The sequence below is a fragment of the Oreochromis aureus genome, linkage group 8, assembly GCF_013358895.1.
Source record: "Oreochromis aureus strain Israel breed Guangdong linkage group 8, ZZ_aureus, whole genome shotgun sequence".
NCBI lineage: Eukaryota > Metazoa > Chordata > Actinopteri > Cichliformes > Cichlidae > Oreochromis > Oreochromis aureus.
Genome location: NC_052949.1, coordinates 10,124,248 through 10,349,851, shown reverse-complemented (window position 1 = coordinate 10,349,851; position 225,604 = coordinate 10,124,248). Strand labels below are relative to the sequence as shown.

At 40.5% G+C, this 225,604-nt stretch overlaps 9 protein-coding genes, 1 non-coding gene and 1 pseudogene across 18 annotated transcripts; 4 read left to right on the top strand and 7 right to left on the bottom strand.

Moving 5' to 3' along the window:
• Nucleotides 1-8,930: 8,930 nt before the first annotated feature.
• socs3b (suppressor of cytokine signaling 3b) lies at nt 8,931-17,656 on the bottom strand. 5 transcript variants are annotated; one of them, XM_031742873.2, is made up of 3 exons: nt 17,552-17,656; nt 11,573-11,924; nt 8,931-11,461 (listed from the first exon to the last, which is right to left on the bottom strand). In XM_031742873.2, the coding sequence occupies exons 2-3, from the start codon at nt 11,705-11,707 to the stop codon at nt 10,904-10,906; spliced, it is 693 nt and encodes a 230-aa protein (XP_031598733.1). In that variant the 5' UTR covers nt 11,708-11,924; nt 17,552-17,656; the 3' UTR covers nt 8,931-10,903. The 5 variants fall into 5 exon arrangements, with proteins under 5 accessions (XP_031598733.1, XP_039472127.1, XP_031598731.1 ...); XM_039616193.1 differs by lacking the exon at nt 17,552-17,656 and adding an exon at nt 15,233-15,304; XM_031742871.2 differs by lacking the exon at nt 17,552-17,656 and adding an exon at nt 12,719-13,362.
• On the top strand, nt 15,127-61,217 carry LOC116322717 (CDP-diacylglycerol--glycerol-3-phosphate 3-phosphatidyltransferase, mitochondrial). 2 transcript variants are annotated; one of them, XM_031742870.2, is made up of 11 exons: nt 15,127-15,299; nt 27,509-27,719; nt 34,374-34,451; nt 40,603-40,702; nt 40,789-40,978; nt 43,842-44,020; nt 49,814-50,013; nt 51,319-51,610; nt 52,830-52,978; nt 53,077-53,197; nt 60,678-61,217. In XM_031742870.2, the coding sequence occupies exons 1-10, from the start codon at nt 15,184-15,186 to the stop codon at nt 53,194-53,196; spliced, it is 1,635 nt and encodes a 544-aa protein (XP_031598730.1). In that variant the 5' UTR covers nt 15,127-15,183; the 3' UTR covers nt 53,197; nt 60,678-61,217. The 2 variants fall into 2 exon arrangements, with proteins under 2 accessions (XP_031598730.1, XP_039472126.1); XM_039616192.1 differs by lacking the exon at nt 60,678-61,217 and adding an exon at nt 57,753-59,051.
• Nucleotides 61,218-63,089: 1,872 nt separating this feature from the next.
• Nucleotides 63,090-85,323, bottom strand: LOC116322706 (cytohesin-1-like). 3 transcript variants are annotated; one of them, XM_031742852.2, is made up of 12 exons: nt 85,128-85,322; nt 78,938-79,020; nt 74,285-74,349; nt 70,839-70,905; nt 70,245-70,363; nt 69,384-69,577; nt 67,946-68,094; nt 66,869-66,980; nt 66,199-66,275; nt 66,033-66,104; nt 64,884-65,038; nt 63,090-64,792 (listed from the first exon to the last, which is right to left on the bottom strand). In XM_031742852.2, the coding sequence occupies exons 1-12, from the start codon at nt 85,153-85,155 to the stop codon at nt 64,714-64,716; spliced, it is 1,200 nt and encodes a 399-aa protein (XP_031598712.1). In that variant the 5' UTR covers nt 85,156-85,322; the 3' UTR covers nt 63,090-64,713. The 3 variants fall into 3 exon arrangements, with proteins under 3 accessions (XP_031598712.1, XP_039472483.1, XP_039472482.1); XM_039616549.1 differs by lacking the exon at nt 85,128-85,322 and adding an exon at nt 83,089-83,336 and having other exon boundaries at nt 66,199-66,277; nt 66,868-66,980; XM_039616548.1 differs by lacking the exons at nt 63,090-64,792; nt 64,884-65,038 and having other exon boundaries at nt 65,051-66,104; nt 66,199-66,277; nt 66,868-66,980; nt 85,128-85,323.
• A 10,221-nt stretch (nt 85,324-95,544) lies between these two features.
• Nucleotides 95,545-112,732, bottom strand: timp2a (TIMP metallopeptidase inhibitor 2a). Its single transcript, XM_031742851.2, has 5 exons — nt 112,302-112,732; nt 102,535-102,635; nt 102,342-102,450; nt 99,263-99,387; nt 95,545-97,583 (listed from the first exon to the last, which is right to left on the bottom strand). Exons 1-5 carry the CDS (start codon nt 112,429-112,431, stop codon nt 97,386-97,388), a joined length of 663 nt encoding a protein of 220 aa, XP_031598711.1. The 5' UTR covers nt 112,432-112,732; the 3' UTR covers nt 95,545-97,385.
• A 2,895-nt stretch (nt 112,733-115,627) lies between these two features.
• On the bottom strand, nt 115,628-129,830 carry sfxn2 (sideroflexin 2). Of its 2 annotated transcripts, none has more exons than XM_031742874.2 (13): nt 128,610-129,131; nt 128,389-128,448; nt 124,709-124,959; nt 123,278-123,448; nt 123,084-123,182; nt 122,374-122,449; nt 121,966-122,051; nt 119,804-119,864; nt 119,655-119,721; nt 119,506-119,555; nt 119,377-119,426; nt 119,242-119,289; nt 115,628-116,359 (listed from the first exon to the last, which is right to left on the bottom strand). In XM_031742874.2, the coding sequence occupies exons 3-13, from the start codon at nt 124,861-124,863 to the stop codon at nt 116,260-116,262; spliced, it is 963 nt and encodes a 320-aa protein (XP_031598734.1). In that variant the 5' UTR covers nt 124,864-124,959; nt 128,389-128,448; nt 128,610-129,131; the 3' UTR covers nt 115,628-116,259. The 2 variants fall into 2 exon arrangements, with proteins under 2 accessions (XP_031598734.1, XP_039472322.1); XM_039616388.1 differs by lacking the exon at nt 128,610-129,131 and adding an exon at nt 129,726-129,830 and having other exon boundaries at nt 116,260-116,359.
• Nucleotides 129,304-133,691, top strand: arl3b (ADP ribosylation factor like GTPase 3b). The gene is made up of 6 exons (XM_031742862.2): nt 129,304-129,408; nt 129,897-130,040; nt 130,132-130,248; nt 130,343-130,393; nt 132,339-132,524; nt 132,616-133,691. Exons 1-6 carry the CDS (start codon nt 129,406-129,408, stop codon nt 132,661-132,663), a joined length of 549 nt encoding a protein of 182 aa, XP_031598722.1. The 5' UTR covers nt 129,304-129,405; the 3' UTR covers nt 132,664-133,691.
• A 13,002-nt stretch (nt 133,692-146,693) lies between these two features.
• Nucleotides 146,694-161,119, bottom strand: trim8b (tripartite motif containing 8b). Its single transcript, XM_031742848.2, has 5 exons — nt 158,505-161,119; nt 149,676-149,771; nt 149,295-149,560; nt 149,073-149,188; nt 146,694-148,952 (listed from the first exon to the last, which is right to left on the bottom strand). Exons 1-5 carry the CDS (start codon nt 159,108-159,110, stop codon nt 148,252-148,254), a joined length of 1,785 nt encoding a protein of 594 aa, XP_031598708.1. The 5' UTR covers nt 159,111-161,119; the 3' UTR covers nt 146,694-148,251.
• A 4,219-nt stretch (nt 161,120-165,338) lies between these two features.
• Nucleotides 165,339-165,453, bottom strand: LOC116322720. The gene has a single exon (XR_004199655.1). It is a non-coding gene; the product is annotated as a U5 spliceosomal RNA (small nuclear RNA).
• A 2,771-nt stretch (nt 165,454-168,224) lies between these two features.
• LOC116322712 (alpha-N-acetylgalactosaminide alpha-2,6-sialyltransferase 1-like) lies at nt 168,225-176,200 on the bottom strand. The gene is made up of 8 exons (XM_031742860.2): nt 175,811-176,200; nt 175,178-175,340; nt 173,982-174,144; nt 173,403-173,541; nt 173,212-173,315; nt 172,455-172,538; nt 171,151-171,250; nt 168,225-169,588 (listed from the first exon to the last, which is right to left on the bottom strand). Exons 1-8 carry the CDS (start codon nt 175,955-175,957, stop codon nt 169,415-169,417), a joined length of 1,074 nt encoding a protein of 357 aa, XP_031598720.2. The 5' UTR covers nt 175,958-176,200; the 3' UTR covers nt 168,225-169,414.
• A 16,445-nt stretch (nt 176,201-192,645) lies between these two features.
• Nucleotides 192,646-201,985, top strand: LOC116310551 (alpha-N-acetylgalactosaminide alpha-2,6-sialyltransferase 1-like). The gene is made up of 9 exons (XM_031727391.2): nt 192,646-192,771; nt 192,920-193,190; nt 193,401-193,563; nt 194,241-194,403; nt 196,567-196,696; nt 196,786-196,889; nt 197,988-198,071; nt 199,654-199,753; nt 201,499-201,985. Exons 1-9 carry the CDS (start codon nt 192,674-192,676, stop codon nt 201,697-201,699), a joined length of 1,314 nt encoding a protein of 437 aa, XP_031583251.2. The 5' UTR covers nt 192,646-192,673; the 3' UTR covers nt 201,700-201,985.
• Nucleotides 201,986-220,173: 18,188 nt separating this feature from the next.
• LOC120441362 overlaps nt 220,174-225,604 on the top strand; it is a 9,203-nt pseudogene continuing 3,772 nt past the window's right edge.

Below are 225,604 nucleotides of genomic sequence, written 5' to 3'. Positions count from 1 at the left end.
TCCCGTTTCTGGTCGGTGACAGCTCGTACTTTTCTACTCTTTTTCTCCCTCCCTCGCGCTCACAGACACATAACGCAGCACGGACTACACTGCCCATGAGGCTACATTCTTTAGGGTGATGCCTGTAACACTCTATTGCCTTCATATTAAATATTTTTTGTGAATAATTTTTAAAAATATTTCTTCATGCCATTATGCGGGCCGCAAGTAGAGTTGACATGGGCCGCGAGACTGAGACACAGACATTAGAGCCTCTTAATGCGTGTTTGTTTGGGTTTCCACCGGCGTGGAAACTAAAAATAGAGAGGGCATAGCCTAAACAGGAAAATACCGCCGTGTAATCCATTCATTTCAACAAAGTAACTGTATTCTGAATACCACCTTTTTAAACGGTAACTGTAACGGAATACAGTTACCCATATTTTGTATTTTAAATACGTAACGGCGGTACATGTATTCCGTTACTCCCCAACACTGGTCACGAGCAGCTGTATTCAATGACTGAGCTGGACCTCACCGTGTTTGTGCTCCTGTTGCATTTTAATAATATTAGCTGATAAACAATATTGCTTGCAAAAACTTTGTGCTCCATTTTTGGCAAATTTGGATCTAGAAAGCATGCATAACTTCATGCCTTGTTTATATTGGTCATCTTCCATGTCTTAAAAAAAGCATTATTATATTATTATAGACTGCAGAGGCTGCAAAGCACCAGAATGGCTAGGGATGAAATTTTCAGGTATAGTAATGATTTGTTTGCTGTATATCATTCAAATATTCACATGCTAGCACACCACCTAGGTAAATAACCATTTGCACAACACCCATGGTTTTCCCGTACCAACTGCACTGATGCATGTCTGTGCAAACAGCAGTACCTACTGTAGTATCTATGTATATTTATCTGTGGTTCACAAAGTCATTGTGCATGTCAACGCAGGAATGAGGCTCAGTGGTTAACAGTGTTGCTCGACAGCAACAGCATCCTGAGTTTGGAGCGAGATGAGTGCAACGTCCTCTGTTCTGTTGCACAGTTTTTGCTCAGAGACTTTTGATACAGTTTTTGTCCCTTCTAAGGTTTTACATGTCAAGACATTAAAAAAATCATCTAGTCCTAACCAAGTCACAAGATGCATGGCACTACTACTCCATGTCATTATTTATTTAGCAGAAACAAAGGACAATGTAGAAGCAGTGTGTGGGAAAAAATTATTCACCCCATGATTCATTAGCTTGCAAAACTGTTTTTATGAACAATAACTTGAAAATTTATCAGCCTCTCACATCATTGTGGAGACATGTTGGCCCACTCTTTTTTACCGCGCTGCTTCAGTTAATTGAGGTTTGCAGGCATTTGTTTATCCACAGCTATCTTAACGTCCCACCAGGTCGTTGCAACACCTTTATTCTTTTCTTTTTTTCAGCCATTCTGTTGTATTATTTCTGGTGTTCTTGGTGTCATTCTCCTGTTGTATGACCCATTTTAGCTCAAGCATTAGCTGTTGGATAGATGGCCTCCCTTTGACTCTAGAATTCGTGTCAGTGATTGCAAGGTGCCCAAATCCTCCAGCTGCAAAATAAACCCAAATTATCCCCACCCCATTATTGTGCTTCACAGCTGGTTGAGCTGTTTGTGCTGATATGCTCTGCTTGGTTTTCACCAAATGTGACTATGTCTGTGTATGATGGCCAGACATGTATACTTTTGTGTCATCCATCTAAGAGACTTTGTTCTGGAAGTATACTGGTTTGTTCAGATGTGTTTTGCATATCTGGCAACCCTTCTAAGTAAGCCATACTTGTTCTGTCATTTTCTAATTGTATTTTCATGAACTTTAATATTTAACTGAGGCCTGTATAGTCTGAGATGCAGCTCTTGGGCTTTGTTTTGCAGTTCTTTGAGCACTGCAGTGATCTTAGGGTGAATTGCTAGGATGTCCGCTCCTAGGAAGACTGGCAGACTGGGTGTACTTAGTTTCTTCACACATTCCTTCATTTTGGGTTATTTTTGTTAAATAAACAATGGCAGTGTCAAACGTTGTTGTTCGTCTGAGGCGGATTTTACTTGTTTATAAAACCTTGTTTGTAAAAATTCCAGATTATAATTATTATGTCTTGATATGTAAAACCTTAAAATTTAAAAAGGGTGTACTTTCTTCTTCTTCTTCTTCTTCTTCTTCTTTTTTTTTTTTTACCATGACTGCAAGGCGTCGGTCCTTCTGCATTTCATGATGGATGTCTGCTGCTACTGCTTTACTTCAAATACCGCTGATAGTTTCTTTATCACATCTAAAGCCTAAGCCAGTCATGCATGCTGTTCACTGTTGGCATTTTGAATGTGTGTCAGTGCCTACTTAAACATTTCCTACAGTTGTCTTTATCACTCACTCCATTAATGGCTGGTAAAGCATTACTAGTAGTCACAAGTATTCTGGGAGGCAGAGGCCGCAGGTAACTACTCATGGATTCCTGTCAGCTTTTCCTACCTTTATATGTATCTTTTGGTGTGTGCTTCCTAAATTCCCTGTAGGCGTAAATTGGAGAGTAAATGGTGTTCTGTCTCTATGTAATAATCCTGCGACAGACTGGCGACCTGTCCAGGATGTACCCTGCCTCTCGCCCTATGACAACTGGGATAGGCTCCAGCCCCCTGGGGCCCCCCAAGTTAGATGAGCAGAAGAAAATGGATGGATGGATGTTTGCCAGAACTAACAACAAAAACTCTCTTCTTAGAGAGCATCTGGCAGTATAATAGATTGGTTTGTATGCCTTAGGTAAGACTGAAGTTTATAAAGAAGATGGACCAAACGCCCTAGACAAAGAACGACCTCTATACACTATACAAATACAAATATACAGTATTATAAATACTGTGCCACTGCGTGGGGAACGCCTCAACCTTTACAAACTAAACATTTTAACTAGACTAACTAGACATTTTAAGAGGCAGAATAGCATTGTCAACAGGAAGTTGAGATTGAAAGCAATGGTGCAAAGGTCTCAGGAGTTAGTGGACCCAAAGGGTGCATCCAATAAGCAAAACAGTCTTATTTAACTGACTCTTACTAGCAGACACACTGAGGTTAAATATTCAACTTGACATAAACATAAGAAAATATGAGTCATTTGTTTCCCCCCCAAAAAACCCTGAACTCAAGCCCAGCTAGCTTTTTTTTTACAGCCTTCAGCTGCATCTCTACTTTAGCACCATAAAAGCAACTATAATCAATATTTTACAGCAACAGTGAATTAAATGGGAATGTGAAAACAACTCATTGTTTAGCCGCCAAGTGTACTCTTTTAGTTCCCTCTTATATTGGTGTTGTTGGCCACAGCAGTGGGCTGTTTTCAGTGGGGAAAAAAATCCTGTTCCACACAAAAGAGAGTCAGTCGAAGGAAGTGAAGCATTTAGCTCCTCGAGAGCCACATCACATTTTGTCTGCAGCAGACACGTTTTATCAAAACACATCACCATAGACACTTTTTGAAATAACCAGGACAAAGGACATAACAAAGTTTGTAAAACCTGTTCAGTCCTGCTCGTTAAAAGGTTTTTGTGTCATAAGCTAAAAGCATAAGAAGAAGATCTGAAGATCTAACTCTAGGCAGACGATTGAGAATCAGTATGCGAACACGTGGCTCAGACTGACAGCTGGTGCAAACATATGAAACTTTAGCCACGTTAAAATCGATGTAATGAATGCATGAAATGTTTGGGAAGAGATAAGAATGACACTTGAGAAAATAGAACCAAAGACATTTATTTTTTGTTTGTGTCCAGAAGGAAACACTTAAAAAATGAAATTTTAATGAATGTCACTTATTTTTTGAGGGGAGGAATTTCACAACGTGACACAGAGAGGCAAAGTAAATCCAAATCTAATCGGAAAACAACACAAGGTCATTGACAGAGTGATCAGTCAGTGGAGCAAACAAATCCGGTAAGGGGCAGGCTTAAGGCAAAAATCTAAGTACAACTCAAAAAAGTCACACATACAAGGAGATCAATAATAACACCATGAGAAAACATGAGGAATCCAAGTAACTGTAATGCTCACCTTTAATGCTTGAAATGCAAGAAATACAAAACAAACTGGTAACTGAGGAGTGTATGGCAGGATGTATCTGTACAGGCGAAGGTTATTGGGTAATTGTAAACAGGTTTAAGGAACAACATGGGTGAGGGGGAGGTGTACAACCACAAAGAAAGGAAAACTAACCAAGACAGGAGAAAAAAATGTAGATGAAACTTTACCCCCTGTATGACTTGATTACTGATTCCATTCATTCCAGCCATACACACCTGTACTATAACACTGCCTCCACCATGTTTGACTGATGATGTGGTATGCTTCAGATCATAATCTATTTGTTTCCTCTTTCATAATTTTCTCTTCCCATCAATCTGTAACAAGTTCATCTTGCTTTCAGAAAATTGTTTTCAGAGCAGTGCGGGCTCTTTTAGATGTTTCCTGGAAAAGTCTAATCTGACCTTCTGGTTTTTAAATGTACCCAGTGGTTTGCACCTTGTTGTAAACTCTCTGGGTTTACATTCAGGAAAGCTTCTTCTGATTGTAGACTTCAACGCCTGCTTCCTCAAGAAGAACCAAGAACCTCCAGAGTGTTCTTGACTCGGTGTTGTGAAGGTATTTTTGTTAACCATGGAAATAATTCTGTGATCATCCACTGTAGTTTCTTTCGTCTATTCAGGCCTTTTGATGTCACTGAGCTGGTCAGTGCATTCACTCGTTTTAAGGATCTACCAAAGTAAATGGTTAAATTACTGATTTAACCACTCCTAAACTTTTTTAATACCTTTCTGATATGTTCATTTAGTTTTTTTTCAGCTTTTTTGACATCTATTTGGACGTCATATTGAGAGACGTTGTTCAACACTTATTTTATGGAAATAAAGCAAACAGGACTTACCTGACCATGAAACTGGTCGTCAGGCAGATATTCAGTTAATTTTGAGCCTCTAAAAACGGGAGGCTATCTATAAAAAGCTAAAATCTTCAATTACACCTTGACTATTTGATTTAAAATCCATTGTGACCATGTACAGAGGCTCTACTACACTAATAGGAAAACAAATGCATCATTGTCCTTAAACTTGGACTTTTTAATGAAAGTTTTTTAAAGTATTTCTTTAAATAAAAATGATTGTTAGGAGGAAAAAGAAAGAGCTGCATCACTTCTTTCTAAATTTTGTAAAGACCAAAAACACAAGCTAGAAGTGGCCTTAACTAAAACAAATTACTGATAATGTTGCTCGATAACCGATGTGTAAATAAGGAACTGCTGACTAACAAGGCTGTCACATGTTCCACTGCAGAAGAAGGCTTTGATAGATTATTTAGAAAAGCCTCATAGTTGGAGCTTTCTTTGTCAGAAATGTTTCCTTCTTCTTAATCATTTCTTAAAATCTTCCTTCCTTTTTGCATGCTTGCTTTTCTTTGTTTGTATTTCCTTTTGACGTTTGTGTCTTTGGCTTTCTTGTGTCGGCAGATCTTAATGAAAACACGAGGCTTTTATTTGACTCACACAAAAAAAGAATTCTGCTCTTCCCTTTAACATGTTACTTCCAGTTAAACTGCAAATGCTGGACTGTTATTTTATTGAGCACTGCAGCGAGTTTGTAGGTAGTTTACAGGCGTTGCCATTCATTCGTGGCCTAAAAAACCCCTTACTCACCACATATGTATGTGCATATGGTAATGTTTGAACTCATGTGCGTGTCTGCTACAGTCTGAAGTTCAAATACTGTGCAGTCCTGTTTGCTGGCTGAAGGGACACGGTGACACCTGAGAGTGTTAGAGGGTTTGGTCCAAGTCCACGCTGTTACAGTAAGCCATTTGGCATCTGAGCTTCTCTGCCGGTACGCTTGTGCAGCTGTGAATGAAGAGAGAGAGGGGGGGGGAAGCACAAGTTAAACAATGTGCCTGATACAACATGCCTTTTACAAACAGTTTAGTTACTTTGAGGTAATCTCAGTTGGCCTTATGAGTATTTCCAGTCAGTCAGAGGCACACCCAGGCTTTCCAGGGTGATAAGTGATGATTTATGCGAAAGTAAAGATCAGGAGTTTTGAGTGCTGCAGAGAGCGTAACTGTACAGCACGGATGATTGGTAGTAAGCTTAGAGGAATATTGTGTTTGTTTGGATGTGTTTGTGATGCGTCACTGTCAGTGAGTACACGTGAAGGCGCTTTGTGCACACACAAACAAAACACATACATGCACTCGTGCATTTAACTGCATGTAGGCGTCCCCATATGGTTTTTATTGATCCGCATCGCTGTTATACCCCTTCTGCTCCCTCTGCTTCTCTCCATCTCTGTCTGTGTGCACTGATGGTGAAGGAATGATGGAATGCTGGAGGGTAAATCTCTGGTTTCCTGGAAGCTGGTCTGGCTTTATCAGAAGCGGCTGTGACAATACTCGAACTGATGGGCCAACCCCAACGCCTTTCCTATAAGCACCGATCAGGCAAGAAAAAGCTTTACTGGAAGAAATAATCAGCAATCCAAGGGGCCTTTCCTGGAAGATGGTTGTGACTTGCTAGTTGTAGAGTACAGTCCTAACCTTTTAATATTCTTTCCTCCTTCTATGCGTGTTGTGGCTGACTTTGGCAAGAGTGCAAAAATGACATAAAACACAAAAGAAGCTGCAGATAGCACAATTCAATTTTGATCAGGCTCCAGGAGTGAAAACTGTCTTACATTTTGAAAAGCATTCCTCTTATTGCTCAACTTGCTTCTCACTTCCTTATGCTGCATTAAAACACAGCATTAAAGTTATGAGAGGCGGTGCCCGAAACGTTGGTATGAGTGGGGTCGGGGGGGTTCTCCAAATGGAGCTCAGTTGTTTGAGAGCCGGGTGTTGTGTTTGGCGGGGACACTGTTGACAACTGTTGAGCTGGACACAGCAAGTCATAACCCGAAAAAAATGAATCACGGTGGAAAGACTTTCTGTGAGTGTGTGAGATTCACGACGCACAGGCAAAATATTCCAGCGCCACTCACTAGGCAACTATGGGGAACATAAGATGAGTCACAGCGAGCTGAGCTGGCTTATTTAAACAATGTGTTGTGTGTAAAACTGGATTGTTCTGGTTGGATTTTGGGAAGAAGGCTCACTCATTTTCTGTTTGTCTCCTAACCTACGTCATCCTTCTCTCCAAGTGCCCACTCAGTTTTCCTCTCATAAACAAATAGTGTCATCCGCACTCGCGCACAGACGCACACCAGCGTCCAAACAGCAACCCTGGATGCGTTTTTTCCTGGAAGTGTCAAGGCAAAAAATGAGGAACCGAGTTTTTGAATCATTGTAATTACCTGTACTGTGGTGAGCTGTAAAAACAGTTATTAAACATTAGCCTGTGATTCCCACAGAGGTCTTAGGTTGGCTCGAGTCCAGAGAGATGTGTGTAGCACTGGCGGCTGGCCCAGTGAGGTAGACGAGGTTACTCTCTATTTTTTAAGGGATAGGAGGGAGATCAAAATATAACTGCTTAATCTCATCTTGAACATAGGAGAGAGGAGATAAGTAGGGAAAAATAATGTTGGTTTTATCCTTTTGGACTTGACCAGAGTCGCTTTGCATGACTCATAGTTCAAAATAATCCTCGTTAATCTTACACTGGGCTGTGTTGCAGTTCCTTTAAGCCACCTTTCAAACAAAAGGTTTGAACAGGAGAGCAGAAAAGAGCCTGAAGCCTTCGATTTTAGCTCACAAGGTTTAAATGTAGAAACTTTGGCCATATTAAAATGAGGATCCATCATTTTTACAGCATATGTATGACATAAAAAAATCAGGAAAATCTCCCAGGTCCTCCTTATCTGACTTTAATATTCTCTCTGCATCTTTTATTTCTTGTTTTAAGCAATTATTTCCTCTTCAGGACTCCCCTACCTCACACACTCCCTCCTTCTGAAACACACATTAACACCAGGCAAGAGCCGTAAAAACTCAACTCAATTAAAGTGCCTCTTTCCTGGAAGCCAGCCTCAGACAGAGCACAAGGTATGCAGGGAATGGGAACCATATCTGTGTGTGTGTGTGTTCGGGGAAATGGGGGGGGGGGTAGAAATGAAGAAACTCACCTCCTGCTTAATTTTACCAACAGGCGCAATCTAGCTTGACCAACCACTTACACACACACACACACACACACACACACACACACACACACACACACACACACACACACACACACACACACACACACACACACACACACACACACTCCGCTTTAGCTGTGCACTAAAAAAACAAAAACCACAGACCATCATAAATCTCCTCCACGTGGACCCTTTCACCTATTTGACCTCAAACACACATATCCATACACACTCCCTGGAAGACACCATCCTCTTTCAGCCCCTCAGGCAGGATGTATAAAACCCCACTACATTCCTTTCCAGTTAGGTCCAGCCCAAAGTGAGCTCTCCACACAGTGACTGCTGTGTCAAAGTGTGCATGCATGACGTTGACCTAAACCCTCTCCTTCTGGGAAACCCTTTGTTACTGTGCCATGTGCACATCAGCTGTGCCCTCCCTCCATCCTTTCCTTCCATCCTTCCCTATACGTTTTCCAATCCCTGTGGAATTTATCCACAATCTTCTGGCAAAGAAACGGAGAAGCGTGGATCAGAGCAATTTTAACCCCGTGATGAATGTGTATCCTCCTTGTGCTGCTGCTCACTCTTTTTTCAAAGTGTGCCGACTGAATAAACACCGCTTTGTTTAACTAGGAAATCCCAATTGTAAGTAAATAGTCTTGCTGCGAGGCCAGGAATTGCTGGAATACAAACCATTTTACAATTTATTAGAGTAAGTCAAAAGTGTGTGCAGTCAATATTGAATTAGTGGAAGTTCAAAAGAAGAAAAACAAAACAAAACAGTAAATTAAGACACAAGGCAAATGCATTGACTTTTGTAAAAATAGTGCTTTTTAATATAAATTATTGAAATATTTTAGAAATATAAATATGTGCAACGTTCCTTTTCATTTATTTCTGTAATGTTTTGTCATTTCAGGTATTACAGCTTGTATTGCCAGACTAGTGGCCAGCCTGTTGCGAGAGAGTCTTTATAAAAGACAATATGATTCACATACACGTGGTCCACCAGTGCAACACATGTAAAAAAAAAAAAAAAAAAGAGTTTGTGTTGATGTGACCCAGATTTGACCAAAAAAAGTGTGCCGCCCTCACCTCGAGTGGCCATGTGAGCTCAAACAGAAAAAAAACAAAAGGCTGCCACTCCAATATGGATCACAGGTACGGGTCAAACAGCAAAAGCACTTCCTTTTTTTTCTTTTTTTGATCAAATCTAAGTTTTGAATTCTGGTTTACAAAAGACTGTTTTCTTTTCTTTTTTAAGAATCACTTGAGGGAAAAGTGTAGTGTATCCTTAACATTCAGACAAGTCCAACTGTCCACTTCTCCTCCTCCAGAGGTTATGATGGAAAAGTAGACAAAAAAAGTAAAAAATACAAATCCTTTCTGAAGTTACAGGAGAAGGCAGACAGATATTCAAACACACTGGGGCATTTTAACAAATAGAAATGAGCCGGAGATGATAATCTAAGACAGAAATAAGACTCAGCTAAAATCTTTTTTTCCCTCACACGGGGCAGTTATATTTACAGGAGCGGCGTCCTGTTGTGCTCTATCATTTCCTCTTATCAGAGTTTTTGTTTAGCTGTATACCAGTATGTCTCCTCCCACCTTTCTCCCCCAAGTCTACCCCTCCTTTTCAGTTTCCTTCTCCCAATCCCACTCCTCCCTCTGCTTTAAAATCCTCACCCTCTCCGCATCTTTGGGATCATCACCATTATCATCATTCCCCCAAGGAGCTTTACAGTGTCGCTGACATTTTTCCAGCCAGTCGGGATAAAAATAAATTCTGCTGTTTTGTTTGGTCCCATGCCAGGGCTTTTGTCCCGGTAAAAAAGCTTTTGTCTCGGCAAGAGCGGCCTGTTTTCTGTCACTGTCAAAGCATACATGCATCTCTGAAACAAAAAGGCAGGGGGAGGGGGGGCTGGGCAGTCAAATGGTTATGGATCAGGAACAAGGAACACATAGGAGAAGAAAATGCTTAGTAATGATTTTTTTTTACCTCCCCCCATTCCCCCCAAAACTCCCATGCTAACAAAACCTTCATGTGGTCTATACCTGTGTTTGAGGGTGTGGGTGTGTGTTTGCATATGTGGAGCTAGAGTGCATGACCGTCCCACTCCCCATCTATGAGGCAACACTTGCGGGAAGCAGCAATGGAAATGTGTGCACCACCACAACACAAACACACTCACACACACTCACGCTCACACTCAGACAAACAAATCCTGTGCGTTCTCTGTACAGGGCCCCTCTCGTTTGGACTTTGCCTTTTCTCTGAAACCCCCACCCCCCGCTCCATCCACTCTCTCTACCCACTGCCGTTTGTCTGTCCAGTTGGAAATGTCACGCAGACAGCAGCAGCTTTCTTTTGAAGCACATTAAACCCACCAAGATATCACCGGTGGTGCATTGATCATGCCTTCGCTGTCATCGTTAATATCGACCAGTCAGGTTAATCTTCTACGAGGCACTGCTCTGCGTCTCAGTCAGTCATAGGAAACGTTGACCTTTGACCTCGGGCTTCATCTGCCACTCACTTGAGTGGTCAGTGTTTTTGTTTATTTTGTTTTTGTTTTTTTGCAAGGCAGGACGGACGAGGTAATCGTCGGTTACCCAAATCACACTCCTCATCATGGAAAACTGACCTCATGTTAGGACTTAAGGCTCAGTCTGGTCAGTTTATGTCCGCACAGACAATCTCGCATTCACCGAGAGCTGGTCCGTGCTGTAATCCTGGCACTTGGTCCATGCAGTGGAACCTTTCGCAGTTCCTGTCAGTCATATAGGAGCATCATACTCCTCCAGGTAGTCTCTAAGTGTGTCCGGGAGCTGCTCAGTCCGCTCAGACGCTCCCAGGCCCTGATTGTTCAGCGTCCTCCTGCACATGTGCTGCAGGCTGGAGAGACAAGTCGAGAGGGGTCGACGCAACTCCAGGGGGATTTTCTCCCCACCGGTGTGGATCAGATAAACATTGTGTGCCTTTGTTTTTGTCTCTCCTGGATTTTCCCCACTCGCCCCTTCCTTGGTCCCTTCAGTATCCTGCCCCTTCCTCATGTAGTGCGCTATGAGTTTCAGCACACAGTCAAATTGCGGGAGCTCCTGGGTATTTTGGGGGTCTGGCTGTAGGAAGAAGCCTCCTCCCTCACTGTGGATTCGCAGATTCTTGGTTCCCTTAGTTGTCTGGACAGAGAGTGTGAAGAAGTGGTGGTGGTCTGAGGAGTCACGGACCAGGAAAGTGCCAGGGGGTTGAGAGCGTAGCAGGGAGCTGGCTTCCCGGCCTCCGACAGCTCCCCAGTAAAAGCCACTCTGCTGAAGCTTATGCAGTGCACGCATCACCTGAAACAGGTAAAAAAAAAAAAAAAAAAAGCCATGGTGAATTTCCAAGCACGCCAAAGAAACCACACACAAAAACGTAATAGTTTAGCTAACTCCTCAGATGTGACTGACCTGCTGGTAGTGTTCATGCGAGCTGAAGGGCTTGAAATGATGCGGGGTAAAGTTCGACCCCTGAACCCTGCCCTCTGGAGGGGTGACGCTGCTCATGGCAACGGGGTTGTGTCCTGCAAAGGTTACCATGGCCATGCCATGGCCCCCTGCCTCTCCCTGCTGATCGAGAGGCAGGGGGCCCAGAAAAGGAGCGGCGGGTTGGACAGGTGGAAGAGAGTCGGCAGCAGAGCGAGAGGGGAGGCGAGGGGGGGAGCGGGGTGAGGATGGCGGGGTCACACACCGGGTCCAGGGCCCCGGGGAAGAGGAGTCTGATGCATCCAGAGAGGGGCTGGTAGAGAGCACCTATACACAGCTGGAGGGAGACAGTGAGCAAAGATTAAGCACTTCCATCTATATATAACCTCATCTTGGCATGCAAATATAGAGTCATAGAGCCTCATTTGAATTACACTCCTTCATAGGCAGTGAGAAATAAATGGCCACTGTGCCACACTGAAGCTCTCAGTTTACCCCCATAAAAATGCAGTTATGGCGACTGTAACAAATGCATAAGGCAGGAGCGGGCAGCGAGCAGGCAGGTTATATTTAGTTTAAATGAATGCACTGCTTACTCGTGCTGCTGCACCGTGCAGCCAGACAGCAACTGGATCCTGATTGCTTTCAATTGTCTTCGATCGGGCGCACCGCAACAAGGGATTTCTGAATCGGGGTCACTGTGAAAGAGTCCAGCCAGCACGATTTTTTCCCCCTTTTATTAATCCCCTCCCTTTCTCTTTACTAAATAGCTGTATTCCTGCTCGGAGGCCCCGTTCTCCGGTTTCACGATGACTGAAAAGGTGTCCCGTCTGGTTCTGGTTTCCCGAGATACCCTGCAGGCTCTACGGGAATTGGAAGTCGGCTTCACCGGACAGTGCAGGCGCCATAGCGACGCAGAACTGCTACGGAGCCACTGGCGTTAAACTCGGTCCACTACTGATGATACTGCGAACCCCCCCCCCCCCCGAGCATTAACACTTTTAGGACCATCTTCAAGGAGAGCCCGAACTGCTAAATAAAACCACAGCGCTTTAAAGTGCCCCGGACCCCAGTTTTCTGTCATTTTGCCTACTTTAAGACGATGAACCGCTTTTAAATGTTTTAACTTACCTTGTGGATACACTCAGCCCAGCGCCGCAGCCACTCGTCGCCAAAAGAAAAGATACGCAAACTACCCGAAAGTAGTGCTTGAAAAAATATTAACTCAGGCATTAAAATCCATAAAAAAGTATCCAAAAGAGCGTGTGGGTTTCCTTACCGAGCAGAGGAATGTGTCGGCAGCGGTATCTGCCGGAGAACTCCCCGTGTGTGTGTGTTGGGGGAGGAGGGGAGGGGAGGAGGTTTACTGGAGGTTGTTTCCAGTGAGTAAAGCCGATGTTCGTAAAGCTCCGCCCCCCTCCGTTCAGAGGTTCTTCCAGTAAACACACGAACGCACGCTCACGCACGCAAAAGAACACACGCGCGGGCTCGCGCCCGCTCTTGGCAGATCGCCAATAAATAATCAGCGTGACCTTTACCGGGCTGTTTCCTGGTACTGCTGCTGGATTCCCTTCTCGACAAGGTGAAAAAGTTAAAAGCTCCACATATGGCACAATATAAAACCGCAGCTATGGCTCATGTTTTAGAGACATACTCCACATATTCTCGCTATAATAACTAACCATAATATGCTTCTGCATGCACTGTAGGACTCCTCTTTTCTTCTGCATCCATCTAACACTCAGATCTGCCTTTAAAGCATTAAAAATACTCAGTTCCATGTAAAATAATGCATCCAAGTGTTGATGTCTATGTAGAAATCAGCATCCCCCCATAAATAGGTTATATAAACATATTCGCACCCGTAGAAGACATTTTGTTCTTTCTCCCTAAAGGAAAATCAGCAGGATTGTAATAAAAATCTTATTTACTTTTTTTTCTTTTTGGCAGGGTTAGTTTTACTGAAGCAGAAGATTGCCAGGATTACCAATAAAATGCACAGACTTGTGTTAAAGTCTCAAACAAAAAATATCTTAACATATGCAAATATTATTCTTAGTTTTAATACATATCAGGTCTCAGTAATCCCAGATTGGTAAATTAGTATCTCGGTGAAAAGTTGTCATAATGCTGTGAATTAAAGTACTGGTGAGTATCTATTCAATATTTAGTCTGCTGAGGTTTAATAAAGACTCAAGTATTTTAAAACTGTTGTTTTAAATGTTACTCTACTATTTATTAAATTTGCTGTAGTCTGTTTGGACAGACACAGAATACAAAAGCACACGTGCACAAATTAAGGAAAAAGCACTGGTAGAATTTTTTTTAGGTGTTTCACTGAAATAATCAAGTACTTTCAAGGTTTATATCTATTTCCTTGTGCTGTTACGACTCTCTCTGCTGAGTTTCCATAAACAAAGCCTTACCTTAAGGTCAGATATTTTCAAGCTATTCAGCATCAACATGGGCTGTCATTGCATTCTCCCTTCTCTTTCTTAACAGCATGACGGATAAATAGCGTCTGACCTACAACAAACTGGCTTATGTTTAAAGATAGGGGTCCCTCAGTCCGCTGTGTCGTGTCAGGAAACATCTGACTTACTGCAAATGCTCTTGATCAACAGCCTACAGTGTTGCTTGAGCCATGCAAATGCCCTATATGTAATGAAAGGTTGAAAGAGTGACTCGTTTTAAGTTAAGAGCCAAATCTGCAACTTTAGAGGAGTAAAAGGTTTAAATTTACTCTGAAAAAATAGAAATAGTGAGAATCAATTACAAATGCTATGATTACGGTTCTTTCTTGCTAATATTTTCATTAACAATCCAAGAACAAACACAGGCTGTAAGGCTATAAAAGATATCAACTCATATTTACAGTGTTTTGGAATCAATAAAGCACTAAAGTTAGATAGCAGTCCTCATTGTTCTCCATACCATTCTACTGAAACATACTGCTGCGAGTATTGTTGTTATAAGACAGCAGTAATTATGATTCTCACGTGCTATGAGCCTTCCAAATATAAACACATACACACACATTTATCAGTCGGCTGAAACAAACACTTGTATGCAATGCACGTTATGCAATGCACGTTATGCATTGCATGACTGAAAATCTTCAAGGCACACCTTTAACAGGTAACTAAACAGGAAGATGGGTTACCAGAAATATATTTTTAAGCTTTTCTGTGGTCACATACGTCTTTTTTAAAGAGTGCCTTGGTGGTTAATTTAACAATGGAGCATAAATAATTTGCAGGTCATTAAAAGACACTTAAAATCACCCCCAAAATCACAGAAAAACAGATCCCAAACCAGCGATATTTAATTTATTTAATTAAAAGAAAAGCACCTTACCTATTACAGTAGGGTCTTATTATTGTAAGGTCTTTACCTTACAGTTTAAAGCGCCTTCAGGCAAATGTTGTTGTGCTTTGAAGCAATACAAATAAAACTGAATTGAACTGAACTGAACTTCCTTGGCACAGTTCAAGCTGTCACTACAATCTTGTGTACTGCACAGTGTAGAAAGCGTCTGTGTCTGTGAATTGAGAGGCGTGTCTATAAAGTTTTTTCAAAATCGCAGTGCTGCAGCAATGGCGGCTCCCATGTCCTGGAGGAGGCTGGTGTACTCCGTGTACTCACCGGCCATAGCTGGGGTTTTTACCCGGATATCTGACCGGCTGTTCCGTGCACGGGACCGGCGAGGAGGGTAAGACAGACGAGGACAAAAGTGCGCTTTTTCTGCCCCTGTAGTGTCACTTCTCTTAGCGCCTTTTCTCACTTCTAGCATGCCTTGCTAGTGTTGCTCTTGCTAATGCACCCATCATCGGACACGAATGTTTTGACCCTCTCTTTTCACGAAGTCTTAAAATCCTGTATACGTGAACATGTCTGGCCACCAACCTCGACTTATTTCGAGTGAAAATAACGCGTGTACAGTAAAAGATAACCATAGTTAGAGTCACATTTAGAGCATTAATATCCAGTAATGAACTTCACGAGACTCAGCAAACAGCAGCTAACATTACGGGCAAGTTTTCATATCTGACGCGCAGTGCACCATGGGAATGAATAAGAAACCAGCTGTTTTATGTGTTTTTTTTTTTGTTTTGGAAATAGCAGTTGAACTTATGATGTAGTAATAATAATAGTCTTTCGGCCTTAGGGGTCGCCACAGCGGATCATTTCCCTTCATCTCACCCTATTTTTAGTATCGACCTCCATCCCAGCTTTGTCTCCCTGTCTTCACAATGCTCAATCCGAGCTGTCCGTCGGATATACTCATTTCTAACCTTGTCCGTCATGGTCAGTGCCAGCTCGGCCTCTTGTCTTCTTCTTCTTCTTCTTTTTGTTTGGGTCAGTGCCACCGTCTCCAAACCACACATCACAGCAGGTCTCACTACCACCTTGTAATCCTTCCCTTTCACTCTTGCTACTATCCTCCTCAAAAATCACCCCAGGCAATCGTCTCCACCTGCTGCACCTGTCTCATGCACTGACTTTTGCTTTGGATGGTTGACCAACTCATCCACCTTTACCACCTGTACTCCTTGCATCTTCACCTTTCCATCTGTCTCCAACTCTCGAGACACTCTGTCCTCCAGCTGTTCCCTGCTCTCCCTCCAGATCACAATAGTTTGTGTGAACATAATAATAATAACAATAATACACTGTTATTAATATCTAACGGGTGATTCTCTCTCAGACGGATATAGTATATTATAGAAGGTTTATAACACGTGTTATAAGATTTGCTTCTGACATGTGGCATGCCCATCATTTAGCAGCACACTTTAAAGGCTCTCAGCTTTGTGATGAAGTAGAACTAGCTAGTTAGATTTGGGAGTAACAAGACACCCCACGATAAGCTACTAACACGATAATTCACTAATGATACAATATTATTCTGATTTTAACTTTTTCTGATATGCTGAGTATATTGTAACTAACATATATTGTAATTTTCAACAGCAAATTATGTCCTCAAAATCCAGTAAGATAAAGTTATCTCGCTTCAGTTATTTTTGCTGTAAAATAAGATTGTAAAGCATACGAACACTAAAACCTGTCATAAATGTTGGCATGAGAGAGTCTGCTATCAGTGTGCAATTGAATGGGGTCTGCTTGGTAATTACATGCAATCTGTTTTTGATAATAGAAAAATAGATGGCAGTTGTTTATAAACCTTCAATAATCTCTCAGAAAAACTGCAGTTAGTCTAAGTCACACTGCAACTGTTTGCAGACATTTGCGTCCAATCGGGCGACCTGTGCAAGTGATCATGAGTGCACAACGTCCTCAAGCTCTGGGCAACCATTAGTCACCACAAGTTGCAATCAGTCGATTGCTGAATAGTTTTTCGGTTCAGTTCATTTAAGTTTCCTTGGCTAACGTTATTGCAGAATGGTGGTGGAAGACACGAGCCCTCTAATAAAATAAGTATATCTAGTGTGCCTGTACTGACACAATATTTCCACACGGAATATTGCAATACTATGTTGTCTTTTTCTTTTTTTTTGCCACCCACCACTGCTGCTCTTCTCCGTCTTGTTTAGAGCCTCTGTGTTGGGCTTCCAGTTCAGCTTGTTATTGATGTGGAAACCCGGGCGCACAGGTACTCCTCTACCACATCAACATCCTGTCTCAGGATAGACAGGAGTTGTATAGCTGTACTCATCCTTCAGTAGTCTGTGATTTTATTCACATTCAGAAGCAGATGAATCCTCCCAGAATACTCCACAAAATAATCTCCTAGTGTTCTGTGCTCCTCCTCTCTCCCATTATTAATAAAATAGTACATTGAGTTGTACTGAAAAGCCTGAGGTGTACAAGGCAATGTGAAACAGCACAATTCCCTGTGGAGCTCCAGTATGGCACCTCAACAAATCACAAAGTCTCAGATACTGCAGACTGTGTGTCAGGTAGTATGCAATCCATGAGATGGTGGACATGATTACTTACTTTTCCTGTAACTTCTCTCTCAGCCGCAGTGGATGAATCATGCTGAATGGACTTGAGAAATCCGTCTAGATAGTAACGGCTGCATGGTTACTATCTAGATCAGAGGTCGGCAACCCACGGCTCACACGCCCTTCTGCAGCATGTAGGTGCTTGCGTCACACGCTAGTACAGAGGGTGAAGCACTGTTTTCACCAGTGGTGTTAGGTCAACTAAGACAAGTCTTGGCTGTGCTGTGGTTGTTTTGTAACGTTGCATGTGACTAACACTAAGACTAAACTACTACACCTTTCTGACACCCACCTTCACTCCAGTCTTGTTGTGTGACAGCTAGCACACAGCTGCAACTAAACTCAAGCAGCTGTTGGAGTCTATTCAAATCAACACGTGGAGTGACACGCCTGAGTCGTCTTTAGACTTCAGAAAATAGACCTTTTCACTTCAGTCATTTTTCACTTGACAGAACAGGAAAAGCTGAGAAATTAAAAACAACTGTATTCCCTGTAGGGGAGGTAAACAGGTTTTAGGGTGTCCCAGCAGCCATTCATGTTGACTTAGTGGCTCTATTATAAATAATCTTTGAGGGATGGTTTCAAAAGAAGATAAAAAAGAAAATTGTACCATGTGAAGAATTCAGCCTGATTACTTGACTGTCATCTTCGTGACTTAAGACATTGACTGAAAAAGTTGGGGACATTCTTCTTTCCATCTCAAAGATGGCAGCATCCAAGATGAGCAGCTCGCCTGTGTACAGTTTTTAGAATAAATCTCTGGATCTGCAGGATCCTCATGGGGAAGACGATTGCGTGTCGTATTTGTCACTCTTGTGTACATTATACTGTTCGATTAAATGTGTAAGTGCATTTAAACACCAGATCTATAAGTACACTTATAGATGCTGCTTGCTTGGCAGGCTTAAACTCCACAGCTTACAGATACAGGTACCCAGCAAACAGCTAAGTGGTACAGGGCACCTGTCTATCAAAGCCATGCCTTTAACTTTAAGCCTTAAAATGATACAGCTGTACAGTGATATGAAGGAGTAACTACAAACCCCCAAATCATCTTTTGTGCCAGGCTTTAAACTTATTGTTGTGACTCAAGTTAGAAAATTAGAGGAACTTCTCTGCTGGTTTCATTTTTTTTACCCCTGAAGGTTTACAACTTGGTGTAGACACTCATTACTTTTTTGTGTGAACCGTAGTTCCTGGGTCGAGTGTCTGCTTCCCAGAAGGAAATAGTTTGTGGAATTTAAAAACGAACATACCGGTCCGGCATCATTGCCTCCAGCATATAACCCTTGTTTACACACGGGTTAAAAAAAAAAAGTCTTGGTCGCTGTGTATAGACGAAATTATTTGGACATTCCAGTCTATACACTTGAATGCATTTATTATGCTCTCCTATTGAAAAGAAATCCGCAGCATTTTTTTCCATAGTATATTACTTCCGAGCTTTCTTGGCAGCAGTTTGGGAATGGCTCTTTTATGAATGCTGGAACTTGGACTTTGTGCACACATGCTGTAACAAGTCCCTAGCATTATAACCAGGGGTGCACATAAGTGGTCCGCAGGTGCGCATTCGCTGTCAAAATAAAAGACTCGCAGCAGATAAGAAGTTGCAACATGCGTTTGCGTACATATAAAAGGCACTGTTTTTGTCCGCTAGAGTGGGATTTTCTCGGCATATTCTGCACCACATCTCTGTGTGTTCATCATTTGTTTGAAGCCAGCTCACCTCCTGCAACCACTTTTCCGAGAATACGCACTTCTTTTGCGGTTCAGACTCCTTCTGACATTTCTTTGGAGGTGGAGGAACACCAAAGTAATTGCTTAAAGGAGCTTGCTTCTTTGACATCTTTAAGAGTTCTAAACAAATGTCTGTCCTCCTCCAGAAAATCTTATGTGTGCATAGCGCGTTGCAACTTCTTATCTGGTGTGCGTCTTTTATTTTGACAGCGAATGCGCACCTGCGGACCACTTATGTGCACCCCTGATTATAACCAAAACATAGATGGGCTCATTTTTTATTCTTCTACTGGAGTGGCTTTACTTCATTCACAGTTACAAAAAAATAAAAAAAATAAAAAAATCTCTATTTATCCTCTCTGGGTCTAGGTGCTGAATCTCAGTTTATCCTCTGTTTAAAACGAGCCATTTCAGCACGTATGCTTTTAGGGTCACCTGAGAGATGTTTCTCGCTGTGGTGCAATACAGCGTTAAAAGTAGAAAATAACAAGTGCTTAGGGCATTCTGAAGCCTTCTTGAGACTTTGTTATTCACAGGGATACTTTAACTTCATTATTTGAAACTTTTGGCATGTTTAACCGGGGTAGCTGACATTTTAACACTGTTTTGTAGATACCGTTGTGCCCCTAAAACTACCCTGATCTGTCTGCAACATTTTTAGGGATTCTTGGGGACCTACAGGTTATGTGGGAGTCAAGTGGCAAAAACTGCAGTTCCACTAATAGCCGGGTGCTTACGAAAGTGAGTCATTCCCCAAATTAGGCATTTTCCCATGTTAACATGCCTAATTATACAACATGAAATAGCATTTTTATGACCTGATACTGTACTGTGAGTGATTTCATTTAAATTTGAATTAATTTTTTATATTTCAGGACTTATCGATTTTGATAATCGCAAGTGTTAAAGCTGATGATGTGACTGCCTTTGACAGGTGTGCCAACAGAGGCAACTGTCTGTTTGTCCTCGTCTTCAGTAAGAAGCTTCACCCATGCTGTCAACTGGACCTCCACCGAGTTTATGGTGTTGGTGTGTTTTGTAAATAAATTTGTGCTTCAGTTTCACTTGGATGTGACGAGCGAAGGGTGGATCTGGCTGTGAAACCGCGTGCTCATTGGCTAAGCATTTATCAAAGCACTTCAGTGCTGGCTTCATTGTTGTGATTTGGAATCTGTGTCTGTCTTCTATACTGTCAAAGTTGTTGAATTCAGCTTGCTGGTATCTTACAACCTCTTGACCAGTGGTGTCAAACATAAGACCTGGGGGCCGTATTTGGCCCGGTAAAGACTTCAATCTGCCCCACTGGACGGCTTTAGAAAATGTCAAGGAGAGCATAGATTTTGAAGTTTTTACTGCATTTTCATAAGTTTTGCAGCTTTTCTTACTGATAAACATGTCACCCACGGCCGTTAATTCTACAAGTAATGAAGTAATAGATAAACATTTAAATGACAGAAAAGTTCCTTTTTTGACTATTGACTATAGAAATGTCTGGGGGGTTTGTTTGTTTGTTTGTTTGTTTTTTAAAAGGGTCCACATAAAAATATATCTGTGAATAAATCAGTTTTGTAATTATAGGAGAATCTGGAAAATGATCTACCAGGACCTTTTCTGTAATTTTAAAAATCTTCATTAACCACAGCAGCATTTCTTTATCATGTAGAAAAAAAGAGCTGTGCTATTGACATCGCACTTCTTTTTCTTATATCTAATGTGTGTAGTTAAATAGTCTTTACGCTGACAGAAAGGGGATTTTCACTGGTTCAACCCACTTAAGAAGTGGGCTGTATGTGGCCCATGATGTGAAATGAGTTCGACACCCCTGCTCTAGACCAACATAGCAGTGGCTATGGCTTTAAAATATGGAGCCCAAAACCCATGAGTGACATCATAGTGGCTATGTCCATCTCTTATACGGTCTACTGTGGCTGGTCATTCCACCACGTCCCATTTACGCTAAGTTGGATTAGTATCTGTGGCATCAGTGCTCAGAGCTCTTAGTTTTAATTATTACTCACCTCTTCACCTTTCAGTACGTTTAGTGTTTCGGCTGATCCTTGTAGTATTTGAAGCCTAGGACTCTCTTAATGATTCTTCTGCAAGTTCTGCATTCACATCTTACGAGATCTAAAAGACAACAAGTAGCATTTCCTGTTTGCTGAATGAACAGGCTGTGGGTCAGTTGATAAGAATGAGGATGTAAATCCTTTAAAATTACAAGGACTTTTAAGTCACATGCTGTAAATCAAATCTGATGCAGTGCATACCCACGGCGAACTAAACAGCTCCTCTGTTCATTGAAGTCAACAGCTAAAGCCTTGCATTGCTAGCCTCTAATTCTGTTAAATCAAAGGGAGTTAACTCCATCGTTGCTATAGTCATCAGATGGCTTATGTAATTCTTTTATTTAGAAGACATCAGAGAATCTAACATGCAGTGCTTATATGCCCCTCCTACGCCTGCCCTTTAAAATAAATCGACTCTGACTTTGTTTTATTTAATTTTTGTAGACTTTTATGTCCCCCTAACATGAGTTAAAAGCTGATATTTTTATATTGCTCTGTTGGAACATTAATTGGAAAGTGTGCTTTTTATTTCCTCTGTCACACCATTCTTTTTACAACTTACAGAAAACTGTCAAGGCTTTCTGTCAGCTGAGTCACACAACAGAGCTGAATCACTGAGCTTGATGTGCTCTGTTTGATGGTGTTCGTAATTTGCACCGCTGTAAAAGGAGGGAGATAATCTGGAGTAAGATGAGTAGAAATGAGGAAGTTATCCTTCTTGATGTTTTTATCACTGTTGTGTGTTTATGATTAGACTCCAGTCACAAGTAATGAGGAAATCCCTCCTCTGTGTTTGCCCAAGAAGTTTAGCTGAGCAGAAGGAAGACCTGAGCTACTTTAACGTGACTCTGTAGCTTTAATTTATTACTTTTGTAGGTCAAATACCAAAAAACAAGACTATATATTTGTGTTCCGGTTAATTTAAGGTTGTAAACAATGTAAAGGAATGCCACTGAACGACTTCTGACAATTAACCGGTAAGAGTTGCAGGCATGCCTAAGGTTAACACTCCACCCTGCATTTATTTTAATGTGGTTGCATTGGCAGACTGCGTGATTGTGTGGGAAGCACAAAAGAGCTGCGGTGTTGGGATGAATGTAGGACGCAGACAAAAAAAAAAAGCACATGAAGGGTTACATCTTCCCACGGATCTGTGCTCCTGAATACAATTCTTATTTGAGCAGCCGTGAGTTATTTTCCGTCATACTCAGTATTTTCGTCAGATAAGCATCCGACATGTTGCACGTGTTTTACGTGTTTTCTCAGATTTTTGTCAACAGTCAGTGATTCATTAGGAAAATAATAATCTCGTTTTTCATTTAAAAAATCAGACTGCTAAGCGTTGTAAAGGGCTTTACAGTCAATCCTGAAATTTAGCTTTGGTTAGGAGTTTCATAATGTTTGACTGATTTGTTCTTAAATTGAGCTATTCTTAGACACAGGCTTTCACAGAGTGGCCTTTGAGTACCTCTCAAAGACTCTGCTTCCTTTTAAAAACATTTCTTATACACAGTCCGACAGTCCGGTTACTAATTTACCAGATTAGATGGTTGATATTGCATGTACTTTCAGTTATGCCAAACATCATAACAATAATTTTTTAACTTACTTTTATTCATCCATAAAATATAACACCAAATGTAAATAAAGTGCAAAGTGTACAGTCAGGAGAAAAAACTTATTTGAACCCCTGCCGATTTTGTAAGTTTGCCCACTAACAAAAAAAAGTTCAGTCTATAATTTCAATGGTAGGTTTATTGAACAGTGAGACACAAAACAATAACAAAAAAATCCATAAAAATGCTTTTCAAAAAAGTTCTAAATGAATTTGTATTTCCATGAAGGAAATAAGCATTTGCTCCCCTATCAATGAGGAAGATTTCTGGCTCCCAGGTGTATTTTATACAGGTAACCACCTTGTAACGCGCTGGGAGCCTTCTCAGCTTGTTACCTGAATAAAAGACAACGGTGCATAGAAGAAATAAATCTCTCCAGATTTAAAACTCTGCACCATGGCCAAGACCAAAGAGCTTTCCAAGGATGTCTGGGACAAGATTGTGCACAAGGCTGGAGTGGGCTAGAAGACCATCGCCAAGCAGCTGGGTGAGATGGTGACAACAGTTGGTGTGATTATTGGCAAATGGAAGAACCATAGAATAACTGCCAAGCTCACTAGGTCTCGAGCTCCACGCAAGATCTCACCTCGTGGAGTTTCGGTGATAATGAGAACGGTGTGGAACCAGAAAGAGAACTACTCGGGAGGAACTTGTGAATGATCTAAAGGCAGCTGGGACTATAGTCACCTAGAAAAGAGTTGGTAACGCAGTTGGTAACTGCAGTGCCCGTAAGGTCCCTCTGCTCAAGAAAGCATTTGTTTTATTGACACATCTTTGAAAACAATTAAAAAAAAAAAAAAAGCAGATCATGATAGCTGAGGGTTTGACTCATAACCAATGATAAATTATAAAATATTGCAGACACAGAAGATGCCACACATGAGTAGTCATTCCTGCTGCACTTATTTGAAGTCCACACAGTCAGATGATGAATTTTACAGCACTGAGACCCAAGTGGACCCAAATGAAAACTCTAGCACCCGTTTAAGACTTCAGAGGGTGAAGCAGATTTCCTTGAACTGGAATTTGCACTCAGCTGATTAAATTGAATAAACAAATGTGAAATGAACTCATCCTTCACCAGCCTGGCTGGAAGCAAATTTGGACTCTAATGAAGTAGCAAAAGTATAGAAAAGGGATTTTGCTGAGATGAAATGCAAACCAGTATGTATGGCACAGTCGTTGTTAAGTCCTGGATCCACCAGGTGTGTTTTGACATTACACAAATTTTCCTGTGTGTTGTTCCAACCTTCTTGAAACAAGCTGCTGGCTTCAACTTCAAAATGAGCTCTCATTTCCAAAAAACACCGACATTGATACGTTTCCTTTTGTGCTATTTTCAAATGATTCTGCAACTGAAATGATTTTGAGCCAAAAAGTGTTTTATTTTGGCAAGCTGCAAATTATACTTAAGTATTTACTCTGTTCATATATTCCACATTTTGATGCCATCACTACAAAAAAAAAAATTTTCTTGGCCCTGAGAATGTTTTAAAAACATTAAGTGGTTTAAAAAAATACATTTTGGCCTTGTTTAGAATTGTGGGAGTTCTCCACTGGAAAATAAAATGCTGATTGGTGACCCAGTTTAAAACAATGAAGTAGTAGTCCTTCTTACTGACAGGTGTTTCTATGATCTCCTCTCCCTATTTTATGGCAGTGAAAAGAGCTAACAGAAATAACTGTCTGTGTAACGTGACAGAACCCAAAGACCCAAAGTGATGAAATCAGTGAAAAGTGATTTTAACACTTCTCTGAAACGGATTAAAAATTTAACTTGTTGTGCTCTTTAATTAGACTTGACCTGGTGTACCTAATAAATGGGGACTTGGGCGTACTCGGATTACTTGTAGAAGTGAGTCTTACCACTCAGCAGCCACCTTCATAACAACTTTATGCACTTATTGAGCAATTATTTTGAAGCGTTATGTAAATTATCTTTATTTCAAAGGCCACTGGGACATAATAACTCCATGTATAATATCACGAGTTAAACCTGATTTGGAAAAAAAAAAGAAATTTGCTGACTTTGGCTTAGAATAAGATTTTTTGTTAAACTTTTGTTCCCCTGGATCTTATGCTTGTACCGCCATCCGTGCTGCTGCAGAATTCTCTGCTAGATTTCAATTAATGATTTATCGAGTGCCATGTCCTCTCTTGTCTCCGGTGTAACATCCTGGTTATTCCTAATTCATGGGAAGTTTTACTGTAGTCTGTTTGTGTGCTGGTAAAAAGCTCTGACGTCATTGACACTTGAGATGCTGCCGGTGGCTGAAAGACGGCACAAAAAGACAATACCACCAAAATGATTCTCTTCCTGTGATAGTCTCCACAAGTAATCTGGGGCACATCCACAATAAGTAGATTTCCTTGAAATCAAAATTTAAAGCTCGATTTTCATACACACTTTTAAAGGGAAGAATGCAAATTGATTGGCAAAACTTTTCTAGTGTTATTGACTAGTCACTTGCTTTAAACTACAAAACATTACACTGAGATTAGCAGTTTTAAAGCTTTTAATACAGATTGGGTTAAATAATCTTATAACCTCGATGTTGACACCATTCTGTAGCTTGATGGAAAATACATGCTGCGTAACCATCATGATGATTTCAAAGTTCACCGTCATTCCTGGAAGCAGCAGCTTACATAACAAAGTCACCATAAGGTCCAACTTCAGAGGAAGAGTTTAATAAATGATTGAACGTTTCAGAGAAGCTGCTGGATGAGATTGTTGCGTCAGCCACTTAACAGAAGAACAACTAATCTTTAATTCATTTTGAAATATAACTTCCTAATTTTGGCAAGCAGAATTTATATTCACAGTGGCGAAGGTGTTTCTAAAATTTTGTACAACCAAAGTGAATAGTATTCAATTAAGTACTTATTAAAACACAGATATATTAAGAGTAAATATTAATTTTGCTTTACTGGTTGATCCTTTCCTAACCTCAGTTAAGGTCACAAGCTCTGGGTAGTGAACTAAAGAGATCTCTCTAAGAGAAATGGTGAGTAGCTCACCTACCCCATCTCCAAGCATGAGAAGCTGATTGGCCTCAGCATCTGACTAGGATGCCTAGGTGTCTCTCACCCCAACTGATGGCCGCCCCGGAGGTTTCTTCCTGTTAAAAGGGAGTTTTTCCTTCCCACTGTTGCCAAAGTGCTTGCTCATAGGGGGCCATATGATTGTTGGGTTTTTCCTCTGTATGTATTATTGTAGGGTCTACCTTACAATATAAAGCCCCTTGAGGCAACTGTTGTTGTGATTTGGTGCCATATAAATAAAATTGAATTGAATTGAATTGAATTGAATTGAACTAGGTGGTGAGGTGAGGTGTTTCAGTTATGTCCTACCAGGAGGCGGCCTTGGAGCAGACATGCTGAGGGATTACATCTCTTGGCTGGGTTGGAAACTTTGGTGTCCTTGCAGAAGAGCTGGAGAGGAAAGACTTGGCGTCTCTTCTTGGATGGATTATATTAATTATAAATCTGTATGTTATGTAATAATCAAATAATCGCTGTCTATCTGTAAAATGGCTGTCAGGTCGTTAACATAATTCTTTGAAAGGGATGTGAAATTTTATCATAGATAAAATGTTATGTTTAATATACTTCTATGAAAAACAAAATGATCGTATGAGTCGTCAGCCAAATAATATTCAGTAGGTTTGTTACAGATTATCATCAAGAGGAAATGATAAATCCTTGGATGTGGAAAACTGTTCTTTTTAAAATTTCTTTAATAATAATAATGCATTGGATTTATATAGCGCTTTTCAAGGCACCCAAAGCGCTTTACAATGACATTATTCATTCACTCTCACATTCACACACTGGTGGAGGCAAGCTACAGTTGTAGCCACAGCTGCCCTGGGGCAGACTGACAGAAGCGAGGCTGCCATATCGCGCCATCGGCCCCTCTGGCCAACACCAGTAGGCGGTAGGGTAAAGTGTCTTGCCCAAGGACACAACGACCAGGACAGAGAGGCCGGGGATCGAACCGGCGACCTTCCGGTTATAGGTGCCCTTCCCAACCCCCTGAGCCACGGTCGCCCCAAACATTACAAACATTGTGTGTGATTTAGGTTCCCTACGTCACTACAGCACTCAGAACGTCATCTATTTAGTTGTGGTAAATAACATTACAGCAAATGCAGCCGCCTAATTACAAGTCTTTGCTCGAGGGATTCTGCTATTGATGATCACCTGTAATACATAAATGTAATGGAATATGGTGGAGTGTAAATGGGAGATTAGTTATTAATTATTGATAAGTTATTGTTCGAGTTATATGGATTGTTTTGAACTGCCAGCTGATCGAGGCACTAATTGAAATCATACAAGAGCTCCAAGCTGTTATGGAGTGTCTGTTCTTTGATAACTTGATTTTTATGCCTTTTTTAATTTTTCAGTTTTAACCCGCCCCTCTGGGGTTCAAAGAAAATTGATCCGACTATTTTCTAGTTGCTTTAATTAGATCATTATCAACATAAAATGAGTTTCCTGCTCGACTTTCCATGTTTCCTGCAGGTCCTCCGTGCTCCTTCTTGCCCCTCTTCTGGCTGAAACCGACCCAGCCCCTCATCGCGTCTCCAGGCCCACTGGCTCAGCCGGAGCCCAGCGAACAGAAGGTCTTTGCAGCCACTTCCGATGGATGGCAGAGCATGTACCAGCCTTCCAGGTGCCAGGCTCCCACGTCCACATTCTGACGTCACCTGACCAATTCTACCAGGCAATGAAGGTCTGTCTCAGAGCATGTTAGGTGGTTCGACTACAAATGATTTATTTTAAAAATGAGAACAAAGCTGTAGTCTGTTCAATATGAAACTGGATAGACAGACACGTGTGTTGACTTTTCATACATATATCACTATGAAATTCCACAAGGTAACTAAGGGAGCATTATTATCACAGCAGACTCTTCTCTGTGTACTCTGCTGCAGTGTCCACATTGCAGGTGACAATGATTAATTGTTCAAACATGTTTTAGTTGATGCTGACGATAACTTGAGGAGGAAACTGGCATTCAGACATAATTTTTCTGGTAAAAACAATCTGGAAAAACAAGGTACTTTTTAAACACTAAAATAAAAACATGTTAATTACAGTCTTAAGAAGTTTATCAGATTCACGTGTTCCCATAATGTGGTTTAAGTTTCAGTTCAAAACACCTCACATTGTTCATTTTTTATTCTGGTTTTAACCCTCTGCAAATGGGTTCTTTTAGTTTCTGTAGTTTTAAATGTAGATGTTGACATCTTTCCTTCTGCTGCCGTGTGTAACAGGTTACAGTTTTGTTTTTTTTTTTCTTATTTGGGTAAAAGAGGTCTGAATCCTGGACGAGCCCCCAAATATGTTACAGTTTCTAAAACTGTAAAACTGCTACATTTCAAGGAATTTTTAGTAATAAAAAAATAAGATGGGAGATGCACTTCAGATTTAGGTTTTGTATTACTCATGTAACCTGCAGAAAAGGCATCAAATATATTAACATCAGAAAGGTTGACGTACTAGATGAGGCCTTGCTGATGCTGATCAGCTACAGCTGCCCCTGTTTTCCCCTAACTCCAGATGGATGAGTTATAAAATGGAACTCACTCGCCTCAGGGTTCTTATTAAGGGCGAAACCATCCAAAAAGAAAAGCGAACAAGAAGAGATTTTTGTGTAATTTAAAATGTACAAAATTACATGGTTTTTTTTGTTTTAAAAAAAAATGAATTTATATATGTTTTTGTACGTATGCTGTCCTTGATCATACCAACAAAATAACCATTTTTGTTAAAAGACAAATGACCGTACACTCGGCCTGTTTGGAATTGATTTTTGAATTGATCTGAACTTTTTCCCCATTTTGTTATCCAGCCTCAGCCTTTAAAAAGCTTTGGTGTAATTAAATCTAAAGTTAACATTAACTATATTACCAACAAAGGGTGCTGACATTAAAAAATAATGTCAGCCCCAGATCCAAAAACAAGTAATCTGTTGAATCTGGAGTTTCATATATCCGTGTTGAAGACTGGTCTTTGCTCTTGCTAGACCAGAATCCATTTAGGTATGCAGCCAGGGATGACCACAATAATTAGGATACACAGTGGTCCCTCTCTATAACGCGGTTCACCTTTCGCGGCCTCGCTGCTTCGCCAAACGGGTGCGGGTGCCTCTGGTTTCATTCCATAATACTGGACTTACTTTTCTACGAAGGTTTAAACTTTGAGTGCGTCTAAACAAGAGAGAAAAGTGTGAAAATGTTCATGCCTGTCTGAGAAAAGTGTATAAAGTGTGTAGTGAGAGGTTTTACAGCCCTAAAACATCTATATTAATTGTAAAAAATAAAGTTGGCTACTTCGCGGATTTCACCTATTTATTTTTAGAATGTAACTCACGCGATAAACGAGGGACCACTGTATACTGAACCATATTGTTTTTTCAGTGTTAAACGAAGGATTACATGCTGGAGAAAATGGTGCCATACAGTTATAGTGTGAGAAAGACGAGATATGTGAGTTGAGTTTTTTATTTCCGGCTGTAAGCAGGCTCTGTGCCCAGACTTTGTTTCCTTCTGGGAAGTTGAGACTCGTCCAGGAAGTATATTTCACACAAAAAATCCACATTTGCAGGCTTTGGGGCTGAAAAATGAAGCTAACATAGAAGTGCCAAAAGGCAGTTTCTGGGATTGGTTTCCAAAAGCAAACCGATCCCCACCAATTCTCATCTTAGAATATCCCGACTACAGCTGTAACTAAAACAAACGGTTTACAACCTGGTATCTTTTATAACTAATTTACCCATCCATAAACACTTGATTACTTTATTTTAAATAACTTGTTGTCACTTTACATTTTGTTAAGATTAAAGATTGTATTGCGAGGGAATTGTCAGCTTAATTAGGAACTGTCCACTGCGTTTGTGGTGTTGGTGCCTTTTTGAAGCATTTTAACATAATCGAAGATAGTAATATAGATTACTGCGCAGAGAAGTTTACTAACAGCACTTTCAAAGTCTGTACTTCAGTTTTAGTGAGTCAGATTCTGTTTTTGTACTTGTTACTTAGCACTGATTATCAGCTTTATGTATTTGTTATGTGTAACTATTCAGTTTATGGATCCCGTTTGCTTAAGCAAACAGCATTGGTGGCGGTTCTTGCACGTTAACTGATAACTTGGTACTCGTGTTCCAGATGCTCAGTTCCATCTTGTAAAAACAAACTCGGTGACAACCATAATGGTGAAGTTGTAGTTTCAAAACAGGATTTTACAAATCGATGGGTGACATCACAGTGGCTACAGTCTGTACTATATAGTATTTGGTAACATCCCAGTAAGTATAGTTTACTTTGCTCTTATTTGAGACAGTTTAGCGGGGGAACTGCTTTGGAGAAAATGTGCAATGATTTTGATAATAGTTGCAGATTTTTAACTTTTACAGACTATTATTTATCCGATGGTGGATGAAGAATGATAAATTTAAATGCATCAGTCTCTTAAATAATGAAATAAAATAACTGAAACACCTTTTAAAATGCTGAAATTTCTGTATTTCTGATAAGATAATCCTGAAAGAAAGTCTGACTTTTACATGGTCAGTGTAGTAAATAGATAAACCAAAACCGAAACACTGTGTGCAGAGTCACAGTGAGCACAACAAAATAAAGCTCAACTACTAAAAAATATGTTTAAAAAAATAATAATAATGAAATAACTACGCCACCACATTGAAGTCCTTTCATATTTCTTAGAACAAGGGGGCATTTAAAGCTTCAAAGAACAAAGACACATGATTTTCTTCCAAGTTACACGCCACCCATGTGACTTTGAGGCAGGATCCTCCCTTATGCAAATCCACAGTTAAACTTGAACAATAAGAGATCTGTTATATGCAAGAAATTGGAAGAATTTCTGTTTCATTTTATTACCACTTGGAGCTCAGATGCAATCATAGTGCTTCTATAAATATAAATGTATAATAGAAGGTTTAAAAACGGTGTGTGAAAGATAAAGCCTTTTAATGGTCAAGCGTGTCATATTTGCATAAGAAAAAACTATTGATGTTAAAAGGATGTTACCGGAATGTGTTGAATGGGTGTGATTTACAGTTATGTTGACTTTTCCTCATTGCTGGGAAGGTTTCACCTGAAAGTATTTTTAGATCGCCTCTGGCACAAAATCTACTCTTTCCGGTTTCGTCACTTACGGTCAGGAGACTGTTTTCATCACTTGTAGTTGAATGATCAAGTCGCAACGTTTGTGGCATGAGAAGCCAAAAGAAAGAGGAACTTTTGTGGTTGTCTAACTGGTATTTAAACAAGCAAGAAGATCTTGCTGCATTAAGGTGCATAAATATCTAAGGATTTTTTTTTGTTATTCACTAAGATGTGCGTGCTTTAAAGGGACACTTCCCACAAATTGTAAAACATCATTGTATTTCTTCCCTGGGTGTTATTAATAATCTCCACAGACAGTAAAAGGAATTTTGTTTTTAATTACAGTTTAGTCTACCTTTAAAAAAAAATCATAACTGTTTTAAAATCTGACATTAAAAATTTTTTTTTAAGCAAAACCAAATAAATGAAAATTTTTTGTGTTTTACAAAAATTAAAATGATTCATTTGAATTTTAGGGTATCACTCTGGGTTTGAGAAAATCACACTAAGCATTTATCTCTGTTTTTAAAAAAATCTTCTCATAACCCTTTTATATGGGAATCTAACTAGATGATAACTTGGATGAGAATTTTTTTTTTTTTTAGTTCTTTGAATGCCCTAAAAAAGTTATTCCCACTCAGGGAAAGCATAAATGATTTGTGACTCCTTATCTTATGTGATATGATTTATTTACTTTAACCAGGAGTTATAGAGCAGCATAATTACTCATTTCAGTCAGCGTGGTGGTGCAGCCCAGTTAGCCCTGTCGCCTCACGGCAGGTAGGAGTCTGTGTGGAGTTTGTATGTTCTCCGAGTGCCTTCTTGGGTTCTCACAGGTTTTCTGGCTTTCTCCTTCAGTGCAGAGAGATGCATATTAGGTTATTTGGTGCTTGGAGCTAGAAAAATGGTGGTAAAGGATAAGGAGTATAGCATTGTGTGAATGCATGGTTAAGTTAAAGTGCTCTGAGTGGTCAGTAAGACTAGAAGACTGCTGTATAAATGCTACTCCATTTCCATTTTGGGTTGTTTTTTTGGACAGCTGATGTTTAGAATCCTGATATTCTCACTGGTTTTGGTCTCTAACGGCCTCTGAGGAGGGAAATGTTGATCCTGTAGCTGTCTAGTGGCTCACTGTGTTCAGCAGGTACTCACTAAGTGTGTGAGTCTGCCATTTAGTGATGAACAGGTAGTTTATACACAGATGGATCCTTTGGTTTTTGAACAATGATACAGTTTTTGTAGTTTTTACCTCCGTACACCACCACAGCTGATTTTAAAAGAGACAGTCAAGATGAGATTCAAGCGTAGGCTTTCCTTCAAGGGTTTTTTTTTATTGTTTAGAAATTAAAGTAATTTTTCCCTCACAACATCTTCTCAAGTCAGTCAAGTTGTGGAGGTGGCATTCCACCATCAAGGTCCACAATCAAGAGATGTTTTGTGATTGTAAATACAAAGGGTTTACAAAAAAGATGCGCACCACTGATTGCATTCAAGAACAGGAAGCCCAGATTAGGCTTTACCAGAAATCATCAGAAGGAGCCTGCCCTGTTCTGGGAAAGACATCCTTTGGACAGATGAGGCCCAGATAAACTTATAGTAGAAAGATGAGAAGAGAAAAGTACGAAAGAAAAAGGTATTCATACTTTGCCATAGTCATGTTTCCAGTGACTTCCAGTAGAACCAGGTCACTAATATTTATTGATGATGTGGCTGCTGATAGAGGTACCAGGATGAATGAGGTGTATTGGGCTAAATTCTGTGCTCAAAAAGCAAAGAAATGTATATATATATGTGTGTGTGTGTATATATATGTGTGTGTGTGTGTGTGTGTGTGTGTGTGTGTGTGTGTGTGTGTATGTATGTATCTCTCTCTCTCTCTCTCTCTCTCTCTCTCTCTCTCTCTCTCTCTCTCTCTATCTATCTATCTATCTATCTATCTATCTATATAGATAGAGATATAGATATATATAGATATAGATATATTTTTGTGCCACTATTCTGAGCGCACGTAAAAAAAAAGTTGAGCCCGTCCCATCTCGATCAAGTGACGAGGACAACGATGTGACCGTTTCAGGAGTTGATAAAATATTTCTTAACACCCCGATAGCTTGATGAAGAACTCGAGTTTCTTCTCCCCCCTCCATGCTGTCAGACACTTGAAAGTGACCCACGCGTGCTTCTCAGCCAATCACAGCGGTACAGACACCCAGCCTTCCGTTTCCATTAAACTCCTTCCGTTTCCACTATACTCTTTCATTCACATACATTATTCTCTTGCATACATATAGTTTCTTCTGACATGTATGCATTCTCTTCTTACATACATATATTATTTGTGAGATTGAATGCATGTAAATGAGAGCAAAATGTAGGAATGCATAAATGAAAATGCATGTATGTTAGAGTGAAAATTTGTAAATATGTACATTAAAATACATGTATAAGAGAGCACAATATTGCAATGTGTGTGTTAAATATGTGTAAACGTGAGAATAAAAATATCTAAATATAAAAATTAAAATAAAACTATAAGAGTGAAAGTATATGTATGTGAAAGAAAAATATATGTGTGTGAGAGTGAAAGAATGAATTTTGGCTTGTACGGCCCCTCATATATATATATACATATACGTGTGTGTGTATGTATGTATGTATGTTGCACGTGCACATATATACATATATACACAATTGTGTATGTGTGTATATATATATACATACATACAATTACTGACACGTGTGTATACACACATACATACATGTATGTATATAATGTATGTATGTATGTATGTATGTATGTATGTATATGTATACACAATATATATATTTTTTTTAAATACACACACTTTGAGTGCTCTCAGTTAGAGTAGAAAGGTGCTTTATAAGTACCAGTCCATCAGCACTATAAATGATTTCATAATGTCACTAAAATGTAAAGCATGAAATTCCTTATATTTTCTTTTTTTTTTTCTTTTTTCTTTTTTTTAAAATTACTGACAGTTGGGAGATTTTTTTTTTTTTTTTTTTATAAACATAAACACTGTTTCCTTTCCTTATTTGTCGGTCCCATGATTGCACTACAACTGCTTTCTTTCCTTGTGCCCCAGGCCAGGTGCCTGCATGTGGCTACGGGAAATGTAACTCCTGTGAATAGGTTATCATTTCCTAGTATCAGCTCCCGCCCACATAGACTTACACTCACATTCACTGTTGGGATTCCTTATTTGTAATGTTTTTTTTTTCTCCTTTTACCGTAGGCTCGCATCAAGACTGCACAGAGGCGGGTGGTGATGGCCTCCCTCTATCTGGGAACCGGTCAGCTGGAGCAGGAGCTGGTGAGAAAAGTGGCATTTACGCAAGCATGTGCGTGTGTGTCTCAATGTTTTCACAACACTAGAGAATTTAGTTCTGGGCAGGTGAGAACAATACCATTACTGGCCAGAGATGCCAGAAAGTATGAGTCAGACTTCTCTTCCAGGACGCCCACTGCGTGGTTTGTTCAGAATGAAAATGTACTCCAGACCAAATACAAGGAATGACCCCAAAATGCAAGGGTTTATGGGTATAAGGAGACCAGCATTGGCATGTGACAGCCTGCTGTGCTTCATGCTTGAGAAGCCTAGCATAACAACATTAACCCAAAGCAAACCACAGTCTGGAATGATGCTCATATTCAGCTGTTTTTTCATGTTTTTTCAAACTGGTATAAGCAGCAGTGGAGAGGGTGGAATACAGCAAAAAGGCACAGACAAGCCAGCATGCTTAATTACAGTTAAAAGCATTGGGATCAGCTGTGAGTGCTGCCAAACTCTGTAACCTCACAGGATGATGGATTACTAGAAATGTGAGTCAATACGTTTTTATTTTCAAGCCTGGGTTTGCTTGAAATTGGACTCGATGAACTGAAGTGCATGCAGTGCAAAAATGTGAGTCTGTTCTTTGGTTTAGACAAAGGAATGCAAATATCAGGTGCAGTTTCAACGTAAAGCCTGGATACACCAACGCAACTCTGATCCCAGGCTCAGCACAGACTAGATGGTGTTCGGTCACGCCTGGAGAGCATATTTACTTAGGTTGTGATGCAGCCAATGGGAACAATCTGATAATTGAGGGCAAGGCATGTTTATCTTGAACGTGCTATATGCAAAAGTTATGCAGCGTGCTTATAGTTGTAGATTTTAGGCTAGAGTATTTTGTTTCATGCATTTGCACTTGCAGATAAGCTTTCCCGTGATTCCTTTGGTTTATAGGAGGCATTAAAGGGTCAAGCATTGGACAAAAGGATAGCAAACTAGTAAACATGGATATAAATAATACAGGGTCCCAGTTCAAAAAATGAAAAATGAACGAAACCTTTTCCAGAAATAAAAAATAAACCCTGGAAACTAAAGGAGCTGAAAAGGAAAAACATTAAAAATGAAATAAAAACTATAATAAATGTGGTCATAATGTCACATATTTGATTAAGGGTAAAAAAAAAATTATAATGATATTATTTAGATATCTACAAGAGAGCTAAAGAACATTGCAACAATGCTACCGGGCAAATAATTCTATAATTTTGGCTTTTGTGTGAGTTTATTTTTTTTGGCAACATTTTTAAAATCAGTTGGATGGAATCAGAATCAGAATATCTTTATTGTCACTGGAACAAGTACAACTAAATTAACTGCAGTCCCTGCGGTGTCAAAAAGAAAGAATGATAATAATAATAATGAGGTAGAACACAGTCATTCAGGTGGAGGTGGAGAGGGAGAGAGAGAGAGAGAGAGAGAGAGAGAATCTGTACCTGTACAAGGTTACAATAAAAACTAATTAGATATGGTTTGTAGTTTTGAGTACATGGCTGTCAAGTGTTCATCTTCCTGACGGCTTATCTATCATTGCATGCTGGGCGCTGGAGCCGATCCCAGCTGTCATAGAAAAAACGGGGTACGTCTTAGGCAGACGACAACCACACACACACAAGAAAAGAACATAGTGCCACACAGGCAGGTTAGAATCCAGAACCCTCTTACAGTGAGCCGACAATGCTAACAGCCGCTGTGCCGGTCTTCAGTATGATTCCCGCGCCACCAAACGTTACATTGTGCACAAAGCAGTCAGACAAGTACCGTTGGCCAAGCTGCCGAAACTCCCACATGGAGAAACATGATTCATCACTACAGAGAACTTTTTCCCAGTGGTTTGGTTGTGCTCAAGTAGCTTTAACCTACTAGTAAAATTAGCCCAGTATCCCCCCAGATCACATAGAATATGAATTAGTACAGTTTTACTGCAGAAAATCACATCTAGTGGTGAAGTCTAGTCTGTGAAGTAGAGCAACAGAAGCAAGCTTTATTACCCTGAATGATTTATGTTTTCTGATATTTCACAAGAGAAAACTTCAAAAAGTGGATTTTGGGTCACTGTGTATCACTATGAGGGATAGCTGGTTGGTCAACTCAACTTTTAACATATAAAAACTCCTTTTTTATTTTATTTCCTGGGCATGATTTCCTCTGTGAAAGAAGTCGATGTTAAAAATGCACATTTTTTGCACAAAGCTTAAGGAACTTTGAGGGCCTTTAACTCTGAAAAGTTTTCAAATCATAAAGATAACATTTTTCCAGGTGTTATTAAATGCAGTAAAGCTTCCAGGTTTTTAATTTCCTCATAGGACCCCCCCCCCCCCCCCCCTCCAGACGTCTCCCCAGAAAACGTATCTTTCTGCTGCTCCTCCTTTATCTGTCAGGCCGTGTTGCAAAACATGCACAAAACTTAAGCTTAACTTGAAAAGCATAAAAGGAGCAACATCTCCTCCATGGTGTGTGTCTGCAGGCATGGGCTAAGTGTGTCTGCTTAAGATTTACCACAATAGACGACTCCGTTTTTAAAAAAATCTACATTTAATAGTATCAGGAGTTTGAGGCAGTCTTGCAGAGAATGATAACAAAATGCTGGTACTCAGCTTCACAGAAATAAACCGTTTTTTCCTCAGAGCTCCCACTCATTGTCAGATTTACGCCTCAAGGAACTTCCAGAGCTGGAAGTGTTGGTGGTCCCTAAAGAGCTCTCTACTGGAAAGGCGAAATGTTTTACTGGCATGTAAACAGACACTGCGGGGTGACGCATTGTGAATGTATTTGGGCACCAGATGCACAATTTAGCAGAAGTAAAACAGCGCTTGTTTCATATCAGTAGGGATCCAAATACCAAGCAGGCCACAAAAAAGACTTTGCTCGCCACCAGTGGCGTCCTCTGTCGAGCAGCCGTTTCCTCTTTGTGTGCAGGGGTGAGTCATTTTTTCCCACGCTCAGTAAACGAACAATAAAACGGAGCTGATGTTTGATAAATACGGAGAATTAATCAATTGTCATTAACCCGTTTCCTTATATTGTGTCTCCATCTTGGAACTTTCACTAGAATTGACATTAAAAAAAGCATGAGAACACGGGGAGGGGAAAAAATAAGAGTTTTGAATGCCCTTCAAGAAGACTAGAAAACTATTCCAGAAGAATACTTAAAGAAATTAAAGGAAAGCTTGACTAATAGAGTTCAGATTGTTTTGAAGAATAAAGGTGGTCATACCAAATATTGTACAAACCTTTATTTATTTATTTATTTATTTATTTATTCATTTATTTTTGGCTTATATGCTTCCATGTATGTTTGAATGTTTCATTTTCATTTTGCACATTTCCCGTTATCCTAGAAAAAATATAGAGAAATAAATTTTAATCATTATGAATGATTAAACTCTTTTCTGTGCAGTTTTCTTACACTCACTCTAACCTGTCATGCCAGATGTCCGCCCCTCTCTGAGCTTGGTTGTGCTGGAGGTAGGGCTGTGCGATATGACCAAAATCTCATATCCCGATATAAGAATTCTATCGTCCGATAACGATATAAATCACAAAAATGTAACATTTTCTGTAAAATCTGTGAATCTCGGGCAGCTGTCTTGCGGGAAGTGTTTCCAGCTGCGTGTCATGTAGCTGGAGTCGAGTGTTTTAACCGATGCATGAAATTATACATTTTTAGACATAAATTGTAACGGCCGCCGTTTTCTTTGTGAGTATTTATTACACGGTGTGCTGCGGGGAAAAGCCTGTTCTAACGTTTTAGTCTAAGGGTTATTTTTTTAACACCTGGCGGATCTTTTTTACTTCTCATCTGTAAATAATCTGCTCTTTGATGTGATTCAGTTTATTTTGAAAAAACTCAACAGGATCTTGAGCTTTATTGTGAAAGGTTTATGTGGAACATAAACAAGCGGACACGCGATGCTGTTACCGTCCTTGTTGCTAACCACAACGCATAAAAACAGGCGCTTGTTCGTCTGTAGTGTGGTTATATTAAATATAACAGAAAGAGAGAACTTTAAGAAATTGAGAACTTTAAGAAATTAATATAGACACTACAATGACCGTCAGAACGATGAAAAAATATTGCCGTAAACAGTTTATTTTGCGACACCACAAAACAAACGATAGCGTAAAATGAAACGATAGATGTTTTTAAATCGTCATCCAATATATATCGTTATATCGATATATCGAACAGCCCTAGCTGGAGGTTTCTTCCTGTTAACAGGGAGTTTTTCCTTCCCACTCTCGCTAAGTGCTTGCTCATAGTGTGGGTTTCTTTTTTCTTTTTTGCACAGCAAAAGTGATCAGATTCACCTTCCAGTGTCCTCACTCTGTAAATAATCTGTCGTTATTGTGGCTGTATTTCCCTTTCTTTGTGGTAGCTGGTTTTTCCCATATCAAATACTGCACAGCGTGAGAGAGATAATGAGAGGTTACGCTGTTTTGAGCCACATTAAAGCTTCCCTCATTTCTTAACGTTGTTTAGATAAAAGTCAAACTCTCGATTAGTGCATGTCCTGTAGTGAACCAGGGAAAAAATAATGATGTGAAATGGCACATAACGAATGCCATTTTTTTTTTTCTGTGACTTTACAGTAGGTTAAAATATTTTCTGATGTTTCGAGAACGGCATAAAATGGCTGTTTTATATATTTAACTGGAAAATTTCCTTAACCTCCTAAGACCCAAACGCTTTCATGGCATGCATTTTTAATTTCTCTTTGCTATTTGGGCTGATTGGGACCTGATGAATGTAAAAACACCTTTTTACCTGATGTAGTTTCTGAGAAGAGGATATCACGCCCTTGTAGAGCAAAATTTAGTATTGTGGTCTAGACCAGCGGTCCCCAACCTTTTTTGCGCTACGGACCGGTTTATGCCCGACAACATTTTCACGGACCGGCCTTTAAGGTGTCGTGGATAAATACAACAAAATAAAACTGGTACCGGTACCGAAAAAAAGAAGATTTATTCATAACACACGTGAAAAGACCCAGGAAAACCGAGTTAACGATAAAAACGATAACAAAATAACGCTGAAAACCGATAAAAACCCTGAAAACCATACATTTCACACCTGAGCCTCAACTCTCGCGGCCCGGTACCGGTCCGAGGCCCGGGGGTTGGGGACCGCTGGTCTAGACAACCTAAAATGTGATGTCCTCATATGTGGACGCCAGGTCCTAGGAGGTTAAATTACAATCTTTCTCATGGGAGATCTGGGTAGAAAGGCACACCTTAAACACCTTATTTCATTTGGCAAACAGCTTCAAATCCAAAGATAATCCATTTACAATCAAAATGTGATTCAGTTTTATTTATATAGTGCCAAATCACAGCAACGGTCACCTCAAGGTGCTTTATATTGTACGGTAAAGACACTACAATAATACAGAGTAAACCCCAAGAATCGGACAGCCCCCTATGAGCAAGCACTTGGCAACAGTGGGAAGGAAAAACTCCCTTTTAACAGGAAGAAACCTGCAGCAAGACCGTCTGCTGTGATGGTTGGGGGTGAGGGGAGGGAAATGGGACAAGAGACACACTGTGGTGAACCTGTTTATTATCATCACATCCTCTCAGGGAGGACTTTCCCACAACTCGCGTAATTTGTGTGAATACAGCGGCAGATGGGAAGCTTGCAACATTCTGTAGATGTTGAGTTAGATGGAAATGAGCTTATTGCTCCTAATCCCACACTTTGAGGGTAGTAGCCCGAGGCTTCATCAGCGAATTACTGAAACACACATTACTCAATAACAAGACTCAAGAACAATTTTCTGTGCCTTACAGCATCTGTTCTAAAGGTGTGGGTCACACCACAACTTTTTGTGTTGTTTTTTTCTTAATTTTCAACACTTCTGTTGTAGTCAAAACTTTCCTGACAAATGTAGCAAGTGTTGGGAAATGCACACTCACTAAAGATTAGAAACTGTAAACCACCACTAAAAATGACAGTAATCAGGATCAACTACCGCATGCAACTGACAGATTGCAATCCCTAAGGAAGTCTGTTTTTCTTGTGCAGCCCTCGATCCCATGTTAAACTCTTTCTTGAAGGAATAAAATGCTAAATTGATGCAGAATTCTTTTAACTGTGGTTTGTTTGTGTGTGCTTTTTTTTTTTTTTTTAAAGGTAGACTGTATGGAGGAAGCCCTCCAACGTTCCGAGGACAACAGCCAGTCTCCAGACCTGAAAGTGTCCGTATTGCTTGACTACACGCGCGGATCACGAGGTTGTTAGCGGTTTCCCTGCTGTTGGTTAGTGCAGAACTCCTGCTTATCATTCTGATTGTATTTGTGTGACTTGTTTCACGTGCAGGAAAGATTAACTCAAGGACCATGCTGCTCCCTCTGCTGCAGCGCTTCACATCTCAGATGAGGGTATCGCTGTACCACACTCCAGATTTGAGGGGGCTGCTGCGGCTGCTGGTCCCCCAGCGCTTCAACGAGACCATCGGAGTCCAGCACATCAAAGTCTACCTGTTTGACGACAGCATCATCATCAGTGGGTATGTTTGTGCCAGTATGACCTTTTTCCACACTCCCTGTGTGTTTGTTTGAATTCAGAGTGAAGTTTAAAATAAAGTCATCCCACCTCCAGGCAACTGCCTGTTTTCACAAGCTGCAGGTGCTTACTGGAATAGCTTAAAAATGTTTTCAGTGCTTGTTTTGACGTGCAGTATTCGGGGAAAACGGAGCTCAGTGGGAGCTGCTCCACGGCCAGTGGGCACAGTGCTGCTGTGGTTTCCAGTCCATTTCTCTTCAGAACACAAAATGGCACGCTGACCTTAATCTTTGGCTTAGGGGGAAAGTAAGGAAAGGAGTTTAGCATAGACATATTCTGCCAAATGCATGAAAATATTACAGTTATTGAGTACTTTGATGGTACCCTCACAACTGTAATGCATTAGTGTGCAGGAGGAACAGGGAGAGCAAGGGGTCCTGATGCCCTTTGTTCTAAAAAATCCAGTGTCGTCCTCCATCATTGTAAACACAGCCGTATAATGTTAACTAATCTATTAATATGCAGGGCTGCAATACTTTGGAATTTTTTTACTATTATTTTTCTTTCCTTTAGTTTAGTTTTTCGTAGTAAGTAAAAACTAAATTAAAAAACGTAAGTAGGGGTTTTAACATGCATTTGGTGAGGTCAATAATAATATCAGAATCAGTCCTAGAGAGCATGCAGCACTTGCTGGGAGTTGACTCACAGTCATGACCTCCCAGTGTCTGCGCCAAAGCCTCCTCACACTAAATGTGTAACTACGGGCATATTTTAAAAGCAGACAATTTAATAAAAAAAAAAGTTTTTGTTTCAACTGAGTCATTTTTTTCACCTGGTTTACTTTTAGTTACCAACAGCAACCATGACTGCGTGCCAATTATGGCTGGAAAGCAATACGTGTTGGTTTGGCGCACTGCCTGTCAGTGCCTAACTACCTTCACTTAGGTCATTCCAGGAAAATTAAGTCAGTTACATACTTTAAACGGATAGAATAACAATAACTGAACTTTGTTTTTGTTTGTAAGACATCTCACACTGATCCTGTTAGTCATTCAAACATAAAAAAGGCCTCTAGCTCAATAGAGAGGCAACCGTTTTGTCTAAACATAATCACCGCAAAGAACAAATTTTAAATAGTATATTTAAGCACTTGGTTAATAGCAGTCTGTTTGCAAAAAAACTCAAACCCATAATTGCTCCAGTATTTTTTTTTTTTTTTTTAAGCTGAATCAAGGAAAAAGCCAAAGATAAACAGAGTGTGACAGGTACTGACTTTTAAGCTCGAACAAAACCATACAAACTGAATTGTTGCCTTATATATTATACCTCCATGTATGTTTCACTAAATCACTCTGCTGTTTTCCTATTAAAATATAAAGAAATGGGTGGCGTCCTAAAGCCTTTGCACAGTACTGTATGCACAGTACACTCATTTTTTTTTGTTAAGCACAAAAATGAATCATGTATGTGGGTTAACACAGATGTCTTAGCTTTATAATCTACTGCACCAGTTTAACGTTGGCTGAACAAGACAAGTCACTGCATATGACAGGGCTCCTTTTTAGCTACGTTTTGTTACAAAGCCTCATCTTTTGTCTGGGATGCACTCTGTCAGGATACGTTTGTAATGTAGTCATATTTCAGTACATGCAGATGCAGCTTACAGCTGTGAAATGGAGAATCAACATCGCTGGGACGTTGGAAACATAATATTAAGACAAACAAAGGATTTGCGAAGTGGTGTTCTTTACTTCCACCATGTAAAACATATTTACAGTTGCGACTGTTGCGTTTCGTTACCACGCAGGTGAATCTTGTGTTTCATGCTAATTAATCCAGAAGGTCTTTTTTTAAATAGTTGAAGTAAAACCTGCTGAATTCAGACACAAGTTTCTCGGTTCTTTAAAACAAGAATCCTTGCCCCTGAGCACGATGACCTTTGAAGATATTTCCTCTTAAATCCTGAGGAATGTTTCCAAGCCAAATTATTAGTCTCTGTTGACGAGTCTTGCCCAGAGGGCCTGTCTATTCTAAGCACCTTATATTGATGTGATATAAAATGTTTGGTCAGTTTCATATACTTGAACCCGCCCTTCCCCTAACTCCTGTCTGTCATGTGCGATCTTGTTCAGTGTACCTAAAGTTTTACTGGCAATGGGAAGATGTGGTTCCCATTTCACAATAACTATGCAGAAAATTTCAAATAAAAATATGGAGGATGTTGGCATTGCGCCAGTGCTGATGCATTAAAGAAGTTGTGACATGCTTTGTGTTCATTCTAACAAGCGGTCCGTTCATTTCCTCCTTGGCAGCAAAACACGTTCCACAAGACGCTCCCGGAGGTTAAGTTGGGCCCACGAAAAACTTTTACTCATGATTAACGACATGTCGGTCTGTCACAATTAATCCTGTGTTAATAACTCATAAAGCCGCACCGGTAATGTTGCATCCTTTAATCAGAACCGGGAGATGTTGTGTGTTGTGACTCAGCTCAAAACCGTTGGCTAAAAGCGTGGGTGGAGAGGGCTAAGATGGCTTCGTGATTGGCTGCTCCAAAGCCTGGTCCAGAATAATCGAGGATTATTTTCAATTGGGTATCATATGAAATGAATTGGATCCCCCGTTAAGGCTATATCTGCCACCACTTTTTTAAAAAGCTAAAGCTAAGAAAGGTATAAGCGGCTTTAGACGCTTTTGTCTCCGTGTCCTTTCGTGAGTACATGATAATTGATGTGTTGATTTCACTTGAATGGCACCACCCTTCCTCTTAAATAAACACAGTTTCAGAAAAATGTTCATATGACCAACGCATTATCTTCCTCATTCCTCCCTCTCTACTCTTACTTTTCCCGGATTTTGTGTTTCAGGGCCAACCTGAGCGACTCGTACTTCACCAACAGACAGGACCGGTACGTGCTGCTGGAGAACTGCAGGGAGGTCGCCGACTTCTTCTGCGACCTGGTGGAGGCCGTGGGAGACGTCTCCCTGCAGCTCCAGCCCGACGACTCGGTCACCATGCTCGAGGGCATGGTGCACCCGTACAAAGGTAGAAACCGAACACTCCTGTATCCCTGGCCTGTGCACGCAGACAGATGTTTACCCTCAGCATGTTTTGACAGCATGTGACACTCCATGCTCACTTGCCTGTTTTCAACTCCAGGAGTTTGCTAATGGAGCTTGAAAGCTTAGACAAGCCAGATGCAGGCCAGGGAGGAGAGCTCTGTGAGAGTACAGTGAGGAAGATGTAGAGCGAGCTCTTGCGGTTGGCTAGCCATGGAGCCGGATGTGAAACTGTCAGGGTTTTGTCCACACACACATGCACGCACACATATTTGTACAGTGTGTCCGTAACTGGAGCGCAGGCTGCCAGGATGTTAGTTTGAGGGATGAATGACATCATGTCTGCAGGACTGGACCGCCATGGAAACGAACACCAGGAATAGAGTTGTGATGTCACAGTGTTGCTGGAAGAAGATATGAAATGGGAACTGATACACACACATAATTAATTCACAAACACGCACGTGCACACGCGTGCACACAGACGCTGGAGAAATTCTAGTGAAAGACATTTGTGAAGATGACTGATGAGATTTGTTATTGATCGTAAGAATGGCGTTAAAAGAAAAAGTGCGTTTGTCTGCAGCCAGAAGGTGATAACTGATGATTTAAAGACTGTTTAAAGGCTCACGTCACCCATGTTGCTCACCTGTAGGGTCATCTGTCCTAACACAAGGATGAGCAACATGCATTTGGTGTTATCAGAGGAATGGTACAAACGGACCGTTCAAAAACCCCAAAATATGAGATGATGCTCAGGTGTTGGTTGCAGTGCATGCTTTTAGAGAGGAAGTGCAAAGCTTCAATGTTTGGACACGTTGTGTCATTTTGCTCTGTGAACTGGCCAAGGATGCACTCCTGCAGTGCAGTGAGGGGAGGGCGCTGCTCTTGTGGCGACCTGCAGCAGGTGTTTATTGGCGTTTTCTTTCTCTTTTTCTTTTTAACTTTGTTTTAACTCTGTTCTTAACCGTGGTTTTAACTTTTTGCCGAGATGGAGATCTTCTACACCTTAGTTTTATTGTTGTTGGCGATATTCACCTGGAGTCATTCACTCTCACTGACAATCACTTATACACGCGAGGAACTACTTGGATTACGGTGGTCCTGTTTGTCTATGTACGACTCTTCTAATGCTCGGACAGATGTGATTCTTGGTGAGGATTTATTTGCCCGGTCAGAGACTAATTTTGGAAAGCCCCGCCGCTTGAGAAAACGCGGAAAGAAAGGCGGCGTGCGTCAGCGTGTAAGAAAACTTCGGAGGAAGAATCGTGTTCCTCTCCCTTCTATGATTCTGGCCAATGTCCAATCTCTTTGGAACAAAACGGATGAATTACAAGGAAATGTGCTTCATCTACGGGAATACAGGGAGGCTTGTCTGATCGTGCTTACCGAGACATGGCTGACCGATATGGACAGTGACACTTCACTGCGAATCAGCGGCTTTGGGACCCCTGTCAGATTGGATCGGAACTGTGGAGTAACACGCAAATCTCACGGAGGAGGGGTATGTTTGTATATCAACCAGGGCTGGTGTAATAATTTTATTGTGCGGGAGCGGTTGTGTCTTCCTGACATCGAGCTCCTTTCAGTATCTGTCAGGCCTTTTTACTTACCGAAGGAGTTCCCTCAAATTTTTGTCACTGTTGTTTACATTCATCCTAAAGCTGACGTTAAAGTTGCTGCTGACGCCATTTTTAAAGTGGTACACAATCTGCAGACTCTCTCACCGGATGCTCCTAATTTTATTCTTGGTGATTTTAACAATTGTAATCTTAAGAAATCACTGAACAATTTCTTTTAATATGTCACTTGTCCTACAAGGCATAACAAAACGCTGGATTTGTGTTATGGACCAATTAAGGGGGCATATAAGTCTGTGGCTGGACCTGCGCTAGGTTCTTCGGATCACAATGTTATTCACCTCCTCCCTGCTTACAGATCTGTGATTAGGAGGGCGAAGGCCTGTGTGAAGCGGACTAATGTCTGGACAAAAGACAGTTGTGTTGCCCTTCAGGGGTGTTTTGATTGCACTGACTGGTCCTTGTTTCAAGAGAGCACTTCTGATTTGGATGAACTCACTGATGTAGTGTGTAGCTACATCTCTTTTTGCAAAGACTCTGTGATTCCAGTCAGAGAATCGAAGATTTTCCTTAATAACAAACCGTGGCTCTCTAAAGATATTAAGGATCTGATTCTTAAAAGGAAAATTGCTTTTAACGAGGGAGACGTTCCCACTGTGAGAATATTGAGGAAGGAGGTGAGGGCTGCAATAAAGATTGCCAAGATGAGGTACAGAAATAAGATTGAGGCAGATCTCAGCAGTAACAACCTCAAAAGAGCTTGGCTTGGTATGAAAACAATGGCAGGGCTACACACGAAAGGTAAAAGCAGCATTACCTTAGAGGGGTTTACCTCTGACAAACATCTGGCAGACAGTCTTAACAGTTTTTACCTTCGTTTTGAGAACTATGACTGTTCTAGGCAGACCAGCACACTGAGGGAAAAGACTATCACTCCCCCATCAATTTGTATTGATGAGAGGGGGGTAGCTAATCTTTTTAGACACACCAAAAGCAAGAGTCCTGGACCTGACAACATCTGTGGACAGGTACTGAGAACTTGTGCTGATCAGCTGAGTGGGATTTTTCACTATATCTTCTCACTTTCTTTAGAGCTACAGACGGTACCTAAGATTTGGAAACATGCTATTATTGTTCCTGTTGCTAAGGGCAGTTCTCCTAAGGCACTGAATGATTTTAGGCCTGTGGCTCTGACTTCTTTAGTGACGAAGACATTTGAGAAGATAATTAAGAAGGCGATTTTAATGCAAGTTGAACACCATCTTGACCCCTTCCAGTTTGCCTATAGAGCAGGGAGAGGTGTGGAGGACGCTGTTGTCACACTCCTGCATCTCTTGTATAAGCATCTTGAGGCCCCCCACACCCATGCAAGATTATTATTTGCTGACTTTTCATCTGCATTTAATACAATTCAACCCCTCTTACTTGCTGACAGGCTTTACAATCATTTTAAGCTTGACACTAGTCTGGTCGGCTGGGTGGGTGACAGACTTTCTGACCAATAGGTCACAATGTGTGAGGGTGAATCATGTATTTTCTGATGTGCTCTCCTCCTCTACTGGATCACCCCAGGGTTGTTGCCTCTCTCCCCTTCTGTTCATTCTGTACACAAATGAGTGTCGCAGCAATTTCACGAACAGACACATCCTGAAGTTTGCTGACGACACAGTGATTGTCAGTCTTCTAGTGGGGGACGAGTCAGGCCATGGACAGGTTGTAGATGATTTTGTGAATTGGTGTGAGGAGTCCTTCCTTTCACTTAATGTGTCAAAAACTAAAGACATGATTATTGATTTTAGGAAGTCTTCTTATAGCTCATCACCCACTATCATTAAAACTGCCGATATTGGGATCGTTGAGAGCTATAAATATCTGGGTGTGGTACTTGACCATAAACTGTGTTTTGAATCTCATGCTGATGCCACTACTAAAAAAGTTCAACAAAGACTGTTCTTTTTAAGGAAAATGAGATCTTTTAATGTCTCATCTGAGATGTTGTCCTTGTTTTATAGAAGTTTTATCGAATCTGTGATGTCTTTTTGTATCGCTGCGTGGTTTGGTAACCTGACGGTGAAGAATAAGAATCGGTTGGGACTTCTGGTAAAAACTGCTAGCAAAATTTCAGGGCGCTGGCAAGATGGACTTTTGGCCATTTACAATAGAAATGTGCTGAGAAAGGCTCATTCTATTATTAATTGTGTGACCCATCCACTTCACAGTGAGTTTGAGTTGCTGCCTTCCGGCCGCCGTTTTAGAGTACCTCCGAGGAGGACTAAAAGACTCCAGGTCTCTTTTATCCCCACTGCATCTTTTCTTCTTAATGGCAAATAACTGTCCTTGGACTTTCTATCATTATTATTGTTATTATTATTTTATAGTATTGTTCTGTTTATTTTTTATCCTGCTGCTAAACTAATTTCCCCTTGTGGGACAATAAAGAAATTGAATTGAATTGAATTGAACGTTCTCAGTCCTCCCTGATGTCCTAAAATGGAATGCAGTCAGTGTTAAGCTAACGACTCTGTAGGCAAGAGACTGAAATAAGTCTGTGCTGCGATTTAACTCAATTTCTCAAAATCTACGTCAGTGTCTCATATCGGAGAGCTGAGAGATGTAGGCGAGTTTAAATGTTCTTTTAAGTGGAAGTCGGTTTGGAGCTCCATGCCTGTGCTGTAGCTGTGCTGTAAATTTAATGCAGTAAACCTAAATGGTATAAAAGATGGACTTCCGAGTGCAAAAAGTGAAGCCAGTGCACAGTGACTTAAATTAGAATTTTTTTAAATGGTTGCTGGGTGGCGATCGTTTTGGTTGCAGAAAGGTTCTACAGGAAAACGACCCTCGGCCCCGATCTCGTCACAAACCGATGGGTGATGTCTCCAATGTTTTGTGCCGTTCATGACTGTGAATCAATTTTAAAAGGCCGAAACCATTGATAATGTGGCGTAGCTGGAAGCTCTGCCTACTCGATTTTGAATACTTAGCATGAATATAGCCATTATTTTTAACTCCTTCAGCACTGTTTATTTAAACCAGGTGGGGCAGAATTGGCCTGGCAAAAACTCCAGAAGTGTTTTTTAGAATGTGTCCACAGTAAAATGTATAAATAAATAAAACTGGAGCTTTTCTCTGAGTAACAGAAAGTTTCTGATTTATAATTCAGTCTGGGCAATGACCTGACAGAACCTTTTCTGTAATTTTAAATATTTATTTTTTGCAATTTAAGCATAAAGAGTCGTGCCGACAGATTTCTTTCATTAATTGCAGCAGCACTTCTTTATCATGCAGAAAAACTGAGATGCACTCCTGAAATTTAAGGAGCTTAGAAAGAAAGTGACTGGACATTTCACCTCTCCTTTGAGAAGCTTCTTCAGTTCTAAAACCAAATGGTGGAGAATCCCAGGTGTTTAATCTCTAGTGGGAGTTGTCCCTTAAGAGAGTTGTTGACCCTCTATTAATCATATTCCTCATGACATGAGCCAAGGTGTGACAAAAGGTGTGGGCCGTTATGAGCAGAGGTTTTAGCTGAGACCATTGTGAGACCTTGCCTCACCCTATCAAGTGACCTATTGAGATCACCTGATGCAAGATGTGAGCGGGGGTTGAGGCACCTGGGAAGGGCTCTTAAAAGTAGGTGGCAGAGAGTTGTTGTCGTAAGCCACCTCATCTGTTCAAAGATGGTTGTTCACGTAGACTCCTTTTTTAAATCCATCTGTAATCTTAAGGGACAACTCCCACTCAGGCTTAAATACGAAGAAGCTTCTCGGATATGGGGTGAAACATCTTCAAAAAACTTAAAGTCCACTCAGTTTCTTTCTAAGCTTCTCAGACTGTCATGACCTGGATAACTGAGAACCTCCACAGACATACTCATGATATCGCACTTCTTTTTCTTACATTGAGGATTTGCAGGGATTAAATGTGCAGTTAAACTACTTTACATTGACAGAAAAGGGATTTTCACCTTTCTGGCCCACTTAAAGACAAAGCTGGCTGTATGTATGTTATTTGTGAAAAATTGTCATTCAAAAAGGTTGTTGGTGTATTACAGTGTCACTGTATAAACTGACTCTATTCCCCTACAACATGAGTCACACGACCGAGAACACTGTGACCCAGAGATCAGCCTGACCCATCTCCCACTTGGAGTCCTCTGTGCACTAGCTCCACACTCACTCCTACTGTATCTCTATGGCAACCAGGCAACCGGCAAGACTTCTCGGCAGTGGCGAGGAAGCGGATTATGGAGGTTGTAAACTCGGCCCATATTAGGCAGCGGCTTCTGAACCAGTCGGAGGACTCTGAGGATGAGGGGATGAGCGAGGCGGAGGAGGACACCTGGGTGTTCCCCCTGGTGCAGATGAAACCTCTTGGCATCAGAGTGGATGAGCAGGTCACACAGGTGAGCCTCAGCACCTCGTCTGATCTGTACATTTGAAGCTAAAATGAACTTCAGAGATTTGCTAAACTTTTTGCTTTTTACAGTTTCAATTCTTCAGGAATTGAAGACATTTTTGGTTATCACATGGTCTGAAATTAAAGAAATAAATGCAGATTTCTGTCATTGTAATTACCTGACTCATTGCTTGTTTCTGTAAACGGTGATTATATTTAGACACCACCCAAAGGGCCATTGTGAGCGTGGATGAACCCTCCACTCATTACATGTTTTGTGCAGATGACTAATAAAATGATACATGACTACTAAACCATAAATCAAGGATAATTATTTGTTTCATAGTCACATATTCTGGGAATAAATATAATAAAATGATTGCTAGCGCAATATACTGTAATTCAGCCACCAATAAATGTAAGTAATAATAAAGTCAGAGCTGAACAATAAGGAAACTCTTATCAGGTTCCTGACATTATGAATCCATTACCAGCAATAAAAATGAATGAATTTCATTCTACGAATAATTAGAGAAATCATTGTATGTCAGCCTGATACACTTCAGGCATAATGGGTGTATTGCTGGAAAGCTGAGAAAGTGCAGTGTTGAATTTGAGGTTGATTGGATGAGAGGTTTGCATATTTTCAGTACAAAGTTTTTATGGTAGGTTATAAAATAAAATATGCAATAGTGTGCAAAAGTCTTGAGCCACTCCTCATGTCGTAATATCTATATTGCCAGAAGTATTCGCTCGTCCATCCTAATCATTGAATTCCGCTGTTCCAGTCACTTCCATGGCCTCAGGTGTATGAAATCAAGCACCTAGGCATGAAGGCTGCTTCTACAAACATTCATGAAGAATTGGTCTCTCTCAGGAGCTCAGTGAATTCCAACGTGGTGCCGTGATTTTGTGGGAACAGTTGGGGGATGGCGCCTTCCTGTTCCAACATGACTGCACACCAGTGCACCAACCAAAGGTTATTAAAGAAATGGATAAGTGAGTTTGGTGTGGAAGAAGTTGACTGGCCTGCACAGAGTCCTGAACTCACCCTGCAGAACACCTTTCAGGGACTGCAAACCAACGTCAGTGTCAGACCTCTTAAACTCCTAAACTTTGTGGAAAGCCTTCCCTGAAGAATTGAAGCTGTTATATAACTATTGTTATATTATTGTTTGTAGATTAAACAAGAATGGAAATGAAATGATAACCAGGTTTTCGTCTCATTAACAGACTGTCTATGTAGTCAGCTGAATAAAATAAAGGAAAATTGGGGTTTTTCTTCACTTCCTGTCTCTCGTCATCCCTCCAGCGTCTGCTGACCGATGCCGGATCCGAGTCTACTGTGTTTCTCACATCGGGTTACTTCAATCTGACCCGGGCGTACATGCGGCTGGTGCTCAAGGCTGGAGCCAGTTACCGTATCCTCACCGCCTCCCCCGAGGTCAACGGATTCTTTGGGGCCAAGGGCGTCGCTGGAGCGATCCCTGCAGCGTACACTCACATCGCCAGGCAGTTTTACAAACAGGTGTGCCAGGGGGGCCAGCAGGAGAGGGTACACCTGCATGAGTACCACCGACCACAATGGACCTTCCACGCCAAAGGTGAGCGACACTAAACTACATATACTTTATACAGTAATGTGCGAAAGTTTTAAGCCAAAGAACCTAATTGGTTCTTTGCCAAATTGTTTGTATGTGCAGACACTGGTTCCTCTCTTGGGTGCCTTTTTATGTTTGAATGATTCATAAGTCAGTATTAAGTGACTTAATTCCTCGGATAACAAAAGGCTTTCAGAAAGCCTGGAGAACCGCTGCTCAAGACCACTTTAAAAATCCCAAGAAAGTCTGGTTCCTTGGAAGAAACATTTCAAGAAATGAGGTGGGATCGAGATTTTTACACAGTAATTTAGCTTCCCCCAAACTCAGCTGTGCCATTTGTTCCCAGGAATCTGTAACTAGATGATCCGGCCATTCACACATCTGCTAATTACTGCTTGACTAACGCAATATTAAAATTTCGCAGTCTTTTTTTTTTCTTTTTTTTTTTTAGATGGGTTGTACATCAATGCAGGCCCTATTTATCTGTTAAATCCATGAAACCTGATTCATTCCGGCGCTGAAATTGGACGGACTCCTTTTTCGAGCGTTCATTGAAGGAACTGCAGTTGAAGGGTTAGCCTCACTTTTATTAGTCGCGAAAAAGGAGCAAACTTAACGTCCTGAAGAGATCCTTCCACTTGTTTTCATTGTTATAAAAGGACAGATCAAGTGCATCTCAAATGATTGATTGCATTATGAGAACATGCCAGAGTTTGCACGACATTCAGCCTGTTTTTCTCCTTTTATTTTCCACTATTATGTCCAAAATAAATGCATTTATCTCTTGACAAATGGAAACAACTGTTCAATATGATTGCAATTTTTTTTCTTTTCCCCCCTCACATGCAAAAAATACTCGCGGATCAACATCTGATGAGATATTGCGAGTTAAGCCAAGGCTGGACGTCTAGATGAGCTGTATTTGTCTCAGTGAAAATAATAAAACGCATTACTCTCGCTGTTCTGCCTCCTCTGCTGTTCTTCTTGTGGTCGCAGCGGTATGTAGCGTGAGAGACGAGGGCTTGTACAGTCACTGTGTTGTAGCCTCGGGACGAGGATGCACACTCACTCTCTCTCATATTTTGGGGTTTTGGATCTGCTCTGGGGATTTCTGCATGTGCTTCCTTTTAGTTGTGGTTTAGGCCGGCAGAAATCTCTGCTGGAAACGGCTCTCTGAAGCATTACCTCCTCGCTGGCTCACTCCTCTTCTCCTCTCTCACAGGTCTGTGGTATTACCTCCAGGGGCAGGATCGGCCTTGCCTCACTCTAATTGGCTCCCCTAATTTCGGTTACCGCTCGGTTCACCGTGACCTGGAGGCCCAGATTGCCATAGTAACGGAGAATGAGGAGCTGCAGAGCCAGCTGCAGGAGGTCGGCTCTTTATTTTCCACAAACCACAGCCAGACATGATGATGAATGAATGTGTAAGTCTGCGTAACTGAACGAACACCTGCGTTTTAAACTCCCAGGAGCAGGAGATGTTGTACCGGCGCTCCACTGAAGTGTCCACCTCTACGTTCGAGCTGCCCGACCGCCACGTTAAACTGTGGGTGAAACTGGTCACGCCACTCATCAAGAACTTCTTCTGAGGTGCAGCCACACACGTGCACAACTCACTACACATGAAAATACTTAAAATTTAGTTTTAAGTTCATTAAAAGGATGATTTCACTTTATTATAGCTTATTTTCATTTTTGTGGGAGACAAAAAAAAAAAAGTCCAATTTGGCTGTGAGAGAACAGGGTAGAGTAAAATATAAATAATAAAAATTTATTGTGGGTGTTAGTCAATATCAAGGAGAATAGGGATGAAAACACATGTTGCTGTCCTTGAAGCCCTTTGTGGGCCAAAAGAAAGTAAGAAAAGGGGCTATGGAGCTCCAAAACACACTTTTGAGATTGACTATTTTCAGGCTTCTTCAAAAGATTTATGTAATATGTTACAAAAACGTGCTGTATAAGAGTCATAATTATTTTGGGGTTTCTCACTACTCTCTCTAAACTTGTTTGCTGTTTTGTGCTGGTGGAGGCCAAAAATGGAGCTAAAAGAGAGGGAATACTGGACTTAAATTCAGCATTTATAGAGGAAGTTGGCTCCAAATGAATCATCTGAAAGTTCAGATTGTCAAATAAAAGCTTTTAGAAGCTGATAAATTTTATACAAACCTCATACGTTAAAGTGGACAATCGAAAATATTCATCAAAACCACGATCTGTGGTGGTGAAAAGGTAAGCAAAGCTGTCGATTTACTGGGCGATCTATGCTCCTGCCCCCCCGCCTGTGGCCATGAGCTCTGGGCAGTGACTGACAGAGTGAAACTGCTCTGAAGGGTGGCTGAGCCTTAGAGGGTGAAGAGCGAAGATTAAGATGGCTTTATGGCACCTCCTAGATGAGGTGCTTACACCATGTCCTACCATGAGGAGGCCCCGGGGCAGACCCACAAAATGCTGGAGAGGGTATATCTCTCCGGCTTGGGAACGCCTTTGTGTCCCCCCGGAACACCTGGAGTAGGTAGCCAGGGAGAAGGAGGGTCTGCATGTCTCTGCTTGGACTGATTCCTCTGTGACATGGATACACGGAAGGAAGATGATGTTGAAGACTTGGAAATAAACCTCAGTGTAAATGTTAGAGCTTCAAGCAGATCACTTGATGCGTGATGCTCCACTTCTGGCCTGCGTGACAAATTAACCCTGTCACAGGTTGCTTCCTGATCCCTGACCATTTTATAATTAACAAGATAAAATAAATTAAAGGAGATTCAGCCCTAAAATATTTATAAACAAAGCAGCAAAATGTAACACAGACCTGTAATGTCAGGCCTGAGACCTCTCACTGAGCCTGCAGAGGTAAGCTGCAGCAGCTGAGATGGGCTCTGATGTAACTTCCTGTTCCTGAACGACTTCAAACGCATTCTTCTTGAAGACTCGCAGGAAAAAATATTCCTTATTGCAAACTTTCATTTTGAAAAAAAAAAAAAAAAAAAGTCCTGAGGCAAAACGAGCTGAGTGTTATCTAAACGGTCAGGCTTACAACCTGTCTGATTGGCTAACTGCTTTTTTTGTTGTTTTGATGAGTTAACAGGCCGGTTATTAGATCTGTTTGCCTCGTTAACTAGCAGCGCACCTCGGGTTTGACTTCATGCTGTCATCTGTAATAACAGCGAGGACCAAAGCTCATTTTGAGACTCATATATTTTTCTGCACGCAGACTAAACAATCTTACATAATCCATATGGTGTCAGCTATAATACATTTGCACACTAGGACATACATGTATTAAATATAATGATCTTTTTGGGCGATGCATCTAGTTTCCTAAAATGTTTTTACTTTTTTTGCCCACAGAAATTGTTTGTTTTATGTGACAAACTCAAAGATATTTAGCTCACTGTCTTTTCTAACAGAACAAAGGAGGTTTTTGCATTTGAGGAATGGGGAAGCAGAAAGGGCTGACTTTGTTTGCCTGGAAAAATGACGGTTAAGTACTAAAATATACCAACTTCTGCACTTTTGGAACATATGTAAAAATTCAACATCAGTATCATCGGGTTATTAAAGGCAACAGAATATTTCCTCGTAGCTGCTTTACTTTCTTCACCATCTCCAGTAATTTTATTTAGTTTGTCTGCAAATGTGTTTTTTGCAGAGTAGACAAAATATAGCCCCAAACATTATTTTACAAACACACACACACACACAGAGTAAAACAGGCTGCGGCTTCTTCGAAATGTCTGCAGTCATTGCGGTGAGTCCCAAATCGCAGGTCCCGTCCTCGCCTTCCCAGCAGCCCAAATCACCAAAGTGAGAGCAGGGACAGCTTGTCGGCTGATTCACTGCTGAGTGAGTCATCGTGGTGTTATGGTGATGATTTGATACTGAGGTCTGGGTAACCGTGAATCCTGTCAGGACTTGGCGAGAGGTGAACTCGCTTAAAGGTTCAGCAGCTCAAAAAAACCCTGAGTGAACAGGCTGCTTAGCAGAAACATTCAGGGGGACGGTTAAAGTTGTGGTCGCATCATAAACTGAAGATCAGCCAGGAGGGAAGCCTGTCAACATTGCAGCTCAAGATTGATTGAAAGACGGTCAGCATTTTTTTTTTTTTTTTTTTTTTTTTTTCCCTTTTGGTGGTGGTTTCTGAGAACAGGAAGTGTTGCAGGCTGGATACTGACGGTAAATGGGTGGTGTCTTATCACTACCTGAATAGAGTTGTGAAAAAAAAAAAATGCTGATTGATGTTTTGCCAGAGGGAAATAGACTAAAATAGGTCATCTTTCATTCTCAAACAATGATGTGTGTAAGAGTGCATTCAGGCCTATTGTTGGAAAAACAGTGGAGAGGAAAAAAAAGTTGTAAGTCCTCGAGTTACCGACTCTGTGACGCACGCTCAGGTCTGCGAGACTCATCAATGACTCCAGGCTCAAAGTTGGCCTCGACGCTTACATCATATTTAGATAAGAGAAAAGACTCACTGGTGTCTGTGAGCTAAAAATGCAAACAGCTGTGAGATTTGATCCTAATCTCTGTGAATAAGTCTGAACCACTTCAAGAAAGAAGAAGAAAAAGCTCTCACGCATTAAAACTCACACTTTTTATAGATTTGACATCTGCTATATGTCAGCTGTTTCAAACATCAGCCTCGAGCTATTCAGGCCTCTTTTAATGTGAAGGCCCGAGACTGAATGCCGCCTTGAAAAAACTTCCTTTAAAAGAAAATAAACATCTAAGCATGAGTTCTGATTGAGCATAACTAAAAATCTGACATACCTTTTTACTTTAGAAGTATTCAAACAGTGAGGCTGGATGTACTCTTTTTTTTTTTTTTTTATTTGTCAGTAAAAGCAAGCAATGAATTGATCCTGATATTAGTAGTTTTGTGTTTAGCCTGTGTCCTGTGAATCTCATTCCTCTGTAGTTGCAAAAAAAGAGAAAAGAGAAAAAGTAAAGCACTTAAACGAGCCACAAAATTACAGGCTTCCTGATTAAAATATACACAGCAGACCCTGAAACTAAATTAATGGAGTCAAATTTAACGCACTTGCTTATTTTAGGTGTTTAAATTTGAGATTAACCATTTAATCTATAAATTTATATAAGCTGGTACAGGTCAGTGCCATTGCAGTGGTTTCGAAAGGTAGTTGGCAGGAAACGTTATGGCGTCATTGGCCATCATTTATATCAAGTTTTCTTTTTCTGGATCTAAGTCAAGTTTTATTGTCGTGAAATTGCAACAATTTAATGGTTTTATAGGGTCATATAGGTTCATAAATGCTAAAAATGGGTCATATAGTATTAGCCGTGCGAAAGGTGGTTGCCTGGCAACGTGATTACACAATAATATTTGATATAGATAAGAACCTTCAGGAGCCTAAGATGTACCTGTGTGCTAAGGCTGTCGTCAGAGATTCATGCTTTCTAGTAAGATATTAGTAATAGTTATTATTTAAGTGCAGTAATGCTGCATTTAGACCTCATACAACCAATATTAAAAACATTTAGGTATGATGGCATTGCAGAGTGACCATTATGTAAAAATATTAAATTGAATTTTTTTTCAGTTAAACATAAATGCCATGAAAATACACCGCCTTGCATATTTTTAATCCTGTAAATTTGTAAATTAATTGCTCATTTTTAAAAACTGGGATGTTAAATTAGTAAAAATAAAAATAAAATAAAAATGCTTAAATATCAATTTGTATATTAGTTTACATACATCAGGTTTTTCTGAAAAAAACAAAAACAAATCCCACTGATGATGTTGGGGGGAAAAAAGTGTGTCAAATATTTTACACTTGGTTAACTAAAACTACATGAGGGGAATAAAATATGTGAAATATTCCAGCAGGCCCGCCATTGTCAAACCTTTGTTTCACAATATGAAAGCAAAGCTGGGGGAAAAAAAGCTGGATCTGGAGGTCTGGTAATGTTTGATCTTGTGACCGTGTATCTATAATTATGACAGAATTAACACGTGACTGAAATAAAAGCAGAAAGTCAGGCATTTGGAGGACACTCTACACAAACCCGCTGCATTCTTCGTGATAACAAGTGTACAACTTCTTTGTTAGAAATCATCACAGCTGCAAATGTTTATTATACCGCTGCTGAAAATAGTCTCCAACATGTTCACTATTTACTCCTCCAGATTCAGGAGAATCAGGCAGGCTGTTTTCCACACTCGTCCTTTCTCAACATGTTGCACGAAGAAGGATAAAGATATGCTTCAGATCCGTTCACACAGCTGAAAACACTCAGTTTTCACAGATTAGGCCGCTGACGGGTTAAAGACCACATCGGGCTTTGTGTCCTCACGTGCACCTATGATGTGTAGGTCCAACGACTCTGCATGTGTGAAAACTGTGTGCTGTCAGTCATTTGTTGAAAGCTGTTTGTCTAGCCTCATGATTTATAGGCCATGATATGCGACTTCAATCAACAGGAAGTCTGTGATGATTTATTTTATGTTTGCATTTCTAAGAAAGCACGTGTGGGTCACATTTGAGAAATATATTTATGCACTAGTGCTCTATATCATTATTATTAAAGGTGAAGCACATGCTGAGCAGTGCTGCTGGCATATGTGAAGCTCCTGTGTCAGAACCTTTGTTCTTTAATGGGATCACACAGCTCTGTTCCCGGAGCAAAGCAGCCTCAGTGACCCCAGCTACACATTCACCTTCAGGTCCAGAAAACCAGATTTATCATATTTACTTATTTGAAAAGTAAATGTTCATCCCAGAATCTAAAAGCTGAAATATAAAAATGCTGTTTTTTAAAATGTTTTCTTTAAAATAAATTATGGGTTTTAAATTTTTTTTTTTTACCCTTTTCTTTGACTTTCAGGCAGACAATAAATAACCTGTTTAGATCAGTTTGTTTGTGCTCGCTCCTGTTTTGTATCCATCTGGCATTGTGATCTGTGTACTTGTACTGCTTGTCTCCTCCTTTTTTTCCTGACAGAGGAAAAAACAAAACGCAGCCCTCCAACAATGGCTTTGCCGGTTAAAAAGGATAAAAAGTTCTTATCAGCAGCGCAGGCTGTCTATTGTTGGAAACTAGTGACAACAGGCTGGAGCCTCTCCAAACTACACGGGGTTAAAACGCAGCTGATGTCCTCACAGCATCACCCACTCTAAACCAGAAGTGGCGGATTGAGAAGGACTCCTCTGCCCTCTAGTGGTGAAACTGAGATTTCCTCAATGCAGTGAACTGGCCCCACCGTGACCTTTTTACAGCCATCTGTGGTGGAGCTGCAAGATATTTTCCAAGTTAATTTTATTTAGTCAGAGAAATATGACACAAAAACAACCAGAAATATGACCTTTAAAGCTAAAGAAATGTAAACTATCAAAATCAGTTTGAACCTGAACTTCTGCCAGGTAATCGTCTTAACAAGCTGGTGTGATTAAATGAATTTAAGATTTAAAAAAAAAAAAAAAAAAAAGAACGTATAAATGTATAGCGATCAGATTCTATTAAATTTAACATTTGAAATTGCACTGACAAAATTATATGGAAGAGTCCAGGAAAGGACACAGCAAGGGTTCCACCCGGAACATATAAGATGTAACGCTGCACAAGGGCTCCAAAGTTTGTGCTTTGTGATGGACGTTAACCGACTCATGTAAGCACTGAGAAGAATTAATTTCACCGTAATCATCAGACATAAAAGTAGAAGCAATAAGTCTCTTTGTGCCTTAAAGGAAAAAGCAAAAAATGTTTTTTAAGCAGCTGATGAATGCAAATCAAATATATAAATCTAATTTATTATAACAATTTATAAATGTGAGGTTATGTAACCAAACCTCATATTCCTGTTACTAAAATGCTGAAAATGCCAGAGATTTTGTTGTTTTGTTGGAAATTATGTAAATATTAAAATGAAGGTGAGTTTAAGATGGATAAAAGTGGAGGCTCTGCTCTTTCTGCGGATCAGGTTTTATTATCATGGAATTAAAACAATTTTTTAAAGGTAATATAGGTTCTGAAATGCTAAAAATGGGTCATATTAGCCCTTTGATAGTTGGTTGCCTGGCAGCGTGATCACATAATGCAATATGATATAGATAAGTAATGTACCTGTGAGCCATTTGGTTGCTCAGTCCTCATTCGGTCAGACAGATATATTAACAATTATCATTTTAGTACAGTAATGCTGCTTTTGTAGGTCAAAGTGCCTAAACATATAAAACAGTCAATATAAAAAAATGTCTAAAACAGTAGATCCATACTAAAGACCAGTCGGCAGTCCCCTGGAAACATGCACTTGGTTTGTGAGTAGTTGCTAGGTGAAATCAAGTGCAGAGGATGCTGCACCAAAAACCTGCTTGTGGTTGCTTTGCATGCTGGCAGGTTGCCCCTAGTTTGCTTTGAAGATGCCAACTTGTTTACAAATCCTCGCCACCTGCATGAAAGTGAGAAAAGTGTGTTTCAAACCAGAAACAGAGCATTCAGAGTAAAAGTTCGACATCCCTGTGATAAAACAGTTCATCGCAGGGATGTCAATCTAATTTTACATCCCAGGCCACAAACAGCCCACTTTGAGCTTATGTGGGTCGGACTCCAGTTTCTGTCACTGTGAACAAGTTTAACTACACATTTAATCTCTGAGATATCTTAATATAAGATAAAGAAGCACAACTTCAACAGTGTGTGTCGGGTTTTCTACGTGATAAAGAAATGCTGGCGTAGTAAATGAAAGAAAACTATCAGCATGAGTTTGGTCTTAAACCGTAAGAAGTAAATTAACACAGGCTCATTTAGCCTGTGTTAATGCTGCTATTAACATGTATTGATACCAGCTAGCAGGTGGTATTAACATGCTCCATGTTTTCTAATGTTTCATTCCAGCTCAACAAGAGTCTTTTAGGATTTTAGAAACACCTTCAGGTTGTCTTCAAGGGCAGAAATTTAGAAAACAAACAAAAGCAGTGATAATGAGGAAGACCTCGACGGTGCCAGACTCTCAGCCTTCACATCATGTCCTTTATGATAACCACAAACCAAAACTAAAAATCACTCAGGAATCAGCACATTGAGCTTTGTTTTTTGTTTTTTCTTTTTTGAGCAGGTGGCAGACAGTACATTCTGGACATGAGTTGAAGGTGGAGGTCGGCCAGCTCCTATGGAAGAAGCACACTCTGGACGATCATTAGCACGCTGGGAGCCGGCGCCCTCTGTGTGTCATAGGAAGTGACTGAAATGCGCACACACAGCAGCACACGTATGTGGCGGGCTCGGGAGGTAAATCCTCTTTGTTAAAGCTCTGGATCCAGCTTTACGCCGTTACACTCTTTATGTATTAACACATGACATCACAGCACTGTGGGACTCTGGTTTTGTAGTGTTACTAACTACAAGCATAATAAAACTACTTCTGTTAGCATACATACACGTCCACAGGTATGTGTTGCATGCATGGGAAAAAAAAAAAAAAGTAGACACTTCATGTGTGAACGTCTCCGATCAGACGAAGGTTGTTTGGTGACGACCCCTCAATGAGCCTTTTACGCTGTGTTTACAGCTCTGCCTGGAGTAAAGCTGACTGTACAGTCTGTGTTATTGTTGTTGTAAATTAAAGAGCGAATGTGTGGTGAGTTTTTAAAGTGTCCTCAAGTGTTTGATTTTTCTGACTGAGCTCGAGTTCAGCGTTTCATGTGGAAAATCTTTAAATGAGAGATGAAACAAAGCAGTTATGAACCACGGATCAGATATAAGATGTGAAAGGTTTCCTGAGGTTTGGTGTCTTTTGGCTCTTTGTTTTGGTTTTTCTGGTCCACGACAGCCACTCCTGCTGGTTTTACATGTTAGATATAAAAGAAAATGTTTTCTGAAGTTTCTGTTTGCTTTTGTTGTTTCTTATTCTTTGTGTGTTTTCATTCTTTTTTAATCTTTTGTTTGATTTGTTGAATCTTATTCATCACTTCATTAAATTAATTCCGCCTCGTTTCATTAGTTGTTTCTTTTTAAATGTAAATATTTTAAAATTTTAGTCTAAATAACAAAAAAACATAACCAAAGCATCCTTTGTGATTCTAAAAGAAAAACTAAATAGAAAGCTGTTTGACTTTAAAGTCAAATTATTTTGGGAATGACTGACTTAGATGGACACAGCTTCAGTGAGGCCAATGCAAAAATGCCTTAAAAGTGCATTCTTTCTAATGGCCACCAGGGGCAGACTTCTCTGGTTGCAAAAACAAATATACTTGTATAAAAGGAAAACCTCAAATTCTCACTTGAATAATTTCCTGATGTGTTTTTGATCTTAGTTTCAAGTCATTATACAACATGAAGCCATTTTTGTAAAAAATCCCATTAAAGTTAAAAAGTTTTAAGCATTAAGCCTCCATCTTTCCTGGTGCCTCCACTAAGATCTGGCTTCAGTTTGGCACCATTTCAGCCTCTTGCAGCTTTAGGTACCTGAACCCTGTGTTGTGTTTTCCACTGCATTCAGATCAATCACTTTCTACAGTCTCGAGTTTCCTTCCTTTTTATGATGTCCCTTTGTTTTGCTTTGTGACGACAGCTCACACTGTGGACTGTAAAGCTCTGACAGCTGTCATAAAAATTTGTTTGCAACCACTTGGAGTCCTGAAAAAAAAAAAAAAAAAAAACTATCATGAATTTTGGAATTATGTGGGTGTTTGACCACAAATCGGCCATTAAGTATGATTCAAATGTTGACTAATCGTGACTGGTGAACACTGCGTGTGCCACTGTTGCCAGTTGAGAAGAACACAGCGAGATCGACTCATATTAATATTTTGCGGAGTGCGACACATAAGCCGATGTCTGATTAGTCTGCCTTCTGTCACAGCTCTACCACGTACTACCTTCAGCCGTACCTTTCGCTGGAAGGGGAATTTCCCAGGTCTGCTTCAGTGCTCGTGCTTTCATCTCCTTGATGTGCGCTGTGGTTTTCCAGAGTAATCAGGTCACATAAACATTAGCAGGAAGTAACAATGTGGGGAAACTTTTCACAGAAGATAACATGGTGCAGATAACGTGGTTTACTGACAGCTCTGCTAGAATGACTGGCTGCTTCACGAGTTACATTAGATAAAGGTGAGATAAGCGCTTAAATGAATGAGAACAGAGTATTGAAACCTGTGTTCGTAGCTGGCGGCATGCTTTAGATTGTGGTCAAGTGAGATGGGAAGACTGGAATTAAACCCATACAAAAGGTCATTTAAAAAAAAAAGGTTGTACAAGGCCGGCTGTGTTTAGGTTATTGCTGCTGTTTGGCAGGACGAGGTTACAGGTGACTGCAGAGGCCACCATGTCCTGCATTAATGACTGTTGAGGTTGCATCAGGACACGTTAGTGTTTACACTACAGAAGAAATGTGGTCGAACAACCTCAGCAGGTGCTTAGAGTAAACTGATCTGAACCATTCTCACTTCATTTTAAATTAAACGTATTAATTACAAATGAACAATAAAACAACTTTAGTAAAATAATGAACTTAAACAGGAGCAGAAGATTCTTTGCAAACTTTTATTGAGACAAAAACAATAAATTACAAGAAATGTGGATAAATAAATATTTGACTATTTCTGTTTTACCTTCCTTTTCATGGACAGAAGATCAACAGCAGTAAGAAAACGGGAGGATGTATGGCAACAAACTAAACGCTGCTCAGTCTCGACTGAGTCCTGAACCTTCATCAGTTTCAGAAAAGTCTGAATCTCAGATTCTGCTGCTGTGCAGCTTTCACGAGGAGTCATTTATATTATCTCAAACTTTTCCGTCCAGAGGAGTGCACTATGAAGCAGACACATCTCAGCATAACCCAAACTCCAGTCTGCTACAGCTGTGATTAACTTTATTTATTTCTATTAATAGGATTACTCACTGTTTATTTCCTTTGCCACTTCATCATATGAATTCTTATTTTATGAGGGTGGTGCAGTGGTTAGCACTGCTGTCCTGCAGCATGAATGTCTTGGGTTTTCTCCAGGTGTGCATGTTAAGTTAACAGGTGTCTGTAGGTGTGACTGTGAGTGTAATTAGAATGGCGACGTGTTTCCCGCCCTGAGTTTGATGAGCAGAAGCTGGATGTATTTTTCCATGATGGTAAAGAACAATCACAAGTTTTTCTATTTCTGCTGTTCTGTGTTTCTGTATGTTCTTTTAATTTTAATATACTTACCAAGGGTCAATAGTTACTGTATTGACAATACTAAATACTAAAAAATATACTAATACTAACAAAAAAAAAGAAAAAAAAAAAAAGAAAGAAACTCCTTACAATGATTTAGGAGCAATCTGGTGATGGTGGACCACACCACAGGACAGAAGTGATAACTTCTTGCTGGTTTCCAGATCAGATTTATGTTTTGGATTTGCAGCTAGGAAAACTGCAGACCTTAATCCGATGGCATCTTTGATTTGAGCACCTTGAGGCGACTGTTGTGATTTGGCGCTATATAAATAAAATTGAATTGAATTGAATTTGATTGAAGTCACTGTAAACACACAGCTTTGTTCAGCAGGTTTTTGTGTACCGCCTTATATGTTGTTAGTTTGTCACTGGGCTGCTTTTTACTGTCGATTTTAAACCAAAACTCTGAACAACAACAAAACAACTTCAGGCCCACTACCTCGCTAACTCATTAACCTCGCTTCGTAGTTCACTCCTCTGGAGACCTGAACTGACAACATTTCCCGCGCTCTCTCTATTTTCAGCCGCTGCAGGGACTTGCTGTACTCAAGCAGACCAAACACTGATTGTGCGAAAAGGCTCAGAGGTCATTCAAATGCTTGTCAACAGTCCTTACAGCAGGTTTCAAGATGAGTGGGAGAGCTAACCGGAGGGCACCGCGGCATCGTTACAGTACTGCAGCAGCAGGACTCTAAAAAGGTGACGTTTCAGCAAACAAAAGAGCGGTCTCTGTCTGAATAACGTTATCTGCAGATGGGAAATAAAGTGTCGGCAGGAGGTCAGACCTGTAAAGAAGGGAGCGCTGGTTCTGAAGGTGTGTCTGTTGAAAAGGGGACAAAAGACGAGCCACTTTAAGAGGTGAATCCTCCACCAGGTTCAGGTCTGCAGCGGGAATGTCAGGTCCACCTGAAACAGGCCTGCGGTTGTTTTATCCTCAGCAGCTCTACAGCCCCTTCAGGGAGGAGACCTTCTTCTTCCGAGCAGCCAACATCTCGTAGAACGGGTCTTTGCTGATGGCAGCCCTGCAGGGAGAAGGACAGCAGTTACACTTTTTCTTCATCGTCATCATTAGTTTGACCCTCTGCAGGGCGAGAAAACAAAACTGAAACTCACTTGATGCTTTTGATCCATTCGTCCTTCTCCTCCGCAGTTGGAGCGGAGATTCTGTAGAAGGTGTGGTTTCCCTCGACGACACGGCCGTCTGCCTCAGTCTTGCAGGCCTTGATCACCTGATCTTTGTGGTTGGGGATGAACAGCTCGAAGCAGTTCTGAGAGAGATCATGGTTGAGGCAGCAAGGCGAGTAAACAAGTTACATGTGTGATCGGTTGTTTTCGCTCTGTACTGAACGTGTTCAATGCTGTAATAAAAACTTATATAAACTTAATCTGTTGATCCATCAGCAGGTTTAGGGTGCACTGATTCTAGGTGGACGGTAGCGTGTTCATTGTTCATTTGCTGGTGTTATCGTTGGGTACGTTGTGGTTTTTTTAATGCTTTTTCAGCCTTGCACCTGTGTAGTAGATGTACTTTTTTTTTTTAAACCTTATTTTAGGATAAAGTCATCCAATTTTTGAAGCCAGTGGAAAAAGTGGCTAAATCTCTGGCTCCTCCAGGTACAACTTTAGGCTTCCTCCAAAATTAAAAATACTTGACGACCACAAGTGCTACCCCACAGCTTGCAAGCAGATGCACGTATGTTATCATTTTGAAACTCCTATGTGACATCGTTCTTGATTTACTGTGTTCACAAGATTTTTATAGAACTTGGCCTCTGACCTTGAGGTCGAGATCACTCAGATTGAAGCTCGTCCTAAATTTTTATTAGATGCACGGTATGAATTTCAAAATCCTATGTTGCCTCGTTCTCAAGTTATTGCATTCATAAACTTGGCTGTCCCTGCTGAAGATTATAACCTTTAGTTTTTAGTTATGCGTCCATAATAATCATGAAAACATGCAAAATAAGGACTAGTATCACAAGAAAATCAAAGTAATCATTACTTTAGAGACATGGTTACACGGTTTATTTTTGCTTTGCTTTTTGAAATCCTTTGTAAGCTGCTTTCAGCAGCTCCCTTATTAACAGAGGTCGCCACAGCGGTTAGCTCTGCATGTTTGATTTGGCAGATTTATGTGGGATGCTGTTCCTGACGCAAACCCAAAGGGATTTGTGTCCCCTCCTGTTTTTGCCATCTTTTTCTGAACTCTGAGACTTTGATCTCTTCAATCCCAGGACAAAAACAAAGTGAGCAGCGGTTTACCGGTTTCTTTGAGTCCTCGACTTCTCTGATGCTTAGATTTTCCAGTGGAATAATCCCTCTGGGTTCTTTATCCTTTTAAACAGCAGAAAGAAAAAAAATTAGTTCAGGCTGTCCACAGTTACATCCAGTAATCATTTATTTTCACAGTGGAACAAGAAGTACTCACAGTGGTGTATTCAAAGTAGTAGAGACAGTTATCAGTGAGAATAAACCAGCGCCGCTTCCAGGTCTTCACTCTTCCACCTGAGGATGGATTACAGGTGAGTTATGACATCAGTAAACCGAATACTGATGTTGACGGCAACACTCTGAAGCACACTGACGACACAATTCAGCAGGTTAAGTAAAGCCTACTGACTGCGACAGCTGAGGTTAAAACGTGAGTCAATGGGCAGTTCAAGGAGTCCAGCAGTTAGAGGCAGATGTGAAGCGCTAATACTTTCACATCAGGACATTATAGCGAAAAGCAGAAGGTGAATCGGATGTGAAAACTTATTATCACAGTAAAACTGTGATGGGTAGGTGAATGCACACAGCCAGTGGCAGGACAAAAACGATGGGGTGGTGGGCGGGGGCAGCTTAGAAAGCAAAGCGGTGCATTAAAGCTGGCGAGTATAAGGATACATACCTCCTGAAGTCAAAACCATGAAACACAAACAGACAAGAAGAGCGTCAACAGGAGAGTAAAACACTAAAAATGTCCAACATTTCACTCAACTTTGATTAATGTTTCAATAAAAAGATCTCTCGTCGTCTCGTTAAAGCCGCTGTTACACATCTGGTCCACTAGAGGGACGACCTGTCTGTAGAAACTGAACAAATCAGAGTTCGCATACCGAGTTTGAGCAGCCATCCTTCTCTGTCGGGGTTAAAGAAGGTGTGTGTGAGGTCATTCCCATCATCCTCTGGGATCTTAAAAGGTTCGTTCTTGATGCTGTCATACAGGTTCTGCATAGATGGTGACATCATTTAGATCATGTGGGTAGCTGCTATTTATCCTTATCTTTATCTTAACTTCTACTTATTTACAACACAAACATTTATCAGCAAATTTCAACTCTGGGGTTATGATTTTTCAAAATAAACATAAGTAAAGACAACAAATACACTCACAGAATAATGTGTTGGCTACTGCAGCCAGTTATGAAATAAATAGAAATGGTGTTTACACAGGTGAAACTGTTGCATAATAACTTATTAAAAAAACTCAAAGACAGGAACATTTTCAAAGTGTATCATTTATACATTTTAGAGATGTTCACTTGAGGCTTCGCCAGGAATTTCAAAAAGCTGAAACCACAAGCTGAACCCCCACTTTACTCCTTTAAAAAAAGCAGTTTCTTGGTAGTTTTAGTTATTGAGACATCCATTTATGATTAACAGCCTGAGATGTTTTAAAAATAAGTGGAATTTAGCTTTTCTGCATTATTTGTTGCAATGTGTTGTAATGAGGGACTTTTTCCCCCAAATGCTTTTACGTACTGTCTGGACCGCTCAGTTTGAATACACTGAAATTTTTGAGAAACCCTCTTCTCATCTCTACCACAGAACAGAAAAATGATGCATCTCTAGCTCCTCATTTGTGGTTTCTGCTCAGACTTTTGGCTCCATTTGTGGTTGAACGTAAGGTGCTAATGTTACACTGATCAGGAATGTAACTTCAATATGACGCTTGGCTTGCAAAACCACAAGGTCACAAACAACAGCTGCAAGTACCTATTATCATATAATGTGTCACAGCCATAATCATAACAATCACAGCTACAGTCATCGGACAGCCGGTGCTTTCCAAGTTGTTTAAATGTCCACCAGAAACTCCACAGCGCATTCATATTTCCACACACGAACCATCAGATGTGCTGCATGGTGAGTATATCACACAGGGCGCTGTGAACTTCCTGAACTTCACTCACCCTGAGCAGGTCCTCCGGTAGGTCTCCTCCGTCATTGATTCCTCTGTTCATCGCTGTGAATTTCTGAACAGAGGGTTTGTCCTTCACGTTGGGGTTGTGTAGACTGGTGTTCAACATGATCACGGCGAACGACAACACATAACAGGTATCTGCAAACAGACACAGTGTGTGTTTGTACGTTTTCAGAGTCAGGCTGTTAGAAACACCACAGTGAGTTTAAACGATTAACTGAAAACCACTGAGGTGCTGCTATACCTTTGTGTAGAGTTTTAGTTAAAAAAAAAATTACATTCCCAGACAACTACAGTCATAGTTGGTTGTATGTATTTGTTCACCATCAGGTCCATCCACTGCAGACAGAGAACACTGTGTGCTAATTATCAAATGACACCTTACGTACAAACCACATGCTATACTTTTCCAAAAACCTGTGTGCTCTTTCCTGTAAGCAGCACACCCTTAACCTATTTGCACATTCCTCATATTACCCATGTCAGGAAGCAGAGGGGAAGATCCTTGCGTCTGCAAGTCAAAATATCTTTGAACAAGATAGTGAACTACAAATTTCCCCAAGTGCATCAGTATGAGACTTTGTGTGTGATGTGTAAAAACTGTGTGGTGAGTAGGTGAATGTGGCTGAGTGCTCACTAAGAGTAAGAAAGCAAGAACTCTAGAAGTTCCTTAGCTAAAGAGAAGCGAACATAAGTTAACAACACAACAAAAAACAAACAAACAAACAAACAGGTAAATCTTTATATTAAAGTTAGTTTAATATGCAGCTCCTGGCTTGAAACACAGTTTTTAAAACCCTCTGCAGAATTATTAATGATCTATGAACTCCATGCTTTGCCGACAGGTCACTGAGGTCATCCTAACAACAACCTGCGCTTCTTGCATTCAAACCGAAAGCGACTGGGCTTTCTACATTACGGCTTTCTCCATTATGGCTTTCAGGTTCTGAAATAGTCTGCACGTAAAATCCAACCCTTCAGAGTTTGAAATTGGTTCTAAAGACCTGTTTACACTTTTCATCAGCCTGAGGCGTTTCATAGTTTTTATTTTAATAGTTTCACCTATTGTTTTTAATTTATGACATTAAAATTATTGTAACTTTTGCTTTGCTTTGTATTTTAATTATGTGAGTATCAGATAATATATTTGGATCAACTCCTGTCGTTTAAAATGTGCTGAATAAATAAAGGTGACTTGATTTAAACGAAAAACGGAAATGTGCAGTAAACCAAATATAAATCATTACTGGTGTGTTTTCCTGCTCAGTGGTAAATTGCAGAGCCCTACATGCAGTGTGTGAATGGAATAAATGCTGTAAAAATGAAAAAAAGAGGGAAGAAAATTTGTTTTATTACTGAACAACTTCTTTATTTTCACTCTGTAATATGTAAAAACTGTGACCATAAACCCTTTCTTCCTCACGTACCGATGCTCTGAAACACTCCGGGGTTGCAGTGACAGTATCGCCGAGCAAACGCCTCCATCATGCGGTCGATTTTCTGGGCCTCGCCGGGCAGCCTAAAGCTCCACAGAAACTGCCTGAGAGCCTGAACCAGGTTTAAGTCTGTGAACTCGTGCAGCTCCAGGAAGGCGTGCAGGACCTTGATGTTGAATTCATCTCTGCACAACGCACGAAATCCCACACACAAACACACACCCACGTGTGCACGCACACAGGAGGAGTAAACAGAAGAGAAACGGTGTCAGCTTTGTTCAACTCAAGAGAATCAAATTAAAGGATGATCTTGTTGAACTGCTTATGCACAAAAATCTATATCCAGTATACAGCACGGATTTCTCCTGTAACACACAGAAGACGTGGTAATAATAATAATGATCTGTTTTTTTAAAAAACTGGCCTTTTATTACTTATAAGGAATAAACTTTTTAAAGAGGAGTGAAGAAAGCAGTGAAGGCTCAAGACTCAAGTCCTTTTTTTTTTTTTTGATAGGACATGTCAAAAATGTCTACTGGAAAGGACATCAAACACACACATCCACACATGTGCAATAATCTTTTCTGGCATCATTGTATTTTTACTCAGTTGTATATAGCATTTGTATTCTATTTTTATCTTATTGTATATTTTATTCTATTTTATTCTACTGTATATAGTATTTTATTTTATTCTGTACAGTTGTGTACTGTATTTATTCTTATTTTATTTTATTCTAATTTTTGCTTCATAACTTTTGCACTGTCCACTTCCTGCTGTGACAAAACAAATTTCCCACGTGTGGGACTAATAAAGGTTATCTTATCTTATCTTATCATTAATACTGCTTACCTCTCGCCCAGGTAGTCACCGATGGCGGTTTTGTTAAGCCCCTCCCCCTTATACAGAAACTGGGCAATGTCTTCACTGGTGTTTTTCAGCAGCGAACAGTCGATCAAGAACCGAATCCCCTGAGGAAGAAAATCAAAACACACACCCCAGAATGAACATCACACACTGGGGTTGGTTGTTTTTTCCTTTCTTCTTTCTACCTATTCAAGACCAATAATCCATAAAATATCTCCTTTTAGAAAAACACCTGTTACAGCATCACCTGGTTGTTCATGGCCAAACTTTGGGTAGCGTCAAACTGTGGGTGCAAACATTCAGGAGTACACAGAGTACATGGCTTTAATTAAAACAAACAAACAAACAAGCAAATAAAAAAAACAGAGTCAGGGTGTCGAATTTAAAGACCCAACACACTAGGAAAAGGCTGGAGTTAAATTTTAATAAATGATCCAAATGCAAAAAACAACATTTTGTGTATTTTATATCATTGTCAGCTGAAAGAGGACACTTTTCCTGAACTAAACTAAAACAGACTGATAATCAATCGCTGAACCTACATGAAAGAAGAAAGCACTGCTGCATAAATGTATTTACCTTCGCAGGATCCATGTTGAACTTTTTTCGGCCCATGGCCATCTGTCTATTCCTTTGCATGTTTTTCCTAAAATAACATTTAAAAAAATAAACCATTAGTGTGTAAATCATATTTATTCATCACCAGTGAATTTTCATTTTCAATGCCAGCCCAGCTCTCTGTTACAACAGCCTGGCTTTTATCACCTATAATGGAAAATATTGGATGGATTTTTTTTTTGTTTTCTTAGTCAAAGGAAATGTCTGTTAGACCCGCCTGCGTAGCACCGATGTTCTAATAACAAACTCAGTAACAGTCATGCTGCCCATGTTGTGCAGAAAGATATTTCAGCATATACAGGGCTCTAGACTAACTTTTTGACATGGGCGCACCGGTACGCCTAACTTTAAAAATTTAGGCGTACCGGCACAAAAGTTAGGCGCACTCAAATTTTTCAACCGCATCACTTAACACCGCAGTTTTACATGTGCACTTTCTTTGGGGGGGGAAGTCCATACAGACAATATTCATTTCTAAATTATTAACTAACAAACTTGTGCTTAAATTGCTTTGTCAATATTGTAGAAAATGTTAAACTTAATCATCATCTTGGCTCCTCTGACGACCTGTTTGCTGCTGCCTGCTGCTGAAAGGCAGTGGGGAGAGGGGACACTTGGGCAGTGCATTTATTGCAGCATATAATGTGTTTTCTGGATACACTGCTGTTTTTTCAGCATTCAAAGATTGATGGCACCGTGTCAGAGCTGGCTATGAATTTCAGACGGATCAGTCCTTAACACAAAAGTTATCAATAGTTCTTTTCATCTTTTCTTATTACCCACAGCTACATCCACTTCTGTCAGGCCTGGGCTGCTCACTAGGGCTGGGTATCATCACTGATTTCTATAATCCATTCGATTCCGGTTCTCAAAGTCCTGATTCGATTCAATTTAGCCTCAGACAGTCAGAAATATTATAATTCTGATCATTTATCAGCACTGATACACATGAGACTTCATCAGAATTGTGAACATCACAGCAGATGCCTTTGTGCCAAAGTAACTGAGAATAAAACACAGAAAAACATGAAGGAGATTTCCCTGGTCTGGCGTTTTATAGCAGATAACCTTAAAAATATTCTGCAATTTTGCATAATTTTAAGAAGTTTAAATTTCTTCAGTATTGAACAGCAGAAATTAGGCTTTCTTGTCCGAGGTCATTTAAGTGAAAAAGAAAAAGAAAAAGAAAAAGACAGCGGCCGACAGCGCTGTAAACAACGGTAGACTGGTGGGTAATAAGTGAATGAATAATGCAGAAAACAGAGATTTGAGACGGGAAACTGTTCTTGAAGTACAGAGAGGGAGCTGTGCATGAAGTGTGATTTTTATCGTGGTGGAAGCAAAACAGCAAAAGTCAGAGGGAATTCATGACAACATTGATCAAATGTGAAGCGTAGTTTGCTGCTTCTTTTGCTGCTGGCTCGGCAAATTTTGGTTGGAGAGACAAAACCTGCAGCTCAGAATCCGCGCAAAAAAGACGGAAACACAGCGCGGACCCGACGCATCAGAATCGCTAAGCTCCGACAGCGTGTCCGTGTTCGGGCCGTGGGGTGAGAAAGCCGAGAAAGACAAAGCTGATTCTGATGCGTCGGGTCCGCTCTGTGTTTACGTCTTTGTGTGGAATCCGTTAATGAATTGATATCGCTTTATTCAAGCTACTCACCTCTCTCTTCCACCTGCACTTTCAACTGGACCACGGCCAATCAGAGAGATCCCGCCCCTGACTATCTCTGATTGGTTTAGTCCACGATAGGGGCATAATGTGTGTCTGTTGTTGACCACACGGAGAGTTGCAGAGATTTTTTATTTGTTTGTGTTACTCGAAAATATTTGGTCGCACCGGTGCGACCAAATTTTTTTTTTTTAGTCGCACCACTGAAAAATTTGGTCGCATTTGCGACCAAATTGGTCGCACTCTAGAGCCCTGATATATGAAAGTTCAATTCCCGCCTGGGGGCATCTGTATCCAGTAAGGGTCCTAGGCAAGACTCCCCATGCTAGGGACCTATGGGATCTTCGATACTGACGGCGAAACAACTAGTAGCTCAGTGTTCCAACATTCAGAAGATGAGACTGCTCTCATAGCTAGAGGCTGACAAGGTACAATACACATGCTACAAGGGGGAGCCAGGACGACAGGTCAGGGGGGAGATATCATCATCTCCATCTGAGATTGGCCTCAAGTGTGATAGAAATTGAGTGCGAGAGGAACTGACCTGAAAGATATAATCATTGTGAAGCTTGAAACCTGGATCCTCCGTAGCGGTTACCAAGACTACATGAAGTACTCTCAGATACAAGATCAAGGGAGGTGCCTAAGCCTTGCTCTTGGAAACTGCCAAGCAAAGACTCACAGCCTTGTGGTCTGCATCTGGCAGTACAAAAGAACAGAATGAAGATTTCAGACATCGAGGACAGCTACAAGTACCTGGGGATCCCAGGCAAATGGGAACCACAAAGAGGCTGCTAGGAAAGCCGCAACTACTTGCAGAAGGTCCTGAGGAGTCAGCTGAACGGTAAGATCAGGTGATGCTCTGCCCGTGATCAGGTACCCCGCATAGTGGTGGTAGACAAACAGAAGAAGACGGCCATAGTGATAGATGTAGCGATACTGAATGACAGCAACATCAGGAAGAAGGAACACAAGAAGCTGGAGAAGTACCCAGGGCTCAAAGAAGAGCTGGAGAAGATGAAGAGGGTGAGGGTAACGGTGGTCCCAGTAGTACTCGGAGCACTAGGTGCAGTGACTCCCAAGCTAGGCGAGTGGCTCCGGCAGATCCCAGGAACAATATCCAAGATCTCTGTCCAGAAGAGTGCAGTCCTAGGAACAGCTAAGATACTGCGCAGGAGCCTCAAGTTCCCAGACCTCTGGTAGAGGACCTGACAAGCTTGAAGGATAAAGGATGAGAGGGGAATTATATGATAAATATAGAAAAGAAAGACATTTTCCAAACATAACTGCCACTGTTGTCTTGTTTCTTTGTGAAATAAAGCCAAACTTCGGGATGTTCTTCCACCATGACTTCTTTATCTTCTAAGTTTCTAACGGTCCAGACAAATCCTCTTTATGTCATTGTTATGCAATATGCAGCTCTCAATAAACATGTCAAACTATTTTGACAACAGTCGACTGAAACCAGTTTGTGATTCATATCCTCAGTGAATATCTGCTTTGAATGTCAAAATAAGCAGTCTGAAGACTTCTCATGTCCCACTGGCAACATTAACTGGGTTATATTCTGCAAATTATCTGATGGATTAATCAATAATCCCATAAGGCACTGCCTCTGAGTGTTGGGCAGATTTTTCTGGTCTTTTCTCTGACTATGAATCCTCCAAAACAAAGGCTGAGAAGAGTGCAGCTGCCTACGCACAAGCATAGAAATGGTAGTTGAGAGATACTTTACCTCTCTTCAGTCAGGCCCAGGTTTTCAATCTCGCTGGTCACCTCTGCTATCTCATCCTTCAGCCTCTGAGTGCAGACAGAGAGAGGAGGGAAAGAAGTGATGAAACAGAAGGGGGAAAGGAGAAGGGATCATTATTTTTGATTGTTTTTTTGAGTACAGAAACAGCAGCAGACATCTACATGTGCCATTTGTGTGATATCTGACCCTTCAGAGGAGCCCTCTGGAGATGCTTTGATCTTGCTGTCACAATGAATTACACATGGCGGTCTGTTCCACCTACATCTCACTGACCAACATCCATACAAGCACTTCCTACTGAAGAGATGACCCACTAAAACCCCTAAAAATGCAGATATGACTCACACACTCGCAGACAGACTCATTCTTTCTCTCTGCTGGGTTACATGCAACAGCCACCCTTTAAAAGAAACCTCTCTGGGATCTGTAACACCTGTTCCGAGGTCAGAGCCTACAACCCCTCCTCTCCCCTCTTTCCCCCTTCATACCACTCCCCTCCCCGCTGCTGACCCAAATTTACCAGACTATACCCCCACACCCAATGTCAACATTGGTGGGGAGACAGGAATATGCAGGATCAAAGACTTTTGATTGCCAAGGGTCCTTAGAAGAGAAAGAAATAAAGACACAATAATAACAATAAAAGGCTAAGATAATTACAGAACACGGACAGAATCAGATGCATCTGTTCTTAGACATATGAGGGTGTGAAAACAAGGCTACATCACCATCAGCTAAGGTAAATAAGAACTGTGTCCTCTGTCTCCATTACTGGAATATTTCATGGCTCATTACCCATCAGGCCCTGAGGGAAAGACGGGGTGGGGCTTAGTGGAGAGAGACGCTAAACGAGTCGACCTTGATAATAAACTCCATCCATCAGTTTACACAGCACTGTTGCCTGGAGGCTGTGTGTTTGAGTGTTTCTTTGTGTGTGTTGTGGATGGGCAACACACTGACTGCTCTCCACTATAGATCAGGCACAAAATAATTTTTTTGGCTCACCTCATCAAATCTCAGTTAAAAAAAAAAAAAAAAAGGTGCTAATGTGACTTCGGTTTGAGTCATATCTTACTGCTTATATCATTCAGCAACTACCAGCAGATTAATTGCTCATTCTTCTGTGTGATCAGGCCTCATCAAAAACCTTACAGTATCAAATTCTCCCAGCGGATCACTTCGCTCTCAGTCTGTCAAGTTTCTAAAAGTAGAATGGGAGGGCTGAGCCCTCAGCAACCAGGTCCCAGTTTGGGTTCAGAACACAGACACACTTGCTACTTTAAGGGTTTGGTTTCAGATTTGGCTTTTTGATAAAGACATGAGATATGCAAAGAGGTTAGGGTTGGATCAGCTGACCCTGAACCATCTCTTGGTTAGGCTGCTGGAGGCGCAGGCTATAGAGGGGACATCCCATGATGTACTGGGAATTTCTTGACTTCTTTTCACATCCTATATGTTATTATGCCATAACTGTGCATACAGTTTGAGTTTTGACCTTGTCTTTTGTTTGTTATCCCTCAAAGTCTTTGTTAAAAATATGTTGCTAATTTTTTATAAATGAGTAAACAGACAATAAAGCAGGGCATGGTTTCTCAGTCCAATCAAAATTCTAAATGTCTGGTTTGAAAAGATGGTGATTGTCAAAATGCTCAGGCTTCCAAATGGAACTTCACAAACCAATAAAGTAAATTACATTGCACGGGCTATGTCCATCTTTTCTATACAGTTCATTAGGGTTATGGTGATGGATTCTGATGTTGGTGGTTGACGATAGCGACAACTTGCCAATGCAGCTGATTTTTATGTCATATTCCCCAACGACGCACGATAATGCTAACCTCACAAGAGACAAACTGAAACCAACAAGTTACTCCTGAGTCAAATTCATTAGAGATTAATTTGTTTCAGTTCTAAATGAGTTGTAATGACACTTGCATGTCCAACTTTATGCAAACAAGCATATAAAACTTTATAAAAACACTGTTTTAACAAACAATCCGACATATGGAAATGGACAGTGAGTCCATGTTGTGTGTTGTGTAATTTTCTGATTGACTTTTATCCTTCAAGTAGGTTGAATTTACATTAAAGTCCCAAGGCCAGCTTTATCCTCCATCCCACATAACAAATTTCTCCACATCAAGAGCTGACACAGGCAGCCCTGCTAATTTATTTAAGCTTGTAGAGGGAACTAAAGCAGGGGGTTAATGTGTCTCTCCAGGCTGAGAGAGCCAGAGGACACATGCATATTAGAGGTACATCCCCCTCAGACAAAGACGATCATCTGTCTTCAGTGTATACAGTAACGCTCTGGTGGTCATACCCGTATACACCCTACCCTCCAAACACACACATACACCTCCCCAGACTTAGTGGTCTAGACTTGGAGGTGAAAAATCTTCTCAAGGACACACAGAGAGAAAAGAATTAAAGACAAAGACAAAACAACACAACACAAAGCAGGGTTTGTAATTCCTGTGTGTCTCTGCTCTGAAAAAAAATGTTTTGAAAAATAAAATGTTCCAGACAACCACAGGGTGCAGAGCAAGGACAAAAACAAAATCCTGTTTCATTGCTGCTCAGTTAAGAAAGCATTTTATCCAGGCAGTAATTAAGACAGAAAACAGAGACAGGATAAAAGAGTAAACATCCACTAGTACTTTCACAGAAGAATAGGAATGTGATAACCCCTATAATTATGAAATGATGTACAGCGACTAGTAGGGCAGGATCTCAAACACTTCAACATACTAAGTTTCATCATGATTTTTAAAAGACTGTTAATTAATTCAGTGATAGCTGCCAAAGCAATGAATAGTAGAGAGCTAAAAGAAATACTCTAATGCGGTGTAACATCACTGATAACTGATTCACATTACTATTAAAACTTAACAACCAGTTTTCCAAAATACTGTGTTGGGGAAAAAACACATATATCCATAATTAAGGAAATTATCATTACATTAAATCTAGATTTTCAGACAGGCAAATGTGGGACAGAGCTTTTACTCTCTTAAACCAGCTCCCAATTTGGGTTCAGGGGACAGAGCCTCTCTACCTTTCTGATAAAGCTAATATAAGGGCTGGATAAATGATACCTACTTTATGCCGCTACAGATCCAGAGTTAATGTGGACCTGGATTATTTACAACTCAGTATTTTTATTCTTTGGATTCTAGTGCGGTAACTTGACAGGGTTTACAGTTCAAAATAATCCTCATTCATTTTATAAATAAATGGTTCAGGTCCTTGGTTTATCCTCTGTCCAAAACAAGCAGTTTTAGCTCTTCTCCATTTAAACCATTTTTCTGCTGATTGGCTGGCCCTTGCAAACAGATGGTTTGAACAACAGACTTAAGATCACTAACATCATATAGAACCAAGAGTAAACTCTGAAGTGTTTAGAGCACCTTAAAGCCTGAGCTTCTGCTAGGGATTCATGAGTCCTTAATAAAATACTCTGACGTAAATACCAAGATGTTGAATGTATATATAATAATAACTAACCCAACCATCCGAAAAGACAAATGATTGGAAATGCTTCGTGGATCCTTTGTTTACACATGCACACCACATTGTTTTTTCAGGCATTGTGCTTGGAGACCTCCCATAATGCACGCCTCATACACACCTCTACCATTCATTTATGCTGCTATTGCATGTCCATAACTCTCCAGTGTTTTGAGCCTCTTTGTTCTTTCTCTCTCTGTACCTTTCTGCAGGTACCAGGTCTACCAGGAGAAACTGTGCCAAACAAAAACAAATGTTTGACTTTAGACCGTGACATTTGAAGTGGTGCAAAATAGATTTGGTTCTTAACAGACCTCAAGGGATCAGATCATTAAGGGATCAAAAATGCTGAAAGTAATAAGAGAACTTAATTTCAAACCAACCCTATGTACTTCAAGGGTCAGTAATTCAGTCGGTTTTTATTATGTGAAGGTAAAATTTTGCACGACTTTTTAAAGTTATAGTAAAGTTATTAGAGAAAGAAAGCAGCTGATTCTGAGGAGGTCAGGCAGGGACTTTTATCTGGTTTGACTGAATTTTAAAGTCACACTAGCAACACCTGCCCTACTCACCATGGGAGTTAAGAGTTTTTCGACTCTGATTAAATACAAAGCAAGCTGAAAGATAACTGTCAAGCTATAAGAACACAAGGAGATGACTTTAAAGGTCAGTCAAATATAAATCTGGGTTAAGTGTCTTTCAGGGGCGGAGGGGGTTCCATGGGCCAATCCCTGAAACCTTTAAATCACATCTTGTATTTCTGGCACCAGAATCGGCCCAACCAGTGGAGGTAGATAGGTGTCAACGAAGGATCTGGTTCTGCTGGAAGATTACTCTTCCAACTTTAATAATAATGATTGAAATATTACTGGATGCTTATTAAATGAAACTGTATTGGGACAAAGAGTGGTTGAGTTTCTGATGCACAAACAAGTGACTTTATTTACATCCATCTGATCAAGTGGACATACCTATGTGCATCCAGTTCCACAATAAATTTGATTTTTAAGCAAAATAATTATAAAAGCAAGACATATTTCAGACTTTCATGCTTTAAACCCCAGATGAGCTCAGCTTGGAAAGGACATCAAGTGGCTTGGACAATGAATGTGAGTATACTCTTACCTGTATGTCCTGCAGCAGCTCTTGTTTTCTGCGCCGGATGCTATCCAGTTCCTGACGCTCCTCTGGACTCAGGTCATCAGGCACTGAGGACAGAAGTATATGCAGCACTAAATAAAAGATCAAATACTCTCCCTCAGATAGAGAAGAAATACAAATGTGAAAATCCCCTCTGGAATCAAACCGAAACTAAACAAAAACTACAAGAAAACCATACAGACAAATGAAGAACAGAGATCTGAAATTCCCACTGCTCAGGGTCACTATGGCAACACAATCTTTGATCCATCTTATACCCACCACCACCCAAAATTCAGACCTGAAGTAGAGGAGGAAATCAAACTTCTCTGTCTTATATAAACACACACACACACACACAAATCATTTTCATATCTTAGTGACAACATCTCAGTGAGGACATCTCAGTGACATAATGCTTTCCCTAGCTGCTTACCCTAACATTAAAAATGAATCCCTAACTCTAACCCGAAACTTAACCATAACCTAAGTTTAACTTTTGACACTAAAACCACATTTTGAGCCTCAAAAATGCCTTCAAACTCATGGGACAGGCATTTTGTCCCCATAAGTGACTGTTGAGCCCCACAAGTATAGTAGCATGCCAATCTTCTGTCCTTACATGTACACACACACACACACACACACACACACACACACACACACACACACACACTCTTGGTGAGGTTATATTACTGTGGTGGTTGACAAACTTTTTCTGGCATGTCCCTTTCAGAGGTCAAAAAAAGCCCAAGCACCATAGTTGTTACCAAGAAAAGGGAATAAAAAGTGAAATTAAGATCAACATGATAACATCTTTTTTTTCCTTTAAATATATCAAATGTATTTTACTTTGTCCCAAACCATATTTTTCCTCTGGTCCTCCACACAAGTAAAGACAAAAAAATAAAAAACAACAATACTATTTGCTATATACTACAAAATAACAAGAGACTATAGCGTGAATAATTTATCCACATGAGCTCAGTACTTAAATCTCAGCATTTATTTAAATTACAAAAACTGTACCAACACTCACGGCTCCTGGATAAATAATCTTAATAACTTTGATGATTCCTGCTTTTAAGGAAGGCCTTGGTGAATTTTAGAGAAAACTCTGCACTGACAGGTATAACGGCAAATTAAAACAGAAAACCCCCCCCCAAAACAAAACAAAAACCAAGTGTGGATTAATAATGTAATTATGAAAACACAACTACACTTATACAACTTACACAACAAGAGGAAATAATTTTAATGTTGGTCTGGTTTGGTTAATTCTGTGATCACACCTTCCCCAAGGAGCCTTTGTGACACTGTGATGAGTCTGTATGATGTATGTGTACTTCTTAAATTTTATAATCTGACACATACAATCCATATCATAATAATAAAAACTGAAACTAATAAAAGACAAAATAAAATAAAACAATAGATCTATCAGATCAGATTTCATGTACTATCACGAACTTTATAACATGAGCTGAAGGTTTTGTTACTGAAACAGGATGTTTGTTTTTGGTCTATAAAGGAACAAAACAGTCAGACCTCACATAGAGACCTCAAAGAAAACGTCTGATGACTAACAGTTGGTCCATTAGACTTGATATATTAGTGTTACTTATTGAACTTGAATGGTGTTCCTCCTTATGAGAAACACCCCAACCGTACATGAACAAATGTGTACGCTGATAGAAGGGAGGTTCATGTACCCACAGACACCCATAATATATCTGCAGAGCAACGATAACACAGGAACAGACGAGAACTGCTGATACACGTACTTGTGGTTTTTCTTAAGAAAGCTTGAGTGGGAAGAAAAGGAAAGAAAAAAAAAATGTAAAAACAACACAGCGGGTTGGCTCAGGACAGGGTTTTGTAGGTTCACTATGATTATAATGTTATCTTTTTTTGACAGAAATCTCCATTTCCTATTAATTTTGAGCATTGTTTAAACAAAAACTTCCATCTTGATTGAACAAATGAATCCCCAGATAAGAAACCTGGTTGAAAACATATGAAAATTTTCGTGATTTTCCTCTTGGACCGAGGCTCAGGGACCACAGCACCATTGTGCTGATGTGGAATATTTCTTGTTTCACACATATATATTTTCACACAGCTCATCTCTGCATTGTCAACAGTGAATCTTCCTCTTCTCCGTGCTGCACAATAAAACTTCTGCTATACTTATTTTCTACCGTATGAAATGCTCTAACCTAAGAAAAAGTGGAAGAAAGGTCACAATTGACGTTGAATAACAAGCAGCCAGAGAGGACAAATCAAGCTGTGCTGCTGCTGTCTGTCGGCCTCATTAGAGGAGTCCTGCTGAGAGATTCAAGTCAACTGTTCACTTCACTTTGCCATTGTGACCAAGTTACTGAGTGTCAACCTCTGCAGAAACATTTATCGAATGTTTAACACATAAGGCACTCTAGGCTCGTGTTAGTATGTTTTACAATATAACTAAAATACATATTGTTAATCAGGGAGTTTTTACAACTTCTTGGAGTCTAAACGTTTTCACAGCCTTTTAGAGACTTTTGGGATGCCCACCACTTTAAAGACTGGCACGTGAAGGTTAGCTTTGAAAACCAAACTTGCTTTTTCTTATTTTCTGATTGGTGGTAAGGTTGGCTTGAACAGAAAAGGAAGCTAGCTCCCCGCAAAGGTGCACAAGAAACTGATCAAAGGAAAAAAAAAAAAAGAAACAGACAGTGGCTGCACTTAACAGCTTCCCTTGTTTTTAATTGCCTGGGCTCCCTTAACTCTGAGAGCTTCTCTATTACAACTTCTGTCCTTTAAACGACAGGACCGAAACAGGCAACAAAAGCCAGAAGTAGCCCAGAGACTACTTGTTCCACATATTTTTCACACTGCCCCCTGGTGACAGCACACAGCTACAACATGTAGCTCTTTATATAGGCTGTGTGTGTATGACATAACATCAGACACACAGTTTTGACTCAAAGCATAGACACCTGACCCATCTGGTATTCAATCCCTCTATTTGTGAGGGGCAGCCAATCTGCAGAGAGATGGCTTAAAGAAGGCGGGGGGGGCTAAAAAAGTTTGTTTCAGAGAAAGGATCTACACGAAAGCCTGGCATTAGTGGGCATGTCAAGCAAAAATATCACTTAATTTACGCTGGGAATTATTATTTGTAGATCGTCCCCAACCACAAACTGCTCTCAAATGACTGCAAATAGTTGTGACATACTCATGACACACGAGCTTTACGTGGCTTTGTGATGGCTGTACTGGAGTAATGTTTACTTTGGGTTTCTTCGCTTCTTTTACAGTATCGTTCAACTTCACAGTGGCACACACTGTTTACTGCTCTCAAACCTGCTAGTCAGTAGCACACTGTATTATTTTTTAGCGGTTGATAAACAGCTTGTAGGTGCACTGCCTCTTTCAGGTGGTAGATGCACATTACTAACAGCCACTGGTAAATTAAGGGAAAATATTTTTTTCGCTTAACATCTTAATGAGTAAAGCTTAACAAGTTTATACAAGATGTAATCTAGCTGAGGACAAAGTGATGAACTGACTACTCACGCACACCCCTCACCCACAAAAGGAGGTTTAAGTAGGCTGCAGCAGCTCTTATTATAAACCTGAGGGCACAAACAACAAACTATTGAGAGTATCAAATCAGTGAAACTGGCATTCACACTGACTTCCCCTCTATGCTAAGAGAGGAAATAAAACAAACGATTTATGACAGCTTGTGAAAGAAATTATCGTCCTCCTTTTCTCAAACTGGCAGAAACACACACACACACACACACACACACACTCTGGCGTAAATACCAAGACACCTCATCTCACTCTGCAAACCAGCTGCTCTGCATAGTCTCAAGGGCACTAAGTATGTATTAGTGTCTCTGCTAGGACCAGCTGCTTGGCATATCCAACCATCAAACCTAGGCCTAAAGTTTGCTCTATAACCTGCTTCCACTGTCTGCAACACATCACATCCTCCTGAAGCAGAGAGACAGAAAAACCGCATCAGTCAAGCTACAGTTAGCATCTGTTCTGGTTTCCGTTCTCAAGAAGTTTCACAAAGGACATGCACTCATTCAGGATAACTGAACACCTACACATTTGCGTCATAATTTTAATACTCATACCAGAGAAAGCTTCTGTCTGCTGAGAGACGCCACCGGCAGCCTGAATGGTCCCAGTACAACCAGCTCAGCCCAGTTTATAGCTCTGAAGTCCACACAGCTTTAAGTTTATCATCACTTCCAGTAAAAGAAAAAGCGTGTTTCTTTCAAATAAACCAGCTTTGACCAAACTTTCAAATCCCTAACCCAAATCCTGTGGTCGTCCAGTCTAACCTCTAGTCCTTAGAACCTCATTCCAGCAAAGGAGGGAGGGCAGCAAATAAGGATAAGGACAAAAGTGTGTTTAAGAGGGGGGGAAACCCTTGAACTCTCATCTCTTTCCCCCTCCTCCTTCTGTCCATCTTGACTCCTCCCTTGCTCATTTACTCCATCAATGAACAGACTCCCCCACGTGGAGACTGGGGACCAGGAGGAAATTTTTTAAAAAAAAGGACGGGGGGTACAGCTTCACATGAGCGAGGACATTTTTTTGGCTTCCAGCCCAATGAAGCAGTTTTAGCCAGTTAAAAACAAACAAGCAAGCAATTCAAACTTTCTTTCAAAGACTGTATTAAGTTTATTTGCTGTTTATTTAATGTCTTTGACCTCCAGCAAGCAGTTTTCCTTTCATCCGCAGCCACTGAATTGGCTGACTGAGCTGCAACATTTTTGCTTTAACTTTATGCACAAAAGTGATGAATGAGTGATTGTCTAAAAAAAGTGTGGGAGGCAAAGAGGATGACAGAATCTATAAATATACTGTGTTTTAATGGTTAACGCGGAAATGCATAGATCTTTGTTAAGTGATGCAACTCAGGCTCCACGCAGTTAATACCACGTGTAACCATGAACCGAAGGCCTGTTCAGAACTGGAAATAACCCTTGTGCGTCTCCAAAACAAAGCCATACCAAAATATATGGTAAAGCAATGAGAAGGCTGACTCACTTCTCCTGGGGATGAAAAATGCAGCCAATATCAAAAACAAGAGTTTATTCTTCTTTCTCTGCTCATCACATGTGTTTGTGACCAGAAAGTACCATGACCCAGGACCTAAGGCAAAGCGGTTTGGTTACGACAAGAAAAATATCTGTACTTTGAGCTCTCAGCGTCTTGTAATGCTCACAAGGCAGTAATTGTCTGTTTCAGTGTTCACAAGCCCATAATTGTCCATTTCAAGGATAACTGGCTCAACAGTAAGGATATAATCCTCCCTGGTTGCATTTGTACAGCCTTAAGGCTAAGTCCAATAAGCAATGAGGCTAAAACCAATAAAAAGAGAAAAGAACATGAGGGGGAACACGATGTGCCCCGGAGAAGAAATACTTAAATTACAGAGAAATAAAGTGCGGGCATTATAAAATGTCAGCTGCAGTGCACTGAAAGTGAATGGAAGAAAAACACAATTAAAATTATGCTCCAAAATAAGGTGAAATAAAGCTTTTAAAACAGTTCATATTACAGGAAGTTCATTTTGATAGCTTTCCCTTGCTCTTATGAACATTAGGCCATCTATTTTTCAGAATAAGGTGGGGCACCATCCTGTATGAGCAGTGCATTTTCACAGGAAACAGCAGTGGTGCTGCGAAGACGCTGACTTATTATCCAAATTCATAACTATACGTGTGTGCGTGTGTGTGTGTGTCTTCACAGCCTCCTGTTGTTGTTGACAGTGGCCAACTCTTTGCCGTTTTGAGGACAGTTCATTCACTTCCGAACCAATAAATGGTTGCATTGATTGTATTTATAGACTCATCTGGTGCTGCACAATAAGTACAGCCCCCCCAGGAGGTCTGGCACCGACCCAGATTAATAATAATAGATCTCTTGTGCCAGTTAATAAAGACTGCCAAAGAGCATAAGTCAGACACATGAGGACTTGTTGCTTTCGCTCTGAGTACAGGATATTAAATGCCAAAACACATACTAAAAAAGTACCTGCTACTGGAGCGAGCTCGCCTCGCTTACCTATCCGTAACTATGCACAAAGTTATGCTAGTGCGCTAGCTATCCGTGTTAGCCTCTAGGTTAACGCTGTTTAACTAAACCGCGTCAGGTAACTTACCAACTTCGTCTTCCATTTCCAGAACCATGTTCCTACTGTTGGTCAGCGCTGTCCCCAGGAAACCACGCTAAATGTGACACTTTTTAAGTAACTTTAAAGCCGAAATGTGTGGCTATAGTTTGTCTAGTTTTTCAGTCAGTTACCGTTAGACTGGCAGTAGATGACAACTGACTGCGGAGAGACAGCCGGTGTCTGGCAGGATGATGGGGGCGTGGCTTAAGTGGCAACAGCCAATCAAAGACCTATCTATGTGTCGCTCTGTCTGTCTGTCTTCAAAAATTAAAAATAAAAATAGGTATAGGTTATGGTATTCATATCCTTTATCCTTCATATCCTTTACTTTCTGGTGCTCACTTACGCAGAAGGGGTCGCCACGGGAGTTTTTACACCGGATGTCTTTTCTTACGCAAACTCAAAGGATCTGTGTCTCCTCCCGGGATCACTTCGTGGAGCTGTTGGTGATTAGGTAAACGTATAAGCCACCACACTATACTAAACTGTCAAAATATAAATTCACAAGCAGACAATTTCTTTAGTTCATTTAGGTATACAACTATAGAGGCCTCAACTATACCTTTGTATACTATACAGTGTATAGAATAGGATATATGTTTGTGTTTGTACTGCATAGTATATATGCATATATACTATATACATAGTATATGCATACTATATACACACTTATGAACTTCATTAGGTACACCTTGCTAATACTGGGAACGTTGACCAGAGACTTTGGTCCATAGTGACATGATAGCATCACACAGTTGCTGCAGATTTGTTGGTTCTATGTCCATCATGTGACTCCAGTTCCATCACATCCTTAAGTTGCTCTATTGGATGAGATCTGGTGAATGTGGAGTTCATTTGAGTACAGTGAATGCATTGGCATGTTAAAAAAAAACAACTGTCTTTTTTGATGAGTCACATTATCCTGTTGGAAGCAGCCATCAGAAGATGGGTCAATGTGGTCATAAAGGTACTCAGGTAAATTGTGGTGTTTCATTGATGGTGAGTTGGTACTGAGGGGCCCAAAGTGTGCCAAGAAAATATCTCTCACATTATAACATTTTACTTGCCCATCTGCTTCAAGGTTTCTGGTGCTGTGTGTTCAGAGATGGTCTTGTGTATACCTTGGTTGTAACAACTTGTTGAGTAAGTTATACCGCTGCCCTCCTATCAAGCTGATAGGAGGGCAACGGTTTGAGGTTTCCCTCAAACCTCAGACCTCAGCAAAATTTTTACCCATTTTTTCTCCAGAGAACTGCAGCTCACAGGATAATTTCTCTTTTTCTCTGCAAACCCTAGAGATTATTATGCTAGAAAATCCCAGCAGATGAGACATTTCTGAATTATGCAGACGAGCATATCTCACTCCAACTAAGTATAGAGAGATAGATAGATAATTTTGTGTAGTGAAAAACTGAAAAATTACAGCAACATTATATGTTTGCAACTTCAGGTTTGTATGTATTTATGTCTTTACTGATTAATGTGTGAGTTAAAATCACTTTAATGGCTTTTGGGCTGGGGATTTTGACAAAGTGACATAATTGTGTCTACATTCAACCAAGAACAGGATGCAGGACTCAACAAAACAAATAATTAATTTTATAATAATAGTACCCACCCGCTGGAAAAGAGAAACATATTTAACGACGAGGGTGTGAAGCCAGAGGAAGCTGGGTTTGATATCAGAGATAGCCTGCCTGTGTGAAAAAGGAAGGGAGAGGAGAGGGTGTAGTGAAGGACGGAGGAAAGGAGGGAAAAGGATTGCAGCTGTGCGCCTGAATCGGTGCTTTATTCGGAGTTCGGACACGTCAAAAACAGGATATGTCCGGGTGGGGTAAGGAAGAGCTGCTGCTGTTTAACAGTTTAAAGGGTCAGCTCGGAAAACATTAAAACCAGTTTGCTTTAAGAGGGACTTTTTCTGGTTATGATACAAACAGCTCACAGTGAGGTCAGTCCATTATCAAGACTGAAAAAGGACTTTTAGAGAAGCTGCTGCTGATTTTCACATTGATTAGAGGGGTAGCATATTTAAAAGCTTGGATGCACTGAACTAAACTGTCTGCACAAGTTGAAGTAACTGAACCAGTAACTCTTCAATCAGAGCTGACAAAGCAGGCCTTAAAAAAGTCCACCTTTCATTTGAACCTTCATAAATCATAAATATCAACAAGTTTGTGAAGTTTGGCAGCAAAATCACATCAGTTTCTGTTAATATTATAGTTTTTTGCTGTTACAATGTTTGTCTTTATCAGCCTCATTTCTCTTTTTTTCTGCTATTTAAAAGTAATTTTAAACGAAGAACAGCTCTCTTATTTTAACAGCAAACTGGAAAACATGAAAACATTTCAAGAGGAGGGCGCTAAAATCGTAATGTCAAAGCAGGCTACAGTTTACCTGATCGACTAAAGGGTTTAGGAACAAAATAAAGAAAGAGAAGCTATAAGAAGCTGCTGGAAAGTCATAAAATCTCAAGGTAAATGGATGTAACCTGTGTGCTGCTTTCATTGCATTATAACGGCTTTTGAATGAGCACCCTGACACAACATGAAAGCACCTGCACAGAGGGAGAGCAGTGGGCAGCGATGGAGATTATGTCACTCTGTGCAGCACCCACTGGAGAGGAGGATCCTGGACCAGACCGTGATGGGTGTGCGTCATGTTCTCGAATCAAGCCCACCATCTCACACAAACACATACACACTGACTCATGTATGTACACAGAAATGTCACACACACACACACACACGCACACTACAGAGTGCTCTGTGTCTTGATAGCCTAACTGAAAATCACCAAGGCAACTGAACACTGATAGCACTTTGTGCCAGTCTTGCGCTCCACGTCGCTCTGAGCAACATAAAACCAACAAAAAGCTGCGATAACAACAATAATGTTTCATTTTTAAGCACTTTTTTCAAACTCATGAACACCTTGTAATCCTTGAAATCTGCTCACAAATACCCGACAACACATTTTCTATCCTAACCAAGAAGACGGGGTTCCTTAAAAGTTCTCACCTGCAGCAGGTGGCCCCGGGCGGACTGTAGGGCAGAGAAATGCCTGGAAACTGGACGCACACAGCTCACTTACAGTCCCCATCACACCAGTCAGGAGTTTCAGTGTTTCAGTATCCTCTTTGGAGCATCTTCTTTTTACTCGTCCTTAAGCCTGCGTCATGTTTTACTAAAAGCAACTCTGGACTCCTTGGGAAAAAAAAAGGTGGTTTTCGCTCCTGACGGCTACCAGACTCTGACGAACTCTCAGAAAAATACTCTCCACTCGCTCTCCCCCTCTCTCTCTCCCTCTCTCACGCTCTCTCCTCGCTTTTGATCACACACTTGACCTCACTCGTGTATCAAAACCCATCCACGTCCACCACTGCACACACACACACACACACACACACACACACACACACACACACACACACACACACACACACACACACACACACACACACAAAGGAATCTCGCACTTTAGGGTTTTGAAGAAGTACAAAAGGATGCCTATACTGATTATGAAAACTGAAGCAGGCGGTGTCCCTATAAACAGTTGTTGAAGTATTCTTGGAGCTGATGACAAATGTAGACACACATGCAAACAGCCTCATATCATCCTGCGTTACTCCCCCACACACACATCAGAGCCCAGTTTAGTTTAGTCAGAGCTGAGTGAACGTACACATATAAAGATAGAGCTGGAAGAAAGATTGCACTAGTGTATAAAGTCCTATGTGTTAAGCAGTGGGGGGTATGTGAGCATCCAAAAGGTATTTGAGTCTCATTTAGATAACCTTGACTAACCCATTTGGAGGTCTCGTGACATAGTTCTCATTGGGTTGTGGTGGAAAAAATGATCACAAAGTCATTTATGCAGAATAATGCTTATTACTATGTACTAATCATTTTTGCCCTTGGGCCCCCTATCAGATTCATTCAGCCATAGCTTTAGTTTTTAGTTTTTTTTAGCAGCAAATTATTCAGCTCTAAGGGTGGTGTCTGAAGCTGGTAACTGTCAAATGAGTAAGCTTTTGATTATGGGATATTGTGGAGTGTTTATTACACCATTAATCCTCTGGATTGAGGGTCAGAGATGTTTTATTTGGTATCACATAATAGAGCCCTTTAGAAAAGAATGACTAATGAACAAAAAAAGAATGTTTTGTTTTTTTCGATGAAGGTCTGAAGGATAAGTTTTAATAAGTGTAGTATCAGTAGAAAGGTAGCGACACTGAAGTTCACAGCATTAATGTCAGCAGCGTTTGAATAGCAGTGTCGGCAGTAATAGAAGCACCAGGCTGAATCAAAACCACTTCCTAGCAGAATGAAAAAGCCAGACGAAACAACATTGTGCAAAGACGTGTGAAAAATGTCAGCAGTTGTTGTAGCAGTCCTTGCATGAGGTTCCTGTACAGACCAAATACTTAAAGCTAAATATAAACTGCATCTGCCATAGAGGCCCAGTGCCACCACTTAGACAAACAATGGCTGAGCTGGCGAGTCTTTTAATTCACAGCATCTCTCCTCTTTCTTTGATTTTCTCTCACACCATTTCCTATACCTCTATTTCTCTCTTTCACCCCCCTCACTCATTAAATTTGTTTGATCCTGTTCTCTCCCGTTTGTCTCCCTGTAGAGCCGACCTCTTTGTGTTGCACTTGACCTCATCCACTCTTGAACTTTTTGTGCCACTTATCTCGCCACGATGTGTGCCTCTTTTTCTCTCCCAGAGCTTCTGTCCTCTCTCTCTCTGTGCAGATGAACAACCAGAATTAGTTTCTCTGTTCGACTTTGTTAACCATACTTATAAATGCATGTATATGCATATACATATATATATGCAACTAATACTAGAAACCAGGCACCAGAGGTGGCACTTAAAGCAGAAAAAGAGTGGGCGGTGTAATGTAAGCGGCTGCAGTGAACCTTTAGGTGATTTGCATATCAAATTAAAAAACACAACACAGCATCAGGCTTTGTTGGTCAGTGAACCACAGTCTGCATATTAATCAGCATTTCAGATGATAAATCCTATTCTTTTAAAACTTCTTCTGTTTATCATTCAAACTATTTCAAATATAAAAACAATGAACAGAGTCTGATAGGTGGGTGATGCATCGGGGCTCACTGCACGTCTTTACCCCGTTTTTTTGATTTGCACACACGAGTTTATGCAAAAATATTAAAACAAAATTGTTCACATGACAGATGTGACATTAAAGTTCATTAAAGCAAAATGAAAAAAGTAGTGAGAAGTAAAGGTTATATCTAAGTAGAAGTAACAATGGATTACTCTGTGGAAATTATCCACCATACCCTTCAGGCCATTAGGTCAGACTCTTACTGGCTTCTTTTATGTCTCAAATGGAGACATGCAAAGTTCACATTGCATCTTTCTGATGTCTTTGTTACTGTGAAGGCATCTCTCATCTTCACCTTTTCAGGGCATCTCAAACATAACCACTTCATCAGTGAGCCGGGGGAGTCGTGCCCTTGATTGGGTGTCTGAGTCGAGTTTGGCCACAGCCTTCATCCTCAGCTCAGTAGATGCATCTATCACTGCAGGTGACTGGGCATCATCTAGTTGGCTTAAACTGCTCTTTCCTACAAGGGTCGGCTTAGTATGTCCGTACTGGTCTCTACTGCTCCCATGGCGCTGTAGCCTCTGGATCTCCAGCTTTGATAGAAGAATAGAATAGAATAGAATAATCCTTTAATTGTCCCACAAGGGGAAATTTGGGTGTAACAGCAGCAAGAAAGACACATATACAAACAAACAGTACACAAGACACAGAACAGAAACATACACAATTTTTACATATTTACATCAAGGATAGCAGCAGTAGTGATACAAGCACCATCCTTCTCACGCAAAGTAAGAAAGACTGGACTCTTTATCGTGGATCTGTTTTTTGAGTTTTTGGTTCCTGTTGTATTTTTTTGCTTTCTAGTTTCCTTCTGCCTTGTTTATGTTGTAGTGCTTTCTATGTTCCCTCTATTTCAACTATTATTAAAGTCTGACTTCTGTTTTTTTTCCCCAACTTCTATCACTGTCATCATGTTGCTTCTGAATGGAGCAGGCAGTTGTATTCAGAAAGGTTAAAAAGGCTGTACGCCACCTCAGCACTAAGAAGGTGACACATCAGGCTAGCTTCTAGACCTTTTAAGACACTCTCGGGTTGATTGTTGTTCTAGTGCAGAGACAGAGATGAATTTAGTTCATTTGTGAGTTGTTATCATGGAAACGCTTGTTTGCTGTTGAAGCATAGACGATGCTCTGAGCAAAAGTGCACTGATGCAACACCCAATGACAGTTGCACAGAGACAAGTTTCAGTGAGCTCAACAGTTATCTGGAAATGATGAACTATGTGAAACCTTTTCCCCCTCCTTCTTTGTCAGCTGCTATCATCATTCACATTTGTAGTGCCACACAGATCTGACTGCTCCTTATTAAAACCACGGAGGAAAAGAAACTGTGTGTACATATATGTAGTTCCTGTTTCAATTTTTGCCACGCCAGCTGCTAAAAGCTGCTAAATTAAAGTATGTCAACAGCTGTTAGACACTCACTGTGAAATTAGCACAGACAGTCATGGTCCTGATTACAGTTTATCCTGTAATGACTTTAGTCTGCCTCACTTTTCCCCAAGAGCCTCCAGAGATTTCTCAAATTTGTCAACACGTAGAGTAAAACTCGCAGTTTTTGTTGCAACGAGAGAATTTCCTTTGGGATGAATAAAGCTTTCTCTTTCCTGCTCGGTGTAACACTTTGATAGTCTTCTCACTTTTTTATTTGTTTTGTTTTTCGTTTTTTTAAACTGGAATATCTCACTGAACTCTATACATTACTGCGATATTTGGCTTGCTGTCTCCAGAGGATGACTTGTAAAAACTTTTTTTTCCAGACTTTCTCCAACACTTTTGTTCATGATGAAATCTCAAGAAAATGTATAGCGTAGCATTATTCACATAAGCCTCAGGGAAACGAAAATGAGAAATGCTGAAAGAAAATGCCGGACTGGACATTTTTAAAATGAACCTGATCAAATTGGGAACTTGTTACAACCTCAAAAGTGTGGTTACCTTCAGATTTAAAATAAGAACAGGAAACAGTTAAAGGCCTTAGATAACAGATAACTGCAGACAGTCTGATGTATGTATGCAGGGACCTGGTGCCAAAGAAGGGAGGTAAGAACTTGGGGGGAGTTCATATTTTTGCTTTCCTCTTGTTCCATTTTCTGTTGTCTTCCTCTGAATGACCTACACTCTGCTGTGTACATCTTAGTATAAAATCCTGTTATTAAATCTCAAAAATATTCCCAGTCCTGTGTGTTTTGAAGAGGCAGCTGTGCTTGAGCTGAAGGCACCTGGACTTATTTTTAAGGTTTGTTTCATCTTCTTGCCTTCAGCTCGAGCACTTAAACACCATCATGACCTGGATGGACGAGAACCTACACAGATGCTATGTCTCCTCATGGCCACTGGGTGACATTATAACCACACAATTACAGCAGCCTGTGTGGAAACACGAACGTGCAGTGCAGCTATATGATCAAAAAATTTAACGATGATGGACCAAATTGATACGACTTTTATTTCACTTGGCAAAAAGACATCAGCTGTAAGAGTTTACTGTGAGAGTGTGACATCACGTGACTGCAGAGGTCGTGGCTCAGGAGGTAGAGCAGGTTGTCTACCTCCTAAGAGATGCATCTGGGCTACAACTCAGATCATCACTTACGCGATTAAAGGTGGGATCTTCTATCATCATCTTTATTGTCACTGAGTATATTAGCAAAATCACATAATAACACATCTCCATTTTTCATCAAACATGCTGCTTTCGCAACACTGATTTGAAATCACCACAAAGTTGCATGTATGAAACTTTACTTGTGAGCTGTTGTTGCTCTAAAAATGTTACACAGTCAAAATTCTTGTTGTTTTCCTGTAAGCTCTGGATTTGCTTCATGAAAAGATGTCAACACTCGGTGACGCAACTTCATTGTCACATTGTCTCCTCATTTGATCCATCAGGACAAAAAAGATTATAATATGTAAAATAATAATTTTATTTTGCATTTGAGGATGAAAATGTATTTTATCTCTGAAGACAGCAACATGTAACAGAAGGTTTAATCTTTGATTTGATATTTCATGTGTACACTTCTAATGGTTTAGTTCCTCCTTGTGTCTTCACCGAGTTGACCGACCAGGATTGCAAAGCAGAGGGTGCCGCAATAACACGCCAACTTCACAAACTCCAGACTTACCCAACAGGGTCCGACACAAAGAGGAACAGAAAATGTATTGAAGAGAAATGACATGAACGTTCATATACATAAACATTCCCTTAAATATGTACCAAGTTGACCTTAGAGAGAAAGCTCAGAGTAGGAAGAAGTGAAATCCTCCCTGGCACGGGATGATTTATACAATCCTGTTGAAATTACCAAGAAGAGAATGAACAGAGATGACAAAACCGCCCAATCTGGGCTCTGCCTGCACATTTCTCAAATAGTTTCCTAGCTGAGTCGACCACCGCATCTACTCGCCCTTCTCTGTCCAGCCTCGCTACTCACTCCACTCTCACATTTGGAGGACGTCCCTCACACACCGAGTACCTCGGTGGGAAATTAGCAGAAGCCAAATGAAGGCAGAGACTGACTGCTTGACACCAGTTTTAAAAATCTTTGGATATCACCAGTACCAGCTGGGTCAAACTAGAATTAAAATATAGATGAGTGCGGCAACAAAGCAACCATTTGAATTTATATCTGAAGGAATTTGTAAGAATGTGAGAAGTGCATTGTTTACCTTTGTTTTGACCCCCAAACATCCCCAGGCATCCTGAGGACCTTCTGAAAGTTTCAGGTGGCACCAAGTATGATTGAGAGGAGGCTGAAATATGTATATCAACCTTTATTTTAGATTATAGTTTGCATGTCAGGAGCTTAAATATTTTAAATAAAGTTATTTGTTTTTATAGTATTAATCTTATGTCAATAAAGTCTATTGTGTCTTTTTGCTTAAGTCCAAGTTTAGTTGACAAGGTTAGCCCATTCTGAGGTACAAGCTTGTACCTTCTAGTTAATTTCAGAGGCAGCTGCTGAAACCACGTGTCAGCTGTGGTCTTTTCTTTTTTGGTTATGCTTTGTGTATCTTTAGATTTGGTGAAGAAACCTCTGGTTCGTTGGTAATCCAGCCACTTTGGGGCATTCTAACACTGGCATTTACACTCACTGACCCTCTGTTAGCTACACCTGCTCATTCACACAAATATCATGTGGCAGCAACTTAATGCATTCAGGCATTTGGGCCTATCCAAGAAAGCCACCTGAAGCTCATCCGAGCATCAGAAATGGGAAAAAAGGTAATTTAAGTGACTTTAAACGTGGTGTGGTTGTTGTGCCAGACTCATTTGAGTATTTCAGAAACTGCTAATCTACTAGGTTTTTCGCACACAACCAGTTTCCCAAGCTGGGACAAGTTTGGAAGTTTACAGAGAATTTTCTGATAAAGAGAAAATATCCAGTAAGCAGCAGGTCAGTCCATTCATCCGTATTCAGTGTCTCTGGGGACAGAAGTCTGTTTCAGCTGTCAAAGGGTGAGAGTTGAGGCAAATCCCAGACAGGATGTCTGTAGCAGGCCTTCAGTGAAAATCCCCATTTGATGCCAGCAGGCAGAGGGTAGAGGACAGACTGCTGTGAGCTGATAGGAAGGCAACAAAAAGGGTCAGAAACTGACTCCATCATAAAAGATGGAACTGCATCAGTGGTTCAAGCTTCTGCTGGTGGTGTAATGGTGTAGAGGTCATTTTCTTGACACACTTAGGACCCCTTAGTATCAACTGAGCATTATGTAAACACCAAAGCCTAGCTGAGTATGGTCACTGACCATGTCCATCCTCCTATGACCACAGCATACCTACCGTCCAATGGCTGCTTTCAGCAGGATAACACACCATGTCACAAAACTCAAATCATCTCAAACTGGCTTCTTGAACATAAGAATGAGTTAACTGTACTCAAACAGCCACCAGCTCTCCATCCAATAGAGCACCTTTGGGATGTACAAATCTGCAGCAGCTGTGCGAAATTCTGAGAAATGTTTCCAGCACCTTGTTGAATCTATGGCATGAAGAATTATAGCGATTCTGAAAGCAAAAGGGCCGACCCAGCACTAGCAAAGCGTAAATAGTAAAGTGGCCATGAGCGCTTGATTCTCTAAAGTTTATCGGCCTCACTTGCACGGCCATTTATAATCACCAGCTGAGTTAACATGTATGTCACTGGACTGTGGGAAGAAGTCGAAAGAAACCCACACAGACACAAGCAGGATGTGGTTAGTGTGACACTTACTTGATCTCCCACTTGAGGAGAAATGACAACACACAGGCAGCGTGTACTCTTTGAAACTTGTGGGGTTTTTTATTTGATAATACTGAATACTTTGTCCTTCGCCCGGACTTACACAAAGCATCAAACACATGCACAGTCCTCTATTCACACAAGGAACCCATTTCTCTATACCTTTCTCCGGTTAATCGCTCTCACTCTCACGTTACTCCAGCGCAAGAGGACCTTCAACACTACAGCTAAAGACATCGTAGACAAAGACAGCGAAAACACACACACACACACACACACACACACACACACACACACACACAAAAAAAAAAAAAAAAAAAAAAAAAAGGTATAATAATAACACTGAAAAAAATACAAAGTAATGGAAACTGGAAAGAGTTTACTTTTAAATTATGCCTCTAATACTCCATCATATATATATTTTTTGTTAATGTAGCTTGAGGTTTATAAAACAGCACTGTAAACATTAAGTAACTGCTTTCTAGGACAGCGATAAAGCTTTCATTAATAACTGGAAGGAGCAAGAAAGTCAAAGCTAATATTAAGCGTATAAAGACCTTATTTTTTTATTACTCGTGAAATGAACAGTCTGCAAGAATATATCATGAAAACTGCTGTTTGCATTTACAATCAACAGATAATACAAAGACACTGAAATAACATCCCCGGAGCGCTTTTTTTGTTTCTCTTTCACACATAAAATCTGCAAAAAGATCCCTTTTATCCAAACCTTTCACACATCCACTTTTTTGTTCACTGCAAGTACTACTTTATATGTTATGACAGAGATAGCAAGGGATATGCTCGCGTTTTTTTCTGAATATGAATCACCAAAGCACTCAAAATGGGTGAAAAATTCTGCACCTGAGGTGGATCTGTCGGTCGGTCGGGGCGAACGATAATATCTGTCACATCAGAGTGTTCAAGCTCTTGTCTTTACTGGAACTCATCCTCAAAAAGTGCAAATCTAGTTCTAAAGCAGTAAATAATTATTATTATTATTATCAAGTAACAACAAAAGTATATGCATAGGTTCCCTACAGCTACATAACAAAGAAGAGGGGAGGGGGTGAAGATCTGAGGAAGAAAGGAGGAGGAAGTGTGAGAAATTTGAGATATTTCTGATTGGACTCTGGGGCAGTGGAGAGGTGGTGTTTAAATTTAGAGCGCTCATCTTCACGCAGCATAGACTGGTCCAGTGAGGCCGGCGGTCGCCGCAAAAATCCCCACCCAAAGAAACCAGAGAAGATCATCAGCCGTGCGAGATGATTCACGATCTTTTTAAAGAAACCGTGTTGTCGTGTGGGCGTGAAAAAAAGTTCCCGGCGGAGACGATGAGAAAACTGTGAACTTAGAGTGCTCGGAGAGAGAGGGAGGGGGGGAGACAATCATTCTAAACCAAATGAAATGAAAAAAAATAAAGGCAACTTGGAATTTGCTTTGGAATAAAGAAAACTGGAGGATGAGGTAATAAAAGCAGGAAGATGATGGATAACCAATGGCTGTCTGAATACTGGGAATTGACTGGTGGAGATCAGAGCTGTTAAAAAGAGCTTTGAAGGGGCAGGAAGTGCTCTGTCTCACTGAGAATTTTTATCCTCCTGACGCCAGCCTCAGGAGGAAGTTACATCACTTGACCAGTCTATGTCTCATGATGCTGTTTTGTTGTTTTTACAGAGCTGCTGTGTCTGAGAACAACCCCTGAGCCTCTCCAACATAAAGAGTGGCAAAGGGTTGTTTTCAGACCAGCAGGTCATTTCCGTCACATTAGCTTTGCCTTTTTTTTTTAATTATAAAAAAAAAAAATCACTTTAAATTTCATTGGAATTGTGTACATTTATCTCCGTCAGGCTCTGCGGCGTGCAGTCGCATGTGTTTAGGGGTCCTCAGCGTCCAGGAACTCCTTTTTGGGTGGTGCGACGCCGCGGTACCAGGAGCAGGAGCCGTCTGCCCTCTTGACGCAGGCGTAATGGTTGGCTTGGCGACCGTGCACCTGCTTCTCGATCATCAGGTCTGTCCACAGGCACTCCTCAGGAGCCGAGATCTCACAGGGCAGAGAGGGACAGCGCACAATCTGCAGAAACACAACACAATCCGCTCTCTATGAGATCAAACTATCAGAGATGGGTGTCACCTGAAATACCACTGCTGCTAGAAGACCATATCAAATATGCCTTAAGGTCTAATCCTCCAGATTTTCATTAAATCAACCCTCAGTTTTGCTTCTGATGGATAACTTTCACTGGCACTGGCAGGGGCCAGCGTGCTCATATTACCCAACATCTACCAGGAATTTACTGGAAATGTTACAGCATGTAATCTGGAGTAATTTTATCAGCCTGAGTAGCTGCGGTTACACGCACACATTTTTTCCTCCTGACTGAACTCACGTAGATAAGTTTAGATTTAAGATCTCAGGTCAACTGTTTACATAAGATTCTCCCTGAAGATGGATAGCCCTCACCTGCTCGGTGTCCTCATTATGACGGTTTTAACTCTTTAGAGATTTATTACTAACAAACTCTCTGCCTAGGGGCAGCTGAGTTTGGAAGCTGCTATTTGTGGAAAAAGCAGAAGTGTATGTGTCCAAAGTTACTTCAACATGGTACAGCCACTCCTGGGAAGAATGTGGCATTGTGTTAAAACACACCTGAATGTTTCAGACCAACAAACTGCCAAAATTCCTATTTAGGAAGTAAGAGTGTACTTAGATTGTACCTACATAGCTCTCCATTTAAAGAACTTACGCAACCAGAACAAGCCCCTATTTGTGCTTCAAATTCAAAGTGTTCAACTTGTGAAACACTGAAGAGCTTTTATTGTGAAACACCCAAAGGAAACGGAAAGCATTTGTCATCACAAAAGTCTCAAATTACTGCCATTTTTTTTAACTTTTAATGAAATAGATCAAATAGATAATCGCCTAAATCATCAATACATGAATAATGAATCATTTGAGACCCTCAAAGTTTTCCATCAGCTGTTTCCTGTAACATCTTGTAGTTCGCAGAAAAAGTTTGCTGTCTTAAAAGTAGAGCGCCCTCTGTAGGAATTTTGTAAAATGCAAATTTACACCTATAACAATCATTTGCTATGAGATTTGTTAACATAAAACTGCCTTCTGTTGGTTTTGAGGTACTGGTTAAGCTAGGTTTTGCCCATGTGCACCATAAAGACTGTAAATCTGCCCATCAGTTCCTTTGAGGGTCGTTAATCAATATATTACTTTGTTCGTATTAAACATCCAAAAAGAGATCTGAGTATGTACAAGCAATCCCTGTGAGGGGAAAGCTCAAGCTTCAGTTCTTTATACTCTTCCCGGTGTATGACTTCATAGAGAAGGGATAAACATAATATGGTCATCTCAGCGCAGAAGCACAGAAATCCTTCCCACCTGATGCTCAAACCTTATGTTTGTGAGGCAGCCAAAAGAAGGAAGAGGGCTTACAATGGCTTGTGGATGAGCTATAAGATCATAGATTATTTTGAAATAATACAATTAGTATAAAACAAAATATGGAGGTTGAAAACGTGTAAGACATTCCTTTTAATCTCTAGAACAATTAATAAAGAAAACAAGAGCAGTCAAGTAATATTTACTGCTCTTTTGTTTGTTCCTCTGACTCGTGTCTCGTCTTGTTTGCTTTGCTCTGTTATGTCTGGATGTGTAGTGCAGGAAGTGAATAACTGTCTTTTTTTTCTCCACGCCACGAGATAAACTGCACATGCGAAGGCGGCCCTCTGCTGCCTTACCTTGCAGTCACAGCCCATCTGGTAGCGCTGGCTGAGGCTCTTCTTCTGGGTGGTGCTCAAGGAGTCCCAGGGCATGATGTAATCACACAAAGTCACATGCATGCTGCCGCTGGCCTCGGCCTTGCCTGTATTAAAAAAAAGAAAAAGTACACGTGTGACAGACAAACTTCAGACATAACAATAGGCAGGTAAACACCACCACCACCAAGGCCAGGGTGCATCAGTATAAATGTTCTGGAAAAAAATCTGAACTTGTAAACATCAGATGACAGATTCGTGGAAAAGCACTGATGAAATCTGTTACTTTCCAGACTGGTGCCTGCAGGCGTCAACACGGGCCACCTGTCCTCGTCAAGAGCGTGTGTTTACGTTTCGTGCATAAAGGGGCACCAGTCAAAACAAGCTGATATTTCGAGATGAGATTACAAATCTATGGAGGCTGCACCCTCTCCACTTTGCCACTATCTGTCTGCATAGCAGCTCTCAACATGCATGTCCTTGCAGACGGGACTGACTCACGTTTCACTGCAACTCCTCTACTCGTTAACCCTTCGCGCTAAAGAAACGATGAATCATTCTGAAAGATGCCCCGGTCAGCAGAAATCTAACTTACTTTCGACTGCACAAGGTCCCTACATCTTGAGAAAAGAGAGTCAGGGAGAAAATGCTGGCTTCAGCAGTTCCTCCTCTTACAACTCTCTGTAATTACGGGCCAGTGTTTGCGGGCGCATCTCTGTCTGTGATGGAGAAACCAGAGCACGAATGACATCACGATCCTCTGTGTCTCCGCTATTCTGCAAACTGAGTCTCATTCTGATGCTACAACTGCCTATCTTGCTTTAAAAATTGAAACAACCACCACTGAAAGGAAGCTGTGTCCAGGTAACATTATATTTGATGGGCAACACATTGGTGTGGCTCACAACAAGAAGGTCTTGGGTTCAAATCCAGCAGCTGGCTTGGCCTTTTCTGTTGAGGGTTGCATGTTCTCCTCATTTCCTTCCACAGTCCAGAGACATGCACATCAGGGTACTGGTGATATTAAAGCGGCTGTAGATGTGAATGATTGGCTGTCACTGCCTTATGACAGACTGGTGACCTGTCCAGAGTGTACCAAAGAGGTGGGGAGGTAAGGAAAGGCTGTCGGTGGAGCTGTGGGTGGCTGCATGGTATATAACCCATAGAGGGCACCAACCATAAAAACATAAAACCCAAACACGTCAAAAAGATGTTAAGTGCTGTATGAAAAACAGCAAATTATAAAGGATACTCTCATGTGTCATAAGAAATATACAAAGAAATGAAAAATTGGAAAAAAAATAAGATAATCTTCATGACTCATCTACTAAGATTTCTTTTGCTTCTGTGTTGTGAGTACTGCAATGGACTAAAGATCTACTAGTGACTAACAGACAACTTTGCAGATAACGCGGGTAGGGTAATAAGCTAATCTAATCAAAACTGGAAATCAGCAGCTCATATTCCCATATGTGTCTGCTCTGTTTAGCAATGACAGGAAACAGAATCGGAGCCATCCATGCTCTGTCTTTCATCTGCCTGCTTATTTAAAGAGCATTAAAAGTATAACACAGTATTTAACGGTAAAATATTGTTTCATTCAAACAAAACTTAAAATTATGTTCTGGACTCCTTTTTGTCCAGTATCATTAACTATTTAAATAGTTCCCATTTTATTCTGCTTATCCAGGGCTGGGGTCTAACCTGGGCTCTTCCTTGGGTGGGACGTCCCCTCTACACTTCACCCAGGAGGGATCCCTGTCATCCTGACCCACCTCAGCTGACTCCTTTCGATGTGGAGGAGTAGCGGTTCAACGCTGAGCCCCTCCCAAATGACTGAACTCCTCATTCTATATCTAAGCAAAGGATCGGCCAGTCCCAAAGTGAGAATCATACTAAGCTAAAATAGCCTCTGTCAGACAGTCCTAGAGACTGGTCATTGATCCACTAGGGAAAAGTATGTATTTCCCAACCAGTTTCTGAGTGGTTACAAACCAGAAACTGTGACTCTTTAAAGTAAAAGTTGCACCTTTTGAAATGTGCTGGGTAAAATATTTAGGCAAATTTTATTCCATGCAAACTGGGGACAAGTGTATTAATCTCCCAGCGACAAAAGCAATCACAAGGGCCTTTGTGGTGGAGCACCCGCTTGCTGGAGGAGGAGAAGACTAGGTATGGAAACCAATTCTTATCTGGCACTGGGAGTACACTGGCTGTGGCCCCACTGTGGATAGGTTAACTCTAAATATTGTCAGCTTATTCCCAGCTGTGTTTTGGATCTCTACTAGCCTCTAACTTCTGACCCTTTAGCAGCAGAATAAGCAGTTTATCAACTTGTCACTAACACTGTTTGTCTGTTGTTTGGGCAGTGGGTTTCAGAGCTTTTCCTCTAAAGACAAGCAGCTGCCTGCTGTGGCTGACAACAGTGCTATTGAGACACTGACGCCAAAGCCAAACCGTAAAGCTGTGGTCCGAAAGGTAAACAATTGGCTGAAATTTGTTGCTCTGAGTTTAGAAGGTTTGTTCACCACTTCAAGATACTCTGTTGACTTTAAGGCAGTCACGTGATGTGTCGTTAGTGTTAAATAATGACTACAGCTGGTTTCAGTTTACAAATTTTGAAAAATGACGCAGATGTTATGCAGATGTAAGCAGTCACTAAGGCATAAAATACCTCAGGAGCTTAAGCTGTACCACAACAGACAAGGTTCCTCCCAGTCTCCACGGGATTTAGCCAGCAGAGTATCATTACCTATAATAACATAAACAGCTGCTCCATCAACATGCAAAATTGCCCACTACTCTTTATCCGATCTCAGGTTTGTCTGCCCGGCTTTTTGCACCTGCAGGACCATATCTGATTATCTGTTTGCATGTTCTGTGCTGTGCTTCTGTCTGTCCGTGTATTCTTTCACTTTTTGTTTTATATAATGACGTATAGTTGAATACATCGTTCTACCTATCCCTCCGACAACAGCAGCTTCTTTTCCACAAACTGGTTGAGATTATCAAATTTCATTTGCAGTATTATTTCCGGGAGACAGGGGATAGTCACACAAACCTGAGATCAGATACTCCTTCTTGCCGGTGGCATCAAGGGTGACGCCACAAACGGCGGACACGGGAGCAGTGAAGACAGATTCGATGTCCTGGGTAGGTCCCTTGAACATCTAAAAATAAAACACAGTGCACGGGGTCATAATAGCGGACTCAATGTCAAACCTTTTTGGCTAAAACAGTGAGGATATTCTTACCTTGATCTGTTTGACCTCATACTGGATCCTCTTGATGGGGTTCCCATAGATGTCGTTCCCAGAATCCACTTCTCTCTCTCCCACCACCTTTGCTCGAATCACTGGTTGGGAAACACAGAAACACGGCGTCAGAGGCTGCAGGAACTCAGCGTATTTACTCACTGAAGCTTTCATTATTGTCTTTCATACTAATGAACAAAAAAGTAGAAACAAAAAAAGTCAAAATGATTCCCACTAAAAAGGATAAAAAGGGAAACCTGCTAATGTTTGTTGGGTAAAGGCTAAAACTTTGGATGCAGGGTAATATAAGCCCCATACTGTATATTGGTGTTGTCCACGAAATAGGGAAAAAAGTAAATGAATGAAACTAACTCCCCTCTAATTAAGTTAAAGTAACTCACAAATGAAGCAAAAGGTTAAACAAAAGGTTAACAACTATGTTACAAAATATCAGTTTCCTTTAATCAAAGCTGAAATTTACGAGTTTGCATTTCGGCAGCAATCACCCCATCACTGACTTAGCAACTGTAAACCATCTGTAACTTAAAAGGGACCTACTATGCTTCTACTTATTTTCAGTTTAACATACACTGTTACAATGGCTTGTTAAACATGGCCAAAGTTTCAAATAACGAGATCAGTTCATGTACAAATAATGTCTGTGATCAATGTTCACATGTCAGCCTGCTCTAAACACACAGTTTAGCATAGTTTTTTCTACTTGTAGTTCTGTGTGATGTCACTGAGAGCAGACATCCCTAATATGCTGATGTGCTGAGGTGTGTTGATCAAATCGTCTATTTGTGAGGAGGACCCATCTGGAAAAAAAGAGGCTTAAAAGAAAGCATAAAGGGGCGTCCCTAAAGGACACGATTAAATTCAGTTGTAGTATATACAGCGTCAAATCACAACACCGGCTTCCTCAAGGTCCTTTATGCTGTAAGGTAAAGACTCTACAATAATACAGAGAAAACCCCAAAAATCATAACACCTTATCAGCGAGCAGTTGGCGAGAGTGAGACAAAAAAAACTCCCTTTTAACAGGAAGAAACCTCCAGCAAAATGGAAGAGGACAATACTGTTAACGAGAGGGTGTCCAAAGTGACAGGTGACTCGTGATAATAGCGGCAGAAATTTTACCATGACATAAAAATGTCGCGGTGATACATCACTGCTAAAGCAACACCATGCCTTTACTTTTTTCAGCTCCACTTAACAACAAGACAAGCCCAGGCATGTCTGAGATCCAGAACCACATATCAGTCTCCAATGGCAATTTAGTACCTAAAAAGGGAGCTACTTCAACAACCTCCAACTATGCAAGATATACAAAAAAGTGTTTCCACTAAAGACAGAAAACAACAATGTGTTTCGCCACTTGAGGCAAAAATACACTTTTAAAAACCAAGCTACAAAAGAGGAGATGCTGGCAGCCTAAATGTAAACAAATGAGTTAAATTAGCATTGCTGGAACACTTGCTAGTTGCACTCTATATCAAAGGAAGCCCAAACAATGGCAGAAAATTACTGTAGCTGTTACACAATGGCAAATGGGGAAACATTCTTCAGTCTTATTATATGACAATACTGTGCAGGTCCTGATGAGATACAATGTTCGGTTACTTTAGTTACTGTTGAGCAGTTATTTTATGCTTCTGCTTAGATTTTACAGTGAAAAAACGGCCAGGCTGCTTTTGTGCTGATCACGGACTCATGGTGTGTCACACCTGTTGCAACATAATGCTGCTGCTGGTTGTTTCAATAGATTTACACTTGAAATTAAGAAGTTTGCCATCAATGACAGTAGGATCTTCGAAAAAGATGGATGTAAAATACCCTTCATTTAGTTACACTTATAACGTCTGCTGCCTGCAAGCATCAAAGTTATCATACATTTTCTTGAAATATCATGATGTAATCTTGAGGTTACGTTGCCTACCCCTATGAGGGACAACAAATTGCTTTATTTGTGGATCATGAGTTAAGCAAAACTACTTTCGTAGAGTCCAAGAACAATGTTGAGCTGGAAATCATCTCACGTTTGAATCTGTCTACAAAGTCACATTTGACAGAATGAATACACACTAATTCCATGCCCAGTACACAGGAAATAATGACATAACCCTATAATAAATACATTTGTTTTAATATTCAGCCACTGACACTCTGTAACTAATGAAATGTACAATACTAACAGACTTTTTTAATCTTCTCCAAAACAATCATGTCGTCATTTCCATAGGAACTTATTTCTATGATTGTTCCATTGTGATTTAGCAGACTGTAGTTTTTTTATGATCAGTTCACTGACTTCTGGCACCTTCCACTCGCACAAGGCCTAATTGCACAAAACAAAAAAGGAAGATATATAAACATTACCTTCATGTCTTCGATGTCACGCCATCTAACAGGCAAACTGGTTTTAAACACTGATTATATAAAATGTAGTAACACTGATATTTTTTACTGCAGAGTTATAAAAGTGAGGCTTATGAATACTGATATCTCAACCTTAATAGTACAGCATACATTATAAATTGGCTAATCCATCATAAATTTATTGTGGTTTTTTCCCCCAGCATTTTATCCAATTTTCTGCTTGTAATTACAACTGAGCAAAGTGAAACCCATGATTACGTTAACTCTCATAAAATGTAACACTGCATAATGGCTATGTTCAAAATCTGGCCGTATTTATTATAAAATGCACAACATTTATAATAAATAGGGCGAGATATATGCCAGTCATTTTGCTTGAGTCATAAAAATTCATCACTGGTCTTACAAAAAAAAAAAAACCAAAGCAGCTGACAATGTTACGGCTTACAAAATTAGAGGCCAAAATCAGCATTGCACAGCTCTGATAATGATCAATGATGATGAGTGTTTAGTAATGGGTAGATAAAAAAAAAAAAGGAAGTTAAAAGCATTTCTGAACATACAGCAGTATGCACAAGTACTTTATCTGTATTTTTTAAGGACTTGACTAATAAATAACTGAGCAACACAATCAGCTGCCTCTCCAGAGAGTGTCTCATCCCGTGGATGAACTCCACTGTTTTGCTCTGCAGCGGGGAATCTTAGTTTTCCACCTACTGCAGTGCCAAATGATGCAGTTGAAGAAAAAAGCATTCAGAATGATGACATCGATGACCTTGTCAGCTTGCCGGTGATAAAATACTGATTTAGCTGGTTAGGAGCAACTAGACTCAAAATAAGAGCTGCTAGCAAATCATTTTTGGATGGTGTTCTTGCAGACAAACAGACAACAGACAGACAAAAAATAGAATTGAAATAACTCTGGTACATTGGTGGTCATTATTATACCTCTGTTACCCGCCTAAGTAGGGTCTATGTGTGGAAAACACTGCTTATGACTCTCATTCTCCACATCACAGACTAAAAAAAAAAGCCCAAACCACCCATCGAGCTGCCTTAAAGTCTCATCCAAACACCACAACAAAATGAATTTCAGCATCTAAAGCAGTCCAGTCAATGAAAACCCAACCAGAGGTCTCCATCAGCCAACACTAGAGGAGGGCCAGACACATGACTTGGCGTGCAGCACAAACCTTCCTGCTTCAAAACATGACCAGGGAAACCATCACAGGACAAGAGCTGAGGATTAAGAATACAACTTGAAAGCTGATATACTGAGAAGGACTTGGCCAGAGGTTTGTTTCTCACCGTGCGTGTGTGTTTGTGCGCGCGCGTGTGTATTTTAACGGCCTGACTGACTTCAAGCTTCAACTATGCTAAGGGCATTTATTCAGAATGGAAAATATGAGCAATACAGGGGGAAAAAAACAAAGTAAGCAGGAACAGAGGACACGCACACATCTATAAACACACATACAGTCGACTGCTGCTGCTCTTACACCCTCGGGTTCAGTTTATGGCTTAGCGCAGATACAAATATGGAGGTTCACAGCTCCCAGAGTTAATAGCGTCTCTCTTTCTTTCTTCTTCTTCTTTTTTAGTCTTACTAATGACGCAAGATGAGCGTTTTCTACACATGCTACTAAACTCTGCACCGAACAATCATTTAGTCTAAAAAATATCCAGGAAGTGAAAATGATACAATGATAACACATGACGTAAATAAGCAATTAAATTATTGTTAAATGCATCTTATTATTAATTAAGTTAGCAGTGACCAGCCAAAATAATACCTGATCTCTTCAAATAAACATGTAAACATGTCCAAAACAGCGCTTTCTGTTTCCTTTAAACACTTCTCCCCATAGCAACCGGTGGTTGTCGACCAATCTCTAGCCTTTTGTGACTGGTGTTGAAATAATTCATACTGAAAAATACTACATATATGAAATGGCTCACTGGTAAAGACAAAGACAGAGACTAAAAGCAGAGTTAAGGAGCCTTTACAACGATTTCAAGCATGAAAAAGCCATGCCAACAACACATGTGGGCTGTTTGTTTTTTGGGTGTCTGTGAATCATTATAAAATTTTAAAATATTTTATGTATACCTCTACTAATAAAAAAGTATTACATTGTTTTAAAATTGGATTGGGTTTAAATACACTTAGTCCTTACACCATGAGAACTGCCTGCATGTAATGCAGCTTTTTTCCCCACCTACTACACATCATTCAGATCATGCAGTGTGTCTGCATCGTTAAGGCTGCGCTTTACTGTTTGACTAACTATTTCAGGCTGTTTGTTAATGTGTAAATGTAACACTAGGCTGACGAAATACATCTGTCAACTTAACCATCATAGTTAAGATGTAGTTAAGATCTCAAATGTCCAACATTCATCCATATTTAGTTGTCAGAACTAGTCGATTTGTGCTCAGATGGCCTCTGGGCTTGCAGTACATTGTTAAAAATCCTGAAGAAGATGATGAAGAAATCGTTGCAGAAGAGCCTCCTCAGCTTACAGACGCACATGCAGACCATTCTCTTAATCTCAACAATACTTTCACTGGACCTGACTGCTAATTTTGAACTGACACCATGTTTACATGAAAGCAGTGTATTACTCTTCAATGTGAAGCTGTTCTTAAAGCACACTTAGATTGATATGAAGATAATATGATCACCATTCTTGGTATATAGCCCGAAAATGTAGGCTGTTATCTTCATATTACACCTCTTAATTATAACCAGATTTGATCTGAATATTAGATTTAAAGGGTGATATAAACTAATTGCTGTTATTATTACGGCTATTGTTGTGTTTACATGTTTTTATATTGTCTCTAGGTGGCAATAAAGGTTTTTAGTAACAAAGTACTTGATTAAGAAGAAAAACCTAAAGGCTAAAGTACAGAACAGGTTTTAATTTACCAGGATTAACAGAGAAGAAGATGAAAGGTTTAAGAAGAAATCTCTTCTTCAGAAGAATGAATCTGGGTTTTTTTAATCAGCACCATGAGCACAAACATACTGCTTTTTAAGTTGTTTTTTTGTTTGTTTTTTTTAGAGAAACCAAGTTCCCCAGAATCAAACCCCTACATTTTAGTTGGACTTTGATGGTTATGCAAATGTTCAGCAGCAGCAGCCAGAGCACACATAAACACACACAGCAGTATACCTGTTTGGCACTCGCTCCTGCATTCCTCCCAGTTTTTCCGCTCTCATTTCCTGACCTCATTCTGAGCCACAAACTAATGAGCAAAGAATCAGCAGCAGGACACAATACTGAGAGGAAATTACCCTGTTATTCACAACAGATTGCTGTTATGGGAGCTTATCTGTCTCCCTCAGTGTTGCAGACATGTTTACTTCTCAGTTAGTTTCTCCCCTTCAATAAAGCCAGAGCGGATCATCCTGTGCAGTCTAAACAGCGCGTTGCAGAGGCGGCAGACTACTCAGCACGATGCTAAAACAGCATGACTACCACGAGCCTACAGGCAGCAGTTTCACCGCAGGTTGATCCAAAAGTCATCCGATCAGCAGCACTCAATCAGCAGCCAGGAAGCCCCTCCATAAACCACCAACTGACCCACATTTCGAACGGTCCCCTACCATCAGACCGGGACGATGCATAATGACTTCTACATACATATCAGTTGCACTACGCAATGTTTTCCATGCAAACCCCCATATGAACACACACACCACATCCTAAGTGCCCCCCGGTTCGTTCCACCGCATGACTATCCATTTCTTTTTTCATATGCCAGTGACCACCAAATCATCTCTGACTCTCTTGGTGTGGTTTGTTCAGCTCCAGGCGTATGTGAGCCTTCTGTTTAACCTGTCATTTGAACAGAGACGAACCGCCCTCAAACACAATTCAGCCGGCACCTCTGGTTACATCTGCGTGAAGACCTGAAGGCTCTGGTTTACCCTGACACAGTTACCGGAGCTGACATGACAGTGATCGAGTCAGCATGAAAAGGATGAGCTGGGGTGGAGGTGGGTTGCAAAGCAGCTTGCAGGGAAAGAAGTAACTGTTTGTCCGAACACCCCACCTTATATTGGATTTGCCAATAAAATGCATAGAAGTGGATGAGCTGAAGATGAAATCAGAGAGCCAAGCTTGACTTGCCTGAAGTAACAATGTGCAAACACATTGAAACGTGGTGAACTCCTCAGCGCTTTTGCCATTAAACCCTAATTGTTTCAGCATGCACCATATGATGTATGTGCTGAACCAACACTGTACACCTCTCCAGGTGAGCCTGAAGCTATTTATTGGCGTTTCCTCCCCCACAGGCTGCAGAAGCCTTTGCAAAATCCTCCTCTTGATTTTCCTCTTAGCTCTATAGTTTTGTGATGATGAAACCTCTGGTTAACATCACAGACTGTTGAAACAGGGTTTTAAAGATAATCCAAACATGCCTTTAGAAGAAAAAGTAAATAACAGAAGTACCACTGTTGTCCCTCAGAACACTTTTTGTTCATGAAAGGGAAAAAGAAGAATGGAAAGCTTATGGGGAAAAACGGTATAAACCATCCAAATCCAGGTACTCAAGGTCGGTTTGGAAAACTCATAAAAGGCCTTTACTTTTCCGAGCTGATCTCCAGTACCTGGATTTGGATGTTTTATTCAATTTTTGGGTCATGAGTTTTGCATTTTTCTTTGGCGATTGATGTGTTTGGTAATAGCATCTTGCACAGCTCAGACAGCTCCGTTGCTATCATGAAAAATTAAGAAATACAGTACAATTACACCTTTTTGTCCAGCAAAAGCACCTAAGACAGAAACAGTTCAATCAGGTACTGTGAACACTCTAAAAATTAGACACTTGACTTTTTTTTTTAATTAGGTTTGCAATCATAGCAGCAAAATGTGGTTCAGGCTGACATCTGCCTTGTTAGCTGTTATCGGCTAATCAGTAAATAAGAAGATATTTACGGAACTCTATGGCTGGAGTTCATCTTTTGTGCACATCGATGTCACAATAGCTACATATTTAGAATAGGTGTGGTGAAGATAAACCAACTTAGTCACTTTAAACCAAATATTTCTTTGATTCCCTGTCGCTACAGGCAAAAGACGTCAGGAAAAACAAACCATCTGTATCAGCTTTACGCATCACTGTTTTCCACAATCGGTGCACATTTTTACTTCATTTGAAATTTTTGACATTATTACATCTGTATTGATAGTTTAGCTGTAAAGTTTTTATGCTATACTTTATGCATTGTTTTTGTCTTTGAATCTTTTACATTTTTGGAGTGTTAATAATTCTTATCAAGGCTGTATAAACAACCATATTACAGGACTTTTGTCATTTGATTTTTTAGCCCAAGTTTCTTATTAACTATCCTCCAAAGCAGCGCCATTATATTTTTTAGTGACATGTACTAGGGACATTTCTGTATTTCCATGAAAGGACCTGTACACGTGCTGTCCTCCACGCCATGTCCACTGCTAAGATCGGTGACTCTGATCTCTCAGACCGCTGACCAGAGTGAGCTAAACTGGGAAAGGGTGAGGGGAAGTTCCCCTTTATGAGCAACGGATTTACATGAAAAGAGGATGTTTGTCTCCATACATGTGTATCACGTTTGTGTGTGTGTGATTGTACCGTGGGTGCATGACACTGCATGATTTTTATGGCTTGTGGTCTGACCTAGAGTATCACTTTGACTGGAAAACAGAAGATGACACACAAACACACAGCTGGTTCCCGCCTATGTGGTATGTGTATCAACAAGCAAGGAGTGGGATCCCATTCCACCAAAACAAATCCCAATTGTCAGACCGCGCAACTTTTGACAATGTCACTTTGTTGCTGCCTACATGCACATTTCAGCCAACTCTCATCTGACACTCCCCGCCCTTCACAAGCCCTCAAAACCCTTTCCACCCCTTTCTTCATCTCTTCCTCTGCAGTGTTTCATCTAGATGTTTCTGGGCTGGACAGTGACATCGGCCATTGTTGCCGTTTGCGTGCATCCTCCCCCAGCTGTGACAAAAGCTTTCCTGACTCACAGACGCTTTTAAAAAAGACAAACAATTGGAACACCTTGCCTCTGAGACATCCTGTCTGCAAGACCTGCCAACTCAGCGAGAGATTGAGTCACACCTCAAAATAGAGCTGTCATTTTGCAATAAGGAATTACAAGGATGCACATCTTACCAGCACAGACTCAAAAGTAAAATGCAGGATGAAAAAACCCCAAAACATCTTCAGCTTTCTCGTTCCCATTCATACCATGCATATTTTAACTTGCACTGTGACTTTTATTGTTTTTCCCGTCTAAACACACCCTGAACTGACAGCCAGATGTCATCCGAGCCAGTGTGTCTGTGTGAGTGCGTTAGAGTCTACCATGCATGGCAGCAGGCCTTTAGTTGTCTATCTGGGGTGTGAAAGAGTGTGTACAAGTGTGTGTCCGTACACTGCATCGGAGCAAAGTTGGGAAAACCCCAGAAACATTCCTGTAATTCCTGTCAGCACCACCCCGTGCAGGAAGAAACTGGACAGGAATGGAAATTTAAAAAGGAAAAAAAGAAGTGAGGGAGGAAAGCTCGTGGTGTGACATATTCTGCGGTTGAGATTCAATCCCCCCCCCCCACACCCGTTAAATTTCTCCCTCACTTTCCCCATCCCTTGTCCTCTCTTCTGCTCGCTCCCTCCTTGTCTCTTTTCCCTCTCTGGTGCCACGTTGCCCTGCAAAATCCAGGCGACGCCGCTTCGTTCCGAGGCTGCTGAGGGTGAAGCTCGGTAAGCAAACACTCCGAGAGCCAAGGCTTTGGGTTCACACAGATGATCTCAAACTGCTTCCAGTCTCTTAGCTCTCACGCTAACAGAGTGGAGGTACACCCTTTGAGTTTGTGGATGTGGATTTTGGGGGAGATTTAAACCACAAAGTTTATTAAGGTCATCATTAACTTATCAATTAGTTTCACAAATGCACTCCTAACTCCTCACAGTGCTGTAGAAGAGAACATTATGGGGATCTGACCTGAGTGTGTGTCTATTTTTAAAATAATAATTCTGACAGAAGACATTTTGGAGGTCTAACATTATCAACATGACACGGCAAAAAATATGACAATGTGATCTGCAAGTGTGGAGCCCGAATGCAGTGCAAACTATCTGGGCCATGGCCTTGAGGAGCAACACCCCTACCACCACCACCACCAGCAGCACCTTCAGGCTTTCCAGCGGTTTCCAGCAGCTTAGTTGAGTCCATTCAACCGTGGCCAGAGGCGGGCTGAGGGGACTGCAGCTCCCGTTAGCTGTGCAGGAGCCTGACTCACTGCACGAGAGGCCGGGTAAACATAAACAACAACAACAACAACAGCAGCAGCAGCAGCAGCAGACCCCGCGGCTGGACTTACCTACGTCGGCGTTGCAGAACGCCTGTTGCGGATGTACCGGAGCGCAGCTGCACGCTTCCGCGAGCTCCTCCGCCCGCCACAGGACCAGCAGCGCGAGCGTGCAAAGGATGCCGTTAACGGAAAACGGCATCGTGGTAAACACTGATGGCGATGTTTTTCAGCTCCTGCGTGGATGTTGTGCTCTGCGCAGATGCGTTGCAGTGTGGCTCCAGCGGCAGCGTCCCCTCTCCGTCGTCTTCCTAACGACACACACGTCAACGACAACGCACGGGCGCGCGCTCAGCTCCAGGTAAAAAGGTGAAGTTACACGGTGTGTTTGGTGCCCTCCGGATTTCCCCCGACTTTCCGTTTTCTGCAGCTGTCTGTCTGTCTGGACTGTTTTTGTTTCAAGGCGTTTTATAAAGCTGGCCGTGCGACTCCTCCCCCCCAGTGCAGGGTGGTCCTGCAGAGGGCGCTGAGTGCTCAGTCGGACCTTTGGATTTTTTCTTAAAGAGGGTCCCAAAGGAAATCTGAATAAAATTGGCCCTGCGCCCTCATAATACACGGCATTGGTTGAAAAGTGGCTGAAAAATTGTTGCAACAAGTATTTAGACAGAAAGAAAAATATATAAAATTATTAAACTTATATTACTGGATACAAGGTTGTGATAGTTCACAAAAACTAGAAACTATAAAAATCTAAAAGTATGACGTGGAAAAAAAGGTTTTACTTAACTAGAGCTTTGGAAAAATTGAATCTGAGATATTATCATGTTCTTACAACCTCAATTCCAAAAAGATAAAATAAAAAAAAAGTTTGGGTGCTGTGGAAAATATGTATAATCTCACAAACTCATATTTTATCCGCATAGGATTTCAAAAAACATATGAAATGTCTCGTGGAAAATAGTAGCTCATTTTTATTCTGTTGGCAGTTGCCAATAAAAGGCTTAAAAACTAAATGGGATTAGGAGGAAACTGTTGGAGGAATGCTTTGCAACTAATTAGGGTTGTTGGCAACAGGTCTATAACGTGACTGGGTATTTTAAAAAAAAAAAAAAAAAAAAAAAAGCTTTTCAGAGAGTTTCTCAGAATTAAAGATGGACAGACGTTCACTGTTCTTCAAAAAACAAATTGTGGAGCACGTTCAGAATAATGCTCCTCAATGCAAAATTGTGAAGACTTTAAATATCTCCTGATCTGCAGAGCAAAATATCATTCAGATTCAGAAAATCTGGAGAAATCTCTGTGCGCATCACACGAGGCTAAAAATCAGTATTGGATGCCTGTGATGTTCAAGTCTATATGCAACAATAAATTAAAAACAGGGATGATTCTGTCATGCAAATCACTGCATGGGCTCAGGAACAGATGCAGGTTGGAGGTTGGAGTCCTTACAAAGCTCATTTTAAATGGACTAAATGGACTACAGTGAAGTGGAAAACTGTTAACATTATTTCTGGCTTGTTAATAATGCTCAGTTCAAAAACCTGCATCTCTGATGGTATGGGGGTGCATCAGTGCCCATGGAACTGGCACCTTACACATCTGGAAATGCATCATCAGTGCTGAAAGGCATATGCAGATTTAAGAGTAACATATCCAGATGTCTGTTCCAGGGAAAGCTTTCCATCTTTCAGTACGACAACACTAAAATGCATACTGCGGCCATAACAACAGCACAACTTCATAGTAGAAGAGTCTGAGAGCTGAACTGGACTGTCTCATTTTAAACGTGTGATATGTTTTCTATGTTGCGTTGTGACTAAAATATGGGCTTATGAATTTTCCAAACGGTATTTTGTTTTATTTACGTTTTACTTAGCGTCCCAAATTTTTGTAATAATAATTTTTGTAATAATTTTAGTCTTTGTGATTTTCAAATACAAACTAAACTGAAACAAATACATACATACATTGATTCTGTAAACTAAGGCCTATGGAGGAGCCAGGCAGGAGAAAAGGGGAAAACCACAGAGAAGATTCATGGATGTAGTGAAGAAGGACGTGCACATTGTTACAGACGAGTGACAGATGGAGGCTTACGATCCACTGCAGTGACACCTAAAGGGAGCAGCCGCAAGAAGAAGAAGTCTGTTTGTGTATCTTTGCACTCCTTGATCCTCTCTTTGCTTTCCCACCAACTCAGTCGGCTCCCTTCCCTGAGCCTGGGGCCCAAATCTACACCCTCTTCCTCCCCACTTTCAATCTGCCTCCCACATTAAGTGCTTTAAACCAGATGTTTTAAACCAGCTAGTCTTAAGTGAAAGTGGATTATTAAGCCAAAAAGGTGCAGAATCAGTTTTTTGTCTGATTTGGAGGAAAAGCCACAGGCTCACAGAAAGAAGTCCCAAGTGATTATTTCAGGACTGTCACAACGGAGCTGTTAATGTTTGATTTTTAATGTTACAGAGCAAGACGGTCAAAAAACGATTTTGAGATGCAGAAGCATTTTGGAAGTTTTGTTATAAGTGCCTGAATGAAAATGAAGTGAAAAGGGTAGATTTTGAAAAAAGGGATGGGCATGGTTTTGGCTCTATGTGACAGCAGTATCAGTCACTGCAGATGCTGAAGGGTGAGGATTGGTGCTTTTCTATTCAGCCACCTAACTCTTTATTTATCAGCACTCCATTGCCATTTGTGTTAGAGAGAAAATTCAAATGATTCCTGAAAGATGAGAATTATTTTGTAATTTTAGAGCCAAAATTACAAAAAAGGGGTCCTTTAGAGCTATAGAAACTTGGGTGATAAATGGTTAATTAAGAGAGCTTGTAGACTCCATCAGAGGGGGAATGTGTAAAGGCCTGACTGGGATTGGCTCTGTCAGAGGTCTCGCCGGTTTTCCATGTTAAATTCAGAATTACTTATATTACTCTCACATATAAAATCTTAAATTGGGGCCAGTCATATGTTAAAGACCCCTTAGTACTTTATTATCCTAACAAAGCACTTCACTCTCAGACTGCAGGCTTACTTGGGGTAAAAGCAGAATGGGAGGCAGAGCCTTCAGCTATCAGGCTTTTATACTATGGCACAAACTCCCAGTTTGGATTTGGGAAACAGACTCTGTGGGTTCAGCCCACTGCAAGACTTCTTTTCCTTCATGTAGCTGAAGAAGAACATTTGTTATTAAAGCAGCACTGATACTGCTGAGACATGCAGTGAGTTCTGGCATCCACATGACTCACATAAATGTGTCACAGAAGCCACTGAGTTTGCTGTTTTTCCTCACGTGCTCCGGGTGCAGCTGACGTCATGACTAACTTTCTCCATAAAGTTTGTTAAAGTTTGAGCATCTTCCACACGATGAACGATCACTGGATTAAATAAACACCACTGTGAAGAGATGTGCTTCAATTTTGTGTGGTTTTATTCCAGCTTACAGAGGTCAGAGTTTACACGGCGAAGGGATCCAGCTGGTAAACGTCTCAGATAAATCACAGAGACAGATCACACATTTACCTCTTTTCTGGCAGAAGAGGGCAGCAGCCTCCACTGAACAACCTCAATAAACTTGACTCATGCATAGAGTAACCTTTTCTCTTTTTTTAAGGTTTCACAGTTAAGCCATTAATGCCTTCAGTGTTGCTTCTCTCCTACCACTTTGTAAAAAGGCACAGACTGTAAGAAGGTTTGGGAGACCCCATTTTCCAACATTGAGACAGAAACAATGGAAGCAGCTACAGGAGAGCCACACTAGACAAAAAAGCAAACAGATTTATTCTGACGTGCTGTTCCTGAGAGTAGATCATTTGGTTTCTCAACAGGAATCCAGACTGTTGTGATTAGAGTAAGAATTAAGTGACAGCACTGATCAAAAGTCCCACAGCGAACATCCAAATACAAGCACCACTTTGAAAATGTAATGAAAAAGAAGCATTTCATTGTGACTAATAATCACAGACTTAGGTCATGATATTGAAACACATGAATTCAGTCTTGTGTGTTGAATGGAAAACTCCTATCAGCCCTCTTGACCTCAGAGGCCTTTGTTGAAGTAGACGTGTCGTATGCTGTCCCCATATTGAGACCTGATGGAGTCTCTCAGCTCGGGCTCCAGCTTCGAAACAGCCATAGAGCTGCAGGAGGAGGAAGAGAGGACAGAAAGGAAAAGAGGAGCACAGTCAAAGGTTTGTTTGCATATCAAGACAAAACAAAGTGTTGTAGTCAAAGCTAATGAAAGTGCAGTGGACAAAAAACATTTTTGTCAGTAAAAAATTAACAAAATTTACTCGGGTAATTAGGAAAGCAAATTATTATTTGACACGTACTTTATATTCATTGTTATAATGTTGTTATTACAGCTCTTCGAAGCCTCAGTAAAGAGTTATAAATGAGTTTTACAACACAGGACATTTTAAAATGAGCAACATATTGAAGTTAAAAAGTTGCACTATTCTAATGTAAGTGTACAACATTTTGACAGGTTTTATTAAAGATAACTGGACATGTGCCTGTCTTTAGCACTGTGTGTGAACACTTTACTTCCTGAACCTTTAGAGACATTAGGACCAAAGAACAGGCGATTTTAGGTTTATTCTCTGGGTGAATCGTTCGAGTCCTGGCTTAATCTCAAAATTTAAAAAAAGTGAGTCTTATCCCCCCCAAATTTTTTAAAATAAGAACTGCATTTTTCTTTATTTTCTGTCATATGAACACTGTTACAATAGTGGAAAGTTCCATTAAACATGGACAACATTTCATATAGAGAGCAGTGTGTGTGCTTTTACTCATGCAAAAGGATAAAAAGAGACTGAACGTAAAGGTGGAAGCCAGTTTATGAGCTAAGGCCCACTTTAACATGACTGTGAACCATGCACAGCTGCTCTAGTAGAAAATATAGAATTGGTAAAGTAGAAAATAGGTACCCTTTAAAGTTTGAAATACTTCCAATGGGAAAATCTTCATGTTCTCCAAACTGAAAATCCATGAGAAAGTTTTGTGTTTTTACTCTAAACACCAGCTAAACCATAAGTCACAGTGAACATCTGCAAAGCAGTTGTTAAGCGTCTTCATTCCACGCTCGCTCGTGCTGCGTTTTAATTCCACTAGCCTCACTGACATTTCATTTTTTTAGCTTTGCCTTCAGGGAACAATGACTTATGGACTACTGATTTGATTGTAGACCATTAGAAGCACCTGTTAACCGCACACTCATCAATACTTATGCATCCTCACCATTTTACTATCGGGTCACTCCCAAACCTTAAATTTACAGCAGTAAGTCCAGACCTGGACTGCACAATCAGACTAAACCAACATTTAAATCCATGATCACGAGTTCCCAAGCAGGCTTACATTATAATTTATATTTCTAATTTGCTGGTAAGGTGGAAATAAACCCGTAAAAATATGATTTGTCACATTTTTTCTGGGTCTTTCAAAACAAACTAACATACGGATAAGGTGCATCCTTATTTGAAAATCTAACTTCAGTTAAAATTGTTTCCCAAAAGTTAATTTTCTCTGTGAATTTAAAACTGGATCTGAAGACTGAGATGATGAAATATGTCTGAGCGAGCTTGAGCGAACAACACGTTTGAAAGCTGATTAGAGGCCAAAACACTGCAGCAGGATTTACTGTAACTCCAGGAATTCCAGCGTCGCAAATTAATCCACCAGCTGCACTAACACGAACATCTTTTATCGGACCAAAGCCACAGGACTTGAAAACCTGAGCTTTCTGCTTTGGATTTTTAAAATCTAGTCGATTAGTGTGGACTAGTTTCTGTAGCAGAAGCTGACTGTGTGAAACAGCTACAACTTAACTTAGACACAGGTTCTGATAACCTGCTTCCTCCTATAGAGAAGGTTCTACAAAAACTCTTCTATTTATGATTTATTCCTAAGTTTTGTCACACAGCACACTGTATTACTTTGATTTTTGTCAATTCAAACATATGTGAGAGAGAGCATACCATTTGAAGCTGAAGACAATGTGTCTTAAAGCGTTTTAAGGGCAATTAAGAAACCAACTCCTCTCCTCCCTTCATCTAGAACTTCAGTGAACGCTTTTCTGATGAGTCGAAGATCAAAAACGCTCAGTTTGAGCTTTAAAAACAGAACTAACCAATAAGCAACTATGCGAGTAATCCTCCATCTTTTATATACAGTCAATGTTTATTTAAACAAAGGACTTTCTTTTTTCCTATTAATGTAACTGTGTGCAGTCCTATGAAAACTGAATACCCTTACTGTTTCCACAGAAATTAAGAGAGTACGTAACAGCCAGGAGCTGCTAATCATCAGCAGGTGTGGGAACCTCAATAAAAACAGAGGTTTTGGCAGTTTGCTGGTCTGGAACATTTGCCACAGTCCCAGCAAATTCATCCCAAAGTCAATTTGTGCTCAAACAATCTGCAAAAAACCCAAGAGCTACATCACTGACTCTGCAGGCCTCAGTACAAAGAAAAAGACTGAACATGAAGGCCTTGTTTCTAAAGGTTGCCAGGAGAAAGCCCTTTCTCTCCAAAAGGAACGTGACAGCACAGCTTACTGTGAGCACGGCGGTGGAAGGCTGATGATGTGGGTTTATTTTGGAGCCACATGATCTCTACATCTTGTAGTCATTAAGTTAACCATGAAAGCCTCTGTATACCGAAGTATCCTCAAGTCAAATGTGAGGTCTAAGGCTAAAGCTTGGCTGAAACTCAGTCACGTAACAGGACAATGATCTTAAGCACAACAGGCGGATAAAGAAAAGAATCAAGGTGTTGCAATGGCCCAAAGTCCAGACCTCAACCTCATTTAAGAGAATAAATGCCTGCTCGTAAACTTCAACAAACTGTAAAGAAGAGTGGGTCAAAATTCCTCCACAGTGATGTGATAGACCGATAAAGCACAGAGAAAATGTACATATACATGTATGTCAAGAACCCAGGCTGACTAAAGCTAACTATTTCTTGACGCTCCTTAAAGTCCACAAACTTCATGTGTGAAAGTAAAGAAACAGTTTCATTACCATCTCTGAGGGAACAGGGAGCAGGCAGCCGGCACCATGAAGATCAAACTTTGGGAAAAAAAGGACAAAAGTTACCACTGAAATACTCCAGAGGACATTATAGTACACCTGACCCTGCAAACTCTCTGTACTTACAACCCTCCCACCAGCATCACTTGAATTGGTCCATGGAGAAATGTGATTCTCTATAAAACGCGAGAAAAGCACAATGAGGACAAATGCACACATTTAGCAGGAGAACGGTAATGAAGACGAACGTCTTACCTGCATGAACTTGTATTTTTCCAGCCTTTGCATGATGATTGGGAGGACAACTGACAAAAGGAGAAGAAGAAGAACATTAAGTGAAGAAGAGAGAGAGGATTTATCATACTTTCATGACATAACTTTCTCCTAAACACTTCTTTGCGTACTCATTCCCGGTGCGGCCATGGTGACCCGAGAAATGACCACCTGAGTGATGCCTTTTACTGCTGCTTTCTGCAAACAGAAAAAAATGGAGACAATTTAAGAAAAAATAAACACATTACAAAGTGCCTTAAAGTGTGTGCAGAGCGCTGACCGTAGAGTGGCCCAGTTTGTTGCCATTTTCATCTGTGACGGCGATGCCATTCAGAATTTCCCTGAAAAACAGAGAAAATTAAGATGAAAAGACTAAAAACAAAGAAAAAGGAAACTGAACATGAATAAGTTTTTCTCTTAGAGATAAGAGGGGAATGTGGAAGTGTGTGACTCTGTTTTATTGTATTTTTTCACTAATTTATTATGGATTTATTTCATAGCTTTATAGTTTCATGTCTTGCTCTGTACTTTAACAATATACAATAGAAGTATAAGTACTGCACAGTTCACAGTAAACACTCTTTTATTGGGTAGCTATTCTGACTTCACTTCATCTTAAACCTTCAGTACTGAAAACAAAAAACCAATAAGAAGTGTAATAATCTGTAATAATGTGAGAGGATCTGTACTAAAGGCTGCAGACCCTTCCCTGTGTCTCAATCACCTTCACTTTCTTAATAAATGCCCAAAAGCACCAAAATTAAGCTTTAAAAAGATAAAAAGTGCTCTCTCCAAATTGGGAATGTCACAGGCATCAAACTGGAGAACAAAATTGTGAAAATGAGCCAGCTCCTGTTTTTCTACCCGTGGAATGCAGCGATCTTTGCTGAGATTTCCGGGAAAAAAACTAAACAAAAAAACATTAAGAGTGTGTAGAGTAACATTAAAAGTATGGATTTTTTGTTTTTGCAAACACAGAAACGTTTAAGCAGCTCAGAGATCACACGGATGCGCACAGAAATCAAGGTAAGCTAGTTAAAGACGTTAACTTTATGATATTTCAGCAAAATGCTATCTTGAACTACGACTGCTGCCTCTGTTGTACCAACTCTACACAAACACATACACAAGTCCTAACCATCCCAGTTTAGCAAGTAAATATGCCAACTTTAAATAGTTAGCGCAACTGGTTTGGCAGGTATTTAATTATTGCATAATGGCCATTCAAAGTAAAAGTTAAAAATAAGCTTTAAGGAGGCGTGATGTTCAGAGAAACAAACACATTTACTGAAATTAAAGCTGGAATTTTCTTAGTGTTTACGAGCCTTAATTAATCTTAAAAACTCAAAATCTCTGAAATTTAAACCACAAATTTATAGAGAAAAAGTCAAATCTGCTTTTAATTTAATTTAACAAATGATATGACTTCACTTTGTGAGGGTGGATCATCAAACTGCACGCAGATGGAAAACAATGACAGCACACATTAGTAAGAAGGTGCGACAGTAAACGACACCATCGGTACGCTGGAAAATCTTTCTTCTGATAATCTGGTGATTCAAAGTTAAAATAACAAGTATTTCCTTATTGCTTTACTTCCGCCACAAATAATTATTTAATTACACAATGATTATGACATCTGGTAATTGTTACTTTAAACCCTATTTTTCTTCTACTTTTTTTATCTGTGTCGTTAATGCCAAAGAATATGAGGTCTCTCTCACATTTTTTCCTATTTTTCCCAACTTTTATCACAGAGAACAGGAAGGCTTTCTACTAAATCTGTTCTTTCCTTTTTATTTTAACTTCAATGGCACAAATATGCCGTGACATAAAACAAAAGGGTGGAGAAAGCTAAATTTCTGACTTCCCAGGGACCCTTGGTAGATAAAAAAAGGTCTACCAAACTGAATAATTATACTCGTGCTGGAAGCATGGACATGTGAACCAAATTTAATGAGATTCAGTGCAATAGTTGTTGAGATCACTGAGATAATTAGGATTCTGGTTGAGTACTGGTGCACTTAACCTTCCATCAAGAAGATGTGGAGATTTTTCACATATAAAGTAGAAGTTTGTTTGAAAACCATCCTGGTGGAGCTAAAGGAAAACACGCAAAGGCCGAAGGCTTCATCATCTGGAAACCATGAACATCTGTGCAAAATTTCACGGCAATTCATCCAATAGCTGTTGAAATATTTCAGCCTGTACCAACTGACCTACATTACCATCCCCTGAGCCATAGCTAAAAGAGATTTACACATCACGCCACTATTTTAAGATCAGTAATTCTCCAGAACACCTTCTCTCAGGATCTAACACAGCAAACACTGCTCTGTGGTTGAGTCTCCTCAGGAAGCCTGCCCTTACAGAGTCGCTGTGGTTTCAGCAGACATGGCCAAAAAAAACCTGCAGTTCAAAGAAAAACGCAGGAGGACTCACTGCTGCCTCATCATGGGAATGTTAACACAGTTGGCAGCTGCCACAGCTACAAAAGGGACCCAGCGAGCCACGAGAGGAGGAGCTTTCTGTGGGAAAAAGCAGCGAAAAGTCATCGTGAATATCATCGTAATACCTGTAAAGAGCTGTGCAGCTGTGAGTGGGTTAAAGGGACATTTTCAGCTTTTGTTCCTGTTGCTGTTGGTTTTTGTTCACCAACAGCAACAGGATATATATGACAGAAACCAAGGAAAAGCATAGCAGATCTGACCCAAACTATTATTTATAAGTTGGTTTGGCCATTATTTTAAACATAGGGCATAAAAGTGATCGCATCCAGATAAGTTTGACGACGAAACACTTCTTAAAAGCAGTCAGCGCTGTATGAGTTCCTGTGTGCAGCATTTGTACCTTTGTGTAGAGGTTCAGTCCGACCGCTGTTGCTAAAGCTGTGCTGGTCGCTGTAACGTAGGCTACTCCAATCTGTCTGAGAGACACAACAAAGGCACCGAACAGCAGCTGCTATTAGAAGACTGTTTTTTTAATGTTCACATAAATAGGCATATAAAATAGCCAGCATTCAGTATGTGGAGCTTTGCATCCAGATAAAATTAAGGTGTGTTTAAATGCACCTATGTTTACATTTATCCAAATACTGTAAGTGTGCATTTGGTTAAGCTTCCACTATTTCCCATTTCTATGATACACCGTGAAAGGGATCATTTCCTGATGTGTGCTACAGGTGAGAAAGGATAACTCTAGAAAATATCTCCCAAAATTGTCCAAAGTTCATGTGTGAAAACTGCTTTACAGGTGCATGGCATGATATCCACCAGTACACACCATGCACCTGATGGCTGGATATGAAAAAAGCTGCCTGTAAATCAATCCAAGAAGACAGGATCAAATCATTTTGGTGTGCAGACCACTTTGGAAGGAGGTTTGAAACAATTATTACCAATAAGGTGAAGTATGTATGTGGCAGTGAAACTTGCTACTGCTCTTTTTACCTCTACTGATGCCCTCAAAAATTTCTAGTTGCTCGCTGATGCTGTGAGAGTTCACCAGATTCTTATCTGGAGGATGTGAAATGACAAACTTAAAGTCTTAAGAGCGCTTACTTGGGAGTGATGGGGGAGGCAGCGTTGCGGTTGGTGTAGTTCACTAAAGCGTTGAAGGACTGATTTACCCACTGCCAGAACACCACAGCAGGAACTGTCCTAGAAACAGACATGAATTATGAAACCTGTAAAACTTCCTCTGCAAGAAAGTAGGATGTGGTAAAATGCAGCTCGGCCTGTTCGCGCTTCTCTACCTGTAGAACTGCAGCATGAAGCCGGTGATGGCCATGCCTCCGGGTACCTGGAATGACATGCGGCCGATGAGGTTCATGCGGTCTCCCGTGTCTGGGTGAAAAGCTGAGTCGTACAGCTTCTTAGCATAGTAGAGCTGCTCTACTGTGGTGCCAGGAGGGATGGATCCCGCCCTGCAAAGCAGCAAAAAAACAAAAACACACTCAATGATGCTGGTGGAGCCTTTCGTAACTACAACTTGCCACAGAATCATATTAAAATCTGCAGAAGCACAGTTACAACAAAGAGAACAGGGTATGAAGCAAAACGTTGAACGTAAAATGGGAATTTCTAACATTTTGCCACAGACATGACAGGTGGTTTCCTTCTTTACTTAAACTACCCTTCTGCTGTTAGTTTTGTCTTCTGCACGTGAAATTCAGCTTTTTTTCGATTGCAGAATGCTCTTTTTTTCTTTCTGGGTGAGTATTAGGCCTGTCCTCCTGTGGTTGTCTGCAGAGGAGAAGGGGGGGGATTCAGCTGTACTGTTATCAGCATGAGAGCTGCTAGTGGTCTGGCCAGGACTAGCTCACTATCAGCAGCTTTTACTGCACTTATAGTTGCATAACGAGTTGTTGGCAACTTGACCAGCATTGTCTGTACTTGACTTGTCCGCTCTGATCTGCTTTTTTCCCCTTTGGTCTCTCAGGGAAAAGGTAATGATGACAGAAATACTGAAGGAATAGACCACAACTTTCATTTAGCTTTAAAGTTAGCTGTTCAACTACCTTTAAAAAGAAATAGAGGGACTGTATTTTAAAAACAATGTATTATTCTCATTTCCAACTTTATATTTTCATTCTTGGACTGTAGCAGACTGGCTCTGCGTGATTTACAGTTCAAAATAATTTATCTTTATACTGGGCCTTTGCTTGGCTAAAACAATGTGCTTTAGCTCCTCTCCCCATAATCCAACTTTCTTTTGATTGGCCATCCAGCAAGTCGTTGGGGTTTCTGTGGTTGCAGCCAGAGCTGTGTCCCTGAGATGACCACTCTTACTTGTACTTATCATACAGAGTAGCTAAAACTGTCTAAAGCAGTCTGCACAGAAGTTCAATAGTATAACATAAGAATATCAAGTTTAAGGTCATATTTTCTTTCTCCAGCGTTTTGTTTCTTTAACAATGGAGTGAAACTCTTTTGTGAGGGTGTCCTGGGCCATCATAGGCAGCATTAACCCAGGATGGTTTCCAATAGAGGGGGAAACCAGAGCTCCTAAAAGGAAACCCACTGGGAGAACATGCAAACTCCAAACAATCGTTCCATTTCCAGGCTTGAACCCAGGAAAGAGCAAGCCAATGAGCCACTGTGCCCTGAATGTCTCTTATCAAAGGAAACTTGAGGACGGTCACATGACACGAGACATTTTAGAGCTTGTGCATTCATTTTCTCACCTGCAGCTTTCTACTAAAGCTTTGGCCTCATCTAACCGCGAATCAGGCAGGAGCGCTGTTCGGCAGTCGGTGATGTTGAAAAAATGTTTTAGTCTCCCCATGAACGTAGACTGATCCCATCGTGGTGCGTCGATGTCAAACGAGCTCAGAGCCATTGCGTCTGTTAAAATCCAGGTGCAGATTAATGCATCAAAAAGCCTCGCAGCCTGTGTTCGCTCTGCGGGACGTCACTCAGCAGCTGCAGTCAGATCCTGAGGAAAAGGGGAAGAAAGACATTATTACAGGACAATCAGAGAGTTGGTGTATAGTTAATGCATGCTCTTGTCCTCCTTTGAGCTGATGTAACATTAACAGATTTTTGTTTTTTTTTTAGCTCAGCGGCTCAGAGACAGTAGTTTTCTCTACCTTTGAACTCATCATCCCACATGCAATGGTGTATGTTTATAAAGCTGAGATACAACACAAAACTTATTTGGATAATTAACATCCAAACAGTCTCCTCATTTTCCCTAATCTAAGAATTTCATAACACTCCCTTGGGTTTTAGAGGTTTTTTATATGCACCTGTTATATAATATTCATTATGAAAATACATGTATCCATAAAAAATCTGAAAAGCTGTGAGCTTTAGTTTAGTTTTTATTACCAGTCCAACGCTTCATTCCATTGTGGTTCTGGATGTAAGGAGTCCATGCGAACACGTAATCATCTTTTTAGCCTTTCTGCTTCCATAATGAAGGATTGACTGGACTCACGGGGTCACTTAATTAAATTTGCGAGAGCTTTGACAGTGATGTCAGTGTCTAGAGCACCAAAACTACAACAGCGGAGTGAACCCAGACAGCTGTTTGTTATATCAGCGTACATGCTGAATTTGATGCTCATGATGGTGATGTTTGAGAGGAGAAAACTAAGCAAATGTGCAGGATACAAAAACATCTATTTTAATATTATTTAAAGTCTTACAAGCCTTCATTTCTTACAACAAATGAAGCAGATCACACATCTGGAGTTAATTCAAAGCATTGAGTTTGTATTTTATAGCTTTTAACTGTAATTTTAAATACGAGGTCCAAAGAAATGCAAGTGCAAGTGAAAGAGGCTTTCATTAGACTAAAAGAAATAAAAGAAATCAAACCATCTGGTATATTCTTAAGAAGAAGGAATGAGATGGCCAGGTCAGCAACTCCAAAAGGCTTAGTGACGTCAAACTCTGCCTAGATCACCTTGAAGCTGCAAGCCACTGGTTACACTGGTCTAGAAGTCCAGATTAGACTGTGCCAGAAAGCATCTAAAAGAGCCTGCACAGTTCTAAAAAAAATAATTAAGAAACTGAAAATACTAATCAAGATAGACCAGAATGATGTGAAGAGAAAAGTATGAAGAGAAACGGCTCGTGATCTGAAGTGTACCACATTATGTCAAAACAAATGGACATGTATGGCTGCCAGTGCAACCGGGTCGCTGGTGTTTATTGATGACGTGACTGCTGATGGAAGTAGCAGGATGAACTGTGAAGTGTGCAAGGGTATACTCTCTGCTCAGATTCAGCCCACGAATTGGAACAAGCTTGCAAATAGATAATCACCCAAAGAACAGCAACAACATTCTTTTGCCTTGAGTTTCTCAAAGCAAAGAAATGAGATATTCTTTAACAGCTTTACCAGAGCAGGCTTTTCATTTATTAAACCAGAAAGGCACAAAGACCCAGAAAAGATCCTTGAATTCAAGCTGAAAGTCTGCACTTCAGTCACATCTTAACTGTCTGATTAAAAATCCAGCGTGGCACTGTACAGAGGCTAAACTACTAAAATTGTATCTTTATCCGACAAATTATGGACCTGACAGTATAAAATGCTTAAAGTGCAAAGAATAAAACCTGTGATATAAATGTGGCTTGTATTGTACAAAGGGATTTCAGAGCTCAGCAGCTTGCCTTCCTCATAAAATTATGGTGGTTATAGCCACAAAAGTAACATATTTAAATACCTTGCACCACATATCCTAAAGGAAACTGTGCCCATGTTGGCATTAAACACTGGTAAACATACTAACTTTTGTCTGTTCAGCATCATTCCTCCAAACCCTGCTGAGATATCGTTGCTCTGAATATCCTGTAGCTTTGCAGCTTGGGCTCTCTAAAGTTAGGCTGTTGGAAGCATCTGCTCTTGGTTTTAAACCAAACACAAACTGCCTAAAAACCCTCAAAGCCCAAACGTCTACTAGAAATCATCAACCACCTCCTGGTAATGAGTCCTCGAGTAGTGATTTTGAGATTTTTGCAACTGCACCATTGTGCTTGCTTTGAAGCAACCGGGGGATCCAAAACGTGCTGACTACAGCTCAGCCTATCCAAATGTCCCACAGTTCATCTCCATTAGGCACTTACTGTAAGTTTTAAGTAAGTTTTGAAACAGGTGAAATGTAAGGACGAGGAGAAGAGGATATCGGCGGTCTCTGAAGGTTCAGCCTGGTTGGAACTGGATTATTTCTGAAGCTGTTTGTTTACAAAATAGGTCAAAGGTCTGTGGAACATGGTGGAGAATAAGTCAACGTAGATCCTATTACCAAGACATATAAATAATAATACTAAAGGACATATGTAGGACTGCATCTGAAAAAACTTATTACACCTTCATAACTCCTTACTTTGTTTGATTAAAGATTAAGTTTACAGTTAATTTGAAACAGAAAGAAACAACAAATCTTCACATTTAAAAGCTAAAACTAGAAAAGACTGAACTTTTTTTTCATAACAAATGATTAACCACTCAAAAAAAGGTGATGAGGACAAAAAGAGGACAGCAGAGCACGTATCCTGAAAATCTTGATGTAGTGTTTTGTTCACAAAAATGCAGCTTTAACTACATTGTTAAACAACTTATCAAGCCCTTATCAAATATTTCCACTAGAACCAAAGCAAATAATGAAACCGTCACCTGTAGTGAAGGTCAGCAGGGTACTAATCAATTTGGCCATGGTCACGGAGAACATGATTGATTCGTTCATTGATAAATCAATAGGGAGGCTGATTGATTATGATGCGAATAATAAGCCACAACCTTGCAAGAAGACCTAAATGTTTGCTGCAAGGCAATAGCACAGCACAGATCCCATAAATTATTGATTGGAGGAGCAGTTACTTGGGTAGAACTGTAAGTATTGCACTTCAGTGATCCTCAATTACAAGTTAAACTGCCATAGATATATCACTAAAAGTACTAAACGAAGCTAAATAATCCCTGACAGATATTATTATGTAATTAAAATGATAATAAGCAATGTTTTGATGTAAAGCAACATTTCACTGCTGTAGCTGGCTAAGACGAGGCTTGGTTAAGGTGGACCAACTATTGAAACAAATGAAGAGCAAATTGCAAAATATTCTAATTTAAGTGGCTGGAACTGTGTATTTTTTTTAAATATTTTGAATGAAAAATCAGTGATTATTAGTGAAGTTGTAGAGTCAACTGATCCATCACTCTATGATTACTATTTCTTCATCCATATGGTGGAGTAAAAGAAATAAGAGATGTAACGTGCAGAGTACTGCAGTACAGGTAGTTACTACTACTGACTAGCAGAAGGTTGCCAAACTGGATCTGTAGGCCAGAGCCCTAGTAACATCTGGATAAGTAGTAGCACGTGGCTGCTAATGGTTGAAATGCTAAATTACTTACATGCAGTTTGTGGAGAAGAGAAATGTGTGGAGATCTGTGTGAAGACAACCGACCAAAGTGCTGTGAAAAGAGTGAAAACATGTCAGTTGGGGCTCACTGACTGATGCAACTCAGTCCTCGCGTTACCAGCTGGGTCTGACGGGGGAGGACCCCCAGCAAAGCACGAGCCGAAACACCGACACACCAGCTGCAAACACCGCCGTTTGAAACCGAAAATATACCTGTGTATACACCTCCAACCGGCCAGCAGAGCACGAACCTGCCAGGTGGTCAGCTCAACTCCCGTGCAAGCATAGTAAAAAAAAAAAAAAAAGCGCACGTGGCACGTCGTGCTCCAATCAAAGGCTGGAGCAGATGGGGCAGATCCTTGCGTGGGAACCGGTGGAAACCGAACCTGATATTTGGCTGAAGACTAAAATTAAATCAGACACTGGGGGAGCGGTTCCAGATGTTGAGTTAATCCCCCTCCAGTTTACAGCTACTGTTAGTAGCTAGCTAATTACTTCGGTGACAGTATATCCAATTTGTTAAGGTAAAAAGTAGTAAAAATTTGTATCCGTCAACTTATTTTAACATTATGGACAAGAAGAGTGCACAAAATGAGATTTCAAAGTGTACTGTCTAAAAACAATTAAACATTTAGCAGGTAGCTAACTAAACTCGTCCACCATAGTTTGGGGTTTAGCGATGCCTTCATGGTACTTTGTTTAAAACAATATGTAAATAAGGAACACCCGTTTACCCTGGTCTACTGCGATAACGACCACTTAGTGACGAGCCGCTACAAGAACGAATAACACAGGGAAATAAATTTTGATGAATAGAATTTATACATTTGGATTACAAAAAAACCCATATCCCCTCAAAACAATATCAGAGTCGGTATTTTTTATTTTACCCATTTAAAAAAAAAAGTTTCCTGAATGCAACACGACGCAGAATCTGTGCGTATCTCTGCGTCTGACGTCACTCCCCTTAGTAACCCTCGGCGGCGTCTCCAGGAGAGAAGGCAACAAGATGGTGAGTTTTAATTTATCGCAAACATTTAGCCCATAACCTAACGCAAACTTCCTCGAGTGCTCATACTTCTATACCTTATTGTCCGTTTTTAGTTTTATCAATTGTAATAAATTCCGTCACCACTAGGTTGACAAAGAAAAAAAAATCGACTGCCTTGTTGCTTCGTTCAGTTATCAGGGGAGATTAGCTTAGCACGTTAGCTGTGTTTAGCTCCCATTTGCGTGCCGTTATCTAGCCCTGCCTGGGAAACACATTAGCCGAAAGGATCAAGAAAGTCAAAGCAGAAGATCTGACTTGCTGCTCAGAGGATCTGTTACCGTTAGACGAGTGCTTGTACATCATCAAAATCCATAGAGGGTGCTAGAAATGGCCTGTTGGTGGATGGAAAGAAGAGATGTGTTTCTGCAATGGTGGTTAGCTGCAGCAGTGCTCCCCCTGTCCCCCCGGAAAAGTAACACCACGCTGTTGTTTTTAACTGCTTGTTGTAGGGATTGCTGTCCATCCTGCGCAAGCTAAAGAGCACACCAGACCAGGAGGTGAGGATACTGCTGCTGGGTCTGGACAACGGTGGGAAGACCACACTCCTTAAACAGTTGGCATCTGAGGACATCAGCCACATCACGCCCACGCAGGTAAGACACAAAGGGTGTTTGTATACAAAGCGTGGTCGAGGAACTTTCATGCGTTTCACCTCCTCTTACTTATTTTATCTTCTTCCTGCAGGGATTCAACATTAAGAGCGTGCAGTCTCAGGGGTTTAAACTAAATGTCTGGGACATTGGAGGCCAGAGGAAGATCAGGCCATACTGGAGGAACTACTTTGAAAACACAGATGTTTTGGTGAGGAGATGATGCACCAAATGAAGCAATATGACCTTAATTTCAGTAACATGCAACTCTTTCACACACTAACAAAGAAAACTTTTTGTTTCAGATTTATGTCATTGACAGCGCTGACAGAAAGAGGTTTGAGGAAACGGGTCAGGTATGTAACCGTGTATAAGGGTTTTGCCTCCTCACCAAAGAAGTTTCAGTTTCCTACCAAATGAACGGTGATAAAAAAGAATTGGACTATATATAGTTATAAGTAAATTATAAGTAATTAGGGTTATTCCATTTCAGATTTTTGTAGGTCTTCTGCTCAACCTTGTACCATTCTTCGTAACAGAAATGAAAAATAAAACCAGGTTTTGGAGTTTCCAGATGGTACTCTAATTATGACTGAAAAAAAATAGTTAAATGTATGCATATTTTAAATTTTTGAGTCTTCCTCTACCTACCGTTTTGAGAAGTACTGCCCTGGAGGAGTCTTATAATTCAACTTCAATTTTAAATGTACTAAGAGGTGTTAAAAAGACAGTGTTAAAAATGTCAAAAGTATTCTACATGCTGTATTTTACAGTATTGTGAAATTCAACTCTATACCATTCAGTAAATTTCACTAGTTGGCTTTCACATTTTTTTTTTACTAGTGTGGGTTCAAATATGGGACTTTACAGGACTGTTTGAAATTTTTTTTTTATAATATTTTAATTACCCAGTACTCAGACATTTTTAATTTTTAATCTGTCCCAGATTATTCATACAGATTCATTTTATGGCAAGAAAGCCAATTATTTTATTTATATTTTATTAAACAGCTGATTATTTCCCCCAAATCATTTGTAAATGATACCAAACCAATCCTAAAACTTTTAACCATTTAGTTTATTTTTTACAAAAAGGTCAAAATTGATAAACAGGAAATACATTTTATTAATTGTTTTTTAATAATTACAGAAGCTGGTGACTGTTAATATAGTGTTTAAGGTGTTAGGCTATATAATATATAAAATATATATTTTATGTTAGAAAGATAGAAAAAATGGATAATTCCATGTTTTGCTTCTGACTTTAAATGTGGCTGATGTGTTTACCTTATACACGAAAGATACCTGGTTTGATTCTGGGAGGAGACCCAAACCCAGCCTCAGGATGCACAAGCTAGTGCACTCCTAGTGCAAGCCCCAAGCCTGGATAAATTGAAAGGTTGTGTCAGGAAGGGCATCAGGCATAAAATCATAAAATCTGACCCAAATCAAATATAAAATATATCCATGTGGCAAACTCCTGGGAAATAAAGTAGCAGCTTAAAGGTCTTCTTCTTAAGGATACATTTTGTAATTATCCTTTGGCCCTCTGCTTATTTTAACAAAAACTTTACCACCAGGTTGGAGGGTTTTATATGGAAGCTGCTTTCTGCTACTGAAAAACAAAAACAGTTATGGGCCACCGTAAGTCTAAATTGTGAGTTATTGTCTAAAAATTTCAATTTGATAACTCAAAATTGGAATCTACCTTTTCAGTTTGTAGTTAAACAGATGTTTGAGTCAGTAACTCAAACTTTTACAAGAAGTAAGTTCAGCTGTATGGTGTATTTAATTATAGGGTGTTGTTCACACTAAATACAAAGCAAAGTTCCTCCTTGCATGGATACAGTCATTTTGGAAACCAACCAATATTCACGCCTAACAGCCAACAGCAACAACAGCAACAATTCAATTCAATTCAATTCAATTTTATTTATATAGCGCCAAATCACAACAAAAGTCGCCTCAAGGCGACTCTGATGAACAACAGCAACTCTGATTTTTGATGGCATCAAGAGAATCCAAACAAAATTTTCACCAATATTTTAAGTCCTGTTAATTCATATTGGAGTCTACCAGCGCCATCCACCAAGTATTTATATCAGTTCGCCTCACTTCAAGGACTTTATGGACCTGAAAACTTTGCATTATGTTTGGCTGGTTTCATGGTGTTTCACATCTGAACTCTAGAGCTGTTTTACAGTACAGTATAGTTGAAGTCCCTTCTGGTTGTGTAAGTGTGTGTCTGTCATGATGTGTAGCTGACAGATGTGTGTGTTTGTGTGTCTGTGTGTGCTGCAGGAGCTGGCTGAGCTGCTGGATGAGGAGAAGCTGAGCGGTGTTCCTGTGCTGATCTTTGCAAACAAGCAGGACCTGCTGACTGCCGCCCCAGCCTCCGAGATCGCAGAGGGTCTCAATCTGCACACCATCCGGGATCGCATGTGGCAGATCCAGTCCTGCTCCGCCCTCACTGGCGAGGGGATTCAGGTGAGCAGACGAACTGTGCTTCACCTTTGTTGCATTTAAAAAAATATATATATATTTTTCTTCTCACCACACTCCCCTAAATTTAATACAGGAGGGCATGAACTGGGTCTGCAAGAGCGTCAACTCTAAGAAAAAATAGCTTTGCTTGTAGTCTTCTACTAATCAGGAGGACCAGCAGCAGCAGCAACAGCAGCAGCACACATGCATACACTGACACACATTGCACCCTCCTGAGCCTTAGTACAAGGGATATACCTGTGAATGTACACACACTACTAATCCAACATGGACTTGGACTTTTTAACCCCTCTGCATTCCCGCATCGCTGATGTTTACTAATCTCAGCACATCTTCCTGTGCTGGCCTCTACAACGAGGAGGGGCGTTTGCCTTCAAAAGGGAACCCATGCCAGAAAATCGACCCCTTCCACCCCTCCGCCGTCCGCCCACGTCACCATCTCGGTCCAACCGCAGCCACCCATCCGCAGCCTGTCACAGCCTCAAACATTCCCATTAAACTGCTGTCTTTCACTGGAATTCCAACATGTTCTTTAAGCTCTTTCACACGCTGTCCTGGAAACCACCCCCCCTCCCTCCATCTCACTCCTATGTCTTGACAGTTTTTGTTGTTTTTGGTTTTTCATCATTCCACAAAAGGCTGTAAAGCGCTTTTCCTGCTATGGCTCTGTTTGAAGTGACGTATATTTTTGTAATTGTCTTATTTATGGTGAAGTAGAGTGTAGAGCGCTTTTAAACAACAGCTCATGCGGCGTGTGTGTGTGTGTGCGTGTGTGTGTGTCTGTGATTTCAAGGATGTTTGAGAAACAGTCCAACTCTCCCCACTACAGATAAAATAATACTCTACATGTTAATATGTAAAAAGGAGGCTGAAATTAAATGGTTAAGGACATTTTTCGATCAACTGTAAATAGCTCGGCTCTGTGTTCATATGTTACGTTATGCACATGTTATAGAGTATTTGTTACCCTGTTGTAGTCTATAATGTTTGCATATCTAATGTATGTTAGCAGATCTGTAACAGAGGAATAGGTACTGTATGTCCCAGTGCATTTCTATGTGCAGGTAATTCACTCCTTTTGATATTCTTGAATGTAATCTGTTCAGAGCTGAAGATACTGTATGTGAATAAAAACACGAGAAAATGTTTCACAAGTCTTACATTTAGTTTCTGGATGGAGTAACATACTTGGATACTGAAAACTTGGTCACATAAGCAGGTGGAGTCGTGTGCTTAATGACAACAACCACCCTCTGTGGAGAGGCCGCTGTGGGAGTTGATGGGTGGGGCGCAGAGCATTGTGTTCACTATCAAAATGTGGATTTGATCTAGCAGTACGATACCCTACTTGTATGGAACTGCAGCACACATTTGTCCCTCTCGTGTGCTGGTATAAGCCTGCGTCACACAAGATTATTATACAGTGAGATAATAGGTGTGGAAAAAGCAAAGATTTTAGTTAACAGAAATAGAAATAACTAGACTTTTATGGGGGGACAAAGTGTTCACTGAAACAGTGTCCAAGAGTGTGAGTCAACTGCCTTCATTTAGTGTTTGTGTTGAGAGTCATGACAAATCCTGAATCTTTCAGAATGAGCTGATTGTTTTATATTAAGTAAGTGTAGTACATTTAATGATCCATGCAAAATTTTACCTTCCTTCTGGGATTTCTTTCTGAATTACCAGCCCTTGAATATATAGGCATTGGTTTAAGTGTTCTGCTTTTCGAGTTGCCTTATTTCTTCTAGCATATTTGAGCTGTCCTAATTTTTTAAATACAAAAGATATACACATGAAATTTCCAGGGCTGAAAGACACTTTTACTGTCTGTGAAAAACAGCAACCAAACCAGTTTTACACATTCCCCAAGTGTCACAATCTCACTTTTTGTTAATTTCTGTTCTATGAGCAAACTTGAGCATCAGTATCATGGGATATATGACAGCTTCAATAGCAAAACTGCACCACTTTAATGTCTAGGATATAGAGTAATAGAAACGAGCTCTAGCACCCTGGATGTTCTCTCTGTTTTCTGTTAATTCACTGGAAAAGTTCAAAAAGTATATACTGGGTAAACTTGCTGGGGTTATATCACCATGTGTGGTAGGTGACATTAAAACAAGGTTTAGCATATTATAAAGGTCTGATTTCGATCTATATTTTAATACTGAGATCATCTTCTAGCCACGATTTGTTTCTAATATAGTCAAATTTTGCATGAATTAAATCCAAAACCTGGAATTCTATTTATTCAAAGAATTAAAACCATGTTAATGTTGAATAAGTGAGCTTTAAACATATATTCAGCCATCAATCATCTCTTTAGCTTCTCTAAAATAAATAAATAAATAAATGAATGCTGATGTTTAATAAAATATTCCTTTCTTGAAATTCCACATTATTAACTAAAAACTCTGAGGTCTCCTGAAGGTGTTTTCAAACTCTTTGCTTAATATATAGCAGCCAATGTGCAGTAGAAAAGCAATTTTGAAGGCCCAACTTGAAAAACATCAAACTTAAAACTTAAAGTTGTTTTCTGTTAAATAGGAATTTAAGATGAATACAATGCAAATCATTGATGTGCCATTAACATAAAATCATAAATGTTGCACTTGCATAGGTGTACAAGGTCAAACTGTGAAGGATAATATAACTTTAAAAATTTGACACATCCAGCAATCTGTTTGAAAATCAGTGAACCTGTCTGAAATTATGATTACAGCTAAAAACAAACAAACATATAAGGTAAATTTAACTTCTTGTTTCTTGAAATAAAACATTAACCTATTTAAAATTAGGGGTAAGGTTTGGGTTTATTTCTAACTCCTTTATATGCACGTTTCACCTAGTGCACACAGCACACACCAGTGGAAATGTTATAACTGATGTACTCAAGAGCTAAGATGCATGTGTAAAGGAACTGACCTAAAGGTAACACCTTCTAGTTTTAGAAACCATGCTTGTTTAGCATACAGCTAAAATGCACCCTCACCCACATAGAGCTCTGCCAGTGACCTAATGAATGACAGTAGTTCAACCTATGACATGGAAAAAACATGCGCTTATGTTTCCAAAATATCTACAGTTGTGGTAAGAAATTTATATGCACTCATCGCGAGCATGAATGTCATGGTAATTTTAGGCATTTAGTGATTTCTTTGAACTGCTCTTTTTACAGAATGGAATGACTGTACGGCATACACCTTTAACGATTTTAAAAACAAAAATTGGGTTCATAAGTTTGAATCGACTCTCTTCCGCTTATCCATTTCAGGGTTTTGGGCCATCAACAACCTTCAGGCATAATTCCAGTTGGATATTTGACCGCTCTTCTTGGCAGAGTTGGTAGAATTGGTTGGCTTCCTGGTACAAACCCGGCTTTCAAGCATAAATTTTCAATAGGGTTGAGGACAGGGCTTTGTAAAATCCCTACCAGAAGCATACTATTAGCTTGCTTCATCCAATTCCACACCACTTTTGATATGTGTTTGGGATCATTATCCTGTTGGAACACAATTGTGTTTGACATTTGAACCATCTAAGCTGCTGATTTGACCCGAAGTTAAAAAAATGTAATCCTCAAAACACTGTGGCCAAATAGCTCAATCTTTGTGTCTGACCATTAAACTTTTGTCCAGAAGCCATTTGGCTTGTCCAAGTAGGCAGCTGAAATTTCACTCACGCCTTAAGATGTCAATTTTGGAACAGGAGCTTCTTTATTGGTCAGCACCCTCTCAGTGCATGGTGATATATGGTCGTTTTACTGTGGACAGTGACACTGGTGTTCCAGTGAGTGTTGAAAAACAAATAACTTTTATGCTACCAAAGAGGAAACTGACTGTTATAGTCAGTCGTGATCACTAGTAGGAAGTAAATAAGGCTTGTCAAGTTAAAAGACACTGTAGAAGCTTCAGCACCTTACTAAAATATTTAAATCAGTATATGTATATATTTGAGTTTGTATTTGATGCCGTGTAGATTAGAGAAAATCTAAAATAAATTTAAACTTGTTAACTAAAGTGGGTTTTTAAAGGCATTAAATATGCATGCTGTATAATCATTCCAACCTGGAAAAAGAACAGTTCAAAGAAATAATTAAAACCTCAAAATTACCATGACATCATGCTCATGATGAGCGTATGCAAATTCTGACCACAACTGAATGTTCTTTTCCGAGATGCTACAGGCTCAGCCTGTCCTAAAATGCAGAATGACAGCTGTAAGGTACCATCGTGATACACCGGGAAAATTACTTCCACTGCTGACTTGTACAAATGACTTATAAATGTCTAATCATTGCATGTCTAGCAGCTGGTCCTCACTGATGATGCATGCCTGTGTTATTCCTGTTACTCCAGGTACTACTGGTGAAAACCAGACAGTACTGCCTGGAGAGGATCAATGGCTTCCTGTGTTACAAAATATTGTGTCACAAAATCATGTCATTCTTGTGAGTATGCATTACAATATAACAGTTGCAGTGTCAAATCAAATCCTGACAGGCAGTCAGGTTTCAGGCAGGTGGTGCTGCATCCACCGGTCTGGGTAAGTGCCTCATGTCCTGGGGCTGTGCTCGAGGAACCGTTGAATCTTCTCCCCCGAGCTGTAGTGACAAATATCAGGAAAGAAATACACCTCATCCACCCACAAAGGCCCCTGTTTAACTTGAGAGCACTTGACTGTTACAGACGTGAGCGATAAACAGTTGTATGACACTGCAGTCTTTCACCTCCACCCAGTAGTTTTAATATAACTACGCAAAGCTATTTGCTAACCTTCAAATGACTAAGTTGTATAGTTGGAAAAAATGTTTCATGTCATGAATTCTACTTCTACTTTTACATAACTCTTATAAGAATTGGCAAATTGGTGTGATGAGAATGATAGAAAGTTTTATGTATGTATGTTTTTTTTTTTAAACATTTGTTGTCATAATTTTTGGTAGTGACAACTTTTTGATTGTTACAACTTTCAGATATTTCAGTGATTTCAATATTTGAAGAGTTTCAGGGGTTTTCCTGCCAAAGTAAATCACACGCCCACAAACATGATGTGTGCTTAGCTGTTGTTTGAAACTAACCTTGTATCAGGTCGATGGCTGAGTTTTAAATAATGAACAGGAAATAAACTGAGGCCCAGAACTATGGAAGCTTCTTTCCACAAGTTAAAATATATTTATTTATTTTTGAAAGCCAGACCTAAGTAGAAATTTTGAGTTATTACCTCAAGATTTTGACTTACTGACTCAAACTTCTAAGCAAGTCAAAACTGTTAAGATAACTAAACTAGAATTTTGACTTATGTATAGATTTGTCTTTTTTCTTTTGTAAGGAGCAGAAACAAGCTTCCATAAAAGTCTCCCTATGTGTCTCTTCTCCGTCTTTTCCCTCACCTGTAAAGTGATGAGCTCTCTCTTCCTGTTAAGAGGGACTTCTTCCTCCCTACCATCGCCAAGTCTTTACTTATATAAAGTGCCTTGAGATAACTGCTGTAAAACTAATGCAATCTGTTTGACTATTTCCAAGTTATGTTACAGTTCAGAGATTGTTTACTTGTTTTTGTTTAGTTTTCACTGGTTTTTGCTGTTATAATAAGATTTTTGTCAAAATTTAAGGGATTTAGAACAGGTATTACAACACAAGCACAATACTTTGTTTGGCAGCTGACTCACAGTCACACAGACTTCTCAAGTCTCAGTAAACAAAGCCTCAACAGACTGAAACTACAGCAGACATTTCCTGTTTACTTTTATTTTATTTTAGTTATTGTTTCAGTTTTTATTCCCTGCAGCAAAGGTTTTATTTTCATTTCTGTTAAATAAACTTGGTCCACACATATATTTTTTTTTCTAGTTTGGTTTTAGTTAACTATGGTAACATTGCTCGGTTACCCTGACCCACTTTGATTTTACATAGAAAACCCATGAATGGCTCATATTTTCTGCTTAAGTGAAGGCAATCACTGACTGCAGGAACCTTAACTACAGCACTGAGTCCCCTTACTATATAACTGATTACTCCCAACCCTGAGTCATTTCATTTTAAAGCTTAGAGAAGCAGCATGTGTTTGTTATTACTCAACCCTGAAGTACACTCAGATCCTTAATACTGACCCAGAAGAAGATATTTGGAGGTATTACATGTCTAATAGTGTGTTCCGGGTGCAGAAACAGTGTGCTATGTGTTTTACTTTATGCATAGCTTTGTATGTAACTGATTCAGAGGGCCTTGGAGGCCTGAAAACAGCCTCTTCTTGTCTTACAAAGATTCTCATTGTTCAGTCTTCCTCTCTGCTCACACAGACAGAATGTACAAGTGTTGTTCCTCATTTCTGGCGCTTAAACGCCCTGTTGCATTTAAATCTAACAAAGCACTGCGGAAAATGTGATACGCTGTGGGAGTCACATTTAGAAATATGAAGGCGTTGGGGGAAACAGTCTGGGAAAATATCTTTTTGCTCTTTGGTGGAGAGTTGGAGATGAGTTGACTGAAAACAGTCTAAACAGCTAGCATGGCCTGACTAATTCACCTGCTCAGGCTTGTTAATTTGCACAAAGTGCTGCTTTAAGGGGGTTTGAGTGCTGGAGATTTTTTGCTGAGACCAGTTGTCAGGCAGCTGTGAACACAGACTGGTCCCGGCAAACTGAATTACTGGTATCGAATAAATAAACCAGATGAAACGTAATTTAGTGAGCATGCCAGGTGTTCCCAGTGTCTATGAAACCTTTCTGTGGCACCGTTAAACTAATATACATAGTGCTATCAGTATTTTAATATACTACTTCTTTAGCTGGCACAAAAATGGTTTTGGTCTCTATGGTGAATGTTTTTGAATAAAGATAGCCTTAAAATTGTGGCTGTTTAATGACATGGCTGCTTTCATACTCAGCTGCTCATTTTCTCAAGGAAATACATATTATTTTCAGCCATTTTTTAACCAGCATGCAGTGTCGTGAATTACAGATGCACCTGACTAAGTTAGCAACTCCTTAGTACTACACATTATTATATCCAGTATACAAGATCCAGTATATAAGTCTGTCAGTTCAATTGCTGATTTTTGAGCACGATTAATAAATGATGGTACTTTTAGAGGCAGAAAGGCTAATGTAAGTCAACCACAAGTTATTAGCTAATGAGGATCCTGCATACTGTTACTCAGATCTTGTCCAGTTACAAAAACACTAAGATGGTGACAGCAAAAATGCTCAAGTCAAGGCTTCCTTACAGGAGTTTATATTAGAGAAGGTATGCCCATCCTTTATACTTTCTAGCATCCAACCACAGACAAGATGTTTAAAGGTTAGCACCTTTACAGCTGCTACGCTGGTTTTTGTGGAGCCAGAAGTTGCCTTATTGAGGTTTTGCTGACACGTAATCACTACCCATGTAATATTAACTCGTCCACCATTTTGGATGTTTATGCGTTTTGGGGTGATCAAGTGAATAAGGCCCAGTCATGCACGCCTAATGACGAATCAACCACCTGTCATGTGGGAAAAATGAGTATCCCCCAACAAACCGTGGGGAATACTCACTGTTGCTGGAGGTTGATGGGAAAATGATTATTAACTACTGGAACTATGGATGAGATCTTGGCAGACTCCAAGACACCTGTCAATCAATGTGATTAGGACCCTTATTCAGTTATCCAGGTGGGTAAGTTATTAAAGAATTGTTATGCAAGGGAAAGGATCCACAGGAGCCAAAACTGCTTTTTAAGTTAACCATTTTTATGGGGAAGATTGACTCCATTTAACAGTCAACCTCAAGCATCACCTAGAGGAACTGCAGTTTTTCCACTTAAGCTGCATATGTCTATGGACCACCTTCCCACCCAAATATGGTGTCAGGGACCAAGCAGTAAAACATAGAGGACACACATGTTTCATTCAAAAAGGTGGGTTTTTATTGTTCAAAAAAATATGAAAAATGATAAACAAATCCAAAACTTAGACAGGCAGACCAATAAAACAGGCCAACTCAATAAACTCAACTCAAAACAACAACTAACAAACTGACACATCAGGGAACTTAAATACTGGCTTAGCTAAACCATATGACACAAAGGGGAAGACAAAATGGCTGCCATATAGCCAACTAACACAAAACAATGAAACAAACTCCAAACACCCCCCGGGCAATGAAACATGTGGTTCAGTCCAATGAGGCTCTCAGCGCTACTTTAGCTCCCTCAGCCCTTAGCCACACCTTTTGCAACCAGGAAGGAGAAGCCGTACGCCTGAGTAACTCAATCAAAGAAGATGTAATTAATACAACATTAAAACACGTTTTGTAATGTGTGATGGAAAAATAAACTAATTTAATTTAATAATCAAAAAATATATTGGACAATGAGTAAAATATATTTTAAGTAATGACTGCAAAGTGAAGTAAACTGGTGGTGAGGTGTGGCTTACCATCACATATGGTCATGCCTAATTAAAAAATATCAAATGTAAGGCTAAAAAAAATCCACAAACAAATTTAAAAGTACTTTTTCTATGGTTTGAATGAAGTTTTGTTGCATTTGTCCTGTTAAACATTGATTCATAAGAGCTGCAGATTTACTGCCAGCATTTTTTAACACCCTGTAGCACAAACACAGTCAAATAACTGACAAATGAGAGAAATTTTCTTTTAATCGCTATAAAAATAGAATATCCAGACAGAAAAAAAAGTAAACAGAGGATTTTCAATATCAACAAGCTAAGAGTAGGTTTGAAATAGTAGGTTTTGGTAGCTGGTTGTTTTGCATTATTTTAAACACAGCAATTCTGTGTGTATAAATGATAAGTTTTATCAAGATACCTTTTATAATAATAAAAAAGCTCAAAAGTGACCATAGAAACATGAAATCAATAATACTTAAATGACTTAAATATATCAAAGAGTCTGCTTTCTTTTAATGCCATATTTTTAGAGTTATATCTGTCTTTTATGTGTCTGTTGAAAGCTTCAAATGAGAGTACAAAAAGTTCTGTGGCTGTTTTATGGGTGAATAAAAAGCCCTGCTGTGTGTGGTGGTAATTTTAAAGTGGCTCACAGTGTATGCGTGTGTGTGTGAGTGTGTCATAGATGCATATCTGAGAGGTAGGCGACCGGATTCTTCTTCTTTCTCCTTGTGGATCAAGCAGCTGTTCGGCAGCTGTGTGCGCAAGTGTGAGAAAATGTGTGTCAGGGGAGAAAGAGGGGAGTGTTTGTTAATGTGTGTGTGTGTGTGTGTGTGTGTGTCAGCAAGAGAGAAAGACTGAAAAGCAGCGCTGTAATTTATGCTGCACCTCCGACCCCACAGCTCTTGGCTGCCTGTCTCTGCTGAGGTTTGCTGACGTGAGAAAAAGAAGCAGCACATCAGACCTCTGCTTAAGCTTGAAAGGGAGAAGAAGTGGGAGGAAGACGAGGGTGGAGCAAGAAGCAATGTGATTTAAAATGTTTGTTTTTACGTGTATGTTAACCGCTGACTGCTGCTGGAAAGAAAGAAATGGCATTCAGACACTGAAACTGACATATAATGAGTAAATATCTCACAAAACTGTGATGAGAGTTCAAAATGTAGGTTTATTCTTTACCTTGGAAGCTGTAGTTGACAAAAAAACCTCACCCTGATGTTGTTGTATGAATAAGACTGGTACCACTCATACACAGTGGCATGGCATGGGGTAAACTTTTGAGGAAGCCAACAGGACCTGCAGACGCCTTGTTGCAATTGATGCAAGACTTTACAGCAGAGAAACCTTCATTTCTAACGCAATCAGGGCATGTTTAAATTTTCACTTTCACATCATTAAGTATCTGTAGGCTACATATTTAAATTGCTTGATAAACAAAAATGCTGTCAGTACCTCCTTGATGTTTCAAACTTGATCAGATATTCGGTTCTCATCATAACGGACTGAAAGCAGTACCAAGTGGTTAACAACCACAATCTTACCAGGTAACTTGCACCTTATTTCCACTGTTCTCATTTTCTGTTTGGAAATATTGCAATAAAACTGCTCCTTTTGTGGACTGACACATGCAGTTACAGCCAGCCATGTAAAGTTCAAATATGCAATTCAGTCACATTAAAAATGAATGTACAGTCATGGTCATGATGTTTCCATGATACTCACAATGTATGGGATTTCTTTGAGCTTTTCTTTTTCTTGTACAGGATACATATTTAATGACTTTTTAAAACAAGGATTGCATGCACATTTGAATTTCATTTGGATTTTCTCTAATCCACAAAGGGTCAAAGTGTGCATATAGACTCAAATATAGACATACACCTCCACTAACATTTATTTTCCTTTAGCAGGCTGCATCTGGACCAGACACCTTTGGTAGCTACTGACAACCTTCAGGCATACTCTTGGTTGGATGTTTGACAGTTCTTGGCAGAATTAAGTTGGTTTCCTGGCCGGACTCTAAGTGTAATTAACAAATTTTTAATAGAGTTGAGGTCAGGGCTGAATGTGGGACAAATGTCCTGTTGTGGACACCCAATTGTGTCCAAGTTTCAAGTGTCTAGCTGTTCATTTCAGGTGGAGCTGAAGACTTTGGAGGTAGCTCTCCTTCATTATTCCATCCACCTTGTGCAATTTACGAGTAACCCTGGCAGTAAAACAGCCCCAGAGCACGAGGCTACCACCACCATGCTTGACAGTTTGATAAACCTCATCTTAAATCCTCAAAACATTGTGGACAAATAGCTCGAGAACTTCCCAACTGTAAACCTGAAGTTCTCTTTCTTAAATCTACCTCGGCTTCTTGGACTTTCTCATTGTTCTGATCCAGTCCAACAAGTTCTGTCAAATAAATTCTTTTTTATGCTTTTAAATGGGCCTCAACACTGTCAAGTTAAAAGAAACTGTAGAAGTTGTAGCTCCTCTTATTAGGAGATTTAAGTGAATGTATATATTTGAGCCTATATGTATGTGGATTACAGAAATTCTGAATAAATCCAAACTTGTGCACCCAATTTTTGTTTCTTTAATGTCGTTAAAGATATATTCAGTTTAATCATTCTACCCTGGAAAATAGAAGAGTTCAAAGAAATCATTAAAAGACCAAAATTATCATGTTATTCATGCTCCTGATTGAGTGTGTGTAAACGTCTGACCACTACTGCAGCTTAGCACAGAGCCTAGAAGAAAGAAGCATTTAGTCCAGAACAACAAAATGAGCCAAAACCAGCACCTCTGCAGATGTCTCATTCATAAACTCTACATAAAAGATCGTTGTAGCTGCAACAAGAACACCCAAAGGTTTAAACTGGCCTGTAGCTTTTTATTTTATACGTTACCAGTTGCTGTGTGTGGCCAGTTGCTGGATTAACATAGAAAACATGTAAAGTAGTGACACTAAACTACCCTTTGTTTACAGTCTATATGGTAAGCAAAGATAACTGTATTCATGTAAGTTTCCTCATCTAGGAAATTATTAGTGTCAGTCTACTCCTTTGAGTAACTTTCAATTGAATCATGTGATCTTCATAACTGAAATATTCGAAATTTTCTTTCCTTCTTTCCACTCTGCACTCACTCGTTTTCTAAGACACACAGGTGGATCATCTCTGCTGTGTGAATGGGACTGAGGCTCAAAGTGCTGGGTAGGGGAAAGCAGTAATGCAACAGCTTAATCGGGCTGAGGGGAACACACACACGCACTCACTCAAAGACACACACACTCTCTCTGCATCTCTCTCTCGCTCGTCTAGTCATCTCAAGACTCGTTTTCTCCATCCTGTTTTCTCTCTGTAGGCCTCCACCCACACATACTCATGGGCCCGCTTTGTACTCAGTGGACACAGAGATAGTTGTTAAGTTCTGTTCAAATAGGTTTTTCCTTTACTGACATGTCCATTAAGACAGATAAGTACACTAATAGATTAAATATAAAACCAAAACAAGGTGGACTGATTAGTTATTTTGGGGGGTGGGGGGTGGGGGGTCTGTTGGAGCAGAGATTGTATAATGTAAGGGTATAGGTGGGAGGATGTCAGTTTGTTTTAAGGTTGAATGGTTGAGTATGCAGATGACTGTTTATGGGTAGCTGTGTTTGCAAAACTGCCCAAAATGCCAGTGGAAAATTTTTATGAGAAATACAATAGCAAAAATAAAATAGCAAAACCATCGAAGAAATTGTGCTTCTAATAAGCATTGTCTTTATAAGGTCTACATTTATTTTGCTGCTCTTTTAGGCAATACAGTCAATTTGAACTTCTTTGTACTTGACAACAGACTTTATTTGACTTAAGATTTTCATATTTGTTTAGGTCACATGTAACATAGCTTGAAATATTCTTTAAGTCGAGGCCCAAAACCCAGAGTTGGCTCTCCGAAAGAAATATTTGGCACCATGAGTCAATGTGGTATTTCACATCTAATGGTGTCGAAGAACTGTTATGTAATGCTGATGACACGGACACCTTTTCTCACACACGACAGTGGAAACCCAGATCTATGACTCAGATTAATTTTTTAAATAATTAAAACAAATAAATCATAGCAAAATATAAATAAAATAAGTATCCACCCCATCTGGAAAACTTTGGGTCCTCTTCTGAACTACGCTGTAAACTGGACCCTTAATTAAAGTAGTACAAACTTAAATATGGCAGCCCTTCAGTGCTATGAAATTGCCCCCCACGATTTTTAAAAGGATAAAGGCATTAGCCTCGGGAAAGCACAGCTAAAGCTAGTGTGTGATTTTATTGTGTACCAGCGAGGAAGATGAAAAACTCTATGCGAAGAGCCAGACTTTTGTGTAAATTTTGAAAGTTGTCTTGAGCAAAAGCTCCCCGAGCTTTCTGAAGGGCTTTCAGAATTTTTCTTTGTACCTCACCATTTTCAGAAAAAATGCTTTTTGTTTGTTAAGCTACCTAACATACCTAACACTTAGCAAAGTTGACACAGAAACTAAGAAATGCACTCGTACCTTCTGTTCAATGAAGCCTCATCAGAAATGGTGTCAGTGCAAGGGTGGCTGTCAAGAAGTCATTCTTAAGGAAGGGAAAAAGACTGAAGTATGTCAAATTACACAAGAACTGAAAATCAAAAGGTCTTCAATGTGTATGGAAGAGTTCAGGATAGAGGACCTACGGCCATCTGTACAATACAGTGAAGGCACTGTCATGGTTTGGAGCTGCATGTCAACCAGTGCTGTTGGAGATCTTGTAAAAATTAATGGCAGCATGAATGCAGAAATGTAAAGTCAGATTTTTATCCATCATGCAATACCAACTGGAAAGCATCCGATTACCAACAGCTTCATTTTTCAGCATCAGAATGATCCCAAATACAACACTAGTGCAGTAAAAACACACCTGGATAGAAGGCCATACAATGGAACAAAATCAGTGATGGATTGACCTTCCCAGAGCCCGGACGTCAACATTACTGAAACAGCGCGGGATCATTTTGACAGAGAACGTAACACAGGCAGCCAACATCCAAGGAAGAGCTTTGAATGCCCTTCAAGAAGCCTAGAGAACAATTCCTGAGGGATATTTAAATGACAAGAAAGCTGCCTAAGAGAGTTCAAACTATGTTGAAGAATAAAGGTGGTCAGACCAAACATTGTCTGGATATTAAAACAGACTCTGTTTTTGTTTTATATACTGTATTTCTATGTATGTGAACTTTAAATAAATAGATCCAACCATTTTCCCAGCCAAATATTATATATATTTAATTGCGGGTGCTAACGATTTCTTGCAAGTTTAGTAAACCCTGGGCAGGTGAATCATTTGCTATATTAATCTCTTAATAATCTCTAAAAACAGAGCACAGCTAAATCTAGCTTGTTTTTAATTAGTTATTTAGGTGATAACATTTGTCCAAAACAATGGTTTATGTTTAAACATGAGTGGAAAAAAATAGTTGACATATTTCAGTGCAGCCGCTAGCATGTCTGGAAACCAGTACTGACACTTTAGCTAGTTGCTAGTATACAAAAACATCCTAACCTGCCTCTACAACAGTGTACAAAAGCACTCTCACAACAGTTTTGTTGAATTCTTACATTGGCCAGTTTGAAAATAAGAGTTTTTAAATAAACTAATCTATAAATTTGTTACCTGTTTACATCTCTAGTTAGAGTAAACAAGCTGCTGCTATGTATGGACATGATGGGGAAGTGGAAACGTATTTGAATACTAACACACAGCTGGTTTTTGTCTTTTTATGGGATTTATTTACAGTAACAAAAATATAGAATATCACCAACCTTATCCTTTAAACATGAGATGTTTCGCACATACACAGTTGACAGCAGAGACTGGTTTAAACTTGTTTATTTGGATCCTTTCTCCAAATCACGTCTGTAATTTTTCCATTTCACAAAATATTTACAAAAAAAGATACTTTTAGGTTTTTTTTTTTTCCTCTCTCTTTATCGTGGCTGTTGTAACAGCTACTTTTAAGGGTGATGAACCATTGCTTACATCTTGCAGTCCAGTCTTTTAGAAAAAGTTCATGAAAAAAAAGAAGTTCCTCCCGCCCTTCGTTTCTTTCGTACACTCATTTTAAAACAGCATACAGTTTCTTTTCCCCCATTGTTCTTCTTCTGAGTGCTTTTAGAAAAAAAACCAAAAAAAAAAAAAAAAATCTAAACCTCTTCCTTGCATGCTTTCAGCTGCAAACAGGAAGCCAAGAGCTTGTGTGCTTATTGAGAGGAAGTGACATCTTTGCCCTGCAGGAAGTACAATTACAGCATCATCAGATCGTCCAGATGCCTGATTAGTTTGGTCTCCCCAGTCTTGCCCTTTTCTCTAAAATAGTAGAGTCTCTGTAGGCAAGCGTTAAACGTACAATTGTACCAAATAACACAAAGTCATTCATCACTAAATGGAAACAGTCTGTAATATTTTCTGTCCTGTGGCAGCAGGAAGGGAGTGCTAAGGATGCGGGCCGAATTCTCAAAAATGCAGAGGGCTGGGGTCAGCCGGCCCTTTAGACGCTGCTCTATTGTCCCTCTGTGGGTCAGCATCTGTAGTCCAGGCATAGCAAGGCGTCCACAAGTGCATTGTGGGTGTTCCATGGAAGAGCTTTTTGTGTTCAAGCTGTACGATCCATCCCTGAACTCAGCAAAGAAAGGAAGAAGTGCCATGACAATAAAAATAAAACGGACACGCAGGGACCGCAGTCCCTTTTTAAAGGATCTATCAAACAAAGTCAGCTATGTGGAGAAAAATATGTTTGCTAATAACATAAGGCAATTGACCTCAGTACAACTGGAGGGGTGATTATATCAGAGAAACATGAGCTGAACGTGGAAAGCTCAACACTGCACGGTATAATCTCTTTTCCCTTTAGCCTCAGTGAGAAGCCTTGAAGAAGCATGAGAAGATTCTCTACTAAAAGTTAATTTCCTACCAATCCATCTCCTACTCTATAAATAAAAAAAGATGCATCTCCTCGTCTCCTCTTCAGGCTTCTCTTCCTTGTTTCTATGTAAAATGCTGAGCTGAGTTTCACCAGGCTGTTTATGCATTTTACGTATAATACACTACATGAAAACACGGACCAAAATTAAAGAAAGGAAGAAAATAAAAACACAAAGAGATCAACCCTGCCCCCGAATGTGTGTGTACGTATGTGTGCAGATATAAGCAATTATTTTAATATGTGTATAGTATAATCGTATTGTGTTTATTCCCGTTAGTAAGTCGGTAAAGGTGTGCTATTTTGGTGCCTGTCTCTATATCTGTGTGTGTGTCTGCTCTGTTAACTGGTGACGTAGTGCTTTGTAGAGGGCTGCCCATACAGCCCGTAGAAATCTGCATGTCTGTGTGTCTGTGAGGCGTCTATCCAGTCCCTCACTGCCAAGCCCTGCATGGACGGACCTCCGGAAGCCAGGCCAGGAGGAGGGGGGTAGTCCTGGGCGCTGACCCAGGGAAAAGAGCCCGAGCGTGGGTACGGAGGGTGGCTGCGGTGGCCTGACACAGAGGGCACTCCGGAGCAGTAGCAGTTATCCATCGTGCACACCAGAATCTTGCGACCGCCATACTGAGGGAGCACTGCCTGCTGGGAGGAGTGCGAGGAACTGCTGCCTCCAGGAGGGAAGTGAGAGGAGCCGAATACAGAGCCTGAATGGTGATTAGTCAACGAGCCACTCCCGCTTCCCGTCCCGCCGCTCTCGCTGATGTGAGGCGGGCCACAGGGTCCGAGAGCCTGCTGATTGGTGGACTGGCCTTCTCCAGAGGCAGAGCTGGACCCCAGGTAGGGCTGTTTGGCTAACGACGAGGAAGAAGATGAGGAAGAGGAGGACGAGTCTTTGAAACCCGGTGCGGCATTTTTTCCGCCGTTCCCATTTCCCTCTGGGAAAGCAGTGGAATGTTTCCGTTTCTCTGCACCAGAGCCAGAGCTCTGACCGCTGGGATAGGCGGGAACAGACTGCAGGAAGGTCGAGGGAGGGGTGAGGGGAGCTAAGAGAGGAGAGAGAGAAGGTGCGAAATGAGAAGAGGTAAGTGGTAATTAAAATAAAAACACTTCCATGACGGTCGTGCCCTGCATTAAAAGCTAACAGGTGTATTTCATTTTCTCACCTTCAAGTGTTCTTTTCAAGCTCTTCTCTCTTTTTGAGATCTCAGAAAGGAAAAGTTTAGAGTTGAGATTCCCAACTTTGTAAGGAGGGAGACTGCTGCCCACACATGCCTGAGATCTGCAACAAGTGCGAGGAGACGGGGTTCATGATAAGGTGTTTGCTTGGAAACATCTCCAGAATAATTAAATAAATAAAAACCATTGTATGAAGACTGTTTGCTCACCTGTCTGTGAGGATTTTAACAGGCTTGGTGTTTTTCATGAAGCTCAGCTCCTCCGCCTTCCCGAAGGCAGTCTGGATGGAGCTCAGCAGCTTCTGGGCCTCGTGGCGCTGCTCCCCGAGAGCTAAAACCTGGGCTGCGTTCTCCTGACAGAACCGAGCCTGAGCCCGATCCAGAGCCTCCAGTGTCCGACCGAGATCCTCCTCCAGGAGCTGGTGCATCCGCTGGTACTGCAGGCGCACCTCCTCTTTCAGCTCACACACCCTGTCCTGTAAAACAAACACACACACACACACACACACACACACCAATCAAAATTTCCTAAAGATTTTATAGCGCCATAAAAGAGAAAATGCGCCCACGGATTGACGTGCAAAAACATACCTCCACCACACACTTGTCTGAGTCGAGTTTGCAAAGCTGTTCCTCAATCTCCTGCACTCGCTCCTCCACGCGTTCCTGCTGTCTTAACAGGTTTTGCTGTGAGGTGAGAAGGACAGAAAGTAAATAAAGAACGCCTCGTGGCCTTGGAAACTTGTGACCTCGGTCAGCTACTAGCATCCCCTCCCCAAGCCTGAGATATTAGGATCCGGGAGTGGGCTAATTTAGTCTCCATCTAACACACAATCCCTGTGGGGGAGGAAGGAGGGGGATGCAGTCATAGCAACCAGCAGCTATTTTGTGTTTGCATTAGCGAGTGAAGACTAATGTTGGGGGAGCCGGGGGCAGCGAGCAGAGATAGATAAATGGGCAGAAAAAGCTCCGGCAGCTTTGCTCTCCCCTTGGTGCAACTCCTCTTCCTCTGTTCTGCATTTTCTTTCTAAAATACACACATTCAAACAGAGGAGGCTGCTCTGCGAGCTATGGCAGTGTTGTGGCAACAGCGCCTGTTTTTTCTGGGATGATGATGATGATGAAGATGATGGCATGTGAACAAATAAAGGCCGAGCTGAGTTTTATCCGGCTCAGCTTGTGGCCAAAATTTACAAAAAAGAAGGAATAAATGGCTCAGTGCGAGACCAACAATCCTTTGCCTAAATTTTGGATAGCGGGAATGCCCTTGACACAGATTTGATGATCCCTTCGTGTTGTTAATATTTAATGGGAAATATGAATAACCCTCACTCAACATTTAATGGAGCGTATTGATAAGATGGTGCTGACATGGCTACAGCCCTTTTTGCTTCTCTGTCAGGTGTGCTAAGTGCCAGTTTCAGCTACATGCCAACATGCTCGCAATGACAATGCTAGAATAGTTATCCTATGCAGGTGTATTGTTTGGCAAGTCGATCATTTAGTGAACTGTGTGACCAGGGGGGGCACAGCTTTGTGAAATTCAGGGCTGACACCTGTGTTTAAAAGGGCAATTTGACCGACATTTTTCTGTTTTGAATCGTCATTTTCTGTCTGAGAAAACAAAACTACTGCTAGTGTTTAAGCTTTTCACCACACCATCTCTGAATAAAAATAAATACATGACATTAATGCTGGTAAATGTCCTGCTTAGTGGCGATAGTTCACAATGCATTTGTGCATGCAACTTTTACTCATTAGTGTTAGAAATTTGTAAGTAAAATCAAATTAATTTCAATAGTAGAATTTTTTTAGTCTATAAATTATTCACAAATAGTTTAAATCTTGCCCAAGGTGGTTCAACCTAGTAAGAGAATAAAGAGAAACATTTCCCCCAATTAACCACCAAAATTTGCAAATACTCATATTTAAGGAGGATTAACCAGCAAATTTTCACTTTTGGCTCCATAGTGTGGTGGTTGACACGTTGCCCTTACATATTAAAGATCCTCAATTTGAAACCATAGCCTTAGGGTACAGGTGTCGAACTCCAGGCCTTGAGGGCCGCTGTTCTGCTTGTTTTCCAACTAACCTGCCCTTGTAGCTTCTTATTGGCAAAAGCACACCTGATGCAGGTAATCAGGTAGGGCAGGGAGATCTCAAAAACAAGCAGGATACTGGCCCTCGAGGACTGGAGTTTGACACCCCTGTCTTAGGGGGTCATAAGCTAGTGCTTTTCTAGTGCCGATCCCAAGCCTCTGATTAATGGGAGGGTTGTGTTGGGAAGGGCATCCAGTGTAAAACCGTAATAAACTAAAAACAGATCCATTTGCTGTAGCATTTTATGAATAAAAGAAAAATCTGAAATAAAAGAGCAGATGAAAAAAGTTGAATGATTTAACAATGAATGTTGCATGCACCAGTTATAAAATTGTGGCCCAATTCAGATGTTCAAAACACGAATTTTGCTGATGCCATTATTTTTCTTATTTTTTTGTTTATTATGAAAAAAAATAAAAATCTTCCTTTACCACATCTAACGTCACAGTGCAAAGAGTCTTATTAAGAGTTTATCATGTTAGCTCTTAGATTAGCATAAAACCGATGTAAAACAACAAATAAACATCAGATTGTGAAATCAGTAAACGACATACTATTGGATGATATGGGCTTAAGCTGATAGATCTGTGTATTTCCAAAAGCCATCCACCCATTTTCTTCCGCTTATCTGGGGCTGGGTTGTGGGGGCAGCAGCCTAAGCAGAGAAGCCCAGACCTCCCTCCTCCTCCAGCTTGTCCTGGGGAACACCAAGCCATTCCCAGGCCAGCCGAGAGATATAATCTCTCTAGTGTGTCCTTGGTCTGCCCCAGGGCCTCCTACCAGTGGGAAATGCCCTGAACACCTCGGATCCTGGTCAGATTTTCTATTTTTTTTAAATGTATGTGTTGTTTAATGTGTGGATATGCTGCAAATCAATTTCCTATTGGGGACAATAAAGTTACCTTTGACCAGACAGCCAAATCACCTCAACTAGGTCCTTTCGATGTGGCTAGTAGCTCTACTAAGAGCCCTTATGGGATGGCTGAACTTCTTACCCCATCTCTATGAGACAGGCCAAGCACTTTTCGGTGACCATAGGTGCGGGTAGGGGTATAGGTTGACCAGTAAATCAGGAGCTTCGCTTTTACACTCAGCTCTTCCTTCACCGCGACGGACTGGCACAGCATTCACACGACTCATGCCGCAGCACCAATCCGTCTGTCGCGCTCTTGCTCACCTAACTCATGAACAAGACCCTGAGATACTTAAATGCCTCCACTTGGGGCAGAAATGGAGTGGGTGCTGTACCCTTTATCAGCTGAGGACCATGGCCTCAGACTTTGAGGGGCTGATTCTTAGTCATGCTGCTTCACACTCGGCTGCAAACTGCTCCAGTGTGAGTTAGAGGCCACCACTGGATGAAGCCAACAGAACCACGTCATCTGCAAAAAGCAGAGATAAGATTCTGAGACCACACAATTAGAAGCCTTCAGCCACTTGGCTATGCCTAGAAATACTGTCCTTAAAATTATGAATGGAATCCCACACCCCATACTCCTGAAGCACCTCCTACAGAACACTCCAAGGGACACAGTTGAACGCCTTCTCCAAGTCCACAAAGCACATGGAGACTGGTTGGGCAAACTCCCATGCAACCTGAAGTATTCTCGAGAGGGTAAAGAGCTGGTCCAATGTTCCTCGACTGGGATGACAACTGCATTGTTCCTCCTTTATCTGAAGTTCAACTTTCCGATGAACTCTCCTTTCCAGCACACTGGCATAGACTTTATCGGGGAGGTTGAGGATTGTGATCCCCCTATAGTTGGAGCACACCCTCTATTGCCCCTTCTTGAAGATGGGAACCACCATCCCCAGTCTGCCAATTCAGAGGCACTGCCCCTGATTGCCACGCAATATTGTAGAGGCGTGTCAACCAAGATAGCCCTACAACATCCAGAGCCTTCAGGAACTCAGGGCAAACCTCATCCATCCCATGGGCCCTGCCACCAAGGAGTTGTTTAACTGCCTCAGTGACTCCACCCCCTTGTCCCCAGACTCTTCTTCCTCTACGGAAGATCTGGCAGTGGGATAAGGCCCTGAAAGTATTCCTTCCACTACCCGACAATCCATTCTTTCCAAAGCCCAAGCCATGTGTCGACGTGAGCCTGACTATAGCTAGCCGATACCTCTCAACCTCACGCGCTAGCTCAGGCTCCTTCCCTACCAGACAGCTGACATTCCATGTCCCAATCGCTAGACTCGGTAGCTGGGATAAGTCCACCAGGGTTTCTGCCCCTGGCCACCACCCAGCACACATTGCACCCCACAAGCTAACATTTGTTAATTAGTACTAAAATTAGGGGTGTAATCAAATAATGATAAGAATCAATGTCAGTAACAATCTAAACATCAGTTTGTGCGTTTCTTTGTCCTTGAAATCCTCCTACCATCAAGAGTTGAGGAACTAAACCTGGCCCAGGCCTCTGGAGGTTGTTATACATCTGATATCATGATGTGTACCAATGGGCTATGCATCTAGAGTCTAGAACCTGTTACACATCACTTTTAATTCTTTGGAAGAACAAGTCATGGATATACATAACACGCGTATTATGCATTGTGCCTAGCAACCATCGAGCAACAGCCTAAATTAACCAATTTTTAGCATCCCCCCCCATTATTACTTTTTAACTTTTTTCAGTGGGACTAACATTGTCACTTGCTAATAGCATCAGCAGGCCAAAGAATTTTGTAGTAAACGAATTAATAAAAAAAAAATAATTAAAATAATTATGTTTTAAAAATTTTTTTCCCAGTACTTCATTGTTTTGAAATTAAAAGTTAAGAAAAGAAGCAAAAAAAAGAAAGAAAAAAAGCCCATGACAACAGCAAATTACTTATCTTTAACATTATGTCTACCAACTTTCTATGACACAATCTCTAAACATAAAAAAAATAAAAATAAAATAAAACTTGAATAACTGGGCAATGACATCTGTAGTTATAATCTCATTTTCCCATCAGTCAACAATTTGGGATGATAGTGCTTAGCTCATACATTTGTGAGTGCCTACCATGAATAAATAAGCAAATATGTGTTTAAAATAAGACTGGTTAATAAAAAATGCTTTGAGGTACAGTATAAAGAGAGAAATAACAAATACAACCAAATTGGGGATGGGACTAGGATAAAAGCATGTCTAAAGAGACTTTAAGTTATTAAATGATCACCAAATAAATGACATTCAACCTGAAATGTGTATGCACCCAAGGGTTAGCAAACCTCATGGTGGTCACCATAATGCTTAGGATTCATCCTCTGGCGAGCATGAATAACTTTCAGTATTCAACAGTCAGACAGCCTTAATTAAAGGATGAGTTTGTCATTAGCTTGGCATGCCATTAATCATTTGTTTTTCCTCAGGCTGAAGGTTTATTCACATACAACAACCACCACAATCATCATCGTCACTGCGCAGTCATTCCAGCCAACAGCAGCTGATTTTATCATTAGTGATCAGCTGCTGTAGAGGCTGATAGGAATGAAAACCTGCATACTCCTGGGCCTCAGCAGCACATGGTTGGGAATTGCTGCCCTAGATATCTCTCTCTCTCTCTCACACACACACACACACACACACACACACACACACACACACACACACACACACACACACACACACAGTTGGCATGGTTAGACGGAGGACGGTGACCTGGTTGTGCTGACTGATTGAGTTAGGCTCTGAGCAGAAGCCAGAGGGGGAAAAACAGGGTCGAAGAAGCTGAGGCTTTGCAGAGAACCTCTCAGGGAGGAAGAGAGGGAGGAAACAGGGGGTATTAAAGAGGGGAGGGGGCTTTTTAGCTGTCATTTCACCACAGTGTCTTTTCCATCAGAACCACCAGAGCAGGAGAACGGGGCCAGAGGGAAGGTCGGTCCTCACCGGGAGTGACTGGTGGATGGTGTTAGGGAGGTGAATTTGTTGGAGGGGGACTGACGGAGGTGAAGAGCAGGGTGGGGCCTGTAGGGTTGTGTGTATGTGTGAAAGGGAGGGGTGGTTCCTCTTTGCATGCCTTAAATCACATTCAACATGGAGGATCTCCTAGTAGTTAATACATGTAGACAAATATCTAAAATATTTATGGACTGGGGCTGTGAATGAGCTCAGTGACATTAGTTTTTTTTTTTTTTCCTGTTTGCATCATCTTAAAAACATGGTCAACCACCCAGATGAGATACAATTTACCTCGTGGTCTATTTATTCAGAGACAGCTTCTGCTCTTTTATTTAATAAAATATAAATTTTTAATGAGGTTAAAGTCTGGTTGATGCTGTATTTTTAAAGCGGCTAGTGAGACATTTTACAGTGTAACAAGAAGAGAGATTGTAATTGACTTCTAACCTAGTGTAGCATTTTTTTACTGTAGGGTTTTTTCCGGGCTCAGAACTGTTCATTTATAGTAAGGGCCAAGTCATTTCTGACCGTTTATATAATAAGAACGTGCAATTATGTTTGATTAAATTAAACGTTGTCAACAGAATGTTGGCAGGAAAAATAATTTTCTGACAATACTGGAGATCTTTTTGTTTAGGTCTGGCTAAAATGTTTTTGAGGGCCCAAAAAATGAGCACAGGACTAATTTCGGCAGGCCTTACAGACGAACTCACCCAATCCTGGCAGATCAGCTAATCTAAATGCCAGCCCACATCACCTTATATCCTTTACACATCCAGGTGGTAAATCTCATATAAGACTCTCTATTAAAGCTGCTTTAGCCTTGCATCTGCAAGCCGCTTTGCAACCCTTCTTCACCCCAGCTCCTTCATATTAGTATCATATCTGTTGTTACTGAAGGTCTTGCTTCAATGCAAACCTTCCAAAAAACCTTCTACAATTGTAAGAGCCAACAAGCAGTGGGTGTTGGGAGCCCTGTACTTGTAAATGCCAAGGCAGGTGAATGGCTGAGCCATCTCTTGTGAATTCAAATACGTTATTAAACTGGTTTTCCCTGTAGTTCTGGACTGTCGGCTAAGGAAAATAAAGCATATGAAGCCACCCCCACGTGGGTATTTTTACCTTGTCTGTATATTTTACACTCCATGCAATTTGTAGATTAATGGATTGACAATCTATTAACCAATTATTAGTGAAGCTATTTCTAAATAGAGTATCACAGCTGTAGGACAACTGACAAATTAGCATCTACTCGGTTCATTTACTGCTAGCAGTAGTACAACTGAAAAAAAAAAGTGTGAAACAAACCCGAAACGTTAGGTTACCGTTTTCCTTTGTTTTACTACAGCTTGGAGAGTGAACGGCAAATATTTACAGACAACTCTGTGCTCCATGCAAACTATGGACTAATGGGGCAATCTGCTTGCAGGACCCTCTTTGTTACCAAATTCACCTAAAAATTACCACCAACCAACTGGCAACCAGTTGGGGAACAAACCTCATATGGTTGCCTTTGGTTTGCTGACCGGTCTCTAGACCAGTGTGACTGAGGCCTTAGAGATTCATGTGTGATGGGTTATTCACTTGTGTATTTTATGATGCACAAAACATGAATTTGTCTAAAGCCCATCTAAACCACAGATCTTGTTTCTCGTCGGTAACCCACGCTAACCCTTTTCATCATCCAACATCATGTAATGAGCGCCATGTTTTGTGTCGCTGCCCAGAAACCTTGGATGGAAATTGGCTTGTAGCTAAATCTGGTACAAAGCATCTTTTCTCTTATAGGATTAATGTTTTTGTGCATGGTCCCACGAATGAAACTAAACAGAATGCTTGTGTGGTTTTTTTCTTAACCTGTAAGACGTTTCCTTCTACACATATTCGGGTCACTGACACAGATTAAAGGTCAATAAACATCAGGTCACAATAGCGTATTTCAGTAAAAATGCAAATATGACAGATTTTAACAGTACAGCTTCTAAATTTAGCCCACCTGAGAGTCATTTGTGTGCTACAGGTGACTGATTTACTATACGTAAAGCTGAGTCATAGCATTACCAGCAGGAAAAATGCCCGACCATAACACGGTTGCCACCTAAACAGGGTGTTGGGTGAACTAAATGAGTCAGATGGAATTGGTTTTCACTCTGACTGGACGCGCCTGTCAACCACCCCTTCAAAAGAAAGAAACAGAGGCTAGGAAACTCGCCCAGCCTCTGCTCGAACAAGCTGCAGTAAGCACCAACCCCTCAGGAAAGGAAGAGGTTAATAAAAAAACCCAAGTAGACCGCAGAATCAAGTGACAAATCACTTTAATCCCCCTTCCCCTTGTCTCCACTCCCACCCCTGCCGCACACAACTGGCGATCCCTGAGCTCGGATGCACCTGTGCTGGGGAGATAAGGCCCTCTGAGGGCCCCTCATTGTTCCACTCTCGACCACATTGTTTGTCATTCCAGCAGATGAGAACGGAGGCTGGAATGGATCACCACTGAAAAAATGCTAGATAGACCTGAAACTCTTGAAATGCAACCATTTCTTAAAATGGGAAAGTGTTCTGTTATTGAAGACGGGATTGTGTAACGAGGTAAACAATCAACAACTTATTGTGGCAGTAGAAATCTCCACTTTAGGTCTTAAATGTGGCACGAGAAGGCATTAAATATGCTCTTTGTTCTGCTGATGTTTGCTTGAAAGCTACAAAGTGGATGAAAAATGAGCTTGCAGGATGGTGTGATGCTGTTATAAAAGCCAGCACTTACTGATCTCTGATGAGCAGAGATCAGTAAGTAGGGCTGAAACTATTGATTATTTTTTTGATTAATTGTTGCAGTCTATCAGCAAAATGTAGAAAATATTTGACAGACGATCCAATGTGACACCACTGATTTAGAAAAAAAAAATCATAGTTAAATACAGAGATCTGCAGATTTTACTAGCAAAAGTGCTTTTTTCCAGTAATTTTTGACCCCAAAATATATTCTAGCTTTATAATGTCCACTGGTATAAATTAACCTATTACCATTTCTTCAAAGTCTTATTGCATTTATGAACTAGAATACTGAAAATTAGTTGCTTTTATTATTATTGACAACAAAACAAATAAACAAACAAAAAAAACCTGTCAACTGAAGGAATCAGGGCTGTTATCAAGCGACTATTATTCATTTCTATGTTTACAATCATCTAAGTCTGGCCACAGGAAGCCACTGGAGATGGCAGAAAGAGCTGCATATGACTCTGAAGCCACAGGTTCAATACTCCTACTGGTTTCCTTTTAAATATGTTATCAGCTAATCTGAGTAACGTACAAGACGTCAGTAGTTTTCTTTCCCCTGTTCTTATTCGAGTCACTTGAGCAAATATAACAAATGGAAAAAACAAGTATTGTTTAAAGTAAGCACACTGTATTTGTTTTCCCTTACTCTGATGTCATTGCGTCGCAGCTCCACATCAGTGACGGCGTGGCCGTGGCTGGGATGGCAACGGGCGAAGCAGCAGTACTGACACACAGCCGTCTGCTCGGCCTCGCAGTGGTACAGCCTGTACTCGTCGTGCTGCGGGCAGGTCCAGGCCTTCACCGCCTCCGCCTCCACCAACAGGTGCCCGAGGGCTGAGCACGGCTGCTGCAGGTGTGTCTGGACGTGCGACTGGCAGCACGGGGCGTTGCAGCGCAGGCAGACCTTCACGGCGGGGAGTGGGGGACCCCGGCGGCAGAGAATGCACTGCAGTGCCGGCGTGGTGGCCTTCTCCACGCTCAGGGCGTTGTACTTCTCAACTATGTTGGATAGTTTGTGGTTCTTCTCCAGGCTGGGCTTCTGGGTGTAAGCATGATTGCACTCGGGGCAGCGAGCCAGCGAGGAGTCTTTGGCCCAGGCCTCGCTGATGCAGCCCCGGCAGAAGTTGTGCTTGCAGGGCAGCTGGATGGGATCTGAGAACACGTGTAGGCAGATGGGGCAGATGAGCTCCTCCTCAAAACAGTTCCTCCATGTCTCAGCCATGTCAGAGGCCATCATGGTGCAGGCAGGCATACACTGGTTTCCACTCCTTTCAGACCTGTCTCTCTCACAGGAAACCCGACACTCTCAAAATGAGTCTTGCGAAAAAAAAGAAAGAAGATAAAACCAGACCCAATGCCGCTCCTGAAAGATCAGTCTGTGTAGGCCGACCCTTGTGACCAAATTAGAGGAGTCTCCCTGACAGATGACGAGTATTGCTTATTACTGCAGCATGAAGGCAAAATTCCAGAAAACTGACCGGAGAAGGCTTCAGGCAAAGATGACAACACCTTGGTGATTTCAACACATGCAACAGGGGCTGACGTTATGCAGATTACAGTAAACGGTGCTTTCCTTTCCCCTAAATCACACACACTCACACATACACACAAGCACTGGGCCTGCCTTCACTTCACAGCTTCTGTGTGTCTGTTTAAAGGCCTGCTGCAGGAAGCCAACAGCCTGTCTGCTACAGGTAAACCACGAAATGCAAACAAGGCACAGAGAATTAAGATCTACACAATTACCTGTACGACGAGGGGGAGACTCAATCTCTGTGTAGCACGGGAAGAGACACTTGATCCTTTTCTGCTCTTACCTTCACAGCTCTCTTCCACTTAAACGCCGGATTATGATTGACCGTGGACAATTCAGACCAACAAACCATGCATGAAAACATGAAAAGCACGAGAAAGGACTGCTGGAGCCCACACCCTGATTACTATTCCCACACAGAAAGCTTTACAGAGAGAGAGAAAAAACAAAGCTGAACCTGTTTTATCGGGATCTCAAGGACGCTTGATTTCCTCTATAATCACAACGCAGCGCAATGCTTTTGTCCGCTGAATCATAAATAAGTATCCGAGTAGCCTCCACTAGCAATTTAATTATACATACAACCAGCGATGGTTTGGTAGTAGGCAGAAAAAGCTGTTTCAAAGGTCAGATGGAAAAACACAGGTACCTCCAGCCCTTCAATTTGACATAAAAGCGACATTTCCATTTGATGAATAACGCCTGCTATGTGGCACAGCTCGCATATCTGAACACAAGGCCGCAGCTTTTCTGCCAGTTTTCAGTCGACAACAAAGGCCTTATAATCTCATTAAAAAGGAAATCATACCCGGGCCATCACATCGAGGCTGTTTACTGCATAGTTAATCGTTTTAATAGTCGAGTCCAGCTCTTGCGCACAAAACAAAGGGGTTTTTAGGATCCGCAGGAATGTTGGGCTGCTGTTGCAGAGCCAGAAACATCTATCAAATATCTCCTCACACAAAGATTACTAGTTCTCAGTTGTGGACCCCTTTATTTTATTTTATTTTACTTTGGTTTGTACCATTTCCCCCCCTACAGCCTTCAGCCAACAACATATTTATGTACTTCCTTATCTCGATTAAATCGCGTAAATTACCTCAGACGTCACCTCACCATTTTCTACCATAGCACAGGTACAGATAAACACTACATCCACTCCGCTTTCACACGAGGACAGTCGCTGCTAATATAACCTATGGTCATTATTTTTAAAAGCAGCCATATTTATATATTTAACTAAAAAAAAATTACAAAAGAATACAAAAATATACCCTCCTGATCTTAAAGGGGACGTCGCGTTTCTGTCCTTGTTAGGGCTAGCTGTCATCAGCCATCTTGCAAATCCTCATTTAAAAAAAGAAAGAAAAAAAGTAGATATCCGCTGTGGAAACGCTGTAGGCTGTTTCACCAAAGCTGCTTTTCGATAGCTGTCCTACACAGACTCATCAACGGCACAGTCCCCTTTTCAGTATAGACAAATACGCATTTTTCTCAGTATTGTACGTCCGAAGGAGCCGTCTGGCAGGAGTAATTTTCGTGGCCTGATGTGTCCCGTATGAGTCGACTCCGGGTTTCATAAAAATCCAACACGGTTGTGAATAATAATTTGTGTTTTCTGCCCCCCTCCTCCTCCTCCTTTCTTTCTCTGTCTCTATCGGCCAGGGTTTAGAGAGAGGAGGAATGCAGGCGATCTGAACTGAAGCAAAGTCAAGACAGCCATTACTTCGGGCAGCTTCCGGTGTTTATTTTCAAAATAAAAACAAGTTTCAGTGTAGTTGAAAATCACCACTAGGACCTTTTTCTTCGGAATTCTTCCCTGGCCATTTTTTTTATTGGCCCTAATCGTCTTCTGCATTTTGAGAATAAAGTCTAACTTTCGATCTACAAGTCAAAATATTATTTTCAGCATAAAGTCTAAATAATATTCTGAGGATGAAGCCGAAACGTAAAGATTAAAGTTATATTTTCCAAGTCAAATAACTGCCATGGCTGGTAGATGAGTTAGTGAGATGATTTGATCAGCCATTTTATTGTGTCTAATAGAACATCTATTTTCCACCAAAGTGTAATTTTTGGGATCCTTGCATCTATCCACTGCCAGCCATTTCATTTTTTTAAGTACACGTGTTTTCAAGTAGATTTTATTTTGTTGTTTGGGTTCTATAGCATAAATTTGGTCATTTAATGCTTGCAAAGGGTCCACTATGGAAAATAACTTGATCTTTATTTTTATTTTTAGGAGAAGATCTTTTTTCTTCAGTCTGAAGAAGAAGAACAGAATGATCCTTTATTATTATTTTCCTTTTTTGGTACCAGGCTGCAAACGTGCTCTTTTAACACTGTTTGGTTGGGCATTTTAATATTGGAGTTTGGGGACTGACTGACTTTTGGAACCAGGCTCAAGTGACCATTAGATGAACTGCAGTGTTTTTATCATTTCTTTGTTGGTTTCATTTTTCAGCCATGGATGTTTTTTTTTTGTTTTTTTTTGTCTTTAATCTCCTTGATCTTTATTTTGAAACCTCCTCGCACAGACTTCCGTTCTGTTACATGCGCTCTCTGGCTGACCTGACGCATTTTCAACCCCCTTCTACTCTCCCTTCCTCCCGCTACTCAACCCGCTCCCCTCCATCCCTCCCTCCTTCCGGATCAACGCTACGGCCATCACGTGACCTGTCACTGAAGTGTGTCACGTTTTAACCGGGAGGAGATGAGGGACGAGCCGGGGAGGAAGGGCCGGGGATCATACATACTAAAGGGCTTACAGCATTTGTTAAAGGCCTGGACTCTCCATTACCCGTGTGTGTGTGTGCGATTTATTCCTCACGGAGTAAAGGGACATTTAGTCGGAAACGGGATTTAAATAGTGATTTGTTCACTTTATTAATAAGTAACATGACAGTATACCAGTAACAGTCTGTAGTCAGTAAACGAAGGTGTAATATTTACCTGAGGTTAATTCCTGTCTTTAAATTTTTTAGTAAGGGTAGCTACAGAGGTATACTCAGCATACATTTATATGTTCATGAATAATAAGTAGGCTAAAAGTCTATTTATAGGATTAAAGCTGGAACAATTAGTGACTAATAAGTTACAGTAATCTGGTTTTAGTACTATAGTCATTTTTAAAGAAAAGAATGCCATCTTCTCCAGAGTGAATCTGACTCTTGTTGTTTTGTTTTGTTTTTTTTTACGTGTGAACATTTGATATCATTAAAACTGCTTTCCTTGAATTCTTTCAAAGCGTTCAAAGACGCCCTCTTGTGCTCGGGAAGATTACAGCACTCTTTTCATTACTTTTTAAATAAGTATATAAAATGTATTTATAAAGCACCTTTTAGGAAAAGCAAGCAAACAATAAAAAAAAAAAATAATATAGGGGTTAAAAAACACAACAATATTATCCACTAGTTTAAAGCAAGCCTATACTAAAAACTCTTTAACAGCTCTTTAAAAGTTTCAGTAGTCAACAGATCTCATATACAATGGTAGTGGATTTCACAGTTTAGAAGTTGTAAATTCAAATCTACAGTCTGACCAAAACACTGACAGGTTTTGACTAACCTGCGGATTCAAAGGACATAATAATCCATTCATCTATCCATTCTCTTCCACTTATCCTTGTCACAGAGAGACAGACAACCATTCACACTCACGTTCACACCGAAGGGTAATTTATCAATTAACCTAACCCCACTAATTTCATGTTTTTGGACTGTGGGAGGAAGCCGGAGTACCTGCAGAGAACCCACACAAATACAGGGAGAATACAAACTCCACACAGAAAGGCCCCGGCCAGATGGTGCAGTCGAATGTTGATGTGAGGCAACAGTACTAACTACTGGACCACTGTGTGCTGCCCAGGACTTAATAATGACGCCTTAAAAAATATGTAATTACATGTCAGCATCTCAGTGCATTTAAGCATGTAGACATAAACAAGATAACCTGCAAACTGAGCAACAGACTGAAGAAGAAAAGTGATTTAAGCAACTTTCAATGTGGTATTCTTGTTGGTGCCAGACGGGCTGCTCTGAGTATTTCAGAAACTGCTGATCTGCTGGGATTTTCCCACTCAGCCATCTCTAGGGTTTACAGAGAGGAGTCTAAAAAAGAAAAAATATCCAGTCTGTGGCAGTTCTCTAGGCTTGTTGATGCTAGAGGTCAGATGAGGATGACCAGATTCAGACTGCTTCAAGCTGATAGGAAGGCAACAGTAACTCAGATATCTGAACGTTACAAACAAAGTATGCAGAAGAGCATCTCTGAACATATAACCCTGACACAAATGGGCTTTGGCAGCAGAAGACCACGCTGGGTGCCACAAAAAATTTACACAGGATCTTTAAAACTGGACAGAAGACTGAAAAAAACCCCAACAAAACAAAAAACATTGTTTATTGGATGAGTCTCTGTTTCGTGACATACAGGTAGTAGGTGAAGTATTTGACCTAAACAACATGAAAGCATGGCTTCACCCTACCTTGTTTAAATGGTTCGTACTGGTAGTTGTGGTATAATAGGGTGAGGGATACTGAAGATACATAGCGTAATGTATAATCAGGGATCATGCTTTAGAAAAATGGGACTTTTGCATTTATATTGCAGATTTTACTATTTGTAGTCCATAGCTGATTTGGTTATGCCTTATTCCAATAAATCAACACTCACCTTCTTGTTTTAATAACAGCCTCATCAGTGGTAATGGGTAACCAGAATTACTACACAGGAAATTTATATAAATTATATAAAGATTTAAAATCTTTCTTGAGCAAACAACAAACAAACAGCTCAACAGTAGTCCAATAAAATTAATTAAACCTAAAAAATGTTTTTCAATTGTAAAATAATAAAGACCAGCAACTAAAAACCCTTAAGCACTGATGATGTTGGAGCACATCTAACATGGCTTAATAGGTTGTTGAACACAAAAAGTATAAGCATCGCCAGCAGTTTTAATGGAAACCTGGCGTATAACCAGCCAGCTTGATCTAGATAACCTAAGAGGTCAAGCGGGTTTGCAGCTTAGGTGCACGTCAGGGAAATACTTTGATCCCAGATCATGTGTGAGGCGTTTAAAAACAAGAATCAACATTTAAAACCTACTCTAAACAAAACTAAAAGAATTAAAATACTACTGTTAAAAAAAATACTAACTAAACATACATTCACCAATGGTTAGCACTGTTGCCTCACAACAAGAAGGTCCTGAATTCAATTCCACCATCCTGCCGGGGTCTGTGTGGAGTTTGCATGTTCTCCCTGTGATTGCGTGGGTTCTCTCCAGGTACTCTGGGTACCTCCCACAGTCCAAAGACATGCAGTTAGTGGCGTTAGGTTAATTGGAAACACTAAATTGCCCATATGTGTGAATGCGGGAGTAAATGTGAGTGCCAGTGGTTGTCTCTGTCTATGTGTTAGCCCTGTGATAGACTGGAGACCTGTCCAGGGTGTACCCTGCCTCTCGCCCTAAGACAGCTGCTGGGATAGGCTCCAGCGGCCCCGTGATCTTAAAAAAGGATAAGTGGAAGCGAACGGATAGATGAATGGACATTCACCAAGTAAACATGATCCATCCAGATGGATGGATTTTGGAAATGTCCTTAATTTTACTCTTTTGCATTGTTCTGAACTCCAATTAGAAAAAGACTAACAAACTAACATATAAATTAATAAAACCAATAGAAACATTTTCAAAAAATTAAATCTTAATGTGAATAAATGAAAAAAAAAAAACGTAAAATATATATATAAAAAAATAATAACTGGGATAAACCGCTATAGTTCAGCGTGCTCACAATGAAAAAAATACATTGTAACAACAATACCAGACACATGAAACACGAAAACATTACTCGCCTGGCTACGTTTTAAGATGTTGCCATACTAGTGCTTCTCGCGGTTGTGCTACTAACGTATTATTTCTTTTGAACACTTCCAGAAAGCCCCGCTAAACGCAGAGCATCAAAAAATTGGTTGAAACTCTTAATGTTCCTCTCCACGGAAATCTTTAGTAAAAGGCGAAAGATTTATACGATCTGAAGAGAAACAAGAGTGTACTGACTGGCGTAAAGACCGCAACAGGACCCCATTGACAACAAAGCCATGTGAAGTGACGGTTCACTGGGAAAGAGCCTTTATAAATAACAGAGACCACTCATTGTCACATAATGCAGTAGTGAATAAAACAATATAAATGCACAGGGTAAGACTTTTTATGTGAACGCTGTAAATTTATTCACACTAGATTAACCGTCAACAGTAAGCGCAATGCATGATGGGATTCCGTGGGGTTTTCCGGGTTGTTAAAAAATTAAAATCTAACGCAGAGCTCTTAATTATTCGCGTAAGATTTTGCCCTATAATCACTTCTAAATCGCAAAGCATGGTGAAGTATTGTGCTAATGTTTTTGAACGCTTTTAAATGTTTAGCCGTATCATTTATTTTCGGAAGTCACGCCCCGTGTAAACATAGCCGTCGTGACGTCACGCATTTGTTCTCTATTCCTCATTCAAAGCTTTAGCGTTAGCCGTGTTGCCGCCTTGTTGACTTTCGGAGCCAGAAGTGATGGGTTAAAGCAGGGGTCCCCAATCCCAGTCCACGAGGGCCGGTGTCCCTGCAGGTTTTAGATGTGTCCTTGATCCATCACAGCTGATTTAAATGGATAAATTACCTTCTCAACATGTCTTGAAGTTCTCCAGAGGCCTGGTAATGAACTAATCATGTGATTCAGGTGTGTTGACCCAGGGTGATATCTAAAACCTGCAGGGACACCGGCCCTCGTGGACTGGGATTGGGGACCCCTGGGTTAAAGGGTGGAGCGTAAAGTTATCAGGTAACACACATACGCCTCTGCTAATGTGCGGGAAGTCACAGATTCATTAAACACCAGAACTTTACTCACCAAAAACTCCAGCACAAACTTCTTGGATGCTCTGTGCCACCCCACACACAAAACGTAGTTAAAACTGCTCCCACAACCTTTACAGTGAACAGGTGGACTTTAATAAGGTCATGTATCAGGACACCTGTCAGTCAACCCTGACACGCCCCTACTCAGTCACCCAGGGAGATGAGCCCCCCCACTCGGAGCCGTGATGTAGGGGGAAATCTGTAAAGCTGAACTCACAATTAAAAAAAATATTTTTCTATTGTTTTTTTTTTTTTATATAAAAAGGGACAATGCACACTAATTAATATGAGCACTTAAGATTTAGGCTCATGTATTGTTACCATTTATAAAAGAAAATCACAGTCACAAAAGCATCTTCTTCGTTTTCGGCTACTCCCCTCAGGGTTCACATCTGCCTCCATTTTATCCTGTCTCTAGCGTCCTCCTCTGCATCTCCTCCTTCAATCCATCCATGAATCTTCTCCATGGTCTTCCTCTTTTACTCCCGCGTGCCTGGAAGCATCCTTTTGTCCAATATTTCCACAATACATATATGTAAACAATTTCAGCCTTACCTTTCTAACTTTTTCTCCAAACCTCAACCTAAGCTGCCCCTCTGATGTACTCTATTCAACAGCCAGTGCAGAATAAAATTAACCGCCAATAATAGCTCAATAACTGCTGAAATAAAAGATAAATAAATAAATAAAAGAACAGTGTGAAACACATCAGATCTCAATGGGGTAAAAAAGAATCATGGTTGATATGGATACGTACTGGGTAATGGGTTAGGAACAAGAGGATGCCACATCCTTGTATGAAAATAATCAACCTACAGAAGGTTGAATTCAAAGACACACCAAAAATCGAGAATTGAACTGAATGTAAATTTAAAAGTGCAGGTTTTAAATTATGCTGCTGACTTAATGCAAAACAACGACCTCTTGTGGTAAAAAGCTGCTGTGATGGAATTATAAAATCTGTTCTGTCCCTTAGATTATCTATAAATACTCTCAGGCAACTTTTCCTATTTACACCTATTGCTTGTTCACACAAAAATCCAACCAACCAATCACGTGGCAGCAACTCAGTGCATTTAGGCATGTGGATGTATTCAAGATGAGCTGCTGAAGTTCAAACTGAGCACCAGAATGGGGTGAAAAGGTGATTTAGGTGACTTTAAACTTTTAACTTGGTTGTTGATGTCAGATGGGCTAGTTGCACTGTCTCAGAAACTGCTGATCTACTGGGAGTGTCCAGGGTTTATAGAGAAAGCTGTGAAAAGGAATGAAAAATAAATAAATAAAACAAGTGGCTTGATGATTCCAGAAATCAGAGGAGAATGTGCCAGGTGACAGAAGGGTGACAGTATATGCAGAAGAACATGTCGAATCTTAAAGCAGATGTGCTACAGCAGCAGAAGACCACAGGGAGTGCCACTGCTTTCTCAGATAATCTCACACTTTTTTTTTTAACATAACAAATGAATTCACTGCATTTAAATGGCTTCCACAGTTACCAGATCTCAATTCTTTGGGAACGGGTGGAACTGGAGTGCACGATGCTATCATTTCAGCATGGACCAAAATCTCTAAAGAAAGTTTCCATCAATGTGTTGAATCTATACCATAAAGAATTAAAGTAGCACTGAACTTAATACTAGTAAAGTATACCTAACATAATATTTGTATGAAATAAGAAAAGAAATAATGGAAAAAGTATTGAAGTACAGTGTGTGTGTAGAATTGGGTGACACGGTTAATTTACAAGATACAAAATGATCAATAGGAAAGAAAGTAAACATAACACAACATGTATTTAAAAAATGTATTTAGTTTCACTTGTGAATAAAACAGTGTGATTAAACAAGATAGATTCAACAAAACATAAAAAAAACACTCACCTAATTATTATTATTGTAAAACAGTGACGTTATGTTATATTACTGCAGTACTGATATATAGTACAAAGTAAGTCAAAGTACAGTACTTGGATAAAGTTCTGCTCTGAAAAAGCTGCAGGTGGTGCTGTTTACTGCAGGAGCTCATCTCAGAGCTCATACTGCAACTGTCTGAGATAGATACAGATTGGAGAAACAATTTAACCACCCACGGCCCAAAATAAATACTGAATACTTCTACATAAACCCTTCAAAGAAAATTCACTGTAACGTCACAGAAACAAATGAAAAAACCCCAAAACATTAAAACAAAATAATACAAGTATTAAATGTAGAGACAGAAAGGCTTTATACCCAGTAAACTTTCTCTGTATATCTAAGAGGTTTGTCAAAAATACACATTCATGTTGTATTATTATAAAGGTATAATCACATTACATGCCTAGTAACACTTGCAATCTGCATTTTAAAGGAGTGGTATTGACTGTTGGATTGTTACTTGTAATAACTGGTAGGCCTTGCATGTACACCCAGCATCCATTACCATATGTGTAAACATTACATATATTAATTTTTAACGTGTTGCTGAGCAGTTTTTGTTGGCTGTTAGCTTTACTTAAACCCGGTCATAACGATTGAGTTGTCTCATTATATTCTATTGAAGTCTTGTCCTCATTTTTATAGATCAAGGCCAGAGTAACCCAAGCTTAAAGTGTTCATTAAGGTATTTTGTCACATAGATATAAAAATAACCTCAGAGATTAAGTGGGTGTTAACCACAGGGTGCTTAGTTTATGTAAAAATGTAGTTTGTTGTTGTTTTGGTTTATGTGCTGAAATTGTTTTATGTGTGTATGTTTATGTGTTGTATATGAGTGTAGACTTGTATATAGTTAAACATGTATGGATCATATAATGTCAAATTCTGAATATTGATTTGTAAGAAATGAAATTTGAAATAAGGGGGTAGGAACAGAAAAAGTGTAAATTTCATCCTAGATTGCTCTGACTTACTCAAATGTGTGGTTATAATACCGGATCTTAACTGGAAGAGAAGAGAAGGAATTTATTGTGGAGAAGATGTTTATGGTGCTGTTAAACAACCCTCTTATCTGAACCTTATCTATTTGACTTGTAATAATTGGTAAATAACAATCTCTTCCTTATCCCATTGCTTTTATTCTTGCCATTGCAGCATTGCTGCAGATCTTACAGCCCTTGGTGTACTTACTCTCCCTGATACAGATTTAATATTTTGCTGTTGTGAAGGTTTTTCCATGTGTTCTTCTCTATAATGTAGTCGTGGTTGGAATAGAAAATGACCCTGGTTTTAACATACTTGTCATAATAGTAGTTGGAGTATTTCTTGAATTCTTCACTCATGAATCCGTATGCATCCACCTGAAGATGAAGTAGTGAGAAATAAAAAGGGGACTGAATTACACTGAAATAATAAATGATAAAAACGACATAACTGCCTTTGGAATTAGTAAAACACATGGGGAGCCACTTTAACAAGCCCAGTTTATTAGTTTATCTTTAACTCCTTCTTTAACAGCAACAGCTAATGTTAAATAAAAATATAAATATGCCTTGATCTTCACCATCTTCTCTAATGATAATTATTACTTTTATCATCAGAGAAGCAACATATTAAAGGGAGAACAATTATGGTAATTCAAATTGTCATGATTTCAGGTTTTTAAAGAATTGGATTCTGTTTGGTTTGGTTTGGTTTGGAGCCAGTTTTCCCCCTTTCTTTTTTCTCCTTTTACTACAGATACTTGTATTATTGTGGGGTCTTCAACTTACAATTTAAAGCACCTTGAGGTGACTGGCTTAGATCAGCATTCTTTGCAGATTTACGCATCCGAATTCAGCAAGTTGCAAGCAGATGTTACATAAGCTATCGCTGCTTTCCACCTCACCTAGACAGCATCAAGCTGGTGCAAATGTATTTAGGCTGTATTTGAACAGGGGCTTCTTGCTGTGAGGCAACAGGGCTAACCACGGTGCAATCCGAGGACATTCTAGAGCTTTAAATATGCACTTTATCAAATATCCCTTAGCATTTCTATTCTTTGAATGTCTTCTTCGTCTCCTGTCTTTCCATCTCTGAGTGAAGTTCTCTCATTCTTTTCTGTCCTTGAGAAATAAAGAAACTGTACCTTTAACTAGCAGACACACTGTCTGACAAGCCTTGCTTTTTGGTTTACTCTGAATTTTGGTCCATCTTTGAACCCTAGCACAATTAGCCTGCTGTGAGAATGTAAAAAAGAAAAATCACCCCACAAAATGCCTTAAAAAAGAAAACTCTTGACAATAGTAACAGATCAGACTTTGGCCAACAGCAAAATAAAAAGTGTCAAAAAAAAAGAAACCTGTTAAGAGGAACTGCCAATAATTCAAAGTAAATGATAAAGTTACCATTGTGAAACTTATGTAAATGCATGCAACTCTTGATTTGGAATATGTTATAGACACTTGATGAATTTGTTTGACAAGTTTATTAAATAGCTGTGTAAAACAAGGTGTGACATCAGTTTTATTGATGCTGTCCAGATGGTCTGCAGGTCTATGTCTTCACACATTGGAACAGTTCAATAAAACGGGCGACACACCTTATTTTACATGTTTAATTTAAGCATCTTTATCTTATTTTCTTTGGAGGGTACACAAAAAGTCAGTGTTCCTTCAGCTTATCTATCCCTGATAATGGTACAGATCTGTGATACAACTTTATTATGTGATTACTGGGAAGGTCTTTCCACTTATTCTCCAAAATGTAGTTGTTGTAAGTATAGAAATATGCTTGAAATATACTGCTAAAACAGTAATAAGATAGTTTGATGTTAATATGCTTTTAATACAAAGTTAATGTACGCATGGGGTGCTGCATTCTTCCAAAGGTGTGGTTAGAAGTAGCTTTAATGTCAAGAAGTTAAAATCAAGTGTTAACTCACTGTGTCACAGGTGTGCAGAGCCAGGAAGAGAGCGAATGCCCCGTTGGTTGGTCTGACCATCGCCCAGTATCTCTTATTCAGATTGGGTGACTTCAAGAACCTTTAATGCAACGGTTTAATAGCTTGTAAAACTGGCTTTAGCAACAATAACTTGAAGTAATAATTATTTTCTGTATTACTAACAGTCTCTCACATTGTTGTCGAAGAATTTTTCTGGTTTTTTTTTTTTTTTTTTTTTGCTTCAGTTCAATATTTGTTGGCATTTGTTTATGCACAGGTGTCTTAATTTCTCACCACACATTTCCATTGAGTTGTGGTCTGGACTTTGAATGGGACATTGCAGCACCTTGATTCCACAGCCATTCTGTTGTACGCTTGCTGCTTGATTTGGAATCACTGTCCTACTAAATGACTCAGTTTGGACAGTTTTAGCTGTTGTACAGGCGGCCTCACATTTGGCTGTAGAACACTTCGATATACAGGCTGGTTTATGGTCAACTCTTCGACCATAAAATGTCCATTTGCTAAGGCTAGAAAACAAACCCAAATCATCATCTTCCCTCCCGCACTGGTGTTTCAGTCAGTATGAGGTTTTTGAGCTGATATGCTGTATTTGGTTCTCTCTAAATGTGGTGCTGTGCATTATGGGAATTAATTTCCACTTCACTTATCCACTTATCTGTCCAAAGGACATTGTTCTAGAAGTCCTGCGGTTTGTTCAGATTGAACTTTTCAAATCTAAACAGTGCTGCAATTTTTTTTTAGAGAGTAGAGGCTTTTTTATTTTCCTCATTGTAATGTCATGATCTTTAACATTTAACATGCTAACTGAGACTGTTAGAATCTGAGGTGTAGCTATTGTGGTTTTTGCAGTTTCTTTGAACATCGCACCCCCACTGTTGGGAAGACTGTAGCATGGTGTTAGAACACACGTGCATGGTCTGGAGCAGCAAACTGCTAAAACTTCCCCTTGATTAGCAGCCCCTGGCTGCTCCTCAATCAATGTAAGCAGAAAGAACTGCACAGAGTCGGTCTGATTTGTATAAATATTTTCACAATGGGAAAAGTTGACTTGGACTATGCATAAAATCTGTACTTCAATATTTTCTGGATTGTTTGATTAAAAAAAATCATCAAACATTTATGGACCTTCAACTTAATTAACAACTTTTAACAACTTTTAACATTCTAATTGAGAGAAGGCTTTAAATAATTAAAGGCTTTAAATAATTTAAAAAAATAGAATAAATAGTCTGGACTGTTTAAAAATGAGTATTCTGGACTGGATGATGAAGGAGGCTGACCTGTTCCGCACATATCGGAGGAAATCCTGATGCAGAACGTAGAAGCGGCTCTCGTTGTATTGCCCTGAATAGTAGGTCCTTGGCCTGGAGGGGTTGAATAATAGGAGTAATGAAAGGATGATGAGATGTTTTAGTTTCTCAAACACCATTAAATTTATTTGCTAGAGGCAATAGCTGTAAACATATGCTTATGTGCCTCCAGAGCATTTTAGACCAAAATCTTGTACCTGAATATCAGAGTGTGCATGTATGACACAAAATTTAGATGGTCTGCAGAACAGCCGTGTAGTTATTAAAAAAAGATTGTATGCATTTACTTAAGTGAAAGAAAAATTTACACTTCTAAGTAGTAAACTATCATAATTAATTGTCTGCAAATGAAATTTAATCAATCGACATAAACAATTCTGCTTTAAAGAGTCTTTTAAATTAAAGTGGCAATACACAAGTCTTACAGTTTGATTAATCAGTTTAAAGTAAATGCTGATTATTCCCCTAAAAGCTCACTTTCACCAAAAGGCTTGATTTGTACAAACAGAAAGCAGATGAGATAAATGATTTGTAAAATTATTAGTAAATTTAAGGCAAAATACTTATTGCACATTCTGTTTTTAAATTTACAGTTTTAATAGACACCTAATAAAATGTATGTTGTAGCATTTTAATAAAAATGTTCCAGTTTCTCAATTTATTTTAATTTCACACCACAAAAAGCCATAAATTCTGCAGCAGCACATAACATTTAGTTGATACTCACAGTCTGTTGCGGTATGGACCAGCAGAGACCTTTTCTCCCTTGAGAAGGCCCTCGAGCCACTGATAATCCCTCATCCCCTCAGGAATCATCACATATTTTATACCCTGCCAGAAGGAAAAGGAGAACGGAGAAGCCACTTTTACTCTGGTGGAATAAAGCAAAAATCAAGGGCCAATAAAAAGCTTACTTACCTCATCATGAGGAGCAGCTTTGTATCCGTGTTTTTTAAGAATGTAAAGTGATGAAGTGATGGAGTGGGCTGTGTGGACATACACCGATGTTTTGTTTCCTACATCTTCTTCAAAGCCCTTGGTGATAGCACCATTCATCCTGCCACACAGTCGAAACAAGCAGGTGTTGCAGATGTTAAGCTTGGCTTCAAATGCTTAAGCTTAGTAATTTGTTCAGATCAATTGAGAATCATTCGTGGCTTTCATTTTGGGAGAATTGTCCCCTCGTGGAAGCAACCACCTGCAGCAATACCACTGAAGTGTTTCCCCAAAACATTTCAGAACGTACTCTTATTCAAAGTTAATTCACTTAACCTGCTTTCCAACCTGACTGTATGGCGACACTGATGTTTGAAAGAGAACAATATATTTTGGAGTTTCTACACCTCAAGCAGGTGAGCTATCAGACACAGTGCTACATTTTTACAGTGAATGTTAAACAGCAGCCGTTCTCACGCTACATGTTTTAAACTTAACTTTTAGTAAAAGATACACCTTATAAACACAGCTGATAGTGTTGTTCTGTTTGTTCTTTCCTACCGAAAAACATAATCATGAGCATCAATCTCCACACCCATTCTGGAGTTGTTCAGGATTCCTGCAGTACCAACCACAGCACAGTGCACACAACCGTCACCGCCGGGTTTTGGGAGGAGCAACGGCTCTTTCGGCTTTGGAATCAACTTCACTGACTTCATCACATCTGCAAACAAAAAGAAAAATTCAAATATGTGTTTACTTTGTGAGTGCTGTAGTGCAAGCACAGCAATGTATCCTGTATATGAAAGCAATGAGGCAAGATGAAGGCCATAGCTCTTATTCATGCATTGACAGCTGTTTCATCAGCTTCACCTGACTCACCCACTCATGTTTACTAAAAGAGAAGGGAATTTTCAGTGTGCAGAACAAGAGTAAATTGGGATTTTCTTGCATATTAGAATTAATTAATTTAATTAATTCTAACAACAATGAATGAAGGAAGGAATAACTGCTAACATGCTCTATTAAAGTAGTTCATTTAAACAATGAACTAATTGCTAATTTTATTCTGCTTGCCCAGTTCAGGGATGTGGTTGGTTTGGAGCCTCATCATCATTTTTGCTGTAAAAAAACAAAACAAAACAAAAAACAACACCAAACAAACAAACTTAAGATCTTTTAATTTTTTTTATAGATGCTCCCCTCATTCCTCTGCTGTTGCTAACTTCCTTGTTTTAGCTCCTTGTCAGCCGATCAGTTTTCAACACACAGGGTCATCTATGTAGAGCAACACACAGCTAGGATTTTGGAGGACTGGTTTAAAACCACTCTCAGAAAGCAAATACACAGAACTGGACACAAGCGTGGTACCATAAATTCACAGCAAGGCTGGGTTTGAATCCAGCCTGGGGTCTTTTTGTGTGGAGTCTGCATATTGCAGGCGGTACCCTATAGCAACACCATGAACCCTGAGTTGGATAAACATAAGAAAATGGATAGGGGAGTGTTGACTTGAGAAGTAGCCTCAAGTGGCTGCTAGAGGAACTGCAGTTTTTGTCAATTTCTTGTTGGCTTAATTCTTCACCTAGGAGGTTCCTGCTTTGTGTTGACACTTTGTGGAAATAAAGCCATCAAATTAGATCTTACATCTACAGCATTAGCATTATAAGCATTATTATGCTTAGCATTATGTGTCAAAAAGTTGCTTGAGGATGTGGAATAACAAATGAAAATAGGTGTGCCACTTAAAGACCTACCGTCATACTTGAACTCCATAAAACCAAAAGGATTATTAAAATGTGAAAGCCGATTCCACTCGCTCATGTTGATGTTGTCCTTGTGTAGAAACAAACGTATGTTTGGAAGAAAAGCCTTCTTAAAGTTCTCATCGTTAGAGTTTCGCAGAGACTGGGCACATGTCTGAAAATCATAAAGCTATTAAATACAGGAAATGAGCCTAAGACAGAATTTGCTCTGATATAATGATCCAACTGTTAAATACCAGCCTTGAATAATTAATAACGAGGAGAACCAAATGACAGAAAAAATGTAATAAAGGAACAGCAAAATAAGTGTTAGCATTAGCCATGTGCCAGACAGTTATTTTTATTAATTTAACATCTGTATTGGTTTCAGCAGAGAATTTCAAAATTAGTGCATCACTGCAGGAAAGAGTGAGTGCAGACATATGAGAAGCCACAAAGGTAGAAAAACAGCTCCACAAAATGAAAATAATGAATTTAAAGGGGAAAACAAGGTACATGTATAGGTCACAACAAAGGAAAACGATTGACTGCTTGGCTGAGCAGAATTCAGCGCTGCCTCTACCCAAAGACAGAAAAATTAGGAACTGCATTTATATTCCCTGTCTTATATCTTAACATGCTTACTGTCGGTCTAGGTGGGGCATCCTGGTTATAAACATCATCAAAATCCCACTGAGGAAGCTTTGTGAAATTTATTTTGTAGAGGATAGGCATAGGAGTCTCAGCCATGGCTCCACGTGTAGAGGTTTTAGATTTTGTCACCGGCTTCATTTTTGTTGAAATAACTTTTGCTTTGCCAGCTGTGGTATACACAAAAGGTGGTGCAGATGTTTTTTTGAATTTTCCCAAAAATGTAATGAGACTGTCAAAAGAAAAGTTTTCCCATTTGTGTCCATTTTTTCCTGAGAAAGTGATCCACCTGAATCGGGAATTAGACAAAAAGCAATAAAGATAACAATCAACAAAAAATAGCAAAGTACAAATAACAGATCTAGCAAATCAGTTCACAGTTCCCTTTTTAATGACTCTTTATATCAACACAAAATATTAACCCCCCCCCTCCAAAAAAAACCCAACTTACCTTTTTGATAAAGGTTCCTGTGATAGAATAAACACCAGAAAACCAACTGTTACTAAAAGGAGCAAAGAAAAAATCCTGAACTTTTGGATTGGCATCACTGCTGAGTGGAGGTTTTGCTGTTTAATTAAAAAGAAAAGTATTTTCTCCTTCTTCTGAGATTTGCTCAGAGGTCGAAAAACCACCTGGAGTATTTAACAACTTGATGGTGACTGCTGAGATAAACCCACAGAGATCAGCAATAAAACAAATTCACAAAGACACACACACACACACACACACACACACACACACACACACACACACACACACACACACACACACACACACACACACACAAACACACACGTCTGGTGTTGCTATCCTCATGGGGACATCTCATGACATAATGCTTTCCCTAGCCGCTTACCCTAACCCTAAGCATCAAAAATGAATGCCTAACCCTAACCCTTACCCTAAACCTAACCTAACATAACCTGACATAAATACACACAAGGGATAACAAATGAACAGGCCACAGGTGGGAACACACCTGACGCTAAACCAGACTAATAAGACAAAGAAACATGATACACACGAGGCAGTAGACTTAAGAAAAAGGAAGTAACAAACATAGAGACTGGAGAGAAACACTCATGACCGACTGGGGAGACAAAGGAATGAAACACAGAGAAAACACTCAGAGAAACCACGAATAAAGATGCTAAACAGAAGACCTAAGCTCAGTCAGAAAACCCAAGATAACATAGAAAATAACTTTTGGGAACCAGACATCATTATCTTACTCTTTGAAAAATACAAGTCCAACAAAAACTCAAAACATGACAGTGTGTCTGAGGGAAATGGTATGGCGTTATTTACACAATGACTACTAATAGCACTGACAGGAACAAGACTTGAGGTTTATGACAGTTAATTGTGCAGACCCGGTCCCTGTCTTCGAAGTGACCAATCAAAGACAACAAGATCACAAGCGCAATAAATTTGATCATGCTGGAATCGCCAACCATTGTTTTTGGTTGCACTACAGATTTCACTTGGATTTGCAGTTATAATCTTTCTCTGCCTGATCAGCTCTTTACCCTCAAGTGGCCTTAAAGCAGCTGATGTAACTAGAGGAGCCTAGCTTAGAGCTGACCAATGTCGGTAAGTCCCGTCACCCATTTGAAAAGCCTGATAGTTATTACATATATAGTAACAAACATTTGAAGAAGGCTTCTTTACAGCCGCTGTGCTCACTGTTTATGTTCTGTTAATAAAAAGAATATCTTTAGATGTTAGTAATAACATTTGAATTTAAAAAAGACACTAAAAGCAGCAAAAGTAGTGAGGTTTCTGTTCCTTCATCTGCCCCATAGCAGATACTGATTTTATCTTCAGTATTTATCCTTTGAGGAGCTTCCTCTGCTTTGCCACAAGGTGGAGTCAGTGTACTGTAACACAGGGACTTGTCAAATCCAGAAATTTTCAGTCTCACAGCAGAATCACCAATAATAACTACAGAAGGGCAATTGTTTTGATGCCTGTCCAAAAATGATCAGACCAGCTAAGTTGTCTATTGTTTAATGTCAAATTAATACTTAACTTTTTCATGATATTGCTGTAAAAAAAATTGACAACTTAGTCAAGTGAACTCAGTGATTAAATGCAGCAGCATCACTCGGTGCCTTTTAGGCTATGTTCACACTGCAGGACTTAATGCTCAACTCCGATTTTTTGATCAAATCCCGCTACGTTCACACTGCAGGCGAAAGCGCATCAAATCCGACTTTTTTGACGATATGCGACCCATATCCCATCATGGTATGACAGTGTGAACAGCACAAATCCAATATTTTCAAATCCGACCTGGGTCACTTTCGTATGTGGTACTGAATCCGATACATATCTGATGTTTTAGAAAGCGACTGCTGTTTGAACGGTCATGTCGCATTAAGTCCGTCTTTTACGTCACTGACACAAGACAGACGCCGGAGAAGCGCCCGAGAAGACATCGCGAACGCTTCCTGGCCATCCCGTGTAGATGTCAGTGAAACTGTTTGGAAGACAACGTTGGAGAAACGTGAACATTTTATTTGTACTGTGTAATCTGCAGATTCTGACAGAAATCTGCAACTATCCTTTGAAGCACCGCTCCTCTCTAAAAGAGCAATAAGGATAATTATTAGGCCATATGTAAATAACAAAAATAACTTTACAACTTAAAGCAAAACGTAAAGTCCGAAACAGGTCTTTATATTAAGGGCCATCAGTCAAACTATATTGTTTGGTCTGGGTCTAAACAGAGCGCGTTGTGTGTGACGTCTTCTTTTGCGCATTATTTGTAGTGTGAACAAGCAGACAAAAAAAAAAAAAAATCGGATTTGATCAAAAAATCGGAATTGAGCTTTAAGACCTGCAGTGTCTGCTTGTTCACACTACAAATAAAATGTGACAGCAAACGCGCTCTAGTGTGGACCCTCAAAGCAGCCCGCATGCGCAATTTATTTAACACTGGGGTCCAGGGTATAATTGGCTGCTTTTGACTACTTTTGATTTTACCTCTATATTTCACCTTTAAAAACTGTTTACCTTGCCTTTTTTTGTATCATTCTTTTTTAGCATAACCTCACATGTCTGAATTTACAGTTATCTTTTCATTTTAACATACTGTATTAACACAATGGATCTAAAATCAGACACAAAATATAAAATCCGATTAATAACATAAAACTATACGTTTTACTGTAATAACCACAAACATATTTAATGAATTATTTTCATAACTTGAAATAGAAAATTTAAAAACCTATGCACAAGTTTTGCAAACAACAGTTATATGCAACTAATCTACCTAAAAATGCAGCCAATGCCTCAGGGATTAAAAAAATAAATAAAATAAACATTTGCCACACAAATCATTTGTGTCACTTGAAAAAAAAGTCCACTAAAAGACAGAGGAGCACATCATAAGCCTGAAATAATGAAACATTAAACCTGAGAACCGACACATGAAGGAAGACGAACAGACGATCTGACGAGGGACAAAGGGAAACTCACACAGTAAATACACAGCAGGATAATCAGGGAAGTGGAGGCAGCTGGGGAACACAGTCGGAACAAATCAGACATAACGCGACAATGTACATGAGACAAGAGACTGTCAGAATAAAACAGGAAACACGAGAAACACACACTGAGACGCACAATGACTAAATACAGGGAACAGAGGGAGTGAGAGGAACACAGACAAGGCTGGGGAACACTAAACATGGTGACAGAGACAAGACTAGGCAGACACAGAATGAGGGTGAGGGAATGAGGGACAGAGAGAAACATGAGGAGTTGGGCAGAGCACACAGACGAGCTCAAGACAATCGGGACATGAAAAGGCACTGACCAAATGAACATGAAATTAAGAACCGCAAATGCCAGTGATTAAACTAGGAAGTACAAGGAAACTAAAAAATAGCAAATAAAGACTAAGGAACACAGATGACTTCAATAAACATAAGCAGGGTCCAAAAGTCCGAAAACACAAAACACTTGGTCACAGACCCAGTGCCATGACAGAGTCACAGATCCAAACTGCATGCTTCATGTTTTCAGGACAAATTTGAGTGATGTCAGTACTCCTATTTAACTCCGGGTAAGAAAATGAATAATGGCCTTTCCAAAGACTTGAAGTATTCCTTTAAGTAAGGATAGAAGCACTCCATCAGATGCTTACCTAAAAAAGATGAGGACCAAAAACTCATTAACATAGCCAAGGTACCAACAGTTTGCAGCGTTTTTAGTCTTATTTATAATGCTGTAAGAAATTTTCAGTAATCATCACATATTGAAAAGTAGAAGAGAAAAATAATTTCTCAGTAATGTCATACTGTCACTATTACTACTGCTAATACTGCAAGTGAGATGGGGAGAGGGGTATAGCAGAACTAATGGGTGATGTTGATAAACTCCTGACAGGTAAGCATTATCAAAATTGTGAGATACAATGTCACATCCAGAAGAAAAAATGATAACACACATTCCTTCTTTTTTCTTTATTTTTTCTATTACGGTTTACAAATTATACAAAAAGTCAAGTTAGGCACAAGAACACTTGTGTGGCAACTTTTTTCCACATTTGTGAATTTTGTTACGTTTCAGTCAGTCTGAATGGTTTTCCTGTCATGCTGAACATATCATGCTGATTGTTCAATGCCGTGTGTTCATGTGGGAGTGCACACCGATATGAATGCATTTCATCTGTGGCAGACTAAACAGTTCAAAAGCTTGAAAAAACAAGGCACCACTCCTCATCCAACAAAACAAGAAAAACAATATGCCTCCTAATAGGGCTCTAAGAAACAGGAATAGGAACTGTGAAGAGAAAAAAGGAGGAATACATGTTATCTTTTTTTTCCCCTGCTGGATGTGACATTGTGTACAATTTTGGTAATCTAAGGAGCTTGGAAAGAAAAGCGTCTGGAAAAGCATCTGGACTTCTTTAAGTTGCTTGAAGACGAAGTTGAAGAAAAGAGGCCATTTATGTCCACTGTGAGCGACCATCTTTGAACAGAGGCGGTGGCTTACGACGCCAACTGTCTGCCATCTATAATCCAGTTTTGAGATCCCTTTCCAGACGCCTTAACGCCCACTCATACCCTGGGCCATCTGACCTCAGGAAATCACATGATAGGGTGGGGCTAGGTTTTACAATGAGCTTACCCGAAACCTTGGCTGATTGTGACCTACACCCGTTTTCACACCTGGCTCATGTGACTAGGTAGAGGATCATCAGAGGGTCCTTTGTCCCTCTTTGGGGGGATACTCCCACTGGGTTTAAATCTGGGACTCTCCACCATTTGACCCTAGAACTGAAGAAGCTTCTCGGATGAGAGGTGAAACATCTTCAAGCAACTTAAAGAAGTCCAGACGCTTTTCTTTGCAAGCTCCTTTGACTACGATGACCTGGATGACTGAGAACCTTCACAGACACACCAAAACTATCAGACATCTCTTTTAAAATATCATTAATCACAACCAAAAACAATGTTGGACTTATTACACTACCCTGCAGGGTTCCATTTTCTGTTTTGTATGGTTCTGACACATGTGACCCTATCTTAACTTGAATGGTTCTGCCACATAAAAAATCCCATAACCTATTAAACATCCATCCTTTTGCTCCTACACCATACAGTTTAATCATTAAACCCTCTCTCCAGAGCATATCATATGCCTTTTCTACGTCAAAGAACACAGCCACTACCACTTCTTTATTAATCTGTGCCTTCCTAATTTCAGCCTCCAGACATAAAATCGGATCCATAACCCCTCTACCCCTACGAAAGCCACTCTGATACAATGCTAACAAATTTCTTGACTCTAAGAAGTGAACCAACCTCTCATTCACCATCCTTTCCATCACTTTACTCACATTAGAAGTCAGAGCAACAGGCCTATAATTCCCAGGATCACTATGATCCTTCCCAGGTTTCTTTACTGGCATAATTATTGCTTCTTTCCAACTACTTGGGAGATGCCCTACTTCCCACACCTTATTAAAAAACATTAGCACTTTATTTAGCGCTTAACACTTAAATGCTTCAACATGATATAACACACCTCTACTTTGGAGCACTATTCTTGGTTCTACCCAGGGCCCTTATTGGCTCTCCAATAGAAAAAGGTCGGTCCGTTATCTCTTCTGTATTCTATTTCCTCCCCAGCGCCTCAAGATTCCTTCTTTTTGTCCTCTCTCTTACCCGTTTACCCTCATCCGTTAAATTTCTCCCACTGTGTATTTCTCCAAAAGTACTTCCCCATCAGTTATCGCTACTTGACTGTTCTTATTAAGTATCAATTAACTCCACTCTCTTCTTCCTCCCCCATTTTCCTATTTCACTTCCTCTCATTTGCATACTATTGCCAATTGTAGTACAGAAAGCTCTCCAATGCGACCTTTTAACCATCTTAAATGCTCTATTCCTTTCTCTTACTGCCAGCTTACACTCATCATTCCACCATGGTACTACTCTTTCCCTGACTTTCCCTGATGTCTTTGGGATAGTCTCCGCAGCAGCACTTCAAATACTCTGACTTATACATTCCAGATAATGTGCACTCACCGAACATGACTGATGCTCTGAAAACACTCAGACAACTTCGGGATGCACGACAACGAGACTATGCCACAAGTACAGAAGACTGGCTTACGTGGCTTTTAAGCGGCTCTTGGAAGTCCCTGCTGATTAAAGGACTTGTTTTTGTTGGTGTTATAATACTGTTATTGTGTCTTTTCACTTCATGTGCCATACCATGTTTGAATGGTATTGAAATGTTTACAAGTGGCCATAGACTGATACAATAAGCTATGAACTGTACATATACATATACATATGTACAACAGGAGGGAATGATAAGAGATTTTTTAGGATTTGGGGATTTTTATTATGTTATGCTTAAAAGTACATTTCTTTATCTAAATGTGTTTGCTCTTTTCAGTATTCAGCTTAAACTCTGCAACTCTGTGCAGACTCCTAAATGGGGAAGTTACACAGGAAGCCTGCAGTTCTATTTTCTCTCTTCCTGTATGTGCTCTCTGAATAAAGACTCTTTCTTTTTACTGCAGGGTGCGAGTCTCCCTGAGGCTCACCCGTGTACACGTTAAACCTGTCTGAGCGTTTTTATTCTGACCTGAGTTGCAATACAGGAAAACTCCTGACACTTGTGCTTTGTTTTATTGTTCTTATTTTTATTGTTTTACTATGTGTCTTCCTATTGTAAAGTGTCCTTGGGTGACTTGAAAGGCGCTTATAAATAAAATTTATTATTATTATTATTATTATTACAAGTGGGCGAAATTAAGACTATGTCCACACTAGCCTGGATAGAATTGAAAACGGCATTTTCGTCTGAAAACGCTCCGCGTCCACACTAGCGTTTTCAGTCGTTTGCACAGAGTTGTGCATCCACATTGAAACGGCCAAAAACGCTTATGTTCCAGCACTGCGGCCTGCCTCATTTCTGTCAGCCGTTTATGTACTTTCCGGCTCATTGAAACGGCGCAGCAAAAGGTCGAGGAAAAGCACCGAGTTTTTTAAATGGACTAACAATGAGGTGGAGTTGTTGCTGCGAGTAACACAAAAGTACAAACTTGTGAAAGCGAGTGAGAATTAAATAATTTGAAGAAAAGCTATCTGGAGTATGTACAAACTGATATTGACCTTTAATAGGGCTGTCAAAATTGTCAAAATTCCATTTTGAAATGTATGCATTTTCGAGAGCGTTTTCAAAACGCTGCGTTTTTCCTTGGGGAAAACACCGTCTCAGTGTGGACGGGAGGCCAAAACGGAGAGAAAACGGAGAGAAAACGTCCACACTACGTAGCCTAAGTATGTTAAGGTACTCAGAGAAGGTAATCTACTGATTGGCTGTAATACGGTGGAAAAAGTGGAAAAAGCAAGGAAACTGGTGGGTGTGTGTAAAGTTAAAGTGAAAAATACTGTATGTGCAACATGTGTTGTTAAAGAGGACACCTTCCTCCTTTCTCGGCGAGAATCATGTCCAACGCTATCCTGTGTTGCATTACTGCAATGCACAGAGCGTCAATCTCCTGATCCCGTTCGTCGTTGAATTTACATGAAGTATCCAGAACCTTTTGTCTTTCAGTCCAAAGTTTAAATTCCTCTGGGACATCGGAACCCCATATGGAATCATGCTGCTTGAGGTCTGGGGTGCTTCGTCTTTTCCTTGTTGTTGACGTTGATGTTGACGTGGCGTCCATGGTTATTCTTGAAAGTGTGGTCAGATATGAAAATGGGAGCGCACTGACCTGTCCAATTCCCAGGAAGGATATCCCAGGCCATCCCTTGCACCCAGAAGGTGCCATTTGAGATGTTGCTGCTTTTCACGGGCCCTCCAGGAGCGTGTGTCTGTACTGCTTTTGCAGTTGGTGGTGGTGTTTCCCATTGGCGTGGATCCGTTCTCTTGGCGGTAGCATAGGCTGTGGCTCAAATTCCCATTGTTTCCAAGAAAGACTGGGAATGATTTAGCCTTACTTCTGTGCTTCACTTTCAGGTCAACCCAGAACCATTCGTCACATGTGCCGTTTCGTAGTTCTATCTGGAGAGGTTCCTCATGGTTGACCACGATTCCCTGGAATCGATGCCCACGGCTGGCGTAGCTTGCGGCACACTTTGCTTGAATTATGTCCATTGCCTTCGCGTACAAGGTGGCGTATAGATCACCATACAGGAGTTAGGGGTGTCGGCGTCTAAACGTTTAGGTTGTCACTCACTTTCTTGCAGTGGCTTTGATGGATCCAAGATGGTCTTTCTGCTATTTTGCAGGCAGTAGGTGTGGTGAGTAGCACTTGATAAGGACCTTCCCACCTTGGTGAACTCCAATTTTTCCTTTGGAGTACTTTGATCAGGATCCAATCACCTGGTTTCAACCTGCAAGACACTGGAGAGTTGTTTAGAACAATCTCTTTTCAAGTAATTTAGTCATCCATTCCTCTTATAGTTCCTCTTATAGTTCCTCTTATTGACTTATTTATGGGCTCATTTGTGATTGGTAGTGGAAATGGTCTACCGTGAATGATTTCAAAAGGTGTGAGTTTCTGAGAACTTTGTGTCAGTCTCATCCACATTTTTACCAGGCCTATACACTCAGGCCATGGTCTCCCTGTTCCTTCCATGCATTTCCTCAGTCTCTGGTTTATTGTGCCATTAGTTCTTTCCACGAGTCCGGCACTTTGCACTTCCAACAGTGCACAGTGATGTTTGATGCTAAATCCTAGTGCTTCAGAGACCTTACTGATTACTTCATTAACAAAATGTGTCCCATTGTCTGATCTTATCAGAGTGGGGATGCCATATGTTGGAATGAAGTGGTTGCATAAACATTTTGCTACTGAGATGGCGTCTGCTTTTTTTTACTGGATAGATTTCTGGCCATTTTGAGATCACGTCTATGATCACTAGAGCGTATTCTGAGCCTTGGCATTGATTTAGCTCAATAAAACCCATGTGGATCGTATGAAAAGGATGAGGTGGTGTGCATTATGCGCATTATGTGCATTATGTTTTTGGCAAATCATGCATGTTCCAACAAATTCCCGAAATTTTACCTACCACTCCTACCCCCCTCCTGTTGACAATAATGCTGCTGATTTGTGTAGGGACTTTGGTAGTATTGGTTTGCTATTACAAGTCATCAAACCACTTTCTAGCTGTGCTCCACATTTTAACCACTTCTTTTGTTCTCTAGTTGGTGCGGCTTTCTGTTCGTTTATAAGCACATCAAGTGGTATTTGCATTGAGGAGTCAGACATTAATATGTCTATAGTTTGTTGTGCTGCTGCTTTTGCGGCTCTGATCTGCGAAGTTATTGCCTTCAGTGACCTCTGAGCAGCCTTTCTGGTGTGCAGCACATTTACATAATGCTAACTGTACTGTTCAGGCAATATATCACTTCCAACAGTGCTTTTGAAAGATTTCCATGTTGCACTAACCATCCCTCTATTCTGCCAAATTTTTGCAAAATGGTGCACAGCTGCAAAGACATACTGGCTGTCAGTGTATATATATTAACAGCCTGAAGAGCTGCACAGAACAGTGCTCTGTGCAGAGTGTGAGGAAGTTAGTGCTTTTGCTTCTAAAATTGTGTCTACTGTGGTTACCACATAACCTACACAGTTCCGCCCAAGGCTACTTTTGGACGCTGAACCGTCTACAAAGATATCAACGACACCAGCCTGTGGGGTGCTGTGAAGGTCAGCGCGTGATACAGCATACAGCAATTCTGATGTGTGACAGTGTAAGCTCATAGCTCACAGCTCTAAAACTAGGCATTAGCAAATCATATGCCCAAATCATTATGTGTCACTGTGATCCACAAGTATGATCACAAATTTGTTTTCCAAACTTACTAAGCAAACAAACAAAAACAAAACAAATTGCCTATGGCATCAAGGCTTTGCGTTCATATTAATTGAGTGTAAGCTGCTTTCTTCATTGCAAGTGTTTATTGCCATAAGGTTTAATTCATGCATCATATCACTGAGTTCTAAGTTCAAATTATCTCTTCTGACCCTTTCCAAAAATAATTTCACATATAACAATTTGAGTAAGTGTTGTCTGTTCATTAATATAGTTGTCAATTATTTCTGTCATTATTTTGCCTTCTTTTGTTTATGACATGGCGGACAACTCTAAACAATCATGAGCTCAGCCTTCAATTTCAACCCAATTATACCCTGTATTCTTGCACTCGCACTTTCCCAATTAATCTATACTTTTGACGCTGTACCCAAGGTTCCAGGTTGAGAGAAATCCACCTGTATTGACACACTAAAGCATACAATTAATATCATTATCATGACTTTTCCTAAAACATTCATTCGCTTCCTCTTCTTAGAGTTTAACTCGTCTGTTTCTCTCTGTGAGCTGTCTTGACACACCACAGGCACACATATTTCCTGTTTCTCCAGACTAATCGAACTCTTTTGTTTCTCTTTGTATTCATAGTCTATAAACCCTCTTTAATTCTACTAAATCTTGATCTAAAACCAACACCTTTATGTCACGCACACACTTCTAAATAGAGCCCTTTCAGACATCAGGAATCATCACACACACTGCCTTTTCTCTCAAACTTCCACTTGTTCCCTCACTCTACTATGAACCTTTGTAGTATTATACTGCTAATTCTTTATTATTTTTGTACAGATCATACCCAATCACTCAAAATCTACTACTCACAGCATTCACACAGTTAGAATCACTCAAAATATGCTTTCATATTGTAATGAATTCAAACTCTATTTATACAATTGTAGTGAGCAAAACCAGCATCTCCATGCGCGTCACCGCTCCTCATTAGCTTGGTAGTGTCCACATATTTATTTAATTCAGCTTCTCAATCTTGTAGCTTTAGCTGTTGTATACAGGGTTTGGCTCATTAGTTGTTAGTATAGGTTTGCTCTTCATCTTAACAAAGTCTCGTCTGAGATGACAGGTTTACAAGCAGGTCAAGTGTCTCTATGCACCTGATTAGTGTAGTTATTTCCTTATTTTCTTCATCTCCTATATCATTGTACTGAGTTTGAGCAAACCTGAAGCTTGATTTAGACTACTTTTAACAATCATTCACCTCATATCATAACTGACTGAGAGACTATTAATAGTATGTCATTATTAATGTTATCATTGTATTGTTTTTCCTTTTTTATAACAGCAATAGTATATTACAATACACTACTTCACTACTAATATACAATAGTATATTAGTTTATATTTTATTATGTATCCATCACGGGTCTGTGCGAATCTGCAGCTTCACACCTTCCCAAGCTGGAGACATTTGCTTTTCCTTGGCTGAACAATGACACAGCCTTAATATACCTTATGCATCTCTCTTTTTTATTTGATATATTTTCGTGTGAATTATCTGGTTTCATGCATTCTATTCATTCTATTCATTCTAGGCACGGTCGTCATGCCAACTATGTTTCATTGTTAATACCAGTTTACAGGTTGTTAACCTTCCTATTATCTCCTATTATCATGCTTATCACTAGATAAGCTTTGCTTTAATTTAAGTTAACCTTAATTTAACCTTTTGTTTATTCCACCTCATTCCACTTTCCATGCTTTAAAATACAACTCTTGTGTATGCTTTGATTTCTTTTTAGCATCCTTTCCAGTATTTATTTCTGCTTGGAGGGTTTCTTATAATTTAGTTATACATTTTCCCTCCCATGTGGGACATTTAGGTTTTCTTTGGATTTCTCCATCTATATGCACTAATTTGTCCGGCACCTGGACATTTTTTCTCTAACCGCTGCTCGTCAGCAGTGAGTTTTGAAGCTTCGTTACCCATTTTAATCCTTTACAACTACACAACTGTGGCACCTTCTCTGGCACGAGAATCGAGAGAGGTAGTTGACATGGCCTTCTACTTTCAAGCTATTCTTGAAAGCGGTGTCACCTTTACGTGATGAAACACGACCTGTTTCTCTCTCTTCACCAGTACTTGGGTGGCCAACAGTAAACAAAATAGTGGAATAGTTCAGCCTCCTTATTGTGCTGTAAAATCAACTTATTCCACCAACAAAAATAAAACAACAACAATACCTTTTCAACGCGCACTACGTTTTACAGACGAGGTTTATCTAAAAATGCTTCCAGCCCTTTTCCAGGCGAGCCTTTACTTTTAGAAATCCACCTAAAAATGCTTCCAGCCCTTTTTCAGGCGAGCCTTTACTTTTAGGAATGCTACCAGCCCCTCTGGGCGAGCCTAAACATTTCACGCGAGGAGTGTTAATATTCGCCTGGTTGCTGATTCACTGCCGGTCTCTCAGGTCTACCTCATCGACCCCCACCGCCGTGGACCACTTATAAAAACGCTGGCCAGAACCCGAATGTCACGTCTCTGGACTTTATATCCTCTACCTGGCGATTGTGGCTCAACAGTTGGGAGTTCGCCTTGTAATTGGAAGGTTGCCGGTTCGAGCCCTGGCTCGGACAGTCTCGGTCGTTGTGTCCTTGGGCAAGACACTTCACCCGTTGCCTACTGGTGGTGGTCAGAGGGCCCGGTGGCGCCAGTGTCCGGCAGCCTCGCCTCTGTCAGTGCGCCCCAGGGTGGCTGTGGCTACAACGTAGCTTGCCATCACCAGTGTGTGAATGTGTGCGTGAATGGGTGAATGACTGGATATGTAAAGTGCTTTGGGGTCCTTAGGGACCATGAAGGCGCTATATAAATACAGGCCATTTACCATTTACCATCTACCTAGAGAGGAGCTGTCGACAGACTTCAGCGTGGGCTTCTCACGACAGCAGGGCTCGATGAGGTTTTCCTGTGGGATCTCACAAAAATGCTTTGTCCCACCCGGCTCGAAGGACCAAGAAATGTCAGGAGTTTTCCTGTATTGCAACTCAGGTCAGAATAAAAACGCTCAGACAGGTTTAACGTGTACACGGGTGAGACTCAGGGAGACTCGCACCCTGCAGTAAAAAGAAAGAGTCTTTATTCAGAGAGCACATACAGGAAGAGAGAAAATAGAACTGCAGGCTTCCTGTGTAACTTCCCCATTTAGGAGTCTGCACAGAGTTGCAGAGTTTAAGCTGAATACTGAAAAGAGCAAACACATTTAGATAAAGAAACGTACTTTTAAGCATAACATAATAAAAATCCCAAAATCCTAAAAAATCTCTTATCAACAAGATAAAATTAACAAACAGTGGATTCACAGTGAATATGCAGATTTGAACAGATGAGTTTTGAGTTGGGATTTAAACTGGGGGAGAGAACTAATGTTTCTTATTTCTGGGGGTAGGCAGTTCCACAGCCTGGGAGCAGAGCAGCTGAAAGCTCTGCTTCCTATGGTGGTGAGGCGGTACAGCAAGCTGGATGGAAGAGGAAGATCGAAGTGAACGGGCAGAACAGGTAGTGGTTAACAGGTCAGAAAGGTAAGGAGGAGCGAGGTTATGAATGGCCTTGAAGGTGAGCAGAAGAAGTTTGAATATTATCCGGGATTTCACAGGGAGCCAGTGAAGTTCCTGAAGAACAGGGGTGATGTGCTGGTAGGAGGGGGTTCTGGTGATAATGCGAGCAGCAGAGTTCTGAACCAGTTGAAGCTTATGGAGGGATTTTTGGGGGAGACCATGCAGAAGAGAGTTGCAATAGTCAATACGGGATGTAACAAGACTGTGGACAAGAATGGACGTAGACTGGGTGGAAAGAGAAGGAAGTAATCTGTTAATATTGCGTAGATGGAAGTAGGCAGAACGGGTGAGATTATTGATGTGAGATTTGTAGGAAAGTGAACTGTCTAGGATGACACCAAGGCTCTTAACCTGAGGAGAAGGGAAAACTGTGGAGTTATCGATGGTGAGTGAGAAATGGTTCGCCTTCAGAAGGTTGGATTTGGTGCCAATAAGGAGGATCTCAGTTTTGCTCTAATCCCCACTCCTCAAACCTCAAGATGACATTCACGGGTAGATTTGCTCCCCCCTTTTCACCTTCTCTACCAGATCCTTCTGAACTACCCTCACTTCTCTCTTTCCTTTTCCTTTCACTAACCCTGACCCCCTTCCCAACGTTTTCCCATTCACTCTCTTCACACTGCCCGCCAACCTCCTCCTCTTCACTATCATCCATACTACTCCACTCACTCCTTCCTCCCTCTATCATTACCTCGCCTCGGTCTGTAAGAGGTGATCCGCAGGAGATTATTACCGGGCCTGTCCAGGCCGTCGGCCAACTCCCCTACTAATCCCACTCACACTCTGAAAACCACCAGCCAAACACCCAAAGACACACTAGCTACAGTTACCCAACTATGTCTTCCAAGCACAAACTCTCAGCGACAGTCCGTTTCAACTACTTCCAATCCAAGCGTTCCGCAAACTACACTCTCCAACTACACTCTCCTCATATCCTCAAGCCTCTATACCATTCCAAATAGTCCAAGCTGTTCTAAAGCATCCTAATTACCCTGATTAATTGGGAAGAGCTGTTTTAATTAACTCAACGGGCGAAAAACAGCAGCTCTCTGCAGTTGGTTTGTGGACAGTCATGGCTAAGACAAAGGAGCTCAGTGAGGACCTGCGGGTGCGCATTGTGGCTGCTCACAAGTCAGGAAAGGGCTACAAGGCCATATCTAAATGTTTTCAAGTACCAGTGGCTACAGTGTAAAGTATTATTAAAAAATACAAGATGTTCTGCACTGTGGAAAATCTCAGAGGACGTGGTCGGAAGCAAAAAGTGACACCTGTGCTGGCCAGGAGGATAGTGAGAGAGGTGAAAAAGAATCCAAGGATCACCACCAAAACCATCCTGGTGAATCTGGGCTCTGCTGGTGGCAATGTCTCAAGGCAGACAGTCCAACAGACACTGCACACTGCTGGGTTCCATGGATGCAGATCAAGGAGGACGCCACTTCTCCAGATGAGGCACACAAAAGCTGGCTTGGCCTTTGCAAATGCTCATCTGGACAAATAAGAAGACTTCTGGTCTTCTGTGTTATGTTCAGATGAAACAAAAATTGAATTGTTTGGTCACAATGATGTGTCCTTCATTTGGTGTAAAAAAGGAGAAGGCTTTAACCCAAAGAACACCATTCCTACTGTCAAACATGGTGGTGGGAACCTGATGCTTTGGGGGTGTTTTTCAGCCAATGGACCAGGGAACCTAATCAGGGTAATGGCGAGAAGACCCTCCAACCTGAAAGATTTCGAGCTCATTGCTAAAGATGAATGGGCAAAAATACCTGTGGAGACATGCAAAAAGCTGGTTTGCAATTATAGGAAGCGTTTGATTGCTGTAATAGCCATTATTGATTATTGAGAAGGGTATGAATAATTTTGGACATGACACTTTGTGCTCATATGTAAAGAAAAGCTGAGATATATTTTTTTTCCACAATGATGCCTCTTGTACATCGTTTTATTATCTTTTGGGAGACGCCTGTGTCATTTCTGGTAAGAAGAAACAACAACTTGCTGGTTGAATAAAAGTAACTTTAAGTCAAAATTTGCCAGGGGTATGAATAATTATGGGCTTGACTGTATTTAACATTTATTGTTAAAACACATTAAATTTGTGGATATTTTAAGAATAATATAGAAAATCCTTTTCTCTTTTATTATGTCTTTGTAATTTTACCAATTTTAGGCAATGATTTTAAAAATTACACAACAAGCACAAAATGCACCAGCACCAACTATGACACTATCATAATTTTACCTTTTGACAGTTTAGTGATACTTGCACATAATATATAATCATAAAAAACACCTATAATTTTTTCACCATTTTTAAAAACTTCGATGATTACACAACATGTTGCTTGATTAACAAACAAATAAATTTAAAATTACAGAAATGTACTTCTTTTATTGTCATGTTTTTGTAATTTTCACTCAGTGTATCAAATAAAGTCTGTGAAAAAAAATGACCAGACCGGTGTTACATAATACGCTTTTACTCTACCTGAGCACTCAAAGCACTTTAAACAAATTTCTTTATTCATCCATTCATGCAAGCATTTTTTTATGCTTAAGTCTTTTATATCTAACATTCACACATTCATGGACCGCAACTTGGGGTTGGTAATTTGCCAGGATGTTTGGAATGCAGGCTGGTGTAACCAGGGAATCAAATTCAAATTTACTCGTGCATGACTTTCCGTTTGTTGTGTAATAAGGGCACAGATGTCTGATGACGTTTTATGTATGGGTGTGTCTGCTTCTGAATGAATTTGGTTTTTTTTGGATTTTGTTTTGTTTTTTCTCTGGCAATTGTGCTATAGCCCTGCCCTGCCGCATCAGTCACAAGTTGTTACGTGGCTCTTCCACCTGTGAGCAATTCTGAGGAGGGAGAGCAGATAGTTTTTGAGCTTAACTGAACAGCAACAACTCCACAAACCAGAGATGGCAGAGTTAATTTTAAAGTTTTTTTCTTTGCTTTTTCTGTCATCATTTCTCTTGATTATTTTGAATTTATTAGACAATAGAATAAAAAGTATCAGGTGGGTTCTGTTTTTCTATGTTGACTCATGAAAAACCTATGATTGATTTAATCTGTTTACTGGTAAATTATAATTTTATTTCTGTAAAGTTTTTCAAAGAAACACACATTAATTATTTTATGTTGCTTCTGTTCCCCTTTTGATTCAGCTGGTCAACCTTCATAGATGACAGTGAATCGGAAGACTTTGTGATTGAGAGGTACAGGGCATACTGGAAAAGAAAATTTAAATCAGGACCACCACATCCCGACTTTAGCAGAAGACTTGAAGCAAAAATAGCCGATTCAGCAAAAAACAACACAACACAACGCATTGTAGCTGAGACCCCCATGGCTCTCCTCTACAAAAAAGACTTGAAGAAGCTTCCTCAGTGGGATTTTGAAGATGTTTACAGCGAAGATACTCAACATAGACGACCAGTAAGCATGTTAAGACAAGATATAGTAAAAACAGTCAAATGTATTAAGTTTATGGATGTGAGCCAGCATAGCTGGAGTCATATCAGCCATCTGCATGATGACATTTTAGTTTCTGTCTTTTTGGCTTCTTGACGTTATTGCTTTTGCTGTTTCCTGATTTGTCATTCATTTTAACTTTTTTCATGATTTAATATTGTTTATGATTTTCAGACATGTGCTCAGTCTCTACGAAACTCTCAGGATGAGAAATTCAAGAAGGCTTTTCTTCCTAACATACGTTTGTTTCTGCACAAAGACAACATTAACATGAGCGAGTGGAATCGACTTTCACATTTCAACAATCCTTTTGGGTTTATGGACTACAAATATGATGGTAGGTCTTTCTGAAGCTGATATTGAGCCAGTATCGTGTGCCAGACTGAAGAATAAGAGAGTAATATACACCTATTCTCTGACTGGAGTTTTAAACACCTATATAGTTTCACCAGATGAGTTTTATGAAATGAGATATGTCGCCTCTGTCAGTGCGCCCCAGGGTGGCTGTGGCTACAATGTAGCTTACCATCACCAGTGTGTGAATGTGTGTGTGAATGGGTGGATGACTGGTTGTGTAAAGTGCTTTGGGGTCCTTAGGGACTAGTAAAGTGCTATACAAATACAGGCCATTTACCATTTACCATTTAAACAGCCAATGAAATAACAGCAAGTCAATGCATTTAGGAATGGATGAATAGAAAAGATGGCGTCCTGATATAAACCTAACTCTGGACTACTTAATAAAAAAAACATGAAGCAATTATTTTAGTAAAACATAATTAAAACATATTAATTTAAACGTTTATTTATTCAAAAAAATAATTATTAAGGAAAATGTGCTTGTATAAACTGAACATTGTTGTTTGAGGCATCGTTATAAAGACATCCATCATTTAGCCTTTTCTTTTAAATATGAAACATTAGTTTAAAGCAAACTAACAAACCTTCTCTACTCATACAGCAACCATAAAACATGCACAGATTGTGTATTCATGTTTTTCTTTGGGTTTGCAGATGTGATGGATTCAGTGAAGCTGATTCCAAAGCCAAAAGAGCCACTGCTTCTCCCAAAACCAGGTGGTGATGGCTGTGTGCGCTGTGCTGTGGTGGGTACTGGACAAATCCTGAACGGCTCAAAGAAGGGGGTGGAGATCGATGGCCATGATTACGTTTTTCGGTAAGAAAAAACAACCCAAAGCTTAGTTGGTTTTGTTTCACAGACACTACTTCTGACTCACAGTAAAGTGGTGAAGATTTACTGCCATTCATGTCAAAGTTATTCTTATAGCTTTTAACTTGATGGTAGCGTGAAAATGTGAAAATACTACTACAGACTACCTTACTAATTTCCCAAGTTATTTGTTTACATTTTTCTGTTGTTAAGAAGTAATAAGTATCTTTTTCTGTTTTGGTAGTCGGTCTAATGTAATTTAACAGAGAACTATTTTGGCTGGAAAAATGACCATGGGTAAGAAGACTCCAGACTTCAAAAAGGTTAACGAAGGATGTCATCCTTTTAGTATTTATCACCCATACCTAATTTCTTGAAGCAAAGAACAAGTATTGTGAAAAATACTTGACTTTGACGGGGAAACCTAGGGACACTTCAGGGTCATATGGCAGGCCCAGTGTAACGAAAGATAAAGCAGTGTAAAACATACCCTGCTTTATCTGTCTTTGCGACTCTCATAATTTGCAAAATGAACTTCATTTTGTATTCAATAAGACTTTAAACTAGTGAGAGCTAGAAATTAGAGAGCAAGAGAACCTAAGGGTTGTTTTATCATAGACCTCTGAACAACTTCCGTACAAAGAATACAGGCTTAAATTACTTCCATATTGTCTTTACTCTTTAGATGTCCAACCTTCATATACAGTCTATGATATATCTCATTCTAGAGAAATTCAGTTCATTTGTTTTTTTGGTATACTGCCAAATAACAACAACAGTCACCTCAAGACAGGAAAAACTGTTCTGCAGTGATAAAAATTGAAAATGTTTTATCAGTGCATAAGGAATGCCTTGTATATTTCAGGAAGACATACTATTACGTCAATGCATACTATTACATCTATTACAACAGCAGTTCTCCACCTGCTAAACTGGCCTGCCTTCAGTCCACACCCTGCAAAACCTGAAATAACTTAGTGAGACATGAAATGATTAACACGATAAGGAGGTCAAGTCAAGTGGCTTTACTGTTATGTAAACCATGTGCAGTGGTACAGTACAGAGTGACGTAAGACAAACAATGACAGTGGGATGTGGAAAAAGACTGAGCATTGTGCAAAAAGTAGAAGTATGAAGGTGTATGCGTGTGTGTGAGTGTGTGTGTGTGTGTGTGTGTGTGTGTGTGTGTGTGTGTGTGTGTGTGTGTGTGTGTGTGTGTGTGTGAGATTGTGCAGATAAGTGCCTGAGGCAGTGACGTGTATGAAGGTATGTGTGTGTGTCACTGAGTGTTCAGGAGTCTGATAGCTTGGGGGAGGAAACTGTTGCCCCAGTCTAGCAGTGAGGGCTCAAATGCTCTGGTACCTCTTGCCAGAAAGCAGCAGGGTGAAGAGTTTGTTTGAGGGGTGCGTGGGGTCCTTCACAATGCTGGTGGCTTTGCAGATGCAGCGGGTGGGATAGGTGTCTGTGATGGAGGGAAGAGAGGCTCCAATGATCTTCCCAGCTGTTCTCATTATCCGTTGTAGGGTATTGTGATCCGATAGTGCAGTTACCATACCAGACAGCAATGCAGCTGCTTAGGGCGCTCTCAATAGTCCCTCTGTAGAAGGTGGTGAGAATAAGATAAGATAAGATAAGATGGCCTTTATTAGTCCCACAGGTGGGAAATTTGTTTTGTTACAGCAAAAGTGCAAAGTTATGTAGCAGAAATTAGAAAACACTGGAATGCAATAAAATACAATAAAATAAAATAAAATACTATATACAATGGGTGGGAATGGGTGGGAGATGGGTGGGAGATGGGCTTTTCTCAGCTTCTGCAGGAAGTAGAGATGCTGTTGGGCTTTCTTAGCTATGGAGCTGGTGTTGAGAGACCAGGTGAACACCAAGGAATCTGGTGTACTTAACGACCTCCACAGAGGATCCATCGATGTTAAGTGGACAGTGACCTCTCCATGCTCTCCTGAAGTCAGGAATCATCTCTTTTGTTTTAGGTTAACAGTCTTTGAATGTGAGTTTATAGATGCCAGATATTTTGAGTCAACACCTAGACAGTTGTATTGCCCTTTCAGCTACTTTCACACTGGTGAGAACTGATGAAATCTATTCTTGATCTGAACCTGTTAATAAACTTAAATTCCTGAAACCACTATGTTTTAATCTGTCTGGCAGGATCAATGGTGCCGTCAGCAAGGGTTATGAGGAGGATTTAGGAAACAAAACATCAGTGTACGTTCACACAGCCCACTCCATCACTACATCACTCAAGAAGTACGGGTATAAAGCTGCCCCTCATGATGAGGTACTTAAACTTAAAAGACAACAGTGTCATATTATATTTACTTCACCTGCTCAGAAAAAACATGGGTTCTCTCCTTTTCCTTTTGGCAGGGTATAAAATATGTGATCATTCCTGAGGGGATGAGGGATTTCCAGTGGCTCAAGGGTCTTCTCAGAGGAGAAAAGGTCTCTGCTGGCCCATACCGCAATAAGCTGTGAGTATAAATTAAAATAAAAATTGAAATTAATCAAGAAATGTATTGGCCATTTTCAAAAAGCTGCTATTATCTCATTAAGAATATAACCATTTGAAATCAAAATCAGAAATTTTTCAGACACCATGCAGTCAACATTTACTTTATTATAAGAACCCAACTCTATTTGTTTACTTATTTATTTCTGAATAACCTGTCCTGCCCGGCAGTTTTCGGAAGCAGAATAATGCTCTCCACTTAGTAAATGAACAGTACAACCTTCTATGGTGCCCTCTATGGAACACATAATTACACCACTGAGGAGAAAATTATTAAAATTATTAAATTAAAAGTAATTATTAAAATTACTTGTACTATCATAAAGTATCCTTCACAATATTTATGCTACAATGGGACAAAACAATATATCAATAAATACATATATATGTATATATATATATACATTTTTTTTTAAGTTATTGATTTATTCAAAGTTTGTTTGCTCAGGGCAACACTATAACATAATTTAATGCAGAAAAAAGAAATAAAGAAAACAAAAAATTAAACAGTTATCTCAAGTCTTGAGCAAACACATACAAATAGAGAAAATGCAATATGGATGCAGCACGAGTTAAAAATAATTGAGAAAATATGAGTGCATTCAGATATGAGTGGCAAAGACGGAGCAAAATAAAAAAAAAAAACCCAAATCAATAAAGTTACAATCAAAAAACAGCATTACTTTATTTATTTTTATTTATTTTTTTAACCAATTACCAGTTGCCATTTGTTTCACAAATGCAGTTCGCAGATTTCTAGTTTACATACAAGCCTTATTTGCATACATATAAAACATTAGTGACACGTAATCAAGATGTATTTTTATAATAACATAAATATTATATTAATTATAAATAGTTATAATAATTTAGCCATTCGGCTACATGATGGACACCTTTAACACATGTTCATTTAACACATTCTATTTTAATCCAGGACTTCTCTAACAGGATATTCTACGCAAATTAAAACATCTTTTGTTCTCCAAATCAAAATGTCTTCTGTGGCATATATATGTGATGGACAAGTGTGCTATCTTTTGTGTTTTAACCTCACCAGGCCAAGGGACTACTATTCAAGGCAGTACAACGTGAGTCATTTCTACGTTCTGCACCAGGACTTCCTCCGATATGTGCGGAACAGGTCAGCCTGCAGTTAACACCCTGTCCACAGTATTTTGATTTCAAATGATTCAGCTATTATAATTTCATTTGTCTAGCACTGCTTATTTTGTGAGGAAATCTGGCCAATCAAACCCAGGTTGCCTTTCATAAAAGAACAAAGAGAAATGCTAATAGGCAGTAAAAGACTAAAACATGGCACTTTAGAAAGGAAAAAACACATTAAAGGAAAATCATTTTTTATGTTAAAATAATTATGAGTAGTTAGAAAAAGGTTTGAATGATCTCAAAACTGGAGTTGAATTAACTGATCTACTGGTGACTGAACAAACAGTGATCATCATACCTGGAATTTAACTTTAGGCCACTCAAAATTGAACTCGACAGACATTAAAAAAAGTATTGTAATGAACTCAGAATAAGGAGGAAGAGATCTCAATCTGTTCTTGCAGTTTCTGTATATTGTTTATCACTCTACCCCAGGAATGTAGCTTTATTAGCATGAACCACATCCAATCAGAAACAGTAACCAAAAGTCATTAACTACCACAGCATTGTCAGTCATGGCGGCCCATTGCTAGCTACATCCAATACCGTGATACAGCTGTAATTCACATCATGAATGAATAACAGGAATAAGAAACCAACACAAGCTCACTAAAAAAAACTGTTATAAAACTGTAACTTAGACATGAACATCAGCATGAACAGTCCATTGAGTTCTTGGACTAGTAGCACATCACCTTGGAGTAATGCAATATATTATACAGTACTTTTTCAAAGTCTTGAGTCAACACTCATTTGCTTATATTTTTCCTGTTAAATCTGAAAATATTTTATTATTATATTAAAACATGTGCAAACATACATAGAACTACGATGTATTAGACATAAATACAGTCTACAATTCTAACCAGGTTGAAAATCAATACTTGCTATGAAGATCTTTATTTTTCAACATGGTCTGAACTCTCTTAGGCAAACTTTCTTGTAATTTCTTTAAGTGCTCTTCAGGAGTAGTGCTCCAGGCTTCTTGAAGTATATCCAATTTTCTTTGGCTATTGGGGGTCTTCCCTTCCATTCATTGTCACGATAATCCCACATTGCTTCAATAATGTTGAGAATTGGGCTCTGGGTAGGCCAATCTATGATTGGTATTGTTCCACTGAGTATTTTTCTATGCAGGTGTTCTTTTACACTGTGTTTGGAATCAAAATAGGATTTTTCTATCACTAAAAACTTACAATGTGTCTGTGTTTTGATGTTTATGGTTTATGATTTTTCAATCAGAAAGACACCAGATCTGTACAGCCACATAAAAACTCTCATTGCTCCTGTTTTCCAATGAAATGGTGCTTTTTGGTAAAACAGGTATACATCCGTGGATCAACACTATTAAAAAAATATAATTTAGGCAGACATGATAATGATGACTTCAACTGTAACAAAACACCCCAGAGAATGAATACTCAGGACATGTGCAACTTTAATAAAACAAGTTTAATTGAATTTCCAATTTTGAGGTTGCCTATCTTGCTGTCATAGCAATGTGGCTCATTTTTTTAATATGTGCATGCTTATTTGATGCTTTTTATTCCCCACAGGTTCTTACTGTCACCTAATTTGAATAAAACATTCCAGCCTTTAGTCAGACCAACCAATGGGGCATTCACTCTCTTCTTGGCCCTGCACACCTGTGACACAGTGAGTTAAAATTACTTGAATTTCTTGTGCTGAATGTCGGTAACCACAACTTCAGAATCATTGACCTCTCAATTAACTTTAGAATGAATAAGTCAACTTAAATCTCTCAGAAATAAGAAGAATAGACAAAGACATCTTTCATGAAAAAGTATATTTTTACTCTGCAAGTTGAACAAAAGAAGATGAGCGTTTTCACTGTTGTAGGTGTGACCAGAGTGGGATGGATCTGACAATTAAACTGCACACTCACTTATTGTACATTATTATTATTATTATTATTATTATTATTATTATTATTATTATTATTTTATTATTTTATTATTATTATTATTGCACCTTGTTATAAATATAAATAATATTATTGTTATTATTGTTACCACCCCCAAAAAGTCCAGGGAGGTAGCCAGTCAAGTCAGCTGTTAGCATTGATAAGGGCTATTGCCCTGTTGTAAAAGCTGTCCTTGAGTCTGTTTGTCCAGGACCTCAGCAGCCTGAATCTCCTGCCCGACAGTAGCAGCTTAAACACCTGGTGTCCCGGGTGTGTACAGTCCAGTAGGATTCTGCGTGCCCTCTTGAGACAGCAAGCGCTGTACAGGTCCCTCTGGGAGGGAAGAGGATGGCCACTGGTTTTTGGGCCATATTAATGACCCTCTGAAGTGTCTTTTGTGTGCCGTGGTGCAGCTGGAGGACCATACAGAGATGCAGTATGTCAGCACACTTTCAATGGAGCAGCTGTAGAAGACAGTCAGCAGTTCCTTCTTCAAGTCCATCTTTCTGAGGATTCTCAGAAAATGGAGATGCTGTTGGGCCTTCTTCAAAATCACCATGGTGTTTGAGCTCCATGTGCACACTCAGGAACTTGAAACTGGACACCCTTTCCACGCATTCCCCATTGATGCTGACAGGGTGGAGCTCAGACTTCCTCCTTCTGAAGTCGACTACCAGCTCTTTTGTCTTGGTGATATTGAGGTCCAGTTTGTTGTCTGCACACCAATCTGACAGCCTCTGAACCTCAGCTCTGTAAGCTGTCTCGTCTCCTCCAGAGATGAGCCCCACCACGGTGATATCCTCAGCCAACACAGTCATCAAGTTTGCGAAGTGGGAAGTAACACAGTCATGTGTGTACAGAGTGTACAGTGGGGGACTTAGTACACAGCCTTGTGGAGAGTTGGTGTTAAGGCTGAGGAAGGATGAGGCCCCACTCGAACTCTCTGTACATGACCCGAGAGGAAGTCTCTGATCCAGCACCAGGTGGCAGAAGGAAGTCTGATATCCAGCAGTTTTACTATAAGTCTGTCCGAGAGTATCGTATTAAAAGCAGAGCTAAAGCCTCTCTAACTTTGTCTTCAACCGGAGTTGTCCCTCTGATGTAGTCATTGCTTGTTCACTGATTGCAGTTCATGTTTTGTACAATGTTGCAAAGTGAAATGCTAATACAATAACGCTGCTGAACCATAATTTGAGCTTAATGCCTTGGAGTTGTAATTCCTGTTATACTTAGTAGTCCGCTGCCTATTTTTTGAGAGCAGTATTCTATTATTAGAATCACAGATTCACATTTATATGTTAGTTTTTTTCTTCTCAAACATGGCTAAGAATTTCTTTTAATAGATTAGATTAAGTTTGACAAGATACTCAATAAACTATTTTTACTAGCACTAATTTTTTTCCCATAAAGACAGCCTTGCTCTTAAAAAAAAAAACCCACACAAACCTGTTCTACCCTTTTTGTCTCTTTCTCTCAGGTGGATGCATATGGATTTACGACTGATGACTACATAAAATACCCTAGCTACTATGTTGAGAAACACATGAGCAAAGTCACGTTCTACCGCAACCATGATTATATTCTGGAGGAGAATACATGGAAAGACCTTCATACCAGGGAAATAATGTGGCTGTATCAAAGAACTGAGTCAAAGAAAGAGAAGGAAAAGCAACACTGACATGATCTTAACAACAGTAATTATATATAGAGATTTTTGTTTGTTAGACTTAAAAATTTTACGTGCACTAATAGCTAACACGCAAACTAAACCATCCAGAGCAAAGCTGATTTGATTAATATTACTCATCTCGGGAAGTTACTGTTATCTTAAAGTCCATCTCTGTGGGAAAATTTCCGTAAAATAAAATCAAGCATTTGCCATAGTGGCAAACACTACACATGGTTTTACTCATTATGATATCGGTGTTTTTTTCTCTCCAAGTCCATTTGTGGCATTATCAAAAGCAAAAAGACGACTGAGCAGTCAAGAGGCAAACTAAACCAAAGCTGATTTGCCCCTGACAATCACATTACCTCAACCATGTTTGACTGTTGATATGGTATTCTTTTTATGAAATGCTGTGTTAGTTTTATGCCAGATGTAATGTGATTCAAACATTCTTAAAAGTTCTGATTTTCTCTCGTCAGTCCACAGAATGTTTTTATAAAAGTCTTGCGAATTATCAAGATGTTTATTGGGAAATGTAAGATGAATTTTTGTGTTCTTTTTGGTCAGCAGTGGTTTTCTTGATTCAGTAGGCAGTAATCAGGCCTCAGTGTGGTTTGTGATTTTAAACTCAGGTTTCCAAGGAAATGTGGTTAATCACAGTTAATTCACAAGTTAACAATCAGGGGCAATTCCTTTTCACTTTTCACTACATAGATTTCGATATTTTTATTTTCCTTTAATAAATGTAAATTAACAACTACTAGATTTCCTGTGCATGTAACATTATGTATAAAACTACAATATGAAAGAAATAAAGCTGACCTTTGTGTGATGCTTTAGTGTTGTGTTTTATCATTGCATGTTGGAGGAATGGTAAATGGTAAATGGCCTGCATTTGTATAGCGCTTTACTCAGTCCCTAAGGACCCCAAAGCGCTTTACACTACATTCAGTCATTCACCCATTCACACACTGGCAATGGTAAGCTACATTGTAGCCACAGCTGCCCTGGGGCGCACTGAGAGGTCAGAGGCGAGGCTGCCGGACACTGGTGCCACCGGGCCCTCTGACCACCACCAGTAGGCAAACATGGGGTTAGTATCTTGCCCAAGGATATTTGGCATGCAGCCAGGAGGCAGCCTGGGATCGAACCACCAGGACTGTATAATACAGTCCTGGTACTCAGACTCTCACTCAGACTCTCCTTCACCGCCAGTTCGTCAAAAACCTCAGACCGGTATCGGCTCTAAGGTTTTCATGCTCTTGTTACTTGCTTCTTTGCTTACCTTGTTTTCCTGTGCCACAGTGCCCCTGGACCTTCCTCGACACTTACCTTCAACCCAGCTCTTCTCAGACTACCTCTAGATTCTGGAAAATACGGAGAACTTCATCTGCCTGCTCTCCAGCTATCTCTCACCACCCCGGATGCAGTGGAACTCAGGTCAGCCAGTCTTTGTGATTACTCACACCGCCTCTCCCTCAAAGCCAAGCTCACCCCGGCTACCAGTAAGCAATATCAGTCATACTCACCTACCCTGAGAGTCCTTCGCCCACCACCTCCCTAACCTCATTCTCTCCTCTTCTCAGATGTACCCGCTCCATTCCAGTCGCACCTGTCAATTCCCATTTTACCCTCACTGACCCATGGCCACGTCACTACGCTGTCCACTCCCAGCTCTAGTAACACTTTGCTACGAATAAATTTGTTTTCTTAATAAAACACTGTAAAACGTGCTCTTGGCCTGTGCGTTTGAGTCCAGTTTTGCTATTGGCCTGTGGCTGTTGTGACACCAGGATCCCGCCCAAGTAAATCAAGTAAAGCAGCGTGTCCTGTGTATACACGCATAAACTTTATTAAAAGAGATGACGCTGGTGTTTCCATCATGTACTAACTGTTAGGTTTAACTATACAAGGCTTGTTAGAAACTATGAAACACGTACAGACTTCGTGATGTTCAATTAATATTTTCATTGTGAATAATAACCAAGAGGCTAAACAGGCAGCCCAGCTACTGCCTTAGAGCCCTGTAAACCACGGAGCGAGGTCGGCATATCCAGGATATCTTCCCGTTACCTGGAATCAATAACCCTAACGCTGGGGCCAGGATAAACGGTCACACAAAGCTGGTTGTCAGCTTTGTTAACCCAAAACTTCCCAGCGTGTGGATGTAAAAGTGTTGGCAGCATCAAACTAATCTTTGGGTGAACTACGAATCTAATTTAACAGAAAAAGATCCTTATGTAGCCAGGTGGAAGGTCGGTATTATTGGACATGCCACTGGATAGCGCTGTTTCTTTTGGGGTACCTCTGAGAGCGCAAGGGATGTTGGGGATCTATAGGGACATTCACGGAAGTGCTAGCATTGGTGTAATGTGGGTGTGCAATGCCATTTTTCGCTGCGTGGTCTGTTTTAAACGCAAAGTGTGGAACAGTTAAGGCACCAGGAGTTGCTGCAACCGACTTAGGAGGAGGAGAAGCCACTACAGTTATTTTTGCACTGCTAAGTTTGTTTTGTTTCAGGATGGGTTTATATCAGTCACAAATTGACGCTAGACACCCTTGAGTTCCAGACACTGATAAAGTTGGGAAAATAACCTGCAGTAGCAGTGGGTTACCAGTGCACAAAGCTATTACTGGATAAGAAGTGTCTGTAACAATTTTATTTCCTTATTTTTACAACCTTTTTATTTTCTTCTGAGCACTTACTTTATCATTCAGATTAAAAGAACCCCAAAGAGAATCTGTGTTCTGGGCTGGTTATTTTAGCCAGGCTACACTTATTACTGCAAACTATCAGATATACATGAAAATCTACAATATAAACATATGCCAGTGAAACACAACACTTTTGTAAAAGAGATCAATGCTTCAGTTTATCGCAGATCAAAGTGAATGAACGTGATTGGTTGATCAGGTGTTCTTACTGTGTGTTCTGTGTTATCTGCATTTCCATCAGTGTAAAAGAGACTCAGCAGCAGATTAGAATCAGGTATAATAATATTTATACATTTAATAAATCACCAAACCACCTGAAGGGAGTCTAGCTCCGTCCCCACAACATTACTGGCCTTGTGGATCAGTTTATTGAGTCTGTTGGCATCTGCGACCTTCAACCCGTTGCCCCAGCATGCAACAGCATAGAGGATGACAGTGGCCACAAGACACTTGTAAAAAATCCAGAGCACTGTCAGAAAGATGTTGAAAGACCTCAGCCGCCTCAGAAAATAGAGATGACTCTGGCCCTTCCGGTAGAGTACAGTGGTGTTCTTACCCAGTCCAGTTTATTGTCAATGTGTACTCCAAGGTATTTATAGTCCTCCACAATATCAACATCGACCCCCTGGATTGAAACAGGGGTCAAGTGTTTCCTGGTCTTCCTGAAGTCCACTATCAATTCCTTGGTCTTTGCCATGTGGAGCTGCAGATGATTCTGCTCACACCACGCGACAAAGGAGCCGACCACAGCCCGGTACTCTGTCTCATCGTCTCTGCTGATGCATCCAACCACCGCAGAGTCATCAGAAAACTTCTGAAGATGGCAGGTCTCTATGCAGTGGCTGAAGTCTGTGGTGTAGAGGGTGAAGAGGAAGGGGGAGAGGACAGTCCCTTGTGTTGCCCCTGTGCTGCTGATTACCTTGTCAGACACACACTGTGGGAGACGTACATATTGTGGTCTTCCTGTCAGGTAATCAACAATCCAGGACACCAGAGAAGCATCCACCTGCATCGCTGTTAACTTATCACCCAGGAGGGTCGGCCTGATGGTGTTGAAAGCACTGGAAAAGTCAAAAAACATGACCCTCACAGTGCTCGCCGGCTGGTCCAGATGGGTGCAGGATTTCACGGAGCTGCAGATCCACCAGGGCATGTTCTCAAAGCTGCCTTTCCTACACATTTCTCTGCTATAATTGGATCATTTTTTAACTACTTTGCTATTAGTCCAATGGTCTTTGTATCACTTTTTCATCACACTAAGCGACTTGGACAAGATGATAAACAGACTCACATGCTCAAGATGCTGTCTAATCTTCATGAGCTCTCTTGTATTTGTAAGTGTTAGTAAGGTTAATACATTTTCTGTTTGTGTGTGTGATTTTGAATATGTTTCTTTTTGCAGTGTTTCAGAGTCCTTCACAATTTTCCCACTTAATCAGTCAGTTTTCTTTTTCCCAGGTTTGCTAACCCAAATTTTGATTTCCCACATTAAATAACAGCATTCCTCTGTGTTCTCACCTACTCCTCTCACTCTGTTGTCCTCTCCCACTTCAACAGTCCAAACCCAGGCAGTTCTCTTTCTGCTTTGTCCTGCATTCTCCACTGTCTCTCTTTAACTGCCACGTTATTGCTCTTTGGAACTGCATTCCTTGTCTTCAGCCAGGAGTGAGAGCTCGCTTATGAGGTTTAAGGACACATGGCGCTGTAAACAATTCAGCCAGAAACTTGGCCTGAACGTTTCCAGTGATGTTAACCTATAACTTTCTTCCAACTGCTGCATGTGGAAAATTGATCCAGGTCTGCTTTTCCCCTAAAAGTGACAAAACTAAGACATTTTCATTATTATCATCACTGCTTAAGCAACACACATCTCTCTCTCCGGTCAGACACACCAATTTATGTCATGTATTCACATTCATGAGTTTAAGCGATGTGTTTTTTATAATCAGGTTTAATTCCTTCATCTTTGCACTGAGCTGTGGATTCAAACTATCCCACTTCTGATTCTTTCCAAAAATAATTTAACATGTAACAATTTGTGTATGTGTGTTTTCTATTCATTCATGTAATTATTAGTTTATGTATTTCTTTCTCTCTCTCCTTTTTTCTTTTAAATTTAACTTTCTGTTATGATGCTCTGGACATTTCTAAACCTCCACCATTTCAGCCTCAATTTTCAATCCAATTCCCTATACGCTCTCACTCGAACTCGTCCGGGCTTGACCTCTCACTGGTCCCTGTCCCTCTTCTCACAGTTTCCTATGTGGCCTTCAAATCTCCAGCAAACACAGGCCCAACTCAGCTGTTTCTTCTTCTCTGTTTCTTCTCTCTTGATCTTTTCAGTCTTTTCTTCTAGGTTAACTCCCAGCATGGCAAATATCACGTCCAGTGCCTTCAAACAGTCATGTCACTGGTTAAGTTCCCAGCTTGTAATTCAAAGCGCATGTTCCATCAGTGGTATTCATACATGCTGGTGGTTGACCCTTCAGTGTTTTGCCTGCTGTTAATTCTTCAAGTCCACGGTGTTCTATCTGTCTTCTGTTTTCATCAGGAAATTGACTGTCCTTTAAGCTTCTTCTCCGGATAAGGATAGAATGAGAGGTCAAGCTGTAAAATTTTTAAGCCAAAGGCTCGCCTGTTTGTCGTCCTAATTCTGTTAATCTATCATTTTGGCGCTGTACTCATGTTTTGAGGTTGAGTAAGTCCATGGGCACCTGTATTAACACACTAAAACACTTGTTTAATATCGTTTTCATTACTATTTCTTAAGACATTCATTCTCTTCCTCTACCGAGATTTTTAACATGTCTCTCTCTCTCTCTGGTTGCACCCTACACACATCAGCCAGTTCCTTTTATGGGCATGCAAAGTTGTTCACTTCCTGCCAGACACAACACACACTCTCTTCTCTCAGACTTCCTCTTTTCACGATTTCTAAACACTCTATTTGAATTTTAAAAGCGTCCAACGCCCAAGGTCCAACCTTTTCTGCCCAAAATAGTGCATATACCGTTCCAAACGGCAAAGTGATCCAATCACTAGCTATTTTAAACCAAGGTCCCAAGTCATTGGCAGGTGCTACCTGGGATAATCCTCACGTGGAGGGTCCTTTTACACGTCTGTAAAAGGTAGGGAGTTCCCACTCCTGAACTTTTGCACTTCTTAGAAGTCAAACTTCCGTCCTAGAATACTTTATAATAATTTGAAACAACAACCAAAAGTCCACCAGAACTATTTGACCGATGCAGGTCCAACCTTATGATCAATAGGGACTCAAACCCATAAAAAATGACCAATTACCTAATATCCTAAACATACATTACTTCTTTTTCTCTTTTACCATGAAATACCATATTACTTTTAACTCAGTACTGTCATTCTCAACGTTTCATTATCATTACTTCAAAGCTTTTGTAACCAACTTTAAGGTATAAAGGTGAATTACAGCACAATAACTACTTGGCTCGTAATGAGGCCCTGGCCAGGATCAGAAGACACCAAATTCGTTTGGAGCCAAAGTATTGAGCAGCAATAATGATCTGGACACAATGGTAACTTTTGAGTAGCCACTCTTGTATTGTTACAAGGTATGACAGATATCGTTCAGTTTGTACAGGAAAAGTATAAAATAAAATAAATAGTGTGCACACTCAAACAAAATAAAAGTACTCGTTGGGGCCCTTTAAGAATTTAGAGTTAAGTTGGCAACAGCCAATTTCAAAGGTCCTTGTGAGTTTGATTGGAATGTATGAGTGTGTGGGTGTGTATCTTCTTTGGGGTGGATCGTCCTCAAAGTGGTTGGCTCGCCATCTATCACGACCGGAATTTTGTCCCGGTCCTCGGACTTTTCTGTCCTCTCCAAAAACCTGACCGTTGCTCTGTTTCACAAAAGCCCAACACACACTGGTGTCGGAATTGCAGCAGCTCTCCGGATGAAAGGTGGGTGGTTAGCCGACGTTGCTTCTCTCCTTCATCCAGCCACTCGACTCCGGACTTCCAGCAGGTAAGTATGCTGGCTTTCCTTCCTCTCAATTCTGATTTTTTCCTCTCTTTCGTCCCTGCGTTTCTCGGATTGAGTAGCAGATGCCTCCACTCCTCTGGCTGAGATGAGAAAAACCCGGGAGCACCATGCACCTTCACCTCACTTCCTGGCTGACAGGGTCAATGCGGCCTGCGTAGGCTCTGATTGGTCGCTGAGCTAGGTGCCCTCACGTGGGGTGAACTGAGAGGTGCATTCAATGGTCATAGGAAATAGGACGCTTTGTTGATGTGGACAGTTAAAATAAAGAGAATAAATACTCTCTTTCTTTATCATTGGTGTAAATGTGTTGTTTTTTCATCTGGACTACACCTTACTTTATTCTAAAGATTTTAGTTCTACCACTACTGAGCCAATTTAATAGTTAAGATCGTCAACTCAGCGAACAGATAATTTAGAATTCATCCAATATGCACAAATTTGCTTTTTCTTTGAACAGGTTTGTGCCTACCTTTAAATCTTTTTAGACCGGTCTCCTGTTCGGCTCATATCAGATCCAACCTTCGGCCACATTTGTTCTCTCTGTTGCAAAGTGACAAAAAAAAAAGTTCATTTACCTGTTACTACCACACACCAAATCCGGTCATTGGTACTTCCTGGGGTGTGTAATTACCAGGTAACAAAAGCTCAACACTGCCCCTAGTGTCCTGGAGCACTTCCGTTGTGTTTTGGAGTTTGCATGTGTTTTGGATTTTGTACGTGTTTTGGAGTTTGTAAGCGTTTTGGATTTTGTAAGTGTTTTAGAGTTTGTCTGTGCTTTGTCTCTAGGGGCCACCGTCGTAAAGGATTCACTATGCCAATCCAAAAGCCTACACCTGCTTTTAGGCATCAGTCATTTAAAAATAATTTCTTCTCTCTTTAAAATTTATTCAAAACTAATCCTCTAAAAGTGATTCAGTTTATCTATACTGTTGTTCTCTAGCTGCCTGGGTGTATCATTTAAAGTGGATGACTGCTACATTTGCAGTATTGTTACAATATTATTTCTTTATTTGCTCTGAGATTGCAGCAGATGGACAAAAAGTCGTTGGTGCTAAAAAGCACATTCAGGAAATCTATATGATTTGATCAATTTTGACAACAAGTATTATTATTGAGTTGTGGTTTGAGTTGTGTGTTTCTTTCATCCCTACCTGTGTCTCTCCTCTGTGTTCTGTTCGTGTCCCCAGTTGGTTGTGTAAAACAGTCTGTGAGTTTCCTGTTTTACTTTGTAGGTTTGTGTCTCGTTATGTCCATTAGTTCCAGCTGTGTTCCCTCCTGTCTGCCATTTCCTAATTACCTGGTGTGTGTATTTATACTGCGTGTCTGCCTGTGCTCCTCGTCGCGTCGTCTGTGTTCCTCTGTGTATCTGCCGTGTATTTAATGTTATTCTGTGTCTCTCTGCTCCTCGTTCCATGTCCTCCCCTTGTATTAGTTTTTCCAGTTTAGGTTTATGTTCAGTTCTGCCCACACCTTGGTTATTGTGCACTGTAAATTAAACCCACTTGCACCTCCGCCACTGTCTGCTTTTGGATCCTCCTTCCTCACCTCCACACAACTGCCACCCCAGCCGTGACAGTACGACGCGACCACAAGATGGATCCAGCAGCTTTGTCTGGGGAGAGTGACCTTGCACGCATCCAACGCCTGATGGACTGGGTAACCCACACCACCAATGCAAAGGCGAAAGTGGTGGGGTTAAAAGCCATCGAGGCGATCCTGGAAGGAAACCCCTACCTCTGCCAGCTCAAGGGAGTTTCGGACTTGATCTGCAACCTGCATAAAGCCCAGGGGGTGGCGCAAGCTCGGGAATCCACAGACTTTGTCCAGCAGCAGCGGACTACGGCCGCCCTGGAACAGTCACGTCAGCTTCTCCTGCCGGAGGTTTTGCCCGGCTCGCCGGAGGTGGTTTTGCCCGGCCCGTTGGAGCCGTCCGTAGGGAGGAAGCGACGATCGCGCCGCCGGCGCAGCACCCCACAGCCGGATATTAGGACTTCAGAACTGCCGGCTGTGGTGAGTGAGAAGGACCCTTTTTCTGTTTTGCACTGTGGGACAGTTTATTCAGGGGCTTTGTTTTGTGCAGGGGATAACAAGGAGAACTGTTTGTTGCCTGCCCATTCTCCTGCTCGTTTAGCTGCCCAGCCACAAGCCGGTTTAGCTGCTCAGCCACCAGCCCGTTTAGCTGCCCAGCCACCAGCTCGTTTAGCTGCCCAGCCACCAGCTCGTTTAGCTGCCCAGCCACAAGCTCGTTTAGCTGCCCAGCCACAAGCTCGTTTAGCTGCCCAGCCACAAGCTCGTTTAGCTGCCCAGCAGCATTCAGCTCGGTCTCCGGTATCCCCGCTAGCCCAGTCATCTATGCCATCTCCGTCTTCACCGACTCCCTCTGTACGGGAGGCTGTGTCTGTGCCTCCCATTTTGGACTCTTTTTCTAGTATGTATTTTTTGCAGAGAGACAAACACGTTAAAAGTGTAATCGTTCCTCAACAGCTGGCTAGTTTAGAGACTGTTACTTGCTCCAGGGCCTCACCAGAGGTTAAATTACAGCCCTCAGCTGACTCTGGACCCCTGGAGGCTAAGAACCCAGCTGAGGACTGCACCCGGCTGTCGCTGCCTGAGCAGGGTCAGTGCTCCGCGCAGCTGCAGTCTGTTCTGTGTTTGCCAGAGGCCCGTGTGCCTGCTGGTTCTGTTCTGTCCCTGCCAGAGGCCCGTGTGCCTGCTGGTTCTGTTCTGTCCTGCCAGAGGTCCGTGCGCCTACTGGTTCTGATCCGTTCCTGCCAGAGGCCCGTGCGCCTACTGGTTCTGATCTGTGTTATCCAGAGGCCCACGTGCCTGCTGGTTCAGCCCTGCGTGTGCCAGGAGCCCCTGCGCCCACTGGTTTTTGGACTGTTTTTGCTGGGGGGCCTGAGGAGCCCGTCCAGCCTCCTGCCTCGTCTGCTGGGGGGCCCGAGGAACCCGTCCAGCCTCCTGCCTCGTCTGCTGGGGGGCCCGAGGAGCCCATCCAGCCTTCAGCTACAGCAGCGTCGCCTGCAGCAGCCTCCTCATCAGCTGCATCAGCGACGCCCGCAGCAGCAGCTTCAACATCCTCATTATCGCCTGCGGCAGCAGCAGCTTCAACATCCTCATTATCGCCTGCAGCAGCAGCAGCCTCGGCTTCGCCTGGCCCGGCCTCTGCTTCACCCTCGGCTTCGCCTGGCCCGGCCTCTGCTTCGTCTTTGCCGTCGCCTGGCCCAGCCTCTGCTTCGTCTTCGCCGTCGCCTGGCCCAGCCTCTGCCTCAGCTTCACCCTCGCCGTCGCCTGGTCCGGCCTCAGCTTCACCCTCGCCGTCGCCTGGTCCGGCCTCAGCTTCACCCTCGCCGTCGCCTGGTCCGGCCTCAGCTTCACCCTCGCCGTCGCCTGGTCCGGCCTCAGCTTCACCCTCGCCGTCGCCTGGCCCGGCCTCCGCTGCAGCCTCGTCTGGTCCAGCCTCCTCATCAGCTTCACCCACGCCTGCAGCGCCAGCACCAGCCTCACCCACGCCTGCAGCGCCAGCACCAGCCTCACCCACGCCTGCAGCGTCAGCTGTATCCTTGCCTGGGCTAGCTTCAGCTTCATTGGCTTCCGCAGTTGCCACGCTGCTACCCGGTTCTGCCTCGCCTGGTCCGGCCTCTGCATCAGCTTCAGCGTTGCCTGGTGCAGCTTCATCATCCTTGCCTGCAGCTGCAGCTACATCATCCTCACCTGCGGCTGCAGCTTCACCCACGTCTGCAATAGCAGCCTCACCTTCATCATCATCGTCGCCTGGTCCAGCTTCAGCTTCGTCTTCGCCTTCGCCAGGTCCAGCTTCAGCGTCGGCCTCGCCTGGCGGCCCAGCTCTGGCTTCATCCTCGCCGGGTCCAGCTCTGGCTTCATCCTCGCCGGGTCCAGCTCTGGCTTCATCCTCGCCGGGTCCAGCTTTGGCTTCATCCTCGTCTGGTCCAGCCTCCGTGCCTGCATCCCCGTCTGGCCCAGCCTCCGTGCCTGCATCCCCGTCTGGCCCAGCCTCCGTGCCTCAGCCTCCGTGCCTGCATCCCCGTCTGGCCCAGCCTCCGTGCCTGCACCCCCGTCTGGCCCAGCCTCCGTGCCTGCATCCTCGTCTGCAGAAGCAGCTTCGGCGTTGCCCGGTCCGGCCTCTGCCTCGGCTCCAGCTTCGCCTGATCCGGCTTCTGCATCAGCTTCGGCCTCAGATGCAGCTTCAGCCTCATTCTCCTCCTCATCCTCACCTGGTATTGCGGCTGGCATGCCGCCATCCGGTCCGCATTGGGCGCCTCCACAACGCTGGCCATTTTCTAGGCCGCTGGCTGGTTATCATCGCCATCGAGGACGCCCTCCTGAACCGGACTTCTGTCGCCGCCACTGCCTTCTTCAAGGCCATCCCCCCGAACTGTTTCATCCTGGCCTTCAGTGCTATCGGCCCGAGGGCCGGCCACCTGAACTATGTTTTGGACTCTGCTCCCCTATGAATGTTTGGGATCTTTTGTTTGGGACTCTGGGGCCTCCGTTTTGGTCCTGGTCCGGACCCTCCGTCCTGGGCCTCCCACCGGGTGGGCAGTGGGAGGCCCAGGACGGAGGGTCCGGTCTCTCTGCTCCTCGTTCCATGTCCTCCCCTTGTATTAGTTTTTCCAGTTTAGGTTTATGTTCAGTTCTGCCCACACCTTGGTTATTGTGCACTGTAAATTAAACCCACTTGCACCTCCGCCACTGTCTGCTTTTGGATCCTCCTTCCTCACCTCCACACGACTGCCACCCCAGCCGTGACACTAAATATATAGTAAAATATACAAAAATGCCAAATGGTATAGTTGCAAATGGTATACACCTGAAAATGTACGTTTAAAATCTAACATTGAAGTTATGAAGTTAACTGAACAAACCTGTTGGCTATGTTTGACAGATATCACCTTTTACTTGTAGTAAGATAGTGAAGGATAATCAGAACAGCTTGTTCTAACTATTTCAATCCTGATAGGAGCAGTTTTTTTGTTTTATTTGAATTGCAAAAAGGGATATGATTGAGGAGATTTCAGGCTTCTAAAAGGCTGGCTGAGGCTTTCAGTATTCTACAGTGCTATTGCTATTTCCCTGTTTTATTGGGATTTATTTGAATATTTGAATAAGAAAAGAAAAAGTGCTCTGAAAATAATTGATAAATATATCTGATTGAGAAAAAAGGGGTACCAAAAGCTCATATGGCAGGCCCAGTGTAACGAATGAAAGGAAGACAAAGTGAAAGCAAAAATTAAGGATTTACTGGGATATAACGTGAATGGAAGTACTAACAAACAGTAGAACACTCAAAAACAGAAAGGAAAACACAATATTGTGGGGCAAACCAAAACAAAAGACAGAAGCAATAAATACAAAAGATATGGTCTTGCCCTTTTCCACTTTTTCCCTTTTTACGTTAAATGGCCTCCTTGACTCCCCGCTCAAACCAGAGTTCAATTCAATTCAATTTTATTTATATAGCGCCAAATCACAACAAAAGTCACCTCAAGGCGCTTTATATTGTACAGTAGATAGCACAATAATAAATGCAGAGAAAAACCCAACAATCATATGACCCCCTATGAGTAAGCACTTTGGCGACAATGGGAAGGAAAAACTCCCTTTTAACAGGAGGAAACCTCCGGCAGAACCAGGCTCAGGGAGGGGCGGCCATCTGCTGTGACCGGTTGGGGTGAAAGAAGGAAAACAGGATGAAAGACATGCTGTGGAAGAGAGACAGAGATTAATAACAGATATGATTCGATGCAGAGAGGTCTATTAACACATAGTGAGTGAGAAAGGTGACTGAAAGGAAAAACTCAATGCATCATGGGAATCCCTGGCAGCCTCACGTCTATTGCAGCATAACTAAGGGAGGATTCAGGGTCACCTGGTCCAGCCCTAACTATATGCTTTAGCAAAAGGAAAGTTTGAAGCCTAATCTTGAAAGTAGAGATAGTGTCTGTCTCCGAATCCAAACTGGAAGCTGGTTCCACAGAAGAGGGGCCTGAAAACTGAAGGCTCTCCTCCCATTCTACTTTTAAATACTCTAGGGACAGCAAGTAAGCCTGCAGAGCGAGAGCAAAGTGCTCTAATAGGGTGATATGGCACTACAAGGTCATTAAGATAAGATGGGGCCTGATTATTTAAGACCTTGTATGTGAGGAGCAGGATTTTGAATTCAATTCTGGATTTAACAGGAAGCCAATGAAGGAAGCCAAAACAGGAGAAATATGCTCTCTCTTTCTAGTCCCTGTCAATACCCTTGCTGCAGCATTTTGGATCAGCTGAAGGCTTTTCAGCGAGTTTTTAGGACATCCTGATAATAAAGAATTACAGTAGTCCAGCCTGGAAGTAATAAATGCATGAACTAGTTTTTCAGCGTCACTCTGAGACAGGATATTTCTAATTTTAGAGATGTTGCGCAAATGGAAGAAAGCAGTCTTACATATTTGTTTAATATGTGCGTTGAAGGACATGTCCTGGTCAAAAATGACTCCAAGGTTCCTCACAGCATTACTGGAGGCCAAGGTAATGCCATCCAGAGTAAGAATCTGGTTAGATACCATATTTCTAAGATTTTCAGGCCCAAGTACAATAACCTCAGTTTTATCTGAATTAAGAAGCAGAAAGTTAGCGGCCATCCAGGTCTTTATGTCTTTAAGACATTCCTGCAGTTTAACTAATTGGTGTGTGTTATCTGGCTTCATGGATAGATAGAGCTGCGTGTCATCTGCATAGCAGTGAAAATTTATGCTATGTCTGCTAATGATGCTGCCTAAGGGAAGCATGTATAATGTAAATAGAATTGGTCCTAGCACTGAACCCTGTGGAACACCATAATTGACCTTAGTGTGTGATGTACACATCAGTTCCTCCCTGATGTGTACATCCTCATCATTGAAAGAGTGTCCACTGGCCTGTAGGTGTAAAGGGACTGCGGAGTCCTGGCCTGACAAGGTAGCTCTTCTGTGTTGTACCATCCACTTCGTCAGAAGTTCTTTAGTGTACCTGATGTATAAACTCTGGCAATCCTCCTGGCACTTAACAGCCTATACTATATTACTCTGTTTGTGTCGGGGGACCCGATCTTTGGGGTGGACCAATTTTTGTTAAATAATTTCTTTTTTCATTGGCTGCAGCTTTCTTTCACAAATGTCCAGCTGGTATAACCACATTTACTCAAGGCCTTCTTGATGTGATGTTCTTCTGCTTCCCTGGCCGCTGTGTCTGTTGGCATGGTGTTCGCTCTGTGTTGTAATGTCCTGATGGCACCCGGTTTGTGCTCCAGTGGATGATGAGAGTCAAACCTTAAATACTGATCCATATGTGTGGGTTTACGATACACATCAGCTTTTGTTTGCATGTCAATATACATGTACTCTATAGACTGCTAAAGACTTCTGCATTCACCTTTTTGATCTTTTGCCCTTTTTCCAAATCTTATTTATTTATTTATTTATCTCTTTTGTATTTTCTTTATCTCCAAGGGCACCACCGTAATTTTTGTTATGGTCTAGTAACATAATCATCATAACTAAATAAATAAATCTAAATCTAAACCTTGAGACAATTTATTTGATAACCTGACAAAGATGTATGCATGTATTTCAATTCAGTAGGTGAGTGAAAAAATCTTCTTCTTCTTCTTATTATTATTAATAATAACAATAATCAACACTCGGCTGACTGTGCTCCACGGACAGTGGATAATCTTCTCCACATGTGGACCAGAGACGGAGAAGGAGAGCCATCACGGTCTCGCCACTTTCCTGCCACTGTCCAACCCAGGGAAGCGCTGGACGCAATAGATTTGGACCACGAAGAGCGTCAGCAAATACTGAGCACTCTGTTGGAGGAGCGCCGGTGGAGGCCGTGGCTCATTCTGGAGCGCTCTTTCCGGGGAACTCGACTGGCTCTCGGGGGTCCCCGGAGCTGCCAGGGACTTCCACCGCCAGCTTCCACAGATAGAAAGAAGCGGCACTCTCGCCAGCCTAGCGCCCTGCTCTACAGGGGTTTTAAACGCAGTACAAGATGGAATTTCTGTGAAGTGCAACACTATGATAACTAACCCACCATTATTTGCAGCCACCAACTGTTGTACTTCTGTAATGTGTCATCCTACCAAATCAAAGGTTTTTAACCAGTGATGAGGGCATTAAGACTCATACAGTGAACCTGGAGTCAGTGGGTTTTTCTGAAAGAATGAAAGATGCTGGGGGTTCAGACTCCAAGAATTCTGTATCACATGACTGTCAGGTTAATGTGTTGAAATCATCAGCGAGCAGTCCTAGTTGTTCTGTGTGTGATCAAGAATCAAATCCTGTTACCTCGGACAATTTAACAATTACCGGTGTGGCCAAGCCACCTCATGCCAGGTCTGAAACTTTGTTTAAACCATGTTCTAAGTCTGAAGAAAGACTTTCTAGCTTTCCTCAAGGAGCAACTAAAGACGGTTTAAACTGTGCTGAAGTCTTGGAAGATTTAAGGTCTAATTTTTTCAATTCAATTCAATTCAATTTTATTTATATAGCGCCAAATCACAACAAAAGTTGCATCAAGGCGTTTTATATTGTACAGTATATCCTATAATAATAGACACAGAGAAAAACCCAACAATCATATGACCCCCTATGAGCAAGCACTTTGGCGACAGTGGGAAGGAAAAACTCCCTTTTAACAGGAAGAAACCTCCGGCAGAACCAGGCTCAGGGAGGGGCAGCCATCTGCTGCAACCGGTTGGGGTGAGAGAAGGAAAACAGGATGAAAGACATGCTGTGGAAGAGAGAAAGAGATTAATAACAGATATGATTCAATGCAGAGAGGTCTATTACCATAATTGACCTTAGTGTGTGAAGAGGACTCCCCATTTACATGTACAAATTGAGTCAATTAGATAGATATGATACAAACCACTGCAGCCCAGTACCTGTAATACCTACAGCATGTTGGTGGTTTGGAGGAATTAATTATTGAAGTTAAGTCAGAAAGATCAATTAGAGAAAAAGAGTCTAACTGAATATCAGTGGTACTAAAAGTAGCTGTAGATAATATTACATCTGTGGGATGATTATTGGTAATTGGTAAACATTTTATTTGTGTAGAAGTTCATGAAGTCATTAGTAGTTAACGTAAAGGGATGGTTGGCTCAATAGAGCTCTGACTTTTTGTCAGCCTCGCTACAGTGCTGAAGAGAAACCTAGGGTTGTTCGTATTTTCTTCAATCAGTGACGGATAGTAAGATGTTCTGGCTTTGCAATTGGCTTTCTTATAAAGCAACAAACTATGATCTTCTGAATTTGTGACACGCCATTTCCTCTCCAGCTTACGAGTTATCTGCTTTAGGCTACGCGTTTGAGAATTATACCACAGAGTCAGGTACTTCTGATTTGAGGCCTTAGTTTTCACAGGAGCTACAGTATCCAGAGTCGTACGTAGTGAGGAGGTAGAATTATTAACAAGATAATCGACCTCTGTTCGAGTAGCGTTCAAAAGAGCAATTTTGTTGTTGCTCCTCTGCTAGCACCCCTAGAAATACATGTTCAGGACTCTGGGTGCACTTCCAAGGCAGCTATGGCGCTGCTGGACCTTATATCCGCATTAGATTCCCAGGTGGAGGCAGCAGCCGTCCAGTCAGCACCCGTGTTAGTTTTATCCCAGACTCCTCTTATAACTGAGGTGAGTGACTGTGCTTTTTCATCTCATGAACCTGTTATAGAGGAGAGCAAGGAGAGTACTGGGTTGCCCTTTTGTGGGCCCCACTACGAAGAAACTGGTGCTAAAGACTGCTCTGTCATTAATCACGATTTCATAGACATCCATGCTGTGGCCGAACTAACTCTTAGTTAGTCAAGACTGAGATCCAGTCAGAGTCATGTTGTGATCATGAAAAGCCTGTGTGTAACTGTTCAGAAGAAGCACTTAAAGAAATCACAGACCATGTTCTTGACTCAGTGGAATTAAGAACTGTTTCCTCCAGCAGCCTGCCTCTGCTGGAGCCGCTTCAGCCATTTGTCATCGCTGAGGGGCCTGAGGAAACGCTTCAGCCGTCTGTCATCGCTGAGGTGCCTGCGGAGCCGCTTCAACCCTCCGTCGTCGCTGAAGGGTCGGAGGAATCACTTCAGCACCTTGTGTCTGCTGAAAGCTCTGAGTCCACTCAGCCACCTCCTGCGTTTCCTTCTGCGGCTTCCACACCGTCGCCTGCAGTGCCACCGCCTGCTCTGTCGCACACTCTTGCCTATGGTGCCACCAGCTACAGGTCACACCACCTCCTGCAGTGCCTGCTTCACCTGGTCCTGCCTCGCCTGGTCCTGTGACTGCCACACCGCTGTCTGATCCGCGACCTGTTCAAACGGCATGTCCACGTCAACATCGCCGGCCACCTTGCGGGCCGCTGGCTGGACATCATGGCATCACACAGCCATGACAGTGTAAGCATCACAGCAGATGCCTTTGTGTCAAAGTAACTGAAGATAAAACACATAAAAACATGAAAAATTCCTACATGTACTTTTCAAAGACTATGTGAAACTATGTGTGATGCTGAGTTTTACTCATGATGGTAGCTGTTTGTGTTTTTTTCTCCAGAACTCCTTTTGTGTTGTTATCAAAAGCAAAAGATGCCAAAGCAATAATAGCTCAATAAACATGCCAAACCATCCGGAGCAAAGCTGATACCATTATTACTTGTGTCAGGAAACCACTATTATCTTAAAGTGCATCTCTGTGGGTAAATTTCTTTAAATAAATAATCAAGCATTTGCAATAGCTGGGAATGAGTCAAGTGCATTATTGCAGATGAATCCTTTGCTTCTTTTCTTTTTAGTATTGGTTTAATTTGGTCAAATAGAAGGGTTTTTCAGTATGAATGGCCTGTTTTAGGTCCTGCCAAAGCAACTCAATCACATTGTAGTATGGAAATTAAATAGGACACTCTAAAACCTTATTTTGGGGGGCATTCAGAGGTGGAGTGGCTGGTGTGTGCTTGAGCTTCGGGGCATAAACTGCCAGACATCCCCTTCATGATTAGGTAAAGACCGGAATTCCTAGCTATATCACTTATGGGCCATGACAATCACGTTACCAAAACCATGTTTGACTGTTGGTATTATGTTCATTTTAATAAAATGTTGTGTTAGTAACATGTCAGATATAATGGGACGCAAATCTTCCTAATAGTTCTGATTTTCTCTGGTCAGTCCACAGAATATTATCATAAAGGTCTTGGGGAACATCAACATGTTTTTTTGGCAAATATGTGATGAGCTCTTTTTGGTCAGCAGTAGTTTTCTTTATTCAATCAGCCATAATCAGACCTCAGTGTGGTTAGTAAATTTGTGGTTAATCAAAGTTCATTCATGATTTAATAAGCTGTGGCAATTCCTTTTTTACTGAGGACCAGGTGGGTTTGGATTGTTTTTTTCAAAACTTGTATGTAACTTTTGCCAATTTACTCTTTTAACATCTTTGTCTGCTATACAATGTGTTCAGTGATCTGAAGGCTGACAAAAATGCATAAAACAAAATCAGAACGAGGGCAAATACTTTTTCATACCACCACATTTTCTATGCTGACTCAAGAAAACCTATAATTGATTTAATTTGTTTTCCGTTAAATTAATATAATTTTATTTCTCTACATTTTTCAAAGAAAGACACTGCCTTTCCTCGCAAATTATTTTATGTTGTGTCTGTTTCCTTTTTTTCAGCTGGCCAACCTTCCTAGAAATAGATGACGGTGAATGGGAAGACTTTGTGCTTGAGAGGTACAAAGCATACTGGAAGAGAAAATTAAAATCAGGTCTACCACATGAGACCCCGATGCCTCTCCTCTACAAAAAAGACTTCAAGAAGCTTCCTAAGTGGGCGTTTGAAGATGCTTACAACCAGGATGCTCAACCTAGACCAAGAGTAAGCATACTAAGACAAAATATAATAAAAACTGTAAAATGTATTAACTTTATGGATGTGAGCCAACATTGCCGAACATCTGCATGATGATTAACACTTTAGTATCGGTTAATCTGTCTTTTTGGCTTCTTGACTTACTGTGTTTGCTGTTTCCTGATTTGTTTCAAGTCCTTCATTTTAGCCTGTATCATGATTTAATTTTTTTTATGATTTCAGACATGTGATCATTCTCTGCAAAACTCTCAGGATGAGAAATTCAGGAAGGCTTTTCTTCCTAACATACGCTTGTTTCTGCACAAAGACAGTATTAACATGAGCGAGTGGAATCGACTTTCAAATTTTAACAGTCCTTTTGGTTTTATGGAGTACAAGTATGACGGTAGGTCTTTCTGAAGATGATATTGAGTCAGTATTGTGTGCTGGACTGATGAGTGACAGAGTAAAGGTGTACCAATATACCTATTCTAGGTGCACCAATACACCTATATAGTTTCACCAAATGGGTTTTATGAAATGACATACTGTAGCGGGTCAGGGCTGTTCTGGGGTTTTGTTATTATAGTTCTGTTTACTGTTGTCATGGTGAAGAGTGACGCGCTCTCTCGGCGACTGTTTTCCGGTGAGAGAGCGCTTTTCTTTTTTTTGTTTTTATGTGTTGTTGCCGCGCTGAGGAGGGAGGTAGCGGCAGTGTTCTGGGCCCGTTGCAAATAAACGGGTGCTCCCAAAGGAACCTCTGTCTCCTCCGTGTCTGAGCTCGCCACAATATGTTTAATTAGCCAATCAAATAACAGCAACTCAATGCATTTAGGAATGGATGAGTAGAAAACGTGACATGCTGAAATAAACCAAACATCAGAATGATGGTGACACAGAACATGGCATGATGTTGGTCTGAGTATTTCAGAAAGTGCTGATATTCTCACACAACCATGTCTAGGTTAACATAAAATATTATGTTGGCAATTGTTTTCTGGATGAAAATGCTTTGTTAATGTTAGAGATTAGAGTAGATTAGCAAGTCTACTTTGAGCTGATAGGAAGGCAACAGCAACAAAAGGAGAAACACTCTATTAAGGTATACAGAAGAGCATCTCTAAATGGACACTGTGTCAAACCTTAAAGCAATTGAGCTACAGCAGCAGAAGACCACACTGGGTGCCAATCCTGTGAGCTAATAACAGGAAATTAAGGTTACAGTGAAATACGTTTAATTGTTGCTCACAGAGCTGAAGTATAGAGCTATATACCTTAGTTACTGGAGTGAATCCTTGTCCTTTTAATTGGTCCTGGTTTTTCAAGTCACATGGACTCATGCAAGTGTGCATGCAGTTATTCTTTTTGAATGTAGTTCACCATGGCACAGTCACTTTAGCCCCATTTGACAATGACAGAATACACTGTGTACTGTCTGTCTTTTAAATCGTTTCAGGTTTTTTACATTTCAAAAGATTTCAGATTCATATTTTATTTTTATTATTGGGCGATCGTGGCTCAAGAGTTGGGAGTTCGCCTTGTAATCAGAAGGTTGCCGGTTCGAGCCCCGGCTCGGACAGTCTCGGTCGTTGTGTCCTTGGGCAAGACACTTCACCCGTTGCCTACTGGTGGTGGTCAGAGGGCCTGGTGGCGCCAGTGTCCGGCAGCCTCGCCTCTGTCAGTGCGCCACAGGGTGGCTGTGGCTACAACGTAGCTTGCCATCACCAGTGTGTGAATGTGTGCGTGAATGACTGGATATGTAAAGCGCTTTGGGGTCCTTAGGGACTAGTAAAGGCGCTATAGAAATACAGGCCATTTACCATTTTAGTTTTTTGTGTTGTTTCTTTAATGAAAAATGACAGCAGACTCTGGGCTTCTTAATGAACAAATATGAAGCAATAATTTGAAATATAAAGCAATGCAACTGAAATATATGAAATCAAAAGTTTATTTATTCAAATAATTAATAATTAAGGGAAATGTGCTCGGTGTAAACTGAATATATACCAATCAAATAAAAACCTACATGTAACCAAACTAGTTAGAGTCTGCATTTTAGGCAGAGGTTTTGTTATTCTGAGTGTATGAAGATTAATGTGAGCCTGAATAAGACAGACAAGCCGCATTTGGTTTGGTTGCATCTGAAAGAGTTTACACATTAAAAGAGATCAGACTAGTGTTGGGAAATCATGCTGGGGTTTTTTAGGTGATTTGGGTGGTGTTATGATATTTTCTGGTGGTGGATATATAGATTTAGGTGGTAATATCTAAAGATTCAAACTATATACAACACTTTCCATATTGTCATTGCTATAAAGACATCCACCTCTCAGCCTTTTCTTTGAACTACGAAACATTAGTTTAAAGTAACTAACCAACCTAACTTCTACTCATACAGCAACCATAAAACAATCACAGATTGTGTATTCATGTTTTTCTTTTGGTTTACAGATGTGATGGATTCAGTGAAGCTGATTCCAAAGCCAAAAGAGCCAATGCTTCTCCCAAAACCAGGTGATGATGGCTGTGTGCGCTGTGCTGTGGTGGGCACTGGAGGAATCCTAAACGGCTCAAAGAAGGGTGTGGAGATTGATGGGCATGATTATGTTTTTCGGTAAGACAAAAAAAACCAAACAAACGTGTTGGCTTTGTTTGACAGGCAGTAGGCCTGGTGTAAAAAAGATAAAGCGGTGTAAAGCATACCCTGCTCTATCTTTCTCTGTGACTTTCATACCATAATTTACAAAATTAACTTTATTTTGTATTCAGTAACACTTTAAACTCGCGAGAGGTAGAAATTAGACAACAGGGGACCTAAGGGTTGTTTTCTCATAGACTTCTGTACAACTGCTGTCATTCACTAAGAATGGAGTCTTCCATATTCATTCACTTCCGTATTGGCTTTACGCCTTAGATGTCCAACCTTTATATATAGTCATAGACTATATATATCTCATGCTAAAGAAATTGTTGAATTGATTAAAAAAAAATCTAAATAAAATTTTTATAAAATTCCACAAAAACAACATTTTTGTTTATTTTCTAACTACAAAAAGTTGGAACAGGTAAAAAAAAAGGAAATTGAAGTAGGACTAAAAAAAAACAAACCCCAAAACAAAACAAAACAAAAACACCTAGCTGAACATTCAGCTAACTAACAAGTCAGTGACATCATTGGGTATAAAAAGAGCATCTTGAAGAAGATGGACAGCAGTTCAACAACATACAAAATACTAAGTCGACAAATTATGGAAAAATGTTCCTCAACAAAAAAACATAAAAGGTTCTGTCCCAAATTCGACAATGTGGCACAAGACAAACCAGCGGAGGCCCAGTAGAGTGCAATCAGATGAAGAGTTTATTGACAACACTGCGCGTGGGAAGAAGCCCACAGCATCACATCTGCGGGGTTCTTCTCCCAAAATACACAGAGAAAGGTTTTTATAACGTCGGGGTTTGACGCCCCCTCTTGCGTTCTATAACATATTTTTGTATTTCTAAGAACATCATTTGCATCTTGTACAGACAATAATCAATTTTTAGAACTAAAGTCAGACACAGAAGTTCCTTTTTCTAACATCTTCTCCAAATACAGCGATGATTTCAGGCCCTCCAGGTCCCTGTGGACGTGACATCCTCTCTGATACATGTTCAGTCATCTGTTACTAAGCAAACTCCTATGTAACAGGTTACAACAAGAAACTGAATGCGTTTGGGCCTCTGCTCAGGCCTGTTCCTAGATTATATGTATTATATGTGTTTTGTAAGTGTGTATGCTGTTTTAACCTTAATGTTATGTGTGTACACAATGATTATGGCTGCTCCTGTAATAAAAAGTTAATGTGAGACCAACAGGTTTTAATGAACATCTTAATGCAGTATCAATGCTGTAGGTTAGATTGTTAATGCAAAGTTAATGATGCAGGTTATATTATAGCTGTAACATCATTTCTTCAATTCCACAGTTCCTAGACTTACATCATTGTTTCTATAGAAAAATAATTATTTCATGATTATTTGAATTCAATTTGATTCAGTTTTTCATGTACCAACAATCATCTGGAGGCTCTTTTTATTGTAAGGTAAAGACGTTAAAATAATACAGAGAAACGTCAACAAGCCAAGGACCCCATATGAGCAAGGACTTGCTGGAGTTGAAAGGGAAAATGTCCTATTTAAAAGGATATCCATCTACTGTAACCAGTTAGGGGTTATGGTTTACCGTACAATGTTTACAATTTGCAATATTTACTTTGAATAATATCATAAAAAGATCCAGACAGTCTAGAGAAATCTCTACAAGAGAGAGGACCACAAATCAATATTGTGCTTGATGTTTGGACCCTCAGATTGCCAAAATCATTTAACCTCCTGAGATCCGAACACTTTCATTGCATCCATTTTTTATTTCTCTTTGCTATACTGGGACTTGGTAAATGTAAAATCAAAGAATTAGCTGATTTGTATTTTTTTTCTCCAGATTTTTGTTTTTGACAAAAATGAGATCCACATACGAGGAAATTTGTTTTAAATTTCGATTGAACAGTGACAGTATAATGTCCTCGTAAGTGGATATCAGACCCTTGTAGAGCAAAATGTAGTATTTTGGTCTAGACCACCCAAAATGTGATCTCCACATATGTGGACGCCAGATCCTAGGAGGTTAAAGTAACTGAGGCAGAGTGAAAAACTGTTCTATGGTCAGAAAAATTGAAAGTTGAAACTCTTTTTAAAAAACACTCTTCCTCTCTCTCTTCTCTCTGCGAGAACACAATGTCTATCTATTTATGGTTTGTTATCACTGCTTAAGGAATTCCTTGCAAGACATACTATTACATCTATTACAACAGCAGTTCTCCACCTGCTGAACTGGCCTGCCTTCAGTCCACATCCTACAATGACTGAAATAACTTTGTGAGACGTGAAATAATGAATAGGATAGAAAGGACACAGAACACCACAGTTCCCAAATACTTATGGAGGTTTATTAGAATACAAACGGATGATGCACAGTGGTAAATATGGACAACTCTTTTTCAGATGTGTTGGTACCATCAAATTGTAATAGTCTTCTTAAAGGGGTACATTTTTTCTGTGTCCATTTACATTTTACACAATGTCCCAGCATCTTTCAAATTAGAGTTGCTTTATGATGATACTTCACATGAAATTGCTCACTGTCCCACAAGCAGATTATATATGGCAGATATTTGTAGTCAACACCTAGACATTGGTATTACACTTAAAGCTAGAGACAACAGATAAAATGTATTCTTGTCTTGTCTGGCAGGATGA

Bases quoted from the DNA above. Each gene is read 5' to 3' on its own strand.
- timp2a (XM_031742851.2), bottom strand. From the start codon at position 112,431: ATGCCGTTTTCCGTTAACGGCATCCTTTGCACGCTCGCGCTGCTGGTC. The intron at 102,636-112,301 runs GTAAGTCCAGCC...TTTCCCAACCAG, and splicing joins GTTCTGCAACGCCGACGTAG to TGATTCGAGCAAAGGTGGTG. The intron at 97,584-99,262 runs GTAAGGCAGCAG...GTGTTTCTGCAG, and splicing joins AGATGGGCTGTGACTGCAAG to ATTGTGCGCTGTCCCTCTCT.
- socs3b (XM_031742873.2), bottom strand. From the start codon at position 11,707: ATGGCCATGGTAACCTTTGCAGGACACAACCCCGTTGCCATGAGCAGC. The intron at 11,462-11,572 runs GTCAGTCACATC...TACCTGTTTCAG, and splicing joins CGCATGAACACTACCAGCAG to GTGATGCGTGCACTGCATAA.
- trim8b (XM_031742848.2), bottom strand. From the start codon at position 159,110: ATGCCTGCCTGCACCATGATGGCCTCTGACATGGCTGAGACATGGAGG. The intron at 149,772-158,504 runs GTAAGGGAAAAC...CTCACCTCACAG, and splicing joins TGCGACGCAATGACATCAGA to CAAAACCTGTTAAGACAGCA. The intron at 149,561-149,675 runs GTATGTTTTTGC...TTTGTTTTACAG, and splicing joins CAGACAAGTGTGTGGTGGAG to GACAGGGTGTGTGAGCTGAA.
- LOC116310551 (XM_031727391.2), top strand. From the start codon at position 192,674: ATGGCAGAGTTAATTTTAAAGTTTTTTTCTTTGCTTTTTCTGTCATCA. The intron at 193,191-193,400 runs GTAAGCATGTTA...TATGATTTTCAG, and splicing joins ATACTCAACATAGACGACCA to ACATGTGCTCAGTCTCTACG. The intron at 199,754-201,498 runs GTGAGTTAAAAT...TCTTTCTCTCAG, and splicing joins CCCTGCACACCTGTGACACA to GTGGATGCATATGGATTTAC.
- arl3b (XM_031742862.2), top strand. The intron at 130,249-130,342 runs GTGAGGAGATGA...TTTTTGTTTCAG, and splicing joins TTGAAAACACAGATGTTTTG to ATTTATGTCATTGACAGCGC. The intron at 130,394-132,338 runs GTATGTAACCGT...TGTGTGCTGCAG, and splicing joins GGTTTGAGGAAACGGGTCAG to GAGCTGGCTGAGCTGCTGGA.
- LOC116322712 (XM_031742860.2), bottom strand. From the start codon at position 175,957: ATGAAGCCGGTGACAAAATCTAAAACCTCTACACGTGGAGCCATGGCT. The intron at 175,341-175,810 runs GTAAGCATGTTA...TATGATTTTCAG, and splicing joins ATGCCCCACCTAGACCGACA to ACATGTGCCCAGTCTCTGCG. The intron at 169,589-171,150 runs GTGAGTTAACAC...CTTCATCTTCAG, and splicing joins CTCTGCACACCTGTGACACA to GTGGATGCATACGGATTCAT.
- sfxn2 (XM_039616388.1), bottom strand. From the start codon at position 124,863: ATGGCTCTGAGCTCGTTTGACATCGACGCACCACGATGGGATCAGTCT. The intron at 123,183-123,277 runs GTAGAGAAGCGC...GTCTGTTTCTAG, and splicing joins TTCATGCTGCAGTTCTACAG to GACAGTTCCTGCTGTGGTGT. The intron at 122,450-123,083 runs GTAAGCGCTCTT...TGTGTCTCTCAG, and splicing joins GCCTCCCCCATCACTCCCAA to ACAGATTGGAGTAGCCTACG.
- LOC116322717 (XM_031742870.2), top strand. From the start codon at position 15,184: ATGGCGGCTCCCATGTCCTGGAGGAGGCTGGTGTACTCCGTGTACTCA. The intron at 34,452-40,602 runs GTGAGAAAAGTG...TTTTTTTTAAAG, and splicing joins GTCAGCTGGAGCAGGAGCTG to GTAGACTGTATGGAGGAAGC. The intron at 52,979-53,076 runs GTCGGCTCTTTA...TTAAACTCCCAG, and splicing joins TGCAGAGCCAGCTGCAGGAG to GAGCAGGAGATGTTGTACCG.
- LOC116322706 (XM_031742852.2), bottom strand. From the start codon at position 85,155: ATGGTTCTGGAAATGGAAGACGAAGTTG. The intron at 74,350-78,937 runs GTAAGAGTATAC...GTCTGCACTCAG, and splicing joins AGCTGCTGCAGGACATACAG to AGGCTGAAGGATGAGATAGC. The intron at 69,578-70,244 runs GTAAGCAGTATT...TGCGTTGTGCAG, and splicing joins GGTGACTACCTGGGCGAGAG to AGATGAATTCAACATCAAGG.